The sequence below is a fragment of the Aplidium turbinatum genome, chromosome 10 (genome assembly GCF_918807975.1).
Source record: "Aplidium turbinatum chromosome 10, kaAplTurb1.1, whole genome shotgun sequence".
In the NCBI taxonomy this organism is placed as follows: Eukaryota; Metazoa; Chordata; class Ascidiacea; order Aplousobranchia; family Polyclinidae; genus Aplidium; species Aplidium turbinatum.
Window position 1 is genome coordinate 2,177,358 of NC_137481.1, and position 288,358 is coordinate 2,465,715.

General features: G+C 38.6%; 7 protein-coding genes and 3 long non-coding RNA genes across 12 annotated transcripts; 6 read left to right on the plus strand and 4 right to left on the minus strand.

Moving 5' to 3' along the window:
- Positions 1-3,927: 3,927 nt before the first annotated feature.
- On the plus strand, positions 3,928-43,847 carry LOC145778384 (calcium-dependent secretion activator 1-like). Its single transcript, XM_082589861.1, has 28 exons — positions 3,928-4,104; positions 4,712-4,924; positions 6,519-6,632; positions 7,557-7,697; positions 9,493-9,684; positions 10,260-10,427; positions 11,149-11,334; positions 12,166-12,290; positions 12,882-12,993; positions 13,641-13,724; positions 14,197-14,319; positions 14,656-14,828; positions 15,938-16,080; positions 18,119-18,264; positions 23,812-23,905; positions 25,597-25,690; positions 26,523-26,694; positions 27,448-27,568; positions 29,022-29,122; positions 34,214-34,370; positions 35,088-35,229; positions 35,534-35,692; positions 37,126-37,230; positions 37,933-38,059; positions 38,654-38,737; positions 39,059-39,166; positions 39,608-39,799; positions 40,875-43,847. The coding sequence occupies exons 1-28, from the start codon at positions 3,970-3,972 to the stop codon at positions 40,956-40,958; spliced, it is 3,795 nt and encodes a 1,264-aa protein (XP_082445987.1). The 5' UTR covers positions 3,928-3,969; the 3' UTR covers positions 40,959-43,847.
- A 4,023-nt stretch (positions 43,848-47,870) lies between these two features.
- Positions 47,871-76,564, plus strand: LOC145778704 (solute carrier organic anion transporter family member 5A1-like). The gene is made up of 18 exons (XM_082590258.1): positions 47,871-47,896; positions 57,617-57,811; positions 58,312-58,480; positions 61,235-61,380; positions 62,297-62,430; positions 62,681-62,816; positions 69,064-69,190; positions 69,486-69,575; positions 69,958-69,963; positions 70,734-70,852; positions 71,339-71,503; positions 71,691-71,901; positions 72,326-72,470; positions 73,073-73,207; positions 73,764-73,872; positions 74,085-74,185; positions 75,268-75,490; positions 76,169-76,564. Exons 2-18 carry the CDS (start codon positions 57,706-57,708, stop codon positions 76,363-76,365), a joined length of 2,319 nt encoding a protein of 772 aa, XP_082446384.1. The 5' UTR covers positions 47,871-47,896; positions 57,617-57,705; the 3' UTR covers positions 76,366-76,564.
- A 6,844-nt stretch (positions 76,565-83,408) lies between these two features.
- LOC145778845 (uncharacterized) lies at positions 83,409-84,921 on the plus strand. Its single transcript, XM_082590429.1, has one exon. The coding sequence runs from the start codon at positions 83,414-83,416 to the stop codon at positions 84,377-84,379; it is 966 nt and encodes a 321-aa protein (XP_082446555.1). The 5' UTR covers positions 83,409-83,413; the 3' UTR covers positions 84,380-84,921.
- A 10,226-nt stretch (positions 84,922-95,147) lies between these two features.
- Positions 95,148-128,722, plus strand: LOC145778893 (uncharacterized). Of its 2 annotated transcripts, XM_082590482.1 has the most exons (12): positions 95,148-96,155; positions 96,678-96,852; positions 97,494-97,701; positions 101,378-101,486; positions 105,943-105,966; positions 116,901-117,065; positions 118,133-118,222; positions 120,824-120,942; positions 123,453-123,567; positions 123,919-124,100; positions 124,528-124,638; positions 125,033-128,722. In XM_082590482.1, exons 1-12 carry the CDS (start codon positions 95,174-95,176, stop codon positions 125,147-125,149), a joined length of 2,397 nt encoding a protein of 798 aa, XP_082446608.1. In that variant the 5' UTR covers positions 95,148-95,173; the 3' UTR covers positions 125,150-128,722. The 2 variants fall into 2 exon arrangements, with proteins under 2 accessions (XP_082446608.1, XP_082446609.1); XM_082590483.1 differs by lacking the exon at positions 105,943-105,966.
- Positions 128,723-128,814: 92 nt separating this feature from the next.
- Positions 128,815-132,915, minus strand: LOC145778895 (uncharacterized). Of its 2 annotated transcripts, none has more exons than XR_014290489.1 (3): positions 132,708-132,915; positions 130,001-130,117; positions 128,815-129,371 (listed from the first exon to the last, which is right to left on the minus strand). It is a non-coding gene; the product is annotated as an uncharacterized LOC145778895 (long non-coding RNA). The 2 variants fall into 2 exon arrangements; XR_014290488.1 differs by lacking the exon at positions 132,708-132,915 and adding an exon at positions 132,169-132,402.
- Positions 132,916-132,925: 10 nt separating this feature from the next.
- On the minus strand, positions 132,926-135,840 carry LOC145778894 (uncharacterized). The gene has a single exon (XM_082590484.1). It carries the CDS (start codon positions 135,769-135,771, stop codon positions 134,188-134,190), a length of 1,584 nt encoding a protein of 527 aa, XP_082446610.1. The 5' UTR covers positions 135,772-135,840; the 3' UTR covers positions 132,926-134,187.
- A 7,515-nt stretch (positions 135,841-143,355) lies between these two features.
- On the plus strand, positions 143,356-144,411 carry LOC145778474 (uncharacterized). The gene is made up of 2 exons (XR_014290439.1): positions 143,356-143,475; positions 144,041-144,411. It is a non-coding gene; the product is annotated as an uncharacterized LOC145778474 (long non-coding RNA).
- A 9,892-nt stretch (positions 144,412-154,303) lies between these two features.
- Positions 154,304-167,529, minus strand: LOC145778326 (uncharacterized). Its single transcript, XM_082589792.1, has 12 exons — positions 167,319-167,529; positions 165,641-166,237; positions 162,218-162,307; positions 161,018-161,086; positions 160,336-160,493; positions 159,593-159,724; positions 158,796-158,935; positions 158,481-158,594; positions 158,224-158,364; positions 157,827-157,965; positions 157,163-157,281; positions 154,304-156,489 (listed from the first exon to the last, which is right to left on the minus strand). The coding sequence occupies exons 1-12, from the start codon at positions 167,507-167,509 to the stop codon at positions 156,331-156,333; spliced, it is 2,049 nt and encodes a 682-aa protein (XP_082445918.1). The 5' UTR covers positions 167,510-167,529; the 3' UTR covers positions 154,304-156,330.
- A 17,905-nt stretch (positions 167,530-185,434) lies between these two features.
- Positions 185,435-189,300, plus strand: LOC145778839 (uncharacterized). The gene is made up of 7 exons (XR_014290475.1): positions 185,435-185,669; positions 185,900-185,989; positions 186,198-186,327; positions 186,962-187,098; positions 187,435-187,616; positions 188,525-188,637; positions 189,131-189,300. It is a non-coding gene; the product is annotated as an uncharacterized LOC145778839 (long non-coding RNA).
- A 10,335-nt stretch (positions 189,301-199,635) lies between these two features.
- LOC145778354 (uncharacterized) lies at positions 199,636-205,134 on the minus strand. Its single transcript, XM_082589826.1, has one exon. It carries the CDS (start codon positions 205,132-205,134, stop codon positions 199,636-199,638), a length of 5,499 nt encoding a protein of 1,832 aa, XP_082445952.1.
- Between the last annotated feature and the right edge of the window lie 83,224 nt (positions 205,135-288,358).

Genomic DNA, 288,358 nt, shown 5'->3' on the forward strand with positions numbered 1-288,358 from the left:
TCAAATAAAGTTCTCCTGCTCACTTTTTTACAAATACAGCATCCTATTTCAACGTGAAAAATACAATCAAGTCAAAACTAGCAATTTTTACTTTAAATTTTTGTTTTTCTGTTGGAATGGTTTTTCTTTTACCAGTTAAACCTTTGTTCTGAACTGCTTTGTATGGAATGACCAGTTGACCACGGTACCTTATCAGGTGTCAATCCACTTGGGTGACCTTTTCGTCTTTGATGCCATCCTTGTGCAAATGATACTTCATTAGTTTTGGTGATTATAGTATTTTGCCAACAAAACCAAACAAACTCAACTTATAGCACAACCTATTCAATTGCCTTGCAAATAAATGTATAAAGTGTGTTGTATACCTGTCTCTACTGGCAGTTATATTTCATCTTACATGGTGTCTCCGGCCCCAGGTGTTATTTGTTTTATTTTTTTTAGTGTTATGCTGTGCCTTTATATGATACGTATCTAGGTCAGGGCTTCCCAAACTGGGGGTCCAAACTTCCCAAGCACGTAACGAACTTCAGGGGTCGCAGAGAGCATGCCAATTTTACATAGGTAGGGCATATTATCCTATGGTACTTTTCAGAAGTTTAATTTATAACGCAGTTGTTAAAACTGATGTAACTATTCAAAACATTATTTTTAACTGAGTTGTAGATTCTGCGTAAATAGGCCTAGCCCTGGTAGTGGGCAAGCTTGAGGACTGTATGCTAGTACCTAAATATTGACAAAGTAAAACTAATCGAATCAATCAAAAGCTGGTGAAAAAAATTGAACGGTAACGATAATTTTGTCAATTTTTGCCCGGATGTGGAGCTATTTTGGAAAGACTGTGTTGGCATGTCTACTGAGGGAGCTTCTGCAATGACAGGACATATAGCTGGGTTTCATGCAAAAGTGCGATTTGCGTGTAATAGGCCTACACAGTACACATATTACATTTTCACCAGTGCTTTATTCGTAAAAAAAAGCACAGAGGTATACTGTCAGATTTGTCAAATGATAAATAGGCTAATACACATTACACAACTTGCCAAATACTAATCTTTATTCTACTAGGCCTACAACATGAATTATCAACAACATAATTGGACAAGAGCTACCAAATTGTTTATTAGTAAGGATAGCAGAATTAATAAGGATAGCATATATCGGCGAGGTAAAACCAAACTGGGTTATGTCCACTTTTAGTTTTATTGCAGTGTCTCGGTTTTTGAGCGTAGTTCTTTCCAGCACTCCAGGTTTGCAAAACAAGGTTGTAAGTATTGTGGCACTTACATGGTTGTAAGTATTGTGGCACTGGTTGGTTTGATCCATTTGAGATATCAAAAACATTCAAACAATTTTTTTTGCGGTTATTTCAGTTTGATGATTTTGGACATTAGTGAAATGTAATGAAAGTTCAGTTTAAATCCCTTTTACTGCATTATGATGGCTCTCAAAACTTTAAAAATGCTATTAACGTTGAAAAATGAAGTCATGTTTTTTCCAGAAAATCAAACTTGGTCCATCATGTCTGCAATGACATCTGACTTTCGAAATTATGCTATTTGTGAGATTTGCTTGAAAAATGGAAACAACTTAATTTATCCATCTATGGAAAAAACACCAATATTTTTACATTGAAGTCAAGAAATCAAAAACTTGAAGCGTTTGTTAACAATTTAAACATCTAGAAAGAAGAAGTTGAAAATGATTCATTTGAAATTTTTTCATCTACTGTAGAGTTTTTGATTAACAGTGATGTGGAACCAAATGTTTAAGCCTGTGGTTTACTGGTTATCGACCACTTGTCAAATCTGTTGAAACAGTTTTAAAAGTATTTTCTTCCAGAATTAAACAATGCCAAATTAGATTGGATCCAAAACCTATTTGCAATACAAAAACAAAATACCAAACACGGAGCACCTCTCTTCCAAATCTCAGGAATAACATGCTGATCTATTTTCTGACTCTACGTTGCGGCTTGAATTTTCTGGAAAAAGTTTCACACTTTTTGGCTGGTTAAAGCGGAATATCTATAGGCCTAATTATCTCACTCAGCAGTCACTGCACTCCTGCCGTTTGTGTTTACGCGTCTGTGCGAGTCAACGTTATCAAAGTTGACGACAATTGCAAGAAAATACCGTTCCAGACTACAGTAAGCAAGATTTAAACCGCCTTGAGACCAGCAGTAACAAACATTGAGCAACGGCTGGATTTGCTTTGCAGTAGAAAGCAGTTGCACTCATATCACACTGCGTAAATGTGTTTTCGGTTGTGTTTTGTTTCCAATAGGCTACGTGTAATGTAGCAGGTTTAGAGTATCGGTAGCTTGATGCTACTCTAGTTTCGTTCAAATTAAGCCTTTTAATAATATCACAAATGTAGGCTACTGTATACTTCGCATTGTTTATCATGTCAACTGTAAAGGATTGCGGAAAATTTTAGGAGATTAAAAGGGATCGCGAGCAAAAAAGTTTGGGAAGCCCCTGTTCTAGGTAGTATTGACTCGTTTTTCTTTTGTTTATGACTTCCTTGTTAGTATTCTATTTCGTTTTTTTTACTATTTTGCTACGTAAGTTATCATGAAGGTGAAAAAGCACTAATGTGCTTGCAACACCATTTTTGTTATTATTATTATTATGATAATAAGTGTTATGAAGGCAAAAGTATTATTTGGCTAACATGATTGAAGAATGTGTCACTGCCATGATAAAAAAATCTAGGCCAATTTTAGCAAACCTTTAAATGAATCATTCTGTAGAAAAACAAGACAAACATACCACAATCTTGCATATTGCAAGCCTTAAAGCAGCCGGCGGCCATCGCGGCCATGGCCGCTAAGTAGTGCTTGAATGACCGCCGGTGGTACCTCCTCAGTCGGCCAATTTGGCCGTCGGTTTCTTCCAGCCAATTATTTAATTTTGCAATAGAATGAGCGTGGATTAACTGTCGAAAATATGTAGTATCAAACAGTGACGCAGGATTAGGTCAGCGTGTTATAATCACCACTGTTGTATTGTGCAGGAACATTTGCTATTGTATATTATATATGGAATATAACCAGCTGCGATCACCATCTGTACCCGCGCATTCGCAAATGCGTGAGCGCATTAGGCCAGCGCGCGACTCGCATTCATCCATTGTGCGCGAATGTGCAAGTAATTGCGTTAATTACCGTGACGCGAAACCACAAGTCGCAGGTTTGCGATTTTTTGCATGATTATAGAGCAGTACTAGACGAATATAATTCAACAAAAACAAGACAAATTTTCCGCTTATTAAATGATCTTAAGTAAATTTAAAAAAAAATCTTTGCGCATTTGCCTTTTTGACCAAGTCTTGTTTGTAATTCCCGACGTTTATTTTAACAAAGTATTAATCCAAAGTGCTAATTTACATCAGCTGGCAATATTGTCGTTTTTATGTCGATGCAATGTTGTCGGACATTGAATTGTTGTTAAAAAGGAGAACTAGGTTAGGTGACATCCGAGGGGAAAACACGTGTCTTCATAGGTGAGAAATGTTCCCGCTATGGGTTAGTGACTTCACACCCTCAATGGTGACATCATAACGGTATAAATGGTCAGATTTTATGAAAGGCGGTATATATTCGGTTGAAACAATTTACTGAGCAGCTGAAACAATTTAGTGTCGTTAGATGGTCCGGCACTACAGGATTACAAGCCTGATAAAGCAGTTATTGCGTGGTACAACGATTCTATTACAGGACGTCGCCCAGACTTCAACAACGCTAAGTGGCCATTTTAGCATTGTAGCAAGTTTAATTCTATTTACTTGTGCTATCGTTATTTGTATTTTGGCCTCCAAGCACGCATATTTGGCCGCCGAGAAGGAGCTCCCGGTAGGCCACAATAGCTGCCGGAAAAAAATACGAGTTTTAAGGCCTGATATTGATATGATAGTATTTTCAGGAATGGAAGTTGTTGTAGAATAACAGTTGCTTCGTAAAAAGTGAAGATGATTTGCCCATCAAGTGATGAAGAATCTGATAACGATGAGAAGGAGATTGCAAACCTGAATGTAAATCCCCAAAAAAATCATGCAAGATCTCCAAGTAAAACTGAGCCTTATCCTTCCATTCCAGTCAGCAAGGTAATGGCACAACCCAGTGGATTAGTCTACAAGTGTGTAATTTATGTATACCTGGTTTCATAATGAATAAGATCTTACTGTCATTATTACTTGTTCTTCACCTTAAAAGCAATTGCATGTGGAGAACTATATTTATACCACATAATCTGCTTTATTTGCCATCACATACACAAATATTGAAGCACTATTCAACTACCAGTACCAACACCATGCATTGGATAAGTGCTACATTCGTTTCTTCTGTATACTGTAAATCTTGTGTTTGAAATTAAGTTTCGGAGACATGATATACATTTTATGGCTCATATAAAGGTGAAAGTGGTTCATAAAGCAGCTTGTTGCAATTTTAAAATTCTACACCACCAATCAAATTTTTGTATAGCTATTTAAACACTAAAGATAAATTACTCAAGCTGTCAGAAAGAAACAATTTTGTAAAGGACTCTTAAAATACCGTATTCAAATTATCCACATTAACAGTAAAAGTGTAAAGATACAAAACCACTTTTGGTTTGTAAGTAATTAGTTGTAAAACTTTACCATATTTGCTTTAAACAAGACATTCACACGTTTTGCCTGTCTTCATTTATTTCAATGTTTTGTATAGGAAAACAGCTTTTCATCTATGCGTGAAGCTTCGCCGTCCCCATCTGTGAAGTCCATCCCCATCATCACCAGTGAAGAAGTGGAGCCAAAAACTCATGTCCAAGAGGAGAGTGACAGGAAACAAAGGGTCCAACTATATGTGTTCCTGATTCGTTGTATTGCATATCCGTTTGTGGCTACACAACCGACTGACATGGAAAAAAGACAAACTAAGGTGAAATATAAGTTTATGTTTTAGATATAAACGTAATGAATAAAGCAGGAATGTTGTTTACTAGACCCATTGATTGTGTAGCAAAGTGAAGCTGTTTCTTGTAAATTAATTCAAAAGCATAATTTATAACAAGGGTCGGGAATGCATGGCTCGCGAGCCATATATGGCTCTTGTCTTGAAGGTATCTGGCTCAGAGATAAATCGAACCTTTCAAAGTGCAAATGGTGAAAATTTTATCTTAACATTTCATCACAATATAAATCTAAAAATACGCTCAGAATGCACCAAAGTAAATGTAATCTTTCAAATTTTTATGGGGAAAGCCCCATCATCCAAATGAACAAACTGAAAGCAAGTATTGACCAGAGAATGAAGTATCATACAAGAGAATATAGAAGTGTAAAGTTAATTGTTAAATTGATGAACGGTCAATCTTAGAAATAGTTTTTGAATGTGCACAGAAGAAAAGCAGCTTCACAACTTTGTCATGGAACAGAGTGTTTCTTATTAAACTTGACCGGTCATCAGAAACTTTTAATTAGAGCTTTTGTGTGTTTTCAAATGTGCCTGGCGATTGCTGTTGTGTAAAACTCTGAGTGATGTTATTTGTGTATATATGTTAAATTTAGAGTTTCAATAAAATTACTTTGTTTTGAAGCATTGTGTACCTGTTTCGTCTATTTTTGGAAGCTGTTATTGTATGTAAAGTGCTACCTTTGACTTTTCTTGAAAACTACGCTTTTGGTAACTTTGCATTCATGTGATGTGTGTTTGGTTGATTTCAACAGTCTGGTGAATTTTTTCTATCAGCCCAGACAACTAAATCTGTCATTTCTACTTTAATTCAATGTCTGCAGGTGTTAAATCAATGTAAAAATGTCGGTCCGTCAGATTTTGCTGTCTGGGAAAGAAGTCTGGTACATGGCCGTTATGGTATACTCAACTATTAATTTTGTTTCAGTGATAAGGATGTTTAAGCAATGGTGGAAGTTTCAAGCGCGACTGCTCACTAGACTGTGTTTAAAATTATGTAAGACTACAGTAAATAGAATGTGCTCTGGCGACTCAGAGTGCTGCCTCAACTAATTGCCTGTATTGATTTTTCAAGATCAATACATGAATTTGAAGTAAAAACCTTTCTCAGTTGTGGACGTTTTTCTTGTATTGATTGCCTTGCATAGCTTCGTGAAGTTAATCACAACAATCAATCATGCTGATAAATTGAGATTGCTATGGGAAACTATGTAAGAAAATATTTAAACATACAGCTATCGGTTTTTCTTTATAAAGAGCGACAGGTTACATGCCTCAAAAGAAGGTTTTTTTTTATTTGTGAAAAAATATTAAAAAAGATTCGAATAGAAGAAATGTTTATGTAAGTATAAACAAGTTCAAAAAATGTATGGTGCCGTGAAAATATTTAGTGCTCAAATTAAAAAATGTACATAAAACTGACTCAATAATACCACAATAAGGTTAAAATGTTTAGGCCATTTATTTCAGGTCGGTATTAACTACCATACTGTGTGAGTGGATGAGTTTTCTTCAACTAACTTTATATATATTCCCATGTTTTTTTTTCTGTTTTTCAAAGGTGAACAAGCATCAACTACAAACTCTGAAGGATAGATTTTCTGCCTTTCTCGCTGGGGAAACTCAAATATTAGCGGACGAAGCATTTGTGAATGCTGTAACCAGTTACTTTGAGGTAAGGGACAAGTAATCCATGTTAGTATACAAATTTGTAGCCTACTTGGCTGTTGTTTATGCTCTTTTTTTATCACGAGATTATCCCTTTCTAGGTCGTTCTGGCAATTTACTACACAAACAACACGTACTTTATAGATTGTTTACTTAAACGCTACAAACGTATTTGCCATATTCCTCGTTTATTGACATGTTGTTATGTCGCTTGATGTAGCTGGTACTTATTTTTCGACCAAGCCTCGCCACTGATCAGAAATGCCATGACATCAAGAACAAGTGTATCGGCATTCGTTAGCAGCGTTGTTACATTCATAAACGTTGTGGAGTTCCAACCTGCTTGGGCGAATGCTAGGACTAGGGATGTGTAGGGCATTGCGAGGCTTGGTAGTAGCCTCTGTATTTGTTACCAATCACTTTAATAGTGAAGTTGTTGACTGTAGGGGGCTTCAATATTGTAAGTAGCTCCGGATAAAACTATATCCTCGATCGTATAACCAGTCTATGGATGAAGTGGCACTTTAAAATCCAAAGCATCAACTTTTGTTCATATTTTTGCTGCTACATCTGCGTGCTAAGTCACGTATTTTTCATCTGTGCTTTTATATCTTTCAACCAACAGAAGCTGTCTTGAAATTTTGCCAGCAGTTAATAAAAATATGTTTTCAGAACGTGTGGTTATTGTGAATCATGTGAATGGTTTTTGTCGTAAAAATTGCTTCGTTTTTGTGAAATTTACGAGCGGTTATCAATGCCAAACGTTAATGAAATCCTCTCGAGACTTAAATGGAGGCGGTTGCGTTTTTATAATGTGAATACTTCTCGCACGGGTCATGAAATTTCTTTTGGCAGGCATTTGTTCAAAATAAAACCCAGTGTGTTGCTAATTTATCTTTTCATGACTTCTAAATGAACACTTTTTTTTTAGGTTTTTCTCAACAGCGACCGCTTGGCTCGCATGGTACAAAGCGGAGGTTGCTCTGCCAAGGACTTACGAGAAGTATTCAAAAACAACATCGATAAAAGGGTTAAAAACCTTCCGGAAATTGATGGGCTTAGCAAAGAAACCGTAAGCTTTTTTACGCCTCATTGCTTCTGATGTCTGTGTCATTGTAATAATAACAATGTTATGGTTTATGTGCTGTGACTTCACCCCAGTTAGGTTTTGCATTTTTTTTTTCATCTTTGTTGCTGTTATTTTTGTTTGTTGTCATTCAAGTTATGCAAGTTAATTCAACTGTTTCACGCAAGAATGGACACAGTTAGTATATACTGTACTAGTGTTGTACTATTTGGTACAGCTGGACCTAGGACCGAACCCTAACCCACTGGAAGCCGAGGTTGTTGAACGTTGGTCATATCGTTCACAGTTAGACATTTACGGCGATGTTGCTTGGAAATTGCACAGTGTCAGCGTATAATTGTCGAATTGCTTACAGCATGTATCAACCTTGCTTACTGTGCACATTCCACCAGTTGCATTCTACTACAGCACTCGATAAACCTCCATCCCGGCGCACTGGTCTGATTAAATTTAACTTGACCTGAAAGCAATTTGTGTTTTACGGCTTTCAAACCCAATCAACCGTGACCATTACGAAAGTGTTTCTTGTCTCTTGCTCATGGATACTTGGGGGTCCTACAAACATTTAGATGCATAGTTTATGTATGTCAAAATCTCTTTCCCACCCTTGTAATACTCAGATCTAGTATCAGCTTCATACGCCTTTCCCTCTTGATAACCGATAGAGATATCATTGTTAGGCAATTTGAAACAGAAGCAAGTTCACACTGTCAACGATGACAATCGTGTCGCGTCCCACACAGCAAATCAACCGTTTTTTTACATTGATTCAACGTCTGCAGACGTTGTTGAATAGTTCAAATGTTTGATTTGCTGTCTGGAGTCGTAGTAATGCATTATTCATTGAACCATGAGATGAACGATATTTTGCCAAGCCTCGTGCCATTGTATCTCTCTCCATTGATTTCTGTATCCAATAACAAGGCTGCAATCAATCGTTCTTGATCCAGCCAACTTACGGCGGTAACTTTATGGCTGCATTCTCTGCAAAGATTTAAACTTGTCTTTCTATTTAGTCCATAACACATTTTGTGGTGTTTACTGGCAAACGTTTAAATTTTTATTATTTTTTTCCTTCAATTCTCGTTGTAATAAATAAGTAAATTGTAAATGTGTAAGTGATCATTTTTTTGTTTTCTATAAAGTTTTCTATAAAGTTCGTTTTTGTATAGCTTAGAAAGTCGTGTACCAGCGTGTATCTGACGTTTTCTCCGGTACCCAGCACAAAGATACGAGGACGGACATAACGCTGTATCCATCACGAATATGAGTTGCTCACTCTTGCTCAGCTATTTATTGGGCCGACTAGTTTCCGCGCTACCAAACTCAAATTGTGATACTTTTCTAACGAAAGGTTATTTTGTGTGTAATTTGGCAGCTTAGTGATTGCATTGAAAAGGATTGTTCTGAAAAGACCGAGTAGCAACCATTTTGGTATGAGCAGTGGCATCGCGCCCGTCGTCATGTTCGTGCATTATGACACACGTTGTTAGATAGTGCATAGTACAGAATCGCTCATTGAACGCTTATTATATACTTCAAATACAGCGTCTAGGCACTATCTATACAAACAAAGCAAAATAATCCACTGAAAACTTAGCATGGAAATTAAGTAACAGGTTATCATCCAATTTTAATATTTGCCTAACTTTTTTGCTTCGTTTTCATATCTGGATGATTCATATTTTCATTACTACAATGCACAGTGCTTGTATCTCTCAAACACCAATTGTGATGCTGGTTATGATACATGTAGCTAAACTCCCTTTGTCTTCCCAAGGTCCTGTCATCGTGGATGGCCAAATTTGATGCAATATACAGAGGAGAGGAGGATTCCAGAAGGTCCGGAAGTCGTCATCCCACTTTGGTGGCTTCCGAACTCATCTTGAGTAAAGAACAATTGTACGATATGTACCAGAACATTCTTGGCATAAAGAAATTCGAACATCAAATACTTTTCAACTTATGCCAGGTGAGCGCTCTGGCTACAAAACAATCTCTCGGCGGTGGGAACCGCTCGCGTTTGTCTTTTACTTAACTTGGACGGTGACCCAGCTAAATTTCGAGGCAATCGTCGGACAGTTATTGTGTTGCTCCGTTGTCTAAACTACGAGACTGTTGAGTGTGGTCTGCGGTTTGTTCCTCCTTGCTGCATTTACAGATCCCAGATAATGCGATTGGTATTTAATGCCTCACCACTTCATCGTGCAATGAAGTCATAATTTTGTCGAAACTGGACTTTGAATGACGTATAGATTTCTATAAACGTGCCTTCGCTTTTCAATCTCATTAAACGCCAACTTTTACTGGAGCAAGAACTTCAAATTTTCGAATTCATTTGGTGCAGAACATAGATCACTTTGTATAAAAGTAGTACAAAATATATTTCAATACTTTAATGTTTACACCGTAGTCACTCACTTTTCAGCTATGCTTGCAATTCTCTCAGATCTACACCACGTTTGGTTGCTTACAAAGTTTCATTTCATTGGTTCAACGTTTAGAAACATTGGTTAGACATAAGATCTCATAATGTTTGTCTTCCAGTTGGACAGCGCTGACGAGCAAGCAGCTGCGATACGTCGCGAACTGTCTGGTCGCACTGCCGCTGCCCAGGCGATTGAAGAAAAGGAGAAATACCCTCAGTTTTATGTGCGAGAAGGCCAGACAGTAGAGATGTTACAAATTGCATACATCGACGAGTTGAGAAGACAGGTAAGTGAAGTCGTAACAAAAACACAAAGATACCAGTTTGTATATGCAACTAACCCCGCTTAATGGGACCGCTTTCAATGATCTAACCATGTCGGCTGCATAGCCGAGTGGTGAAAGCTTTGGAACGGCACTCGAAAGGGCGCCAGTTCGACACTGCTCAAGAGCATGCGGTTGTGTCTTTGGCAGGACACTTAAAGGCATGTCTGCTGAGTGCTGAAGGTGGACACGAAGATTGGGTTCCTTGCCTTCCCGTCCACTTATCTAAATCTTCAACCACCAGAAGTGAGCCACTGAGCCTGGATACGACAAAAAATGATCTAACGGCTTTGCTGTTCTGTACACCCTACTCCGTTTAATGGGGTCACTTACTTAGTCGGACTAGTTTGGCGTGCTTTCGATGACATTTGGTTATATGCAAGTTGATGCAATGTCTTAACCTTTATGACGCAAGCTTGCTTTGGAAGTGCAGTTGTCTCCGCTTATTAAGTCCACCTTGGGACCGGACGATTTTGGGCTTATTAAGCGGGTGGGCCTGTTAAGCCGAGGACGACACTCTTACCGTATACATTCAGTAATTCTGGGCCAGACCAACTTGGGCTTGATAAGCCGGTGGCCCTAACCGTGGGCATAATAAGCGGAGACTACTTTATAAGTATCGGACAACTACCGCGAGCTTTACTCATGAATATGAGCTGACAGTTGATTCTCTTGAATTTTGTAGGTGGGTATGCTCATGGGTGACTTGGAGGCGCTTCCGGTTTCTCGAGTGAGCAACGGACGGACCTCCTACTCTCTCCAGAAGTTCCGGATGTTGCAAACCACGACTAAGCTCTCCATCATCGATCAATCCAGTGAAGATGATGTCACGCTCTCCAAATCTGATGTTGCTCTTCAATACGAGCTGGAGGTAGGAGCCAGAGATGTAGAATCGGATTTATCATCTTCCGACTCCGTTTTTAGATTCGACTTTAGAGATATTTCTCTAATTCCTGCACCACAGCTTGGGGGGCATCGTTACTTCCCATTACACTATTGCTGAGTTTGTCTAAACTCAATTTGTCTGAACGGAAGTAGATAGCTATATGTGTGTTGGTACGGTTCAACGTCAGGGTATATGATGATGGCTATTCTAATCAGAGAAAAGGAAAATGCGATGTCCAGTCAAAAGTATGTGTTTCTCGGCAGTCCAGTGTAGCAAGAATTCACAGCGATAGACACGTGTTTCGCCCGTGAGGCTGGGCTCATCGGTATCTCATCACTGACTAATGCCGCAGATTTCTCGACTGCTGCTTTTGCCAATCAATTGAATTCTCGTAGTTGCCCAAATGACAATTTACTGATGTCATTTGACGCAAGTGAATTTCTTTTCACTCGATCCTGGTCCGGTCTATTTATGTTCAAGTCAAAATTGCTTGTCGCGAAATTGATTGAACTTGTCCTCGTGAATTATATTGATTTGTATTACAAGCCGTTTGCATCGACCATTGTTGTTAGTTGAACGACATTGTTTCTTTTTACACTGTGAAGAATTACCTGACAAAAGGAACTTAAAAATTCAAGATGCGAACAATAGAGAGATATGGAGAAGTGACTGCAAACAAGTGGCCGGCCTTGATGCTTCGGGTTGAAGGCCGGGCTTCTTTGAAGCAACATAGAGAGTCACCGATTATTATTATTTATGTTATAATCCATCGAGTTAACGTTAGATAACCATTTTCTTTTGTTCCTTCCATGCTAGGTGGTCGTGATGGAGGTGTCCGAGCTGAAATCGCTTGCCGCTAGCAGGTGTGTCTATTGTACGATGGAGGTTGAAGGGAAAGGAGAGAAGCTGCAAACTGATCAGGCAGAAGCCTCGAAGCCAGTGTATGTCGTCACTATGTGTTTGTGGAACGAACTCTTTGTTACGTGACGTTGAGTATCGCGGCGGTCTCGATGCAGACAAGCATGACAATATCTAAGATGTATTGCCCCAACGCTGGGCAGGAACGAAATTTAATTTCTTTTTGCTTTCTCGAATGATTTGACCGTGTATCGAACTCGCGCCCATCAGTTCAATGACATGCATCACATTATCTGCATAATCGAGTGGTGAGGGCCTTTGTACGACACTCGAAAGGGCACCGGTTCGACACCTCTCAAAAGCATGCGGCTGTGTTTTTGTCAGGACACTTAAAGACATGCCTAAAGGTGGACACGAAGATTGGCTTCCTTGCCTCCCCTTTCACTTAATCTAAATCTTCAACAACTCTTTGCAAGCTAGGATACATCTAAAATATAATCTTTGCCATTTACTTGACATTAAAGCGATGAATTAGGTTTCGTGCAAAACGATAACGTTGCAACAACGTAAATGACTCATCCGTGCAAGTTTCAGTGCAATGTATCCGTCAGCAAAATCGTTTAATTGCGTCATCGGCAGCGGTGACGTCACTCCTAATGACGTGATGTGTTTAGGTTTGATACGCAAGGGGACTTCAAAATCAACCACCCCCTCCCTGTAGTGAAAGTGAAGTTGTTCACGGAGAACACGGGAATGCTTTCCATCGAGGACAAAGCGTTGGGCAAGGTTTGTTGTTGTGATGAACAAACTTTCACTCTGGTCATTTTTTCTACTCCGGGCCGGAGGTCATAGTAACTCCAGAGCCGGAGTTGCGTGTACAACTGTACAACCTGTGTGTGTGGCTGTGGTCAAGTTTAAGACCTTGGGGAAATCTAATCTTATGTATCATTATGATATTGTAGTAATGCAAGAAGACACTATCACACATGTTGATTATACTGTATGGGTCTTAAACATATACGTAAGGTGGAATATGGGATCAAGGAAGTCCATCAAAAATCTTCAATATCTTAAAAACAATATTACATCTGGTGGATAGAAACCATACCGTAGCCAAATTTGAAATCTAACCAAAAGTTTACTTCTAAATGGACTGTTTTGAAGGATCTTAACCGTTGCATAAAGCATCTTGTTACTGCTTGATGAGAGTGGTGTACCAACAACCTCTTGGTTAAAACACTGATTGTTTGAAGTGGATGCTATCAAAGGCCGAAAGCTCCGGCCGGAGTTTCAATTCTCCAGCCGGAACATCATATTATTATTATTTCATTTGAAAGAACTTACTTGCAATCGCTTCAAGTGCTGTCGTTGATTATGACGTTGGCAAACAGGAAGCAACATCCTTTCCAATACAATAACAACTTCTTTTGCAGGTTGAAGTTCGCCCTAATCCCAACTTCCCCAAGACCCCTAATTGGTACCCCATGATCGTCCCTAAGAATAGCCCAGATCAAAACGTGAGCGCCATGTTCTGTCTTGCATTTGATTTGTTTGAGTTCGATTATTTTATTACTTGGAATTGAAGCCTCAAAGACGGTTGGCGGGGTTCACCTCCCGTCTTGTTTATCGTATCCAGGCTTACTCCTGGTGGTTGAAGATTTAGATTAAGTGAACGGGAAGGCAAGGAAGCCAATCTTCATGTCCACCTTCAGGCATGCCTTTAAGTGTCCTGCCAAAGGCACAGCCGCATGCTCTTGAGCGGTGTCGAACCGGCGCCCTTTCGATTGACGTTCCAAAGCTTTCACCACTCGACTATGCAGCCGACATCCGTGCTAAGCGGCAACAACTGCGAATAAATCATTCATTTTGCGCCCTGGTTAACTGCTCAACCAGAGCTGAATATCAAACTGCGTGTGTGTTCTATGAAACAACGCGTTCAAATACTGTACTTTCTCCGCGGTGTGTCATTACTTTGAGTTGTATTCCCAGCTCCGCATCAAGCTAGCGATTCGTATGGAACGGCCACTGAACATGAAGCATTGTGGCTATCTGTGGGGAAAGGGGCGTACCGTGTGGAAGAAATGGAAGAAGCGATTCTTTATGTTGGTCCAGGTGATTTGACGAACGCCTGTGCGGCTTTAAACATTATATATACAGTACATCGGCGTCTTGTATTGCTCCTGCCAGACAGTAAATCAGCCGTTTTTACGTTCATTCAACTTCTGCTGACAATCAATATCAAAACGATTGATTTGTTGTACGGGTAAAAATGTTTTTGAATAATTATTACACGAAGCATTTTTGACTTTATTTTTTTAAATCATAAATTATTAATTTGTCACGAAATCCAGGCCTCTTGCGACTGAATGTATGCTGTAATGCCTATGGTTATACACCACGCGTCATCGTCAATTGCATCATCGTGACGTCATAACACGACCTCCGCAGGCGAGCCAGTACAACTTCGCGATGTGTAGCTACCAGGAAAAGAAGGTTGATCCGGTGGAGATGATGCAGATGGACAACTTCCATGTGGACTACGCAATCCCCCAACCCGAGCGGCAAGGGGGGCGAGTGTTCTTCAGCGCTGTCAAGGAAGGCGAAGATCTGATGTTTGCCGGGTATCTACGTTCGTTTTTTTTTCTGTATCCAGGCTTATGCCTGGTGGATGAAGATTGACGATACGGTAGTTTCGTTTGGCGTTTTCACGGTACCCGGACATTTTGCCGAAACTCATTTTTGTGTTATATGTATCGATATTCTCCACAATGTGTTTTAGTCTATCGTTCACAACCTTAGTCCTTTCGGCAATTTGTCCATCGGCAAAATGTCTTTCGGCAAAATGTCCTTTCGGCAAAATGTCTTTCGGCAAAATGTCCTTTCGGCAAAATGTCCGTGCACGGTTTTCACACTTGAAGCTCGTTGTCTTTTAGCCGGTTTTAAATACATTTCGCATTGGTAAACTGAAGATTTGAAGTTGAAGATTTATATTAAGTGAACGGGAAGGCAAAGAAGCCAATCTCCGTGTCCATTTTCAAGCGTGGCTCTAAGTGTCTTGCCAAAGACACTAAGCCGCTCGTTCGTCTGCAGTGACTGTTACGTTTGTCAACCGCTCTTTTCGATCCTCCGCTTCTCACCGACCTCGAAGCTTGGTTGTCTATTGAATGTATCTCCAGATAGCTAAATCCGTCATTTTTCCTTTGATTCGTCTGCAGTCTGCACCTGCAGACGTTGAATCAATATAAAAATGACGGATTTTTCTGTCTGGGTCGACGCTGTTTCGCGGTAACTGGTAAACGTAGTAACCTTATGCTCTTCAGTTCTTTCGGTAACCATTAACAAATCTAATATTCATATGGAGGCACGGTTCGGTCTGCCTTACTTCAAGATCAACGTTCCTACATTAGTTGCGTTGTGAGTGGTACCTGGGCTGAACGGACGTCATCGGTTCGTTTCTCACCAAGAACACGCCAAAATGTCAGGGAAAAACACTTCATCACATGCTTGGAAATGAACGCAAAGATTGGCGTTCGTGACAACTTAAACCAAACTTAATAACTTGAATGCGATAAAAATGAGCAAAATAACAGCTTAATTAGTTAGTGCACGGTTACGTCCTTCGTTCCCTCTGTTTCTAGGGTTGGACGTCAGAATAACAGTGAAAATATCAGGATGCCTGGAGTTTGTATCTTTAACGTATTCTCACAGCTTTTCATGTGTTTTTTTTCAGCGAGGACGAACAGGATCGCATCTTATGGGTGCAGGCCATGTACCGCGCCACTGGCCAGTCCCACAAGCCTGTACCCCCGACCACCGTACGGAAGGTGGACAATGCAAAGACTGGACAGATGGACCCCGCCGTGTCGCAATTTTGTGAGTCGATATCACGTCATGCCATCATACACACTGTGGGACGTAGGTGCTCACCAACTAAGATGTAGGCGTACGTGTGAAGTTGGCGTGTAGGAAGAGACAAGATCTAGCATCCAATCCTTACGTGTCTAGCTCAGTGGCATACTTCATCCAGCGATATCTAGTTGGAGCGTCCCTCTAGGCTGTCGAAGGACACTTGCTACGTTTAGGGAGCTTGTCTAATAAGTCTCCCTCCGGTTCAGACAGACTTCACACCATCACCAACTTCCTTCATTTTGTTTTTTCTACCGCACTAGTACTAAAAATAGATTTTCACACCAAACTTCAAGATATGAAGCAGCAGTCATAGCCGCCCGGACGCGAAATTGGTTATCCCACGAACTTTCTGTCTCATTTGCATATTTCTGTAAGCGTAGCCATTACTGGTTACCGCGCGGCGCGCGTAACTGTTTTTACCGATTTTCGCCCTCACAGCAGCCGGTTTTCGCCCATCCAGGTCCAAATCTAAACATTGAACTTGAAAAAAACGTAGCCTGGAGACACACCTAGTCTAGTCAAGTTTAAAAAAGTTGAGAAAAGAAATTGATTCTGGTCACTAGTCTAAAAGTAAGATTTTCCGAATTGATTAAGAGTTAACCCTAACCTTACTTTTTGTGAAAAGCTTTTGTGCACCGCAAAATTAATGTAAAAAAAATTGACTTCAATGGGCGTCGAACCGATGTCCTTACGAATATAAGGCATAAGACGAAACCACTGAACCAAACACGCCAACGAAAAAATGTTTGCATTCACACGGTATAAGTACAAACTGTATGCAAAGTAGCAAAAAGTTCGTGGGAAAAAAATTTCGCCGCCCGGACGGTATCTAACATCGCACTGAACTGGCAAGAACGACACAGTGTTGCCCTTCCTTTAAAAAGGCGCCTTTTTCGCAGGCAAAGACGCTAACAAACAAATTAAGCAAGGCAAGAGCAATTGAGCATAAACAATGATACCAAGACTCGACATTCGACTAGCTTCTCTGGCACTGCGTCGAGGTAAACGAGCCTCCGGAACACTGGTAGATGGGAACTAGAAACTTCCCACTGTCAATCTAGGTGACGGAACTTGAGTTAGTGGTTCAAAACCTCAACCATGTGGAACTGTAAAGCTTCAGAGGAGACTTTCTCAATCCAAAAGTCGACGCTTTTTTGTATTAGCTTATTAAACCACATCATCAATCACTGCTCCATCTTCAAGCCACCTGATGGAGTGGAAGGTCTGCGTGTCATGGATGATGAAACCAAAGACTGGCTGCTCTCTAGCAGCCTTCCAGTGTAGTCCGGGAACATCGTGTATCTGGGGTGGTAAAAGGATAGACCCTCGGCCCCAGAGGCTTACACGACGACGACGAAACGAAATAACCAATAAATAATAACAACTTATAAATTCTATTTGACTAAGAAATTTTGGAAGATTCTGCTTTGGCAGACGACCAATGTTACTTTTGCATTAGTTATTGTATACTAAGATTCTATGTAAACAAAAGAGCAGCTATTTTACTTGTGATACATTTTTCTTCAAACGGTTGTGGAGTTTTTCGCTCAACGCGATGTTGATGCAAGTTATTCCTCCGACACATGGCAACACTTCATAAATTAATTGCTTAGGCTTATATATGAATACAATTTTAGTAAAGAAGTAATTTTCTTGAACCATCCACAAATACATCCCAGCAACTACACAACATTTGACATAATAACACAATTGATAAGGGCTAACATGTGTATGGCCGAAAACGTTCGTAATTTATAGTTTATCTTCACTTTGTTATGTAATTATGTTAAATGTTGTGCAGTTGCAAGGATGTCTTTACTCTTTATATATGAATGCGACTAAAAAAATACAGCTAAATGAGCCGCAATAAATGTTTAAGGTAGCTCAAATATTCAAACAAAAGCTTTTGCCACAGCCCACAACCTGAAAGCTGTGGAACCTTAGAATACACAACAATTTAATGAATCTTGCGTGGTGGTTTTCACATCCGATGATTCCTTAGACTCTGACAAGGCCCAGGAGAAGGGAAACGGTGGCCTGGAGTATTTTACATCAGTCGAACCCTGGAAGTATGATCATGCCAACTACTTCGAGATGCTGCAGAGACTTACTCTGGATCACAGGCTGAACGACAGTTATTCATGTTTGGTCAGTCTTGTTATGTTAAACGTGGCTAAGTTACATTGATACTGATAGCAGCGAAGTTTACAGAATCCCTGTTCATGTCTTCCATATTATCAATGCTTGATTGAATATAAATGAAATGAAATGATTTATTTTAGACTGATTTAGAAACAATGCATAGAATTACGTCATGCAAACCTCAGGGTCGTGTGGATTTTTGCTCATTGTGGGTCAGGGGCGTAGTCACGCAGTAGGAGGCTCGGAGAACCAATCACCCCCCTAAAATTTTATCTTGCCCCCTAAAAACGGATTTTTATTACTATTACAATGTTTTAATGACATTTTTTTACTTGTTGAATGACTTTTCATAAATGTTTGACTTTATTCAGTAGCTATATTTTTAAACAAACTCTTTATTTCAAATATTAAAATGTTTGCTCCCCCAACAATTGCTTTTGCCCACATAAAATTTTCTTTCTAGCTAGGTCATTGTGGTGGATTATCTCGATTTCGCGGCTCACCAAGCATCTAACCGTTGCTTGAGAGGGCGTTTGTTCGACTCCTACGTATTGCATGCGGCTGTGTCTTGACAGGGCATTTAATGGCGTTGTTGAAAACACTGCTCACCTCTACCCAGGGTTAGTCTGGGAGCCTACGACAGAAGATTTCACCCCATAAGGTACAAAAGGTTTGACCCCTTGAAGTTACTGGGGTCAACCATGTCACTCACAAAAAGTATGGAAGATTGACCGCACCGGGTGGATCTGGACCCTAGAGCCCCCTAAAAAGCCCAAAAAGGGGGTTAATTTCACCCCATAAGGTACATGGACCAAACTTGGTGAAAACGAAGTTCTATGTCAGGACATCACAAAAATATCAAATCTAACAATATTTTCGAGTGGAAAGGTGATGTAAGACTCCCCCCAAAGTGACCCCCCAGGGGGTTAATTTCACCCCATAAGGTACATGGACCAAAGTTGGTCAAAACGAAGTCTTATGTCAGGACATCACAAAAATATCAAATCTAACAATATTTTCGGGTGGAAAGGTGATGTAAGATGCCTTCAAAGTGACTTCCCTTAATGTGACCCCCTCGGAAGGTTTATTCCACCCCATAAGGTACATGGACCAAACTTGGTCAAAATGAAGTCTTATGTCAGGACATCACAAAAATATCAAATCTAACAATATTTTCGGGTGGAAAGGTGGTGTAAGATGACTTCAAAGTGACTTTCCTTAATGTGACCCCCTCGGAAGGTGAATTTCACCCCATAAAGTACATGGACCAAACTTGGTCAAAACGAAGTCTTATGTCAGGACATCACAAAAATATCAAATCTAACAATATTTTCGGGTGGAAAGGTGATGTAAGATGTCATCAAAGTGACCCCCAGAGGGTTTATTTCACCATAGAGTACATGGACCAAACGTGGTCAAAACGAAGTCTTCTAGGGCACCACAAAATATCAAATCTAACAATACTCTCAGTTGGAAAGGTGATAAAAGACCTACCCAAAAGTGAATCTCCTCCTATAGTTTAATTTACTTCATCCCTTTCTCGAACCAACCTAGGTGTAACGAAAGTGCTATGCCAGGACAGTACGAATGGATTAAATTTAAAAATATTTTTATATAGGTTTTGATGAAATACATTCACACGCTGTCCCATGATGCATGAAATGGAACTATAGCCTACTTTACAAAAAGTTTTTGTATAAATCATATTCAGTCAATCGAAAAAAGGCAACAGGACATGACAATACATGGCTTTGTAACACCAAAAACAGAAAGTACATAAGAAGCATATAGGCTACAGTAGCCAGAAAATTGATCCAAGATCTTGATACGACCACTAAATGTGGACTTAATCGAACAACTGACTATCCAAATCAAAACGTTTCGAAATGAATCATTTGGAACGTTAATTTAGGCAGTAATGAACATTTTCCAGCTGCTACAATAAATAACCCAATAAACCCAATGTAGTAAATTTTTGTTTAATGCCATTTGCTTCATGTCTCCAATCAGTTATTGTAACTGTTCATTCATAAACAGAGATTGTTCGTGTAAATGTAAACGGTCGTTTCTTTATTCTTCATTGTCACTGCTGTCGCTTTCACTTTCTTCATCTTATTCTTCAGATTCATACAATTCTCCTGTTATATACAGAGATAAAGCAAGCTGTCTGCGATGTACCAGCCCCAAGCAATGTGGTTATCCGCACGTCTGACACTGACTGTCTTGTAATTGGCCTAGGTTGCTATGGAACTTTTGATCCTTCATTAAAGATATGGATAGAAGCTGGCTTGCAAAGCAATAACACGCAGCGGTACATCAACATCAACCAGCTGCATAGGCCTACCGCACTTGGAGTGACGATTTGCAAGTGTTTACCTGCATATCATGCCTTTACAGATTCTGATTACACCTCGTCATTTAGCAGGAAAGGGAAAGTGCGGCCGCTGAAATTACTCCAAGGAAACCACGAAGCGCAGGCAGCTTTTAGCCAACTCGGACAAGACAAAGAAATTAGTGAAGACATTATCATCGCAATAGAGAACTTTGTGTGTAACATGTACAAAAACAAGAAAATTAATTATGTCAACGAAGTCCGTTTACAAATGTTTTTAGACGGCTACAAACCCAAAAAAGAAAATGAAAGGATATCATGCATACCAGAAGCTACTGTAGATAGTAGTACTCTACCACTTTGTTTACGAGTACTTCTCCAGAAGACAAGGCGCACTCATCTCATCACAAGATGGTGGTTATCTTCAACTAGAAGTGAACAAGCAGCAACGTCGCTGCTAGAGTAGGCTATGGCTGGAAAGAAGAAGGAGGTTGTTATAAAGTGGTGTGGTTTGAAGGTAAAGGTATAAAGCATCTTTAGATGTCTCTGCGTGGAATCTGATCTCATCCAGGAAAGTCAAGAAGAAGGTAAACAACATTGGATGTCGCTTGGGTTACCCTTTATAAATATAAAACTTTCTCCTGGTCTATCTGTCATTTACTTTCTTACTGTAAACATTAGCCAATAACTGGCTGTAAAGTTTCGTTTTAGGAACCTATAACCAATAGTTTCTGCAATCTTGAGAAAAATGCCTGGGTGCACTAAATAACAAATAAATGTTGAACTTTTTCCAGTTAATAGTAAGTTGCAATGTTGCATTATTCGAAGAAAAATAGACGTCTGTAAAAGATAATAAAATTACTATTGTATGTTACGCATATCTGTAGTGCATAATAGCAATTGTTTCGTAGTCTTTATTTCTCTGTATATAACAGGAGAATTGTATGAATCTGAAGAATAAGACGAAGAAAGTGAAAGCGACACCAGTGACAATGAAGAATAAAGAAACGACCGTTTACATTTACACAAACAATTTCTGTTTATGAATGAACAGTTACAATAACTGATTGGAGACATGAACAAATGGCATTAAACAAAAATTTACTACATTGGGTTTATTGGGTTATTTATTGTAGCAGCTGGAAAATGTTCAGCCTGCGCTTCGTGGTTTCCTTGGAGTAATTTCAGCGGCCGCACTTTCCCTTTCCTGCTAAATGACGAGGTGTAATCAGAATCTGTAAAGGCATGATATGCAGGTAAACACTTGCAAATCGTCACTCCAAGTGCGGTAGGCCTATGCAGCTGGTTGATGTTGATGTACCGCTGCGTGTTATTGCTTTGCAAGCCAGCTTCTATCCATATCTTTAATGAAGGATCAAAAGTTCCATAGCAACCTAGGCCAATTACAAGACAGTCAGTGTCAGACGTGCGGATAACCACATTGCTTGGGGCTGGTACATCGCAGACAGCTTGCTTTATCTCTGTATATAACAGGAGAATTGTATGAATCTGAAGAATAAGATGAAGAAAGTGAAAGCGACAGCAGTGACAATGAAGAATAAAGAAACGACCGTTTACATTTACACGAACAATCTCTGTTTATGAATGAACAGTTACAATAACTGATTGGAGACATGAAGCAAATGGCATTAAACAAAAATTTACTACATTGGGTTTATTGGGTTATTTATTGTAGCAGCTGGAAAATGTTCATTACTGCCTAAATTAACGTTCCAAATGATTCATTTCGAAACGTTTTGATTTGGATAGTCAGTTGTTCGATTAAGTCCACATTTAGTGGTCGTATCAAGATCTTGGATCAATTTTCTGGCTACTGTAGCCTATATGCTTCTTATGTACTTTCTGTTTTTGGTGTTACAAAGCCATGTATTGTCATGTCCTGTTGCCTTTTTTCGATTGACTGAATATGATTTATACAAAAACTTTTTGTAAAGTAGGCTATAGTTCCATTTCATGCATCATGGGACAGCGTGTGAATGTATTTCATCAAAACCTATATAAAAATATTTTTAAATTTAATCCATTCGTACTGTCCTGGCATAGCACTTTCGTTACACCTAGGTTGGTTCGAGAAAGGGATGAAGTAAATTAAACTATAGGAGGAGATTCACTTTTGGGTAGGTCTTTTATCACCTTTCCAACTGAGAGTATTGTTAGATTTGATATTTTGTGGTGCCCTAGAAGACTTCGTTTTGACCACGTTTGGTCCATGTACTCTATGGTGAAATAAACCCTCTGGGGGTCACTTTGATGACATCTTACATCACCTTTCCACCCGAAAATATTGTTAGATTTGATATTTTTGTGATGTCCTGACATAAGACTTCGTTTTGACCAAGTTTGGTCCATGTACTTTATGGGGTGAAATTCACCTTTCGAGGGGGTCACATTAAGGAAAGTCACTTTGAAGTCATCTTACACCACCTTTCCACCCGAAAATATTGTTAGATTTGATATTTTTGTGATGTCCTGACATAAGACTTCATTTTGACCAAGTTTGGTCCATGTACCTTATGGGGTGGAATAAACCTTCCGAGGGGGTCACATTAAGGGAAGTCACTTTGAAGGCATCTTACATCACCTTTCCACCCGAAAATATTGTTAGATTTGATATTTTTGTGATGTCCTGACATAAGACTTCGTTTTGACCAACTTTGGTCCATGTACCTTATGGGGTGAAATTAACCCCCTGGGGGGTCACTTTGGGAGGAGTCTTACATCACCTTTCCACTCGAAAATATTGTTAGATTTGATATTTTTGTGATGTCCTGACATAGAACTTCGTTTTCACCAAGTTTGGTCCATGTACCTTATGGGGTGAAATTAACCCCCTTTTTGGGCTTTTTAGGGGGCTCTAGGGTCCAGATCCACCCGGTGCGGTCAATCTTCCATACTTTTTGTGAGTGACATGGTTGACCCCAGTAACTTCAAGGGGTCAAACCTTTTGTACCTTATGGGGTGAAATCTTCTGTCGTAGGCTCTCGGTCTAGGTGTAATAAATTGGGTGGGCGTAGTTGCTGATGCTTGGAATGAAGTATTGGAATCACCTTTTTACCCTGTCAGTTCACGTTGTTAAGCCAGTATCGTTGGTCTCCCATGGTATATCTCATCTGCTTGTTGGAGACTATGACATTGTGTTTGTTATCCATCATAATGAAACTTTGTCAGCTCTCCAGTGAAGCCATTCTGTTTTGTTCCAGGGCTGGTTCTCTCCTGGCCAGGTCTTTGTCTTGGACGAATATTGCGCTCGTTATGGCGTCCGGGGCTGTCACAGGCATCTCTGCTATTTGAATGGTACGATACATTAGTAAGCTTGAAATAGACCAATCACGCAGCAACCTACATTTAAGTTTTTCTTTGGAAAATCTACACAATGTGTCTCGCGATCATTGTTTGAATTTCAAAAATTTGCGGGTTGCAGACGACAGGGTTATTTAACAGACTTGAGTTTAGAGTTGCTGCTGTGACGGTACGTACTCGATAATTTGAAGCACTTCCGTAGGCGGGGATGATTAGCCTGCACATGTTGCCAGCTTTTCAGCAAGGCGAAGACGGCTGCCACCACCATAAGGTCAAGGATTGCTGCGATTAGACTACGATGCTTTAGACTGCATGCCTCCATCATTGAAAGCTCAAACCGCTTTGGATTGCTTAGTAGTTCGGTTGAATTTCAAGTACTACTTTCATATTGATTTTTACAAAAAGTAATCTCGATCTGATTCTAAAAATGTTTATGAAAAAAGCTGTTAAATAAAACAATTTCTGAAAAGCAACGCATGGTATGAACATTTCTGTCGGAAATCAATATTATTTAATATCCTTATTATTGATCGTGCGCGGACATTTTGCCGAAAGGACATTTTGCCGAAACTCATTTTGCCGACAGGACTAATTGCCGAATTCTATAATTTTGCCAATTTGTACAATCGGCATTTAGTCCTTTCGGCAAAATGAGTTTCGGAAAAATGTCTATTCGGCAAAATGTCTTTCGGCAAAATGTCTTTTCGGAAAAATGTCTTTCGGCGAAATGTCCGGGTACCATTATTGATTAGCCATAACAGTGATGTTATTTTTTCTGCTAAGCCTACAAGGATTAGGTTACCGCAGAAAGATAATCTTGTTAGCCATTACTTCCTTAAAAACATATTCACTCAGCTCATACAGCATGCCAAATAAAAAGAATCTCAATATCTAAAGTGCTGTGTGAAAGGTTCTGTGATCCTATTGAAACTGTAGCTACAAACAGCTTCCTTGATCTATTTCCTACGTCGAGTTCCCACGGCTGCGTGATTCGTCTGTTAAGTTTTTAGACTATTTGAAATTAATTTGAATAGTTAGTATTGTTTTCTAAATTATTTAATAATAAAGATATTTTATTATTGTGACTATTACTTCGATTCAACATGACATATCCCTAAGAAGGGACATAGACATTTCTCTCTGAAGCAGCCTAATGTTCATAATCATGAGATAAATCAAGGGCTATAGTCAGGGTGGCGCCACTTAGCAATCGGCAGTTTGTGAACAAGGTTTAGCCTTTTTGCCTTTAAAGGAATCACCTACAAGGCTACAGCTGGTTGAGCAAGGCAGCGCAACGTTGTTCATGTGCTAGAGTTTGAATCAACAAATGTGTTTAGATGACACTTCCTCCATCAGGGCAACTTGCCCGTTCCAAGCGCTCATACACCGAAGCCGGTAGCACTTCTTGGAACATCGGTTATACCACCGAGTGCTCGGTTTATTACATCACTGTTAAATAGTGGAATGATAGGAGTTTGACTACATCCTTGAAAGTGGTGTTGGGTTGGCCCGTGCTTATGCCGTCGTCGGTTTCCAGACAACAAAATCCGTCATTTTTACATAGATTCAACGTCTGCACACGTTGGATAATTAATACGTTAAAAATGACGGGTTTTGTTGTCTGGTTGATGTCTCTAGTGAAAAATGACAACATTCCAAACATATCTGACGCTTCTTTTGCCTAGACTTGCTGACCAGAGCGGAGAGGGGCGTGATGATTGATTCGACACTGCTTCACTTTAGCTATGCCTTCTGCACCACCCACATCTTTGGAAATAAGTAAGGAATAGCCCAGTTGCTTTCTGCTTTGTTGTTTACATCTTATGTGGGTGTCAAATGTTGCAGCTTTTGGAGCTAAGTAATTTAACCACAAACACTTAAACCACAAATTAATGGGGATAACATTTTTCAAACAATTACAAAACATTTGTTTTTTTTGTTATTGTTGTATCAATGTTGCTAATATCCCGCCCTGTCCCCAGTATAATATCTGTTTGTTGTATTGTTTCAAATATGAAAACAAATAGCTTAAAGTTTCACCAGACCACCTCTTTGTCTCGTCATTAATCCCGACGCTGCGCCGCCATGGAATAAGCGGCACGGTTTCTGGGGATTGTTACCTGGCAGTTACGGCGCAGTCAGTGCTAGCAATACTTTTTGATAGTGGTGACGTATTTGATATAATTGAAGACTCATTGTGGATCAGCTCTCAGCTGCACATTTTAAGAACTGCTCTCCATTCAGCCGCACTTAGTGGATGGAGTAACTCGTAGACAATAACAAGCTGAAATTTTACTCTGTAAATGTTAGTGACGAGTCTGCTTCAGTGGTTTTAAGCCTCTGCATGCGAAACTGCCAGGAATAACCTATCAGAGGCTTTTTTAGTCCGGGTATAAAGATTCCCTCAATCAATCATTTCCGCATTGTATACATCCTTTGATGGCGTATTCTTGATGAAGGCGATAATAATTTGTACATAAAACTATGTAAGAAATATTGGACTGTGAAGATGTCGTTTCAGCGGTTGCTGTGCGTTGTATTCTGACATTACAAAGATCACTCTCATTTGCACCCGCGTCTTCTAACGTTACTCCGATTCTTTTCAACACAGACAGCTCCCAGAAGGGGCTATAACGATCACCTTGGATGAGGTGCAGAGGTTTGCTGAGATCCGCGAGCGTCTCTTGGTTCATCTCAAGCAACAAATTACCCATTTCCGCTACTGCTTTCCGTTTGGGAGGCCTCAAGGAGGACTCAAGTCAACGCTCTTGTTTCTTGAAAGGGTGAGTTTGGAGGCTCCTACCCAGCGCTAGGGTGGAGAGGCAAGATTGAATTGCTATCAAGCAGACATTTGGATCTCTGCCTTCTGTAAGACAAAAATGCTCCCAAGCAAGGTGCAAGCAAAGATAGACATCGTTTAGTATTAGCACGTCTTCAGGCCTGTGTTTATAAGCGACGATGCTAAAGCGGCTGATTCAGATGTTGCCTTTCCACCCAAATTATAAGCGAACAAAGGTCTAATCATTAGACATTAGACTCTAATGTTTACATTTAGCCTCCCAGAGATTCCCCACCCTCTTTTAGCTCAGTTAAATGACGATTGTCGATATTCCTGTGCTGGCAACTTTTGGGGGGCTAAAGTTGCGTTTCTGAAGCCAAGCTAGTTGTGAAGTCACAGAAGAATGTTGATTGTTGAGGTTTGTTGAAAACGATTTTGAAGATAAAATACGGAACGATCTGAGGCCTTTTTCATGTACAACTCTCCACAGTGGTCGCTGTTGAGTCGTAACAAAATGTTGAAGCTTAACATATCCATCTTCGTGACCCTGCTCTCCGATGCCCTCTCGTGAGAAACCCATTATTCTGGACGTAGAATCCATGTCTTGGATTGTTTTGCTTGGGCGTCTGCATGTACGCTGTAGGTTGATGTTGAAGCTTATTGACTTTTTAAATTGACATTTGATGTAAGCTGACCCATGGGCAAGTGATGCGGTCCTGTCGTCACTGCGATGTTGACACTGCATTGTTATGGACAGGCTATGACCGAGTCGGGGTATCCTGCTGATGCTGCTGACGTCAAAGCTACCGTTAAGAAATGCCTAGAAGACGCCGCACTAGTCAACTACACCAGAGTGTCGGATTTTGCCAAAGTTGACGGTGAGAGCTTGTATTCCTACGCTGTTGTGTCATAACCGCGTTGGTTTCGCGCCACCCGCGACTCCCATCTTTGCATTCTCTTGCCGTTGCGCCATGCCGATAGCTTCAGAGAATTTCAGTCGGAAATTCTTTTTTTAAATCACTTCTCACAATGCTGACTGTATGTATTTTCGTGGCTTTATTTTTATAATCCCCTTTACCCGTAAGAAGGTATTGGTATTGGTTCAAGTGAAGACCCCATTATCAGGATCTCCTCTCTATCCAAGAGTGGTGATTGAGAATCATCTACACATGTGGATGTGGAGGCTCCATCTTGGCAACCCTGGTTCAAGACCGCATAGGCTACTATACGAAGGCATTGTGGTGTGGTACCTAACCCAGGCCTTATGATGCATACCTGCGTCCTTGACCAATCATATTTGGCCTGCTATCTTTCGCTAGAAGGTTTCCTTTGACCATGTTAAAATGACGTTGTGTTCTCCACTTTGCCACTTGGTACCGCATAATTGTCATATGTTCTATCTTTGATTTCTAGCTGCCGGAGACGAAGGTAATTTGTGTCAGTGAATTCTTCTGTTGATTCGATAGCGTGTGGCTTTTGGTGTGGTTCTTTTCACTTTTAGTTAACGAGATTCATACGATTTTGTGTTTTTCTGTGTAAATAAATGCATTTACACTGGTGCTGTGTGCATTGCACGTCTCCACCAATCAGACCGTGCCACGTCACGTCTGCATTGGCTGGTGCTGTAGTTAATTTGTAGAAACGCCGTTGAATTTTATAGAAGCTTGTAGCAGCTTAATATGTTTGCTGAGTGATATGAACATATTGTTAAGTTATGTTATGTTGCTTTATATTAATTAATTGAAATCTTGCAAACCTCATACATGAAAGTATATTGCAATTCTTATTTCTTTATTGCTATGGGTGGTAAACTGGTAATAGTAGAGTACTTCACAATGTAAATACAAACGACCTGTTTTAGCCTGATGCTGCGAGTTCGCTGTGGCCGTAGCGAATTGCACTAGCTTTCGGAACACAGTTCCCTCGTCATGTGCTATGACAAATGGTGTTGAAGTGAGTGAGTCGTTCTTTAATGCGGCTCTTTTGTTTGGTTTGAGGCTGCTGTCTTTCCCAAAGCTAGTGCAATTCGCTATTACCACAGCGAACTCGATCATCAGGCTAAAACAGGTCGTTAGAATCTACATTGTGAAGTAAGTAACGATCATGCTGCTAAAAGCGAAACTCAATCTGTTGAATAGAATCGAAATTTCAACTGCTAAATGTGCAATGGCTTGTAGTGCAACAGGGGTTTTAAGAACGGTCAAACTAGAGGGGCTGTTTGGTTGGACCCCTTGCATATGAAACCCAGTAACAGTTGTAACACCCTTAAGGTGTGGGAGACGTCAGAAATACTGAAAGCCTATTGGCGTAACTAACTAATTGACGTGACAGAGGCACTGGAGCTCGACCCCACCATGCAGTTGAAAGTGATCATCAACCTGGCAGAGATGTGCATTGACGTCATACAACAGAACAAGGAGCATCATTATGAGGTAACTGATGATTGGCTGTGGCAACAACCAAAAGTAGGCCAACTAGGTTGATGTATCCCGATATCCAGCAGTTTCATTTGCACATGCGCAGAACATGCATGCTTACACTGCACATGTGTAAAGATGATGTACACATGCAATTAGATGCAAAAAAACTAAACACTTAAGGAAATGTGAAAATATTTCAGTAAAATACATCTCAACTGGAAAAGGGTGGATTTTCTAGCGGGGATCTAGTGGCAGATTTTCAGCATCTCATACACTGCTCTGTTGCACACCACTAACTTTCTATCCACTTTTGGTCAAGTCATATTTAACCAAAGATATTTTGGTTCTTGGTAATGTTTAATCTGACTTCTATTAATTGAGTTGCCTGTGTACATCATTTTATGTTGAGTCAATATAATCAGCACTTTAAATCAACGTAATCAGCACTTTCTATTTGAATTGTGAATCTACTAGTTTACTTCTGTCAACCACAACATGGCAGCACTGGTGCCTACTTATGATCTGCATGACTCTGGCTCCAGATTACATTAACAAAGTAGTTAGCTTACTAATCGAGCCAGGCAGGCCATATTCTCATCCCATCTAAATGTGTGTTGCTTTTACCGCGAACGTGGTGAGAGGACATCCGCCTGTTAATGTGCCAAGGCTGTCCGAAACGAACTATAACTGCACTCAAAAATCCTTTGTCATACTTTCGCTTCGGACTGTACGAGTGGGGAATCTGGTCGTTTCGATCAAATAAAATTTGCTTCAGACTTGCTTGGGCTGCTACAATCATGATTCTTTTGTAGTAAATATTGTTTAAGTTTGTGTTATTTTATCGTTGTTTCCACTCTTAAAAGCAGCGATGTTACATAAAAATAACATGTTTTGATTACTACTTGATTTATCATGCTTCTTCGATACGCTTACCAGGGCCAAGAGGTAAGAACGATGGTGGAGTGATTTTTTGCTTTTCTAAAGTGTTTTGCATGAACATTGGCCCTATAAGATCTAACGGTTATAAAATGACTTGCGTTTTTCTGGTGACTGCGTTAGGTTCCCACAGGATGTTAAGAATGATAACCAGCTTTTATTTTTGATGTTTTGTCGGTCAACTCGACTGACTTTATCAAGGGAGTACGAAACGTCGGAAGCAACAGCTTGGTATCATTCTTAACACCTTGTGATAGCCTAGTGCAGTCACCAGAAGAGCGCAAGTATAATTTTACAATCACATGCTTGGTGAACAGTTTCATTCTGTAAGATTTGATGTAAATTTTCTTTTTTTGGCGTTTTTCAAGCCTTAACTCTTGTTGTGCAAGGATGTCAGATATTGCGCAAATAAATTGTTTGATTTTTTTATGCCAGGTAATCTGGAAACATTAATTTCTCCCGGTTAGTGAGCCATTTTCACACTTGTTCGCTCATCAACCCTTTTCTGTATGATAGGCTATCACTGCACCCACTGACAACCCTGACGGCAAAATCCGTCATTTTACATTGATTTAACATCTGCAGACGGTGAATCAATGCAAAAGTGACCGATTTTGTTGTCTAGCATAGAATGAACTACTATCATCACCGCTATGATATAGGTTTGTTATTTAAGCAAAAAATTAACAAACCGTTATAGCTGGAAACTCTCATTAAAGAGAAGAATGTGTTTGGTTTATTTAGTTTTGCATCACTGTTTTCAAAACATGTGTGAGATGAAGCAATTGCTTATGAGCACCACTCCTACAGTGTTGCCATACGACCAGGCCCGACTGCAGTATAAACACAAATCCATTCGTCAAAGTTGTGTAAGGGAGCATTAATCTCATTCTTTATGGATTCTGTTTTTTCACTCCGGCAACCCTGCTTACGCAGCCACGTGTCAACTGCCATTGTGATTCATACGGTGTCGCCTGAACGCATTCATGGCCTCTCCATGGAGAGACCGGCTACATTTGCATTTACTTTTGTCATTTCAGTGTTGCTTTAATGAAATGAACTGCACTAGCTTGGCTTTGCTCGGCTTGAAGCTTGTTCCGCTTCCTTGTCTATCGCACTAACTTACAAGTAGTAATAATATTTTGGTTCTATCTATTGCCGCTCTGCAACAGCAAAGGTCTTTCAGCGACCGGACTCATTTTTGGTTTTATGTCAGGTTTACGATGTCATCACATTATTACCTGACTTTTCCTCACTGCGTTATTCAAGAAAGAACACAATCGTTGCCGTTTTTAAAATTTTTGGTATGATCCGACCTGGAATCGCACCAACTATGTACTCGGCTGCGCTGACACTACCTGCTTTGTAAAGCGTTGAGGAGTAACGCATATCAACAATGAAATCGATTATGACGTCCCCCAGTCCTTGATTGTTGTTGATCACGTGACTGCTGCTTTGTCGTCTGCTGACCGTGCTTTGCAGGGCGAATGGTGTTTACCTAAAGAACTTGTTGAAAAGCTACGTCAACTGGTTTGTTGCTTACGTCAATGCTCATGACGTCATTTCGTTGTTGTCTATTGTAAACCTGACGTCACTGTGAATATTTCAGCAGAAATTCACGGCTATGAAAAGTAAATACTCGTTATATGCTCATAACTATAGAACTGAGTTTCGAAAGCTCGTGAAAACCGCTATAACCAGATAACGAACCGCAGCATCAGGCTAAAACAGAACGTCCAACCTACACATGTGAAATGGTTAACAATCATGCTGCTAAAAAGTGAAACTCATTCTATTGCTAAATACAAATGATTTGTCTTTCTAAGTAATAGTTTAGTTCGGTTTGCGAAACACCCAGCCAGAAAAATCCGCTGAAAACATTAGTTCCAGGTTCACGGACTTTGAATCAATGTGAAAATAACGGATTTTGCTTGACATAAGTTTTTTTCCAAACCTGCATTGCAGAGTTTGTGTAGAGAGACGGACGCGTGAACTGTTCTGTGAAAGATGCTTTTATTTTAAAAGTATGCTACTTTTCTCAAAGGCTTTTTGCCACTTGAGGAGTGAGCTACAAAACTAGAGCAAAACCTTTGTTTGGCCATCACTCACTGGCAATTCGTTAAACTTTCAGCTGCGTAGACAACCATTGTGATTTTATAAAATATTTTTTTTATTCTTTGAAATTTGCAAATCGAAATACATTCTGTGCATTGTCGCTTACCTACTAACAATTTGATTTTTATGATTTTTGTCTTGGAGTGTGGGTTTAGCTTAGCTTCTCGTTGCGGTGATTTTCTGCGATATTTTCCATTCCTGCATGTTTGGAATGCATGGTATGCTGCATGGACCTCGCTGTTGAACGCCAAGCATCTAACTGTGGATTGTCAGTAGGTTTCAATTTGGATTTGTTCGAAACCTGGGACTTTCCTTATAAGATCAAATAACTTGGGAAAAAGAAATAGTGCTGCTCCCATAGCCTACTAACTACTCAGTTACTGAGCTTTGGAGAATGAGAAGATAAGGTTATCATAATACTAAGCCTTCGGCACGAACGAGAGTAGGGCGGCTAGTTCATTTCTCTCTTCCGCCCTTTCTTCTGTAACTACGCCCACCCAATTTATTACACCCTGGGTAGAGGTGAGCGGTGTTGAACCTGGTTTGTATTATAGCGAACTCTTTGTGTAGTACAGGGTTGCCCATTTTTTAGCCATTGGTCGCTTTTCGCGAGTCTTAGTGGTAAATTTTCAATCATGTTCTTCTTAAATTACAGCCTAAGCTTGAAGATTGTATATTCTACAGCCCACATGAGGCCCGCACTTCAGGCACTGCTGTAGTAGTTTGTTAGTGGTGCGCCTGGTTTTGTCCAATTTTGTTGCTGGAAACTCATCGGCAATTTTGCGACATCTGGTGTTCATTGTGTTTTCGTGTGGGAAGCGTCATGTTTGATCAAGTATGAGCGAACAATCAATCGTTTGTTTCTTTCTGGGGGTTATACTGGTTAAAAGCTAAAACTCCTGAAGTTCTGTTTGTTTTTATTTCTGACCATCACAAAAACAATATATGCCAAATATAGCCGAGGTCTAGAAAAAAGTAAAGGCGACAAAATGCGAACGTTATAACATACATCGATCGTGCTAGATACCAATACAGAATAATTAGTTTAAAATGCGGCACGGTTGCAACATCTTAGTAGAATTTTAAATTTAGAGAAACGAAGTGAATTTTTCGAAATTTATATGAGTTTATGTTTATGTATGTTTGGCAGAGACAAGTCATCGATGTCATTGTTGTCTGTGTTTGGAATTTCAAAGAAATCAATTAGATAATTAACATCGTAAGAAAAGTTTGGTATGCTGTGGTTCGTAGCAATTGCAGCCATTTCAGTGTTTGTTAAATTACTGAAAGGAGGAGTCCAATCATTGCATACTTCACATGTCCAATTGTCCATGTTTGTAAGTTACTGTGTTTACTACATTTTACGTGTACGGTTTGTAAACTATTTGGTTGTTGGTTTGGTTGGCAAACTTTTGATTTTTTCGAATTGGTTTGAGACAATTGCTGCATTTAGGTATATCTGACTTCGACTTTTGCATTGAGTAAAATACTGTGTACGTACATTGTTGATAGTGTAGATGTATGTTTTCGTGCTACAGAATGGGTGTAGATTCAAGAAGTCCCAACGCTTTATGCTAAGAAAAAAAAAAGTTTTGAAAGTTGCAAAGAGTGAAAGAACAATCTCGGTTTGTACTTGAGGGTTTTGTAAACATAACAGCGGCAATAATTGATAAAAAGAAAAAAAGTGTTTTGACATCCTTGTTTGTTGAGAATGAACAAATTATTGTTGGCGTTTGTAATAGTGTATGACTACTGATCGATGCATGAAAAGTGATCAATTGAGTTCAGGGTAGGCAGTTTAGCATTGTGACATCTTTTATGTTCTTTTGACTTGAAATTCTTAATTTTAACAAAATCGTTTTTTACTAACTTGGTTGTAGAATGTAGATCCTGTCGATGTCTGCAAAATCATCCACCACCTGTCTGTGTCATTCCAACAGCACCATTAGTTGAAAACTAAGAACTCCGCAGTTCAAAGCTTGGTTGAAACATTTGATTCCTTTAAGCGGTATGCACCAAACTATGTCTCTATCAACGTATTGATTGTTTCAGTCCTTTGCCTGGTTCTCAAATGAAATGAACGAACACGCCGAGCTCTTCCTGTCTATGTTCGCGGTGGATATGGACAGCATGATGGACAAACAACCTCCGGACACATGGAATACATTCCCACTTTTCCAAGTCCTCAATGACTTCCTTTCAAAAGATGGTATGCAGGTTTTCACTTCCATCGCTTGTCATGTTTTGATGTAATGATTTGAACATCGTGAATTGTGCGCAGAAACATTCGCATGATCTTGTTCACCGGGTCGGGAAATTTTTTCCCACAAACTTTTTGTCTCATTTGCATATTTCTGTAGGTGTAGCCATTACTGGTTACCGCGAGAAGCGCGTAACTGTTTATACCAATTCGTTTTTTTCGCGCGGTTTTCCAACTCAGCAGCTAATTTTCGCCTTCCCGGTCCAAATCTAAACATTGAACTTGAAAAATAACGTAGCCTGGAGACACATCAAGTTTTAAAAAGTTGAGAAAAGAAATTGATTCTGGTCACTCTAAAAGTAAGATTTTTCGAATTTATTAAGAATTAACCCTAATCCTACTTTTTTTGAAAACTTTTTGTGCACCGCAAAAATTAATTTGCAGAAAAAAATTGACTTCGATGGGTGTCGAACCGTTGTCCTCACGAACATGAGGCACAAGATGGAACCACTGAACCAAACACGCCAACGCAAAATGTTTGCATTCACACGGTATAAATACAAACTCTATGCGAAGTAACAAAAAGTTTGTGGGAAAAAAATTTCGCCACCGGGACAGTGCGTCCCTTATATCGTAACTTAAACAAGAAATATTGGTGGAAGTATCTGTTGACTCAGAACGCGACTTTGAAGTTGTTGATGCTGTCTGTTCAATGTTCATTTACAGAAAATTTGAGAAATGGAAAATTCCACAAGAAGTTAAGGAACACGTTTGCCCCTTTAGTGGTGCGATACGTTGATCTAATGGAGTCATCTGTCGCGCAGACGATCGATCGCGGCTTGGGAAAGGATTGCTGGGACGTCAATAAGTGAGTACCGACCGAGGGGTGTGGTTTTGTTTAATAGTGTTACTACAATCGCAACTGCTTCGCATTTATTTTTTACAATCCAAGATGAGGATGTCACAATTATTGCTCTGTCTGTGCTTGTTTCAAATCGAGTTACTGGAGCCGGTTTCTTTATGGGAAGACACAAAGCTTTGTTGCTGACTGTACAAAATTGAAGTATTCTCCGGTTCGTTTGTTGAGCTAAGAGTTTTCTATCATCATCATATAAACATGGCTGCAATAATTTAACTGTTATTTACATTAACCCTTGGTTGTCACTTTGCAGCGTGACTGCTCTCAACATTGCCAATGACATCTTGTGGAAGTTGGGAGCGTTGCAGACTTTCATCCGAGAGCTTCACTGGCCGGATGAGATGTTTGACTGCCACATTCAACATCGTTTACGTTCGACTTCCGCGGACATGATAGTCAGCATGGTGTCCAGGTAGCTCTGTGGGAAACATGTATTCTTCTATTGAACGAATGTCTTTGACTATCAGTGAGTGTAGACTCGACGACCTCCTACGCCCTCAGGGCTACGGTCATTCGCACTCTCTCATTGGATGCACACTGTCAGTTTTTGTTTTATGTATGTTTCGCATCCAAACAAACATAAAATGACTATCCATCCTTTGGGCTGTAGAGGATGAAGAGCATCAAGATAATGCTTTGTTTCCTGTGTGGCGCTCCTCCTGATCATCAGAGGACGACTGGGCCGCCCACCATGCCACTCTATTATGCCTTAACATTAGGATTGTTGCATGTGTGCAAAGTAATATTTGCTTTTCTTGAATTGCCAAACACCTAATCAGGGTTGACGATATTTTACCCAACCCCAAAAAAAAACGGGTAAGTTTGTTTTTTTAAAAAACCCACTTTAAAAAAAACAACAAAACAGAGCATTATATTTGTCCAATTTTTATCAGAAAATTGAAAAAATGAACCAAAGTACTACAAGGTACTTAAAACAAACTTAAAATTAGGACTTAAGGATGTGATTGTGAAGGAAATTTCCAAGGGTAAATTGAAAACACAGTGGATATTTCTGTACACAAAAATCAAGTAATGCCACTTTGTACTACACTAAAACTCATTTATGCAAGAAGACCTCATAGTTAAACAGCCCCATAATGCATTATTTTGCCAGCCAATTTGAGTTGTGCCAGCATGTACTGTGAGTGAGAGGCACTTCATTGGTAAAAAGTAGTTTTGAGGTGCAATAAGCACGAATCTACCTTTTTTGCATCTTTTTTAAATGAAACCCAAAAAACTCGGGTTTTTCTCAGCCCTGCACCTAATTGATTAGAAGTTTGAAAGCCCAGCGTGGAAGCAAAACTAGTATGGTCAGCTGAACACAATATCCTCGCAGGCATAGTACTTGCAAATTATCAGTCGTTAGAAATGACTACTGCTTCTCTACCCAGAGTTGGATCACTTACAATTGCAATAGAATGCAATTAATAATATATTTTCATGCAATTGTAACTGACTTTTTGTTGTTGTGTGATGTAATTGTAATTTCGAAAAATTTGAGTCCAAAGTGCAATTAGATTTGGAGCTAACTGCAACATCACCGCAACAGTAAAACAGTTTTCAATTGCTGGTAACTTTTATACCGCAAAAAGGAACTTACTGGGTACAGAAAGTTTTCGCAACCTAATCTCTATCAAATGTGATTCTATTGTCTTTGACAAAATCATTGATTACTATTGCAACATTTAATTTTTGTAATTGAAACGTGCAATCAATAACATTTAGATGCAATTGTAATGTAATCGTAATTGAACTGAAACTATGTAATTGATCCGAACTGTTCTCTACCCAGCTGAGTTAGTATAATCCTTACAATGTTGTTTCAAACTTGTTCCTTATCTTCAGAACACTACAACGCTTCAACAGCGTCATCGGTTCTTGCAGACCTTCCCTTGACTTTGTTATCCCCCAAAAGCTGTGTTCACTCATCAACGTCATCGTGGAGTGCAGGTTAGTGGACGAATATTAGGAGGTAGACATCCGCTGGGTGGCGATAATCACTGAGTATATCACACAGTTATGAAGCGTTTTTTTTTTAAGCGACTGAATGACAATGCGTTGGTACGGGGATGTTTAAACTGAAATGGGGATTAAAAAGTATCGTGATTGTGAACAGTGCAAACATAGCACAAGGTGAAGACGAAAGTTCACGTTTGAGTGCCAACCAACTTTTTATAAGAGATGTGGGGATTTGTAGATTACATTGAGACCGCAATTGAACGAAAATGGAAGACGTGAAACTCGAGCGTGGCGTCTTTTATTTTCGTTCAATCGTGGCCTTAATAACAACTTCTGATACTGTATTCTTTTTCTTTTATTGTCGCACTTGATTCCAAGCATTGACTGCCTCTTGCATGAAAAGTTTCCAAGATTCTCTGTTGTTTGTTTTGTGTATTAGGTGTATGTTGGTGTTAGTTTTGTCGGTTTGTTGGTTTACTGATACTGGATTATATTGTAATAAAACTTGTTGATACATTAATTTGTAGCCATGCTCAGTTTATTTCTGATCACAATTAAATTCTTACAATGGAAGAAAGGTCGAATTTCGAAGCATTGCGATAAATTTTGAGCGACATATTGCTGCCACGAACAATCTCATTGTTCTGGACGACCGATTGTCACCGTTCACCGTTTGTTACGAACAATCACCAGGAACCAAACCGGGAAGCTGTGCGCTGTGGGAGTGGACCCGAAAGGTGACAAGCAGGTTTATCACGTGACCGCCGACGAGGAGCTACAAGGAGGTTTCAAGGCTATGACGACACAGATCGTTGCCAAGGTAACTGTTACTTCTTGCTTCCATAAATATTTTGTAGAGGAAAGAAACAATTGATTCTGTTTGTAGCATGGAATTGTGAGTTGATAAACCAACTTTGTCCTAACAATGCTACATTACGGTTTTCAGCATTGAATATTGTAGAGTTAGTCCTTATCGCTTTGAAGTTCTCGAGCGTTTATAAAGATCAGATCACGTTTCTAAATTAAATTTTAAATGTTCATCTGATGAATTTGAAAGTAAAAGTAACAACAAACAAGATGATTTATTGTTTCCCTGACGTTTCGAAAACGATAATTGTCCTGATGAACACCTAAACTTTTCAGTATTCAGTTTACATTTTGAACCTGATCAATGTTTTTTAAGTTGATCACGTTTCGTCTGTCCTACGTAAATACAATCACAACCATGACAAGGGCTGGATAAAATCAAATCATCATCTGCACATTCTTTTATGTTTTTGGTTTGTTTGTTTTTTTACCGAGGAAATGTATTTTCTTGTGGTCAGATGGGTTCCATGGCGTCCTCAGATGGGTTCCATGGCGTCCTCTGCCGGAAATGTCTTCAATCTTCACTGTTAGTTTTTAACTTTTTCAGTTGGACAAGGTCACGGATTCGGTGCTGCACAAGTTGTCGAGGTTCGATGAAGGATCTCTATCGGCAACCCTCCTCAGCTTAACGGTGAAATGATGATTCTTGTTTTCATGTCGCGCACTGTTCATTATAGTAGAGTCCGTTCCTGTTGTGCGTTCCCCACCGTAGTTAGTCTTGATCAAGGGAAACCAGCAAAAAACATTCATCTTTTTACTTGATACAACATCTGAGGATGTTAAATGAAGAAACTAATTTCAACTTGACTTCAATCGAGCTTATTGCTCAGGCAATCCTTTTTACTCATGCCTGTGAAGGTGGGGGAAATGTGTGCAGATAGAGCGTCGATATATAAGAACACTTGAAACGAAATAATGTGACCAATATTTTGATAAGTTTTCACTTCCACAGAAACCAGGTATGGAGCTCGCCAACAGCTACACATTGTTTGTGAGGACGAACCAGGATGAGCTGCGAGACAAAGTAAACGATGAACTCTTTGTGGAGGACTTCTTCTCCGTAAGTTTCATATACAAGGTTATTCCTTTTAACTAAGAGGACTATAGTTGGTCTTGTACCTGCATGTCTCACAGGCTGCGTCTACTATGCCCGTTTGATCAACATTCAACAAGCCTTTGTGTTGGCTGAAATTCACTGCGAGTTAAACAACGATTAATTTGAGAAAAGGTGTAGTCTGAAACAGACCTTCTCAAACCATGGGTCGCGACCCCAAACGAGGTCGCAAATCGTAATTATAGGGTCACCAAACAAATTAAAAGTGGGCCTACATTGCGTGGTTTACACTGTAATCTGTCCAAGAAGCGGTCGCATAGAAAAATCAATTTCTTAGATGGGGTCGCACAAGAAAAACGTTTACGAAGCCCTGGTCTGATATTTCAAACCGGAGACGGCGGGGACATTGTTGCGTACACAATGGAGGCATTATGACGCGTTGTGCAGGAATGGTACAAGTCCTCGTTGAAACAATTCCGCGCCTGGCTGCACGAGAGAGCAGATGTACAGCTGCATCTCCACCAACTGAAGACATTCATCAAGTTCTTCAAGAAGTTCTTCCATGACTTTGAGTTGCAGGGAGTTCCATCGGAAGTCGTCAACAACGAAGACTACGCCTACGTCCATAAGCGATTGACGGTAAGTGGCTCTCGGCTACCCGTTGCTTCAAACCCGTCATTGTTTTCACTATTTCTGAACACCATTACTGAAATTTCGGTTATCATTTGACCACGTATGTTTGTGTATGTGATCTCTAAACAGATTTTAAAATAATTCAAGCATGGCTTGCGTTAAACAGTTAAACACGGTCGTCAGACGACGGCATCCGACAACTCAGCAAGTGCTTCAGCTCAGCAAGTATATTTCAGTTACTGTCAAGTCAAGTCAGCGAATGAGATTTACTTGCTCAATTCAGACTTGCTTGGTCATAGCTTGCTAAACTCATTTTGCTGATTTGTGACATGCCAAGCTCCGGCTTGCTCAGTTGTTACTTGCTTAGTTTCATCATTCGTCAACGTCAGCCACAATCCTGTCCCACACGAAAGAAGCCACTTGCTGAAATGTTATTGGCTCAGTTGTTACTTGCTTAGTTTGATCATTCGTCAACGTCAGCCACAATCCTGTCCCACACGAAAGAAACCACTTGCTGAAATGTTATTGGCTCAGTTGTCACTTGCTCAACTGCCATTTGCTCAGTTCACAAATGCTGACTTGTAGGAGACCCGTTAAGCACCTTTCATGGATTTCGATATAATTGGTTTGTGAATGGTGTTTTAATGTCTTGTGCAGTTGTGCTACCTCTGGAGTTTGTATGTTCGAACCAGCGATCGATGCATGGTCTCTCTGGTGATGTAGTTGAACACGTTAGGTGGCCATTGCCATCACTTGGTGTTGGATGAGACAACTCACACCATGGATCATGCATCCCTTGAAGTCCTCCTACTTCGTACTTTCTATTATATTCGTTAACCTTTGCTAAATGATAATAGGAAGAACATTCTTGGTTGTTTTAACAATCTTTGTTATGATTAAGATCTTGAACCGTCGCGGGGGACGCTCTAACCAATGAGCGAACTTGTAGTTAAATGAATCGTTTAGGAATGCCATGTTTCCATCCCTGGGAAATTTATTGCCTCCTTTCCAAAGCAGCCACTTCTACAGTGTCACCCTCTGGACGGGTATCCAACTTGTAACATCCTCCTCACCTTTTTAGGTGGAGGAAGCCACCGCGTCTGTGATTGGCGCTTTGGGCGATGACGTCACACTGAAGGAGTTCGAACCGGAAGATGACAAGTAGGCGTGCGACATCACAATGACAGTTGATATGATCTTGTTCTGGTGCATTGCGCTGAGGATACCATTGTATAATCATATTTTTTTATTTTTCAACATATTTCTGACACCAACTTTATTGACACAATATTTATCCGATTCCTATATCAACAGTCGCAATATGTGGAATCGGAACGTTCTTTTCACCAATCAAGCTTTGTTATATGGTTTAATAACATCTAGTGGCAATAACTCTTTTCTTCAAAGTTATTTTATGTTTTTTTGCTGTTTTAGAATGACCATTGCAATCGATTGGATGAGTCACTGATGAGCAACCTGGCTCTAATTTCCTTCACTCTTTTGCTATGTCGTTATCTTACATCGTTATATATTGAAGCTCTTTGCTACTTTTGCACATTTCTATCTCTTATACTTCCTTTACACTTGACCGAAGCTCCATTATGACGTGAAGGACCAGCGCATTGTTTCTCGTTTTATTTTTGTCTGGTGCAATGGTTTTTGAGTAAAGATAATGGAGGGTATGTTTATCCGAGCGAATTTTATGGATCTTTTTACCCCAAATCCACTTTATGTGGCTCTGCTCGTAGTAGGCTGCTTTTAACTTGCATGCATCACTATTATTATAAATGCTGCCATTTTGCACAACATCTCAGAGAGCAAATCAAGCGTATTTTACATTGGCATCATAACATTACAACGTCTGCAAACGTTGAATCAATGCAAAAAAACGGTTGATTTGCTGTCTGGAACCATCTTATCATTGTTTCTTTAATAATCATTGATGGCTTGTTTGGTCGCCCATACTGTGGATGTTTTCAAACCAAAAATAATATTTTCATGTGCACATCTTTCTTGTCTGGTAAAGTATCTTCGCATACGCACTTGGCTGCGTAGAACCTCCACAGCTTCAACAGCACGAGAATCACAAACTGCACGGCACTCTTACGAACCCCGGATAGTGTTGTTTTACGTTATTATAATGTAACAGCTGAAAATCTCATTTTGTTCACATTCCACTTGAAATTGACAAATTTTCCGTCTGGATTCTTTCAGTTTCTTACATTTTCACATACTGACGTTAAATCAATGTAATAAGGACCGATTTTGTATTTGGGGACCTTTTCATCGGCTCTGAGCTCACTACATCATTTCAGTTCAATTTAGTTTGTTTTTATTTCTTACCATCAGAACGAAAAAAACAATATGTGCCAATCATAACAGAGGTCCAGAAAAAGGTAGAAGCGACAAATACGACATCATTTCCCGTCGCTGGAGTGTTGATTGTTTGATTTATAACCTCCAGAGGACATGCACTGAAGCCGTGCTTTGATTTAATATTTAGCGAGAGAAGGTACCTTTTTTAAGGTTGCCACTGCAGTGATCAGGGCTTTGGAACCAGGTGAAGAATATACGACTCCGGCTTTAGTGTTGCCAGATTTTTTTCAAATTTATGTCTTTGAAACAATATTTTGAAAATTGATTGCAAACAAAATTTTAATGTTCATCGTTTTGTATCAAGTCGGAGTTGTCCTTCTTATTCAAAGACTCCGACTTTAGACGCGCCAAAATCCCTCTGACTCCCCAGTCCTGATTGTAATCATGCATTCAACACAATATCACTTGTTTGTCATGTAAAAACATTCCAGTCACTTCGCGGTCAAATGTATTGTTGTGACCGGATCGAAGGTTGATTCATAATCATTGTCATTTTGTCTGTGTGACGTAACCGCTTGGTGCTTACTAGGGGAACTCCCGCGAAGCTTGTTGGATAAAAATTTTATTTTAAAATTCTATATTTCTTTCAAAGATTTATTTGCGTTTCGACGAAGTATTTGATTTGTGCGGGTTATACTGTTATTGTGTTGGTAAGGAGCAACGTGTTTCTGCGCCATTTGTTCATGCTCTCATATTGTACGCCTGCAATAGGGGTGCAGCTGGGTAAAAGTTAGGACATGACCATTTAACCAAGAAGAAAAAGAAGCATCAGCTGTAAGAAAAAAAAACTGTGATTGATGATAGACTAACGCTTTAGAAAGAGAAGAATACGCAGCAAGGGAAAAAACACGCTTTTTCTCCTTGCCGGTTATGCTTCTTTTTCTTTATTAAATCCATGGTCATGTGCGAACCTTCCCCGTGTCAACTATTGCAATGCATTGATTGTGTGAAAGCTTCATCGTCCGACTGAGAAAGCTTAATCCTAGCGACCGGCTTTATTTAAGAAAGTCAACAACTATCATGAAACCATCACTGAGTGTTCCATGAATCAGTCTCCCAGCTGGCCGTTTGTGAAGTATGGTGCCAAGGTTGTGTGTGTAACATGTAGATCAGATCTGTAATTTCAACTTATGAAGAACATCAGTCAGTTGGTTGCTTGAAAAGGGCTAACATGAGTATGGCCGATAAATAATTTAGTTTATTTTCATGTTATTATATTAAATGCCGTCTGGTTGTTAGATTTTATTTGTCTATGGTTAAAAAAAATCACCTCTTTACTAAAATTGTATTTTGTGTTATCTCCATAAAAAACGTGGTGCGAATATATTCAAATCGTCTGCAGAAGAAGTTGGATGTTTGTGAACATAGAATTTAGTTTTTGTCAAGTAATGTGTGTACTAGGCGTTTCTTTTCAATTATTCAAGATGTCATTACTTATTGTGTTACTGTGCGGACATTAGTCGTAATGTGCCAGTACATTTCCCCATAATCTTCACTGGTTGATTTTGTCGAATAATTACTCGTCCACATTAACCCACGTCTAGTTGCTGATGAAGAGAAAGTTCGCTTTTATCGCTGGAGTGGTTAAGATAGAAGAATGAATCTGCCATATGCTTCACTTGTTGCACCAATTTGATATTTTTCTAGACCGAGCGAATAATAAACTTCAAGCCATTCATACACTGTGTGTTCTGAAGAAAAGAACATGTTTAATCACAGATCCTTCATATCTGAAGAAACACTTATAATTAAAACATGCAGAAGTCAGAACTATGTTTTGCAAAGAAGACGCATTAAAACCGCGTAAAAACAAAAATATAGAGACTCTCATTTTCGTAAATATGAAAGACTTACGATACGTAGGCTACGTATACGTACAAAATAATGCTGAGGTTTGCACTAGGGATTGTAGATCATAGGGATGCGAAACTCCATCCGCTTTTGGCTTATCCGCAATACTAGAAGGGTTACGTTTTTTTCTAATTTACAAAATATTTTACTTTTTATGGGTTATATAAGAAGAGTGAAGTTGGTTTTAAAGTAATTTAAGGTTTTTAGTTGAAACCAAGCCAGCAGTAAAGCGTAAAAAAAATGTCAAATTGGCAATTGACCCTTCTAATGTTGAAGGAACAACGGAGTTGCGCGTCCCGTAATGTACCGTCCCTATGATCGACCTAATGTTTTGCTGCACGCCTAACTCACTTTTTAATCTCTGCTTGCGACTCAACAAGTGATTTTCAGCTAGTAAAAAAGATACGATACATAACACGTCAACAAATTAGCAAACCAAAACAATTTTTTGTTTTTGTATATAAAGTCGATCTCTGGTTTAAATTCAGTGGTCGACAGACGTAAACAGGCATCCAGGGTTTCATCAGCCATTCTGTTTCGTGTGTCGCTTTTTAATCGCTTCATAACGGAGAAAGTGCCTTCATAACGGAGAAGGTGCTAGCAACAAAAGCAAAATATCAACGCACGTTTGTGTCGTCACAAGCCGACATTGTTCCCTCATAGTTACCTATTGACCCGATTATGCGCGACTTATTTAGGGTTGTGGCGAATGTAATGTATTTATAAAACTTAGGTGTATTTTTAAACCTTGGGTTTAGCACTGATAATTCCGGCATGCACAAAGTGTTCGCGGGCTGCATGCGGCCCGCGTGCCAGGGTTTGGACCACCCTGGCCTAGAGGGTTAGAGAAGCAGTCATTTCGTTGACGCGGATTCGATTCCCACTTCTGACATCACTTTTTCTTCGTGATCTTAACCTTGTTGCACCAGCAACTGCACTGATTGTAAGAATCTTTATCCTTGGACTGAGAAAACCTCTTTGAAAACTTAATTCTGGCAGTTTCGCATACTTGTAGAGACTTTGAACCATTGATCCAGGCCCAGCGAGATTAACATGGGCAGCAATGGCCGAGTGGTTAGCGCGTTGGGCTCGCAGTCGAGAGCCTGCATGTTCGACTCCAGCCACCCGCACTTGCTGTTGTTTCTCTGGGCAAGAAACTTTACGATAATTGCCTCTACCCAGTGATCGATTTCGAGTAATGGGTAGCACCAAATTTAAGTTATAGATAGAGTAGACAACCGGAAACAGACATTGCAGTCGGCTGCAGCGTGGGTCAGGCGTACACCGATGCATAGCGCTCAAGTCCGCTTTCCCGCAATGCAGGATAAAGATAAACAAACAAACAAACAGTGTAACCACTTTAACATGAAGAAATTCAGCCATTGCCACTGAAGCCTCGAACCAATCAGAACATGTTATGAGAGGCTCTAGTTGTAACCTTTTTAGCACTCAGCCAGAGAGTTAATTCATGTTTTAAGCTTTATTTGGTAGTTACAGAAAAAAGAGTAGCCTAATGGTAGGTGTGGTAATCGAGCCCATGTCATGGAAATGACTACATTCTAGCCCTAACCCCTAAGCCAACCAGCTGACAGAAAATCCATCACTTGATTTGGTTTGTAGCATCTTCTTTTCGCGCTTTTCACGTCACGGAAAACGTAGCTTATGATTGGTTCGAGGTTTCAGTGGCAAAGGCTGAATTTTTTCATGTTAAAGTGGCTTCCGATTAATTAACAGAGTGGTGTTTCCGAAAGTTGTTGAAGTCTTGTTGTTGGGGATTTATTCCATCCACTAGGTGCCGCTGCATGGAGAGCAGTCCTTAAATGCGTTGCTCAAACGCACCACGAAAGTCGATCCTGTGCCGCTTGATCTTGCAGTTTCTGCGTTTGTAAAATCGGATGCCTAACCAACTGAGCTATCGGGGCGGACTCAAAGATATGGCAACACATAGCATGACCTAGTGCAGAATACAAATTGTTGTTGCAAGTGCAACCTAATGACCCCCTTCCAGCTATAAATACATTGCTGCTGACATTGGGGGCTTTCATGTTATAAATTTAAGAACGTTTTTATTGCGTCACATCGTGCATACATACTGGCTGAACTAGGTTAAAAGTCCATAGACTATTATTATCGGGATAATGAGAATCTTCAATCGAAAAAATGAAGGAAAATGTGCTGTAGGTAAATCAGGCTTCTGGTATCCTACTGCAGCATGGTTACCTCAAAGTTACTGGAAGTCTTTCCCCAGGGATATTGACAATCGAAAATGAATAGTTTGTCTACCGGTGTCGGAATCTACACCAAACTGTTTCTTTTCATACTTCAGTAGATGGACTTTTGCAGAAAATGATTTGTAGGCTAGTTACCTGCAGAATAATATTTAAATTTTATGATTTTTTTGTCACTAGTCACTGCTAAGGTCGTTTAGCGACAGGACTCATTTTTAATTTTTGTACCAGATTTAGGACGTCATCACATTATTCTCTTCGCGTTATGCAAGAAAGAACACAATCGGTACCGATTTTAAAGTCTTCGGTTTGACCCGACCTGGAATTGATCTCCAATCTACCATCACCAGAGCTACAGGCAAAACCACTCGGCCACTGATCTGGTTAAAAACCAACTGTTGCAGACAACACATACCGTAGATCACTGCAGGCTGTACACCTGTTCTTATAAGCTACACCGACTGAAACCCTTTCGGTTTTGCAAATAAGTTGCTGCTTTCATTGGGGCTTTTATGCTATAAATTTAGGAACGTTTTCATTGCGTCACATCCGGTATTTTGGAAAATGTTGAGAGAACTATCGTTGCTATTGTTTGTTAATACGAACGCTGACGTTGTTTATTATCACGTCATAAGATACAATATGAATAAAACGTTTTTAAAAAATCGAGGCTCGACAACCCAAGCTCACGGGATTTTGGGGTTCATGGTGTAGACCAGTTCTTGGGTATTTTTCCGCCCAATTTCTGTTATTAAACGAGATGACTATAATATTGACTGCAGTTTAAACGGATACAAAGCACGTTGAAAAGGTAAGAAGATGGTTCAAACTAAAGTACAACATTGGTTGCGGTTTGCTGACTTGGTGGTTTATATTCGATACGGTTGACAAAACAATGTTAGAGGAGCGTTTATCAAGTTGTGCTCCTCAGACCTCAAACTTTTCCTGCTTCCTACATAATACAAAAGAATTAGTATTCAGTGTGGTTACAGACTAGTTGCGCATGTATTGAATTCACGAAAGATTCATTTCCTAACAATAAAACTTGCAAATACCGTAGAAAATAGAACTTACATTGCCTATGCAATAGTTGTAAATTGTATATGCTGTGCATCATCTTTGCAGAAGTAGCTTTTGTCGAGCTCAACAGCCACTGGAATGATATTTCCACACCTGCACCAGGTTGAGATTGGCATTCTGAGTCAGTCAGCAGTAAATCATTCCTAAATTAGAAAGAAAGTTTATCATCTGGTCGAAGTTCATGTTAAGAGTTGGGTTCACTATTGACTTCATTCGGTTACAAAGCACCTGGGAAGCACTTTCTCTGGTCCACTGAACGTGACAGTTTCACTCAAACCTTATTTTTTCTTTGAATCTCATTACTGGACGTTAGATAAACGTCTGTCTGAACTTCTCTGTTTTGTTGATCGCAGCCTTTTTTCTTGACGCCTCACGCAATCAGCTGTTTGCTGCTTTCGCGATCAACACAAAGAGAATGGTTGTCCGCTGAACAGAGCGTGGCTTGTAGTGGTCAGATCGCTACTTCGCGGTTGGACGAAGATAGTTTATTCCAATGCTTTGTTTGTGATGAAAATGAATTGCCTCGAGGTTTAGTTTCGGTCAATGAACGTTGAAAAGGACTGATTTGGTAAGTGGGATATTTTTAAGGGCATTTGTGGAGTCAAAACAACTTACTTTCAATATTTAGTCATGTAGTTCAACACAAACAACATGCAAGCAGCAGTAATGCGGGGTTCACACTGAGCTTGTCTAGCATTTAGCATATAGCGGGTGGGCGTGTTTTCATGTCTGGCGTGTTTCGGCTTTATGATTTGCGCTAACATGTTCACATTGGTTTCCATAGAAACAAGACGTTAAGCGTGTGGAAGCCATTGAGTGAGTAAGTAGGCTTGCTCAAATATCCGTTGACAAACTTTCAAAGTTAGACTATAGCAAAACCCGACATTGCATTTATATCCGCTCTGATGCTTCGTCAACAAGAAAACTTAGTATTTTTTTTGAAAAGTAGCCTATGCAAGAAGACTACTTGCAAATAACAATGAAGTTTTTCTTCTGGAATAGACCTAGGCTTTTTAAAAAAAATTTGTTTATAGTTCTTTACAAGTAGGCCTAGTCTAGGCTTATTTCGTGGCTGATTAACCAACAACATAAACTGAAGTACGGTATTTTTAATAAATTTTTCACAAAACATTTAGATGGTTGGTGCGGACCATATTTCAAAGAAGGGATGACCTGGGTCCTGGGAGAACAAAATCTTGTGACATAATTGAGGAATGCTTCTATCGTTAGTTTAAAATGAGTAGTAGTAGGTCTACCTTAGATGATCTGCTTTCTTGACAAAACGTGTCAGCTCCGCTTTGACAATACGTGTCAGCGTCGCTTCTACCCTTTTTTGGAAAACTGCTATGTTTGCCATATATTATTTTTTGTTGTGATGGTCAGAATAAAAACAAACTGCAAGCGCAGGTTACTTTTATTTCAGCGAAGTTGGGAAATACAATTGGTCGTAATTCAAGTGGCCCATTTGTGAAATTTCATTTGGAAACTTGCGTTAACTTCCCCGCTTCTCTTACAAGTTTTATGGTTTGCCCTTAACCAAGCCCTAACCAGATGCTCTGCAAACATCAACAGTCATATAAGACTGGCAATATAGGCTACAGCTACACACGTCGGGCTCTTCTTTGCTCTAAAAACTACCAAACCAAGCACGGATGTACCGAAGCAAGCAACTACGGGGTACCAGTATATTGTAAGGCTTCGAAGTTGAAAATGAAAATTGACGATAACTGCAACGTAACAAACGAAAAAATATGTAGTATGAGTCAAGCCGCAGATAGTGTAGCTACGTTCGTATCTACACTGGGCAAATAGGCCTAGTATAAGGCTTAGGCACATGATGAAACCAAGACTTGAACATACACTGAAATATTGAATCCTTCGAAAACGAACCTACACCAGTCTACTCTAACGACTAGAAAGATTCATATGATAAGTGATATCAATCATACCAGTGGCAGTAAACGCTCTAAACACTGATTGAACCAAGTAAAACAACGAACGATTACTATAGCAAGAAATAAGCTAATCTGGTATAAGCATGAAAATGACGGTACAGTGCATATAAGCCCACAGATCATTGGGAATGCACAACCCACATATTTGCAGACAATAAGCACTTTTATCAGCCACACATATCAAAGTAAACTAGATAATAGATATACAAATTCAAATAATTGCCAACAATATACAGAACAACATATGTACTGTAACCATGGCTGTGGAGTCGGAGGAATTTTGGCGTGTCCGGAATGGAGTCATTTAAAAGGCTCACTCCGACTTGATACAAAATAACGAAAAACAAAATTTTTGTTTAGACTCATTTTAAAAGAATATAATTTCTTGTTCGCCGTATTTGAGTTTGAAACTTCACCCGAAAATAGAAGTGCTTGTTTTTGTTAATTTTGTAAAAGTCGCTGTACCAATTTCGATCATAACTTTGATGAAATTAAATTTTACAAAAATGGAAAACGATAAAAATTATAAAAAAAAACTGGAAACCCTGAAGCCGGAGTCGGCTAGTTATAAAACGAGGAGTCGCATATTTTTCGCCCGACTCCACAGACCATAGCCCTCCCAGACAGCCACTTTATCTGGTCCAAATCTTTACCAGATCGGGTACGATTTTGACCAGAAAGAGTGGATGTCTGGGTTGCATATAATAGCTTCTTTACGGTGTTCAAATTATCTCAAATGAATAGAATTACGCCAGTGCAAACCACATCGTCTAAGGCCAACTTCAAATTACTACAATACATACAATTTTAGTGCCAAACTCCCCTCCAATCTTTTATCACTTTTCAAACCAGTCACATTGCAATTTGCAACAAAGTGATGGCAAGCAAAGTGATCAAGAAGAAAAACACAATTAATTTGATATTCACGTGCGCTCACATATCGCGGCAGATTATGCAGCGTTCTAAACTAGTCATTGTAAGCTACTCGTAAACGATTAAAACAAAAAAGACGATATTTATGCAACAGTTACTGTTATAGTCGTCATTTTATTTACGTTGATTTTATGTAAACTTGTGACCTGCCTCACTACATAATCACATTCAGCGTTTTCTGGTACAGACGTTGGAATTGATTACCACCTCACTGCGCGTGTAATCAATTGAGCGTTCTGTACCACGTTCCTTAGTTGATTGTTTTGCGTTTCTTTCTTACTATATATTGCGTTGCTTTTATACACTGAATCAGTAAGTACAAGAACCAGCTCAGTGGCCGAGTGGTTTCGCCTTCGGCTCTGGTGCTGGTAGATCTGAGATCGATTCCAGGTCGGGTCAAACCGAAGACTTTAAAAACGGTACCGATTGTGTTCTTTCTTGCATAACGCAGCGAGAATGAGTCGGGTAATAATGTGATAACATCGTAAACCTGATATAAAATTAAAAATGAGCCCTGTCGCTAAAAGACCTTAGCTGTTGTAGAGCGACAATAAATAAAACCATAACATTATTATTAGTAAGTACAAGAACCAGCTCAGTGGCCGAGTGGTTTCGCCTTCGGCTCTGGTGCTGGTAGATCTGAGATCGATTCCAGGTCGGGTCAAACCGAAGACTTTAAAAACGGTACCGATTGTGTTCTATCCTGCATAGCGCAGTGAGAGTGAGTCGGGTAATAATGTGATAACATCGTAAACCTGATATAAATTGAAAATGAGCCCTGTCGCTAAAAGACCTTAGCTGTTGTAGAGCGACAATAAATAAAACCATAACATTATTATTATTATTATTATTAGTAAGTACAAGAGGTAAATGGTTTTCTCACTTGGTTGGCTACTATTATTATTATTGCTTATTTTATATTAAACGTCTGGAAATACAACAGACATTTAACTGGCGTCGCCGGCAGGATCTTTACAGAATTTCTACAGGATTTTAGAAACATGGAGAAACTGATCGAAGTCCTACAACAACAAATTGCCAACCAAGAACGCCAGACGAAGGAACAAATTGCCAACCAAGAACGCCAGACAAAGAAGCAAATTGCCAGACAAAAAGAACGTCACCGAGAACAAGAACAACGTCACCAAGAACAAGAACAACGTCACCAAGATCAGACGAAACTACTCATGGAGCAACTACGAGAAATGCGAGCCCAAACTTCAAGACCACAACCAACAACAATACAACAGCAGGTATCTTTACCTAAGTTCGTAACGTTCGATGCCACCACTGAACTGTGGGCAGACTATTGGAAGAGGTTTAACACCTTTGTAGCAGCACATTCAGTCGCACAAGACAAAATGCCGCAGGTTTTTCTCACCAATCAATCACCTACAATCTACAAAATGTTAACAAATTTGGCTGCGCAGGAAACAAACCCAAAGGAAGTCAACGATCTCACCATGACGGAAATTACAAATTACATGGCTCAACAATTCGACCCAAAACGCTTCATCGTGAGGGAGCGATTCCGTTTCTGGAGCGAAATGAAGCGCAAGCCCGGTGAAACAGCGTTATTCAAAATCAGAGCTGATGAACTTACTTTCAAACGTGCGGTGGAGGTAGCATCAGAAGCCGAAGAGGCAGCCAAGGTGGCCAAAGAAACTGTTTACGGCACTCCACCAGCATCAGTTGCGAAAGTAAGGACCATCAGCAAACCTCTAAAAACTAGGCAACTTACAGGTACTTTCTTTTCTTCTAAAAATAAAGAATGCTATCGTTGTGGTAATTCCAACCACAACGCCAATGACTGTAGGTTTAAGAAAGCCACTTGCCATTTCTGCAATATTACGGGACACTTACAGAGTGTTTGTCGAAAGAAAGCTAGACAGTTCAAACCTTCTAAGGTAAATTGTATCGAGGAAATTAACATGCTTTCTAGTTCTTGCAGAAAACCTCGCAATTCAAAGTTGGAAGTACCGATCTCCATTAATTCGGTAACCACACACTTAGAACTGGACACTGCTACAAATGGAAATTTCCTTTCCAACGACGTCTGGACTCGGGTAGGCGCACCTCAATTGCAAGCACCAGTGTCGCAGTTCCAATCTGCTACCAAGCATCTAGTACCAATCACGGGTTCTTTCACGGCCCAGATAACTTGTCCTTCCACGGGAAGGTCAGATAATATTTCTTTTGTAGTCACGACAGTCAAGGGACTAAACTTGCTAGGTCGTGATGCAATTTCGTCTTTAGGAATTTCTATCGATAAATTCCTTCTGTCTAACTATTCTACTTTACAGAGTATCCGGTCATACGACAAGCCTGATAAGAGTCTGGAGAAAGCATGCTCCCTCGTATGTGACGAGTTCAAAGATGTTTTTAAGCCTGAACTCGGGTGCTTACGAGATTATGAACTAGATATAGATTTTAAGTCTGATGCTAAACCTGTTTTTCTCAAACCTAGGCCTGTATACCTTTCGCGCTAAAGGAGGACTTAGCACAAGCCTATGATTCGGGCATTGCACGTGGTGTATGGACACCAGTTCAGTTTTGCGATTGGGGCACACCGGTTGTTCCAGTTCGTAAGCCTTCAAACTCTTCCAAGTTACGCATATGTGGCGATTATTCAGTCACGGTGAACCCTTTCCTGGAGACCCATCGTCACCCGTTACCCTTACCAGAAGACTTAATGCAAAAGTTGGGTGGTGGGTATGGTTTCAGCAAGATAGACTTGGCTGATGCCTACAATCAGATTCGACTTGGTCCTGACAGTTTCAGAAGATCATGGACGACCTTACAGCCGACTTTCCAGGGGTCGCAGTCTACCTAGACGACATTCTTGTCAGTGGCACTACTGCTGAGGAGCATCTCCAGAATCTTAGACGGCTCCTCGATCGACTTCACTCAAAAGGCCTGAGGTGTAGGAAAGACAAGTGTAAGTTTGCACAACCTCAGGTAGAGTATCTCGGACACATTTGGTCCAGGCAGGGCATCTCCAAAGGTCCTAAAGTAAACGCCATACTGGAGATGTCTGCCCCCACTGACGTATCTTCTCTTCGTTCATTTTTAGGTTCCTTACAGTTTTACTCGAAGTTTCTACCGTTGAACGCTTCTACTGTAGCAGAACCACTATACCATCTCACGAAAAAGGACATTCCTTGGAGATGGGGAAAACAAGAGGAAAACTCTTTTGTTCAGCTGAAGCATTATCTTTCTACTGATGAAGTTCTTACACATTTCAATGCGTCACTTCCGGTAGGTATCGCATGTGATGCTTCTAGTGTGGGCATCGGTGCTACTTTGTTTCACCGTTACCCAAATGGCACAGAACGGCCTATAGCAAACGTTTCAAAGATATTAACAGCTTCGCAGAAAAACTATAGTCAAATCCAAAAAGAGGCTTTGTCGATAATTTTTGCGCTAAAGAAATTCTATCAATATCTTTTTGGTAGGTCATTCATTTTGGTCACAGATCATAAACCATTGCTTAGTCTTTTTGGCCGACCAAATCGACACCTTCTTTGGCAGCAAATCGTTTGGCTCGTTGGGCACTCTTTTTGTCGCAATTTGCATACACTATTGAGTAGAGGAAGACGAAGGATCATCAAAACGCTGATGCTTTGACTCGCTTACCAGCAGGAGGGGATAAAGTTTTTGAAGAGGGAAGTGCGGATGACATTGATATCGTCTGCGCTATCGATGCTTTGGATTTGCAGGTCCAGACCCCAAATGCCGCCTCACTGCGTAAAGAATCTTCTAAAGATCCTATCATTTCCACGGTAATGCGTTTCATTCATGAAGGATGGCCGGCCAAGTCTTCTCCACAAGACCCGGTTGAACCGTTTCGTAAGTACGCAGACTATCTTTCTACTTGTTACGAATGTCTACTTTACGGTTCCAGAGTGGTCATCCCGTCCAAACTTCGTCCTTCCGTCCTTCAATTGCTTCATGAAGGACATTTTGGCATTGAGAGAATGAAACAGTTGGCAAGAACATCCGTCTACTGGCCAAACATTGACCGAGACATAGCGGAACTTTGTCACAAATGCAGTACCTGTGGCGAATATCAACTGCAATCTAAAACCCAGGTCCAATCATGGACGGTTCCAGAAGCACCGTGGAGTCGCCTACACATAGATCATGCGGTAGAATTCATGGGTTACCATTGGTTACTCAGCATTGATGCTTTTTCTAAATACCCGTGTATTCATGCTACTACTTCCTTATCGTCAACAACTACTATCAACCTGCTAGAAGAAGATTTTGCTCATTTCGGCTATCCCCATACTATAGTTACCGATAATGCTACTACTTTTAAATCCACAGAATTTCAAACTTTCTGTAAGGAGAGGGGTATGGTACACATCACGGGTGCCCCTTACCATCCGGAAACCAATGAAGTGGCGGAGCGCCTCGTACGTACGTGCAAGCAAGCACTTCGCAAATCTTCCCTACCCCCGAAGCAGGCCATCTTGGAGTTCCTACAGCAGTATCGACGCACGCCCACTCCGAGTGGCTACTCTCCAAGCCAATTACTCAACAATCGTCAGATTCGAACCAAGATCGACACGCTTCTCCCCACACCGTCTCAAGTGGTACCCTGACGAAACCCTCACAACACGGACGCCTCCGAAGGTACAAAACGACATTTCAAACCGGGAGATCCCTGTTACGCGCTATCATTCACTCCACGACGGAGCCAGGATCCTCGTTGGGTTCCAGCCGAGGTGATTAAGCGACAGGGTAGCCGAATCTTCCTGGTACGCCTGCTGCCACATGGTCCGACGTGGAGGCGCCATATGGACCAACTGCAACCTCGCTATGCATCATCGGAGGACCAGGAGCCGGGAGAAACTCCTGCACCAACAGTCGACTCCTCCGCTGTCTCCACCTCAGCTCGAACGGATTCGGACGACACACCGACTGTACCGGAATTCGGGCCACACAACCCACGAAGGTCGAGCCGTCGCCGCAGACCTCCGGCTCGTTTCCGACTTTGAGTTTTATTGTTTAATTCGGTGTCTTATTCATATTTTTCTTTGTGTATAAAAATTATCGGGGGAGGTGTTATAGTCGTCATTTTATTTACGTTGATTTTATGTAAACTTGTGACCTGCCTCACTACATAATCACATTCAGCGTTTTCTGGTACAGACGTTGGAATTGATTACCACCGCAATGCGCGTGTAATCAATTAAGCGTTCTGTACCACGTTCCTTAGTTGATTGTTTTGCGTTTCTTTCTTACTATATATTGCGTTGCTTTTATACACTGATCAGTAAGTACAAGAGGTAAATGGTTTTCTCACTTGGTTGGCTACTACTATTGTTATTGCTTATTTTATATTAAACTTCTGGAAATACAACAGTTACAAAGCATAAAAAGACGTACAGTATGAGCGAAACGGAGTATTCTTAACAGTCGTTGAACATTTATAAAATAGAGATTTTCATTTGTTGACAATGCAGCAAAGTGAGCGCATTGGCCGCAAAATATCCAGTTCATTAGACAAACAGTTAACTGTTACATGTATATATACACCTAAACACTTAACCGACCCAACAAAGAAAAATTTCTCAGACTCAAGCGAGTGGGATTCAAAAAAGTTTAAAGTGTTGAGAAAATAACAAACCAAAAGATTTTTTACAATTACAAACAATGTCATGTTTGGAGTCGTAACCGATTAACCGTCACAGCAGTTTAGAAGATATTTGTTTGAGACCATGTAAACTGGGGAATAAGTAACAAATATCATCTGCAAACTTTATGTGATTAACACAAATATTAAAAAATCAGACAAGTTAAATCACACTTATAATGTGCTTTTATGTTGAATAGTTCATACATACTAAACAGTAAACCCTGTGTGACATGCACATATCAGAGGCGTGTTTGTCTAATGTCTATGCTTCAAAGTTTGGCGCAGTTAATCAATTGACCAAACAATGCTTCTTCATAGTGTATTGTATGTAGTGGTAGACAGTGCTGTCTGTATTGCTGACGAGTTTTCTTTTAACATGGAGAGCAAACATTCCTGAAAAAATATTTAAGTTACGATGCAGGCCGCATAAAAAAGAACTACAAAAAAGTACTAAAGTTGCTTGATTTATGTCAAGAACAAAAACTTTCAACACTTAAATAACATGCTTGGTCGACCTTGGATGTAACAGTTTGTACAGTAGGCTATATATTGAAAAGCAAGCATACATCTTATATACCTAATTTGAAGATATAATTTTGATAAAGAGGTGACTTTCTTCAACCATAAACAGATGAACTACAGCCTAAGCGAGTACAATCAGCCGACCCCTTCCAAGTCGAAAGTTGAACAGATCGAGTTCTCATGTCAAGCGCGAAAGGGAAAAGTTGAAATAATTCAACTTCTGTTTTCACGCTTGAAATCGAGATCTCCAAACCGGTGGCGCGATTCGGTCACGCTTCACGCTCTCAGTGTGAACACTTTTTTTTCAGTGTGAACACTCGTTTTTTTGACACGCTTTATGATTTGCGCTTATGCTTGTCAGTGTGAACCCCGCATTATCTTTTCCCTTTCAAGGCAGGAAAGATTATCAAGTTTTAAGAAGCATTATTAAACTTAATTTAGGGTTTGGTGTTTGACAGTTCAAAAAGTAGCTTTAGGTTGAACGCTGTTACGTTTACAACTCTACAATATTCATCACTTTGCTTATTTTTTTAATTTTAATGACTTGGTTGATTTAATTAGCTTTCACTGTAAAAAAAAATAATTTTCAGTAGGCTAATGAAAGGTATCACCTTCGTTTTTTTTTTTATTATTCCTTATTTTTCAAGCAGTTTGTTTGCTGTTTTTGCAATTTAGACAAATTGCTGTAAATTAGAAAAGAAATGCCGTTCGACATTTCTTCCAATCTTCTTGTGTTTCAGATATAGATTTAGAGTGTGTCCCTCCATTGCATTTGTTGTAGTAGCCTTAAATTACAGAATAGAACTACATCTTTCTGCTTGTTAGCAGCGGTCAGGTCTTTGTTTGACTTTGCGTTGACGAAGAAACTATTACATATAGCCTACTACCATATAAATAATAAATACTATTAATGCTACAAAAAAAGTGCTCAATGCCAAGCAAAAAAGGTCAAGCAGAGCAAATTATATCAAATATAGTTACCCTTCACTATTACCTTAACTGGCTGTTTCACCCTTATTGGGATCATCAGAAGATTTTTATTCAAATAGTTATACTTTTTTTTATAGATATTTATTCTATTTGAATAAGACCCTACTAATGATCCCAATCAGGGTGAAACAGCCTGTTAAGATTTTTTGTGAACAGTAAACTGTATCTTATACTACCGGCGCATAATATACCTAGCTATATCTGAATTGTAAGTGCCAGTCCTAGTAGCTTGTTATTGTAGCAGCAACCATCAGAGTACATCATCATCCAAAGACGTAAATAGACGAAGAACAGGGCTCTTCCGGCTTCCTAATAAATAAACAAAGAAGAAACATGGATGAAGATGGTGCCGTACCGAAAGGACAGGACTTTGAAATGGACAATCATCCGCGGAAAGACTTATCTTTTGACTTGACTCCAGTCAATAAATCATCAGTTGGTGAGTTGTGATAAACGTTTAACCGTGTAAGAAAAATAAAGATGTGAATAGTTTATATGTCAATTAGTAAGTAGAGTCTGTATTTGGTCATCAAACTTTTTGTAAAAGATACTACGGCTCTCTGTGCAAAAGCTACGGCAGTACTGAGAGGATGGTGGTTTCTTTTAGACGTCTACTCTTCATCACCTACTCCAGTACTTCTGATGAATATATTTCATCCTCAGTGAAAGCAAGAGGTGTTGTTCAGCATTTAGCTTATTCTACGGTGATATGAAACGTCTAGCTTGTTAGGTTTGACAGATTTAAACACTTTAGCTCCTTGGCCATTCCACTTTTTACAAACGCATCTATATTGTGTCTAAAAGCATCTATATTTGCTGTGTCGTAACAAACTTTTCTATTATGAAACGACATAATCCTTTTAATAATTATCTAAAACAAAATAGTGTTATGCGTCCCTACCACGTGTCATGATTCACATGTCTGCCTTTCTGTTACAGAACAATATGAGATGGAGTATAACTGCGGTTGTGCAAAGTTTCAGCCCTCCTTTCTCCAGAGGTTTGCCACTCCGAAGTGGTTTCTAGCCATAATGAGCTTCTTTGTTCTAATCCAAAGCATGATGGTCTCTGGCATTACCAGTAGTGTCATCACTACCATTGAGAAAAGGTACGTGGTAGAATTTTCATGGCAATATTTGTTTTTGCTTGCACCCAGATAGAAAAACATTTTTTTGACGTAAATTTAACGTTTGCATACATTGAATCAATATTATAAGGACGGGTTTGGCAACTAGATATTGATTTAGATGAGATAGTTCATTTGTTTCCACGTGGAATAGAGAAGCGCAGAGTTATGATAAAAAAAAAGAAAAGAAATACTGATCTAAAATTTAACACGTTTGAATTAAAAACATTGTTGCTTTTAATTTGTGCAAAAGCTCTTGAGGTGACATGGACCCAGATAACAACTGTCATTTTTGCATCGTTTGTACGCTTGCAGACGTTCACATGATGTAAAATGGCAATTTGTCAGACTATGAAAAGACTGGCGCAAACATATCGCTAAGAATTCCTACTGTGTTCGATTTTGGATTTTCTGTTTGTAAATGAGTCAGCAGATTCGTGCTGTGCCCTTCGCTCTAGTCTTGATCGTAAAGTTAGTCAACATTTTTCACGTTCAAATATCATATATAAACATAACAAAAACGTAACCGGTGTTTTTAACTTCCAACTTCCAGGCCAAGTAAAATAAAACGATAGAAATTCAATACTTCTTTCATTGTCCGGAAGATATTTATATAAAAAAGTTGCGCTTTGTTACCACAACAATGAATTCGCTTTCGGGTCCACCAACGTTCGTGTGCCAAGGCACAGAGCGAGATTAGGAACATTGTTGTTGAACAAAATGTTTGAAACATACCCTGGCAGCAAAATCCGCCATTTTTACTTTCATTCCACGTCCGTCTGCAGACATTGAATCAATGTAAAAAGGACAATTTTTTTTCTCTAAAAATAGGCAATAACAGAATAGGGTGACCAGTTCATTTCTCTCGGTCCTACTCTCGGCCGCCTCACCTTCTTTTTCTCCGCCGGTGTTGTTCAAGGGTCATGTGATTTGTATAAATTGAAACATAATTCCATGCCATGGCCCAAGCGACAGTCTGTAGTGATATGTAACAATCTGTGGTCGTTAGACAATTATAGATTTCTTTTCAATATTACGAACAATGATATTACGAAAAGGAATAATCCAGTTTCAGTTTTTAATGAATTCAAAAACTTTACGCACCGGTAACCTGCATTTTTTTATACAATTTTCGACTTTTAATACTACCGTTCTGATCAGTGTTTAGGATGTAAAATCATGGGGCTGTGGGCACACCACGTCACCACTTCTGCATCGCTTTGATTTTAATTGAGTGCTATGCTCAGTTTGTGTGTGCCAGGATTGTTTATCAATTGAATGACAGATTTCTGATAAACTTGCGATTTGATTTTCACTTATGTCCGTTCACTAGCAATCGTTTCTGATTCAGACAAATCGGTCACGTGCCCGTCACGCCTAACTGACCACCGCATTCGTTATACTTATACGTCATCATGGTGCGATGGTGGCATGAGGTATGCGTGATGAAAACTCCAGGAGATCACATCTACAAATTATTATATTTAATCGCCAAATTCGTTTAGTGGGGCTGCCCATTGCCCAACAAGACGATTATGAATGTTTCAACAACATTATGCAATTACTTTGTTTAGTTTTGTTCCAATGAAACAAAAAGCGATATTGCAACCTGCTATAGATGCGAATCGAATCTTACTGGCAATCGTTCAGGCTTACGAGTGGTTTAACTTTTTGCACAAAAGTATTTCGTGCTTTTCTGTCTTTACCAAAACAATTGCTTTACATGCCGCCTGCAAATCAGAAACACTTTCACTGCATCTTACATATTTTGATGTGATACCCGCTAAGTATTAAATACCATATAAGCTTTGCTGGGACAATAAAAAAAATATATTGAGGAAAGAAGTGTAATTTCCTTTCTTTATTACTTTAAGATTCTTACAATTTTTATATTCAAATTACGTCTTACACTGCAGTTTAATTGTTTTGTATAATTTTGGGATTTGTGGCCGTGCTAGCAACAGAGATGTTAGTATCATGCCACCTTTCTATTCAAACGCCCATCCAAGCATGTTTACACCCTTCAAGATGATACATTATTTGTAGTTTTCTCCCATTATGCTCCCTTTGTTGCGGCGATGGTTTAAATTAGGAAAACGAACAAAGCTTTTTCTTTAAAAAAGTTAAAAAATTTGTAAGCAAAATAAAATGTGAATCTGAGATCACGTTTTTGCTTGTAATTAAAACACTGCTGATACAAAATATCGTTTTATTACGCCACGATCCCAACGTAAATTTAGCTATCTTTCAAAATCTTATAAATTGCTTCGTGGTTTACGATAAGGTCAAGTTGCATTGTTGTTGTTTTGCATGTCGTGTTGCCACAGCAACGCTTTACACCTCAATTGCCGTGACGTAAGCTTTAGTCAACGAAGCGGAACGGCTCGCTCAAGTGTGAGAGGCCCACGGGCAAAATTTTAGACGTCTTTGTAGCGTTGCGGATCATGATCAGGGCTGTTGAGGCGATAATTTGGGACCGGTACCAATGAGACCCTCGGGCCTTTACACATGGCACTTCTTAAAAAAACGTGCTACAGTATATTCAAAGAACACGCGGTGGTTTTTTCAAGTTTCGGGCCCCTTGGACAGACTACGGGCCCTAAAATTATTCCGGGCTAGGATCCAAAAGTACCCCTCCCTGGACCCCCGTAAACGCTACTCATTATGATGAAATAGGCTATAAATAAACAAACCGACTCTGTCCAAGTTTCACTAAATGACTTGACGTCTGGTTAGGTACGGACTCAGGAGTACAGAATCCGGATTGGTTGTGTCGTCATTTGACATCGGAAACTTATTAGTCATCGTCTTCATATCCTACTTCGGTGGAAGGAGCCACCGTCCAAGATGGGTTGGAATTGGTTCATTTATTGTGGCCGCAGGTGAGAAAGCAGCCATCAAGTTAACTTTACGTTTTTGCAGATGTACATTGCCCACACCCACACCAAGTGGATCAATACACAACCTTTTTCTTATAGTTATTGCTCTCTAAACCTTTGACAGCCTGTTTCACCTAAATGGAGGATCATCAAAAGGTCCTTATTTAAATAGAATTCAAATATTTCGCTCTTCTTGGCTTTTTGCTTGGCATTGAGCACTTTTTGTAGTAGGCTATTAATAGTTTTCATTGTTCAACCTTTTCCTTATAAATTTACGGGCTCTTTGCTGTTCGTAAGCGCAAGTTCGATTCCGGCTGGGGTCATATCAAAGACTTGCAGAATGACATCAATTATGTTCCTTCTGAGGTGAAGCTCTGAAGAGATGTAGTATATTGTGGTGGTCGAAATGATGCCACTTTGGCAATGAGCATCGTTGACAATTGACATGTCTGGGGGGAAGACACCAACGGCACCTTTGCTTTGCGTCAAAAATATAACAATGGCATCAAAGTTATGGCTTGTGGATGTGAATTTGGTAGAAATCTAAATACTACAGTGTGGTTTTATATAGGGCTGGAGGCGATTGCAAATATGCATTTTTCATCGCGTTTTTCAAAACGGATAGTGCCAATGCAACCGTACAGAGGCGCAGTCGAGAATATTATTATCCTGAATCTATTCCTTCGCTGAGTGCCAAGCAGAATAAGATCAAGCACCACTTTTAAAAAGTCTTTGATGTTATCCGGCAGGGCATCGAACCCATACCTACTGATTCAAAGGCAGACACTTTAACCACTTTACCAGAGAGCGGGTTTACATGATTGGATATGATTATAACAACAATTACAAAATGAAAATTGTACAAAATGGTTCTGAATAACAAAAAAACTTTTTTTCACGAATCCACATTTGTTTTCAGGGGCGGTTTTATTTACTTCTCCCCACTTTATAATTTCCCCCTACGAGCCCCCTGATTCAGCAGAGGACACTTCTTCTGATGCTTTATGCGTTGGTGATAGAACCAACACAACAGACATCTTGTGTGAGGCTCAGGTAAAGTTTGTCTCCTTGTTGGACAATTTAACGTTAAGTTACATAAAGTTGATCGTCAAAAAAGTTCAGTTTTAAAGCAATAAAGGTTTAAAGTATTGGCAAACACAAAAAGCGGTTTTACTTTACCCTACAGTACAATCCAACACCTGTTATGTTGAAAAAAAAATCTTCTAAAAAGGCAATCAATCAAAAAGATGTTTATAGAGGCTGTTCTTACGTAAAATGAGTTTGACGGATAGTTGTTTTGCAGGAGACAAACACTATCTATTTGCTCCTTTTCATCCTGTCCAACATGATCATCGGGATTGGATCCACTCCCATCTACACTTTAGGATCCACCTTCATATACGACAACGTGAAGAAAGATGATGCGTCATTGTACATATGTAAGTACAAGTCTTCTCCTTGTTTGGGACTTTTGTTCTTTTTTTAGCCGGTTTTATCAAGGCCAAGAAGCTGGAAAGGGAATGGGATGGAATAGAAAATGGAATGGAAAGCAGATTTTGGGATGGAAAATGCACGATGGAAGAATTTTTTGGATGGAATGGACGTTTTCTATGATGAAATGAAAGAACATCTCAGGGAAGATGGAAAAAAAGTCTTCCAATCCATACCTTGGGTTAGGAATGATGAGGTTGATTGGATGTTGAGAACCGAGTAACCTCTTCTTAGCGTCAGCTTGGAGGTCTAGTGGTGAGAGTACTTGCGTGACGCTCGAGTGGTCTTCGGTTCGACACCGCTCCAGAGAAGGTGGAAACGAAGATGGGTTTAATTTAAATCTTGAACTGTCGGGCAGAGTCTTGAAAACGACAAAATTAGTGATTCATACAGTTAATACGGAGAACGTTTATTTGCATCTGTTTCCTTGTGACTTACATGATTGTGTAGGCTTTGAGCCATTGACGCGGGTTCGATCACCAAGGTTGGCAAGGCGACGTAGTTTTAATAGCCGATTATACTCTCTCTTAATCTTGACGGTTGTCTGTTTCCATCATTAGTGAGTAGTTATTGAATTTGGCGGCTCCCTAAGGTGTGGTCAATACCTCCATCAGAGATCACTGCGTCACAAAAAAATATGGCATGTCGGTAACTGAGATACCAATATCCATTCCAGACGTAGTTTTGGGCGCTGATTCCGAATCTGAAATCGGTTTTGCTCTATCACGTCAGGTTTTTTAGTTATTCGCAATTTATTATATTTAAATTTTTGAAAATTTGGTCAATTTTGTTATAATGTCTCTTTTTGCCGTAGTCAAAAAAGTCTTTTTAAAATTCATGAAAGAGTTTGGAAATTTCTTTTAATCACAGCCAATCAAAAATTCAATTCAACATGAAAAATAATATGCGTGATAAGGAGCCTAACTTTACGAATATTTGCATCAAATGACAGCTATTTTTAAGCTTGTTGGTTAATTGATATGCAGCATATACGAACAAATTAAATGCAATCGCAAACACTTAACAAATATCACAATTAACAAACTTTTGTTAGCTTAAAAAGTCGTCTTTTAGCATAAAGGCTACGTTATAAGACCAAGATATCAGTCATTTTTTGCAGAAAAAAGGTTCTCATTGAACATTTTAGAAATGCTGTGGGCATCTTCTCTTCCTGCGATGGTCTTCATTAGTGTCTCTTTGAAGAGACCAACAAAAGTCAGCCACCATGGCAGGACTGACATTCCCCTGGTATCTTTCTTCTATGATTTTAATGTCTTGATGAAACTTCTCTTCATGTTCATCACTGACATCAGCATTGTTGGGTGGAAAAAAATCTAGGTGACTATGCAAAAAATGCATTTTCAGCGACATCCGAACCCCACATCGCTTCATATGACTTTAGCATTTGGTTGACAATTTCTTTGTAATTGGTTGCTTTGTGCTTACCAAGAACATTTTCAACAACCAAAAAGAAACCGTTCCAGGCCGCAAGTTCTTGTGGAGTTAATTTGCTTTTAAAATTTTCATCTTTCAACAATTTTTTTATTTCTGCTCCAACAAAGATTCCTTGCTTCAGCTTTGCGTCAGATTTGTAAGAAAATATCTCGCAAATATATTTAAATCCATCACTTTGTTTATCCATGGCTTTCACGAAATTGTTGAACAAACCAAGCTATATGTGGAGTAGAGGAAGGAAAATTTTGTTCGCATCAACTAATGGCTGATGTTGCACATTGAAATTGCCTGGGTTGAAATTTGCATGGGTGGGCCATTTTTCTGTACTATAGTGCTGTTCATCTGCCTAGCTATTCCACAAACAAAGGAAACACATGTACTTAGTGTAACCCAGCTGCAAACCAAGTAAGAGTCCAACAACTTTTAGGTTACCACATATATGCCATTTATGGTTTTCATAACTGATGCATGTTAGCAAATTCTTCATTGCTTCATATGTTTCTTTGATCTTGGTACTGTTGGCCACTGGAACTTACGGTTTTTCATTTCTATTGTGTAGTAGAACAGTCATGTTTTTTTAATCAATAAAAGCAACTTTGCAGGCAATAAAGCGATTTAAAGGCACACTAGCAATTGCCAATATAATCAACTATAAGCCAATTTGGAGAAAATAATAAATTGTGAATAACTCAAAAACCTGACGTGATAGAGCAAAACCGATTTCAGATTCGGAATCAGCGCCCAAAACTACGTCTAGAATGGATATTGGTATCTCAGTTACCGACATGCCATATTTTTTTGTGACGCAGTGAATCAGCAATATTACTGTGTGAGTATTTTACGTAATGTTTTGAGACGTTGTTTTTGTTTCTACGATATTACAGCTTCCTATTTTAACCATTCTCCTTTCCAGACAGCAAATCATTTTTTTACGTACATAGATTCAACGTCTCCAGACAATGTAATCAACGTAAAATGCAATATAAAACACGGTTGCTTTGCAGTTTGGGCTGCGTGTGGAGATTTCGGAAACAACATTTCTGAAAAATCTTTTATCGAACAGAAAATCTTCCATCTTTGGAAACCACGCTGGTCCTAGAAATAATTTCTGCGTCATAATAAAAGTTGCACCACTTGGCGGCAATGTGGTTGGTACAGGCGACAGCACCTTGCCTCGGGCTGTCTGTTACTGGAGAGCTGTTTTCGGTTTAGAACGTAAACATGATTTGCTTTAAAGCAAATTAGTGTATGGCGTTGTTAGACGTCATAACAATATAACCATGGAATTATAAATTGCTCATCTTTTGTTGATGCCATTATCAAACCTGTTCTCAAACTTTTTTGGAGTGGTGGTTGACTAAATGATCGCTTATGGTCTTTCGCTACCACCCTGATACACAAGCAATTTCACTGCAAACGTTTTCTGCAAAAATAAAAGAACTTCTTCTTCTGCTTTGTACTTGAAAGATACGTTTCTTCGGTATATATTTTACAAATAACCCGTTCCCAGGCCGCAAATCAACCGTTTTTCACATTAATTCAACGTCAGCAGACGTAGAATCAATGTGAAAAACGGTTGATTTACTGCCTGGGTTGATACAAAAGCAGTTGGAGGTGACAATTTGCTAGCAACTTGTTGTATTGTTCATATTAATCTTTTCATAGCTACAACACAACGAGTTGAAGCATCGCAAATTAACTTTAATGTTTTCTTATGAAGTATGTTGAGGTGTTTAATCGTACGCTGATTCGAAGCTGGTATCTGCAAACGATGATTTAACACCAGTCTAAGTGAAATGGGATATTTGGGAAGTCGTAATGTGAACTTGGGCCAGTAAATATTTTAGACTAGAGTAATAGCCACTCAGGCTAGATAAACAAAGTGTGACCAGAATCTTGGTTGTTGGAGTCACTCGTGAAAAAGCGAAAAATGGTTCATGCATTTTTGATTAAGTTCAAATCGTCTATGATTTGAATAAACGATTGTTTTTATGACGATGGTCTCATTGGTTAAGCTGTTGCCCGGTAGGGTTGGAAGTCTAAATTATTTGATTCCGATCACTCTAATCCACTTAGCATTTAGCTTTGCCTGGTTGATTGGAATCAAATAATTTGAAGTGTTTTAAAATTGAGCTCGTTTTGCGTTTTTAAATCCATCCGTGAAAAGTTTGCAAAGTTACCAAAGTAAGTCATCCGGAAAATTCCTCTAGTCCGAGGAAAATGTGGCCCCAGCCCGTCGAATTGACAATTCCATTGTGGTGGATGGCTACTATAACTTGTCGCCTGCACAGCCGAATGGCGGGAGTCCTGGAACGGCAATCGAAAGCGCGCGGGTTCCACACCGCTCAAGAGCATACAGCTATGTCTTTGCCAGCACACTTAAAGACATGCCTAATATTGAAATAATTGAAAATATTGAAACTGATTTGAATTAATCAATCGTTTCATTGAAAGGAAGTTTTTGATTATTATCAAACAAAAAGGTTGGACCTACCTACATTTTAAAAACTTCGATTAACTTGATAAAATTATGTTACCCTCCTCTTACCAAAAGATGTCAATCTCTACACCAGGGGACAATAAACCAAACCGAAATTTTGGTTCCCAAGAATGGTTCCTGGTGTGGTTTACCAAACTATTGGTTTACCAAACTATTGGTTTACCAAACTATTGGTTTACCAAACTATTGATTTACCGAACTATTGGTTTATCAAACTATAACCAATTCTTCTATAATGACATTTCGTCATAGTGGCATCTGTTGCGCAGTCTCGTTTTTAAACTACAACAGAATTCGGTTATAGTGTCTTTGGCTACAGTGACACGTTTTCGAAGGTCCCTTCAGGTGCCACTATAGGCGAGTTCTGTTGTCCCACCCGTACAGAACAAGCAGAAAACTTTAATTTGTCCACTTCAGTGGCTCACCTTGCGTTAGTGGTTCAATATTCATAAGTGTGGAAGCTGCTAGGATCAAACATCCCAGAAGACTTGTTTTCAGAACGAAGACGTACATTTCTTTAACAATACATCAAATATAGTTGTTACTCTCTAAACTCTCTACAGCCTGTTTCCCCCTAAAAGGGGGATCATCGGAAGGTCCTTATTCAAATAGAATCTTTCTTTATAAATAGATTTTGACATGAACATACTTTGTTTAAACACAAAGTTGTTACAAGATTTATGTGATGAACAATACCAGGTAAACCAAACTATCTACCAAAGCTATACTATCTCAAACTGGTTGCGGTTTATTTATTTCAAAGGTTAATTGAGTCTTTAAAATAATTCAATGAAGTGGTTTGTTTGTTTGTTTCATATTATTACATCGCATCAACGTCGACTAACGATTAATTTACGTACAAATAGTTTTGGTTATTCCGGAAGTTATATTGTAACCTATTTTGTCTTTGTGTTGCCTTTTTAAAACTCTTACAGACAGTCGTTGCCTGAACAAAGGGTGCGACGCTGCGACCGGGGCTCAATGGACTGTTGCTTTCATTTAATGAGAAGTCTTCAAGCTTATTGTTGCCCACTTTCTCATGTGTCAATAACAGCGGTTTGTTGGTCGGTTTGACAGGCGAATAACGACCAACCCATGCTTGGGATGGGCACTGCAGTGGCTGATTGTTCTCATTGTATTTTTCATGTTTGACCAATATCAATGTTTTTTGTTGATAAATCGTTCTTAGATATTACAACCACGTTAAAAGAGTTTTGCTTTTTGCTACAACGGTCACGTTTGTTGTATTCAGAAAGATATTTTCTCTTTATACCGACGCGATATTATGTGATTGACCTTTGACACTTCAGTTGAGGAAAATTTTTCTTTTCACATTTATTAAACCTTCACAAACGTTAAAACAATATAAGAACGACCAACTTCGAAAGCCGGGTTATTGTTGGGTGAGGCATTATTTTGTAATCTCGAATAAGTTTTTCTTTTGTGAAAAAGGTCGCAATTGTAAACGTTTAACTTGTATCATACATTGTACTAGAAACTTTCGAATTGACAAAAAACAAGAGGTAAAACCTCCGCATTTTACTTTGAGTCATCTTAGCGTTTAAATAATTCTACCCTTAAATTATGTTGCAGTTTGTAATTGCTATTTTTTCTGACTAGCGCCTACCATAAATATTAAGTCTAACCTCTTCAGGCTATTGGTCCCATTAAAGAACCCAAACGACAAAATACATCATTTCTAGATTGATTGGTGCCTCATCTGCAAACTTTGAATCAGTGCAAAAATGATTTTGCTGCCTGGAAACATCTTATCGAAGTAAATTAAATACAAATTCAACAGAAAATACCCTTCCAGCGAATAGTTGCTTGTTGGGCTTGGGGTTGTGTTGTGTTGAAGTGCCATGTGAATTTTGATTTCAAATTCTGATTGACAATTTGAAATTATTTCAAATGAATCCAATGTAAAATTGATATTACAACAAACACTGCAGTCATGAATGTGATCTTTAATTCCAGTGGTTACTATTTAAGTAGTTTTAAGTACTGAATTGTCTATTATCTTAGTGCAGTGTCAGTACTCCTTGTGGTCTCGATATATTTTAGCTGGTTTTAAAGACGTGGCTTATGCATAAATTATAGCATATAAACGCTACTCTTTTATTTTATAGAATAAACGTTCTGTTAGACGTTACACCACTAGAGTGAATGTTATGGACACAAGCTTAAAATTAGTTTGGTTTTTTTTTTGCTGAGTGTGTTGTAATTTTTTTTTTCCGCAGCAATCCTGTACGCTATTGGGGCAGTTGGGCCTGCAGCCGGGTATCTTTTCGGGGGTCTCTTCTTGACCATGTACATCGACCTGGGGAGTTATTTATCTTCAGACGACCCTGGATTCTTAGGAGCATGGTATTACAATAAAATAACAACATTATTACGTAGAAACAACATTTTGTAACGTTGAATCTGGATCTAAACAACGCGATGTGTGTCATGATGAGGTAACAATCAAACAATTGACGAAAACGTATTTATGATAAAATGTGGTTGTTTCAAACAATGCTTCAAACAATGTCACAGACAACACAGATATTCGCTAATACCTATTACACGGCTGAGAGAAAACAGGCGGCTCCTAACTTTCAATTCTCTTTTGCTGCCACATTGATGTGTACAGTGTTAACTTACTGCTTTTCGTTTACAGGTGGCTCGGCTACTTAATATGCGCTGGACTAATTATTTTGGTTTCCTTTCTGCTGCTCCTCTTCCCACGGAAGCTAACTTCACCCAGCTCGTGAGTTTTCTCTATACTTTGTATCATTGTATCCTTGGACTGAGAAAACCTCAGACACTTAATCGTGGCAGTTCTGCACAGGGCCGTTGAAAGGCTAATTTGGGCCCGGTACAAAAGGGAAGCCTTAGCTACCCGAACAAGATAATTTCAAAAAAAAACATTAGACTCCCGTGAGTGGCTCACCTGCACACCTGAAGAATAAACCAATCAGTAATTGAGTTATTTTAAGTGGATGCGGCAGTTGGTATAATCAACATTTTATTTGCATCAAATAGTTGCCTCGATACGTTTTAAAAACGTCTTCATATTCACATCGTGCAGAGTTGCCAGACCTAACCAGCTAATTGTGACACTGGTTCGTGATTTGTAATCATGTACCCAGAGGCACGTGTAAAATTGTTAAACAAAAAAGGCGTTGTTTTTGCATTGACTTTACATTCAACAGCTACTAACAAACGTAACGAAGATGCCTCGTTGAAAGGTGATTGCTGCAATCGCTGGTTCAACGGTGGAGATTTGCTTGTCTCTTGAGGTGTTTGCTTTATTTAAAACAAAGTCCTGATGGTTGGTTGGTTGTGAATCTTTATCCTCGGACTGAGAAAACCGTGATAAGTTATTTCTGGTAGTTTCGCATGCTTGTAGAGGCTCTTGACACAGGTCCGGTCACCGAGATTGACAGAGTGAAGTTTTCCGACTGTTGAAGTGTTGTTGCCTGGGAATTATTCCATTCACTAGGTGCCGCTGAATTCCTGAATGCGCTGCTCAAGCGCACACCCTGAGAGTCGAACCAGCGCCGCGTGATCTTGTGTCGAGCGCGTAACCACTGAGCTAACTGGGCGTTTTCAATAATGGACATTTTCAATAATCGTAGCCTGCTGCACATTGTCAGCAAAAGAGATCTTAGATCTGGAAAACTTAAAATTTTCCACTTTAAATCTATCCACATCAGAGTGGTAAAATGTTCGCTTCTTTTATACCCAGGTTTCATGACATATCAGGCATTTGAAATGATGTTCACCCTCAACTTACGTTGTGTACTTTGTAGCTTACGACATGCTGAGGTTGGCATTTAATCAAGTTTATGATCTAAACCGTTTGTTTCAAGCGCCATGGAATGTTTATCGAAACAAGCGATTAACTTGGTTAATAATTAAACAGAGATCCGTCGATCGGTTACTCAGCAACCTCCCCAGTGAGCGTCACAACTGTGACGGAATCAGAAGCAATTAATGACGACATCGATCCATCGATGATCAGTTTTGGAACAAACTTGAAAGGTAACATGAATTTTTGAGAAGAGGCATAGGGCAACCCTATTATGATGAACTTGCCAACCGTTAGTGTTAGTTTGACTGGATGTTATATCTATAGATTGAAGTTTTCCAAATGGGTCTTCAGTTGCTCTTTAAGCTTTAAATTTAAACTATTCTTTAAATATAATGTTTGTTTTGGGAGTTATCAATATTTTTGGTTTTCTTATTTGTGAAAGGAAAAAGAAGCAGAGGTATAAAAAAATTAACGTATTTAAAATTAAACAGCTTGAATCAATGAGCCACAAACACAATTTTCATAACTAATGATTTTATACGAATGTCAAATGACAAAGAAGTTTTGGAAGACCTTGATCGCCGACGTCTGTATCAGATCAGGCGCATAATCATCATCATTTGTGAATACCTAAAGAAGAAACTAGAAAATAACAATTTATAAGCCATTGTTTCAAAAACTTGTCCTTTCAATTTTTCAAATCTTTTCATTCACAGAACTTCCTAAAGCTTTCCTCTCGTTGCTCTCTAACCCCATCTACATGTGCGTAACGTGCGCTGCTACGCTCGAGTTCTCCATTGTGACCGCATTCCTTACATTTGTTCCGAAGTATCTTCAGAGTCACTTCAACGCTGACACTGTGATATCCAGCATCATGACAGGTAAGAGAAAGTTATTGGGATTGTATAGCAAAAAGTTTATTTTCAAACTGAGACACAAATTAGTTTAGAACTGGCAATAAATTAGTTTTGATATTCAAACCACAACATGTTGTAGCATACTTTTCCTCAGTAAAATAAACTACAAATCAATTTACTTTTGCTTTCATTTATAGAATGATTTTGACAGGTGCCATTCTTGTCCCAAGCGCTGGTACCGGGATATTGTTAGGGGGGTACATTGTCAAAAGACTGAGGCTCAACATGACTGGGTGTGCCCAGACAGCGTTGCTTAGCAACCTTCTTTCGGTCATGTTGTTCCTGTCCGTGTTCTTCATCGCCTGCAATTCCGACGCCCTAGCCGGGATCAACGCACCAATGATTGACCCTACTACCAATAGGTAAGACTGAGAAATAACAATAGGGAGCGCTTACAAATCATCATACCCACAAACAAGCAACAGAAAAGCGTGGCCTACGAACTGGACTTGAAAAATAAACCAGTTAATTTTGGGAGGATGGTTATTAAACGCTTCTACTTCGAACGAACCTTCAAGTGTCGAAACACTGCGCCTGTTACCACCCACTAGGCAGTTTCAAATGTAATGTAATACAGCCACGCCTGCTTTGGAATGCCGAATAATGCAAGCTTTAGTTCGCTTCCCACCTGAGTCAATATCGCTTAATGGTGAATTACACGTAGCGCATACAGCGATGAACGTTTCTGACGTCATAATTTCGATTTGATAACACAACCTCGACCATTGTGACTTCACATTTCCTCCCCTGCTTTGTCTGTGTTGCTTATTGTATGTTCTTCTTCAGTGTGGGCAACTCAATCTTCTCATCTTGCAATGCTGAGTGCTCCTGTAGCAAGACTGCTTACAGCCCCATCTGCAGCAGTGGTGTCACCTATTACAACCCATGCTACGCGGGCTGTACCACAACTCTGCAAGATAACTTCACACAGGTACGTAACATTGTTACACGGTTAACTACATTTTTTTATTGCATTGATAACGGTTGAATAGACTTAGAGTTACTTGGTTATTATGTGTTATACAAGTATTTTCTTTGTTTTTAATGCAACTGGTCTTAACTGTAGTTTCACACGTTTGGAGTTTATCTGTAAGTTGGTATATGCCAAGTGTGTGCTACTGTGCTTGTGTTTAGTTATTTCTTCACTGTCTATCCTTGGCAAGAATATCTTGTGATGTATGCCGAACTGCGATTGAAAATTTACGCAACAAACACAGCATTCCAGAATTGTCATACTTATATTACATTCATCATCCTTGACTGATTGCTGTGACAATACTTTCTTACTCCTATGTTGTATAGCCCTGAAATCCAATATCACGACCAATCGAAAGGTTCTCCTAGTTAATAGTAATAGTTAATATCTAGTTAGTGAAAGCAAGTTCTAATAAATCATATTTCATCATCATCATCAGACTCAACCTGTGGCAGCCCACTGCTGAGCGAAGACCTTCCTCTTTTCTTGTCAATCCACTCAATCGTGTGTTTTGTATTTATGGCCCTTGGTTGAATTATCTTGTTGCTTGCATGCAGACCTACTATACCAACTGTACTTGCCTGCCCTCCGTGATGGGTTTCGATGCCAGGTCTGCTGTACAAGGGGTGTGTGAACGAGATTGTTCGTCTTCACTGGTGCCATTTTTATTCTGCTTGTTTCTGGTTACCATGGTAAGTGACTTTCTGAAAAACTACAAAGTTTGACGCATATTGTTGATTATAAACATACAGTAACGTTGACAACGGGGTCCAGGAAAGTACTTTTGGAGCCGGGCCTGGAAAAATTTTAAAAGCCTAGCCTTAGAACCTTTCCAAGGAGCCTGGAAATTTGAAGAAACAACCTCATGTTTTTTCAATATAGTGCGTTTTTCTCAGAACTGTCTTGATTTGGAGCCAAAGAATCTCAGTTGAGAAGAAGCGATCTTCCTGGCGTCAGCACTGCCTGACTACTCATTATAGAACAGCGAGCATTGTGTTTCGCTAATCATACCGGTGTAGCCTCCACACTAGCTGTAAAGACTTTTCCCAAAAACATGCGTTTCTCGGCAGTCGAGTGTAGCAAGAAACACCAAAGGATCTCATGGGTATCGGACCCAAAATATTCTTTCCATGGACCTGTAAACATGGCTGCCTGGAAATGCTAAAGGGCAAAGAATGACTTTTAACTTGGTTGATGGTCAGTACAATCTAAAATGATTTAAAACAATTCAACATTGTTTCAACACAGGCGACAGTGTGCGCTCACACTCCTTCTCTCATGGTGACGTACCGATGCGTGAAGGACGAGGAAAGGCCATTTGCTGCTGGAGTACAATTTTTGTTCTACCGTGCATTAGGTGGGTAGCCAAAGTTAATAAGTTAAACGCTATATGTGTTCAACTATCGTTCACCTCATGCTTGCTATGCTTTTGTCGCGTGTGTCTATTGCATAAAAGCAGGTGACCATGATTCGAACCCAGAATCTGCTCGATCTACGAAGTTGATACAAAACGAGCTTAACTCTTTAGTTTCATAAATCTGAAGAGTTTAAACTACTATTTACTTTTAGCTTACATACCGGCTCCCATATACTTCGGTACAGCCATAGACCAAGCCTGCTTGTTATGGGATGGAGCTAGTGATGTGTGCGCTGATTCCGGTTCTTGCCTGGTGAGTTGTTTTCCACAATAGGCGATTGAATTGTTGTGACGTCAAAATAGGTGCGTCAGAGTCGTTTGGCATCTTGTACAATATATTGGGATTTTTCTACTAAGCAAAATTACGAAACTTATCATTCTGCCCAAGTTGCAATACCACATGAAATAATTTCCAAAATCGATGATAAAACATTTTACATTCATTGGAAAGTATCAATGTATCTCATAAATTATGGCTATTATGTAAAGTTTGTAAGCTGGTGAGATGTCGAAAGATCATTGTAAGATTGTTTTGCCCAAAAAACTGGACATTTTTGCCCAAATTCGCAACGTTTCTTTCAGCGAGGGAGCGACCGCCCCCTGCCTCCCATCTCCTACCCAGACAGCAAAATTCTTCATTTTGACATTGATTCAACGTCTGCAGGCGTCGAATCAATGTAAAACTAAAAGATTTTGCTGTCTGGGTACGTTTATGCTTTCCTATTCCAGGCTTAGGCGTTCATGCATAGTTCTTTCCAGTTATCCCGGTATTTAACTGTAGTAAAAATTGTTCTTGTAACGTGAAGATGATCCTTGAGGTTATTGAGAAAAGTGAGGCGCTGTTGTCCACGAGCTCGTTTTCTTTAATCTTTCCACAAAAAGCAGGGTGTTCTAACTTTTCCTTTTTCATGATATGGCCAAAAAAGTTTAATAGATTTAGATTGTGAAAATACTAGCACGGTAACTCCATAATGTCTGATCATTGATGACGTGTTGGGGATTGCTGAAGTATTTTATCTTACCGGTCGCTTTTATATTCTTGACACAGTACATATACAAACATGTAGGGAAATAAAATCCGGTCTCCCCCACGGAGTGACATGCTGTAGGCAGCAACCCTTAAGATTTATTGACTCATTGGTACTTGCCATGGCCATACCATTCATTATCAGGAAGAGTTTCTGCGGCTCCAAGATTTTTAGCAGATCCGTTTTAGGAATCGCTTCAATCGTGAAGTGAGACCATCTTACGCCATTTCAGAGTAACTTTACTTTCATGAACTAGTATTTTGAGTATTTTTGTTACTTTTCAGTTAAACAATCCTTTGTCTTTCAGTTCTATGACGCAGACAAGTTCCGCTACATATTCTTCGGCATTGCTTTTTCATGCAAAGTGGTGGCGGCTGTGTTCATGTTCTTGTCCTGGATACTGTGTAGACGAGAATACTCACAGCACACACATACTACACGCTGGAGAAGATTACGCAGGAAAAAGCAGTTGCAAAAGATAAACCCTCATAAAACTAACCACTCGGTGACAGAAAAGAGCGAAACAACTTGTGAGTTGCTTTTTTTTCAGTGGCGGCCTTTCAACGGTTGTTTACGATGGTGATATGTTTGTCAAAAGCTGCTTTTCAACGTCCCGTTTGCTCAGTGGTTAAGCACCCGACTCAAGATCAAGCGACGCTGGCTCGGCTCTCCGGGTGTGCGTTTGAGCAACGCATTTCAGGACTGCTCTCCCTTTAGCAACACTTAGTGGATGGAATAGCTTACAGACAACAACATTTCAACAACTATCGGAAACTTCACTCTGTCAATCTCGGTGACCGGCCCTGCGCCAGTGGTTCAAAGCCTCTACAAGTCTACGAAACTGCCAGAATAACCTATCATAGACTTTGTTAGTCCGAGGATAAAGATTGAAAACCAACTAAGTATAATTATAATACTGTACATTTTGTAATTTTCCGACAGCCTAAAAATGGAAAACATTTATTGATTGGCGTCATTGCTTTTCTAGCGCGCGATGCAAGTAACTCAGCTGCTCGTATTATGAAACTAGATAATTTTCATGAAAGTAATTTCAATTATAAATACTTTCGATTTTGATGTCTATCTCGTCTCAGTTCCACCAGCTCCAGTGAGTTCACTCAATTCGAGCGTCTTCAGTTTTTGTCATTTTCTAACAGCATTCAGTGTTTACATTTCTACGTCACTCATCAATTGAATTCTTTATGCAGTATCCAGCTTGCCGGAACAGAGCATTGACCAGACAGAAGAAAAGATCGAGATCCGCTCCTCCGATCTTTTCACCGCAGATGGTGCATCCTCCACAGACGCTAGCCACTCCACCATCTGTAGTTCCTCCAGCCAGAAAGATTTCATTGTGAAACACAGTATTCCTCAAGTTAAAGTTATATCTTCCAACGCTCCGTAAATGATGTCACTCTGACGTCACCGTGACGTCAGCTCATCGTGACGACAGTTACCAGCTCACTGGAAGCATGGTGTCGAGCGTCGGTAGCTCTTCAATGGTTTGTAGACGTCTCGTGACATCAGTATGACGTCATTGCACTCAAAGACATAACTTCTGCTCAAGCGCCTTGCTGACTGCTCAAGCGCCTTGCTCAAGCGTCAATTGATCGGGAATTGTCGGCTTAGTGCGGTTTTCTGAATTTAGCTCTGAATGGAGAACTTTCCTGTAAAGGGGCTGTTCATCATTCGCGTTATCAGTTGTCCTACTGAGAATTTTTCTAAGGTCCTCTCCCCACCGCACAACCACTGAACACTAGGGTGGAGTGAATTTCACTTAATGTTTTGGATTTTGATTTAAGGTGTTGTAATGTTGTCTTTAGGCCTAAAAAACAACCCCGAACATAATTTTGGTTCTCCTACCCCTAAATTGACCCTCCTACCTGAGGTCAAAGGTCACGTGAGGTCAAAATTGCTCTATCTCCACTTCTACTGGTGCTACAAATCTGTTTAATGGCTTAAAAGATTCAGAAGACCCATATTTCTATCTGTTCTAAGAGAACTTTTTCTTCTATTGCTAGTAGAATTTTACTAAACAACAAAAATATAGTTTTTGTGGTATTTTTGCTTATACAACATTATAGTTAACAAACTTCAACAGCCAAAATACTAAATTTCAGCAATTGGTTGGATTGTTATGTAAGAATCGCAAAGCTTTTCACAAAGCACTGAAAAATACCGACCTGGAGAAAAATTTGTCAATTATAGGCTCAGATGGAACCACAACTATGACAGGTAAACACCATTGCAGCCTTGCCACATTAGAAGAGTTGCTGCAAAGTCCTTCGCAATAGGTCATCTGTCTCCTGCATACCGACGAACTGCCTCTCAGGCATGTCTTTAAGCACTTGGATGGAGTCTCTTTAAACTCCAACTCGTTTTCAGGCCCAATTGGCAAAGAGCTAAATGGTTTAGTGTCTGATTGGCATGTGGTTAAGTTTAAGCCATTATCTTCTATTCAATTTCCTCAATTGCCAAAAGAAGTTATGGAAAGTTTGAGTTCCGATTAATTTTATGCATACCAAATTTGTTTGGCTGTCATATCTGGAAAACTTGAGAATGACTTAGCACAGTTTGAAGTAGATGGCTTGTCACATGCAAGATGGTTGACACTTGCATGTCGCATTTTGAGATACAACACTTCCCAAACAAAGCCGAGCAAAATTTTGAGATATCTGGTAGAATTTTGTTTAAAAGTCTACTTCCTAAGTTGGTTTGATTTCAAGCTTAACTCTAAAATAAATAAAGTAGCTGTCAACTATTTTCGCATGCTCAAACGAATCAACCAATTTCCCTAGAAGCAAGCAAGAGACATTGCATCAAAAACTTTGATACGTAATGGCTTCTCAGCTCACCCCGAAAACATTCTTCTTTCGATGATGGCTGACGATGATGATACACTTCGATCGCAAGCTGTCAATATTGTGCTATCGCTACGCAGAATCAAAACATGTTGAAATGACCTCAGATGATGAAAGTGCAAAGGCGAAATCTATTGCAGAGAGGACAGTAACTGTTCGAAAATTTATCATACTGGAGATCAATATCAACGCCGAGTTCTACCACAACATAGTAAATTTTGATGAAATTCATGTCACAGGAACCTCCCGCAACCAAAGTCATGAATGATGATGCAATACAAAATTTCAAAACAAACAAGCTTGAACTTGATCACCCATGCCACAATCAAGCTGTAAGTGTAAAGCGTCATGTGAAGCTCGTAACAGAAGCTTCCATGCATGTGGCTGGGTTCCTAAGACGGGATGGTGTGATCTGGCAAAAGATCAAATCACGGAAGTTGATGCCCTCTTTCAACACCAAAAAGCAATTTTACTGCTGAATACGATTGCATAAAAACCACTTGTTTTTTCATTATAATTACCAGAGGCATAACGGGAACCTAAATATGAGGGAGGCAAAATATTTTGTGACATTTTTTGAGTGTTTAAAAGTGCAATTGGTTTTTCATTTACAAGCAATGGGATTTTCATTAGGTGCTGCTTGACTTGAAGACCTGTCGGTGGTCCCTTCGCAGCCTTCCCGTTGTTGCTGGTTAGTTCATGCTCAATTTAAATTTTGATTGTTTGTGTAATAATTATTATTGTACGTAGTGTGACTTGTTGGCAAAAACTGTATCTCTCAATAATTTCATGCCTTTCAACCATTGAAATGTCATCTTAAATGCATCAAAACATTGATTTCATACTTAGTTCAAACTTCAGTTCCTCATCAATGCTACAGATAAGAATATTTCGATGTTCAATACACTTATTCTCAAACAACAATCCAACCAATTGCTGAAATTTAGTATTTTGGCTGTTGAAGTTCGTTAACTATAATGTTGTATAAGCAAAAATACCACAAAAACTATATTTTTGTTGTTTAGTAAAATTCTACTAGCAATAGAAGAAAAAGTTCTCTTAGAATAGATAGAAATATGGGTCTTTTGAATCTTTTAAGCCATTAAACAGATTTGTAGCACCAGTAGAAGTAGAGATAGAGCAATTTTGACCTCACGTGACCTTTGACCTCAGGTAGGAGGGTCAATTTAGGGGTAGGAGAACCAAAATTATGTTTGGGGTTGTTTTTTAGGCCCAAAGACAACATTACAACACCTTAAATCAAAATCCAAAACATTAAGTGAAATTCACTCCACCCTACTGAACACTCGTCAATGCAAACAAATAGACGGAATATGTTTAGACTCATTAAAGTGACTTGTTTTGGTTCATCTTGCTAGCAATGCCTGGCACGCTGTTCATCACTTCTTTTGTTGTTTATGCAACTTTTCTATGTCCGACAGTGCTTATCCCAGTGCTATAGGCTACTTATCCCAGATAGCAAATCAATGTTAAAAGTGATTGATTTGCTGTGTGGGATATTACTTCACCCATCATTTCTTTATTTCTATTGTTTGACAATGAATTTCATTAAGCTACATGTAGCTGATGCAACATTGATTTTATTGAGCTAAATATTTGTGCAATTTCATGGCTTCAAGGGTGGCACCATCCAAGGCCGTAGCTGGCCTGGGCCTAAAATTTCTCCCATCCGTTTAAAATTATAAGAATAATAAAAAGAAGCATGTTTTTAATTTGAGCTCATGTTTTAGTATTTTTGTTTCCCTCTGAGTTAGGGTTAGTTAGCCCATTGTCCTCCTGACCATAAAAGTTTGGTTTGCATCAAATCATTGAAGCATGTTAACTGCACCACGCGTTGCTGTGGTTACGTTCCTCTTTTGCTTTTGATTCATATTTCTTTGATCACTGAAAACTTTTGGTATTTTTGTAACTTTGTTGATTTATTGCTTTAAATGTTTAATATGAATTAAATTTGCCTTTAATTTAATTGTGCTTTTCATTATGTTGTAACTATCACTTTCCATTAGCATAAAAAAGTGCTTATTTATTGCGCAGTGAACCATGCAATATGCACTGAACCACGCAATGTGTAGGCTACTCGACCGTTAAGTGAAGCAAAATATTCTTTTTAATTTGAAAATTTATTTTTTCAAATAACAAACCTTAGCGTTTAAGCTGTCTTGTTTTTATGCAGAATCTATGTTGTTTGAACTGTTTTCACGACTTCGTTCATTAATATTTTGCGTTCATAAATCAAAGAGATTTCTTTAAAACGAACATTTTTCCTGAGAGTGAGAGGTATAAGATTTTTTACTTATTTTTTGCCAAGTACGTCTACGTTCGTTGTCTATCTTGAGAAGATTTTCTAGCTCCTCCTGCACGCCTTGTAGGATTGTTATGCTCCGCCCCGATTGGTTAGCGCGTGACTTTGTGAGCAAAGAAGCTTCAAAATCAAGCGGTTCTGGTTTAACTCTCGGGGTGTGCGCTTGAGCAACGCACGTTAAGGACTGTTCCTCTATTCAGCGGCATCTAATGGATGGAATAATTTCCAGCCAACAAGACTGCAACAATCGGAAACTTCGCTCTGTCAATCTCTGTGACCGGGCCTGCGTCAGTGATTCAAAGCCTCTACAAGGATGCGAAACTGATAGGCTTAAGCTCTCAAAGAAGCTTTCCCAGTCCGAGGATAAAGATTCAATCAATCAATTACTTGTCTAGTGATTAAATGTTCCTTTGGTACATCCATGAAGAGTTCTTGAACTTTCTGTAGTTTACGATGCAAGTTTGTAGAGATGTATATCTTACCTCACATTATTACAACGTTGTTTGATGTATGTTTTGCGTGATTTTTTTGATCAACTCTGCACTTTTGTGACGAGAAATAATTTGGTAATTATTAATATTCTTAAAAGTCAACGTTCTGAATATATCATTGGTGATGACACTGATAGAAGTTTAGCACTGATCCTTTGTTTGAGTGCATCTTTGTTCATAAACAAGTTTTGGAATTCTTGGACCAAAGTATTTCCCGAAAGTTAATGCTTAAAAGTTGGTTTTGAAAGTGTTGGTTTTACTGCGGAGGAATTTAATGAAATCTCCACTTTGTTGCAAACAAGAGATTAGCTTCTGTAACTTTGAAAGGGTGTTCAACTTCATTAGACTTAGACCTAAAACGTTATTAAATATTGAAAAGACGCAATTAAAATACTTTAATTTTCATATTTGAACAAGCTCGTTGCAAGCACTAAGCAGTTTTGTGTCAATAAAGCCACTGGTAGAATGACGTCACGAGAGCCGATGGAAAAGCTTTGCGTCAGCACAAAGCAGTTGTTAACGACTCTGCAGTGAGATGTTTTACAACACTCAAGTTAATATTTTGACAAACTGACAGAGTTTTGAAAGCTTTTTTCAGCAAGATAGCTAGCTGTTTTTAGGTTAGAATTACTAGCTATGACAAAGCTCATGCTATGCTGAAAACATTAAGTTACCGTACAAGTAGGCCTACCTCAAGGGCTACGAAGAATGAAAGTATATCAGGTGCAGCCTTATACACAGCCAGCTAGAAAAGCCAAACAACTTTGAATTACCTACGCACACCAATGCGCAGAGAATGGAATTTTTTTGGCTAGGTAACAGTTATGCCTTTTTGTCGTATCTAGGCTAACACCCGGTTGTTGAAGATTTAAATTGAGTGAACGGGGAGCCAATCTTCGTGTCCACCTTCAAGCAGGCCTTTTAGGGTTCTGTTAAGTGCTCAGGACACATTTATACTAATCTATAAGTGGCTTTTATATTGATCGTCGTGTGAGCCTCTGGGGCCGAGAGTCTATCATTTTACTACCCCAGATTCACGATGTTCCCGGACTACACTGGAAGGCTATTGGAGAGCAGCCAGTCTTTGGTTTCATCATCCAGGGCACGCAGACCTTCCACTCCGTTAGGTGGCTTGGTGATGGAACAATCATTGATGATGTAGTCTGCGGTCTGTTCCTCGGCACCGCATTTACAGGAAGAGAAGCCATTTCCCATTGGTGCATGGTTGAGCGGAAAAGCCTGAAACCTGTACGAAGACGGTTGAGGCGCACCCATGCCTGTCTTTGTGGTTTCAGGCCGGCGGGGCCTGTGTTGGCGTCGGAGAGGAACGAATAGGGTCTGGTGGCGGTTGACTTCCATTCAGAACTCCATTTATGGTCCGACCAAGTAGCCGCAGAGATGAAGTTCATCTGCTTCGTTGATCAGAAATTGAGCGACTGGCACGAATGGGTGTCTTGATTTCAGTCGACGGGGGTGCTTATTTGGGGGAGCAGAGACCTTGTAGTAGAAAAGATGGTTACGCTCCAATGCACGTCGGCCGAGAGACAAAATGGCTTCTTCGCGACGAGCTCAGCAGGTTGGATGCCAGCGAGAATGGGGATATTATCCAATAGTGTGGGATGCAGGCATCCGGTCACTGTGCGCAGGGCGTTGTTTATGGTAGTGTCGATGTTGTAGCAGTGAGCACTGCGGCACCAAACAGATGCACAATACTCTGCTAAACAGTAGAAAGGGTTAAGGCTGCTATACGCAAAGTGTCAGCCTGTTGACGTTATGTTGTCATGTTGACCATGTTGTAGTCTGAGATACATATGCACAGTTGCACACCTACTCAATCTCGGCATCAGTTGGAGATTGGTCGACAAAGGTCCACTTCAGGCTCTCATGCACAAACGTGGCAATGCCGAGCTTCCTGCTTAAGGTAGACCAGGCTAGCGTGTAGTTGGGAATAGCTAGCCCATCTGCAGAAGTGCAGTGGGTCTCTTGGAGGAGGATGACGAGTGCCCGGTTGGTATGGGCAAGCTGCTCCACAACTTTGATCTTGCCTGTTGTGTAGCCTTCTATGTTCTGCAAAAGGGTGGGCCGTCTGAAAATCAATGGCCTCTTGCCAATGTGCTACCCGGGTGGAGGCTCTTTGTTGACAAGTTTCGTTTCTCATCTGCTTTTATATGTGCAGATGATACTCACAGGATGGGGTACGGAGAGTCACTTGTCGTACATCCCTAAATATTAATAACAGTCATTTACTCAAAATGGAATAGTTTACAGACAAGAAATCTTTATCAAGCAGAAACTTTACTCTGTCAATCTCGGTGACCGGACCTGCGTCAGTGGTTCAAACTCTTCAAGAGTAGCCTATGCAAAACGGCCAGGAATAAGATTCCAAAAAGGCTTTCTTAGTCTGAGGATAAAAATTATCACAACCAATCAGTTGACAAAAAAAGGTTCGTTTTGACTTATAGGTTTGATCTTTGGGTGATTCAGATCAAAGACTGAATGTTTTTCCATTGCAAAATAGATTTGTTAATGAAATTAAATTCATGAAATTGTTGATAAAGTAAAATCGTTAAGAACATAATTTATATCTCGAAAGTATCTATATTAACTGGTGTGACATTATTTGAATCAAAGCATTTTCAATAAATGTTTACGCACCAAATTAAAATAAGTTTCTTTATTCTTTACGAAATGAACGTACACAAAGTTTGCATGCTTATTGCTTATACTTAAAATCGTGTGTTTCTTTTCAGAGTTCTTAGGCTTTGTTATGGAAGCGCTATGGACAGAAAAGAAGTTTTATTTTTTTATGACTTATCAGTCGTGAAGAAGGAGGCTGATGACCCTCTGACTGCCATCAAGTACTTTAGCTCCGCTGACTTCGCCACGGATGAGAAGTGCTGCTTATGCTGTAATTTAATTGTGATGTTTCAAGCCGTCGAAAACCTTTCCAACATCCAGCCTGCAACAATCACGTTAAGTTCGCTAGTCTTTCACTTTATGAAAGTTGGAACAATTGTAGTCGGATTAGGTCGCCCTCTGTCAGTAAGTAAAGATGCAAAAAAGTCTTTAAATAATCTCATCGAATCCATTGTTTTGAGATTTTCCTCCTTGTCTTCAATGTTCCAAGTCTGGGAGCAACAAGCTACGATGGATGATGTCATAAAGATATTGCATCAGATGGAGTCGTTTCTCGATTTCAATAATTGTTACGACATCCAATCGAAATGCGTTTTGTTTATTGAAAATTGTGCAAGACAGGTTCCTGCTTTCGGTGCGGCAATAGGCCTACTCTACGATGGCAAACTTGTCCATTCACAGATGAATCGCCAGGTGACAAATCAATGTGTGGCTTCATTGTCTTTTGAAGACAAACGACTTATTAAAGTGACAACTGAAGTTTCAACTGTGAAATTTGTTTCAGTTTATAAAACAAAAGAAGCTATAAATAAACTGAAGCTTGTAAACAACTTAACGCGCAAGCAGAAATCAACCAGTAACAACCATCAAACTTTAGAACAACCAAGAGTACAAACCAAGGATTCCAATGAACAACCACATTCAGAGGAATCAAATTTTTCCAATGAAGAGCAAAATGAGCTGGAAAAGATTCTTCTCACATCAGTAGAAGTCGGGAGAACGTTGCTAGTTGTTCTCACTGAAGAAGGGGGTGTAAATATAGGCCACATACAACAGTGGGAAGAACAGCTCAGTCAGATCAATAAGCGGTTTGACTCAAGAGACTAGTTTGACATTGTAACCAATGTTTTGCAAGAGACTGAGATAAGTCACAATAGTGAGTAGCGCTTTTCGAATCGAGTTTTTGTTGAAACAAAGGTTTGATTCATGAAAGACCGTGCAAAGCACGATTTTTCTCTGTAAAACTCTCTTTGAAACGAAAAGCTTTTACGGCATTGATGACGTTTATTGCTTTATGTTGTTTGATAGATGACGAGAACCGTTATCCTTGGATTGCCAAAGCTTTTTTTAGAAGCTAATCCTGCCAGCTTCGCACGCTTGTGGAGGCTTTGAATTACTTTTTGACAGATTCAAGTTTGATGTTCAAGTGTTGTGTGTGAATTATTCCATCCACTACGTACCGCTGAATAGAGAGCTGTCGTTGAAATGCGCATTGCGTTCACACCTCTAGAATCGAACCAGCGTCGCTTGATCTTGCCATTTCTTCAATCAAAACATTGCGAGTTTGATCCTGAGCTATCTGGTCTAACACGTGAAATTGTGTTGTTGTGTTTATATTGTCGATATTTAATCTATTATTTTCGCTATAACTCGCCACTTTGTGATTTTCTTAGAGCTGTTTAGTCGGGCGCACTCCGAATTCTCGATTTGTAACTAGCCGACTCCGACTCTGGCTTCAGTGTTGCCAGATTTTTGGGAGTTGCCGGATTTTTTTAGATTTTTTTTATTTTGTTTTCATGTAATTTCTCTTAAGTTGTGTTCGAAACTGAAATGGCAACATTCACAAAAATAAACTATTAGTCTTTTCTGTTCGACTTGGAAAGATCGCAAACAAATATTTTATCATTCATTGTTTTGTATTAAGCCGAAGTTGAAGTTGGCCTTTTTTTTAACGACTCCAAATCCGATTCCTGATTCTACAAAATTCTACCAACTCCAAGACTCCGACTCCACAGCCCTGATTTTCTCTTTTCATTTCAGAATATTCAAGTTTCCGTTGCGTTCTATTGTGCATCTAGGCTATCTATTATTGCGTAGGCCTATTGCTCTCAGAAGCTATTGCAAGCTTCTCTCTCCTCACGTTTTCTTTTTGACGTAATAAGGGCGTGAATTGACAAGCAATAAAATAAAGCATGCGCGACCAAGCACACCGGTGGTCAATGCTTTGTGCAACTGAAGCCGAGATCAGTAGCGGATCCAGGGGAGGGGTGAGCGATTTTCCCCCATTAAAACACAAAAACGCAACTTTTTTCACCGTGTGATTGCAAAGTCGGATTAATGCAGACCTACACATCATTGTGTTTTGTTAAAATCCTTTCCCCCTAAGGGTAAGCTTACTTGCTTGACCCGCTCCTGGCCTATGCCATATTGTTCTAAGGTTTGTAGATGGAGAATGTTTTGTTGGTGGTTGAATTGACATGGGAAATTTAATGCCAGTCTGAAAAAAATTAAGTTGCACTCATCTTTTACCTGGGATGCCAGGTTGAGCTTTAACTATTAAGAAGAATAAAAGGTTGAACAAAACAAAATCCAATGCAGATTGTTAGGCATTAAACGTTGGTCACAATGGTTAAATAGTTGGTTTTAGCAAATGCGCTATTAGTTAATCAGCTTTCAACCTCCATACCAGAGCTGTGGATTTAAAGTTGTAGAGCAGGAGGAAATTTGGCGTGTCCAGAGTTGGAGTCATTAAAGCAGGCCAACTCCAACTCCGGCTTGATACAAAGCAACGAACAATAAAAAAAAACTTTTGCAAACTTTTTCAAAACATTGTTTCTGATTTTCCGTATTGCGCTCTGAATCTTTGGCAGGAATGAAAAAAATAAAAAAAGACAAAAGATTAAAAATCTGGTAGCCCTAAAAAATCTGACAACATTAAAGCCAGAGTCGGACAGAGGTGTACGGAATCAGGTTTTCTGGACTTCTGCTTCACTCTGACGTCTGCGACTCCAAATCCACTCCTGCTCCAAATATTTTGGGAATATTGACTCTAAACTTCAATCCGACCACAAAAGCAAAACGTATACCTCAATCCAGATTTTTTATTGTAGCCACTTAAACAGGTCAATTCTCAATAAGATCCCAATGACACTGTCAACCAATCAGAACATGTTTAAGTGGCTACCGTTCAATTGTGACTCTTCTAGCACTCAGCCAGAGAGTTGATCCGTAGTTTGCTTAAGTTTGATCTGAAGTTTGTTTAGTAATTGCAGAAAAAAAGAAAGAGTTGGCAAGGGTGAAGATTGAACCCACGCTATCGAAATGTATTTCTTAGCCATAACCCTCTAGACCACCCTGGCTACGGCGAAGCGTTCACTTAATTTACTTTCTATCAGAACTGTTTGCATTTTTTCTCTGTTCTACCTCTAACTTCTGATTGGTTGAAACGCTAATATACCTGTACTTCTGATTGGTTGATTGCTTTGAAGCAGTACTGGCTGTTAGAAAAGTTATTATGTTGAAGTGGCTACCATTTTTACAGCCTTCTGCGTAGCTTCTAACTCTTATACCTCTACTATCTATTGTCATGAAAAAAAAGCATATTTTTAACGAAAAAATACTGCTTGGAAAAGCATTATTTTTTCGTTGAAAATATGCTTTCAAACTTATGCTTTCAATATGCTTTCAAATATGCGTTAAAAAAAGACCATCCACTATTTAAAGTTATACAAGTACAAAAATAACAACTGCACCTAATAGCCTACAGCGTAAATATTTTCATGTTAAAAGTATCAACTGGTAAGAAATCAGACTCCTGCTTCCATCCGGCAGTGCCGGTCTTAGGGTATTTCGGGCCCTGTGGGGAATATGCTTTGCGGCCTCAATGACAATGATCCAATTCAGTAGCGTAGCTATAGGTATTTTGAAAGGGGAAGGGGAGTTTTGACAACCGGCGGGCGAAGTGTGACGGCGTGTTCGCCGAAGGCGACACCCAGCGGCGGGGATCTGGGGGGCCTCTCCCAGAAAATTTTGAAAAATTACTTTGAATTTGGTGCATCCTGAGAGCATGTTCAACAAAAATTTGGGTATGAATATTACTGTAAAATGATGCTGTCCGGTGGCATAGCAAAATGGCGTACTCCGGCTCCTGTACACGTCTGAGTAGGGATTGGCCAATTATAAGCCGCGCAGTCAGAGTCGTAGGCTACATTAACCACTGAAGTAACGAGGCGGACCTAAGCTGAAAACGAAATCTGTAACGAAACATGGCCACAACGACAGGAGAAAGCCTAATGCCATATGGTATTTTATTAATCCGTTTGCAGTTAAAAATTGAAAGTAGCACAGAAAGGTTCAAAGATAAAAGTAAGTATGGTGGACATCATTGTACAGTCAGAAACTAAAAATTGTTATTGTTTATAATTTGCATCAGACAAAGCTCTCCATATCCAAAACAACGATAAAAGTAAAGATTAGACCTATAAAAACAAATTTTGATGTCGTCACTCGTCAGTTTATTTCAACATTTTTTCTCCTGAATTTAGAAGAAAACTAAAACTGCTACGTTTACAATCAAACTTTAAAAGTAGCCATATTAAACCAACTTAAAAATTTCATTGTTGTGGCCAGGGGTGTAGTCAGAGGGGCAAAGAGGGCATTCCCCCTTCGGAAATTTTAATTGACCATTTTACACTTTGATACAGCATCATTTGACAAAGTTTTACTATTGATTTAGACTAGAAATACTCTCAGAACGCGCAATTTTAAGGTATTTGTTTCCAAATTTTTTCGGGGAGTCTTCCAAAACTCCCTCTAGGTGTTTTGCCTTCGGTGATTCGTTTCCCGTGCTCACTCACCCATGAATGAGTTGAAGGCATAACTTTATAATTTCAACTTTTAATGTTGCTGGGATCGTAATGTCCACTACTGCTCTCCAAAAACAATTCAAATTATTGTTTGTTTAAAACTTGCTCGTATAAGAAAATGTTTGAATAGAAGCCACTAAGCTTTGTTCCCTCGCCATAGACTATCACTACTTATACACAGTAGGCCTATAACTTGGGTCAGTATTGCGACGGTGTAGGGCTGTAGGCTATGGTTTGGTTTGGTTAGTTTTTGAATCGTCATCCTCTGACCAGGGCCTCCGAGAGAAGTCAGCACTGGTCGGGAAACAATACGAAAAATGGGCCCCATAATATTTTTTAGCAAATATACAACTAATTTGTATCTTGCGTTGCATGTTCGTGTTAAGCTGAAATTAGCCCACTTTCCTCAGCATGAAAAGAACTTCGTTCAATGTAAAAATCATCAATAATCACTGGATTACACTTGCAGCAAAAATGCCATTGAGGCAAACTATTTTGTCTAGAAAGGTTTGTAAACACACAATAGGCCTACAGGCAACGAAAATAGTTCAACCAAGCATTTAATTCAGGAGTGTCCAAACTTTTTCCCACGCGAGCCAGATTTGATAATAATTAAGCGTTCGGCTGTTCGCGGGCCAACAGCCACAATAAATTTTCTGAAAACTGCAAGTTGAATTTATATGCTTTTTGTGTGTCTGCAGGCCAAAAATAACACATTGTACAATAACAGGCGCGGGCCATACAAAAACGTCTCGTGAGCCGGAGTTGGCCCGCAGGCCGGACTTTGGACATCCCTGATTTAATTGAACCCTTTCTGGACTTTTTGCAATGCAAAGTTACGGATCACAGCATCAAATGATAAAATTTTGCGACGTCTGAATTGATGCACAACATGTAAGTTATAGTTAGGCTTTTCAATCGGTTTTGAGTCATTGGCCTACTGGAGCGCAAACAATTCTTTACAAATTTCAGTAATTGCTAAAACCACGTTCTCAAAGCGCAACCGTTGAAGGTAGGCTAGCTACCGGGACACAAAAAAAAATCATAACAAAACTACTTGGAAAAACCTTTCGAAATATGATGCGGTTCATTCTGGTTTGCAGCTAAAGTTTGCTGTGTGGCTTTCTGTCAAAAGTACCAACTCATCCAAAATGTCTTGAAAAATGTCATTGTTGTAGGTAGCCTACAAATGGTTTAAATTTGTCCCACATGCCCGCAACTGCTCAACAGACATACGATGAAATTTTCATGGAACTTCAAACTCATCGACGATATGTTTGAGTTTGTTGATACATTTGTCAATTCCAACAACTATCGAATCCCCTTTGCAAAGTACGATAGAATACATTTCCTTCGAATGATTCAGGTAGTTAAGTGGAGTTATAAAAGTGTTCTGTTCTCAGGAAAAGAAAATCATTTTCTTTTAAATTTAGTATAATTGCCACTGCAACTTTAGCTTGCAAGTAGTAGCCTACTCTTCTCAGCTTTCTCTTACTTAGATTACATCTTCCTTTAATTTCATTAAATTCATCAGTGAATCTTGTTTAGGACCTTAACCGTATCTGTCACTGCTTCCTTTTGGCGTCAAGAGTTACTGGCCGAGACCATCAGGTCTACGTCTCTCTTATTGCTAATTACTCCGTCGGCTTATATCAAATAACAACAGGAAAAAGTATGCCGTTGGTCAAAAGCCTTATCTATCACTTCAATCAATTTATTTTGCAAAATATATTCGTGATTGTGTATTTTGGGTGAAAAAGGTGATAAAGACTCGGTTTTTGACCTATTTTCGCCATTTCTTGGTCAAATTTCTCAGTTCACATTTTATTTTGAAAGTTCTCTTGCATAGAACACAGAATTTCATCAATTTTGTTTTTCCGTTTTTGTGCAAACAGTATTCCATGCACTTTTTGCACTACAAAGCAATTTGCGCAAATAATAAATTACCTTCCTACTTGATGTCTGCCAGCAAAGAATGACTCATATCGCGTCAAAGATCAACTCCCTACCCAGACAGCAAAATCGACGTTGAATCAATGTAAAAATGACGGATTTTGCTGCCTGGGTAGAGAATGGAATTTTAGCGCCGTCCTGTTATGACTGACAGACACAAAATGAAACCGCACGCTAATAGTTATCTGTCAATCAAGCTATTGAATATCAGGAAATTTCTTGCATTTTATAACTGGCTGTGACAAAAGGTTTATTGTGAACTTCACAATTATCCGATACCAACATAATCGGGATTAAAAGTTGGGGCAAGAAAAAAAAGTAAAAGTCAAGAACTCTCAAGTTTCTAGCGTCACTGCTTCTATGTGAAATTGCTGAATTAGCAGAGGGCGAGACCATAGGGTCTACGCCAGTAACAGATACGGTTAATCCACATAATGCAAAGCAGTCACAAATTAAAAACTGCTAGTTGTAGGCTACTTTAGCATTGACTCAGCTTCCGATCAAGCTCTTGGTTCCAAATTGATGCATTTAAGAAACGTCTTTAGCGCTTCAATTGCAAAAGGCTAATGTAAAGCATTGGGTTTGACTGCACCACGCCTTGATTACCCTCTCGAAGTCAATTTTCTTTGCAAGATGAAAAGACAGCTTTCTTTAGATTTTTCAGAATTTTTCCTCTGACTGGGCTATAACTTTAAAGATGCCACAAGCTTACAGATAATCAATTACTCCAAAAATGATAAGACATTTGAACAACGCTGTCTGTAGGCAACATTATGAATTCCAACTAGATTTAGCCTAAGCAACAACATCCATAAACAAAAAACTCAAATAAAGAAAAAACTCTACCTTCCAAAATCACATCATGAGAAGCATGACCACCAAAAGGCTACTTGACCACACGAAAACAGAAGATCTTTTAACTATGACAAAATTACATCCAATTGCAGCAATAATAAAATCAAAAGTTTTAAAACTGTTCGGCCACACTAAAAGATCACAATTCGGAATCAGCAAAGTTTGCACAGAAGGAAAAGTAGAAGAAAAAAGAAAACGTGGCAGACAATCAAAACGATGGCAAGACAATATCCAATCATGGACCGGACTCAACTTGGCGACACTGGGCAAGCTGGCTCAAAATCGCCACTCTTGGAAGCAAATAATTCATGTTGATGCGCAATCTGCTGCAGGCGGAGATGATGACTGATGATGATGATGATCCATAAACAAAAAATGTATACAGAATTTACTTCCTTAAATCGTGCTTGGACTGATACCTTTAACTTTCCCAGATAACTTATGTTGAATGCAACTTCTTATGCCTGGTCAACGCAGATGATGAAGTCAAGGTTCAGTTGTCAAGCAAAAATAGTTCCCGCTTAGCTAAAACAGCACCAGTTTTCAAGTTGAAACTATCAATACGGTTGTTCCCGACAATTTTCACCAAATCAAACGTCATATAAAAACCGTTCAAGTCTACTGAATATTACGTCATGGAAGTTGCTAGAAAATGTGCCAAAATTGCACCAGCGTTCATAAGAATTGTGTCAAACCTGTTTGGGCTTGTTTGGGCCTGTTTAAACAGGAAATATTACATCAGCTTTAAACACCTGTTGGAATGACTTCATAATTGTCTTTCATTATTGCGTCACAGTACTGCATACGTGAATTTGAGATATTGCTATCTATTCTGGTCATTCGTAAAATGATTGTTTGAAAGTTGGCCGCACATTTAACTGTTGGCTTAGTGCTTGCTAGCTGGACAAAGGTTCCGTCTTTTATCCAAGTAATTTGTATTGTAGTGACAGTTTTTAGGTGTACGGCGTTGCACCAGTCATTTCGATAGCCTCGGGCTAATTTTACTGGAATACACTTTTGAATAGACGTTTCGAAAGTGTGTTTATTTTTGGGTCATTGCATGCAGACGAACGGATTTGGGAATCTTACGTTACAATTTTCCCACGAAGAGATTATGGTTTACCGCTGTGACCATAAAAAATAAAAGACGATTCTCTGTCTAGTGTTTGGCACAGAAGCACTTAGAAGCAAAAAATAAAAGACGAAGTTTGTAGTTGGTAGGCTAAGAAGCACTTAGAAGCAAAGAAATAATAAAAGAAGATCTTATTGGTTGGTAGTCTAAAGAAGCAAAGAAAATTAAAGACATTTCTTCTCGGTAAGCAACTGAAGAACTTTAAGCTAAAAAGTAAAGACATTTCTTCTCAGTTTGGTACAGAAGAAAAATAACTTTGACATTTATTGGCAAGAAAGAAGATTAAAGGCAATCCATCTGTGCTTGAAGATTCAAGTGGAAGAATCCAAGCAAGTTTTGTGGACGTTTGGACTTCACATACTCGTACAGCTACGGTATCGTGCATTTAAATTCTTTTTTGTATTTTTACGGTCTTTGCAGTTAAGTTTTTTTATAACTACTGTAATTTTGTGTGTTTGTGTAACTTAATTTTTTAATTGTTAAATTTAGCCCTAACATTTGATATGTCTACACTCGGTGGTGACAGGGACTCGACCGCCGTCGACTCGACTGAGTTTAAGCCTGATGATGTTCTTTGCGGTCGGGCAGGCCATTCTGGGGAGGGGCCCATTAACGATGAGGCTAAATCAGTTCGAGAAGCCCGGCATCTTAGACGGGATATTTTGACTCAAATTGGGAAACTTTCTGTAGCCCTAGGTTCTTTGAGTGATAAGCAGGAACTGTTAATTTTTAGATCCAAGTAATCTGTTCTGTAGTGACAGTTTTCAGTGGTGTACGCGTTGCACCCCCTCGTTTTCGATAGCCGTGGGCTAATTTTTACAGAAATACACTTTTTGAAAAGAAGTTCAAGTGTGTGTTTCTTCGGTCATTATATGCAGACGAAAGGATCCGGGAACTTTAAGTTACAATTTTCCCACGAAGAAATTATGGTTTACCGCTGTGACCAACGGTACAATCGAAACCGTTCAGTGATACAGAAATCATTTCAGCTTCAGATTTTACGTCTTGAAGCTGTTCAACATCGCCTACCTTAACACGAAAATGATTTGTTCTTGATGAGAAGCATCGAGAGTGACATTTACAATGATTGAGAAATACTTGGAACTACCGGTACGCACTTCATTTAAGAATTTGTTGATTATTTAGTTGGTACATTTTTACTTTAATACTAAAAATGGCCCCCCCTCAAAAGTGCAAAAACAAAAAACGACTCGTTTTTCCTTTACAATGTTTTGCTAGGGCGGAAACTGGCCCGACTTCCCCCCCTCTCGGAGCCACTGCCTCTGACTGACAAAGCCTTGATTGGTTATTTCTGATAGTTTCGCAGACTTGTCGAGGCTTTTGACGCAGGGCCGGTTACCGAGATTGACAGAGTGAAGTTTCCGATTGTTGAAATGTTGTTGCCGGAGAATTATTCCGTCTATTAGGTTCCGCTGAATGGATAGCAGTCCTAAATGCGTTGCTCAAGCGGGTAGGCATTTTAACAAGCAGATTTCTAATAATCTACGAACCAATCAGAAGCTACGCTGTTCATGACGTCATCAAGGTTGCTTCTAGGAAGAATAAAGGAAAAACGCAAATTCTAGCTAAATTAAATCATAATTTTGCCATCGGTTGACTTGGCGTATTGGGTTAGGGCGGTGGTAGTCATTACATTGACGTGGGTTTGATTCCCACCTCTGCTATAGCTCTTGTTTGTTCTGTAATTACCAAACAAAGTTTAAAGTAATAATTAATTCTCTGGCTGAATGCTGGAATAGTCACAATTGGACAGATAACGTAGCATCTCATTGGTTCGTGGTTGGATTGGATACGTTCGTGGATTATTAGAAATCTGCTTGTTAAAGTGCCTACCGCTCAAGCGCACACCCTGAGAGCGGAACCAGCGCCGCATGATCTTGAGTCGAGCGCTTAACCACTGAGCTAACGGGGCGGAATTTTTCGTAAGTAAAGTAACTTTATGTGGATGTGTAACATGCATACATATCTGAAGCCAATGGGTAAATAAATAGTGGCTTTATTAAGTCGTTCAGAAACTGAAAGTCCTTTCAATTTTTCTGTTTCTGTCCAAAACTTATGTTGTGCAATCGTTAATATAAATCATTAAGGTTTTGCCACCTTTGCCTTTTGTTGGTTTTGTTACTGTATTTCTTTTTCACAATATCATTTCTTGCAGTCTGACAAAAAAAAAATTGAATTGAACTGAATTGCTGTCAGAAGCAAATGTGTCAAAAAATGTGAGGTTACCAGAATTAGTCGAGCAGCTGACTTTATTGTGATAGGCGGAGCTGAAAACGTGAGAAAAAAGCACGGGAAAGGAAAAAAACAAGAGACGCGGAAGTAGAAAACATATGATCGAGCAAATTGACGACTGCAGATCAGTTCAGCAATTGCGAGCAAGCTTCCAGTTGTTTGGAAGGGTTACTCCGAAGCAGAAGTAGTTTGGTGAGTTGTGCAATGCTTTTGCTGTAATGCTTTTTTAATGTTATTTGCTTCGTACATGGTTACTGGACATACATTCAAACAACATAATGGCTTGTTGGTGCCAGGTATAGTCTCATTTTCCCTTTGATAGTTCATTCATAGCTAAACGGAAATAGAAATTACGGTGCCTACTTCTTTTTGGATTGTTAAATTAAGTGATAGCTTAGAAACGGTTGAACTTAGCTAAAATTCAGATGTTTGTTGTTCTTTTAGAACAGTTCCATTTGAGTTTTTGTAGTACATAAACCAGGTGTAACTTAGAATATTTGCAATCAAACTTTATTTTTATGAAAAACTATTGTTCTGATTCTTGCTTTCTACTCACAGCATGAGTAGCCTACCTGTATCAATGCTTTGAAGTTTAACTTTGGTTATTCTATTACCTGCAATCAAAAAATCTCAGCATCAGTTGTTAATCCTGTTAACCCAGAACATAGCTAAAAAGTGGCAGCAATGTGTAGCAATGACAAACAGCATCAGCAAGTGACTAGCTGAAGGTTCTTTTAAGTGGTGAAATTATATCAATTCTTCATATTTTTGTTTTTTATCATTTAGCTGCTATATTTTTGCAGAAAGTGTGACAAAAGTGAATAAATTAAGTATAAGGGTGATATGGCCGCAGTAACTAGCGATTTTGGAACAACAAGCTCATCAAATTCTAATCAATTTCAGTCCTACGCCAACTCTTTGTTTTCTCAAACTAATACTGATCAGCAACTAACTCTAAGGCAAGCACAGCTGCAGCACCTGCAAAACCAACAAATGTTCATGCAAAAGCAGTCACTCAGCCAAGACCAACCTAATCTTTTACCACCAAATGAAAGTCCAACTCCAAATCGTTATTCACCTGATAATCTCACAAATCATTTTTCTCAAACTACTCCGGAGAAACCAGGCATTTCACAATCTCCTCCGAGTCCTGCAGATAGCGGTGTTGTGGCAGATTCCAAGTCAGAAAACGCAAATACTTCTCAAGAATTGTTGCAGAACCTTGATCAGTCTAAATTGGATGATGGATTGAGCTTCATGAATAATTATAAAGCTCCTTTACCAGGAATGAGCTTTGAAGCATCAACGTCAGTGCCTTCTGATCAAACAAACAGCAGCTCTTTGGGCTTCCAAGGAGAAAATAGTTTGAATCCAGGTATGCACTCACTTGGCTTGAGCACTTCCAACAGTAACTTTGTTACTGAAGTTGGATTGGGCATCAATTCAAATGATGAAACAGAAAATAACATTACAATTTCCCAAAACCTTGCTGCTATTTGGTCTACCCCAACTCCTACATTGGCTGGTCAAGATACTGCAGCTCTTGGCACCCAAACTATGGATGACATCATGCTTCAAGCATTGCAGCAGCAACAACTCAGTGGTTGGTCAAGTACATCTGTTCACAATCCCAGTGCAGCTCTCACCAACCCTCCACCTGGCCTTTACAACAATGCATTGCTTCAGAAACAACTACAACAACAGCAACAACAAAACACTGCAGTCCAGATACAAGCACTTCAACAGCAACTTGCTCTGCGACGTTCTCAATCAACAGTTGCAACACAGCCCAGTTTAATTAGCAGATCCACTTCTCATCAACCAGGTGAGTGGTTTTTAAGTGTACAATTTGTACATTGACTTGTTTTATTTCACCACAAAACCATGTCGATATTACATGGTTGCTCGTTGCATTGCTATTAGTTGTGAAACACCACAAGGAAGGTTAATATGAGAGTAATTAATTTCTTTCAGAATTATTCAATGGTGTGAGTATCTTAGATTTTCTTTAGAAACTGTGATTAATAGTCAATGTACTAACCATAGTTTGGTAAAGCCTGTTTTCAGATGACTTACAGTCCAATTAGTTTAGTCTAAATTTTTCAATTTTTAAGTTTGGTTGAGAAAAAATACTGCAATTTCAATATTAAAATTCACATGTTTAGGAAAGAGTATGTAAAAGTTTTACTCCGTTACTTTTGGAAGTGTGTGGGGATTGCAGGATTAAAACCTCATTTTAAGAGGTTCATGATTACAATAAGGTTGGGAACCTCTGATGTAAATTCAAATGAGATTTGCATTACTTTAGTGTGCTGTTGAATAAATTGGATCAATTCCACCAATGCAGGTTATATAGGAGGTTTGAGCAACTTGAACCAAGCCAAGATTAACGGTTTACTCCCAAAGTCTTCACCTTATTCATCATGGAGCAATGGACAACAATCACTTTCTGGTGGCTGGCCTTCTGCCAATGGAAGTGGAAGATCTGCATCACTTTTTAACCCATTGCAACATGGTTCTGGGTAAAAGTTGTTCGATTTTTGTGATTTCTTGTTTAAATTAAACTGATTGTGCAATATTGTTGACTTTTCTAACATTAATTTTTTTTTTGGTCATAAAACGGTGCGTGCTAAAAATTGAATGAGGTTGTTCTCCAGGCATTTAGTTAAATAACATGATATGCATTCTTCTGGTGCAAACTAAGCTGAACTATCACAATATGTATACTTTATTACCTTATACATCTTGTGATAGTTCAGCTTAGCACCAGCTTTGCACCAGAAGAACTCATATTATGTTATTTTAACAGCGCCTGTGTTGCAGAGTTTTATCAGAATGGCCACATGCAGTTTTTTTCTCTATTTTTACAAGTTTTATTTTATGTTGATTAATGCCTCATGCAGCTTCCACTAATGGAGCATATGTGGCATAATTTGCTTTTTGTTTCAATCATTTTTTGTGTTGTTTTGGTGAAGACTGCTTGTTTGATCATTAAATCACCCATGATCAGTGAGCTTTCATTGTGTGGAGTAACACAACTTTGTATTAATTGCATCCTTCTATGTTTTTTGTAAAATTATGTGGTTTTAGTCGTTAATAAGTTAAATAACAGTGCAGTAATCATATAGCATAATAGCAGTAATCACCCTAAAACTTTGTTTAGGGCTAATCGTTTGTTAAATGGATCTGCTGCATTTCGTAAGCAATCTCTGACATCCCAAATGGCTCCACCTCCAAGACTGAATCGTAGCATTTCGACTCCTGCTAAGCACTCCTCGTACATGAATGGACTTGGTTTTCCCACATCTTTGGATGACAACCCATTTTTCAAAATGTCTGATACGCCAGCACAAAACGGATTATTTGCTTCGGTAAGCAAATGTATGCATTGCCTAAATCTAGCAGTTAATTAGTTCACTACAACAGCTTTAATGCCCAATTCGTGTAAGATATTTTTAAATGCATTTATCCTGATCTATCATCAGCCGTTGCAATGTATTGTCTTGTCAGTTTGTGAGCTGTGTCCCAGGTATCTACTAACTGTTACATTGGCGGGCTGCCATACGGTATGAACCTTCATGCGACAATTTGGGCCTTTCACAAAGATACTTTGCGTACTAGAGGAAGTAAAACATCCTGGCAAGATTGTTGTAAGGTTCGGGTTACAGACTCTGCTCTTCAATTTAGATATCTTCACCATATTGAATGATAATGCCTCTCACAATGTCTGGTCAACCAATTAAGAAATTTCTTCTTTCCTTTAATTCCTTGAAGACTTCCTTCTTCATATTGAATAAGCATGGTCCTAAGAACTCCACTGTTTCTTTTTATCAACGATTTTATTTGTTTGTTTGTTTTGTTGCACCATTCATTGCCACATTGTCCCAGATACATTTTTGTGGACGAGTCACTGATAAATTATTATTAATGATCAGTCACTGCTTCCAATACAATTATTGGTCGGTTGAAAAAGGCATAAAAAACTTTTGCAACTTACTGCTCAACGTACGGTACTGGAATATACCCCCCAGGACAAGCCTGGGCGCTAGAAATAGGGTCACAGTTGCTGTTGAGACCCAGACGTATTTCGCAGCTCATTGTGAAGCTGTTCTGCTTGAATCGGTAATTTTTGCACTAGTGCAGCGTAATGAGACGTTAAAACAACATCAGCATATTTGGTTTTCAAATCTGGGTTGCAGTGTGTCATCAACTAAATTAAGTTTTTTGGCAATTGCGGTAGTTCACTGCTTTAAGGGCACAGAGATTCATGTCTGAAAATCGTGTTCACCGTAAGCAAGGTTTGATGGAACGAGTTCATATTCTTGGAGTGTGACGTTGGGTTTTTTTAGCTGAAAAAACATCTATCTTGACTTTATTAGTGGCACGCCTTACGGTCGCGATTGTTCTGTGAATGTTTCTGTATTAATCATTCACACACTTTGAAAAGAGATTCTGGTAACGAATGTAGTAAGATATTAAAGTAATTGATCAGCTGAGCATTTTTGCATTGTCTCTGTGTCTGAACTGAAGTGCTATGCCGGCATGGAAAAAAGAATATTCGGAGCGTGGACAATTTGACCTTTGTCTTTTGCGGTTAAGTTGGTGGTTTGCTCCGCCATACTCCTTTGGAATGAGACAACACCATTCCAAGTTCGATAATGACAGGCCCTCCTGTCGTTTCATCTTATCGTCAACAACAGGACCAATCCGTGTTATTGATTGGAAGTTGTACAAGTCTGAAGCAACCACAGAGGGCACCTGCTGTTTGATCAATCAATTATTTATTTGAAACATTTTAGGACCTTGCAGACTTTGTGTTCCACCCAGAGAAACCTTATCAGAGGCTGAGGAAGTTGGAATAACATAAAAGGGCCTTTTATTGAGTGTTGACGCTGTCTGCTGTAAAGCGCTGAGGAGCAACGTACATCTACGATGGATACAACGCTATATTATAACACGCATTATTACTGTCACTGATGGCAAGAATTTAAACATCAACAATAGCTCAAATAACCTCTTTTTCAAACATTGTGGTGTGAGTGGGTTACCACTTCAAATTTGTTGCGCAATATTTCTGTTTTATGTACAATAACTGCAAAGGGTCACGAAATCTTTTGCACGGAAATCGCAACAAACAAACTTTAAAAAGAACAACCACAATATCTGAAAAAAAAAACGAGACCAGTTTCATATCCCAAGCACAGAGTTTCCTTGTAAAATTTAAAAGTCGGATTAGACTGTAGTGGTATACAGCAAGCCCATTTCTTCTGTCAATACAGAAGAGCAGTAATGTTTTTAGGTTGTTCTTACAATATACTGTAATTGAGGTTTCAAACCCCTGTGGTTTGCAGATGGAAATTTCTTGAGTGCTATTGATTTTTCGGCTTCCGTATATTACAGAATCTTCGATTAAACCAAGTCACTCCGGCGAAGAAACCCTGACCATATGTCTCGCTATTGATTCGTCTAATTTCATTAAACAACCATCATTCGTGCAGTGGTGCCTTCTAAGAAGCTAAAGTAGAGTTTTACGTGATCGATTGAATTCTTGATGTGGTATATCATCTACCTGGCCATACAAATATGCCATATTTGTATGTTGTAAAGCCTCCATTTAGAACGAGGACGTTGTCCTTGACAGAGAATATATTATTTTCTTCTTTGGTCCAGATGGCCGCTACAATTTTCTTGTTAGCATTGCCGAAGCCATACCACGTTTGAAGAACAGTGTTCCACATGCATGAAGTTTTTGACATGCAGCAACATTCCATTGTCCTATTTGCACATAGTGGACTTTGTCGCGTAATAACTGCTGACAGTGCTTTCATACTATCCTACTATTTGTGCAAGCTTTGTCCTGCAAACCGAGATTTGATTTTGATACCGGTAGTAGAACTGCAAATTTTTCAGCAGTAATGCTGTGGGGACAAAGGTGAAGATACAACAATGAGCTGACTTTTTGCCAACAAAATTGGTTTGCATTGCAAGACATGTAGCATACAATAGCAGTGGTTTTATATTCAAAGTCTTTTACAGTGACTTCTGCTACAATGTCCCAGACAGCAAATCAGTCGCTTCTTACATTGAATCAATGTAAAAAAACGACATTTGCTGTCTGGAGTGCTTGCTTTACGGGTCTGCTACTATTCGGTGAGTCCGATTCGGTGGGTTCCTAACCTCTAACCCCTAACCCTAAAACGGCAATGATGATTAGGCTACGGTACCCGATAATTAAAAAAAAAAAAATTAAAAAAATCCCCCGTTAAGGGATCGGACTCACCGAATCGGGCTCACCGAATCGGACTCACCGAAACGGGCCATTCCGTTGCTTTACATACACAAGATAGTAAACCATCGCGATCTTAGCAATTTATCAGCAAGTGCATTTAATTGTCAATCTGATACAGTTGCCAGGTGGGAGTGTCACACCACATTTAAAGTTCTGCAAAATTTTCATTAGTGTGCTTCAAAATGCCAATTGTGTGATTGATTGATTAAGAACCTACATTTAACCTGGCGGATTTTGACAGCACTCCAGGTTTCGTCTGTGCTTTCATAGACACTCAACAAAAGGTTTCTTGTCAACTGTTTGGTAATAATTGTCTGACTGTGGCTTGTGTACCAGCCTGATGAACACTATTTGCATGTCATAAGAATGCTGCCCAACCGGTTGGAGCGCTACAAATCCTATTTATTGCTGTTATTTAAGAGTTTATTAGGGTTGTTCAAAACAAGTTTTTGTGGTCGAAACGAAAATTCTTCATGAAGAAATTTAATTTATGACGCAATAAAGTTATGACGAGCCTATCAAAAGTTTTAAACTCCGCACCAGTTTTGAAATATTTTGTGCAAAGCTAAACGCTTGTAACTTTAAATAATAATAAATTGACAAAATTGTTTGGTTTCGTTTTAAGCACACAATAAAACGAAACCAAGGATTTTGCGCCTAAACGAGAGATTTTGCGTTAGTATCGGTACATTTTTGATTCGAACCCTCTTCGAGTTTGTGCCCAACTTATGCGTCAAACAGTGAACATTTTTTTCCAGGAGAATAACGACAGTCTGAACTTTTCAAACTGGGAGTCGCAACTCTTCGACATGATCAGATCAAACGAGAACCATTCTCTTGGTGGCCACAATCTGGCCGGATCATCAGGTGAGTGGAGATCACCCACATAAACTACTTTCACTAGAAACAAATCAATGGCTGGTTAGCTTCAAGGGTAGGCTTGCGTGGGATTATGAGTAACTTTCGCGGCTGGTTTTTATGAAAAGTTTTGATATAAAAATTAGCGGACGTTCACACTGCAGTAGAAGTAGGTCAACGCATGATTTAACTGTGGTAGAAAAGTCCACTCCTTTGAGAAGCAAACATCACCACAAACATTAGATTTCCCTCGGTGTGTGCTGGACATTAGGGCAACGTGCTATCAGACAAACTGACTGGGTACTGGGTAGGGATTAGCTGTTCAGGATCTAGCAAAGTTACACTGAAGCAAGGCCGACTGACTCCAATTTATGACAATGCTTGCATCATCATTCAGCCTCATGTGACATCATCATTCAGCCTCATGTGACATCATAAATCTCCCTAACAGTTGTTTCCACATTAGGATACAATGCTTCGATATTTGTCTTTTGGGTAAGAATCACATGCCAAATTTTGTAAAATCTGCAATGAAAATGCAACGTCGATAACCGTCAAAGTAGACTTGGAAACTTTTCGGCGTTCGTTAATGATTAAGCGATGTATGTATGGCGGTACCAGCAGTCGCATGGGCTTCCCATTCATGGCCGGCACGACAAAGAAACTCCTTGAAAACATAAGGAGCCTGTCATGCAAGGTCAGCATCGATAAAGCATTACAGTAGATCGTGACCCAAGCAATCCTTTTATCTATTGATGAAATGCCTGTGGACGTTGAATCAATGTAAAAAAGGGACTTGCGTTTCAATTTCAACTATCCAACTGGTGAAGTCAGTTCATACCTTCATTCAACACTCACAAACGTTAATTCAACGTAAAACCAACTAATTTTGTTGAATGTCGTCACATAATCGCAAGTTGGTGTCAGTTCATCTGGTGCTCCTAGCCAGCAAAGTTTATTTTCACATTGATTTAATACATGCAGATGTTTACGAGTGATTTGTAGTTTGGTGCTACATTGACGTAACGTGCATGGCAGTGACGTCAACGTCACAATTGACGTCGTCAACGCCACAATTGACGTAGCCTAACATTGACTCGTGATTTCTAAGCAACACTTGGGCTGTGAGAATTCTTGATAATATTGCAATTGTGGAGTGCAGTCGTGTGTGTCATGTAGTGGCAATGATTACCAATCCGTCTTTGTACATTAATTTTTTTGCTCGATAGATCTGCTACAAGAATGCGCGTTATGCAAGCCGCGATGTTTTGAACACGGCTTGCAAAGTTCTTTTTAGATTAGTCTACGTCTGCAAACGTTGCATTAATGTTAAAAGGCAAATTTGTCCATCTCGGAATCAAGCATACCAGCACAGCCCACGGCTATTCCCGTTCCAACGTAGTCCAACGGTGTATCACGTATAATCAGTCTGTAGGGATATGGCCTTCATTAAAATTACAGTTCAAATTGCCACACTCCAGAGCGTCTGTCCATGATGCAGAATCAATGCAGTGAATGATTTCTCTGGGTTTGGTTGAACATCTGGCAATTTCCTTTGTAATTGTTAATTTCACACATCCTTTTATTACAAATTAAACAAATTTTCAAATACCTTCTAGATCTTGGGTCAGGTTATACCCATCCCTTGTTCCGTTCACGCACGATGATGTCACAAAGGTTTTTCATATAGACTTCAGTTTAAAAGGAGCTAAGTACGGCACCACGTCTCATCTCTGCTGTAATTAATCAAACCTGCAATACGTGGCACGGGAGGCACTTGTTTCAGAGATGCCGTGACAAAAATTACAACTTTGCAGCAACACAGACAGCAAAATCTATCATTTTTACGTTGAATCTGCAGCACAATTATAAAATCTATCCACTAACCCTTAAAATAGGGTTGGTCTTAAATCTTCGTCTTAAAGCTATAACACTGCACTTATTTCTCATTCTGAGTTGCTTCTTTTCTCGCGCTGTGTGCATATTATTCACAAGCCCACTGTAGCTGTAATGCTAAACAAGAATTTATGTTTTTGAAAAGTAGTACATGGTTTGGCTTGATGACATCACATGCAGTGAAAAAAACTGAAGCGCTTTGGATACATGCAAAGTTATTTCGTTGGCGATGGTGTACTCCTTGGTGTTGCTTGGTACTTTCATACTCGATGTGCTCTGCTCATTCAATTGCTTCCAATCCAAAGCCACATGCAAGGTAGGCTGCTTCGACGCATAATTGGGTTAACTTTCATTGCAAATATAACTGTAGGAGCGAAAATCGATTGATTCTTTTTTCGTTTGAGGCTACAGCAGGTCGCGTTATTAAATCCAGGCACAGCATTGTTGGTATTGAAACCACCCACTTCAGTTTGCAAGCGATTGAGCTTCACCCATTCCTTGGGTGAATCGATTGATAATGCGGTCTTAATCCTTGAAAGTTGTCGAGCGCCAGAAATGTGATATGTCAGTGAGAACTTTTATATCTGGTTGGCTCTATTTTTGAGCGCACGCCACCCCAGTATGTTTAGGTTCACATGCCTCCTCCGAAGAGGATACCTCGTCATCTGCTATGTCAACTTATCTAACAACTGTATGTGGCTTTCGTGTTTCAAAATATGTAATCATGTTGCATCTATTAGACGTTAGTTATCGTTGGTGTAATGGGAATAGATTAAAGCCACCTATCGAAGTCGTGTGTTATTTAAAGCAGACAACTGATGGCATGTTCATTTTAAACAGCTGTTTCGTGTGTTTAAGTTCACATTGGTTTGAGTGATCGTAGCGTCGTTGTTAAGCAAACGAGCCCTTCAACCAACTCATGTCAAGCGCACTAACAGATCACATCCTGCATTTAAAACCTCACAACGAGGTCTCTTTAAACTTCAGATCTGTTCAAGTGCCATAGGACGCCGTGTTGCTTTTAGCTGCAGCTTGATTGGACAAACACGCATTTTAAACGTTACTATGAATATCGTGCCAGTTCGGCTGGTTGCTTGGCTTCAACTCTCATACCTGCTCATTCAGTACAACCACATTCCTGCAAGGTCGTCTAATCCAGACGGCAAAATCCGTCGTATGTATGTTGATTCAATTTCCTTGATTCAACGTCTTAGGACATTGAATCAATGTAAAAATGACGGATTTTGGTGTCTGAGAAGCTGTTTCGAGTGTAGCGTAATTACGAAATTTGGCTGGGATTTTTATAAGTGTATTGGAACGTGATAATTCGTTTGTGAATCTTTGTCGACTACAGCCACTATGAGCTATGGCGCTGTGCTTTCGTTGGGCAACTCAGCTGTTGAGGCATCGCGATTCCCAAGCGCCAGCTATATCAGTTTTCACAATGTATTGAACTCCAGCTTTGGACAAGATCTTGCATACTTCCCAGCTAAATCCTGAACTGATTTCTAGTTGAAATTTTGTAGGTTTTACAGTTTCTGCATTTCTTGTGTGTTGCTATGTATAAACCATATGCTTTAGTTTTTCCACACATCCCTCATCAAATCCGACAGTTCGTCTTTCTACACTCCACTGGTCTTGCTTTAATTGGTGGAGAATGGTTTTTGCTTTCCTACCTCGTTTTCAAAAATTGCCATAGTTTGTTTCTCAAAAAAAGAATAATACCGATTTCTTGTTGACTTCTATTGACTTGTTAGTATAACAAACAAAATTTAGAGGAAATAAACGTTACATTGACATTAAAAGCGACAATTAAAAAACGAAGAGTCTACAGTCTGCTGATGCGTCATCGTCCGACGGATGGGCAGATGGATTGGTTGGACTTGTCCAATCGAACGCTGAGTGACTACTTAGCTAGCTCGTCGGTTCTTTTTGCATTGATTCAATGTTTTCTGACGGCAAACCAATGTAAAACGGAATGGTTGGTTGTCTAAGTTTGATGCATCTGACACTAAAACAGCGTGTTCAAAGATGAAATGATATAAATAAAGACAACACAAACAGCAAAATCCGTCATTTTTACATTTATTCAACGTCTAATCAGTGTAAAAATGACAGATTTTGCTGTCTGGAGAGGAACCATAGGCCTCGCAATACTTCGTGGTAGCGTAGATGTCGCAAACCTCAGTTTGATTGTCTGCTATTGCTGCCAACAAATCAGTCCTTTTTTGCATTGATTCAACGCCTGCAGACGTTAAATATGTAAAGACTTATTTGCTGGCTAGGATATCGATTGCATGATGTGAAACATTTAATCAGTGGTTATACGAGCGCTCATACAGGCTTGGAGCCTTATCTCAAACTGTTCCAAGTAATTCTCGTTTGATCGCTGACTAGAAATGGCCATACAGCTTGTGGAGTATTGGATTTCATACCACGATTATCGCCTATAATGGCTTCCGTTTCCCAAAAAATAACTGTTTGTAGATGTACTTTGAACGATTGGTGAACAGCCGCCATGGTTTTGCCATCTTTAGTATGTCATCTTAAATATTTTTCTTGTTTTTAGCTGGGATGTTCGGCAGGCGAAAAGGTAACAATAAGCATGGTCTACAAATAATTTCAACCTTTTTGTTTGCATGTTCATTTTGCACTTCAAGGATTGCACCTTATTCGGGTGAAGGATTTGGTGCTGATTTGAAAGACGAATGATTTAATTTCAGTTGGTTGAAATTGCCATTTCTCCATAGTTTTAACTTCCGCAAACTTTGGATCAAATGTGAAAGGGACTAATTTGGCGAGCTGGAACAAATGAACCAACATGATGATAGATGACGATATTTTGGTCCAAGCCGTGATGTTCGTGATACTTTGGGCACATATGAAAAATTTATGAAATTGAAATTTCCAAATTTTATTTTCCTTTGTTACGTAATAACATCACGTTTGATCTTGATATTGTGCCAGGGTTGCCAAAATCAGACAGCAGAATACAAGAAGTACAACTTTTTTGTTTGTACCGGTTTTTTTTTCAGTCCAAGGATTGAGAGATCTGCCTTTTTATCATCCTTGAACGGGGGATCTTGTGAGATGTTGGAGTAGTTGTGCTAAACTGACGATTTCAAATTTTATTTAACTTGGTGGGATTGTCCTGAACTACAGATCTCGTCCTGCTTGTTGGACCAGGGGAATGTATCCGCATGGAACTGAGGTCTAATTTGACAATACATCTTCATCTAAAACCATCTTTGCAGTAGTTTGCAGCATTCCAATCGTTTACAATTGCTTAGAGCTCAGTTACAGACGTGGTTAAATTCATCAGTTTCCGTGATTTTGCAAGTCGTGAATCGGCTCACAGAAGCATGGATTTTGTCATGTTTTTGTTTATCTCCCAGAATCAAACATTCCCAATCACAATGCATTGCTAATCAGACTTATTCAAATAGAATTAGTTTACATGAGCTCACGCATACAGATTGCTGTGTTGTTTGATGGCGGACCACGTAGGCTATCATCTCGATTTATTTGTACCAAGCGTTGGACTTTTAATTGTTTGAACTTTGCTCCAGATACAACACTTGATTGAATCCGTTTATAATCATCTATTTGCAACAGACGACCAGATTGTGAGCATAGGCTTGTTTTCCTGCATCCTCACAATGTTACAGTTGCAACAACAGTGACATAACTATGTTTTCCAGCGCCTGAAGGCCATGATAGGTTTAGCGTTTCATGGTGACAATGTACGAGCCATCATTGTTTCACCTAGTACATTCTTACATGAGATGTAAAATATATTTTCTGCCCCTGGTACTGTGCCTCTTGATGGGTATTCCCCTTGCCCCACCAACTATGCCTCTGCCCCCTAATGTCTTTATATTTTGCTTCGAAACTATGAGATTTCCATAAAAGTGCGGTCTGTAGGGACGCTGTTGCCTAAGCTTGCCCTGTCCAAGATCTCCAGCTGCGTTGCTGGGAAATGCCCACGATGTTTGCCAATTTCAAAACCACCCGCTACTCCCCATGAATCATCACCGCGTGCAAAGTGTCAGGCGACGAGTAATCTGCTTGTATTGGGTTCGCCTTCTTGTCAGCTGTTCTAGAAGGGTCTCTGCATTCATAAACAAGTTCTTGCAATTTTATCTGCAAGTCTTGGTGGTTTGCATGTTTTTCAACGTTGCTTTATGTTTCGGTTGCGTCAGATCAATCCATTTGCTGAGTCAGCTTTTCTCGATATGAACAGATTACGCAATATCGGACAAGTAATTAATTCGGTGTAATTGCATTTTCGAAATGATTGCGTTTATTGCATTTCACTAATCCGCGTCGGAATGAATTTATTTCAATAAAACAAATCACGACCTCATATTGGGCATGATGCCGTCTAAGTCTAACTGGTCTAATAATAATTACAACAGTGTTGAGCGAGTGTTGTCACCTGAGTGGGCTATATTAGCTCACTGGTAATTCCCGACCCTGCCAGCCCTGGTTGTGCTTCAGTGACGTCACACATAGCTGACAGTTCGAAGCGATGCAGAACAGAAGCATGTCTTCTCAGCCTTAGTGGTTTCTCTGCTCTGGCTTCCTGGTGTTACAAGGTGTGACAAAATACACAAGGATTCATGAATAAAGTAATTGAAATCAGCCAGGTTCAGTAACTTATGTGATTTACTTCAATAGAGCTTCATCATGAAGTTGGTTTCATCGATGATTTATTCAAATAGAATTTGTCATAGCTTGAATATAGTTATTTGGACAAACCTCAGCTACTTGTTTGAATAATAGCTTGGCTGTGTGATTGCCTGTTGCGCACATTATGGTGATCTTAAAACTTTGCTGATTTTAACGAACTTCTCTTTCATGCATGGTTGGCTACAATTTGCCATTGTGTAATCATGACGTATCTACTGACGTCACAATGGTTTATAAGGAGCCTTGTAAGCAAACAATGTATGATGGCCAACCTTGCATCAGGTTAGGCATTCTCACTACCACTGGCTCACCCACAAAATCTAAAGCTGCTGTCTAGGCGTTAAAATAGATTATTTGTAATTACAATCATTTAATGCGCATCAATGATGAATTATCGTTATTTTTGTCAATAATACTTCCCTTTAACTAAATTATATGACGATTTCCTTATGGGTTTGTTAAAACTTTATTAGATATTGTATTTTTCTATCCCGGAAATATTTGATGTATTGCTAAAAATTATCATTTTTTCGATTTTAATTTGATTTCAGCTAAATATTCGAAGACGCAATAACAAATAGGCTCATGAAATATTTTTTTATTGCGTTAATGGATCTTAATGCACTTCAATTGTTCGGTTGTTACATTTAAGGTCTATGACGTATATATTGCGGCATCGTCGCTTCTAAATGAGTTTTCTTCTACCAAAATTGCCAGCTCTGCGGTGGCCTACATTCTTTTGCACTTGGTTAAAATGTCTGCTTGTTCTGATTCACATAATGTTATTGCAAGTATGTCGACGCTAGCTTGCCAAAATTATTTTATTTTTAAAAGGGTCATTTAAAATAAGCCGAGAGTAGCCTATCACACTAAATCGGCAAATTTAAGTTTCTTATAGCTTTCGCCTCACAAATGTGGCTTTATTAGTTTATAATCTTGTTCAAATAGAAAAAAAAATGAGAAATATTGTGAAAGGAGCAACTTTGATATAATTTACACCCTCCAGCTCCCAAGCTTTTTCCAAGCCCAACTTCACTTATTATAGTTTTGTTGAAGTTAGAATTGATCACATAAGTCGTGGTTAGCTTTGTTCTCGGCTTGTGGAGCTTTTCCTGTCCTCGTCTGCGACGTTTGAAAAGTTGTAGATGTTGCCGTGATGTCACTTTGACGCAGTCGCAGAAGTCACAGCCATAAAATGCGACCGAGAGAGATGCATGATTGTGTTATCTACTATGTTTTGTGTAACAGCGTCAGCATCCCTGAGTGTCATACAAGTTACCATTGGGCTTGTTTTCTTTACTCAAGGAAACTTTGCTCGTCATATTTTTTGTAAGTATTTTCCAGAAAGCAAAATCTGCCATTTTTACATTTATTCAACGTCTACAGACATTGAATAAATGTAAAAATGACAGATTTTGCTGTCTGGGTCGTTATCAGCATACGATGCTGAGCAAGGCACCCTTGCGCGAGTCATGCACCACTGTGCTCTTAAAATTTGTTTCTTTGATGAACCAGAAAATTTTATCGTGGATAAAAGACCTTGGTTACTTGAAAAGTATTTTTTGAAAAACTTCTGAAAATGGTTTGTTTTGGATATTTATGGAATTTGATATGTGGTAACGCTGAGCCAAAATCTTGGACACTTGGACAGCAAGGCAGTCGTTTTTTACATTGCGTCAGCAGACGTTGAGTCAATGTAAAAAGCATCTGATTTGCTGTCTGGGTTTTGAATTATAGGTATAACACCAATATTCTGGAGTACCAGTACTGTCTATGATAAGATGTATCATTTTCAGGACAATTTTCCATATTTGTTTTTATCACGAAAAATCTCACAGCAACCGGAAATTGGAGGGAAAATAATTATGGGAGAGCTTACTCCAAGTTGTGAAATTCCCTCAGGTTTTCATGCGCCATTGTATTGAAACGTCACAAAAATCCCCCTTCTGTCGTCATAGTCAGCGACATTATAGTCACGTAGCGGGACTGCACAAAGAATATTAAAAACTGATTGATAGCGTGGCCTACGATTGACAGCCAACGAAATATTCTGTCTAAATTTATCCATGGCCGGCATTTGTTTCATCTTTAGGTGTAAATTTAACACAAGCATTCTGAAGCTCCGGTTGATGGTGTTTTTTTGTTTCTGTTTTAACAACAATGCTTTGTTTGTGTTAGGTTCATGTTACCCACGCCCTATAGATTCGACCTTTCACCCACACATCAACTGCATAGTCACTAGACCTAATTTTTTAAGTGTAACTGCATCTGTACTGCTGTGGCTAGAAAATCATCCGTTTACCGACGTTGAATCAATGTAAAAAGACGGATGATTTGCTGTCTGATGCGACATAGTACAACCTTTCCTGGAGATGAATGTGACCCTTCTAGCAAAATGAGTCCGTATTACATTGATTCAACGTTTGTAAGCGTTGTCGTGTGCTTTGATTGGCATGTGAATGAAACTCCAACCCACGACTTCACGAGGATCAAGTTGGTTTGTCGTATCCAGGCCGGTGGTTGAAGATTTAGATCAAGTGGACGCAATGGCAAGGAAGCCAACCTTCGCGTCCACCTTCAGGCATGCCTTCAAGTGTCAAAGACTACTTGCTCTTGAGCGGTGTCGAACCAGCGCCCTTTCGAGTGCCGCTCTTGGTATTTACGCTGACGCGTCTCGTTCCCTATATTGTTCTATAGTAATCCGCAACAAGAAGTCTTGTCTTTGATGGTATCACTGCCCCCCCTGCTGTTTATTGCGGGTTGAATGTGACTTAAAATTGTTGTAACACGTGAACTTGTTAAAACGAACGTGTGGCATCTGACTTGGCAAGCAAGGCTCTTCGCTGTTGGGTTTGAGATAAAACATTCTTGCAATTAATTTTAAAACACATGGTCAATGTGTGGGCTGTGTATACAGCGATCTAGAGACTCACACACCCCCTGATCCCTGTATGGTCTTCCTAATAATGGAGTCGCAGTAATACACAATTATGAAACGTAGCTATCTTTTTAGACACTATAGAATTTTTTGTTTTAGTGATTTATATCAAAGAGAATCTTGAATGTTTCACACAATAGAAAAAGTTCTTTGTCGTCCGTTACACGTAATCTGCTTCAAGATTGAAAGTTGCTCTTACTAGGCTGCGAGTTATAATTGTCCTTGTAGAATGTGGTTTGTGATAAGAACTCCATAGACTGCATATAGCTCGAGGCATAGAAGCTACCACCGCGCACATATAGACTTGGCATTATGACGCTGATGGCTCACAAGAAGATAGCATGAGATTTCAAGAGGGCGTGCGTTCAATTTGGAAATGTTAAAACGTGGCTCGCGAGTTGAATGGATTTTGAGTCGCGATTTTGCTCGTTCATCGTTTGCAAGGCTCAGCTTGAACATGATTAGTTGTTTCATGAAGCTCAAGCACGCGCGTCACGATTTCAGGGTTGCCATCGCCAAATAATCGCATCATTTCCGTCCTTTCATTTTCACCACTATTCAAACAAGGATGGCATCGTTTCTACGTCGTTTCAACGTTTGTGGATGTTTGCTTACAAACCTCGTGATGTTTCTAAGCAGGAAGACTTGCTTGCCGAAGCAATCTTGCTGCCGTTTTGCTCCATTATATTAATCATGTCCCCACTCGCAGCCAGTCCTTCCTGACCAACCTTACGTGGATATATTGTACAACAACGTTAGATTAACGTCTTAAATATGATATTTTGTGCCAATGTTTGCCATTTGGTCTAGCTCTTGCAGCATTGATAACCAAAGCAGAATTCGCATGCATTTCCTCTACTTCAGTTAGGGACTTAAATTTAGTGTACAAACAGGACTTTCTTCCATATACCCCCAGGTCTTTACCAGGAACGTTGCTGAGACACCAGTTGTAGAAATAATATCTGTCTGTAACGAACAACTACGATAGCTTCCTATAAATGTTTCTGTCCTTTTTGAAATGTTCACCTCTTCACAACTTGGTACCACTGTCTTTTCTATTTGTTTTCTACAGAAATGATTGGCAAAGCATCGCTACTTTGTAAACGTTGATCTGGTAACTCAGTTAACTTTCAGCGCGCGTTGTTGCGCTTATTAGACACCAGTTGAGATTTCAATTGCATTACTCCTGTCTGGCCAATCTACTGCATGTATCTGTGGGTGTAGCTTCTTTTTTCGTTGCCGTCCATTGAAAGTTCAGACAAATTGGCATCTTTGGAAGGGAGCTGTAAGCGGAAAAGGTCAAAATGGATTAGTGGTGGAACTGACGCGATTATGTTTACGAATTGGTTGAAAAGTTGTAATGTTCTGCATAAACTTTCAAGACCAAAACTGTGCATCTGCATCCTGCATGCCAGGCACTAGTTTGCTGTGCACGCGACTAGAGTTTTAATTTTCTGCGTAATAACATGCTTTATGATCTAATGTGCAGTTAAATATTGTTGTTAAAGTTACATGAATTCAACACCAGGGTCTATTAGTCTGACGTGAAAGCGCCATTCAAACTAACGTTAGATCGAGGCCGAGTCATGGCACCCACTCAATATATAAAATGCACCAATTCACGACCCACCTTATAAGCACATTCCTATATTAGCTGTATGTCTATATGCAATCCTTTCCTCTTATTTCGTTTCCGGGCATCGGGTTTTCCTGTGTGAAAGATGATCTCAGTAAATGATCAAGTTTCTGTTATAAAGTGTCATAGACCGCCAATGTAGGCCATGGAAGGGCCACCAAAAAGCTCTCACCTAGGTAGCAAATCTGTCGTTTGTTTACGTCTGCAGACGTTGAACCAATGTAAAAATCGACAGACTTACTGTCTGGGTAATCGTGTATGACTTAAATACTCACATAGCCTCCCCTGCCACTGTTATGCTAGGGGTAGCAGAGGCCATTAAAGTCCTGATAGCTTATGGAGTTGTAATTTTGAAAAACATGTTGTATCCAATGAACATATCCGTGAAATTAATAATGTATATAACTGGTTTTGTGAATTTTCTTCTGATTATTTGAAAGTAGTTTATAACCGTCGTCGGACCACTCGGCATGCAACAACTCAGCAAGTGCTTCAGCTCAGCAAGTGCATTTCAGTTACTGCCAAGTCAGCGAATGAGATTTACTTGCTCCGTTCGGACTTTCTTGATCATCGCTTATTAAACTCATTTTGCTGACTTGTGACATGCCAAGCTCCGGCTTGCTCAGTTGTTACCTGCTTAGTTTCATCATTTGTCAATTTCAGCCACAATCCTGTCTCACACGAAAGAAGCCACTTGCTGAAATGTTATTGGCTCAGTTGTCACTTGCTCAACTGCCATATACTCAGTTCACAACTGCTGACTTGCAGGAGGCCCGTTTGTCGCGATGCCCTTAGACTTCAAAAGGATATCAGCAGTGTAGATATTGTTGGTTGCCGTCATTACACAAACACCTCCACTCGGCCCGTACCATGTTTGAAAAGCGTTATTATCGTATTTATAACGTTCAATTACGTCTTTTTGATCAGCAAGGAAAATATCCTGTGGTATAACCGGCAGGACTATGATGACGCTGCATTCGTTTCCGCTCCCCTACCTCCACAGGAAATGACGTTGGTCTGAGCAGCGGTCCGTTATGTTGCGAGCAGTATCTGCCTTGTCTTTATGGTCGCTTTTCCGCTTTGTATCCATCCTTAGAAGTAAAAGTGGAAAAATAGCTCAGGCACTGTCTCTTCATATCATTCCTTATGTTGACGCTTTGACACATTGTGCCATTGCTGTACAGGACTATTAAGTCAGTCACTAGCAGAAATCTAAAGGCTCTTACCTGCCAAAAGAACAGCATTGAAGATGTTTCTCATAAATTCATAAAATGCGACCCAGTCAGACAAACGAGCGGCAGTGTTTCCCTTCGATAAATGATAATCCACTGAATAAACTTTTCAAATGAGCGCCATGCTCAGTAGCTATATAAACCCAACCAGCAAAAAAATAGAAATTTGTATTTTATGATTGATATAGCGTTATAGCCTAACCATCGCAGATATGCGTTGCTCCTCAGCGCTTTACAAAGCAGACAGGGTCATCCCATCTTTCATTTTTGCATTAATTCAACGTCTACTACAAGGTATGCCGCATTTTACTGACTGGTGGACTGAAAAGCAATTCTGACACTAGTCAGTGGTGTTTAATGTCATTCAACGAACAAGCGATGTGCATATAATCAAACATTTTCGGTATGTTTCAATAGAATGCTGGCATCATATTCGTGCAGGTCGATTGATAAGCGTCTCTGCAAATTAAAACATAAACAAATAGTTCGTCGGGGAATTGTTTAGAAATAATCGTCGCCCGGTATCATGAGTTGAACTGGTTATTTGAACGGGCTTCTGCTTCTAAACCGGCCACGTGTTTGCGTTGATACGACGTCAATTTACGTTGAATTGATGATAACTGATTGTGAATTGGGTGTGCATGCGTGTATCGATATCTTCTTGTACATGCCTTCTAATGCATGAATGCGTTTCGTGCAATCGAGTTTTCGACGGAATTGTTTTCATGCGATTGTGGTAGTCACCCAGACAATAAAATCAACCGTTTTTTACATTGATTTAACTTCTGCAGACGATTAAATGTCATCACCGGATGGCATCTAATCGAACTCAGCTAAATCTTTTTACATCCACAGTGAGGTTCAATTTTTTTCGAATTGCTTGCGATTTTTACTAAAATATATATATTATTCCTGATGAGAACACTTTTGGAAATTGCTTCGCAGAGCCGGTTTGTAGGAGTCTGGTGTTGTCGTGGTCTGGAATAATGTTTTCATCACCATCACACAAAAGAATGGTTAAGCGAAGAAAAGATGATGGATATTTTCCAAACATCTGCATATATGTTAAGTTATAATCACAACATGTTCGGCTGACAAATTCGTTATTTTACACCGATTCAACGTCTGCAGAAAAGTGTGCTTGTTGGGTAATGGGATTTTCCAATACATTTGTTTTGTCACAGAGAAATCCTCACCCCATAAACACAATGCATGAGTGGCCTCACGTGGTCAATCTCCAATGATTGATTGTTGTTCTGCTTGGCTGCTTCTTCATTGTTACGCAATAGCAGAACGTTTTAGTTCAATTAATAGTCACAAGGTGTCTGCCCACGAATTTATTCCCCATGTTGTGTAATCAACAAAAGTTTGCACACTCCTATACATCGTTTTAACGTCGCCAGATGCGGCATCAAAGTAACCTTTCCTGATCGTACAAGAACCTGAGACAGCAGATCGATGGTTTGGACACTGATTCAACGTCTACAGACGTAACAAATGACCAATTTGTTGGCTGGGGCTACATTGAAAGTGACGAGGTGGTTTATGTGGAAGTTGTGTTTGGATTGCTCAGCAGCAATATCCGGTGAACCATCTCAGCAGTATTGCTTCAATCCGCAAATAAAATGCATTGGCAGGGGTAAGAATCGAACCCGTGACAATCAAACCCATCACTATTTTCCAGTTAGTTGTAGAGTTTGATTCTGCATGACTCCTTCTCAACTCCTCCCTTTGCTCCCAAGCTTCTTTTTGGTTGTGGATTGGTAACATTTAGATTTCTTTTTCTGGTTTTAAAATCTATGCGCAATTTTTTGTATTTCGAATTCCATTTTGCATGCTTAGTTGTGTTGTAGAAATGGTCTTGACCAACATCCACCTCTATACGCCGTTTTTTTACGTTGCCTCAACGTTATTGAACTTACCCTGCACAATTCCCTTACCAGAATTTTAATTAACTAATGCGGAGGAACAGAAGGCAAGTTGCGCAACGAATCGGCTCAGTAATGAAGCAGACTTCGGATTTGATAAAAGTGTTGCTGTATCTTAATTTCTTTGTGTTCGTCCTTAATTAGATCCTGGGATAAACCCTTTTCAACTCTGAATTATTTTATCTGCACGATGTAAAAACAATGTAGAATTTCTGGGCTTGAGTAATTATGTTAGGGTCAAATATATACAAGAAGATTAGCATCTAAGAATTGTCACTTCTTCGTAGCAACTTTAATAGCAGCTGTTGAGATGCAATCTAGTCAGAAGATCATCTTTTTTGTCACCAGACGTTAAATCAATGTAAAACAGAATTGATTTGCTAACTTGAGAAGCCATTTTTTCCCATGGCAATGCTTTCCCATCGTTTCTAGGAAATATTAGTTGGGTGGTTACTGGTTATATTCCAGCGAGTGAATCACTTTTGTTGGGAATGCTTTGATACAGAAATTAAACACAATCCATGCTTCATACCTCGCTGTCGTGTTAACATGGATCCAATGTCTGATAATGTAGAATTGGTATTGTAGACTGTAATGTAGAATGGGTTGGTAGATTGAAAATAATTACTTTCGATAGGTGTTGTAGATGTGGAAGCAAATATTAAATTAAATGTGAAATTCATCAAAAGTTTAATCCTTCAGGTTTTAGATCTATCTCAAATAAATTTCCAATGAAAGTAGTCCTCTTGTGAGCTACAGCATCCCTCATAAGGTTAACACCAATTGGGTTTGATGTCGGGTCAGGATATGGCATTTTCTTTGGTTCTTTCGTGATCTTTTTTTCTTGTGACATCTCTTTTCACTCCGCTTGTAGCTGCTCGACTACTTAAGTTTTATAATTTTTGTGGGCGCATCAGTACAAATGTCAGTCATACGATAACAACCTAATGTGTACACAAGAATTGTGATAAGTTGTGAAGACATTTGTAAAACCATGCGATTGATTTTCTGAAATACGACAGTTCGTCATGTCCGGGAACATTAATTTCAATCGATTTATTTTTTGTGGATTTTTTGTTAAATTTCTAATTTTCTTTCCAGGCAAATGGGGAGGAATGAGCGGCAACGTTCTGTTGGAGGAGAGCCCTTTCGGCCAGGCCGGCCCCAATCTAGCCAACAGCATGTCGCCCCTTCTAGGGGACTTCAACAGGGAACGATTCTCTCGCAAGGTGTTCGTTGGGGGACTTCCCCCTGACATTGACGAAGGTAAGTGTCATGGTAACCACAGTCGTCATGTCTGACGCAATGTATCTTGTCATATCTACTGATTATTTTTAGATTGCATCATTTCAAAATGGCATTTACCTGAAAGGTTATCAAGAATTCTCTCATGGAATTGCTCATCAAATAGCTTCACTGTGTACTTATGTGCGCTTGTTGTCAATCGAGTCACATTATTACTCTTTTAATGTTGGAAAAATGTAAATTGATGTTAAATCAACGTGAACGAAGAAGTTACGGTAGCCGGGTTCCCATTTCTTTTCACATAATTGACTGATTACCTTCACGCATCACTGAACACTTACGTTCGCTTAGCTGGAAAATTTTTCATTTCGTTTAACTTCTCAAAACGTCCATTTAACGACAAAACAACGCAATCATCAGACGGTTGTCGTCACCAAGCTGCATTGTTGTTGCTTGGCAACGTGCAAGGGCGCCGTCTGTTGAGCATTTTTAACTTGCTAATTGATGACCTGCGGTATTCAAACGGAAATTTACAAAGCAACCAGCAAATCAGTCGTTTTTTATGTTGATTCTACGTCTACTGACGTCTTACTACTGACGTAAAATGGACTAATTTTCTGCGTAGGGAGTAGCCAAAGGATTGCGTTCTGTCCGAAATGCAATCGATAGTTAGGGTTAAACTAGGGGTTTCGAAACAGCTGATTTCGAAACTTTTTTATACTGGACTTGTGTATTTCGGTTTTGCTTCTGAGCAAAATTTTACTTTTATTTCGAATTGAAGTTTTTTTAAAGACTTTCGCCTTGAATACTCTTGAGCCTCGGGATTTCCAACCGAAAATATTTTAACTTCATCTGAAGTATGCAATCCCTGAAATCGTGCGATCTTCCATATTCATTTTCGCATTGGCGTGTCCGAAACTCCCGATATTGGTAACCACCGGTGAAATATGCGGTTGATGGAATGCCCCCAAAAGTTTTCCATCACAACCAGATTTGGGTAATAGCAATTCCGCACCATTCACGTTTTGGCGTCAAGCCATTCATTACGTCACTTCCTGCTTTATCAACTTTCCTTTATGACGTTACAGAGGAAATCCAGGCAAGCTTCCGACAGTTCGGCCATCTAGCGGTGGATTGGCCACACAAGGCCGAGAGCAAATCGTACTTCCCCCCAAAGGGTAAGTGCTGCCATAGTCGCATTAACCCACTTACCATTATCGCTTTCATAACGACAATTCACGCTATGAATGGGGATGGGCATCGTTTCCCAAAAGCTTTCATGATACACTGCGCCACTTGATTTTGATTTTGAAATTTAATTTTGTGTGACGCTGATGACGTGCATGTGATGACGAACAATGGAAGATTTTAAACCCTCTAATGAGAACAGTCTGCGTCAGAAGCATTCGCTCAAAGTCTCAAATCTCAACATGCTCATGCTGTGCCATACTTGGCGCGGTAATGCCAGCATGTTAATCTTGGGTTGTCCTTAATTTCTTTTGTTTTGGAAATGCGTAAAATCTCGAATATCGACAAAAGTGTTTGTGTAAGTTTCTTGTACGTTGTGTTTCAACGTATCCATTGTTGGTGTTCTTGTTATTATATTTGGAATTTTGCATTGTTCAACCGTTTGTGTATAGATGCATCGCAGCTAGCGTCGCCAGCTGCATCGCGTTTGTTGTTTCAACGTTGCATGATCGTAAACTGCCGCCATTGTTAGGCTTCAATATGATGTGGATTGGTGGCATTGTGGCCGGTTTGGTTCGTCACAATCCGGCCCGCGTTTTCTGTTCTGACGCGTTGCCGGTATTTGTCCACACGCTGGTCGGCTCACTCCATCCAGATCGCTTTTATCTTTAACGCTTCCGTTTTGGAAATTTAAACTACCAACTACAATTGTTCGTAAAACAATTGTTCGTAAAATTAATTCTTGGTAACACAATTCTTCGTAAAGCATTTCTTCGTGCATGCAATTGACCGTAATACTAATTGTTCGTAAAACAGTTACAATTCTTTGCGAACAATTAATCAGAGTGTAGCGTATATGCTAGAGATGTGCTAGATGTGACGTGCTGTGGACGAGCAGACATGTATAGTATAGTGTACACTGTACAGTATAGAGTTCCTGATTCAGAAAAAAGGAAAGCCAAAACTTTTGTATGGTGGCCAGCTTTATTACAAAGTTTATAGTGCACTTAACGCACAAGGGCAAGAAACTACTTATTGCAAATTTGAGCATTTTAAAAGGAAATGCCCAGCACGAGTAACAACAGGGGCGCCGAAACAATTTTTGACTGAGGGAGCAGGATTATGAAAAAAGGCACTTTTGTTGCTGAAAGGCCAATTTTTTTAAAACTTTTAAGATAAGATATAGCGATAATGCTCATCTATCAGCTCACTATCGAGCAATGATACAAGTGTCCGGTATACAAAGAAGGACATCATGCTATGTTATAATGATGTAAACTACTGGTGTTGCGAAATTTGTGCTGTGAATATTATTTTGAGCTTTTGATTGAAAGCTTATGATTAACGGTTTCAAAAATATTTTCATTGTCAAATATCTCGCAAACTAGAGCCAATTCGAAAAAACTAAGTGCATTTTCGGAATCAGGGCCCTTGAAATACTTTAAAATGACTCTCACCTTTATTTGTGCCAAAAATTTTTTGTTGGCCCATGTTAGGCTATAATTAGGCTAAAAGCGAATAGCAGAAATTGTTATATTGCAAAATGTGCAGTAGCTTACATGACTTTAAAAGGGCATCATTGCTACCCTGTCCCTCCATGATGCCCCCTACCCCCCGCTTCCAGCGCCCCTGGAAAACAACTGAAAAATTGTTCACAAACAATTGACTTATCACCTGTTTACGAACAATTCACTATACGAACAATTGATGTATACGAAGAAATGATTTACGAAGAATTGTTTTACGAAGAATTAATTTTACGAACAACTGTTTACGAACAATTCACCTATAACCAACTACAATATGTGGCACAATATAGGCATTTTAGGTCAAGGGGATGTGGAACTACACCTGTTTTTGGCCTAGCACGACCCTAGAAGGGTCTAACGTTTTTTTCTGATTTACTAAATGTAGCCTCCTTTTTATGGATTATATAAGAGCAGTGAAGTTGGTTTTTAAGGAATTTGAGACTCTTTGTGGAAAGCATACTTGTGGCAATGCGTGAAATATTGTCAATTTGGCAATGGACCTTTGTAATGTTGCCGGAAAAGCGGAGCTGCGCGTCCCGCCATGCAATGTTCCTAGGTACAACAGCTCGCTAATGTAGAAAGGTGGCTTACCCTTTCAGGTTGCTTTGTGTGAGATAGCGCAGTATCTTGAGAATTGTTGTTCAAAACAAGCGTTCGATGAGTTCAAAACGTGATTCGAGGGCCTGCATTAAGATGACGCTATGTTGCGCACGTTTTCCATTTAATTTTTATAGCTGGTTTTAGTGGCTGTGCCAACTAAAAGCCCGAGTAAACAGTTACAGATATTGTTTGATGCATGTATTATCCCATGGCTGTGCGTACAATTCCTAGCATACGTTTGAATCTTGAGAGGCTATATATTCTTTGTTTCGTTGCGTGTTGTTGATTTGCGGTCTGAAGATGCGCATTCCCATCCCGCACGAAACGTTTGTGACGCGTTGAAAATGCATAGTTTTTACATAGTTTTTAACGGTGTAACGGTGTTTGGTTTTTTCCATTTGTGCCTAATCACTTTTTATATTGCTTGCCGTCCCCATCAGTGATGTTGCTCTCTTCTTCCAGGTTACGCCTTCCTCCTGTTCCAGGATGAGATGTCCGTGCAGCAACTTATTAGTTGTTGTCTCAAGGACAGCGACAAGCTCTATTTGAGAGTGTCCAGCCCAACCATCCGGGAAAAACTGGTGAGAGTGATACTTCGTATGAATTAGTTTGTTTTCTTGTGGGGTAGAACTTCACATGGTGCCCTCTAATGGTTATGCCCGTTACAGTGTTGTGTTCCATGATGCGCAGAATGATTCTACGCAGGTTTGTCGGTCAGAACAGGAAATTAAGGTTCGATGGTTAACATTCTTGCCCTAACATCATGCCCAAACATATAGTCCAGAAGAACAGCTCATACGACGAAGAAGTCTTGAGTTCCATTCCTGTTTTTGCCGGTCTACATTGTTGATGTCATAAAAACAAGTTTATCGTCAGTGAAACCAGCGATGATCTGGATGAGGGCTACTCAAACCTAGGATTACGACCCGAAATGGGGCCGCTGATTGCAGCTTTGAAAACATGAAATAAATTTAAAGTAAGCCTATAGTAATTACTGGTGGGGTGGCGCAGCGGACAAGGCGCTAAACAGTAAACACCACTCACTTCTACCCAAGGTGTAATAACGTAGATGAGGGTAGTTGCGGAAGGAAAGCTAGCCGAGAGAAAGGAACTGGCCACCCTACTCTGCTAAGTGCCCAAGATTTAGTGCAGTATAATGGGAAGTATCTTTTCGTTTCCTGATGGTTGGAATCAAGTATGGAAACCAGTTTTTTTATGTAAGCAGCCAGACTACGCTACTCACCGAGAGATCGCAGAATAAAAAATTTGCAGCGGACTTTTAGATAGGTTGATGCTAAACCCTGTGGACCCCTTAGGCTGACTGCTGCGTCATAAGAAACGAAGAATCAATCGTTTATTTCTCGATGCCAAGTGCTCCATCCGAACGTATAAACTGAATTTTAATCTAAAACTTTGAAGGATCGATGTAAGCTGCAGTACATATGGCGGATCACGTGACCTGTTTGTGGATTTAAAGACATTTTTTTGGCTGTGGGATGAGTCTTGTTGTCTTTTGTAAAGCGACGTTTGAAATAGTTGGATAAATGTAAGAATATTGTCGGAATATTTTGCCTCGCCGATAAATAATTGATCTGCAACAGCTGGTACGATCGAAGCATTTAACCGGATTGTCGAAGTTATTGGAAAAGCCACCGTTTCATTTCCTCATCGATTTCCCACCTTAGAAATCTCCCGCAGTGAATAGCATCGAAACAACGTTGAGTTATGCTCACGATATGTAATCAATGACGTCACCTGTCTTGGCAAACTCGTGTACGAAATGTAACCAAGCTCAGGCGACCCACGTTGCCTGCATAGATTGTCATTGTTATGGGGACTTTCACAGTATCCATACCCGCTCTAAATCCAAACCCCTAAATCAAGTACGTCTCCACCCCCACGCTCTACCCTGTCCCGAATATACAGACTTGTGTCAGCAAATAACAAAATTGATGTAGCCGGGTGGTATAAAGATTTGGAGGAAGTGGACAGGATGGAAAGGAAACCAATTTTCATGTTCACTTTCAAACGTGTCTTTCAGTACCTTGACAAGCTTTCGAGCGGTGCCGAACTGGTGTCTTGTTTAGCCTCGTACAAGGATCTTACCACTTTGCCTTGCAGGCAAGAACCAAGATGGTGACTCGAGTCTTCTTATCAAAGCACAATTTTGTGACGACTCATTGTTGGCTGTGTGTCTTCTATGTAACTTTTATTGGTGTCAGTCTACACTTATAGATCATGTCACGAATTTAAAACAAGAATTCTATATATAGCCCAGCTGTGCAATATCGAGCCTGGAAATTATATTCTTCTCAGTGCAACAAAAAAGCCAAGTTATCGATTAACAGACTGAATGTTGTCATCGACAATCATAAACTGTTATCCTTAACAAGCTATCGAATTCCATTTATGCAAAATTCTTTCCTGCGGAACTCAAATAAACAGTCAACACAAGGAAAGTTTTTTTTTGGAGCGAAGTTTTTTTACCAAAGACATTTTTGTTCCTTTGTAAATCTTGAGCAGAGGCGAAATCCCGGATATTTTGTGATTCTTCTGCGTATTGAGCTTTCAAGGCAGCAAGATAGTTTGCATTTCGGAATGAAAACAGAATGAATTTGCAAAGTTTGCAATCATTTTAATGAGCATATTTTTTAACCTTTAAAATGATATTTATTGTTGCTGCAATTTTTCAAATCCCCTGCAATGGCGTGTTATGTAATGCACAAACCGTTCCGGTTGAATTACTATACTTTCTGGTTGACCTTTGAACTACTGTTGTGTCACGACGCATTTGTTACGTATCTTCAAACTTCCTGTGTTTTGCTTGACGATTTAGAGGTCGTAGAACTAGCACCATGGGCTGGTCACATGACTTTCACCTTCTTACAACGAGTCCGTGGATGCGGGTTCGATACTTTGTGGGGGTACCAAAACATTTTTCTTAATTTTTTAAGTGCTCATAAAATGAATTTTCAGTAAAAGAATGATTTGAAATACACTAAACCTACTTACGCTGTTTACTCACTGAAGGCGCGTTACGATCCCGATGAATATTATGCAACAAAGTAAGAGCGCATGTGGTTTGTTTCAGGTTCAAATCCGACCTTGGAACTTAGTGGATAGCGACTTTGTTTTGGACGGTTCCCAACCTCTGGACCCCAGAAAAACAATATTTGTGGGTGGTGTTCCTCGTCCGCTTCGAGCAGGTAAATTCCAAACTGGGAATACATCGCCGCGATAGTTTTCCAATCACTTTAACTGAACAGTTTGAAAGTGAACATGGGTAGTTTGTAGGTTTAACATTCAACTGTGCAAGCAATGGAGCAGATAAAGGGACCCTGGTTCAACTCTCGGCTCGGACAGTGTGTTTGTTACTTTCCAGTTTCTATTCAGTGGGTGCATCTCTGCTTACATTTTTACGTTAAAAATTCATTTGCATATAATCGGTGGCTTGTCCTTACGAATTGTACTTAATTTGCAACCAACTGTCCTTAGCTTGCGAAGGTGACACTTTCAAAGACTTTATTAGCGATTTATTGAAAACGTTTCCTTTCTAGTTGAGCTTGCCATGATGATGGACCGGTTGTATGGGGGAGTTTGTTACGCTGGAATCGATGTTGACCCAGAGCTGAAGTACCCGAAGGGGGCTGGCAGGGTCGCCTTCTCTAACCAGCAAAGCTACATCGCGGCCATCAGCGCGCGATTCGTGCAACTGCAGCACGGCGACATTGACAAAAGGGTGAGTGGCCTCAATTTAAATGCAACGTTTGCTTAGTACCAGTGTGGGTTCACCTTAACACACAACCGGTTTGGACCAGGCAGCCATTGATTTCGTAGCTGTCAGCAATAAACTATCTTTTAAACCATTTTCCTCAACGTCTTACAAAGATAATGGGTTTGGTTTTTCCCGTTTTAAATGTAAGCTGTATTGCTTTCCAAACGACTACGAATTAAGTGAATTGTGTAGACAAGTAGCCTATCGTAACGTTGTTGAAGCAAATATTTCGACTCCGGGGCTTGTAATTATGTTGTAGCTCTGGGGGCACAAGAACTTTTCTAAAATGTTGCGGAAAATATTCCTCTCTGAAGTTTACGTTTTTAACGTTCATGTACTTCTTCACCACTCCATTCATAATGATCTTGACTGACAACTTAATCATGTTCAGGTTGAAGTGAAGCCATACGTGTTGGACGACCAGCATTGTGACGAGTGCCAGGGCTCGCGATGCGGCGGCAAGTTCGCCCCATTCTTCTGCGCCAACGTCACTTGTCTACAGGTGAGACGCAAGTTCATCGCTTGGTAGTCGATTCAGTTAATGGTGTATTTAGTTTTTCATGCAATGACTTTGTAGATGACGTTTGGGCCCAGTTTTGTGGCGAATTATTCTGCATCAGAAAAAGTGACTTTGTTTCAATCGATGTTGATAAAGTAATAGGCTAGGCTACTACTCTATGGCCTGGCAACGATTATTATATAGTAGAAGCAAACCAGCTGAAATGCTTCTCTTTACAAAATATAGTCAAAAATTGTGAAACCTGTTTGATTTGTGGCACTGGTGATCAAACTAACTTACTTTCCGAAACATTTTAGCTGATGTATTTTGAGTTCTGTATTTTTTTTCTCAGATCTAATTTTTTCAATCTAATGTATTTCTTCTTTCCAATTATCAGTACTACTGCGAGAACTGTTGGACGGCAATCCACGCCAGGCCCGGCAGAGAATTCCACAAGCCACTTGTCAAGGAGGGGGCCGATAGAACCCCAAGGTCAATGGCCTACCGCTGGTGAAGCCGCCTCTGCAAATCTCACAATGCACCACTGAAAATGATTTCTTGCTCTGGATACGGATACAATCATTTAGTTGTTTTTTTGTTAAAGGCGATTTTTTTAAAACCATGTATAGATATGTTTGTGACGTAAGCACCGAAGTGATTGTGTTTGTCTATAATTTTGTAAACTTTATTATGACTGGGTTGCCTAGTGTTTATGATGTGGCGCACTTGCATAAAAGTCAAACCATTGTAATTGCCAGCGAAAAAAGCATCAACTGTTGCCCTGATTATCACGTAAATGTTAGTTTACTACACGAAACACCATCGTACTTTTCCTACCAACTTTAACAAACATGGTAGTGCTTGCTTATCAGCGGATGTAGATATATATATATATGTGTATGATCGTGTACGTCAAATGGACACTTTCGTTTTTCTTGGTGTTCAATTGCGTCTTTCAGTTTGCCTTGCTGAGGTCAATTTTGCATATAACGAATATCTCCTGAGCACGGGATACATTTGTGCAACTACCAGTTTTGTCCAAGATTAACCACCGCCCTGCAATAAAGTTTTGCAATTTTGTAAAGAGTTTTCTACATTAATGGTATTTGATTTATGGTCTGCTGACAATGAACTGGCGTTGAATGTGAAAACAAAAATGGTTTTTTCTGTCTTGTCTTCCCTGTTTGTACAAGAAATGGCTCAACAATTAAGCTGCTTTATCGAAAATGTTTGCGTCTGCTTTAGGTTGTTCCCCTCCCTGCGCCGACGCGAGTTGTGCTCAATGAGGCTCAAAATGTTTTCATTTTGATAAAAATTTCCTCAAATTTCAATTTTTGTTTTTACGCTTTCTAAAATATTTTGTAAAAACCCTTTTTTTGGCAAATTTGACTTTCGCTTGTTCATGGAGCTCATGACGCGCACCTTGCGTCATAATGCCTTGTCCGTGCGTCATTTATTGTGTGGCCATGATATATCAGAATTCTACTGTGTGATTTAGTTCCATTTTTGTATCTTTTATTTAATCGACGATTTTTTTATTTCTGGTAAAGAATTGATCGAATTTCTGTTCTCTGTGCAATGCTTTCCGCTCGAACGCAAAACAAACAACTTTTTACATTGTTGCAACGTTCTTAGCTGTCTAATGATGTAAATTGAGGGTTGTTTTGCATCCGAGTACCCAGACAGCAAATCAGCCGTTTTTTACTATTCAACGTCTGTAAACGTTGAATCAGTGTAAAAAATGTTTGATTTATTGTCTGGGTAGCACTTGTCACTGTGTGTATTTCATAAGCGCCCGCTGAACAGCCAAGACACCGCGGGCAACGAAATCCTTTCTTGCGACATGGTTGAGTGGTTTTGTTGCCCCAACGTTTTCTGGATCTTTTAATACTTTTTTCATCATTTATTATTGTAGTTGATTATTTTTATACAGTTTTGCTTTTGGAGAGTTTTTCTTTTATATATTTTGTACTTGGTGTGGCGTCATTATCATGGTCATCATTATTATCATTCACGTAATTATTCATGTCAATTATTGGTTGGAGTTGATCTTGTTTCATATTTAGATGTTTTGACAATGAGTCATTATATAATCATAATCAGCTTCTTTTTTAGTTATGCTTTATTATTGTTTGCCATCATTATAGCGAATAAGCTTAAATCGCAAAATTAGTACAGAACATTACCTATAATTTATACCTGATTGCCGACATTAGCGATGGAATGTTGGGTTTGTACTCCCAAAGTATTTTTTATTTTGATTTACAAACTGTCAGGAGGTGTTTATTATGCAATTTTTGTCTGATATTCATTGAAGAGTTTGCACGACTGCTGCCCACCCAACTCATCCCAACTCTGGACAAAATATTGATGAAATTTCCACCCAGCAGATTAGTTATATTTTAAATTGATTCAACGGCTGTAAACGTTGAATCAGTGTGAAAAACGGACTGATTTTCTGGCTGGGTTACTATTGTATAAAATTCGCAAAACTTTGTCTTCTCTGGCGTTGTTATAATCTTACCAGATGATGACAGAAAAGCCCAAACACCAACTCAGCCAACAAGAATCATCATGTTTATATTCATTGACTGCCTGTAGACGTTGAATTAATGTAAGAATGACGGATTTTGTTGACTGGGAAAGTAGTTTACCGTCCTGCAGCTATTCTTGCCCTTACCGCAAACAATTCCCAGTCAAAATCACCGACTTGAATCAATGAAAAGTGATCGAAATTGGCCGCAGGATGCAATCGTAATGGTTGAGTTTTGTGGATTCAAACAGTATAATGTCGACCTTACCATTTTGTCGAGACTTTTACCCTCCTTGTGTGTTTAAAATAACTTGTTTCAATTGAATTCCCTGCCTATTGTTGGCACACAGTGATTGAGAGTCGGCAACTGTGGAACTTCCAACCAATTTCATTTGAATTGTTTTCAGTTTTTTGACTGTTTTGTTTCAATTGCATGCTTTTTTCTCTATTTTGAACTTGGGTTACGATTAAATAATAATCTTTAAAAACATATGTACCCCAATTAAAACTCCGAAAAACTTTCTTGATCAAGAACTACGATTTTGTGCCACAGACGAAACTTGTATCCAACGCCATTTTGGAATGCCTGTGGTCCATTGGTGGCTTGTGCATGTGTTTAGTTTTTGTGCAATAGCAACTTATTTATTAATAGCCCACCTCCCGCTTATGCAGCTAGTAGTTAGTGGTCGTATTAGTTTTATAAAAAAATCCATCTCTAAAAAAGAAAAATATCCATATCGCTAAATATCTTAAACACTTTATTTTCTCAAAAACGTACAAATTTACTGCGGGATGTTTCTCCGAGGTTGACGTCATGTTGGGCTCGATTCACATCAATCTTGAGTGTTGTTGCCCCTTAGTGGTTCTATCTGTACCGTGCATCAACTAGACATCGTTAGCGGGTTACATGGCACCCAGCCACGCGCAACAGAGGCACCTCGAGGCTGGTTTTGACAAGTTACGTCAAAACGACGTCATTAAAAAGGATCTTTGGGAGCCATCATCGTCCAAGATGACGTGGTGATGCTTCGTCCTACAGATCAGCTAGTGTGTGATCGTGATTTTTATAAATTGACATTGTGGCCAGCTTGCCTGGGAGAGTGGCATTGAATTAATAAAAAGTCTATTCTTTGTTTTATGGGTTTGTTCGTTTGTAATTTTTTATTTTTGTGAAGAGTTTTGTATTTACATGTGCATTTGCTACGGGTGAAAGTAGCCAGAAATTAACCTTCCTTGCATGCTGTGTTATATACGTTTGTGTATACAAGAGAAATAACTTCACCGCTGTTGCAATGCTATCATACAGTTCGACTACAGTTAACAATCTTCCCAACTAACAAAAGATTGCACGCAACGTCAATATACGTTGTAGCGACGAAAAAACGACGACTTTTGTTTCTGGGTAACGGTTGGGTCAGCCGTCATGTCTCTGTAGAAACTTCAGTGCGGGAGTTGACCCAGCCTAACGTCGTGAGTGGCCGACTGGCTTTAGTGCGCTTTTGTGTGGCGACTTCATAAATCACTAAACGTCTGAAATAAATTCAAACCGAGTGACGGCTTCTCAATAACAGGCAGCTCAGTAGACAGTTACATTTCATAAAACAGAAGTTTATGAGAAAAGGGTTAAAAACTGGCGTAGTGTTGCCAAAGGGTTAAATGCTAAAATGTGTTGTTTGGGAATGTGTAGAAATCGTAGTTCCAAGCGTCATCCGGGCTTAACTTGGAACTGCGTCCCCATATGACGTCCGTCGGTAAACCCCCTTCCCCAAAATTATCACACAGTTTAACAACCTCCAACTAATGGTGATTCAGAACTTCGAAGTTGACAAAGAACCGAAACTCATATGACACCGACTGAGGTAACATGAGGGATATACTGTTTACAACCCAACTCCACATGGAAATAAAAGTCTTATCAAGTTTAATGTTTTTTATGTCTTATTAATTTAAGTCTTATCAAGTTTAATGAATCGGACTCCGACTTTAAATCCTCCTCCGTGCCACAAAATCCAAGGTAGAAAACTATATCACCAGAGCTCAATAAGTAACATTGTTCGAAAGTTTCAATGCGGCTTCAGTGAAGTGAAGTATCCCAAGAAAAGTTAGAGAACCACTCGTCTGTTCAGATCTGCTTCTAGAGGTTCAGGAAAGATGGAAACTATTTGAGACAACGTCAGCCGCGTCAATTTCCCCCTCCCAGGATCTGTAGATTAAAAATAAATTCTTTATCAGTTAAGTCTGAAGTTGACATAGGTCGACCTCCATGATCATAGCCGCATAAACCGACTGCTCAAACAACACATTATCATCGCTGGGGTGCTTACAAAATACAAATTGTTGACAGATATATATTATTTATATTTTATAACATGAGGAAATAATATTTTCCAACGTAAATATCAATAGATTATAGAGGGCCGTTATTTGACGGAAGAACTCCTTTCATCCAGTGGCATAGCGTGACCATTTTTGGGTGTTCACTTTTTTTTTAGCAAACTTCAGTCTATTTGTATTTAAAAAAGCCTGGGCGTGAATCAACCGAGTCAGATCCACTATTTTTTCTTGTTTTTAAACACAAGTAGACGATAATATGCTCTTAAAGCTCACTGAAAAAGTAAACACAAAAAATGGTCACGCTCCGACACTGTTCCAACTTTGCTGTCAAATACATACTCGTCAGCCACCAGCGCACCACAGACGGTTTTCGAACCAAGGTCGTCTTGCATCAAGCGGCACACAACAGCTGGACCATGAGTCACGGAATGAAACGTAACAAAGTCGTCATGTGATGCATGATGGTGACACAGTGAGTGGACTGTGACAAGCGCTTACCTCATAATCGACGCAATGTTGCACGTCCCTTCTTCCGGTAGCCATTTCTTAGAAGTACCGTCATCTGAAGACCCAGGATCTCATTGGTAATGAACCCAAAATATATTCTTAACTTCCCTGCGAGCAAGTACCAAATATTAACCGAAGCAAATTAAATATTAAGGAATACTCGCTAGTGTTTTCAGTATAACCCCAGCCCAGAACAAAAATACAGGTCCTATCCTATCTTGTCTCTGCTTCACGCAATAAACTTTTAATGCTTGCTGGTGGACACGTTGGGGCATGAGGGCATCTGCTGCGTGTCAGTGTGGCACCACAGAGCAAACAGCCAACCGCATCATCTTTGCCTGTCCCATGTATTCTCCTCCCAACGGAATAACATGCCCCCACAAACTTGATGACCTGACGAAAAATTGACTTCAAGTCCTTCCATCCGTATGATCACAAACATTTTGCTTCATACGAACGACGACGCGATAAACAGGGCAAAGATTCTAGCGTGACCCGACCTACAATCGAATAATCGGGTCCATTGAAACCATTGATCGCAAACATTTGACTCGGAGTTGGTGATCCATGCAATAATAGAGCGCGATTTTTCGAAGACTCAAAGCGTGTTGTTTTTCGCGGATGCAATTAAAATTCAAATGTGTTTTGTTTTCGATCAGTGAAAGAAAACGTAGGGGGTGCTCCATGCAACAAACTTCCCTTCCAAGGTATCAGCTCTGTGTGAGACATGGGCGCTTTTTGACCGATTTATCAGGTATTTGGGTTTCCAACTGTGACTAAACCAGTGTGATATGGGACTTCGAAGTGTATGTACGTTACTAGCCAACATCGTGTGATGTTGCACCACACGATTACAAAGTGCTCGTCATAAGAAATTGCATTGAAAATCTAAAATTCTGTTGCACGTAAACTACGCAGAGTTATAAAGAAAATTAAACAAGATGGATCCATTAGGCTTTCAATAACCAAATAACCTTTGCTTGTGTTTTTATGAGGAAAAAACGTTCATGTTGCTTCCGGCAAATTAACACAAAAAATTACGACAACGTTGCTGATCCACATCCGGTCATGCAATCAGCAGGATGGAGAGCCGCGTCATATTGCGTCACGCTGTGTTTACATTATAACGCAGATAAATTTTCTGCTATGAGTCGCAAGTCTGTCAGTAACAAACAGCTAAAGTACAAGGAATGCCAAAAAAACTTGAATGCGGCTCAATAGCTCCAACATGCACAAATGGGGCATGGCCCCATACGCGGGTGCTGTAAAAACAAACAAACCAAACCATCAACGGAGTCATCCATCGCGAGCTAAATGGAATACATGGTCTGCGTGAAATAGAATGACCAAACAACAATGGCTGCCTCGACACCTGACCTAACATCTGCCCAAGGATGGGAAAAGGCAGAACCGCTCGAATCTTGGACATGCAAAAACGGAAGGTTTAAACGAAAATAAATAAAGAATGGAAGATAAACAGGCTTTCAGCAGTGATTTTTTTCCTTGATTGCCTTTATGTTGTTCCGCTCACTATCTTGTCTCATGACCACACTCCCACATAATTATGACAGATTGCTACCACCTTTTGTGTTTGTTCGTCAGTTGTTGCTTGTACGCAGGTCAGTGCAGTTTTATTTATTTTCAGTCATTTATTATTAACATTTCACGAATATTTGTTTTTGTTTAGATGAATTAAGGCATTTTCCTGACGAGGGCATAAAGTTTTGCCGAAAACGTTTAAAGTTATGTAGCTATTTTATTTCATGTATTATTTTTTGAATTATGCCATTCAATCTTATAAAGCTGTTATCGATTATCTGTCTATGGTTTTCAAAAAGTATCTCTCTACCAAAGCTATACAAAAGAAATATAACAAAAACTAATATCTATCTGTAGCCCAGGTTCACTGATTCAAACTTTCAATGATCAGCAAACTAACAAAATATTACACTGAATATGGCAGTACTTCAGAACGAAGATAGCGGTTTAAATATCACGTCATTTGCAAGCCCTCTTATGGCTAAAAAGTCCAAAGTGGCTGGCAGGCGCGACAGAAACGATAACATGTAAAGCCTGCCACTGGTAATGATGAAAAATTCCGACGGTTTTGTCCATTGCGACGCTTTTCCCCTTGGTTGGTGATACGCGTTTCTTCATACCTGGAGACGGTCTCAAGCACAGTGAGCCTCCACGAATCTCTATCTTCTGCAAGATTAATCCAATGTCGAGAATCGAGTGTCATAATTTCAGTGACTTTTTAGGGTGTCTTTGAAGCGCTTCCTGGGATCACCAACATTGCGGTGGCCTGTGGAAAGATTTCCAAATAAGGTGATCTTGGGTAGTCTGTGATTGTCCATCTTGGAAACATGGCCGACCCAACGTAGTTGTCCTTTTAACAAAGATGACTCAATGTTAGAGACAGATGCCTATTGAAGGACTTCAATGTCCGGGAAATGTTTGCTCTGGACAGTGAATGTTCAGAATAAATCTGAAGCTAAGAATGAATACTGAATAGAGACATAATTTATATTGTACATCAGTTTAACGTCGTAAGGTTCTGAAATACTAAATCAAGCTAACTTTTTTCCTTTTAAACAACACAAGCAAGCTCTTCTTTACAACCCTCTAAACACCACAAGCAGTTTGCTGTTCAATGCAGCATGGCCGCAATTCCACATTTGAATTGTTGAATATTTACGTTTTTCTGAGGTCTTTGATTCCTGCTTTTTTTCCTTTATTTTTCAACACAGCCGTATTGTTGCCTAAGTTGCATATCATCGAGTGTTTTAAAGTAACATTTCATCCTCGACAAGCAAAGATTCGAGTCGATACAGCTTCTCCATCACTCTAAGGCCGAATAAATTAGATTCTATCACTCTACCAGTAATCACAAATCCTGCAGTCAACAATTCTAAACAAACCAAACGTTAAGAACCAACCAGCTTATGCAACAATTCTAGCTTTGTAATTGATTATTACATCATCAGTCAACATATTTGAACATCAATGGAATTGCTATCAAGGCTAATTCAGCACGAAACATTCGCTTCGGATCATTTATTATGGGAAACCCTGCAGTGTGTTCAAAATAACAATTTACGAGCCTTTATGTAATTATGACAAAAGGTTAACTTCTTACCTTGCAGGCGTTTGCAAAAGTAAGGACATAGAGTTGTGGTGGACTTTACAGACATACAAGCGAATAAAAAAATGAATTTTTGAGATAAAGCGTTTTCAGAATCGATTTATCTTTCAGGTTGGATGTAACTTAATTCAATGCATTGTAGGTTTCGATTTGATATAACTTGGTTTGGAATAAATTGCAAAAATAATCCAACGTTGGTAAAACCTTTAAAATACTTAGCAAATGTAATAATTAACAGACAACTGTGGTAAGAATAAATACAACGCAGTCTGGTGGATTACGTCACCACTGGTCTTACTTTGACCACAAAGATTTCTCAAAAATGTTTCTGTTATTTCACAAAAAAGTAACTTAACAATTTGAACTTGAGCAAAGGATATAGCTATGCATGAAGTAAATCAACTGTACAAATTACCACCATCTTCAAAATTAGATTTCAACTCATTTTACCAAAGAAAGTAAGTACGGTACATGACAAAGTTATTTTCGATAGTAGTCCACAAATTCAGCAACAAAAAGGCACATATATGCAAAGTGCAGAATACACAAACAGTCAAACATGTTGTTATTTAACAATTATTTACAAACGTAAAAAACAATACCTTTCATGCCATGTTGTAAAGTCAGAAGATAAGACTTTATGTCCAGGCAGACAGTGACAAAAATGTTGTAAAAAATAAGCATATAAAACGTATTATGCAAGTAAAAAAGGTACACAACTACACATAATACATAAAAGTAGAAGAAATGGAACACTTGTCAAAGGTATGATCATATAGGGTGAAACTAAACTGATGGAAAGATTTCCTATGGCAGCTAAGACATTTCCAGCAATATGCAGCAGAAAATATTTTTTTATACAAACAAATAAACGAGCGGTCCTGTGCCAAGTTGATACGTTTTTGTGCGGGAAACTGCAATTTTGAATTGACAAGTTTGTTTAATGGTCAAACGAACAGTTTGAAACAGTCACTTGAAGGTTTGAATTCAAAACATTGCTGATGAGTTTTCATGATACTAAATATAATCATCATCAGTCTCCGCAGATGTCAATGTGTTCCAATAGCAGCATATGCTCGTCTATGTTGTATTGTTTGTTACAAGTTGGACAACACAATAGTTTATCCGTGTCTGACATTCGCTTGCGAGATGATATTGAGTTTGAAATATTTCTGCGGTTTGTTGATGATTTAGCTTCCTTCTTTGGTGTGATGGCTTTATTAAGAAATATGTCATCTACAGATTTCTTTTCAACTTCCGAAGCAGGCAAACGAGACTTCACTGTTCTACGTCGTGCGGTAATGGGACTCATGTCAGATATTTTATTGTAACCATTAGTAGATGACCTTGAGTCTTGTGGTGGTGGTGAGGCTGCTCTTCGCCGTGTTTTGTGGCAAGAATCAAAAGAGTTTTTATCCCGCCTACTTGCACATCTATTTTGAGTCATCAGACCCGGTTCTAAAATGCTGTTCACAGATATGCGAGGTTTTTTGTTGTATTTTTCCATCTCGGTTTGCAGTTGGGCAACTTTTTGTTTTAAAAAGTTAATTTCATATTGAGCTACATCTTTTTCTTTTCGTTCAGCTCGAAAATCTTCACTGAACAACTGAACTTGTCTCTGCAGCAGTTGTATCTGAGACTGTTTCTCCTTGTTTTCAACAGCATTGCTGTTGCTTCGACGTCGTTCATTTTCATAATTTGCATTCAATGCTGCCAGGGCTTCCCTTTGCTCTTCGTATCTCTTACGCCATCTTTCCACATTTTCCTCCAGACGATGTACTTCCTCTTTATGCTTATCATTCAAAATTGTTAGTTCTGTTGTGATCTGCAATGTTTGACCTCGTTGGCTTTCCAGTTCTTGTCTGGCATTTACCAGCAACTTATCGAAGTACCGTCGTTGTTCCAGCGCAAGCTTGTCAGGATTACTTGTAACAAGCGCTAACTTCTCTCTTGTTTTTTGAAGATCTGTGTTATTTTGGTTATACTTTGATAGCAATAGACTGACATATTGTTCACGCTCTTCATTATATTTTTGCCATCGAATATTCTTTTCTAATGCATCAGCAAGTTGTCTTTGAACTTCATCTGTGTTTGACTGATCCAAAAATGAACGAGAGCTGAGATTAGCAACTTCAAACTCACTGTTATCTTTAGAAGGTGGAGAAATAGATTTCCTCCTTGATAGACTTACATTATTTCTTTCAACTAACTTTTGAATAATCAGTGAAGAAGTTGACAACTTTTTCTTTAGTTCAACTAAACTATTTTTTGGAGCATCTTTAGTGCAACTTTCATTATTGCTGCAATCTATGGTAGCACTGAGTTTTCCAGATATACTTGTTGAAAGTTTTTTGAATTCATTCAGTTGATTTAGTAACATCTTGTTTTCTGTCCGCAATTGCTCCAATTCACTTTTAGTTTGATCGGTTACAAATTGTGCGCTACTGTCAGTGAGTAATGTTTTTGAATCATCAACTCCTAAAATCCCAGCATGGAGTTCTGACAACACATCTTGCATGTGGGAATTTTTTTCTTCCAGGCAGCATATTTCCTGCATTGCCTCTTCCAAAACTTGCCCCAGTGAAGCATACTCAGTGGATTGGCTGCTTTCAGACATGAAGTTGGTTGCTTAGTTGCTTATCATATCAGAATAATGTTCTACAAATATTAAATGTTTACTGAAATCTCTTCAGTCCTAAATAAGAATAAAAATATTTATATAGCGCCACATCCACAGTGCAAACTATGCTCCTGGGCGCTGTGTACATGACAATGGTGATTATTAAGATGGTACTTTCAGGCGTAATGTTCAGTGAAATAAAACACTTTATAGCATACAAATTTAGTGTAGTTTGTAAGTTACAGTTACCATATAGTATAGCAGCCATAGCCTCATAGTTACTATACATCCACAATAAACTTGGCTCCAGTAAAAGGAAAAATAGCATAACTGAAATGCTAAAATATATCTATCATCAAATAAATCGCTTCAAGTTTGATAAATAAGCGTTTCCTACCTGTGTCAAACAGAGATGCCATGGGATATCTTATGCAGACTCTGACAAAAGTATGACCCACTTGATAAGTTACAAAGCTATTAGACATATTTTTGTTGTTGTTGAAAACTCGGTGAAAGAAAGTAATAGTCTCAGAAGCTATGGCTACCATAATTATATGGCACAAATAGCCACTAGGGTTGGGATTTCGGGATCAAATTTCAAATCTTGGGATCGGGATTAAGGAGTAAAAATCCCGGGATTTCTTGGGATTAGCAAAGTAGGAAAATACACATGCAAGCTACATAAACGATATTTATATTTATTTATTGTAATACTGACGCAAAAACATGAGAGCATCAAGAGTATCATCGTTTTAAGACGATTTCTGATTTTGTTGGCAAAATATCCAAGAGCTGAAAATACACGTTAAGCCTCAACAGATGTTGGCTTAGAACTTTTCAATGCCTCATATAGCCTAAATTGTTTAGGTTTTCTAGCCTTTTTTCGCTTGCTTCATATAACAGCATTTCTTTTTGCAATACTCGAGCGCCGACATCAAAGTTTTGTGCTTCTTCACTTTGATCTTCTGCTACGAAAGCATACAGCTCTTGAGCTAAAGTTATTTCAGTGTCATGCCTACTATACTCTGTAATGGCATCTTCATGCTGTTCAGTAGAGCCTTGATTCATATCAACAGTTGGACTTGGGAACAATCTTTGAAGAACGTTCGTGGCCAGGGCAGCGAGTTTCTGACGTTTTATTTCATGACCAAGCTGATCCTGCGGTTGATCGATGTAGATTGTAGAAAGGTTTCTTGAAGTACAGTACCCAAAAAGGTAAACCGGTTCGGCATTCCGACGCTCGTCGATTCGAAACCTAAAGCTTTTCTTCGTCCTTGCTAATTTCCGAATTTAGTTATTAGTTCCTTTGTACTAAACGCTGAAGCTTTCAAAATGGCTTGACGTGATTGCGTTGACGTGATTACGACTGAAGTGATTGCGTAGTTCATTGTTACGCCATCGTTGGTATTATTATCACACAAATGTGGAGTGTTCAAAACAACCAGCTGATATTGTAAACTGAATACTGAAAAGTTTGGAGCTGCTTTAAAACCAAAATAACATGAGCGCCAAGCGATATGGCGCTACATCAGCTTTTGTAGATGTTTTCTGGAAATCCCGAGATTTTAATACAATTAATCCCGAGATCGGGATCATAAAAACGGGTTAAAATCCTAGGACCGGGATTTCCTGGGGTCCCAACCCTAATAGCCACTTGCATATTTAACAATAGCAAGGCTGATAATTCACTTTTTTATAGAAGTAGTTTTCATGTTTTGTCAGTGATTGTGACCGTGAGAAGTGGAGAGCTGATGTACAATCTGCCATGCATGCATCTAGCCAGTCATTTGGAGTGGGGCCTACAAGTGTAGAAATGCCCAGAAAAACCTGCAGCCCTGCACATTCAAAAACAAAACCCAATGATGATGATCGTTGCTAGACTTTTTGACAGATTTGGTACAAAACAGGCAATGAACTGTAGGGTTCATAAACTAATTTGCGACCATCGACACAACTGATTTGCGAATAGCAAGCAACCACTTCACAAATATTTTGCAATTAAAAAATAGTTCAACAGAAAAAAATGTAATAAATTTTTTTTTATTTACCAATAATGTTACTACAACTTGTGTAAGTTATATGTTTTTACACTAACTAGGTGACTTGTTTTTTGGTTTTGAAATGAAGTTTACAAAAAACACTGCTTTTTATTTAAAAAATGGCATCCTGACTTTCAAGCGGCATAAAAATATACGCAGTGGCTATTCTTACCATATATTGTGAATATATATAGCCTCTGAAGCTATATACACCTGTTTACTCAAGCATGACATATTCTTTTCTTTCACCCTCTCTTCAACAACAAAGAACAAAAGAAGAACGATGAAAGAAGTGCATATATGATCTCTAAATTCCATAGTTTTATAGAATGATTAGCTCGTGCGTTTGCTAGGGCTATCATACGTCTTCTTTTAAGAGGATATGTCCTTTTTTTTTAAGAAAAATGAATTTTCCTCCGAAAACACTAAAAATGCTCAAATGTCCTCCTTTTTGACAGTTTGGGTTTTCATGCTTATATTTTCAACCGGATTATATCGCTTGATGACGTTTCAGCGACGGCTTGTAGGCTATTTGTTTTCTAAACATTTTGTATACCAATGTAACATACTGATTTATAAATTCTACAAGAATTTGGCGCATTTTATGGAATTGTTGTTGAACGTTCATTGCCTGGTTCACTGGAAGATGTTAAACCACATTTTAAAGGCCATGCTGACGCTTTTAAAAAAAATATTCTTTTACCTACATACGTTTTATATTGATACAACGCTTATAGACGTTGTTGATTACCAACTCAGTTTGGTTTGTTTGTTTCTTGAAACAAATCGAAACAAATGTCTAATTTTTTTCACTTTTTGCTGACTCTTAAAAATTATATAAAATCATTTGTTGTCTTAAGGAAGCACTAGAAAAAATAAGAAACAATAAGTTAAATGTTTAGTCAATCTGTTTTCTTGTTTTGTTTTTTTTTCGGTAACTTTTGCTGTGTAGGCTTATACTGTAATGATCTAAAAACATGTAAAAGACTCTTCAAGCGTAAAATACTACTTGCTGGCAAAACGTGTCTTCTTTTTATGCGATAAAAATATGGTAGGCCTAGCGTTTGCGGAACTGCAAATGTTAAGGAAATGCAAATCTTAAGGTTAAGATTTGAAAGGTTATCGGTTTGACGTAGCCGAAAAGCATCTCTTTAATCTGGTTGAAACACGAAGCGACTCAATCGATGTTAATGCTTTACTGTGATGACTTTTTAGTTTGAGCACAATTTAATTTTTTTTTATTTCTTTTGTAATATGAGTAATACAGGTTACTACAAAAATAAAATTGAACTGTAGAACTTGTAAAATGTGACCTTGTAGCTAGGGATAGGCAATATAGAGTATCGAATAGTTACAATCCGAATATCTAATTATTCGAATTGAAATGACATTTCGAATCGAATTTTCCAAACCGAAATGAAAATATCCACTTTTCAGACTACCAAATTTTTTTATCGATTTTTTGCCGATCAATTACATTCAGCTTAACCACAGCTAGCCAGCTCTCTTTACCAGTGCGGTTTGTAGACGTCGGAAGACCGTTGTGCTGTGGATTTGCATCTATTTTTATTGTACATACAAAACATGGAACACAGTTCAACTCTGGGTGAGGCTAGGGATGCACAATACAGAATACCTGGCTATTCTAGAATATTCTAGAATACTTAATTTCGAATCTATTCTGAAACTACACGGCAATTTTTTCCAAATAATATCGAACAAAAAGCAAAAATATTTGTACTTTATTTTGAATTGTATTAGTATCACATGTCAAACAGAGTACAACATATGATAAATCAAGCATCATACGATGCATCATCATACGGTCACACGGAAACGCACTGTGTGTCTGCAGTTCTGATAACTGCGCAAACCCTATGAAGGAAAAAAAAAGTTGCTTGGAACAAACAATCCATGAAGAAAAAAGTCGGCGCGCAAGACGGAAAATATCAACTCAACTTTACATTTGTTTAACGTCGCACACTGTTCATTTAACAGATTTATTTTCGAATCCTGATATCCGAAAAGAAACTGCAAATGCGATTCAAATACATTGAGATTCGAATCTCTAAGATTCGATATTCAATTCTGTATTGTGCATCCCTAGGTGAGGCTACCGCTACACCTAGTGTCATAATTTCCGCAACAATGCAGCAATCCAATGAAATGGATGATCTATTGAGCTCCGGTGTTGAGGCAACAAATACTTCAGCATCAAGTAACCATGACAACAAACAGCTTTGAGTTGCCATAGAAAACCGATCCTACCTTAAGGCAAAAGTGCCATATAGCGATGCAATTGAATGGTGGAACAAAAATCAAGAAAAGTTCCCCCTGTTGTTTGATCTTGCAAGGAAATATTTAGCCACTTCTGCATCCTCAGAAAGACCCTTGTTGAGTGCTGGACTAACAGCATCAAAACTGCGATTGCGGCTCACAGGAGAGCATTTAGAAGCTTTAAACATTCTTCACTGCCACAAAGACTTACTCTCCTAGGCAGTTACTATTGTTTTTTGTTTTGTTGCCACTTTTCCATTATGTGTCTTCAATAAAACCAGAATAAAAACAAAGCTTTTTAACTTTTTCTGACACTAAAAAAAATTATTCTAGAATAGGTATTCTAAATTCTGAATTCAAAAAATTATTTTAGAATAATTCTAGAATAGCTTACTCTTCTATTTTTCCAATCCCTACTTGTAGCCCTGAATATGGACTCTGCCAACCCAATAAATCGCGAGGTGTGAAGGGGAAGACTTCGTTCTCAACAGACAGGCCACACCCTCGACATGAGGATTAATTCATGTCCTGTATAATCAAAATTGGTTGATGATGATGTGCCTATCACTGAGTCAGATGACTGTTTCAACGCACTACATTTTTGTTAATAACAAGTAAGTTTGGTGGCTGTAAAAATAAAAATACATGTTTAAAAAAATGGTTTCATCATGGTGTAATTTGAGGGTTTTGGTTTAGCAATTCTTTTGATTTTAATGCTGCCGCCTTACTCATATGTTTATTATGCATGCGTGACTTTGCATATTTCACAAATTGATACTGAGCTGACATATACAACACGCCTGAGCCCTGAGTGCATAGACGTCAAACGTTATGCTGGTAGAAAATGGGATGGAAGGCATACTTTGCGATGGAAGATGAAAAATGTCAATGGAATGAGTTGAAAGATTAGGATGATGGGCTGGAAGACAGTCTCCATCATTTTATCTCAATTCAATCATTAACTTTCTAGCCTAATACAGTATTAAGACATAACAAAATTGTTAAAATAATTTGAATTAAAGTTGTCATTTGATTATGTTTCTTGAATTAAACTTAATTCGATTTTCGGTTCGTACCGAACTGAACCAACGTGACTGTTGACCAGACGGTTGTTCGAGAAGTCGATAACATTCAGATAAAACAAGCATCCTCGTAAGTAGCATACTTCCACTACAGTCATTTAAATGCACAAAATCGCTCTTGAATCATTCTATTTGTGTGAAAATGTGAACAATCAATCAAATTGTTTGAGAAACAATACTATTACGTGGCAAGCAGAGTACTTTGAAAACCAAAGTGTTAACTGAGATAATAGTATAATAAATCATTCAACTTTATTTTTAGAATAGCTTCACATACCGGCATGACTACGGTACATTTGACAAAAGCCCGAGACAAAAATAGTAATGTGTATACTAGGCTAAAACACATAGCCTACCGCATGTAATAATAGCCTACCCTAATATCCTGGGTATTATTAGGCTATGTGTTTTATACCCTAATATAACAGACAAAATACAATGTTTCTTTCTTTTTCAATCTAAGCTTGTTATTTACTATCAATCGGTATCGGATTCGGAAGCCCTGCATTTTGACAAGCTGTTACAAACTTTCCAACTTGGTTGGCTGAAATGCACAGCAAACCAATCGTCCAATCCAAATCGATATTTTGAAAAGATTTGTATTCATTCGTATATCACAAATTCACACAACGGTTCGTGTAAATTAGTAACTGGGCTATTCAACAAGCAGCAAAGGTTGGGAATCCAAATTGCCAAGTAATCTTGGAGGATTTCGGATAGTTTTAGCAGAGTCACTATATACATAGTCTGGAAAGTCAATGGCAAATCTGCCTGAGGTTGTTGTTTACAGCGCCACCTAGGAGAGCTATGGTTAAATCACAGAATCTGCTTGGAAGGTATGCAAATACAGGCATATTGTCTACTATCAACGGCGAAACTGTGCATGATATTGTGGTTGCAGACTTGTTTTAAACTATTGTAGAATGTTTAGGATGTTAGTTACAGTTATTATCCAGAAAAATTCGTTTGGTCTACTTTTCTGAGGCTTAGTTTAGCATGACTACAAGTAGTTAAAAGATGATGTGAGTTTTCAAATTACTAAGGAATTGATTAGTTTATAGTTTGAAGTAGTGGTCTTTAAAGTTCATAAGTTTCAATGTACCAAGTATATACATCAGCTTACTAATTGAAGGGATTAATTACTAAATATTTGTGAAAGCTTTAAGCTGAAGTAGGCTTGAAATTAGTACCGTAATTGGCAGATGCTACTTAGCCAGCATCATTTCCAAAAACATTGTTTGATCGATTAATTCAGTTGACAGTTATTTTAAAAAGGTCTATAAAGTTGTTTTATTATGTGATACAACAAAACGGTGATAGGTTTCAATCTGTGATACTCAAAATAACCGCTCCCAAAAATAATGTATAAACAAAGAGCATTAGCAAGACAAATTTGAGTACCGGTAAGTATGTAGGTTCAGTAATTTAAAGCAACAATGTCATAAATATTAAAAGTCCTGAGATTTAACTTAAAACTAGTTAGGCTGAAGGAAGATACAGCAGAATCAGATACGGTACCTACCGTAACTTGTTCCATATTTGGGGAACCTGGTTTGCGACATAGCATAATTGGTTATGTAGGCTACAGACTGGAAATTTGATTGAATGGACCAGTTAAGGCAGTTATGCTGACAAAGGTTATGTTTTGTTTATTTCCTTTGTGTTGTAATTTTTTATTAGCATGCCATTTTTTTGTAGGTCATCAGTCTACTTTGAGACTGCTAGCAAACACTGGTTTAATGCAGTAACCGGTTAACCACTACTTTGCTTTGTATCATCTTCTTTTCGCCCTTTTTCACATCACAGAAAACATAGGCTAGCTTATGACTGCTTGAGGTTTCAGTGGCATGGCTGAAGTTTTTCTTGTTGAAGTGGCTACCGTTACTAATTGCTTGTGATCTGCTTGACATATGTTACAAAATACCTATAGGCTATCATAACGTGTCAAAATCAACAACTTGGCATTAGGTTGCATCCCAATTTCTTAACTAATTCACATATTTAAAATGAACTGCCAAGTTGTTGATTTTGACAATTTGAATATTTCAGATATGTTACATTTTAGCATGTTACTTGTGGGCCTGTCATTCCTGATTTTGAAAACAATTTATATGCTTAATACAAATAGAGAATGTTCATAAATACAGTATATAATATATATATATATATATTTCTTACAATGCAGCAATAAGTGTACAAAAAGGTTTACAATTATACAATTCTTAAAAGTCATTAAAATGTTGTCACAATGCTTGGAAGCTCTTCAAGACATGAGTGAAGAACATCTTATATTTTTCGATAAGGTATGTTGAGCTTGACTTCTTTACATGCAAAATACTATTCAACCAAATATAGTTATTACTATCTAAACCTAAAGCTTACTGGTTAACAATTCTCCGCAACAGCATTATCTGTTAACCGGGTTATTATATTGTGATTATTCTTGTATTTTTTTTTGTCTTTTTGCATGTATGGTAATTAATATGGACTTATTGGTGTGATGCAAATAAATTGTAATAATAATATTATCAATATGAAATTTGGAAATCTAACCAATGAAATACTTAACTGCTTCAGGGCCTTCAGGTTGAAAAAGTTAGCTTTCAAAAGCATATTATGCAATATACACGATTATGCTGGTGCTACTTTAGAAGTGCATTAATTCAATAATTTTGAGATACCAGTAATGAACGTTCTTCTTTGGATGCCATTTTTTTGCATACTATATATAGCAATTGAACGTGACTTATTTTACATTACTGGTATGCTAAAGAACAATGGCATCACATGGTCACCTTAGTTCGGAGATATTAATGGCACTTGATGAAGATGGTGCATTAGGCTACTGAATTTATTTGTATTTTACAGTTGAATGAAGATTTGGATGGTGGAAATTCGCCTATGAAGGGGGAATTTTCTTCGAAAAGTGGGGAATTACACTGACATATTGCTCAATGAAATCAACAACCTTAATCTGCCTAATGCATATCATGAGTATTGTAAACTAAATGTAAAGAAAGCTTATTGCCGGACTTGGACTGTGGAAGGTATACAGCAATTCATTAACTGGAACCTCTACGATGGCGCTTTTGAAGAACTTTTCTAGACCCTTGCTATGTTGACATGTATTGCTTTCGCTGTGATGGTCAGAAATAAAAAAAAAAACTGAACTTATAAAAAAAAGTGCTGTATGCGTATGAGGAGTCATATTTTTACTTACCACTGCAAGACTTCTTACATGGTAGAAACAAAACAGCTAAACAATTGCATAAGCCGAACAGTGCACTTCGTAGGCCTAGCACTCCGAAAAGTATAAACAATTCTAAAAGCAAACATTGAAGGGGGATTCCTGTTGTATTTTGTTATCCGTTTTTGATTTGTACAATAAACATCGTAGCATGCTTTTCAAGCTGATTTCACAGCACATTACTTTAATAAAGAATAAAATAGGCTTTCTATTATACCGTAACTTAAATACTGTAAAAAGTACACAGAAGGGTGCCAATGCGGCAATGATGTAGTTGCAGTGAAAGTACAGTAAACCACTTTTATAATCCCCATTCATTCGAATGAACTAAAAAGTATAAGAAACCATGCGGATTAAAATTCTCGTTTATATACCCATACTGTATGTTATATGTGAGGTTTACTGTACCAGAATATACAGTATGCATTGTAGATACGGAGTTCCTTCAATGCAGGTACGGATTCTCAAAGTGCCAATTTCAATCACTGTTTTATGCAGTTTTGAGTAAAGCGCAGTATGCCAGAGTGGTTAGTCTAATGTTCACTCTCAACATTAGATCTCTTCACTGCAGAGTGCTTTACAATATCTAAACTTTTGGCGGTACTGCTAAACATTCGAACTGTAGACGCAGTATCACATGCAACTCTTTGATGCTGTCGACCGAAGTAATGTTCAAGAGGATCCTGCTTTATTCTTGCAAGTATGGTACATAATCTGCGCCAGTAGCAGACGTTTCCCAAATTATTGCTGGTAAGGACGATACGAGAAGAGCATCTGAAGCCTTACTTAGTAGCATATTCTCTCTATTGACATCCCCAACTAAATCTGAAAATCAATGACCTATCATAAATAACATTTAGCAATGTATGTTACAATTAGCACACGTGTTCATTACTAATTAACTAGTGTTAGCGCGTTGGGGCCGAGGCCGAGTGGTTAGCGCGTTGGGCTCGCAGTCGAGAGCTTGCATGTTCGACTTCAGCCACCCGCACTTACTGTTGTTTCTCTGGGCAAGAAACTTTACGATAATTGCCTCTACCTAGTGATCGATTTCGAGTAATGGGTAGTACCAAATTTAAGTCATAAGTAGAGTAGACAACCGGAAACAGACATTGCAGTCGGCTGCAGCGTGGGTCAGGTGTACGTCGAAAAGCGTACACCGATGCATAGCGCTCAAGTCCGCTTTCCCGCAATGCAGGATAAAGATAAACAAACAAACAAACACACTACACAGGGATGCTAGATTAGTGAATCTTCTCAATATACGAGTAAAGTAGCAGTGAGCACCATATGCTTATTGCTTAAATTTAAAAAAAAACATAATATGTGTGACACATTATGTGATTCACTAGGCATAAGCTCTTAATTTTTACTAATGTCAACCATCATGACATACAGCATAAAATTATACTATTTTATTGTGTTGATCTTACCTGATGAAACTGTTTTTCCCACTGTGCTGTTGAAACAGAAAACCTTTTCTTTTCATCACTTGGAACTTTGTACAAGTAACAAAATCCCATATTTGTAGTGTTGTTACATTGTGGTAAACAGCAGTTTATTCCACCCCATTTACGCTTAACTTGGGACATTATCAAACTAAATAATCATAACTAAGATAATTCACAACCCTACATAGAGTACAGCATTTGATTATGAACTGTAATGCTAATAACAACAAAAGATAATTGCTAACAAAGGTAGTGGTTAACCGGTTAATGCATTAGTGTCTGCTAGTAGTCTCAAAGTAGACTAATTGATCTTCAAAGAACGGCATGCTTAAGATAACAGGAAATTACAACACAAAGGAAATAAACAAAACATAACCTTTGTCAGCATAACTGCCTTAACTGGTCTATTCAATCAAATTTCCAGTCTGTACGTAATCAATTAAGATGCTATATATGTCGCAAACCAGGTTCTTCAAATACGGAACACGTTACGGTAGCCTATCTGATTCGTTGGTAAATAAAGCCTGTGCTGATCCGAACCACATACTACACGATTGCGTATCCACTGTCAATGTCCCAATCATACAACGCCTACCATCACGGCGCCCTTTTGTAAGGCATGCTGCAAAACTCCAGCTCGCTGATTTCAGCACGTCAGATGCCTGGTCCGAGGAATTGAGCACTGTGCCAAAAATAAAGTCTCGCCTCGTTCTATTCGATGTCTCTCCTGCCTCTTCACTCCCACTTGGTTCTGAGCTTCAGAGAAGGGAGTGGGTGACACTGAACCGAATAAGAACGGGAGTTGGCCGCTTCAATGCTTGCTTGACACGCTGGGGCATAAGGGACTCTGCTGCTTGTCAGTGCGGTGCGACGGAGCAAACAGCTAACCACATTATCTTTGGGTGTCCCATCTATTCCCCTCCCAATGGAATAACAGGCCTCCGTACACTAGATGACTTGACGAAAAGTTGGCTCCAAGTCCTTCCATTCGGCTGACCATAAACTTTCTGCTTCATACGAACGACGACGATCTGATTCTGCTGTATCTTCCCTCAGCCTAACTAGTTTTAAGTTAAATCTCAGGACTTGTAACCTTTGTGACATTGTTGCTTTAAATTACTGAACCTGCATACTTACCGGTACAGTAGCCTACTCAAAATTGTCTTGCTAATGCTCTTTGTTTACAAATTATTTTTGGGAGTGGCTATTTTGAGTGCCACAGATTGAAACCTATCAACTTTTGTTGTATCTTTATACACTTTTTTTAAATAACTGTCAACTGAATTAGTTGATCAATCAATGTTTTTGAAAATGATGCTGGCTAAGCAGCATCTGCCAATTACGGTACTAATTTCAAGCCTACTTCAACTTAAAGCTTTCACAAATATTTACTAATTAAACCCTTCCATTAGTAAGCTGCTGTATACACTTGATACATTGAAACTTATGAACTTTAAAGACCACTACTTCAAACTATAAACTAATCAATTCCTTAGTAATTTGAAGTCACATCATCTTTTAACTACTTGTAGTCATGCTAAACTAAGCCTCAGAAAAGTAGACCAAACGAATTTTTCTGGATAATAACTGTAACTAACATCCTAAACATTCTACAATAGTTTAAAACAAGTCTGCAACCACAATATCATCAACAGTTTCACTGTTGATAGTAGACAATATGCCTGTATTTGCATACCTTCCAAGCAGATTTTGTGATTTAACCATAGCTCTCCTAGGTGGCGCTGTAAACAACAACCTCAAAACATGACTTTCCAGACTATGTATATAGTGGCTCTGGTTTTAGTTTGAAATTTGGACATTTTAAGACAAATAATTTAAATTGCTTTATTTATGGTCCAGCTCTTCATTGATATCACAGAAAATTAAACGCTTGCACAAACAAAAATGGCCGAACAATTTACTAGCCGTCGAACACGGTATATAAAATAGGCCAATTTATCGTTTTGTTCGAATTTTAGGCCGCCTGGCAATCGTGGTTGAAACATTATTTCAGTTAAATATTGTATTCATTCATTAATGGTTTTGCGGGAAAAGTAACTAGCCTCACACTCGTTGGTCGACGTTGCTTAATGCTGCCTACATGCGAAGTTGGGTTGCTCAGCGAACAGGGTTGCATTCCTGGGGGGGGGGGGGGGGGGGCGCGGGGGGGCGCAGCCCCCCGAAATACGAAAAGGCTTGAAGTAGGGGGGGCTCGTTCAAGCTTCCATTTTTCAGTTTTTTTGGCTGAACAACAACTTCTCGACTGAACAAGTAACACTTTAACAGCTTTCTCACAACAGAACTGCAAAAAAATACGAACATAAGTTGATAGCAATCGCCGTTTTCCCTGATTAGGTCCCGTATAGTTAGCTTATTCTATCATGCAATCTACATGTAGCCTACGCCCTACAGTAAATCAAGCTTTTTGCAAAAACAAATTTTGTGGCTCTTTTGACATTCTAGATGTCCGCGTGTGATGTGACTTTTGCATTGAATAGCTTTCCCACCCATGTGCCCTAAAATTTAGGCTATAGCATTTTTACCAGGAATGTTTTTGCGTAACCTACTCACCTACATGGGCAAATGACTTGGCAAAACAAAAGATGAAATTCGCGGGACATATTTTTAGAGGATCGGCAGGACAGCTACATCAATTGGTTATTGAAGGTATGGTGGAAGGAAAGAGGTACAGGGGAAGAAGGAGACGAACATGGGGAGATGACGTTATACAGTGGGCTGATTTGTCAAGCATTGGAGAAACAAAAAGAGTAGCGGAAGAACGTGACTTGTGGAAGAAAGTGACAGCCAACCTCCGGATCGGAGACGGCACGTGATGATGATGATGATACTCACCGTAAAAAATAGCAGACCTCAAAAGAATTAACTTTATCCCTCCGAATTCATCAAACAATCAATTAACATGATTGATCTAAGTTGATGAGATAACCGATGGTGAAGAAAGTATACGTAAGTTGCATTGGGAACTGAGCAGCATTGCCACAGAGTTCGATGTCGAGTTGAGGAAAGTAGGTAAAATTTTCAGAGTGCGTTGGGTTGCGTCCTCACATCGTGCTATCAATGCTCTGTGGAATAGTTTCCCAGCATTGTGTAAACACTTCACAACCCTCGCAGAAAGGAAGAATATTAGAGAAACAGATCGGGCCATGTTCAGAGGTTTCTGCATCAAAATGACCACCAAGGAATTCTTAGATCTGGCGCTTTTAAAAGATTGTCTTCGGCAATTATCACTTTTGTCAGAAACTCTCCAGACTGGGAATATCAACTTCGTAGTAGCTAATCGTCATGTTAAATGGACTGTTAATTCTCTACTTCAAATAAAAAAAGCTATTCAAGAAGGAAAGTATTCGTTTGATGAAGTTGTTAACTTGAGTCTCGGAAGTACAAAAAACTACTGCTTTAAAGGCACAACATTGGACCAGTTCAAAGCTCGACGAAGAGACTATCCTTTGTTTGATCGTAATCGGTTTACTCAAGCTTTGGTTGACAACATTGGAAGCAGGATGGTGGACACCAACAATGAAAATTCTGTGAAGAGCTTGGAAATTATTGTACCAGAGTTATGGCCTGCTGCAGTCGAAGTTCCATGGCAAGAAGGGGAGCAAAGATTACGAAAAATAGAGGAGAGATTTCATGTCATCACTCCTATTTCCGATTGTATGTTGACAATCCTTGTCATAGGCCTATACCAGATACGATAAAGTTGCTCAAGAACGTAGTACCGGTACTAAACATGATTGCTATAAGTTCTGCTGAAGCCGAACGTGGATTTTCACAAATGAACTTGGTCATCACACCGCAACGATCACGGCTGACCAAATCACTTGTTTCAGCATTGTTGTTCACCAGCATCAATATAGGCCTACGGCCCACCTCCTCATTCCTATGGAATGGCACTGCGGCAACTCAGAAGTGGTTGCAGACTCATCGGTCGGCTGTGGATACTCAAGTTAAGCATTCTAAGCTGCCCACATTGAATGAACTCAGATCTGCGCAAAAACTATTTGCTGGCTAAAATCAAGGACTGTCGTGGTGCTTAGGCTATAACTTAGCCCATAAAACCAAAGACCTGGCAGACAGGCTAGGTTATTTGTTTTGTGTAATCTCGTTTTCACCAACTTGGAATATGCTTTTGCTGTAATTGGAATTTTTTAAACTGTTCGTTAATAACTAAATGAGATTTTAGTGTAGCTGTCACATTGACAGCTTATTGGTTCTTATATAACAAATCTGCAACCACAAGCGCTCATTTCAAGAATTGCATTTCCTTACTTTCCTATTGCAGTCAATGTTTTTGCAAGTGTAGCCTACTTGGGATTGGCTCATAAAAATAAGTTTACAATTGAGTTAAGAGATTGGAATTAGCTCATGCAAAGCGAGTTTCAAGTGTAGGCCTAGGCTACGCAGTAAACAAATGCAAAGGAGATTGCAGTATGGCAACCAAGCCAAATTTCAAACTTATAGTTTAATGTCGGATTCAACCACGTTTTCACGTTTGCTGCTTCGACCTTTTTCTGTACTTTAAGCTATGTTTTAGCCTGGGTTGTTTTTCGACATGATGTTCAGAAGTAAAAACAAACTGAACAGTGCTTCCTTTTAAAAAAGGTAAACATTGTTGGCTAACCTACACCGATTACTTATATACATACTTTGTCTATAACAACACAGCTAAGTGTTAGAGCCCCCCCAAAAAAATTTTTAGGAATGCACCCCTGTCAGCGAAGGCAAGTCGACCTTTGTGTTCTGTCAGATACATGCAACTTAGGTTTTTAGTACCGAAATGGAGCAAAATCCAGACAGCGGATTAAGTTACTTCGTGTCACAGATTTGCATGTTCATTTATCAGTGTGATAATAATTAATTTATTGTATTTCCTAAATAAAGCATCGTAGGCTACCCCTAGGCCTACATCAGTGACGATCGGTGAGGGAAAGCAAGGAAAGTAGTGCTTACCTGAGCGAAAACTATGCAACATATAATGACTGAATTCTAGGTTTAACTTCTTATTATTTTTATCACGTCTATTTTAACTTGAAAATTACTGTGTTCGTGACTAGAATTACTCGTAAAGCTTGTGAGTAGTCTAAGTCCTCACCAAACCGTATGTCTTGCCTATAAATGCCAATTAACGCAAACGTTCCTGTCAGAAACGATCACTGAGGCTCCAGGGAAATCAACTATCAAAGTTGCTTTCCCCACGCTCAAAAACGTCAAAAAACGTCTTCGTTTTATCCAATCCTCACTCGTTTTGCAAAACGTCACCAGCTGCTTAGCCAATCAGATGTGTTATGGTTAGAGTTGCTTTCCCAGTGACGTCAATGCGTACAATGGCTAGACCAGTGGTTCCCAACCTGGGGTCCACGGACCCCTTGGGGGTCTGTGAGAAAGCATTTGGGGGTCCGTGATTACCTTGATGAATTTTGGAAAAAAAACGAAAGCGATCTTTTCACTTTTATTAAATTTGCTTACGTTGAAAAAGTTTCGGCATGGCACTTCGGGTCACCTTAATATTCAAATAGCCTACTGCTGACATTTCTTGAACAATTCATTCATTTTCTTATTTGAGCAACTGTTTAACCTGATATTTGCAGCAGGAGTCATAGCGGCAATGCAATATGACACAGTACAGTAGTTGAGTAGCATAATTATTACAATAGTATGTTAATTGAGTTTCAGGCAAAATTTAGGTGGGGTCCGCAGAATCAATAATTTGTCTAAAGGGGTCCGTGACAACAAAAAGGTTGGGAACCACTGGGCTAGACTATCTCGTCACACGCACAGAATGGTTTCTCGTCACGGTACACAGCACAGCATCATTCATAAAGGCGAAAAGATTGTTGCTGTTTTTTGATGTCTCCTCGCCATGTACTTTAGCCTACTAGCTTTCATAGTCATGCCTTTGCCCTTTTTACAGCGTTGATATAACGTTACTTCGCCAATGAACGTTCAGGTGCGGATGCAATATTTAGTTCGTTAAGCTTCTATACGCAGGAGGCAAACTTATCCAGCTTTTTGTACAAATTGCTTGCGGTTGTAATGTTAAGGCCTAAGTGTTTGTTTTTATAGTGTAGGCCTAACTGAATATCTGAGATTGAACATTCATGACGAATTAAATATTTAGACAACTATTATTCCATGTCTAACACTGGATTTTGGTGCTGCAACGTTAAAATTAAGATTGTTCATGACTTCTAAACATTAAATGGATGTATGATCACGACATAGGCGAAGCACAATTTGACAGATTTTTATTTTTGACTTGTTTTGGAAAGGCTCTCAGAGCGCACCAAATTGGAAGTGTTTTTCAAAAATTTCTGGGTGAGGCCCCCCAGACCCCCCGCTGGAAGTGTTGCCTTCGGCAACACGCCTTCGGGCTTCGCCCGACGGTTACGCCCTCCGTGCCTACTACCTTGCTGCAGCATATTTCCAAGTTGCTTTCCCAACGGTTTAAGCCACCGAACGTCACTGGGCCCTACATATATAGCCTACCGGTAAGAAAACTTTATTAAGGCAGAGGTTTTTCGGCTACCTGCTAAATACTGTCATCCACTGTTTTTCGTGACGGAGAACCTAGTTTGGTTTTGAATCTTTATCCTCGGACTGACAAAGCCTCGATAGGTTATTCCTTGTAGTTTCCCATACATGTAGAGGCTCTTGACGCAGGGCCGGTTACCGAGACTGACAAAGTAGAGTTTTCGATTGTTGTCGGGGAATTATTCCATTCACTAGGTGCCGCTGAAGGGAAAGCAGTCCTGAAACGCGTTGCTCAAGCGCACACCACGAGAGTCAAACTGGCGCCGCGTGATTTTGAACCGAGCGCGTAACCATTGAGCTGCGTAACCACTTGAAGTTATCCTACTGCTCTGGCCTTGCGGTTTCATGCAAACGTTTGTACTCCACAGAGGCAGCATGAAGGACATGGAAGGGGATATTTGAGATGCAAACTTTAAAATTTGTGCTTAGTTGAGAGCTAATTGGTTCAAGCAACCGCTTCATCCATTCCACAACTCGATAAATCAGCAGGTGAAAAAAAAGCACCACTGGGATTCGAATCCAGGATTTCCTGTTTAATAGACAGGCGCTGTAACCGCTTAGCCATGGCGTTTTGATCGCGCGAGTTTTAAGTTTACCCACTGTTTCAGGAATGCGAATTCCATGCTTTTAAGAACTTTGTTGACGTCATAATTAGGTTTCCTTTCATTTTTGGGTTTACGGTACTTTTTTTGTCGAAGGGGCACTATTAAAAAAGGTTTGGGAAACACTTATCTAAACATTATGAACTAGGCTAGCTACCGTAACAATAACACTGAATATTGTGTTTTTATCAGATGAAATATTGTAGCCTATCCTATCGCATCTTGCAAGCTACGTGTTCAAAAAGGAATAAATTGCTAAGCTTGCGCAATCCGATGTTGGCAGGATAGGGCCTACAACCTTGCTGAACATAGCTAAGCTGTCAGCCTTTGCTCGTAGAAGATCTAATCTGGGCGTACGCTAAGAAGCCACTACGCCACAAAGAGCAACCGTTCGTTGGTTATCATCCAATACATGCAGATAGTTTGCTTTATTTGGTGAGCAAAGCACCAGGAAGCTATTAGTTGATTTCGAATTTTTATCTTCGGAGTGATAAAGCCTTGATAGGTATTCCTGGTAGGCCTAGTTTCGCATAGCCTACAGTACTTGTAGAAGCTCTTGACGCAGGGCCGGTTACCGAGATTGACAGAGTGAAGTTTCCGATTGTAAAGTGTTGTTGCCGGGGAACTATTCCATTCACTAAGTGCCGCTGAGTTGCGTTGCTCAAGCGCACACCCCGAGAGCCGAATCAGGGCCGCTTGATCTTGAGCCGGGCGCGTAACCACTGAACTAACGGGCGGACGACATGATGCTTTGGTTTGTTCCACCAGTGCCCCATTTCCAGAAAAGAAAATGCTATGTAAGCCAAGTCTAATAGCCTACTTTTCATGACATAAGTGTAAACACAAAAGTCCACACGCCTACACGAACAGTAGAAGGGATGAAAGTTGCGCTAACACAGACAAGGAAGATACTTTTAATTCAAACCCGAGACGGTTTTAGGAGATAGAAATCTTTCTTGTGAGACAGGGAACTAACAAGCACCGCATATTCTTTTAATTTACAGCAGGCCTATAGTTCTATTCGCCCGCCCCATTAGCTCAGTGGTTAGGCTATGCACCAGACTCAAGATCAAATGGTGTTGGTTCGACTCTCAGGTTGTGCGCTTGGTTAACGTTATTCCCCGGCAACAACACTTCACAATCGGAAACTTCACTCTGCCAATCTCGTTAACAGGTCCTGCGTCAAGAACCTCTACAAGTATGCGAAACTACCAGGAATAACCTATCAAGGCTTTGTCAGTCCGAGGATGAAGATTTCCATAATAATCAACCAAATAAATAATCGAACAATCTTTATTGGAAATTAATATTTTGCTTGTCGGCAACACTGTGATTAAAAGAGAAAGGAAACAAATAAATTGCTTGACACATGTTACAAAATCAGTCTTTTTGAGGCAGTTTCAACATCTGCACACGTTGAAGCAACGTGAAAAAAATGATTAATTTATATGGAGAAGAGCACTTAAGAGAAAAAAATACTTTCACAAAAGAACAACTTAGTTGAATCAACAAGAAAATGCTAAACACCTGAATTTTGTAAGCCATGCTGGCAACTTCTATGTCAGTGCTTAAATATCCTTGGTAAACAAAATTAGATACAAAAATGACGTATACATCTAAAATGACGTCCAGTAACTTCAACTTAACGATATTATTGATAAAGCATTTCCAGCATTTACTGAAAAAGCTCTAATCTAAGTCATTTCATAAACACAGCATAATTGTTTCTACAATCTACATATAAACAATGTGTGCAACTTTGGATCATTCTTGAATTAGTTTGGATGAGCAAGTGGAAAGCTTTGCAGCGAATCCTCAAGCTAAGAGCCACAAAGCGAACTTGGCTTCTTAGAAAAAATAATCGCGGTTTCAATAACATGCATATCGATGTAGATTATGACGCAATAATGAAAACCAATCAAGAAGCAGCAGGGAGCGCGATGCGCAGCGGGCGTTCATCTGTAGAACAGACTGTGCAACAGAACAAAGAAATAATGCTCATCAACGGCAAGGAAAACAATACCACACGTAAAACTTAATGGCTTTGAAGATAAAACTATATAAAAATAACGGCAAATAGGCGCCACCAAGCGTTGCATCAACACAAGAAGAAATTGTCATCATCTCGATCCATGAGGGACGATCCTCTCAGAACGCAATTGTGAACAAATAAGTCGTTTTACATTTCAACGCTTCCACTCATTTCCGCGACCAAGTGTAGTCCTCTGAGATCAGTAGACGCAGAACAAACGTAAATATGACGGAACAAATGACAGTGGTAGGCGGGAGGGACAAGCAAAGCAGGGATAAAATGTGCTAAAACAAATAATGGACTAAAACATAACACAAATAAATCGGCGAAGAACAAACAATTTTAAGGAGAATTTCCTTACCCTACAATACCCGTGCGTTGTGCAGTTGACTTTCAGCCTGACAGTGTCAACCGACCACACACTAAGCGACCTTGAAGTTACAAAGCAAAGCAGTTTCATCAAGCAAACCAGTCATGATACCAAGGGCGACGGCTATACGAGTGAGGAAAAACTTGGCTGCGCTCCACAATTACGTTATCAGGAGCTCTCACAAAACATTAGTTGCAAACACCATGGCTATTGTGACGTCATCGTTTAAACTTTTATACCACAATAGCGTAAACATTAAGGTAGCAGCGAGAAGGTTTTCATCAGCAGCATTGAGCAAGCAACTTGTAGAGACCACGAGTGGATTAATTATTTGAGTTGTATTGCGACATTGGCGAAGTTTTAGGTCACTGTAACGAATATTAGGCGTGGCAAGTACCCAGACAGCAAAATCCGTCATTTTTACACTGATTCAACGTCTGCAAACATTGAATCAATGTAAAAATGACGGATTTTGCTATCCAGGAAGAAGCTTGTAGTAACTTTAATCGCATCCTAATCATTCAAGTCCTTCCGTGGCAAGATTGGCAGTTAACAAGCAGCGTTAGTTTATAGACAAATATCTTCCCGGTAGCCAGGTTTCATTCACACCCCTGGTATGACAGCATGCACCGAATCACAACATTTATATAGCGTCACATCTATAGCGCAAAATTCGCTCCTGAGTGCTATGCATGGTGAATGGTGATGGTGAAACAAACAAAAACTTATTTAGTAATAATGTTCACTAAAATATGATATTTTCAAGCAATACAACGGCTCTGGCAACCCTGTGAAGAAGTGACAGCATAATTGAACGGTCTTTCCTATTGGACTCATTCGAACTAAAATACAAGCAGCATACACGTAAAGTATTGACACACTGCATTTCAGTAAGCTATGTGAGCTAAGCATTTAAGGCCAATTTGGATTGGTAATCGATCGCTTTGATCAAGTTTTGCGATCTGTAGTCATACTTTCGCTTAATATCATCGATATAGTCGTTCTCTTCCTTATCCAAGATCTTTATGAACATGTGAAGTTCAGCGACAGAAAAGGATTCCCACTAGAATAAAAAAATATTGGTTTCATCATCATCAACAAATTTGTTAACACAGACCATGAACAAACCCTCATTTGAGGGTGTGGCCTGTCTGTCGAGAGCGAAGTCTTCCTCTCCACATCTCGTGGTCGATTGAGTTGGTAACACACAAAAAAAAGAGGAGAGAAATATAAAACAAGAAAGTTGCAACTTAAGTGGACGGGAAGGTAAGACAATGAACCTCTGGCTCAACTTTCATGCCGTCATCTTGTTAAAGCACGTGATCTAGATAGGAGTTCAACAGACAGCCTTCATGGGGGAGGGGGCTTTCACCACCCGGTGCGATCGGGTATAGGTGGTGAAAGGTAAACTCAAAATTGGAGATGTAGGAACCACCAGGGACGGATCGAGCAAGTAGCATTAGGGAGGGGGGAAGTTTTACAAAACGCAATAATGTGTAGGTTTACATTAATCCGACCTTGAAATACACCACAAATAAAGTTATTTTTCTGTGATTTAGGGGGGCGATCGCCCCATTCGTCCTTCTGGTAAAAATCGAAACCTGTCAAGTGTCTCATCTAAGAAATCTTCGACACTCTCGAGGGGAGTTGAACTAACAACCGTCGCACATGACCAGTGATCACATATTCAACCCATTGTTACAACACAATTAGTCAATTACTTAACGATGACGTACATCGACCCCCTGAGATTCGTTCTCCTGCAGCATAAAACTCCTCTTGTTGCTCTCTCGGTTTCCCCAAAGCAACCGGAGGAAGAGGGGTCGCTCTTTTAGATGCATCTTCCGTAAAATCACTGAAAAGCAACGTTGATATTTCAAAAACAAATAGTAGATCATTCGATATTCTCCATACCCTGTCACGAAGCCTCTTATCATAAATACAACTAAAACCAATGTTGTCACGCCTTGAGGAATACATGAAGGACTGATGCACGCATACGTCCAAGTTGCATTCACATCTATTAGACTAACATGTGGTACAAACCAAAGTTACACTTATATAAATACGACGACACATGGCTGTTGATATAAATACGACGTATGGCTGTTGACAGAATGTCTATTACACGACTTTATGTTATTTGGAACTGCTATAAAATGTTAAAATGTGGTCTGTATCAGAAATAATCCAATGGGTTTCAATTTCACGCCAAATAAACCCTAGTTAATTGTCAAATCATGTAAAAACAGAGAGAGACTGTTCACCAGGCATCAGTGCGTGGGAGTTTGTTACGAACGCAAGTTACTTTAATTGTCAAATCATGCTTATATGCCCGGTGAACAGTCTATTGAGACTCAATTTTATATGAAGTGTTCGTTTATTGCCTTATCCACGTACCATGGCCTTCCTCTCTGGCTTGCCTCTCGAATAGGGAGAACTTCATCGGGATATCCGTAATCCTGAACTTGATCAACAATGACGCCACAACATCCTGTGACGTGCTGTCGGAGGTTAAGTGCAAAGCCTTCGTCGCGCCCTGAAAACAGTCTCGCATGGGTCGACTTATCAAGGCGTTGAATCCCTGACACAGACACTTTCATCAAGGTTAACGATTAGAAGTTTCTGCTTGTTGTTGAAGTGTTGTTGCTGCTTATGGGTTATCCCGAACCAACTTCAAGGAAACGACATTTAACATGAGATATTATAAGAATGTTTAAAATTTAGAAAAAAACGAAAAAAAAACAACGAATAACAGTAAATTAGAATTCTGTCCATAATCAATAAAATAGCTCACCTTGTCAATATAGAATGATGCTTTGGGCTGAGGGGTGGAAGAAATGTGCATGGTCTTTGACAAACTGTCAATCACGCTGACAGGGCGGGACAGGTTCATGGTGACCCTGACGAACCCACGGAAGGTCTTGCCGTCGTCTTGCTGTTGATAGATATAAAACATTGTTGATGTAATAATGTAAATCATAGCAGGCAAGGTAGAAATGAAAAACAGCAACTTTTCATCCTTGAAGCACAAACGTTTTCCTGACTACTCACCAAGGTCATTTGCTGACTCCCTTTCACCGTTCCGTTAAATTCTTCTATCTTTTCCTGAACTTCTTCTAAAGTGAAAACTCTTCCAATAGTGTTCCACTCTTTTGTTGGTGCTGACTGTTTTAAAAACAACGTCGACAATTTAAACAATTCCGTTCACCGCCACCACGTATGTGCTTTGCTGAATTTGACCAGAAACGGCCGCCATGTTTCAATGACACAAGTTGAAAGTCTGAAATGAGGGAAACGATGTACCCTAGCTTACAGTTGTTGAAAACAAATTACTTTTATTGTTTTTAGTAGACAAAAACTGGTCACCTCTTCAGTGGTTTCTTGGGTGATCGCTTCAGCAGAGGTTTGGACGGGGTTCGCCAAAGTTAAGCTGCGCACATGCTGATCACCTTCGCATGTCAGAGACACCGAGAGTGAACACTTGACATGACAAATCATGTGGCACTCTGCAAATAAAACACCAGACTCACAGCAATGGTCACAAGCTACAACACGATTGACCTTGTCAGAAAAAAATGGTGTTTTTACGTCTGCCAACGTCAAATGATGTAAAAATGACGCATTTTCCGGCTGGGATTGAACTACGTCGGCTGCATTGCCGAGTGGTGAGAGACTGGAACGACGTTCGAAAGGGCGCCGGTTCGACACCGCTCAAGAGCATGTAGCTGTGTCTTTAGCAAGACACTTAAATGCATGCCTGAAGGTGGACACGAAGATTGGCTTCCTTGCCTTCCCGTCCACTTAATCTAAATCTTCAACCACCTGGCGTAAGCCTGGATACGACAAACAAAATTGAACTATGTACCGTAACTAAGTTGTTTACCAAAATAAATTATTCTAGCCTGACTTGGAATATGCTTATGGACGTAGCTATCGGTGTCCGTTTAAGAAAGTGAAAAGTTAAATTAATGAAAGCACAAGAACATTGTCAATGCACGGAAGCGAGAGAATATAGGAAGGTCACAATGCCTGAATAAGATGTCACTAAAACTACATCGATGAGCAAAACAGTGCCAACATCATCAGTGCGTGGGAGTTTGTTACGACGAAGAAACGTGTTATGATGAGTCTCGTATCAAAGTGTTTCCAGCAAGCTCACTTACTTGTGCAGGAAACACATTTTCCAAACAAGGTTAGCATAACCCTCCCACATGCATCGCACCAGTTCATCCAGTCCTTCAGTTCGTGGATTTGAAAATCATGACCCAACTTCATGTTCCTTCTTACGACTTCGGCTGCAAGTAAATGTGAAGATTGACTAAGTAAAAAAGACAGAAGCAGTAAAGCAGACTTTAAATATTCTGTCAAAACAACAAAAACTTAAAAACGTGACATAACACGGCAGACTTAATATAGAATCTGTGAACTTAAGTAAACTTGTTGTACCTTCTACAAGCCTTAGAAGCGGCCTGTTAAGGCTGACCGAGCTCCGGGTATTACAAGCGCCAATTGTTATGAAATAAGCAACAGAAAACTTATTTGCTAACTAAACATGCTTAATGCTTATGTGTCGATCAATTGATAACTATGACCATCCAGGCTTAAAGTGAGCCAAAAATATGTGCAACTGCAATAAGGTTCCAAAACGTGCTTTGTATTGCTGAGTATCTTCGTCTGTGAGTTCTATATTTGACCACAAAGTCGGGTTTTCGAAATACTGTCGTCATTGTCATTAAATATTGGCATCCATTGGTAAAGTGTGGTTATTCTTCTGCATAAGGTCTAATATGCAAAATGACAAAGCACCAAAATCGACTACAGTGTTACTTTGAGTTTCAACTTGATGGTTTTGAGATCCAACAAAATCTCAATTTTGACCAAGTTTATCCATTTAAATTGTGCCTACCTTTGGGAGTATCAACAATAGGTTTCTTTATTTTTGCGTCATATGATGCTAACGAGCTCTTGTCATCATTGACAGCATCAGGGAGATTGTTTGATGAGGAAGAATAAATGTCTTGCTGTTTATGAAGATCTAATGGCTGTTCCTCCAATGTTGCAGAACTGGAAGATGACACAAACATTTACTCTGAGTTTCCATTGAACTTTGTGGTCATTTTAAACAACTTAGAATCATCGTTATAAACAACTACTTTGGTCGCTTTCGCCCACGCATGCTCCTCCATTGATTGGGAGGTTTTCTAGAGTTGTTGAAATCTTGAGCCACTGGCCCAGTTACTGAGTTTGACAGCTCGGGAAAAATTTCAAATGCTGCTTTCTGCACTGCTTCACACTGAGGGGATGTTGCTGAATGGAGATATTAAAAAGATGTCCCTAATGATCAACTGAACGTTTAAAAATGTGGTTTTTGCAACTAATTAACTGCTCCCGTTGAAATTAGAACCACCGCTGCTCAATCTTGCTGTTTTGTTCGTTCACAAAGTTGTGGTTGTTGGTAAAGTCACCTTGTCCTTTCAAGTTTCAATGTATACCGGGACTTCAAGTGGAACAGGACTACGGTACCACGAAACAATGCAAAAGATATGAGCAAATTAGTAGGCCAGTAGAACAATGACACAAACCATTACCTCTGTGGAGCTTTTTCAACGGCGATTTTTCTGTCTTGGACAGGGGACACTATGGCAGTTGGAGGAGAGCTGAAAATAAATAAATGGTGGCTTCTTATTGACATAATCTCAATCTGGGTAGAGAGGTAACTCTTTTAAACCATAAACAGACATAACTCAGCAACAACACTACATTTAACATCATAAAAACAAAAAGCGAACGTTTTCAGCTAGTCATATAGCCCTTTTCAAGCCTATAAGAAAAATACATCTTTAAAAGAAATGCTAAAGAATCATTGTTGATGTTGTGCTGTGTAATTTTCAGTTATCATTTTGTGTGAGCGAGACAGTTCCTCAAATGTTTAGATTTGACCATATTTTTGCTGTGATACTATATGATTCTTTAGCATTTCTTTTAAAAATGTATTTTTCTTATAGGCTTGAAAAGGGCTATATGACTAGCCGAAAACGTTCGCTTTTTGTTTTTATAATGTTAAATGTAGTGTTGTTGCTGAGTTATGTCTGTTTATAATCTCAATCATCCAGGAAACGAAAAACTTGAGCAAGCAAGATCCAACAAGTCAAACGAGGGGCGGCGGCAAACACACCGGGCCTCCACGTGGGGTTCGCGGCCTGTGCCGACTGGCTCGTCCCTGGAGCTTAGTTTGTAGAAACTTTATGCAATTTTATTGCCGAGTGGCTTGTTAGTTAGTGAATGTTTACCGGAATGTTGGCTGGTTAATTAGGTAAGCAGGAATTTTTCCCAAACACATTGTGTGTCAAACCCAACACACAAGCTTCTGACAGAAAAACTAATTTTCCCGGTGAGAATACAACGCAACCGACCCATCAACGAGCATTTTATGATGATATAACTGCAATATTAGTACTATAGGATATGGATTTTATAGCATGTCTTATCGTCTACCATGTACTATATTCAACAAGAAATCAGATCATTGAATGTCAAAACTCTTGATTGTAATACAGCACAAGTTATTTTTGCATTGTAATGTGTAAGTTCATAGTAGAAAATAGAAGCTACAAAATGCTTGTTCAAGAGTAACAAAGGGTTTGGCTTTTCAAACTTGTACGTAGGATGGAGCAATTGTCAAAGCACTCGTCATACAGAAAGTGTCTAAAAAATAAGTGCCTTCTAGACCCAATCGACGGTAGCTGTCTCATGTCAGAATTGTAACAGATGGAGCAACTCTACTTTACCTCTTGGCAACAGGTGTCTTCTTTCCCACAGATGCCGCACCTTGATGAGACTGGATTTTAGGCTTTGAGCCAAAATTTGGCTTTGTTGATCTAAAGTGAAAATTAAACAGTTAGCCCATGCCCTATATGTAAAAACAATTGAACATAAAAGAAAAAAACTCTGTTCTATCAAGAAATGTAAAAGTAATTTTGCCACTGTCATAAAAAATAATAATAAAATAAGAGATGTTGTAAAGCAGGGTTGCTAGGCCTATTCATCTTTCAATGACATACAGTTTACAAACTAATGAAAATAATAACAATATTGAAGTTAACAAAGGCATCAACACTCAACAGTCATAAGCACGCAAAAGTAGCCTACATAGGGAGCAAGTCTTTTAGGTGCTGACAGTTAGGCGCTGGTCTAATAGACACGCACACTGTGGCGTCTGGATATTTAGGTGCGGACTACTGTGGCGCCTGGTCATTTAGGTGCTATTCCTAGTAAAGTCTGTAGATTGTATCAGCTTGCCAGAAAATTATATCATGGCTTCCGTGAGTGAAGCTGCTTAAACCGGCAATGCTTTTCACACAAAATGTTATATTGAACAGAAAAATATATTGTTGTTTTATTGATTTATTATTGCTTTATTTGTTGTTAGTCCAGGTTTACGTTGGTGGAAGCTTTATCAAAAAATTATTCAAGCTTCCGAACATTATTGAGTTCAATTTTAGTTAACTCTTTCGCGACCACGGACGTATACACACGTCTTGGAATTTTTGCCATGATGACCAAGGAAGTATCCCTACGTCCAAGGTTAAAAGGTAGCCTATTTCAAGCAAAAAAGATGTAAATGATGGTAGATCCATAGTCTTTACCTGTCCTTTTTTGGCTAATTAAAAAAAAAAAATTGGCGGTGCAGTTATCAGGTGAGGACTTCTTAAAGATGGGGACACAGTGGATTTTTTTTCTTTTACTCATTGGAATTGGCAGTCAAAACTGGCTAGGCAACCCCTTACTTTGGAATTTCTCGATCAAAAAGACTGTAGGCTAAATTACGTAAACTTTTTGCTTAAAATTTTCGAAATCTCTCCATAATCATTCTGCTGTAGCCTACCTCCTAAAGCATTGCGCGCAGAAACGAAGTAAAATTTTTCTCATGTGCAGATTTGTTTTGGCATTCGATTAAACTACATATATTTTCATATTATTGTATCATGCTTGGGTAGTAAAGATTATAATGAAGTACACTTTTCTGCCAATTTTTAATTTTTTTAGAAATTAGAAAAAATACCGTATAGAAAGTTGTACATTGAATGTTTTAAATTTTATTGCAAAGCATTGCATCTTCGGATAGCTGAAGATGTATGCTTTCATTTGATGTCAAGATTGTGCATCTATGTCGATCACATGAGATGTTTTTACGGCGTAAATACAACAGATTTGTGTGAAAAATGTCTGGTACTATTTAGATTAAACGTCTTGACCTCGGTGGTTGCGAAAGAGTTAAGTCAAATAATAACTACACTAAACATCAGTAAAAAAATATCATACCGTGGTGGTTAAAATTTTGGTGTGCAGTGCCTGACTTTGCAAGTAGCCTAGGCTACAGCAAAGAACCCACAGCAAGCTCTTTTGTTTGAGAAGGTAGGCTACACGAGATGGAAGGATAAAGATTTTTATTAAACAATTAATAAATACGGAAAATGCGCAATCAAACACTGCAAATAAATAAAAAAAACACAATAAACATAAAAAAGGTAATTTGAAATGTTAAGGTCCCATGTGGAACATGGAAGTCTTTGCTTTATGATGCAGTTTATGATGAGTCTTTGCTTTATGATGTAGCAAAATGAAGTGCTCAGATCAGATCCAACATCGGCTTATATGCAGGGCAATTAGAGCAGTAGACCGCCTGATCTCCACAGGACACATACTTCTGGAGTAGAAGTTGCCGGTTTAAAGCGCAGCTTTGTGCAATCTGTTACCTTTAATAATTACTTCTACTTGAGACGGATAGATCGTGTGGAGATGAGGTGCGGGAAAACACTCTACTACTCTTGATATTAGCACATCTCTACAGGACATTTGCAATGCATCCTGAACACAAGTTGCAGCCAGATGGAACTTTACTTAGTCTGTTATCTTTCGCGATTACTTCTGTTCGGGATGGATTGGCCATGTGACGAGAAGGCGTAAGACGCTCTACTACTGTTCACATGAATACATTTCTACAGGGCATATAGGCTACACCTTGGCTACAAGTTGCAAGCATAATGGTGAGACTTCGCTCGTTATTAAACCTAGTCGGGGTTTTGACGGAAAACTAAGTTACTCTTCACTCAAGCCTACCGCCCGCTTGAATACAGGCTAGGCTACGGTACATTTTTTACTGATGTTTAGTGTAGTTATTATTTGACCTAACTAAAAGTGAACTCATACATGTTCGGAAACTTGAATAATTTATTGATAAAGCTTTCGCCGACGCAAACCTGGACTAACAACAAATAAATGCTGAACACGCGCATTAAAAAAACAACATATTTTTCTGTTCAATATAACATTTTATGTGACAATCATTGCCGGTTTAAGCAGCTTCACTCACGGAAGCCATAACATATTTTTCTGTTCAATATAACATTTTATGTGAAAATCATTGCCGGTTTAAGCAGCTTCACTCACGGAAGCCATAACATATTTTTCTGTTGAATATAACATTTTGTGTGAAAAAGCATTGCCGGTTTAAGCAACTTCACTCACTGAAGCCATGCCCAACAACGCACACGCATTAACAAAACAATATATTTTCCCGTTCAATATAATATTTTGTGTGAAAAGCATTGCCCTACGCCCCTACCTGCCAAGCTGATACAATCTACAGACTTTACTAGGAATAGCACCTAAATGACCGGGCGCCACAGTGCTCCGCACCTAAATATCCAGACGCCACAGTGTGCGCGCCTATTAGACCAGCGCCTAACTGTCAGCGCCTAAAAAACGTGGACCCCCTACATAGCCTAGCCATGTAATATCAGTCACAGACAAATGGCTGTACAATGACATTGGCTTGACAAGACACAATGACAAACCAAATTATTGCAAAGGAGAGATTAAGAAATATATTGTTTACAGATATTCAGTTTTTAAAATAATGAGGCAAAAGATAATATAGCAGTAACAAGCACTATGGTGTTATACTGTATCACAACTGGACTAAAATTAACTTCAGTTACCAAAAAATAACATGTTGGATAAGATGCAAAATTGATGTCTGAGTGGAAGAAAAAAATTATATTATAGAAAAAAATCCTTATACTAGAAATATTAAAAAATATTCTTAAAACTAACTTTTTATTTTTATTAGGCTACCATATAATCGTATATATATACAATTGTTATCTATACCATATGCATAAAAAGTTGTAATAACAATATCTTCAAACCTTTTGGAAGACTGATGAGACAAACTTGGAGTTATCTGAGCCTGCTTTTGTCTACCCTTCAGATGTTCACCTGCTGCTTTCACTGATGAACTATCGAAATGTGATGTTGACTTCCGTTGACTTGACAAGGGAGATTTTGCATGGACCTTTTGCTTAGAAGCCACAGTATGTTCTGTCGGTGCATGTGACTGCTTTTGTGAAGATTTTGCATGAACGGAAGATCTGGATGGGCTTTGAGATGAAATGCCATCACCTGACCTTAGAGATGCATCGGATGTTGCGTTAGCTTTTGTGGTGGAACGGGAAGAACCAGGTGAAGAAACTCTTCTAGAAGATGTTGAATGTTTTTTTGGCTTATCAGATTGAAATGAAACTGACTGTTTATTTGTTGAAGCAGCATTCGTTTTTGCAATATCTTTGGAAGAAATTGATGCTTCTTTTACATTTGAAGCTTTATCACTTTGAGATGGAACAGAACTCTTTTTCCTCTCAGATTTTTCAACTGAAGACTGTCCAAGTTTGGTTGAACTGTTTGAAGAGATAGATTTAGTCTTGATCCTTTGAACTGATGCAATTGTTTGTCGATGAGATGAAATCCTGAAATGAACAGAACTTCCATCTCATTTCATCAGAACTAGTGTGAATACAGACAAGATCAGTTAATCATATCAGTCATTTGCCAAACACTTTGATACGATTATTCGATTGATACGTTTAACCAATTTGCTCAAGAAAAGAGTTTTATTGTGATCACTGATCAGTTTTATTGTGATCATCAGGCGTTATTGATGGGAATGTGTGTTAGTGTGCTAACACGTTAGTGTGCTAACTCGGTTGCATTGGGATTCACAACTGTGCAGTGGTTTAATCCTACAACTGTTTGCAAGTACATTATAAATAAACTCGGAGGAGTTTATTTGTGCTTTGTTACGCAATACAGTGCATTGCCAACATTAGATAGAATTTGATTTGGGATTTCAGTACAATAAAATGATTGATATGTTTAAGCAGTACCGGTATGCGCCTGATTTCGTTTGAATATATATATAGTATATTGAAAGAAGCCGCACTTTTGAAACAGTTTTATCAATTTTTTTCTTATCACCAGAACAGAAAAATCTTGCCTCTATTTCTCATGAAAACTACTAAACTAGTTTTTGTTTTGTTTGTTTGTTTATCTTTATCCTGCATTGCGGGAAAGCGGACTTGAGCGCTATGCATCGGTGTACGCCTTCCGACATACACCTGACCCACGCTGCAGCCGACGGCAATGTCTGTTTTCCGGTTGTCTACTTTACTTATGACTTAAATTTGGTACTACCCATTACTCGAAATCGATCACTAGGTAGAGGCAATTATCGTTAAGTTTCTTGCCCAGAGAAACAACAGCAAGTGCGGGTGGCTGGAGTCGAACATGCAGGCTCTCGACTGCGAGCCCAACGCGCTAACCACTCGGCCACGGCTGCCGTTAATATTGCATGGAACATGTCACTGAACACATTATTAAAAAATTTTGCATTGAAACATTGTCTAGTTCACAATTGCTGAACATTTTCATACTTTTCTCCAGTGTTGACAATAGATTGTTTGGAAGAAATACTCGCTTTTATGATAAAATGCAAATGCCATCAAGTTTTTTGAACTACTTTACACAAAAAGAATATTGGACATTTCATACTTTGAAGCATGATGTGAGCTTTGATTCACTGATGTCGATGCTGTAGCATTGCCTTTAGACGTAACAATTGAGTGAGATGTCTTTTTTTGGTCTTCTTGTAATAAACGTTCATTCTTTCCGTTTGATTTTCTATTTTCACCGACTCGAAGTATTTTTATAAAATTTGAATTAGATGATTTTAAATTAGACATTTCATTTTTATAAACATAGCTTATATTCTACCATTAAAAGCATAAATTATGATATTAAATGTAACAATTATAGCTGTAAATTAGATAAAAAATTGAAATAAATTATTGTTTACACAATTGCAGCATTCTTTATAGTATTAACTTGGTCCTCAAGATACTTTATGAATTTATCATTACAATACAAATTCAACTAGCATAGCAGACCAAAAAGTCAAATATACAACATAACCGATATGTTTCAAATGTATATATTGTATAAGTTGGTTAGTGCATGGTTTTATGTCCTTTGTTTCAGATATTACGAGGGTTGGACGTCAGTAAATTTTGATCTGGCTTGTTGATTGCTTGATTGAATCTTTATCCTCGGACTGGGAAAGCTTCTTGCAGAGCTTAATTCTGGCAGTTTTGCATCCTTGTAGAGGCTTTGAATCACTGACGCAGGCCCGGTCACCGAGATTGACAGAGTGGAGTTTCCGATTGTTGAAGTCTTGTTGCCGGGGAGATATTCCATCCATTAGATGCCGCTGAATGGAGAGCAGTCCTTTCTCCTTAACGTGCGTTGCTCTAGCGCACACCCTGAGAGTCGAACCAGCGCAGCTTGATCTTGAAGCTTCTTCGTTTCAGAAGTCACGTGCTAACCAATTGAGCCCTCGGGGCGGACAGTAGTTAAAACATTTTGTTAAAAAGATGCAGTTTTGTCCATGCAAAAATAAATGTGATCATATTTCTAATGCAATAAACAATCACTTTTATGAAAATGTTAATGTTTGCAAAGCATTTGGTCAAGTACGACACCTAAATTGATATCTTGACAGATATTAGGGGTGTTCAATTTCGATTGTTTGAATATTCGAAATTCAATTTATTTTTGATTTTCGAATTTCGAATATCACAACTATTCACCAAACTGCAAAATGTGATTTTATTGAAAGAAACGACATGAAAATTCGCTAGAAAACACGAAAAAAGCCATGAAAATTTGCGAAAAAAGAACACAAAATAACGTCTACAGCTCCAGGCCCATGTTGGCGTTTATGAACACAAGCTGATCGACATGGTCACCCGTCAGTCGGGATCTCAGTTTCGTGAATGTCAGGCCAGCTTTTGAAAACGATCGCTCCGCTGGAGCCGAGGTCGCTGGGATCCTAAACACTTCAAGTTCATTTTCACAGCGAGCGATTCACTGCCGCGACATTTCACTGCAGAGTGCAGAGGTTTCGACCCGAAAGCGACATCGAGTAAGTTTGCAAGCGCATAAAGCTAAACGCACGCTCCGTTTACGTAGCAAATTATGTTGTATTTGGGTGCATTCAACATCTGATGACATTGAATCGACACAAAATAGTAGATTTTTGCTACGTCCCAGGCAGAAAATCAGTCATTTTAGATTGATTCAAAGTCTGCAGACATTAAATCAATGTAAAAATGACAGATTTTGTTGTCTGGTGTTGGATTGTAGCATCGCAACTCGTTCTAGTGATTATTTATCGCGAAGCTGTTGCGGTTTGCATTCAAAAAGTGTTTTCCTGCTGCCGATCGCTAGTTCATCTATTGTTTTATGTATCAATACAGCATAAAAAGTTGCCCCCACACAGAAATATGCGTGGGCGCCTGGCCCCCACGCAGGCCCGCAGCAAGCCAGGGGGGCCTCCCCCCCCTAGAAAAAATTTCGTCCCCCCTTGGCAAAATCTCAACATTCTCGAGCAACAGCTACAATTATAATGATTTTGCCCATTTAAATTTTTTTGGGCCCCCCTAAAAAAAAGTTGCCCCCCCCCCCTTGCTCTGCGGTCTGGCTACGGCCCTGCCCCTACGACTTAGGCGCCTATGGATTCGGTAAAAAATGGATAAAACTGCGACAAAGCTCACCCTACACTTTCTGCTGTTGCACAACCTAGCTATCTTCATTCTTGAGAAATTTGGCATTAAAAATGCCAACCTGGCATTCCTGGTGCAGGACTGGCCGTTGGACCCACGAGAGCGTGTGATAATCACGTGATCGACGATGCGCATGCGTCGAAGTCTTTTTTCGCTTGCAAAATGCGACAAGACAGATTTCGCGCCACTCGCGTTACTTTCAACCGCGTTCAGCCGAAAGGGCGGCTATAATTTCGAATATGTCCGATACGAAAAACGAATTTCGAATATCACCTTAATCGAAATCGAAAATCGAACACCCCTAACAGATATATACCAGTTATATTTTTGAGCATGCCATAACCTGCCTAGTTTTTATCGCCTTTTACTAATTACAGACGAAATCGGTTAATCGAATCACCTATTTGCCAGACGTTTTGATACGATTATACGATTGATTCGTTTAACCAATTTACTAAAAAAAAAAGGTTTATTGTGAATGGGCGTAATTGTTGGGAAGATGTCTGTGCTGACTAGGCTGCAACGCACATTACAACTGATGCTTCCTACAACTGTTTACAATTCTGGTTAAACTTTAAAGAGTTTACTAGTTCTGTGTTACATAACACTATTGCTGTATGTTCCTGCAGGCAAAACTGGTCCTTTTTACATTGATTTATCATCTGCAGATGTTGAAACAATGTAAAAAAGACCAGCTTTGCTGACTTGGCTGAGCACGTATGATCAAAGCATTTTTCTGCAAACTGCGGCAATCGGACTTCTTTTAATCTCACCGATCTCTGTGACGTCACAACGCGAACTTTGACGTTGACGTTTTTGATTCAAGCGGGCTATTTTTAGCTCGTACCAGCTGTGTAGTTTTGAGTATGGAGCGTGGCCTACGAAAATAGTGGTATGGTAGAAAAACACGGCTCACACACATTGTTTTGAAATCGCACAGTTTCTTTTCAAGTCTTTTGCGCTGTCTGGCAGGGTTGGCTGATTTAAATCAAATGATTTAAATCATTGATTTAAATCATGATTTAAATCAAACAATAAAAATCAAAAAAATCAATTAAAAAAATCAAATAATTTTTTATTTGCTAAAATAAAAATAAATACATCAACAAATGTTTCACTGCTTCTCTGTAATACAAAAGTTATATTTAAATACTTAAGGCTATAGGCTATGCATGTTTTGAAAGGCAACTTCGTTTAGTTGGCAGTTCACAAACAGTGTTGTTCACTAAACATAGTTTTTGAGCAAGTTTTTTCCACTTTTGGTCTGGTTTAATCAGAAGTTCGAAATCGATTGGGCACTGCAAAAGCTGGCGAGCTTGTACTTATGTACAAACTTCTCAATGCAAAATAAACTGCAATTTTGTGTCATCTGAACTTTTATTGTTTTGGTATGATACGTCGGTAACATAATTATATTACACAGTTAAACTTTCTTTGCAAAAAGTCTGGTTGTAGGCTATGCATCAGTTGAGCAAAAAAGCAAAGTAATGTGTGCTCAAACGTAAGAAAAGATTTTAGTGTAGTGAGATGACAGTCTGAGACATACCTCAATCTCGATATGCACATTATGATTTAGTATAAAGCAACATATCACACCTACTTAAAAATATGTGCCATAACCTGACGCGACAATTTATCGAAAGACAATTTATCGGACGACAGTTCATTGAACGACAGTTTATCGAAAGACAGTTCATCGAACGACAATTCATCGAAACGACAGTTCATTGAAACGACTGTTTATCGAAACGACAGTTTATCGAACGACGAAGCACATATGCAATGGAATACTCAGGGGTTAGGGGATAATGGTTAGGGGCTAGGGGTAACTGGTAAGGGTTAGGTTTTCGATTAACTGTCATTCGATAAATTGTCGTTCGATAAACTGTTGTTCGATTAACTGTCGTTTCGATAAACTGTAGTTCGATTAATTGTCGTTTAATAAACTGTCGTTTCGATAAACTGTCGTTCGATAAACTGTCGTAGTACTGTGCAATAGACACTAGACAGGCTAGCCTACAATATGATAATAAAAATGATTAAACACTTGCAAAGCAAAGCCTTTCAATCAATCAAGGGGTTAAAAATAATTCTGCTATCTTACTAAAATGATCTCTTCCCCCAAGTAGACTCGACGCTTTTTTATATAAAAAAAATCAAAAAAATCTGATTTAAATCAAAAAAATCCGATTTAAATCAAAAAAATCCGATTTTTTTGATTTTTTTAAAAAAATCATGATTTTTTCCAACCCTGCAGTGTCTGGTAAAATCATTAATTTGCAATGTTCTTCAACTGAACGAAACTGCACAAATGAAATTATGCACTACATTTCACAACAGTAGGCTACTTTTTTCAGCAATTTAAAAAAAATTCTCCCAAGTTTTCTGGTAAAAACTTTTGGACATGCTTTCTAACACTTCCCTCTTGAGCCGAAATAATTTGTCCGTGTCCATTCCTTGGAAGGCCAGTCGCCGACGGATAACATCAAAACATTTAAACTTCTTTAGTGTGATTATTCCTTTTGTGTGCTCTTCTGTTTTAATGAAGCCCAGCTGTGCGAAAATTGGTTCTTTGTAGTGCGATGTCTAGCACATAAGATTATGGCCTGGGATTACAGACACTTGTCTTTGTTTTGAGCGCATGCATCTGTCTCACCTTTGCTTCATTTCGCCTTTGAACACTGCAAGCAAAAAAGAGACATTCTCTTTTCGCTAACAGATATAATTATACGATTAAATGAATGAAGTACCATATGCAAACTAGAAGCAAATCCTGATGTTTTATCCGACTTATTCTTTTAAGCGGTATGCGCTTAACCGATGTTTTTACTTAACATCAGATTGGATTTGGTTTGGGATTTCAGGTTTTGATTCAAATAAACGAATGATACGTTTAAGCAGTATATATATACTATTAACCGATTTTGTCTGTATATGCATTTACTTTATCCTAACTGAACCTTATTTCTGATGTTAATAATAGGCAGTGGCTATTTGACCGGCGCCGGTCTTTGAATCTGAAACACTACTTGACCGGTGTAACGGTCCAGGAGTTACTGCGGTCTGAAAGTTACCGTAACTTCTGGACCGCGTATACGCGGTCTGAAAGTTACTGCCAGTCCAGAAGTTACTAAAACAAGGTTTTCAGATTTGACGATTGCATGCAGATTTGTATAAATGATTTCAACATTGGAAACATGTTCCGCAGATTCATCTTAACAACATGGTTTACAGCAGAAACGTAGCCTAATTGGGAGTGAAGCGAAAATAAGATGAAAGTTAAAAGATGAATTTTGTACCAGAAATTGTTGCTGTATTGGAATGAAATTTTAATTTGTAACCTAACAATTTACATAGGCTATCATTTTAACCTGATTTGTTTGTATTATAGGCTACCATTTGAAGTTGTGTCCGTGCCTTGCGTGCGTTGGCAAATAAATTTGCATGGGGAGGTGATTGACTACATGACCACTTAGCCTATAGTCTTTTGCTGTCATCTTGATTGTGCTATAATAATGCAACCTACGATTCACAATGTAGTGTTACTGTTATGAGTGTTTTATTGACTCGCTATAGGTTATATGGCGCTGTTGAAACAAATAATTTAATTGATTATCGCTATTCGCTCCAAACATTTCAAAGTTTGAATCATGGCTATACGTAAATCGGTGGCATTTAAAAAGCAACAGGCCTTAATATATCGTGCAAAGTTTGCATTTGAAGGCTGACTTGTTAGCCGCTGGTCTTGAGTTGTAGTTGACGAACATAGTCTTTGACTATATTTTATGTATTTCATGAAAGTTAAAACCAAAGTTTTCTAGGGAATGAAGCACTGAGCCTATTTTTGGTCTGGTTTTTCATAACTACCGTTTTGAAGAAATATAAAGTAACTTAGGCTACGTGTAGGCCAACCGATAGTCAAAACGCCATCAACGGCCCGGTGGCTTAGTGGTTAGTGCGCCCGCCTCTGAATCGGTAGGCATGGGTTCGATACCTTGTCGGGTCATACCAAAAGCTTTTTAAAAATGGTAGCCTACTGAATCTATATCCTGCTTGGCACTGAGCAATGGAGTGGATTCGGGTAATAATGTACTCAGTTGCGCCTCTATACGGCTGCATTGACACTGTTTGCTTTGTAAAGCGCTGAGGAGCAACGCATTCTGCGATGGATACAGCCTACAGGGCTATATAAAAACTAACATTATTATTATTAATAACCTTCAGTGAGTGGGCTATCACAGTCTCACATGCGGGGAAGGCTTTAACTTTTACGAAAGTGTTGAACACTCTGAGATTCCAATAAATTTCTGTTGGACTCTCATCGAAAACACGTGGCATGAAACTTAAAGTCAAGAATAATGGTTTCGTGGTGAGAATATTTATCCTTGGGATTCATCTTTTGCATACTCGCATACTTCTACTGACCAAGTGAAGTTTCAGTCCATTTACAAGTTTTCCCAAACAAATTTCGAAAAAGCATACCCAATTACAATAGCAGTAACTTTTGGACTGCTTCTGCGGCGTTGCAGTCTGGAAGTTACTGTCAGTCCAAAAGTTACCAGGGGTGCCCGGCGTTTTCGCAATTGACAAATTAAGCGAAATTTTTTTTAACTAAGTGTAATTAATTCATTGCTCTCAAACTAATGCAAGCTTTTCAGTTAACATTAAAAAATACTTATAATTATTAATCTGACCTTTTGAGAGGTTAAAAATTTAATTATTTTTCAAAACAAAATTAATTAAATTTAAATGAAATATTTGGCAATCCTTGTAACTTTTGGCCCGCAGTAACTCTTGGACTGCTACACCGGTCATGACGTCACTATATAGGCACTTCTTTCTTTTTCCCTTTCAAAGCAAAAGACGAGAAGAGTGCCTATATAAGTTCTAAATTTGACGATTATTTTCAACTGATTGGGTGGCGCGTAGGATACGTCTCGGATTGGTGTTCTAGAGGGAATGAGTTCGATACTACGCGGAAGCGTTTTTTTTTTAAATTTTTAACTAAATTTTGACCCGAAAAATTATCCAGAGAAATTCTCAAATTCAAGAAAATTAAAAAACTCTGACTTTATTAATATTGAAAAGACATAAAAAATTGGGCTGTAGGCTTCTGAAATTAAAAATTGACCACAAAAATGCAGCAGCCTAACGATTGAGTCACTTCGGGTCAAAATTTAGTTAAAAAAAAAAAAAAAAACGCTTCCGCGTAGTATCGAACTCATTCCCTCTGAAACACCAACCAGAGACGTATCCTACGCGCCACCCAATCAGTTGAACATACTTGTCGAATTCAGAACTTATATAGGCACTCTTCTCGTCTTTTGCTTTGAAAGAGAAAAAGAAAGAAGTGCCTACATAGTGACGTCATGACCGGTCAAATAGTGTTTCAGATTCAAAGACCGGCGCCGGTCAAATAGCCACTGCCTTAATAATAATGTTATGGTTTTATTTATTGTAGGTTTACAACGGATCGTTAATGAATGGAATAAGTTACCCAAGAAAATTGTCACAGCACCTAGTTTAAACAGCTTCAAAGCAAGACTGGATCACCACTGGCGAAATAGAGAAGTCAAATTTGACCCACTTAGGTAGTCATGCAAGTGGATGCAACCTAGTTCGTACCATGAACAGTTCGTACCTTGAAAAGATTGAGAGAAAAAAATTAAAAAAAGCCGAAGTCGCTGATCGCAGTTTCCGCAATCACTTTAAAATTTTCCCCCTGAAAAGATTGAGAGAAAAAATAGCTCAAAACCGAAGTCCGCTGATCGCAGTTTCCGCAACCATTTTTCCGCAGTTTCCGCTAACCTTAATTCTAACCATAGAGTAATCTATGCTCTAACCCTAACCATCGCTGATCGCAGTTTCCCCAAACATTTTTCAGCAGTTTCCGCTAACCTTTACCCTAACTATAGAGTAATCTATGCTCTAACCCTCGCTGATTGCAGTTTCCGCAAACATTTTTCCGCAGTTTCCGCTAACCGCAGTTTCCGCTCAGCCTAACTCTAACCATAGAGTAATCTTTGCTCTAACCCTAACCCTCGCTGATCGCAGTTTTCGCAAACATTTTTCCGCAGTTTTGCAGTTTCCGCTAACCGCAGTTTCCGCTAACCCTAACCCTCGAGTTTGTTTGAAATTTTTTTGGGGAAACTCTGATCAGCGACTTCGGCTTTGTGCTACTAAACTGCAATCAGCAACTATTTTAATTTTTTCTCTCGATCTTTTCAGGGTACGAACTGACTGTACAAATGGTTTAAGGTACGAACTAGGTTGCACCCGATGCAAGTACTGGCCGCCTCCACTAACGTTGACATTCACTACATCTTGTAACTTGTACAGTATATAACGTAGTAGTAGTAGTAGGCCACTATTGTATATAACGTATGTAGCCCACTATTGTATACCTATCTCTACTGACAGATATATTCTATCTTATATGGTGTCTCCAGCCCCAGGTGTTTTTCTTTGACTATTGGTGTTATGCTGTGTATTTATAAGATGTGTATGCTATAGGTAGTATTGACTTGTTTTTCTTGGTATTTTGTCTCTTGTTTATGACTTCCTTGTTGGTATTCTATTTCGTTTTTTTATTTATTCAATATTGCTATGTAAGTTATGAAGGTGAAAAGCACTGCTGTGCTTGCAACACCATTATTATTATTACAACTGCAAAAGTCTTTTAGCGATAGGGCCGATTTTTAACTTGATTTACGATATCATCGCATTATTACTTATTCTCGGATGCAACCTAGTTCGTACCTTGAACAGTTTGTACCCTCAGTTCGTACCCTGAAAAGATCGAGAGAAAAAATAAAAAAAAGCGGAAGTCGCTGATCGCAGCTTCCGCAAACATTTTAAAATTTTCCCCCTGAAAAGATCGAAAGAAAGATAGCACAAAGCCGAAATCGCTGATCGCAGTTTCCGCAAACATTTTTCCGCAGTTTCCGCTAACCCTAACCATAGACTATTATGCTCTAACCTTAACTGATCGCAGTTTCCGCAAATATTTTCCCGTAGTTTCCGCTAACCCTTACCCTAACTCTAGTCTCTTACCATAGAGTAATCTATGCTCTAACCCTAACCCTCGCTGATCGCAGTTTCCGCTTGTAACCCTAACTTTAACAATCGAGTAATCTATGCTCTCTAACCCTTGCTGATAGCAGTTTCCGCAAACATTTTTCCGCAGTTTCCGCTAACCTTTACCCTAACCATAGAGTAATCTATGCTCTAACCCTAACCCTATTTTTCGCAGCAGACAAAATAAAAGGTTTCTCTCTCTCCTCGCTGATCGCAGTTTCCGCAAATATTTTTCCGCAGTTTCATTTTTCCGCAGTTTCCACTAACCCTAACCCTCGAGTTTGTTTGCGGAAACTCCAATCAGCGAGTTCGGCTTTGTGCTATTAAACTGCGATCAGCGACTTCGGCTTTTTTTTATTTTTTCTCTCGATCTTTTCAGGGTACGAACTGAGGGTACGAACTGTTCAGGGTACGAACTAGGTTGCACCCCTTATTCTCACTGTGCGATACAAGAACACAATCGATACCATTTTTAAAGTCTTTGGTTGAATCTGGCCTGGAATTGATCTCATATTTACCACTACTTTGTCTGCCCTGTTAGCTCAGTGGGCAAGCGCTCAACTCAAAGCCAACTGGTGCTGGTTTAGCTCTCGTAATGTGCACTTGATCAACGCATTTCAGGATTGCTTTCCATTCAGCAGCACCTACTAGATGGAACAATTCCCCGACAACAACACTGCAATAATTATAGGAAACATCACTCTGTCAATCTCAGTTATCGGCCCTGCATCAATGGTTCAAGCCCCTACAAGTATGAGAAACTGCCAGGAATAACATATCAAGGCTTTGTCAGTCAGAAGATTTAAAATCAAAACCACTTGAGCCGAAGGAGAAAACACTCAGCTTGGGATGTTCCCAGGGCTGCGATTTTTTCTTTCTTGTCGAACGACCAAAACTTCTGCGTTTGTTTGTCGAATAGCAATATAACGTCACAATGATTCAAAGCTTCTGCAAGTATGCAAAACTACCAGGAGAGAGAGAGAGAAGTTCTTTTATTTGCATCAACAGCACATGTGGAAAAAAACAATACAAATTACAATGTGAACTAGGTTGTTTTAATGTTTGCTGACGATGATGGGAGTGGCAGGAATATACTATATACATAGAATATACAGGAATATACTAACAGAGGTTTTTTCAGCCTGCCGATGAAAATTCTAAACCAACCAGCTTGCCGAAGCCCGAAAGTATAAAAAAATGGAAAAATGATGCCAGGCTGCCGCAGCGGAGTTCCTCCTCCAAGACCAACTGACCAAGTCTGGAAAAAAACATTGTTGCAGAGCTGCCATTTTTTGTCGTGATTTATCAATCAATCATTTTATTTTTCGTCATTAACGCGTCCGGGACGAAAAAGTTACTAACTACAAAAATCAATATAAACCTACCAGCACGTTAACGAACGGAAAAAGGTGGCAAAACCTTGAAAGGTTTAAAACGTGCCTGAATGAAAAAAGTCGGCAGCAGTAGGCGAGTGGTTAGCGCGTTGGGCTCGCAGTCGAGAGCCTGCATGTTCGACTCCAGCCACCTGCACTTGCTGTTGTTTCTCTGGGCAAGAAACTTTACGATAATTGCCTCTACCCAGTGATCGATTTCAAGTAATGGGTAGTACCAAATTTAAGTCATAAGTAGAGTAGACAACCGGAAACAGACATTGCCGTCGGCTGCAGCGTGGGTCAGGTGTACGTCGGAAGGCGTACACCGATGCATAGCGCTCAAATCCGCTTTCCCGCAATGCAGGGTAAAGATAATAAAACAAAACAAATTATGTAGTGGGCAGTGGTGCCGAAGTTAGTTTAGGATTGGGGGGGATAATTCAACAATTTATCAAATTTTAGACGATTTTTGAACATTGGGGGGGATGCAAATTTTTGTACACAATTTTAGTGGTACAGGTATTAAATTTATTAAACAATCACCGGACCTGGGTAAATTAGCTGCTAACAGCATAATATACGGTACAGATAAGAAATCAATCAAATCATGGAGATAAAAGTGCTACCAGTGCGCTTGTGAATGCTTGTTTCTTATTCTTGCAGCAGTCAAAGAAAAATTGGTAACTCCAGCAGGATTCGAACTTATGACCTTCCAATGAATACTTAGTTTTTCAAAAAAACACAGAAGTTATACTTTTCTTCTTGTCCTCTCCTTCACTAGAATCACTACACTTAGTGCACTATAAGACAAAGTCACTAGTCAGGACACTGAAAACAATCGAAACTACAGAAGAACATCTGCAAATTTATGACAAAAATAATAACTTTCAAACACTTAACAAGAACTTGTTACAACCGAACATGTTGTGTCTTACGGTAGTGCACATTGAAAACTCATTAGAAATGTCATTTATGCTGATGTCATTAAGAATATTTTGATGAATGCTGCAAATAATATTAGCATTCAACCTCTCTTGTCCCAAAGTATTTCTCAGAAAGGTTTTCAATCTATGCAGATTGGAAAATTACCTCTTGCAGCAGCAGAGCTTACCAGGCAAACTAAGAGGATCTTAATCAGCTGAAGTATTTGAGAATGGAGAGGTTTTTCCAACTCGGACAATGCCTGCTAAGCTCTTTTAGATTAGAACAGCAGACACTATAGTTAGGAGCTACGATTAAACGCAGGAGATTAATCCATTGCATACCAACGACACAAGGCCTGCACAGGATATTAAAACAATGAGTCTCCTCATAAGCATTACTGCAGTGCCGTGGCCGGTGGCCTGGTCCAACTCGTCCTTAATACCTTCAATGAAGGTCCTTCATTAGCTAGCGTCAAATCTAAGACAATTTAGACCTGTGATCAAACATCAATAAAAGAAAAACAACAACAATGCAAGATGATTGCACACAACTAAATCGAAGTAGGCTACAACTTTATAGCAAATATTATTTTCTTAATTATTGGGGGGGATGCTGCCAAAATATTGGGGGGGATATATCCCCCCCATCCCCCCTACTTCGGCACCACTGGTAGTGGGCTATATATCAGTAGTTAGCACGGCCACAAAACCCAAAAAACAAATAGAAAAAAATAAAACAAAAACAGAAAGAAGCACACATGTAGGGGAAGGGCGGGACCTACGAGCCGATTTTTACAAAATCTCATATATTTTTTGTTTTGTGTCTAAGATTCGTCTGAAAGTTTACGTATGTCTTCCTGCCTACAGTCTCCATACTTTCATAGATTTTGAGCATGTTCCGGTGGAAGCGGAAGTCCCTAAAGAGAAAAAAATGTAGTGTCCTCCAAAGTGGTTCATAGGACCTGCAAGTGAGGGTCCTACGACCATATGTGGAGGGTCCTCTAAGCCGCTTGAAAACAACATGCAGTATTTTCGATTTTCCATTTATTTAACAGTTTTATGTTGTGCTGTTGTCCTGCTGCTACAAGAAATGGGAAACACTGAATGTATGCGCTCATCGGAAAATCTCTCTGATTGATCTCCCTGGTCTCACAGATGATCTTACTATCAGCACAAAATAGTCCGTGGACCAGGTTTAATTCGCAATTTCCAAATTGGACAAACATGACTGTAGCCTACTTCATCACCACAAACTTGTTTATTCAAAATTGTACACAGAGAAGTCAACAGGTATCAATTAATTTCTTTGGATGGTGTTGTTGACCCAGAGCAAGGTGGCTTGCAGGTCGCTTCAACAGGGAGGTTCACAGGTCACGCACCCCGTGACCGATAATTTTTTTGCTCCCAGCCTAAAACCTGAACTTTTAGTCTCACTCAACATTGCTAAAAACAATACTAATTTATCGTACATTAACCACTTATTACTGAAAGCCAAGACATCACTCAAGCTAAAAAACTAGAAAACATGTTGTAGCCTACAACCTCAAAAATTTACAAAATTATGTCAAAATCAGCAATGAGGTCTCCTGTCCACAAATCAGCTCAAAAAATGACGTTACTTCCTAGGAAAACCTAACGAAGCGTGTCAAAGCTAACAATATCCACATTTGGCACTAAATAGTTGTATAAAAAAAATTACGGGGGTGGTTCGCAGGTCACCCTTGTTCACAGGTCCCGCTCTTCCCCTAGTAGGCTAATGAATGAATTTTATAATTTATGCACAATTTTGCTTTGTTGCTTGTCATTGTCACAGACCAAGGGGCGTGTTCACAAATTTTCTGCACATGTTTTATAATTAAATTTATGACAGAAATCAACAACAAATAATTTAATACGGGCTGAATAGAATGAAAGATTATGGAAAATGCAAACAAATTAATCATCATCGTGGTCGTCATCTGGGGCCGAGGGTCTATCCTTTTATCACCCTTGATTCACGATTTTCCCGGACTAAGCTGGAAGGCTACTAGAGAGCAGCCAGTAATTTGTTTCAGCATCCAAGCTTGAGCCTGCCAAGCGCTTGAGCAGCGCAGCGAGCGATGACAGTTTCTTGCGTATTGACAGTTGACATTGTGGTAATATATATTTATTATATATAAGTATAAGAATGGTTTATATTTATAAGTTGAGTTGAATTTTACGGCTGTCTGACTACCTGATGAAAATTCTATTTATCTAATTTAGCTATCTGACTCCATGAACTAATTTCCACACAATTGTTATTCGAATTATAATTTTAAGTTATCAGAAGGTGTTCATATAATATTGTAGGTCTCTAACACAATTTGAATTTATACATTACAGACTAGTGAAATTACAGAACAGGAAAACATTATTGAAATTACGGAACAGGGAAACATTATTACAAATCATTACATTTTTAACTAAACAATCAATTTAATGTTTTCTGAGAGCTGAACTGGTCTAACTGGGCTGGTTTGATGTGAGCTGGTTTCGTGTGAGCTAGTCCGATTTGATAGAGCTCTCGTCAAAGGACGAACAAACCATTTTATATTTTGTTCCCTTTTTTCTATTTACTTCGGGAGCAGTTTACATGGAAAATTACAGAAACTTTAGTAAAAGGCAGGAAAACTTATATGTTGAAATAATGGATCGCTACAACATCAATGGCGGCGGTAGCCTACGTGAGCGATCTGTCAAATGTCACCCCGAACCCGAAGTATTTTGGTTCGGAGCAGAAGAAGAGTAATTTTCCTTTGTTCAGGACTTTCAGATCACAATCTCACTGATGACAGCAGAACCGCTGCTGGTGTAGCCTAATTACTTCTCCGTTGACACAGAGATAACAAAATAAGTCTCAAGGAATTTCTTTATTTGTGAGTTCGAATTGCAGAATTTAGAACAACAATTTTTGAATTAGCGTTTTTTAGAATAATAAATAAAGGAGATATAAAGCACTTTTATATTAAATGAAAAAACAAGTAATTACACAATTTGCAAATTTCAACAATGTGTTTACGATTGTAAAATAACAAGGGTGAACTCATGGTAAGATTTCGTCATAGAGGTGAACTGCGAAGATGTTGAATAGTTGTTACTTCACAGCAACTTGAAACTGACGCTATTTCTTAAAAGTTATTGTTGATGAAAGCACCGATTTGACGTCATAATGTAAAGCTTTGATAAAGGGGAGAAAACTGAAAGCGATCAATCGCTATTGAACAGAATCACTGCGAGATAAAGCCATAGGCGTAGCCAGGGGGGGCGAAAGGGGCCATTCCCCCCCCAAATTTTCAATGTTTGGATTCCGAAGTTGAACTCTTTGTTGAAAATATAATATAATTTGTATAAATTTATATTGTTTTCCAAGACATCTGGCTATTAACACCCCCCAGGACTTGTTTTAGACACACAGAAAGACACCAATAAATTTCGCAAATCGCGCAAAGTTTACGCGATTTAGGCCTACGCTTCTTTTAACTAATCTGTGGAAGCAATTTCAGAATCGCTTACTCTGTAAGGTTTTTGTGTAGCTGAGTTTTTTGTGTTCTCTAATTTTAGCCGCAGTTTTTGCCCGTTTGTGTGTAGATAAGAGCTACCTTTAATAAGTTAATAGCTGTTTATCTGCTAATAAGTTTCATACAAATATAACCCTGAAAGTGTTTCCAGAAAGCGTTATTATCCATTATTTAAGTGTAATTTTGCAAAAATGTTCCGGGGAAACATGCCCCCGGACCCCCCTAGAATACGCGTGCCTTCGGCACGCTCTAACCCCCACCAGCTTTATTGCTTCTCTTGCTTAACCCACCAGGATGCGCCACTGCACATCAGGTGGCGATGTTTTAAATCAAACATTTTGTCGTTCTCTTCAATTCATCAAATATTTGGCCCCCCCCCCCCCAAAATTTTTTTCTGGCTTTGTCAATGATTTTTCAATGATTTTTGATTGTGAACAAAAATCATTGACAAACGATTTGTCAATGATTTTTGTTCACAACACGTGAGTCTTTAGGGAACTCAAATATTATAGGAAAAACACATTTGCACATGGTTGAAATGGATGTTTATCACGGGTCCATACAAACGTATTTTCATCAAATTCCGATACAAAACATCAAGATCTCTAGATGTTTGGGCAGGAGTCAATACTGAATTTTTTAGTAATTTAGTTCACTCAGACCGCGTAGCCTACACTATTTGACGGATGGCAGATGGTGCAGATGGTGTGGTTTGAGGTTTGTTCCTTCTTGCCACACTCACAGATCTCAAATGAAACCATTCCCATTTGTGCCTGTTGGAGAGGAATAGTCTGACCGCCACATTCACACCCCTGAGTCTGCCACTGACTCATATTAAAGGGTTAATTAGTTTTATAGTGTGGCAAAATCTTATAATTTTGCTTAGGCTATTTACAACTGTGTCATCTTCACTTGGGAAGCAACAGAACATTTTTAGAAGGAAAAGGAACGATGCTCATGTTTATATACGCTGCCAATACTTTTCAATTCCCCGCTTTGTTTCATAATGTAGGGTGGTGTTTTTTGACAGTAGGCTACTATCAAGGTGGGCAGGCGCGGATCTAGGAGTTTTTTTTGGGGGGGGCCAGAAAATTTGAAAATGAATTAAAAAGTAATAAAAAGAAAAAACAGATATGCAGAATCAGTGGCGTGGCCAGGAATTTGGGAGGTTTTGAGGGCCGGCGGGCGAAGCCCGACGGCGTGTTCGCCAAAGACAACACCCAGCGGCGGGGGGTCTGGGGGGCCTCCCCCAAAAAATTTTGAAAAATTTCTTTGAATTTGGTGCATTCTGAGAGCATTTTTAACAAAAATATGGGTATAAATATTCCTATAAAATGGTGCTGTCCGTTGGCATAGCGAAAGGATAAGATCATGTTTTCTTCGCATTTTTTCGGTAATAAAGCTAAGTCGCTATGTTTTCTTGTTGCTAATTCCTGGCTGAGATGTTTGAATGTTTGGTATTGGCAAAACTCGCTCTTTTAATGCAGTTTCGCTTAAAATTAGGCAAACTTTGTTTTAGAGACATAGAGACTGAAAGCATCATTCTCAATATCGTGACGTCACACGCGTGCCAAAGAGGGGGTTGTAAGTCCGTTGTGGGACTTACAACCCCAGTAAACATTTTTCTTTGGCCCAACGTTGGCTGACGGTTGTTCGGGTTGGCTGAGGGTAGTGTAGTTTTGCCAACTTTGGAAATATTTTAATTGATAATACCTACGAAGAATTATTTAAGTTTGCTTTATTGTATTCCTTTTACAATTGTAATGGGACAATGAAAATGCAAAAAAACTTAGAATTAGAAAGTCGGTCTTGCTAATGTTGGTGTGCAGTTGTACAAAACGTTGGGCCAACGTCATTATTTGCGGATGTACTACGGTAATATCTCAATTTTTTTACATTATTGTTTTAAGGAAAAAAAAAAAATTGAAACGTTTTTCTAAATTATGCATCACTATGAGGATCACTAATTCTGAACAAAAACACTAATTCGCAAATCAAGGCTGTAGTTTCATCTCGCAATTTTTGCGTGCTCGGTTCACTTTTGTTTTCGTTTTTTTTATTTTATTTTTGAAACAAAATATGACAACACTGAGCTGAATAATTGTACCACAGTTCCCTTTACCATGTGTTCGTAGGTAAGCACTTTAACCATAGACATCTTATAACAACTAGATTGCGCTTGTCCCATCTCGATTGAGAAAATTAAAAAAAATGTCCGCCATTGTTAGTGTCTCGAGCCAATCAGAAGCTACTTTGTCTGTGACGTGCGATAGTAAAAAACGCGGGAAAACCCCAATGGAGGACATTTGCATTAATTAGCTTCAAAGCTGACGGCGTGACGACATTTGTATTGGCTGACAATAGCCAACCAGTGACATTTGCAGTTTTGCACATTGCATTAGCTTCATAGCTGGCAGCTTAGTGCAGGAAAACGCAAGTAGCGCACATAATGAAACTCAGGTAAGGTTTGTTTCAGTTGACTCAGATATATTCTTCAGGGTAAACTATTAATACTACAAAAAGTGCTTATATTTGATTTAGATCTTAAGAGCATATATTTTAACAAAAAGTAGTGATATTTGAAGTTCAACAGTTGTCAGCTACATGGCGTGTGTTTGCACTGTGTTTACTTGCCAGTGCATACAATTGTTACACTGGACAACATCAAGTTTTTTCCTCAAATAAAAATATATGACTTAGATCTTTGCTTTCTCAAACTCCGGTTCTGGCAAATTTCTATTGCAGGCTTTGACTATCCTGGAACTTCAAATTTATCTAATTCTAGATCTTCGTCACCAACGACTTTGAAATTTTTCAAAATCAAGGACAAAATTCCCCATTTGGTTATGTATTTCTGTGTTGCAAAATTTTTTGAAAACTACGCACAATTTGTCACAAAAATATCATTAACAGCACAGAATTAGGTCATCAAAAAGTTCACCTATATTATCAAACAATTTTACATAGAGACATGTCAGTTTTACAGCTGTGCATGTTTGACAGTACGATCACAATTTGACAATATGCTAATGACTCCATATTAAAATAAGCTTTGCAGAAAGTAAGATCTTCTGCGGACCGGCTTTTGACAACCACTTCTTTACATCATATTGTGTTTCAGTATCAGAACTTTCTGTAGGTGTTAGTTATATAATTACTAATGCAATGTACCGGTACCAAGTTGTGCAATTTTGTAAAGAGCGGAACATGCCTGTGGAAGTAATATGTTCACTTTGGTCAAACCATAAAAAACATTTGTCAAAATGGCCACCTTGTGCATCGAAATTGCGCTACAAAGGTTTGTTGGAATCAATGGCCACCCTTAAAAGTGATTGAGCAGAATACAGTGTAACTATTCTTTATGAAACAGGTGGGCTACATCTCAATATATTACCGGTAGGCCTACATGTTATATGACTGAAGTTTAATTTTCGAACTCTATGTTCTGATGCTTTCTATAAAATAGCAAATTGTGTTAAAATGCTTGATTTACCATTATTTTGCACATTCTCCAGTGTCCACTGCTGTTCAGTTGAATTATCTACATTTTTATACCGATTGTCTGGCCTAGTGGTTAGCATGTGCACCCTCTGTTTGTAGGTATCGGGTTCAAGTTCGGACTGAGTCACACCAAGATGATAAATTGGTACTTCATTCTTGCTAGCTGTGTTGTGTTAGAATGAAGTAAGGGTAAGTTTCACACATTGTGCTGCCAGTGACTCGCTACTGATGCAGTAATCTTACTCGAGTAGCTGTGCGGCCCGGATACAAAGCATGCGGCGATGGGCTTTACTGACCACTCACGACACCTGAACTTAGTACTTATAATGAGACTTAGTTTTATCTATGAAAGGATTGAAAGCTTTAACATATATTTTGATATATATATACATATTAGATGACTTGCGAAGAGCTGAAAGATGGTGTAAAGAATACACATTACGAAGTGATGTTGAATTGTCATCAACAGATGACAATGAATCACAATCTTCATCCAAAGGTGTTTTGCACGAAAAGAGAAAACACAGGTATGTCTATCTAATGTTTGACATAATTGTTAACATGAAACAGCGATTAACTGTTGTAATACTTCCTATAGGGTTTTACGATACGACACAAGTTAGACCATAATCAGATTAGTACACTTAGTACAGATTACGTTGTTGCATTGTTTCATTGCCCTCCTAAAAAACAAAGTGCTTTTCCCCCCACAGTTTGCAGTCCTGAAGAAAACGGCTGACCCGGATAAATCGGATATAAAGAATTATCTGCTTCTGTAAAAATTTCTTGTTTGTTGATTGTCGCTAGTTTTTCTGTCCTCTTTTCTGAAAACTTTAAAGTGTTTTTGTCCATTTTAAATATATATCCTAATCGTCATGTGTGGCACCTTGAAAAAGATTCTCACCCGGATCTAGTCTCCCCTCCTATTATCTCCCGAGTAACTGACCAAACTTGGTATCGGAGTGGAACCCATGATTGTCCTCACAGCGGTTGTATTGCAAAAGTAAGAACAGTGCTTTTTATTGGAAAGCAAGCTTTAGCCAACCAGACATTGTGGTTAAGGTTATCAATATTGGGTTACAAGCACAAATCTAAGCCCAACTACTAGTAGATATTAAGTATACAGATGCTCACTGTACCAGGATTTACGTTTGCTTACAGAAGGAAAAGTGTTCACTTATCTTCAAACAATTCTGACAGAGCAACGTCAAATGAACGTCACTCTTCCTGCTACAACCATAGCGGAATTAAAAACCGTAAACAGCATGCTGGAGAATGAGGAGACCTATCAGATTGTGGTTAGTGAACACGATATGTTCTTAGTTCTTACTGCGCATTACCTATCTAAAGTTACCCACATTTTTGGTAATACATGAGTTGTATGTGTGGGGAGTTAGTTTTTCTATTTAGCCTAAAATGAGTTTAAACTTGAATGAATAAATTCTAAACCATTTAATGTCTGCCTCAACAGGCTTATTGCACAATTCATCACACATAATCACATGGTACACACCAATATACAAAAAAATTCATGCTATTGTACGCTGGTAGCCTGGTACGCACCGCGACTGTTTGATGGGGCTGTTTTAACAATCTCGGCTTATGCATTTCAACATCCATCTGTTCTATTGCAGTTCAAACACTGTGTCGTATAGGAGGAAGAAGCCTATACGACACGGTTAATCGATTGATGCCTCAGGTGCTGTTAAACGAAGTCGCAAGTTACGTGTCGCGGACAGGGAAGGGGAAAAATAAATTAAGTGGAGAGAAAAAGTTTTCTTTTGATTCCATGCAAAACTTAAAGAACATGGTTAAGGTAAGTACTAAGTAGTTTGTTTAAGTTTTGTATTCACCTTTTGTTGGTATGATATCGTCTCCAAAAAGAATACTTACTGTTCATGATTAATTTTCAATGAAATAACAACCTTGGATATAAGTTTTACAGCATCTGAAGTTTACCTTTTTCGTAATCCTTTTTGTCAATTTGCTGTTTACTATCCCTGATTAATGCCTCAGTCTAGATCCAGTTGAAAAACACCTGCTGTTTACTCGTGTGCAATAAAAAAGATGAGATTAGAAAATTGATCTGGCCTATTTCGCAGGGAAGGGTGGCCTTCTCTGCGAAAAGCTTCGGAAGGCCGACCTTCCCGGGTTCGGCGGCTATGTTTATGGTGATGTCCTCGCTTTTATTTTCATTACAGCTCTCCTGATGTTCGTGCCACGCACGTGAAACAGACTGTAGAGCAACGTTCTTAACCTTTTCTGACCCGTTACCCCACTTAAGCATGCTGGGCAATGGGCATCTTAAATCTATTATTTGTCTATTAAATCCCATAACCTTGTCCATTTGCCCTGCAAGCAGTTCAAGGCGTTTATGTCAGAGAAAAAGTCGCACAAATAAGCAACCTTCGACAAGAACACGCTGTTCTGCATCTTCTCGTGAAGACTTCCAAACAGCAGCATAAAATTAATTCCATTCGTACCAATTTTATTAGTCTTTAGCAATCAATTGAATAGAATAGCCAAACCCAACAATGATTTAAGTTTGATTAAAAATTGGTAATAATTTGCACTGTCCTGCTCATTGCCCTCTGGAAGACCTCAAACCTCCCCAGATTGAGTAATTACACACAGGTTAAGAGCCGCTGGCCACTGCTGTAGATGATTGTGTCAAAATAAAAATCGATGTAACATTATTTGTTTACAAAACTGCTTTACTTATAGATGTTGTCCAGAGCAATACGAAATCATGCACTCTACAAGAACTCGACCACAAACTGACGTGGGAAGACCGCGATGGGGGCCGGCTTAAACGTCTTGCTAAAAAAGTACTGCGGGTATGTTCATTTGTTCTCTCCGTCACTGACAAATCGTTACTATTCTCTCAATAAGGGCAATAAAAGCATTTTTATTTACTAAACCAGCGATTAGTTTATTACTGGAGCAGAACTTCAAGAAATATGCACACATTTTAAGACTTGACTTCGAAGATCTATCAAACGATAACAATAATAATTTGCACTGGTTAGAGAAGGCAAACTACATTAACACGATTAACGAATGTGCATTAATGTTAGAGGTTAATAGAACATAACAGTATACCCATTCCCCACCCCATCGTATAGGCTACGAATTACAGAATTAAAACATACTGAGGAATGTTAGGATGTATTAAAAAAATGCTTGTTATTGTAAAATAACCGGGTGTTGCATACACATATCCATGAGATATGTAGCAATTAGAGTCTGTTCTTTCGCGGTGCTGTAAACACGATCTAATTTGCACTGTACAGTATATTTTCTTTACATATGTTGCATATTGTTTTATAGGTACTTGCGTTTGAGGCCGCCACAGATCACGTTGTTACATCCAGGCGCAGTCTTCTGATGAGGCATGAAGTACCTCAGTCCACTGTGTTTTTAGACTTTTGTGCATGTCTTGTCGTAGCTGTGAATTGTGCATGGGTGGTGCATTTTACCATTCGAATAAATGTATTTTTCAACAACTTTACGTTTGTTTACATCATTGACTTAAATTTGCTCAGTATAAGAAGATGATCATCGTATTGGCATATGGATCATCAGGACAGTGTCAACTTTAAATTGCAGGTTAAGTTTAACCAACGTTGCTCAACTACAACGATTAGTGCAAAATATGTATGGCCAACTGCGACGAAAGGTGCAAAGTGCGTTTGGCCAGCATAGGTACCAACGATGAACTACGTTGGCAGTAGAGTTGGGATTACGTAGGCCCAAAGATTTTAAAATAAGTCGGCTCAACTGCGACGAATGGTGCAAAATACGTTGGGCCATCGTAGGGTACCAACGATTAACTACGTTGGGTGTAGAGTTGGGATAACGTTGGCCCAAATATTTTAAAGAAGTTGTCCCAACTGCGACGAATGGTGCAAAATACGTTGGGCCATCGTAGGGTACCAACGATTAACTACGTTGGGTGCAGAGTTGGGATAACGTTGGCCCAAATATTTTAAAGAAGTTGTCCCAACTGCGACGAATGGTGCAAAATACGTTGGGTGCAGAGTTGGGATAACGTTGGCCCAAATATTTTAAAGAAGTTGTCCCAACTGCGACGAATGGTGCAAGATACGTTGGGTCAACTTCGGCCACAACGTAGTGCCAACGGAGGAGCATTATTTTACCAACTGTCACACTACGTTGGGCCGAAGTACAATGTTTGCTGGGACCATTCAACAATTTCTCACAAAATTTCGGGGGGGCCCGGGCCCCTCCATAGATCCGCGCCTGAAGGTAGGATTTATGAAAGCGAAACGTTACAAAGTCAAGTCGCTTCCAAAATACGGATGTAGTGGGCTAAATAGACCTTTTGCACATTCAAAATCACCAGAGCGTGACGTTTGAGTTACGAGGAGTCCGAGAGTTAAGAATCGCTTGTTTTCTACGGTACATATGCAACAAACCAACCACACTTCATTGGTGATGCCAAGCATAGTCACTGGTATTTTCCTGTCGAAGATGTGAAATTGACGAATTTTTTTATGGCCCACTTTCTACATAAATGCGATGGCGTGCAATAGGCCTACTTTGTGTATTCAACATTTCATCTTCACTCATTTGAGGCCTACCTAGGAACGGTGAGATATTCAAATGTAGACCAATACCATGTAGGCTAAGTCTTTTTCTATAAGAAAAGAAACCCTTTATCGGCCATAACAGCATCATTTAAGTGCAGTTCATTAGCAGCTATTTTCTGCTTCAAAAGGTGAAAAATCCACTCCTCTGACATATTTCTTTGTCACTCACATTACCAGTGTACAACTGAGATACAAACATACTGTAATACTCCCATTTCTTGGATCAACTCCCACTAATCTAATGCCTTTGCAGTGTTCTTACTTTTATAGTTTGAGTACGTTTGCGACTGACGGTGAAGTGAGGATGGTGCTTCGAGACGGACTTCAGTGCAGTCGATAATGATCATGGTGCTTGAGTAGTCCTTTTTGAAGTCTGGCTTCATGGCTGCTATGATAACATCACGATGACGGAGTATGTTCAAACTAATCAACCTTAAATACATGAGATGCATTCATGAATAAAAAACACGGTGTACAGTACGAATGCAGAACTAATACCAAACCTTGTGCCTAAGTCTGTATAAAACAAACCCAGGCGAAGCTTCATCAACACCACGAAAAATTCATCTTCCACCGCTAGTCTATGTAGCCAAGATGCAGTGCTCCTGTATCATTTTGAGGTATTTTGAAAGTAGCATCGTCATCAAGTTCTTCATCAACATTTTGATTTGCATGCTTAGCTTTTGAAGCTGCATAATACAGGAAATTCTTCCTATCTTTGCCTGGCAAGATTGCTTCCAATACAGCACAGAACTGGTCGAAGGTTTACACTTCGTAGCCTAAGTCCACAACTTAAAAGACTTTTATTTTCTGGAAAATTATACTAATACACGCCTGTAAAGACCACAAAACAACAGCTCAAGCAAACGTTAAACAATTTATTTGCCTGCAAACTACACCACTACGCTATCGCACAGCATTGCAAACAGCGGCTAGTCGTTCACGACTCCAACGTCACGCTCTGTTGGTTTGTTATGCAAAAGGTCTATTCCGTGAGAGCAGAATGTATGTTTTGAACTTACACAGTTGCAATTCTCATAGGCAGGCGGCACGCCTATCGCCAAATGTTCTAATAATTGGAATTTGTCAGTTAGAAATGTTGTACATGTTACAAGACCACCCAAGGATTCAAAATGTTTTACAGTAAACAGTAGCCTATGTTATTGATACCAAATCTTGTTTAATGAGCACTTTGCCTCTTCATTCATTTGCTTATTCGGACGTCGGTCCAATGGGTGCAACCTAGTTCGTACCCTGAACAGTTCGTACCCTCAGTTCGTACCCTGAAAATATCGAGAGAAAAAATCAAAAAAAGCCGAAGTCGCTGATGGCAGTTTAATAGCACAAAGCCGAACTTGCTGATAGGAGCTTCCGCAAACAAACTCGAGGGTTAGGGTTAGCGGAAAAATATTTGCGGGAACTGCGATCAGCGAAGGTTAGAGCATAGATTACTCTATTATTAGGGTAAAAGTTACCGGGAACTGCAGTTAGCGGAAACTGCGAAAAAATGTTTTCGAAAACTGCCATCAGCAAGGGTTAGAGCATAGATTACTCTATGCCTATGGTTAGGATAAAGGTTAGCGGAAACTGCAGTTAGCGGAAATTGCGTAAAAATGTTTGCGGAAACTGCGATCACCGAAGGTTAGGGTTAGAGCATAGATTAGCCTATGGTTAGGGTTAGTGGAAACTGCGGAAAAATGTTTGCGGAAACTGCGATGAGCGAAAGTTAGCGTTAGGGTTACGGTTAGGGTTAGCGGAAACTGCGATCAGCGACTTGTGCTATCTTTCTCTCGATCTTTTCAGGGGGAATCAGGATTTTTTCGGTCCAATTTGGCTCGGTTCTTTGTAGTTTGACCATCACGTTTTGTGCCTTATCCAATTTCTAGACCTCTACTATGTCGGTATGCATTGGTTTATCTGTAATGGTTGGAAACAATAATAAAACCACCTGAACTCAACTGTAAATCACTCACCAAAGAAAGGTAACGACCTCACCAAAATCGGTTTATTATTTACCACCGTCATTCTGGCAGAATAATTTTTCCGCTTTCCGCCTAAAAAAGTCATCCGTGAATAAGTGCGAGGTATACAATGCGACATGAGCTACTTTCGACAAAACCCAAATAAAACTATAATCCGCAACATATGCCATTTAGATTTTACATGCATCGGATTCAGTATTGAATTACCTTTCCAGGGGTGTGCACCAATAGGTGGGCATTTGGTAGGAACTCCCAGCAGAACGGTTTAAAGATGGAGGATATATTGACGATGATCAAGAAAATAATGCAATTTTGCATAATTAACACTTCTCCAAACATCTTCGAATAAAACCATAATCCGCAACATATGCCACTTAGATTTTACATGCATCGGATTCAGTATTAAATTACCTTTCCAGGGGTGTGCACCAATAGGTGGGCATTTGGTAGGAACTCCCAGCAGAATGGTTCAAAGATGGGATAGACATTAAAATAATACAATTTTTGCATAATTGACACTTCTCCAAACATCTTCGAATAAAACTATAATCCGCAACATATGCCACTTAGATTTTACATGCATCGGATTCAGTATTGAATTACCTTTCCAGGGGTGTGCACCAATAGGTGGGCATTTGGTAGGAACTCCCAGCAGAACGGTTCAAAGATAGAGGATATATTGACGATGATCAAGAAAATAATACAATTTTTGCATAATTGACACTTCTCCAAACATCTTCGAATAAAACTATAATCCACAACATATGCCACTTAGATTTTACATGCATCGGATTCAGTATTGAATTACCTCTCTAGGGGTGTGCACCAATAGATGGGCATTTGGTAGGAACTCCCAGCAGAACGGTTCAAAGATGGAGGATATATTGACGATAATCAAGAGAATAATGCAATTTTGCATAATTGACACTTCTCCAAACATCTTCGAATAAAACTTTAATCCGCAACATATGCCACTTAGATTTTACATGCATCGGATTCAGTATTAAATTACCTTTCCAGGGGTGTGCACCAATAGGTGGGCATTTAGTAGGAACTCCCAGCAGAATGGTTCAAAGTTGGGATAGACATTAAAATAATACAATTTTTGCATAATTGACACCTCTCAAAACATCTTCGAATAAAACTATAATCCGCAACATATGCCACTTAGATTTTACATGCATCGGATTCAGTATTGAATTACCTTTCCAGGGGTGTGCACCAATAGGTGGGCATTTGGTAGGAACTCCCAGCAGAACGGTTCAAAGATGGAGGATATATTGACGACAATCAAGAAAATAATGCAATTTTTGCATAATTGACACTTCTCCAAACATCTTCGAATAAAACTATAATCCGCAACATATGCCACTTAGATTTTACATGCATTGGATTCAGTATTGAATTACCTTTCCAGAGGTGTGCACCAATAGGTGGGCATTTGGTAGGAACTCCCAGCAGAACGGTTCAAAGATGGAGGATATATTGACGATGATCAAGAAAATAATGCAATTTTTGCATAATTGACACTTCTCCAAACATCTTCGAATAAAACTATAATCCGCAACATATGCCACTTAGATTTTACATGCATCGGATTCAGTATTGAATTACCTTTCCAGGGGTGTGCACCAATAGATGGGCATTTGGTAGGAACTCCCAGCAGAACGGTTCAAAAATGGAGGATATATTGACGATGATCAAGAAAATAATGCAATTTTTGCATAATTGACACTTCTCCAAACATCTTCGAATAAAACAATAATTCGCAAACATATGCCACTTAGATTTTACATGCATCGGATTCAGTATTGAATTACCTTTCCAGGGGTGTGCACCAATAGGTGGGCATTTGGTAGGAACTCCCAGCAGACCGGTTCAAAGATGGAGGATATATTGACGATGATCAAGAAAATAACGCAATTTTTGCATAATTGACACTTCTCCAAACATCTTCGAATAAAACTATATTCCGCAACATATGCCACTTAAATTTTACATGCATCGGATTCAGTATTTATTTACCTTTCCAGGGGTGTGCACCAATAGGTGGGCATTTGGTAGGAACCCCCAGCAGAACGGTTCAAAGATGGAGGATATATTGACGATGATCAAGAAAATAATGCAATTTTTGCATAATTGACACTTCTCCAAACATCTTCGAATAAAACTATAATCCGCAACATATGCCACTTAGATTTTACATGCATCGGATTCAGTATTGAATTACCTTTCCAGAGGTGTGCACCAATAGGTGGGCATTTGGTAGGAACTCCCAGCAGAACGGTTCAAAGATGGAGGATATATTGACGATAATTAAGAGAATAATGCAATATTGCATAATTGACACTTTTCCAATAAACCTTAAATAAAAATAGAATCCGCAACATATGCCACTTAAATTTTGCATGCATCGGATTCAGTATTGAATTACCTTTCCAGGGGTGTGCACCAATAGGTGGGCATTTGGTAGGAACTCCCAGCAGAACGGTTCAAAGATGGAGGATATATTGACGATAGACATTAAAATAATACGATTTTTGCATAATTGACACTTCTCCAAACATCTTCGAATAAAACTATAATCCACAACATATGCCACTTAGATTTTACATGCATCGGATTCAGTATTGAATTACCTTTCCAGGGGTGTGCACCAATAGGTGGGCATTTGGTAGGAACTCCCAGCAGAACGGTTCAAAGATGGAGGATATATTGACGATGATTAAGAGAATAATGCAATTTTTGCATAATTGACACTTCTCCAAACATCTTCGAATAAAACTATAATCCGCAAACATATGCCACTTAGATTTTACATGCATCGGATTCAGTATTTAATTACCTTTCCAGGGGTGTGCACCAATAGGTGGGCATTTAGTAGGAACTCCCAGCAGACCGGTTCAAAGATGGAGGATATATTGACGATGATCAAGAAAATAATGCAATTTTTGCATAATTGACACTTCTCCAAACATCTTCGAATAAAACAATAATCCGCAACATATGCCACTTAGATTTTACATGCATCGGATTCAGTATTGAATTACCTTTCCAGAGGAGGTGTGCACCAATAGGTGGGCATATGGTAGGAACTCCCAGCAGAACGGTTCAAAGATGGAGGATATATTGACGATAATCAAGAAAATAATGCAATTTTGCATAATTGACACTTCTCCAATAAACCTTAAATAAAAATATAATCCACAACATATGCCACTTAAATTTTGCATGCATCGGATTCAGTATTGAATTACCTTTCCAGGGGTGTGCACCAATAGGTGGGCATTTGGTAGGAACTCCCAGCAGAACGGTTCAAAGATGGAGGATATATTGACAATGATCAAGAGAATAGTGCAGTTTTTGCATAATTGACACTTCTCCAAACATCTTCGAATAAAACTTTAATCCGCAACATATGCCACTTAGATTTTACATGCATCGGATTCAGTATTAAATTACCTTTCCAGGGGTGTGCACCAATAGGTGGGCATTTAGTAGGAACTCCCAGCAGAATGGTTCAAAGATGGGATAAACATTAAAATAATACAATTTTTGCATAATTAACACTTCTCCAAACATCTTCGAATAAAACCATAATCCGCAACATATGCCACTTAGATTTTACATGCATCGGATTCAGTATTGAATTACCTTTCCAGGGGTGTGCACCAATAGGTGGGCATTTGGTAGGAACTCCCAGCAAAACGGTTCAAAGATGGAGGATATATTGACGATGATCAAGAGAATAATGCAAGTTTTGCATAATTGACACTTCTCCAAACATCTTCGAATAAAAGTATAATCCGCAACATATGCCACTTAAATTTTACATGCATCGGATTCAGTATTGAATTACCTTTCCAGGGGTGTGCACCAATAGGTGGGCATTTGGTAGGAACTCCCAGCAGACCGGTTCAAAGATGGAGGATATATTGACGATGATCAAGAAAATAATGCAATTTTTGCATAATTGACACTTCTCCAAACATCTTCGAATAAAACTATATTCCGCAACATATGCCACTTAAATTTTACATGCATCGGATTCAGTATTTATTTACCTTTCCAGGGGTGTGCACCAATAGGTGGGCATTTGGTAGGAACCCCCAGCAGAACGGTTCAAAGATGGAGGATATATTGACGATGATCAAGAAAATAATGCAATTTTTGCATAATTGACACTTCTCCAAACATCTTCGAATAAAACTATAATCCGCAAACATATGCCACTTAGATTTTACATGCATCGGATTCAGTATTGAATTACCTTTCCAGAGGTGTGCACCAATAGGTGGGCATTTGGTAGGAACTCCCAGCAGAACGGTTCAAAGATGGAGGATATATTGACGATAATTAAGAGAATAATGCAATATTGCATAATTGACACTTTTCCAATAAACCTTAAATAAAAATAGAATCCGCAACATATGCCACTTAAATTTTGCATGCATCGGATTCAGTATTGAATTACCTTTCCAGGGGTGTGCACCAATAGGTGGGCATTTGGTAGGAACTCCCAGCAGAACGGTTCAAAGATGGAGGATATATTGACGATAGACATTAAAATAATACGATTTTTGCATAATTGACACTTCTCCAAACATCTTCGAATAAAACTATAATCCACAACATATGCCACTTAGATTTTACATGCATCGGATTCAGTATTGAATTACCTTTCCAGGGGTGTGCACCAATAGGTGGGCATTTGGTAGGAACTCCCAGCAGAACGGTTCAAAGATGGAGGATATATTGACGATGATTAAGAGAATAATGCAATTTTTGCATAATTGACACTTCTCCAAACATCTTCGAATAAAACTATAATCCGCAAACATATGCCACTTAGATTTTACATGCATCGGATTCAGTATTTAATTACCTTTCCAGGGGTGTGCACCAATAGGTGGGCATTTAGTAGGAACTCCCAGCAGACCGGTTCAAAGATGGAGGATATATTGACGATGATCAAGAAAATAATGCAATTTTTGCATAATTGACACTTCTCCAAACATCTTCGAATAAAACAATAATCCGCAACATATGCCACTTAGATTTTACATGCATCGGATTCAGTATTGAATTACCTTTCCAGAGGAGGTGTGCACCAATAGGTGGGCATATGGTAGGAACTCCCAGCAGAACGGTTCAAAGATGGAGGATATATTGACGATAATCAAGAAAATAATGCAATTTTGCATAATTGACACTTCTCCAATAAACCTTAAATAAAAATATAATCCACAACATATGCCACTTAAATTTTGCATGCATCGGATTCAGTATTGAATTACCTTTCCAGGGGTGTGCACCAATAGGTGGGCATTTGGTAGGAACTCCCAGCAGAACGGTTCAAAGATGGAGGATATATTGACAATGATCAAGAGAATAGTGCAGTTTTTGCATAATTGACACTTCTCCAAACATCTTCGAATAAAACTTTAATCCGCAACATATGCCACTTAGATTTTACATGCATCGGATTCAGTATTAAATTACCTTTCCAGGGGTGTGCACCAATAGGTGGGCATTTAGTAGGAACTCCCAGCAGAATGGTTCAAAGATGGGATAGACATTAAAATAATACAATTTTTGCATAATTAACACTTCTCCAAACATCTTCGAATAAAACCATAATCCGCAACATATGCCACTTAGATTTTACATGCATCGGATTCAGTATTGAATTACCTTTCCAGGGGTGTGCACCAATAGGTGGGCATTTGGTAGGAACTCCCAGCAAAACGGTTCAAAGATGGAGGATATATTGACGATGATCAAGAGAATAATGCAAGTTTTGCATAATTGACACTTCTCCAAACATCTTCGAATAAAAGTATAATCCGCAACATATGCCACTTAAATTTTACATGCATCGGATTTAGTATTGAATTACCTTTCCAGGGGTGTGCACCAATAGGTGGGCATTTGGTAGGAACTCCCAGCAGAACGGTTCAAAGATGGAGGATATATTGACGATAATCAAGAAAATAATGCAATTTTGCAAATTTGACACCTCTCCAAACATCTTCGAATAAAACTATAATCCGCAACATATGCCACTTAAATTTTACATGCATCGGATTCAGTATTGAATTACCTTTCCAGGGGTGTGCACCAATAGGTGGGCATTTGGTAGGAACTCCCAGCAGAACGGTTCAAAAATGGAGGATATATTTACGATAGACATTAAAATAATACGATTTTTGCATAATTGACACTTCTCCAAAAATCTTCGAATAAAACTATAATCCGCAACATATGCCACTTAAATTTTACATGCATCGGATTCAGTATTGAATTACCTTTCCTTTCAGTATTGAATTACCTTATACTGAATCCGATGTAGCAAATGTATACTGAATCCAAGTGCAAACAGCACTATGACGACACAATTAGCATTGAAATTTACAATGCATAAACACTAGTGGTTACACAAGACACCACAAATCATTTACTAAGAATAATCCAATTTAACACAACACAAATTAAGAGGTCTTTAGTTTAAATCCAATGTAGCATCCCGTTCGGTGGATGGCTGGTTTTTATCGCTAACCTACCAGTCTAGCCTGACTCTCACCACAAGTAAAAACTACAGTCAACATGAAAATTGTAATTTGACCAGAAAGTAATTAACAAGTGATAAACAGCATAATTTTAACAGTAACTAACCAATAGGAAGCAATTTAAACTAAAGTTTTCTTACCGTCCACCTTGCGACCGAACACCACATGAAAAGAAAGCACAAGAGATCAGCAACTTCGTTGTGCTACATTGTCACACAGGTTCAAGTAAGAATAAATTGTAAACAAAAAGGGGCAAACATGAAATGATAGGAATCGTCCTCAACATTCTCCCCACAAAAACGTAAGTTGCTAACGAACGTTTTTTAACTAAGGACGATGCCACACAAGAGATAAATTGACACTGGCACACGAGCAACTGCCAAACAGTACAGTAGGCGACAGGCAAGCGAAGACAACACAAATAGCAGACCGTGCATGAGCACGAAAGTCGAAATCAAATGCGATCACGACATCGAGTACGAATACAGACTATCCAACGACTAACTTTGAAATTACATAAAACTTGATGTAGCTAAACGTATCAATGAAAGGCTTAAACTCAAGTACGCCTCTACATTATGCTTAAACGTCGTTGTTGCTTCTAAACAACAAAAAAAAACAATTCAAAATACACCAGTAAACTAAACAAACATGCACACGAAATGAGAAACTTACTGTTCGTCAGCGAAACCCTCTAACAAACAAAGTTTACGAATATCTCTTACGAGGGTTGAGTGAGCCATTCGAACTCTCACTCTTCGAACCAAATTTTTACTGTCAGGCATTACGGCCTCGACCACACCCTTCGGCCAACAACCACGCTTGACCGATTCGTTCACAACTAAAACAAGATCACCAGGGCGCAAATTACGAGACGTGCCAAACCATTTCTGGCGTGGCTGCAGCAGCGGTAAATAGTCCTGTAACCATCGATCCCAAAATACATCTGCTAAGTATTGTGTCTTTTTCCACGATCTGCGGTACGCATCAGCCTTCATGAACACACCTGGGGCAACTCCTTCGCATAACGATCCAGTAAGGATCATACTGGGGGTCAAGGCTGCTAAATCATCTGGGGTCGCGGCAAGCTTGGTAATTGGTCTGTTGTTTAAAATTCTTTCAACCTCTGTTGCCAAGGTTAGTAAGTCGAATTCTTCCAGTGTAGCTTCTCCGACAACCGAACGAAAGATTTTCCTGACAATACGGAAAAAGGCTTCAGTAAAACCGTTTTCATGTGAAGCCAGAGGAGGCCCGAAATGCCAGTTGATGCCTTCTTGCAACATGGCATCTTGAAAATTCTTGCTTTTCCAAAGCTTGATACATTGGTTCAATTCGCGATTAGCTGCAACGAAATTGCCACCATTATCACTGTAAACATCACGAACCTTGGTTGTTCTTCTGTTGCAAAATCGTCGAAAGGCTTGTATGAACGCAGTCATGTCCAATGATTGAACTATTTCGAGGTGAACAGCTCTGCTGGTTAAACAGTTAAAAATACAAACATATCGATTCACATAGCTTCTTCCGATCTTCACATGCAATGGACCCATTAAATCGGTCCCACAAGCGCTGAAGGGGGGGCTCGGCGTCACTCTGTGAGCAGGCAGATTACCCATTTGTTGCTGACCTGCTTTCGCCGCCCAAAACTTGCAATTTAGACACGAACGTAGCACTCTCTTCACGGTGGATCTTTCTTTCAGAATCCAGTAGGTTTTGTTTAACGAAGACAACACATGAGGGGTTCCCATGTGTCCTTCTCGTTGATGACACGTCAAAATTAGGAGAGCGGTAACTGGATGATCACTTGGGAGCAAAATGGGATGTTTTTCTTCATCTGTCAGCGGAGATCTTTGTAAACGGCCGCCAACGCGAAGCACCCCATCGACAAGATACGGATTGAGCGACTGAACAGTTCGCAAATTGGCACATTTCTTTATTTGAGCTTCTTCTACTGGGACAAACGGGGCATCAAAACTTGGGTGATTGTAAAGCGTCTGCATCACGTCGGAAAAGGCTTCAACTTGAACAGCTTTGATGATCACGGACGTAGCTTCTGTTAATTCTTCCATGCTCAACAGACCACACTTAGGAGCATCACGAGCTGATTTAGCTTTCCACATCAGAATCTTCTTAAAACGTAATAACCAGGCACACGTGCGTCGAAGACGACTGAAGTCTGAATAGTACCGCAGCAATCGATGGATCGAGTCACTTGCTGGATCAGACAGTTGAGTGGAACAAACCTTCACTTCAGCATCACATTGTTCGATATTGTTCACAAAATCTGGCTGTCCTGGCCATTCGTTTTCGCGCGCGCGTAGAAATTCGGGACCACAAAACCACATGTCTGCATTGGACACCTTAGAGGGCGCCATACCGCGCGACGCTATATCAGCGGGATTTTGGTCGGTGGGCACGTAACGCCATTGCTGCACTGACGTAAGAGTATGTAATAATTCCAGTCTGTTAGCTACAAACGTTTGAAAGCGACTGGTAGAATTATGCAAATACCTTAAAACTACGGTGGCGTCAGTCCAAAACACAACACTACTCAAAGAATACTCTAATTCACTACAAATCATTTTACCAAGTTTAGCACCAAGAACAGAAGCAGTAAGCTCCAATCGGGGAACACTAACGGGTTTTAAGGGAGCTATCCTGGACTTCCCCATCACAAAAACACAATCAATGAAATTATCCACATATACTATACGTAAATAAGCACATGCACCATACCCAGTGGTGGAAGCATCAGTGAAAATGTGCAACTCAATGTAGTCAACCACACGATCTTGGAGCTTGAAGCTCCTTGCAAGAGACACCGCCTCTTGCAACAATTTCCTAGCAGGCAACATGAATGGTTGGAGAAACCCTAGAGGATCGTATGTCTGCGAAATCATTGATAGGAGCCCTCGTCGAGTACACGGTTTTTCTTTTATATTTACCTTCACCTTTAAACTATCGCTTTCAGCATCCCAGTAGACGCCCAAAGCCTTCTGGGTTGGAAGTTCACGTTGCTCCAAATCGAAAACGCCTGAAGCATGGTCCTTGGATGGAATTGAGCTTAAAACCTGCTTGTTATTGGAAAGAAATTTTGTTAATTTAAAACCACCACTACTCAAAAGCTCTTGCAGTTCTTTCACTAGTCTCACTGCCTCTTGCACAGTTGTACAAGATTTACACATATCGTCTACATAAAAATTGTTAAAAACAGTCTTAACTGTGTCTTGACCAGAGTTTGTGAAGTTCTCCTCAGCTGTCCTTCGTAGGGCGAATGCAGCAACTGATGGCGATGAAGTCGCTCCGAACAGATGCACCCTCATCCGGTATTCAGCTGGAGGTTGAGTCAGATCATGGCCTGGGAACCAAAGAAACCTCAAGGCATCACGGTCCTTTTCATCTACCAAAACCTGGAAGAACATGCCTTTGATATCTGCCACAACAGCAATGGGTTCCTGCCTGAAACGCATCAAAACACCTACAAGACTATTAGTTAAATCTGGGCCTTGAAGAAGCCCATCATTAAGAGAAGAACCATTCCACTTCGCACTGCAATCAAAAACTACACGAAACTTTGTTAACAATGATGTGCAGTGGTGTGGGACATACGAGATTTTTCCTTCTGGAGGCGAATCAGTCAATGGAACAAGTTCACAATACTCATTTTCTATCATTTCGTTCATTTTTTCACAATATTTTTGACACACTTCTGGATCAGCCTCTAACTTTCTTTTTAAACCAGCTAAACGTTTCTCTGCCAACTTTCTGTTATTTTTGAGATCTACCCTGTCCTTTCTCCATGGTAACGCTACCTGGTAGTGATCTCCCACTTTCTTCACAGACTCTTCTATAATCTTGACCGCACGTTTGTCTTCTCGTGAAAGACAAGCATTCTGGGGAAGGTCAAGGTCCTTGAAATCTTGGTCCATTATCTGCAAGACTTGCTGGCAAGACTCATCTGGCAGGCTTAACTCACTGATAAAACTAACACATACTTGGTCAGAGTAACAACCGGGCATCACTTTGTCAACTCCCCACAAAGCCCAACCTAGGGCCGTATGAAAGCCGAATGGCTGGTCAGTATCACCATAACGCAGTTCAGTGACACGAAATGCGTTTTGCACATCCTGACCAAGCAACAATTCAACTTCATTTACCTCCATCTTAGGGAATGACAAATCTTCTAAGTGTGGAAACATTTTCGCAACTTCATTGGTGGGGATACTAGACCTTACATTCACGATGGAATCCTGCACCAACACTCTGTTCGCTTGAAATACCTCTGACTCGTCAACTCCTCTTATATGCAGGTTATTCATCTGCCACGAAGCTTCTGACACAGCATTAGCCGTGCATATTTTCACCTTGGCCTTGGACAAAGGAGCGCAAAGCTTCTCAGCAAGTGCACGGGTGCACAAAGTTGCTTCCGACCCCTCATCCATATAGGCCCAAGTATGCACAGCCTTTGCCGGATCATGCAGCCACACTCTTACAGGAACCACCTTATGCAATTTCCTGCCCAGTCCATCAACAGAACTTGGACAAGAGTTACACGCCACTAACACATTGTCATTAGTTTTAGGGCTACTGTCGCCAACACTCCTCACCTCTCTTTGATGTCTCTGAAAGTGCAGTAAGTTATGGTGTCGCTTGCCACACTCTTGACATCTCTGTTTGGAATAACAATCACCCACACGATGACCTGGTAACAAACAGTTGAAACACAACTTGAGACTTTTGACAATATCATTCCTTTCATTTACCGACTTCTGTTTAAAAACAGCACAGCTTAACAGTTTATGTCCACCATCACATATGTAGCATTTTCCTTCTGCCCTCGGTAAACCTGAGTGGACTTCTTTCACAGCACTTACTGTTACACGTTTATTAAAATGACTACTGGAATGCTGGTCTCTGGAAGTTTTTGCTCTTCCAGCTGGTTTGAGGTCCAGCTGATACAGCTTCTTTCCAAGAGCACACTCAGCGTCCGCAGCAGCACTATCTACCAACTCTCTTAACTGACGAAAACTACCTTGTCCCTTTCTGTACAAGGGAACAAAATCCCTTTGAAGTTGTTCAGGCAAGCGACTGAACAATTTATGGATTACCTCATGACTGCCTAAACTATCTAAACAACCAAGACTGAGATAACTCTGTTCGCACTCAAACATTTTGTCTCTTAGACTATTCAGTGCTGACGAATCATATGCCTTGATGACAGGTCCGTTAAGCATCTCATTACGCACCTGTGCCATCAAAAGGTCATGACTGCCAAACCTTTGGTCTAAGCGATTCCACGCTGTCTGGTAAGCCATACTTCTATTCACATGACCACCAAGGCCACGAATTGCCCTACCTGCCTCTCCAACACACAGAGATTGCAGGTATGACATGCGTACATCATCATCCTGGTAAACATTCTCTACAAATTTTGTAAATTTACGTTTAAACTCTAAGTAGTCCATCACATTACCACTAAACTTATCTAATGTCACTGGAGGAGCAACACCAAGATGTGGAGGCCGCATGTATGGGGCAGCGACACCTGGGAATATGGGGATTTTCTCACTCTCAACTCTCACTGGGGATTGCACTGGTGGAATACTGTATGAAGTACTAGCACTAGGATCTGGCAAATGCACTGTTGCCCTAGGCTCCTCATGATTATTTACGACCGGTTGAGGACTAGTGACAACTTGAACATGGGACTGATTCTCATCTCTCATGTTATTTGAAATTCTAGAATCACTTAACTCCTTCACTTGACTTAAAGTCACATTCAAGCTATTCCAGTATCTCTGGGCTCTAGATTTGGCCGAATCAGAAAAACTAGTACCAGCATTGATTTTCTCAGACAAGAACTTGGCATCTGTCATTGCCAACTCACATCTTTCGATTAGCTCATTGACCAACTTATCGGCATCTGGTTGACCAATGGCAGTCCACATCTCATGTTTGAACTCACATAATTTTCTCTCGACGCTTAGAAATCCTTTCATCAGCAAGGACAATTCCTTGGATGAAGACACTTGTTTATTCACCACAGTTGTCACTTCAGAACCACTTGGCTCACTGACACTTGAATGACTGGCCACAGAACTTACACCGAGTACGGCTCCATTGTCACTTTCTACAGCTACACTGTTACTTGTATCAGACTGCTCAGACATGTTCTTACAACTGGTAACACGAGATCTAAGATAATAATTATGCTGACTTTGGTGCATTCAACCAAATTCACTTAATGAGGCTACACCACCAGCAAACACAAGTTCAACACTTACTTTATCCTTAACATTAAACAATGTCTCACAACTTCAACACAAGTTTAACAGCACAACACAATTTCTCAACACAGCACAAGAGTTAATCAACACTAAGCAAGTTAAAATGACTAGCTTTTCAACTGATTACACAAAGAAACAAATTCACTAAAGACCAAGTGCAAACAGCACTATGACGACACAATTAGCATTGAAATTTACAATGCATAAACACTAGTGGTTACACAAGACACCACAAATCATTTACTAAGAATAATCCAATTTAACACAACACAAATTAAGAGGTCTTTAGTTTAAATCCAATGTAGCATCCCGTTCGGTGGATGGCTGGTTTTTATCGCTAACCTACCAGTCTAGCCTGACTCTCACCACAAGTAAAAACTACAGTCAACATGAAAATTGTAATTTGACCAGAAAGTAATTAACAAGTGATAAACAGCATAATTTTAACAGTAACTAACCAATAGGAAGCAATTTAAACTAAAGTTTTCTTACCGTCTGTTAGAAACGATTCCCCGCCCATTTAATATTATTGTTGTATCTCTGCTCCATTCTATTTTCATGCTTGAGTGACCCGGCCATGCATTAACAATTTTTGCTAGTTGATCTTTCTTTTTACGTTTTGGCATGGACTGGAGTGGTCATTGTTTTCTAAATCTGGAGAACTGGAGATTTGGAGTGACTAGGGAATATGTAAGAATTCGGTAAGCAACTGTTTGTTTTGTTTTATTATTGTCGTTTTCAATACACCATTTCTTCTAATAAGTAAGGCCTGCACTTTATCCAGTCTAGGCAGAAAACGTTTTAGACATCATTTATAAAACATACCTTTGCTTGGTGCAAGGTTATGCCTGTCTAGTTCAGGGCTTCTCAAACTATGGGTCGCGACCCCAAATGGGGTCGCGTAATGAAATTTTGGGGTCGTAATGAAATTCTAGTGCCGGTGGGTTGTAGTCTTGCCATGATGTCAATTGACCGCAACCGTCGGTGCGAAATGTCGAACGATAAAATATAATCAATCGTAACAATTGATGCATTGTTACGCTATCATTGCTGTAACGTGCTGACCAAAAGTAACCTTATCGCTCGCATTATGATTTCAGAGTAGCTTATCAACTAGTTTCTGAAGGAACCAGTTACAAGATTAATTGACTATGGATCAGTGGTCAGGTTCCGTAGATTCATGCGGTAACAATTGCAAGCACAAAGAAAACAATTGAAAAGTCAGAAAGAAAAAGAAAATATAATGATCAAAATGATCCGTTTTAATGTCATTAACGTGGATGTCCCCATAATGCAACAAAACTTTAATTGCAACAAAACTGTTGGTGTTTTATTTAAATCCAAGATGTTGAAACTTGACTTTAATCCGATCATATATTTAAATGAAAAACGTATCTGCTTTGAGACCTAGTGAAATATTTAGGAGTAATAATTAACGACTTGCTATCCGATGATGAAGACACGAAACGACAATTACGGTCGTTGTATTGTGCTGGAAACATGTTAAAAGCAAGGTTTTCCAAATGTTCGATTGCTGTTAAAAATGTGTTGTTTCGTTCCTATTGTATTCCTTTTTATGCCTGTCAACTATGGTGCAACTATTTTTCAACCAATAGTAATCGCTTACGTGTTGGATACAATAATTGTTGCAGAATGTTGTTTAATCTGCGGAGACGACGCAGCATCACCTCTGCATTCGTTGATAACAATACCACAACTTTTCAAGCTCTCATTCGTAAAAAATTATACCAGTTTGTAACACGATGTAACTTGTTTTCCAATCAATGAATTAATGAAATAATGCCAACAGACTGTTACTATCAATCTTTGTATGTGGTACAATGCAACTCAGCTCTCCACAACTTTGCAAGCTCTCATTCGTAAAAATTATACCAGTTTGTAACACGATGTAACTTGTTTTCCAATCAATGAATTTATGAAATAATGCCAACAGACTGTTACTATCAATCTTTGTATGTGGTACAATGCAACTCAGCTCTTCGGAGTTGAGTATCTGCTTTGTTTCTACATTTTATGTTTGATTGTAAAATGGACCATGTTGAGTCTGATGTAAATAAATAAATAAATGGGGTCGCATAGAAATATATTTTTCAAAATGGGGTCGCAGAGCAAAAAAGTTTGAGAAGCCCTGGTCTAGTTAACTCTAGCTAGTTGTGTAATTTGTTTGTTATCCTAGGGTAGTCTTTTCAGGTCTGCCAAGGATTCATTTATGGTATGTGCCTTTGTCTAGCTCACTTTAGCTAGTTGTGTAATTTGTTTTGTTATCCTAGGGTAGTCTTGTCAGGTCTGCCAAGGATTCATTTTTGGTTTGTGCCTTTGAGCCTGCCATGCTGTAAAGTTTGTTTGAATTTTGTAATTTGTTTGTTATCCTAGGGTAGTCTTTTCAGGTCTGCCTAGGATTCATTTTTTGGTTTGTGCCTTTGAGCCCGCCACGTTGTAAACTTTGTAAACTTTGTTTAAATTTTGTAAATAGATCTTCACTTTGGGCAGTCTTGTCAGGTCTGCCAAAGATTGAAGCTTCTAAGCCTGTACTCTGTCAGGCCACTGTTCTAGTCAGGTAGAACTGGTTACCGTTAAACCCTGTAATTTTAGTAGGTTGCTTACTGACATTCTCCGTAATATCGTGAAGATCAATTGTCACCTCACCTAAGGTAAGTACCGTACAGATTTTGTTTTTTGTAGCTTGTATATTGCTGTGTGTTAATTATGGCTCGTAAAAAGCCCAAGCAAACCCCAAGACGGGGTAAGCCAAATGGTTATGCTAGTGGCTCAACAGAGCAGCATGAGGCCGCCTCTAATATTAGTGGTCAACATGACATTAGCGAAGAGCTGCCAGGTCTCGTTGTGTTAGAACAAGAGCTGGTTGAAATCGAGCTTGGCATAACTTCCATCGACATGGAGCTATGCTCAAGTGAGGATTTCCTGAGTTCTTCTGAAGTTTTGGAGGTAAAGAAAAGATGCCTTGAACTTCAAAGGAAGCTCTCCCTTAAACGTTTAGATTTACTCAAATGCAAACCACAGCAATCAGGCTCAATAGAATCTAGGATGAACCGTATGGGGGAAAGCATTTATGGTTTGCTTGAAGCATGCTCTACCCTCATTCGAAGCTGTCGAGAGCAATCCAAGCAAGTGTCACATCAAACATCATCTGTAGTTATGGATGCAGGCAGTGACACAGGCAAAGCTGCTGAGTCTAGCAGTCACGTGACACCCCGTGAGAGTGGTGTAAAGATACCACCTGTAAAAGCAGAACAGGGTATCCTTCAGGGCAGCAGTAGTGCTAGTAATATTCTTAATCCTTACACATCTCCCTTTCGCACTGAAGCTAATAATAGTAGTGAATTTCCCATCGTCGTGCCTCAACCCCAGCTCAGTGCAGGGTTTCAAAATGTTCATGGTCCTCGGTTGTCGCTGGAGAAGTTTGACGGCAATGTGTTAAAGTTCTTTAACTTTAAAAGGCGTTTTGAACGATACATTGAGTCAAACTATCTAAGCTTTGAAGATCGCATCGCCTTTTTGGAGGACAATTGTGTAGGCCAGGCCTTGGAAGTAATATCTGGCCTGAGTTGCTTGCAAAATAGTGAAAGAGCATATGGAATGGCATGGGATAGATTGAGAAAAAGGTTTGGCAACCCTGGAAAACTCATGGCCAAAGTGAAGGAAGATTTGCTGCAAGGACCCCCTATTTCAGAGTGGGATGCGCCGGGCCTCACAAAGCTTTGCGACAAGATGTATAAGTGTGAAGTCAGTTTCGATGGCTGGGGTAAGTCCCATCTTTTAAACAGTGATGAGGTGCTTCAACGGCTGTTCCTGCGACTTCCTTATAAGCTAAAGGAGCAGTTCGTTAATGTTAATCACTTAGGATCGGACTGTGCCACGTTTGGTGATTTAAGAGTCTTGGTCGAGGATGCAGCCTCTCGAGCCGACAGCCAATATGGCCATCTTATGCAACCAGGCAAAGATGTTAAGAGAGCTCCACAACCATCGCTGGCTCGATCTAATCCGCAAGGTGGCTACAAGCGTGCTTCGGTTTGCACAACCCAAGAGCAGATTTCCCAATCTGCTAACCATAAACAAGAGTCCTGTTGTTTGTGTGCAGAGTCGCATGCCCTATGGAAGTGTGAGATGTTTAAACAAAAACCTGTTGCAGAAAGAAGAACCCTGGTGCAAAAGCATAGACTGTGTTTTTGTTGCTTGAGAGCAGGCCACAGAGTGGTTGATTGCAGATTTAAGAAATCTTGTGCAACGTGTGGATCGAGGCATAATTCACTTCTGCATGTAAACCGTGTGGAAGAGGAAAGCCCCTCTTCTCTGAAGAAGGGCATCTCAGCAACAACGTCCGCAACTGTGCCAGCTACATCTGGGACAACAATTTTTAAGGTTTTACCAGTTAAGGTATGGGCTGGGGAACCCTCCAACTATACCTATACTTATGCTTTTATCGATGAAGGGTCCAGCGTCAGTCTATGCTCCTCAAGCCTCGTATCTCGCTTAGGAGTTGCTGCGACGAAAAGCAATGTAGAGTTGCTGACCACCAATGCTGTCTCCTTTCATGACAAGAAAATTGATTTTTTGGCTGTGCAGGGAATGGTAGAGCAAGCTGTGTTTTCCGTTGCAGATGCTCTGGTGATGGACCAGATTGTTGATGTCAGCCACAGTATCCCCACCGAAGCACTTAGTAGTGCATATAGTCATTTGGAGGACTTAAAGTTCCCTGAACTAAAAGATAGGAAGGTTGAGTTGTTATTGGGTAGCGATCTTCACCAGGCTTATCTTTTGCAGGAAGTTCGTACTGGCGCACCAGGAGAACCATGTGGACTGCACACTCTTCTGGGTTGGACCATTTATGGGAAAGATGGCGGCGATAGGCAACTCAACTCACCAGTAATGGTAAACTTTCTTAGCGTAAAAGAGTCTTGCGATAGAATGTTAAATGTGTTGTTGCAGGATTTTAATGACATCGGTGAGCCACAGGTACCCTGTCCTTCAATTGAGGATAAACGTGCGCTGCAGATCATGCAGGACACGGTGAAGAAGGTGGATGGACACTATTCTGTAGGGCTGTTGTGGAAGGATGAAGACCCGGACTTGTGCAATAATCGCTCTATGGCACTCAAGCGCTAAGAGGGAATGAAGCGCCGATTTATTGCTGACCCGGAGTTATTCAATGAGTATCGTGGTAAAATGCAGGAATATGTTAAATGTGGCTATGCTGTGCCACTTGAAACTGGTGTGGTAGACACACCAGGGAAGACGTGCTATGTGCCCCATCACTGCACGACCAATGCGGCCAAGTTTAGAGTCGTTTTCGACTGCAGCGCGAAGTTTAAAGGCGTGTCATTAAATGACAAGCTGCTTCATGGCCCAGATCTCACCAATAACCTTGTAGGAACATTGTTTCGCTTCAGGAAACATCCGATCGCTGTTGTGGGCGATATTAAGGGCATGTTTTCCCAAGTACGTGTAGACGAAGGAGACAGGGATGCCTTTCGATTCTTATGGTATCCGGACGATGATCTCAAGGGGGAACCTGTCGACTACCGTAGTGTAGCAGTCTAGCTTTGTTTTTGGTCTGACTATTTCACACACCTGTCTCACTACTAAAGCTTTTGCTATGTGCGATATTATTTTTTTTTTTGTGTTTTGTCAATTCATTGCTTAACTATCACGACTCGACTTAACAGTCGCGTGTTTTTTCTGGTAGCCTACTTTTGCTCTGACGTTAATGTCACTTGCGCTGGTCATAGCATTGCGCAGTATTAGGTTGTATGTGTGCTTTTGTTTATGCCATATCCCCACTTCTGCCACTGGTACCATGTATGCTATCATTTGTTTTTCGTGTATCCGTTTATGCTGACTTCCAGTTGTCGGTAGACTTATGTTTTTGTGCTTATTCTTAGCAATCGCTAAGCATGTTGGTCAAAAGGGTTTATTAACTCTTCTTGGGCGTGTCTTCGAGCTACTGTTATGTATGTTCTATTAGGTTTGTGTGTAATGCAAGCCAGCCTTTGTGTTGCAATTGTGATCCTTGCTAACCGCGAATATTTTTGATTCTGGTCGACATTTGCATAATTCATGTTAATTGTCGTTTATGTGGCCACCTTGTGGCAATTAATTGGTTTGTGTTTTGCTTCGTTTTAATCGTTTTACATTGGTAAAACCCTCATTTGTTAAACTCTGGTTTTGGGGGTGGGTATGTTAGAAACGATTCCCCGCCCATTTAATATTATTGTTGTATCTCTGCTCCATTCTATTTTCATGCTTGAGTGACCCGGCCATGCATTAACAATTTTTGCTAGTTGATCTTTCTTTTTACGTTTTGGCATGGACTGGAGTGGTCATTGTTTTCTAAATCTGGAGAACTGGAGATTTGGAGTGACTAGGGAATATGTAAGAATTCGGTAAGCAACTGTTTGTTTTGTTTTATTATTGTCGTTTTCAATACACCATTTCTTCTAATAAGTAAGGCCTGCACTTTATCCAGTCTAGGCAGAAAACGTTTTAGACACCGTCCACCTTGCGACCGAACACCACATGAAAAGAAAGCACAAGAGATCAGCAACTTCGTTGTGCTACATTGTCACACAGGTTCAAGTAAGAATAAATTGTAAACAAAAAGGGGCAAACATGAAATGATAGGAATCGTCCTCAACATCCGATGCATGTAAAATTTAAGTGGCATATGTTGCGAATTATAGTTTTATTTGAGGTTTATTGGAGAGGTGTCAATTATGCAAAATTGCACTATTCTCTTGATTATCGTCAATATATCCTCCATCTTTGAACCGTTCTGCTGGGAGTTCCTACCAAATGCTCACCTATTGGTGCACACCCCTGGAAAGGTAATTCAATACTGAATCCGATGCATGTAAAATTTAAGTGGCATAAGTTGGGGGATTATAGTTTTATTTGAGGTTTATTGGAGAGGTGTCAATTATGCAAAATTGCACTATTCTCTTGATTATCGTCAATATATCCTCCATCTTTGAACCGTTCTGCTGGGAGTTCCTACCAAATGCCCACCTATTGGTGCACACCCCTGGAAAGGTAATTCAATACTGAATCCGATGCATGTAAAATCTAAGTGACATATGTTGCGGATTATTGTTTTATTCGAAGATGTTTGGAGAAGTGTCAATTATGCAAAAATTGCATTATTTTCTTAATCATTGTCAATATGTCCTCCATCTTTGAACCGTTCTGCTGGGAGTTCCTACCAAATGCCCCTATTGGTGCACACCCCTGGAAAGGTAATTCAATACTGAATCCGGTGCATGTAAAATTTAAGTGGCATATGTTGCGGATTATAGTTTTATTTGGGTTTTGTCGAAAGTAGCTCATGTCGCATTGTATATCTCGCACTTATTCACGGATGACTTTTTTAGGCGGAAAGCGGAAAAATTATTCTGCCAGAATGACGGTGGTTATTGTTTCCCGCCTTGGTTATAAATGTTTGAATTGGGGAGATTCCCCTACCATAAAAGTTTAGTTCAGTTTGCTTTTACTTCTGACGAGTGACCAGTGTCCAGTGGTGCCAGGCTTAGGCTTGTGTTTTAGCACGAGATCTTGTGTTTTTACCTTTGATCTTGTGTTCTTGTGCTTTCCGATCGATTTTTGGCTAAATCTTGTGTTTTTTGATCAAAGTCAAATTAATCGTTGCTACCATAGTTTAAGTTTGGTAGAGAACTTAAAGACTGGAACTAAATGGTTTTGGTAACTAGGTTTCTGGCACCCGTATTTAGGCATGTATTGACCAATTTTACTCAGTGAGTTATCAAGCCTGACAATATTAGCTAAAAACTTGATCTGAAAAGAGTACGATATGTGCTCGTCGTCAGACTCAGAGGTTGTGTGGCTCCATACTAGATAACAAGATTAGCGGAAAGAGTACCGTAGCCTATATCAGCATCAAATGATTACAATCATTCACCAAGTCCCAAAACGAAAAAGTGGTATAAACAGCCTTTTAATCGTCAATGGTTGAATGATTCTGATTTTAAAAGATCGTTACAAGAAGACAAAACTGATTGATATGGAGCCTTTTGTGATATTAAATTACGTTAAAGATCACAAATCAAAGGAGAACAGTGATTAGTAAGCATATTGTATCTTCTCTAAACTGTTGATTTCAGAGTCATGTTATTCTTCAAATTGGCACAAAATGGGTCACAAAGGTTCAATTTTGCAATCTTGTGCTTTTGGGATGCAACCTAGTTCGTACCCTGAACAGTTCGGACCCTCAGTTCGTACCCTAAAAAGATCGAAAGAAAAAATTAAAAAAAGCGGAAGTCGCTGATCGCAGTTTCCGCAAACATTTTAAAATTTTCCCCCTGAAAAGATCGAGAGAAAGATAGCACAAAACCGAAGTCGCTGATCGCAGTTTCCGCTAACCTTAACCATAGGCTAATCTATGCTCTAACCCTAACCCTCGCTGATCGCAGTTTCCGCAAACATTTTTCGTAGATTCCGCTAACCGCAGTTTCCGCTAACCTTTACCCTAACTCTAACCATAGATTAATCTATGCTCTAACCCTAACCCTCGCTGATCGCAGTTTCCGAAAACATTTTTCCGCAGTTTCCGCTAACCTTTACCCTAACCCTAACTATAGAGCAATCCATGCTCTAACCCTAACCCTCGCTTATCGCAGTTTCCGCAAACATTTTTCCGCAGTTTCCGCTAACCTTTACCCTAACTATAGAGCAATCTATGCTCTAACCCTAACCCTCGCTGATCGCAGTTTCCGCAAACATTTTTCAGCAGTTTTGCTAACCGCAGTTTCGGCTAACCCTAACTCTAATCATCGAGTAATCTATGCTCAGCTCTAACCCTCGCTGATCGCAGTTTCCGCAAATATTTTTCCGCGGTTCCGCTAACCCTAACCCTCGAGTTTGTTTGCGGAAACTCCGATTAGCGAGTTCGGCTTTGTGCTATTAAACTGCGATCAGCGACTTCGGCTTTTTTTAATTTTTTCTCTCGATCTTTTCAGGGTACGAACTGAGGGTCCGAACTGTTCAGGGTACGAACTAGGTTGCACCCGTGCTTTTGTATCCAAATCTTGTGCTTTATCCAAATTTGCTGTGGCAGCATTGCGAGTGACGACCATTAGCAGAGGTGGGCACCCGCTACTTTTAAAGTAGTGCGCTACCCGCTACCGCTACTTGGACCAAAATAGTGCGCGCTACCCGCTACCAATTTACAAAAGTAGCGCGCTACCCGCTATTGCTACTCGGACCAAAGTAGCGCGCGCTACCGCTACTTCTTCCGCTACTTTTGTCTAAAATGACAGTAGGAAACATTCTTCAAGTCCCTATTAGTGACGCAAAAATGACCATGAAAACGAATGTTATCATTTGTTTACAATTTTACTTTAACGTTGTTATAGAAAACACATTCTAAGGGAAGTTTGTTGTTACGCATCTTTCAAAAACACGAGCATTTCAAAATGAGAGTCACTAAATCCTGCCCGCATTGGCTTAAACACATCTTTTCCAACAGAGAAAAGTCTCTCCACCGCAGCACTGGAAGAAATGGGGGTGTTGTATGTAATGAACATTGAACAGATGTTTTAACTCGGTATTTGAAAAGCTCAATGACTTGCAACTGTCCGAAAAAGAGGCGTCCACAATTGCTGTTTTCTTCTGCACCGACGTTTCACGGGATGGCGCCAACAACAACAACACACCAAAAAATTCATCCTTGGAGTCGTGACAAGATTCCCAAAAGACCGAAACTTTGCAACCAAACCGATTATACAGCTGCTTGACCACGCCATTGTTGCCAAAAAAACGAGTATATATTGTTTTTGACTTTAAATTAAAAAGTAGCGGGAGTGTGACTGAAAAAAAGTAGCGCCTCTCCCGCTATCGCTACTTTGGAAAAAAAATCGCGCCGCTACTCCAACTAAAAAGTAGCGCCGCTACCGCTACTTTTACCAAAAAAGTAGCGCGCTACTGCCCACCTCTGACCATTAGGCTACTATACAACAAAACGCAATATATGCCAAACATAGCAGAAGTCAAGAAAATGGTAGAAGCAACAAAACGCTGACGTTATAACGTGCATGATATCAAAACATGACAATCAGTTTAAAATATGGCACGATTGCAACACTTTAGTAGAATTTAAAAATTAAATTTAAAAACAAAAAAGAAGGGAGAAAAAAGGCAGTTGCTATGTTGATTGAACTTGGTGCGTTCGCAAAAGTGCTGATGGTATTGAGGGTTTTGATGCATATCTCATCATAAGCAAGAGCAAGGTAGACAAAGAAAACCCTTGAAAGAAATTCTACCATGAGTAAAACCATTTCAGATTGCAACACACTAGCCATTGCAAGACTAACAAAAACGCTACAGTGATTGATTGAATCGTTATCCTCGGACTGGAAAAGCTTTTATGAGAGCTTAATCCTGGCAGTTTCGCATACTTGTAGTTGTGGAGGCATTGAACTATTGATGCAGGCCAGATCACCGAGATTGATAGATTGAAGTATTCTGGTTGTTAAAGTGTTGTTGTCTGGGAATTATTCCTTTATTAGATGCAGGGATATCTAAAGAAGGGGATACGAAGGCTTTTATTACGTCTGACAATAAAAGGGCTTTTGTTTATCTTAAATAATATGTGTTTATCGTAAAATGACAATTGGCACCGATAGTAGTTTAATAAATCTTGTTATGATAACTTGCATTGCGCTATTAGCATCAGGCCTGGATGCTCACTGCATACTCATGGTTACTTGTTAATTCAACTACCCATATAGTTGCTTTACATCTAGCCTACTGCAAAGGCGTTGTTAAAAAAAACAGCTTACTAGTAACTTTTCAACTGTCTTTGTAAACAAGTATTCTTTAAATATGCTCTATGTAACATTTGCTAACCGTCTTCTGTAGCTCATTGTACCAGCTGCACTACAAAACTTTCTACGATTTAAAAAAGAACCACATGTTTAAAGCACTACAAACTACCGCCCTGGTAGTGTCATAAGAATAAGGCAATCGCTGCGAGCCTTCATATCCCCTTCTTTAGATATCCCTGATTAGATGCCGCTGATGGGTTGCCTGTAAAATTTTCTATTGGCTAGGCCCATGTACCGGTATGTCATTGAATGGAGAGCTGTCCTTGAATGTATTGCTTAAGATAATGTCACACTAATGGAGAGGGTAAATTAGATGAAAAAGTCATGCATCGGTGTTAGCAGTTACAATACAACCTTTTTTTGGGTTTGGTAGTTTAACCTCGTACTAACCATAGGCAAAAGTTATTTCAAAACAATTGCATTTCAGTATTTAACCATTTATAATATTGTGAATTTCTAGCTTTATAGTTTTCAATTATTGTGCGTTTCTTTTCAAACTGATAGCTAAACCACTTTAGTGGAAATGGATTTTCTATTAGCTGAAGTTTTGTGCAATATGGACCGTTTCGATTGCAATAATGTCTCACTGAAACACATTGGAATGCTACTGTTACAAGAAATGAGGGATGCAAGTAAAAAACGTAGTGAAGAGAATAAAGAAATTATAAATGAGCTGAAACGTTTGAGAAAGCAATTGTTTGATGCTGAAAGATTAATTGGAAATGAAGAGATTCCTAATGATTTGCCAGCAAAGTCTGAAGTGAAACTACCAGATATGAAGGAAAAGTCAGATGTCAAAGAAAATAATCAATTCAATAACATTCAATCAATTCAATCTGTTAATTTAGACTTAAACGCTGTTCAATCTATCCCCTCAGAGCAATGTGATAATCAAGCTTTAAAAATAGATACCGGTAATGTGTCATCTAAGTTCCTTATGCAAACAGATGAATGCCAAATAATTCCTAATTCTAAAAGCTGTAAAATACCAAGTCAAAAAAATGACAACCGGATGGGCTGTAGTCCGATTAATCTTGCTGAAACAAAATCTTCAACATCAGCTGGTGCGTCACAAAAACCATATGACTGTCAAGAAGGAAGAAAACAAAGTAAAAATGAATATATTGCTAAACGTCAAGAAGAATATTTAGTAAATTTATTTGGTAAAAATCATTTAGCCAGAACTGTTTTGTTGCCACAGCCCTTAACTTCGCAAAAATCAGCAACATCTTTAATTTTCGAACAGAAAAAGTTTGATAATTCGAAACAAACTTTGCACAAAGTTTCTTCTAGTGTTTCCAAACCAAAATGTGATAGTATAATAAACAAACAGACAACTTCTGTTTATTCTCAATTGTCAGATTTAGCTAAACAACATTTTAAAGTTGATTCACAATCTTGTAAAGTTGATCCCAAAAACATACAGCAAGCTCAGAGTCCTCAGAAGGGAAATGATCATAAATCAACACAAGCACCTATGAAAGTTGAAATTGTTGAAGACCATTCTACAAAGAAAAGAAGTTTTAGTGATTCTGGCCAATCAAAAGAAATGTTTGAACCCAAGAAAAGATTTATAAGCTCTGAAAATGTGCAAACAACTGAGAATCATGGAAAACAAAACACTCCAGATGTTCAGTTTCAATGCACATTATGTCCATCTTCTAAACCTTACACCTATCTTGGTAGAGCAAGAAATCATTTAACGGACTTTCACAAAATTCCAGTGCAAAACATCAGTGCTTTTTTGCAAAAAATTTAACACACTTTTAATTTAAGTTACCGTATTGATAGAGCTTCGGTAGAAACTTTGTCTTGTATCAGAGTAAACTTAATGAAATTGACATTTTTAGTAATTTTCTGTTGATTGTTACTGCTTTGGATAGAATTTGTGGATGGTGATTTGTATTTTCTTGTATCATATCTGGGAAAGAGTTAAAATATAAAACTTTTGTGTGGTTAAAGTTTATTCGCAAATGATAGTAAATATGCAAATACAGTAGAACTTGGTTAATCCGGATTCGGTTAATCCGGATCTTCGCCTAATCTGGGTGAAACTGGAAGTACAAATGAGTCGGGCTTGATAGAACCGTCATCGGTTAATCCGGATCTTCGCCTAATCCGGATGGAATCGCCAGTCAAATTGAATCCGGATTAACCGAGTTCTACTGTATTGCATACTGAACAAGAAGATAGTTTAGTTGCACCCACAAGCCGATTATGGATGGTATCAGAAAACATTTCAATGTTCACAGTCAAAGCGTTTCATTGATTGTGGAACCTAAAAATGCTGTACATATACTGATTTTTCTACAATGATTTGTTTATATTTTCTTTGATCTGCAATTTGGTCTTGTTATTCCTTTTTTGCTCTGCCCAGTCTATTGACTGGCTGTTAACCGTATCTGTTACTGCTTCCTTTCGGCGGCAAGAGTTACTGGCCGAGACCATCAGGTCTACAGTACGTTTCTCTTATTGCTAATTACTCTGTCGGCTTATATCAAATAACAACGTGAAAAAGTATGCCGTTGGTCAAAAGCCTTATCTATCACTTCAATCAATTTATTTCACAAAATATATTCGTGATTGTGTATTTTAGGTAGAAAAGGTGATGAAGACTCGGTTTTTGGCCTATTTTCGCCATTTCTTGGTCAAATTTCTCAGTTCACACTTTATTTTGAAAGTCTTCTTGCGTTGAACACAGAATTTCATCAATTTAATTTTTATGTTTCTGTGCAAACAGTATTCCATGCACTTTTTGCACTACAAAGCAATTTGCGCAAATAACAAATTACCTTCCTAATTATTGTCTGCCAGCAAAGAATGACTCATATCGCGTCAGATCACGACTCCCTACACAGACAGCAAAATCGACATTGAATCAATGTAAAAATGACGGATTTTGCTGCTTGGGTACACAATGGAATTTTAGCGCTGTGTAAACTGTCAATCAAGCTATTGAATATCAGCAAATTTCTTGCATTTCATAACTGGCTGTGACAAAAGGTTTATTGTGAACTTCACAACTATCCGATACCAACATAATCGGGATTAAAAGTTTGGGCAAGAAAAAAAAGTAAAAGTCAAGAAATCTAGGGTTTCAAGCGTCACTGCTTCTATGTGAAATTGCTGAATTAGCAGAGGGCGAGACCATAGGGTCCATAGGCGTCGAAATAGGGTGGGCGACGCCCACCCTGCCGTGAAACGAGGGTAGGCAAAATATGTTTTGCCTACTCTGTTTTCATGACACTTATGAAGTGTTCGTTACAATTATTTCCGTTTTTCTTAAACGCTGGACTATCCAACCAACTGCAGCGCAACTTCTTGTTTTACGCTATGTCTCTCGCTAGGTACCGACAGAACAAAGCAATTCTGCAACAACGCTGCGTGGAAAAAATGCGCTACTCACTGCATTGTTGTTGCTACGGCAACTGCCACAGCTGGCAATTCCTGGTGGGAGAAAGTCACGTTTGATTTTTTCTCCGAATTTGCGTTGGCAATTTGATTTTTTCTCCGAATGGTCTCACTTTCATTACGTCACAATCAAACTTCAGTTCCCAGTCAGCGTAAGGGAATGTGAATATGACATCATAATGAACATGACAATAAAATAACCGATACAAACTAAAGATGTACTAAAGCAATCGCTTTTAAAAATCAAAATGCGGCAAATCCGAAGTCGCCACTTTAAAGATAACAGGTCACGAGTCTCACGCTTTTTAGGTCGCAACGGAAAACATAAAAGAAGTTTGTTTAGTTTAGCAGCGCTTATAAGATCGCAAGGTGCAAGAAAGAAAACATCCAACCTATTAAAGCTTAATTGCTGCATAGAGGTGTAAAACTACTAGAGCATGGAATGAAAATTGTGGAGCGAATACTAGAAAAGAGGTTAAGAACATTGGTGAAATTAAATGATATGCAGTTTGGATTTATGCCAGGAAAAGGTACAGTGGATGCTCTGTTTATATTGAGAAGAATGCAGGAGGAATATCGAGAGAAGCAGAGAAAACTGTATATGTGTTTCGTCGACTTAGAAAAGGCATTTGACAGAGTACCAAGGAAAGTGATGGAATGGGCAATGAGGAAAAGAGGTATACCGGAGGTATTAGTGAGAGCTGTGATGTCTATGTATGAGGATGCAAGAACAAAAGTGAGAGTTGGATCAAATTATTCAAACAAGTTTTCTGTGAAGGTTGGTGTACACCAGGGATCAGTTTTGTCACCGCTGATATTTGCTATTGTGGTTGACGTTGTAACTGAAGGAGTGAGGGAGGGCTTATTGAGTGAAATTTTGTATGCAGACGACCTGGTCTTGACAAGTAATAGTATGGAGGGAATGGAGAGAAAGTTTGAGAAATGGAAAGAAGCATTTGAAACCAAGGGTATGAAGGTGAATCTTGAAAAAACAAAAGTGATGGTGACAGGGTTGTCGGTATTTTACCTGACCCAAAAAAACCCGGGTGGGTTTTTTTAAAAAAACCCACTTAAAAAAACCCAAAAAAACCCATAAAAAAACCCAGAGCATCATATTTGTCCAGTTTTTAATAGAAAATTAAAAAAATGAACAAAAACACTACAAGGCACTTAAAACAATCTTTAAATTAGGACTTAAGGATGTGATTGTGCAGTAAATTTCCAAGAATAAACTGAAAACGCAGTGGATATTGTACAGTGCACAAAAATCAAGTAATGCCACTTTGTGTATACTACGCTAAAACTCATTTATGCAAGAAGGCCTTATAGGTAAACTGGTGAAAGTACTACTCTATATTGTAGTCTGTATATATGATGTGAAATGCAATTTAGGAGGTTATTTACCAATTACAGATTTTGGATCCTAACGCATGGCTGTTTCAGAGCATTTGCCTAAATGGCCATTGGCCACGCAATTGCTCATCCATTAGTCATTACTATATAAAATATATATATAAATGATAAAAAATATTTAAACATGATGGCATAAATGCTCCTTGCCTTCAAATCTAAAGCAAATGATGCAATAATGTGATTTCTATTTTCTACCACGGTAGCATCAACTTGGTATAGAAATCATTGGATGATGCAACATCCAACTTGATCTTGAAATTAATGGATGATGCAACATTCAAGCAACAACAGCCCTAGTGCATTATTTTATTGAGTTATGCAAGCATGTACTGTGAGTGAAAGGCACTTCATTCGTAAAAAGTAGTTTTGAGGTGAAACAAGCATGAATCTTCCTTTTTTTGCATCTTTTTTAAAAAAAAACAAAAAAACCCGGGTTTTTCTCAACCCTGGATGGTGAGTGGAGCAGAAGGAACAGTTGTTGAGAGCAAAGTAGATCCCTGTGGAATATGTGGCAAGAGAGTGATGAGAAATTCAATGCAATGCAAGGAATGTGGAAAGTGGGTACATGCAAGATGTGCTAATGTCAAGAGAGCCGCAACAAGATTGGCGAAGTGTTTTGTTTGTGGGAAATGCAGTAAAGGAAGGAATGAAGTGGAAGGCGATGATGATGAGTTCTGCCATGGCATCGAAACAGTGACAGACTTCTGTTATCTGGGTGATCGGATAAATGGAAGTGGTGGATGTGAAGCAGCGGTGACAACAAGGGCAAGATTGGGCTGGGCAAAGTTCAGGGAATGTGGGGAAATGTTGCATGGCAGAAAATTTTCACTAAGGATGAAAGGAAAAGTATATCGGAGCTGTGTGCGGCCTGCAATGCTATATGGTAGCGAGACATGGGTATTGAGCAGAGATGGGCAAGATCACCAGTATTGGTGATCTTGAAGATCAAGATCACCAAGAATAGGTGATCTTAAAGATCAAGATCACCAAACTATGTGATCTTGAAGATCAAGATCGTGATCACTTTTTGATCACTTTTTGTGTACTTGAAAAAAAATGAAGTTTTTGATCAATGATGTTGCAAAAAATAATTACTATAGCCTAAGGAACCTGGGTAAAGGTATATAGTTGGTATTGCTAACTTTTACTTTTAACTACTCGATCACTGGCCTAAGAATTGTAATAAGTTAGTGACTGTTGCTATTAGCCTATCAATTGCTGACGTAGTTTGCGTAGAACCGCAACGTCACACCCAAGGCCGAGGTTAATTACAGTAGTACTGAAAAAGTCGCAAAATTTGCAATTAGTTTTATACTTTTTATTTATAATAAATAAAAATAAACTTTGAACTGCATTATTTTTTACCAAATTTTTGTCTGGTTCATGTGGAAGTTTTAATTCGTGTTACTAAGTAGTTTTAAGTTTCACTGCATTATGTCAATGTTTATTGCACTATTTACCCATCTGGCAAACTTGATACTGTTGTCTGCTTTCAAAAACGTTCAGAGGTTTGCGGTCAGACAAACCACTCCATACTCAGACCTTAAACAAGTCTTGGTCTGGTTGATTTGCTGCAATAAACCACTTTACATGACCAAAGTCGGCTAGAGTCCAGATTTTTTAACACCGCTATTCTAGACTTTTGAAACATCTAAAATTGAGTCAAAGAAAGCAAACATTTCTTTAAAATTCACACATAGAACTTGTGAACAAAGTTAATTTTTTATTTTATTATATTTTGTTATTTTTTTTTATCATTTTTTATTATACGTCAACATAAAGTACATGGAAGTTGACTTCTTTATTATGACCAACACAGAAAACTTTTCAATTTTGAAATGGCAACGCTGACCAGATTAGATGGTGACTTTAAATCGTCTTTTGTTGGACACATATTATAATAACAGTGGCTTAATGTTAGTAGTTGCCACTAACTACTTTGTACAGTACGAGTTCTAAAAAAATGCCTCTATCTAGTAAGTAAACTTCAATTTTAAAGTGATCTTGATCTTATTGTTCTTCAAGATCAAGATCACACAAAAAAAAGTGATCTTAGATCAAGATCAAGATCACCAAAAAAAAAGTGATTTTCAAGATCAAGATCACGCCCATCTCTGGTATTGAGAGAGAGTGAACTGGCAATCCTGAGAAGAACGGAAAGGTCAATGGTGAGAGCAATGTGTGGGGTGAAAACGAGAAGGGAAAAAAGGACTGAAGAATTGTTGGATATGCTAGAGATGAGAGAGACCATAGACCAACTGGCAAGGGCAAATGGAGTAAGATGGTATGGACATGTGATAAGGAGGGAGGAAGGAAGTTTTCTTAGAAAGGCACTAGATCTAAAGGTGGATGGGAAGACGAAACGCGGTCGTCCAAGAAGAACGTGGAAACAACAAGTGAAGGATGAGTTTAAAAAAGTCGGACTGAAGGAGGAAGATGCAAGGGACAGGATGAAATGGAGAAAAGGGATTAAGACAATTGCTGCGCGGAAACAATCGGCCACCCCCACTAGTGGGGAACAAACCGACGATGGATTATGATGATGAAGACGCTAAACGCAGTCTTTGTGAGAAAGACTAACCACACTTTTCGAAATTAGCGTCGGCAATTGCCGAGGTGATTGTAAGGACCACAAGATTACAAGAAAAAACTAATTTTCTTAGACTACACTAGACTAGGAATTTGATTCTATCTTACTATTGCTGGATGTTTTATTTGGGTTACTTCCTACTTCACCGGCGCTTAGACACGTGCCCAGCTGGGAGAATCTTTTATAAAAATATCACCCTATTTGCATTGATTTAACTCCAGTAGATGTCAAATTAATTGTAAGCATTTACTCCTTGTTGCGCCTCGCTTTTCGTTATCTCGTCCAGCTGATGTATACAGCGTCTGATGATACCGATTCTGACTAGTTCATCAAACAGACTTTGTGTTGCTCGCAGTGTCCGAATTGTGCCGAAATTATGTTGGCTTATAAGCTTACATATATCGAGGCGATCTCGCACAGAGCTATTAATATGTCACCTGTACCTGGTTGAGCAATTAACGTTATTTTTATGATAATTCAACGTTGTACATAGAGCTCGACCGATATCACTTTTTCAGGCCGATACCGATATTTATGAAATTTTTAAGCCGATACCGATATATATCGGCCGATATATATATAGCCGTGTAGCTGCTTAATATGCTGCATAACTGATTAACTTCCACGAGATGAGGTCGTGTGGCTTCTTGCGTCATAATGCTCTGGGCACAAATCGGAAAACTTTTACAATGACGCTACTATTTTCTTGTGTGCAAAGTTTCACTAGGCTTTTTTCTTTGGGTTTATTTTTGCATGTCAAGTGAGCGAACGTTAATTTTCCCAGGGTCTTTTCTTTCTTACTGCAATACCAAAACTTGACAAATTTTGCTGCATCTTGTGCTGTCATAGCCTACTCGTATGATCTAATTTTGTAACGAATCTTGCCTTATCAATATCACTCGGAGATCAAAGCCAGACATTGTGACGTAAGACTTGAAATAAGTTGCGCGTGGTTACTGGTTAGTGTGGAAATACACCGGTACTCCCATTGATTCTTAGCGAAAAATTCACCTTTGTTACAATGATTCAATGTCATCAATCATTGAAGCAACGTAAAACTCGAAAGTTTTCCTGCTTGAATGGAAGCTAAGGGATACGGTATTAACATTTTCTAGATGCGCGCACTAGAATGGGCGGGAAATTATATTCTCGCAACAATTGTTCGTGCTATGCAAGCACGTTTGAGCAACTTGTGTTTCTTCTAAAGGCATGTATGGCTGGTTTTGAGTTTGCTTTTGCTGGCCGATGTTTATCGGCGAAAAATAGCCGATACAATATATCGGCTACACCTGATATCGGCCGATACATATCGGCTGACCGATATATCGGTCGAGCTCTAGTTGTACATGTTGAATTAGTGTAAAACAAACGTAAATTTCTTATTGGGCATTATTGTTACGCAACCCGCCGGAAAACTTAAATTGATTTGTGCTGACTCGAACGTTGAATCAACCCAAAATTAACTTTTCTCCCCTCTCCGTGAGTTTTTTAACGTGAATTACCGTAACAGCGTGCGTATCGTGCTGCTCGCTTTATCACTACTTTTGGTATTATTACATCACAACAAATCAAACAATGCGTTCGTAATAGATCACTCTAGTATATTTTTCGCTTCTCGTTTTACATGTTTTAGTACCGTCAACTGGGGTTACTTTGGAGTAACCGGGTAACTTTGGACAATTTTTAGATTTTGTTCATTTTATTATAAAATCTGTTGTAAAGTGCTGAAGTTGCAGTAATTGCATGGAAATGTCTTCAAAATTATCTGTGTTCATATTTAGAGCATTTTATTGAATTGTGGGGTAAGTTGATTGGTGCAAATTTATAAAGAATAGCCACATCATTAAAATATCATTTTTTCTTTGTCCCCAAAATTAGCCGTCAAGCTGACCAATGGCTAATAACTTACAAAATTAAATGTTACCCATATGTTAATAACATCTTAGCCTTCATGTTGCCCCAAAACAATGATTATGTGGGAATGTGTTACAAAAAATATTATTATATTTTTGTGTGGTGCTGATATTTCAGTCGAAACTGGATAACTTTGGACAAGGTTTACAGAACTTTTCCATGTGTTTTCCCAGGTGTTGTTTTCCCAGGTTATTTATGTGAAGGTTATTTATGCAAAAAATGCTATAGAAGTGCTTTAAAAATCAGGTTATTTATGCCAAATGTGTTTTCCCAGGTTATATACATAATACATAGTGTGGTAGAAAAATAGTGAATGACAGCAAGATTATAATGGTAAGGACATATAAAAGGAAGCCAGGTTTGAGAAAGTACCAGGATTACACAGAGGAAGGTCTGGAAAAGGCTGTTAAAAGTGTTAAAAGGAAGAAAATGTCATTGAGAGAAGCTGAGAGAAAGTTCAAAATTTCCAAATCAACAATAAGTAATAAAGTGAAAGATATACATATAAATAAACCAGGAAGGCAAGCGGTGTTTACCATCGAAGAGGAAAGGAAATAGTGGAGCATTTAATAACATGTAGTGTGTGGGGACAACCCTTTTCACCACTAGTTTCCGACACGTTTTGTTCCCACAAACTTCACTAAAATACATAACACCCTGCTCAATTATTCTTGTAACATTTACATAATTTTCAGTCGTCCTACTTTACCCCTAGGTGGGCTTAACATTGATCATAATATCTGTTTGCTATGCTTTATAATGCAAACTTGTGATCGGTCCAAAGTTACCCCACAGCTGGGGTAAGTTTGGACAGTCAGAAATTAAAAAAAATAAACAAACTCATTAACTGCTTCAGTTTATTTTTCAATCCACATGAGATCTATAGTTACCTTCTTAACATTCAAACACATAATTGCTTGGAAAACCCCATTACATTGAAAAAAATACCAGTTATGCCCAAAAATTGTCCAAAGTAACCCCGGTTGACGGTACAATCTTTTCCTACTAAATATTCACAGTAATTGCTGAGGCAATTTCAAATTTTGCCGTTTGGCCTCGGCAACGTTTTTGCCGAAGTAAAAATATGCTATTTCGAAGACTGAACCATTGCGAATTTGCAAACATACACATTCAATGAAATCTGTTTGAAAAGTCTCGCCCACCCAGAATTTCTCTCTTCTAAGAAAAAATCGACGCCTATGATAGGGTCTATGCCAGTAACAGGTACGGTTAAAGAAACTCTTTTCTAGTTATTAATGTGGTTGCCAACAATATTTTAAGACAAAATCATAATCTTTTTTTCAGTCATGTATATTATGTACAGTATATACGGTATAAAATATTTATTTTCTTCAGTTTGTTGATTTACTTGATGGAAATAATGCACTTAACAATGTTTTTTCTAACCCTTGTGTGGAATTGTGTGTTGAGTATGTATTTTTGAAGTTATTTGCATATAAAGACAATGTAGTTTACATTAACTGGTATTACAGCTTTATTTGATTATTAAAATAGTTGACTTTTTGAATTCATTTCAGTGATTTGTCATCAGTGCTGATGTCATCATCAATAATTCTTTTATGGTCAATGGTCATGTATTTATGTGAAATCATGTTCTCTTCATGCCCATGTTATATGTTAAATTCCATCAAACCCCCCTCATGAAAGTATTTTCTCATGGCAGTATATTAAAGTTGTACTACTGTATATAATACCCTTAGAAAAGTTAATTACAAGTGTAAAATATTACCAAATTTGAATGAACTTTAGCAGGTATACATCAAGCTTTAAACCAATGAATTTGTTTTTAGATTAATTTAAAATATACTTCGGTGGAAATGGATTTTCTTTTAGCTGAAGTTTTATGCAGTATGAATATATTTGATTGCACTAACGTGTCTCTAAAGCACATTGGAATGCTACTGTTACAAGAAATGAGAGAAGCAAGTAAAAAACGTAGTGAAGAGAATAAAGAAATTATAAATGAGCTGAAAGGTCTTAGAAAGCAATTGTTTGATGCTGAAACTTTACTTGGAAGTGGAGAGATTCCTAATGATTTGCCAGCAAAGTCTAAAGTAAAACCAAATTCAGAAGGTCCAGATGTCAATGAAAACAATGAATTCAATAAAGCTCATTCAAGTCAACCTGTTCCTGTTGGCATTAAATCAGACCAATGTGAAAGTTTTGATTTGACAAAAGATGGTTTGCCACATGAGTCAGCTATATTGCCGATGCTGACAGTGTTAAAACATTAAAGAAAACAAACAATGATAAGAACAAGTTTGTTGAGAGAAAATCTTCTACTCCGTTGATTACACCACCAAAATTACAAAAATGTCTAGAAAAAATAAAAGAAAGGCAAAAAGAAGTTTCTAAACATCAAGAAGATATCTTTAAAAAACGCTTAGATACAGCTGCAACTGTTTTGCCACAACCTTCCAATTTGAAGCAGTCAGAAACATCATTTATTACAGAGCATCAAAAACCTGATAATTTTAAGCAATTTGTCCAACCTCCCCACAAAGCTCACCATGGTGACTCTAAATCAAAAGTTGATTGTTCAAGAAATAGCAAAACAACTTCTGTGTTTCCTAATCTGTCAAGTTTAACAAAACATAGTGTAAAAGCTGATTTACAATCATCTAAGATTTGTCCCAAAAACATGCAGAATGCTCATAAAGATCAAAGAAAACAAAACCATAACACATCACAAACATCTGGACGTGTTGAACATTCTCAAGCGAGTCCTAAAAAGAAAAGAAGTTTTAGTGATTCTGTTCAATCAAAAGAGCACTTCAAGTATGAAAAAAGATTCAAAAGGCCAGAAACTGTCCAAGCACATTGGAAAAAAGCAAGATGGGATTTTCCCCAATACAAATCGCCTTCCCAATTTATTTGTAAGCTGTGTCCATATTCGAAATGCTTCTCCTATGTTGGTGATGCCAAAAATCACTTAATAAAATTTCATCAAATTACATTGCAAAACATAGAAGCATTTTTGGAAGAAGTTTGAGATTATTGAATTCAACCAAATCTGAGCTGATATTCTTTATAGAGATTCATGTTGCTGAGTCCTGAACACAATGGAAATGTGTAGCGCCTCATGGGGTAAAAATCAATTTGATAATTTCAAAGCAAGGTGGATTCAGGAAATTAATTGTGATCACATTATTGAATTTCAATTTTATTTACCGTATATCCTTCTAAGCCTACCTGAATTTACTTAAAATGATTTTTGATTTATTGTACTTTTTCAAAACTGTTACAACCTGAATTGGTGAAAACATTTGTAAATTATTTCAATGTCAATTTGACATTTTTGTTGCATTCATCACTATCATACTAGCCTATCACATTTAAATGCTATTTTATTCTAAATGACTAGTTCTGAAAAGTATCAAAAAATTTTAATTATTGCATTCACAAGCAATTAGTTTTAATAAAACTTTATAGAATGATTTTGTTTGCCTTCCTTGCTATCAAAAAATTTGTGTGGCTTGAATATCAATTACATTCTATGCAATATCAGTGTAGTTTTTTTTAAAACAATGTAGCCTTTGAACGCATGTTTGTTAATGTTACTGACCTAATTTATAACAAAATCTAAGGGAATGTTGTGCTAGCTAGACTTATGTCAACATTTGATAATTTTTTGCAAGTGGCAAGACATATAATTATCGCACTTTTATACTGATCAAACAAACAAAAAGATTAAATGAAGCAATTTTTTCTTGATTTCATCTGGTTTTGGTAATGACATCATATCATTTTTTGGTTTTTAGTCGTTTTTTTTGCTGTTGATTTTTGCTTTATGTAGTAGATTTAATCTATTTTTGTTAAACATTTGATTACACTCAATAATAGCTTCTGCACTTGTTCTTCAGTATTGTTGTACCTCAGTCTATTTATCTTATCAAGTTATTTTGTTTGAATTTTTCTCACTGCTGTGTGAACTGTGTTTAATTTTAAGTGCATGATAAAATCAAGAGATTGCTAATTGTTTGCACATTTATATATTTGTTTAAAAAAACGGTTTGTTGTTTTGGCTGTTTTGTGTTATCTGGACTTTTAAATAAGTAATGACATTAATGAACAATTTAAAGAACATAATTATTGTTAAACAAGAAAGTAATCTGTATTATACAAATTGCATTACATTAATGACAAGGTATCATTGCTCATTATTTAGCCAAAAATATTTTTAGCATGTATATAAATATGTTGAAAAAAGATCTTAAATTGTTAAAGAAAGTTGCATGTTGGCTTTATCGCAGAGTGATAGAGCATTTGCATGGTGATCAAAACCATGTTAGTTCAGTACCTGTCAAAGACACGAGGCTTTGGCTTGACAAAGCACTGATGACAGGTTTAATGACAAAGTGGTTCCAAAGCTTGATTTTTTTATCTTGTTAATTTTATCTTCATCTTAACCACATAGCGTAATGTTGGGTATGACAAAACATTTGCTGTACAACAAAGACATTTATGTGTTAATAATCTTCACCTGTTTTATGCCACAAATTGCAAAAAAATTATGCAAGTGAAAGGGCCACAACAATGCCCTGGTGGTATAACTGTGTTGTATAAAACAACGTTATAATAACATTAGCACTGTATGAATATCACTATGTTGCTTTTCTTAATCTTAAATCATTCCGTAATCTATATACCGGTAGTTATGCACTGATAGAAGTTATTTTGCTGCTAGCTACCATAAAATGAATTTGACTGTATTTTCTGTGAGTTACTTTATTTTTCAAATTGATTACTGAACACTTAAATTGATTGTTATGAGAAATAATGATATTATTTTTGTTGCATTAAAATTACTGGGCATCGGATGTTTAACATATCATCACCATCTCACTGTACTATTTATTGAACAACACAGACCAGTGACCAGTTGTCTATAATGAGAAATTTTTTCCATAAACAAAAGAAGTATAGAATATTGGTGAAATAATCAAACAATGCCAACCAACAAATTTTTGGCACCGCATATTCAAAATGTAATAAAAAACTTATGTGCTAGTCATTCATAACATGCAGTTTCCCCACAAGCCAAGGAAAATAACAGTAACAGTGAAATTGACTTGTACTAAAGTTTCACTTGCGAACGCTGTTCTTTTTTACGATTTTTGTTATTTTGATTTTATATAAAATATTTTTAAGCAGTTTAATTTATTTCGTAATTTTAGTAACTTGTAATTTTTTGTGATATTATATATGTATTTCGCATTACTGAAAACCAGTTCTCGTATAGTGCTACTTGCTATTATGAGCCCAGACCGGGGCCGCAGGTATTGTTCTGGCCGGTTTCAGCAGTGGGGCACCCCTGCTTTACATGATGCATGCTCGCTACTCAGTGTTAGTGAGGGTAACGCATCATTGAAAATAATCGAAAATTTTCATTTGTGGCTATTGGGTTACCTTCAATGTTTTGTGTTTTAAAGCAAAACGTTTTTTGAATTGGATGTTTGAAAAGTATTACACTTTAGATGCTTTTATCTCTTCATACAAATATTTTGGATAATGGCCAGATGCACTATTTGTTGTAAAAGTTGTCTTTTGTTGAATGCCATTGTGTGATGTGTTCTTTAAATGTGTTTTCATGATGTATATACCTCAATTTCAGATGTTTTTTCACTAGGCTAGTGTTTAAAATTAACTTTGGTGATGAAAACTTTTAACTTCTAAAACCTGTCAAGATAAATTTCCCCTGATTTTCACCACAAGAAGATGAAAGAGTTTTGACGTATTTAAGTTAAGTAAATTTTCTTAAATGTTTTGATTAAATATTCCTATGAAAAGCCAATCTGATGATCTAAAGTTTTTTGTTAAAAACGTGGGTTTGTAAATTAAACTAACTTCAAAATTTGGTCGAACAAAATCATCCTGTCTGTATGTAAAGCAGTAATCTTTAAATTCAGACGGTTCATTGGTCATACCGAGTCCACAAGAAGTGATTTTCCATGAATTGTGTGCTCCCTTCTGCTGGTAGTATTAGGCAATAGGCATGGTACCATCTAGAGAAGCCATTATGTTGACAGTTCGAATCTAGTTGTTGAACTGATGTACAGGAGATACTGAGCATTTGTGAGATTAGCACAGTAGCCTAGTCAAAGGAAGAATATATAATTTTTAATTCATGGTAGCAATACTGTGCTAATGGTGCTTGGGTGTTTTTAGTTCTACAATTGTTTTTTCCACATATTATGATGGTGTTGTGATGTCGAAGCAATCCATTGAATTGAGTTAAACAAACTAACTAATTACTGTTTATCTCAGTTGTAAGTGCTTTGCTTACCTATAATTTACAATGAACAGTTTTATAAGGAGTCCACAACCACCTGCTAGTGATGTTAATAATACAATCATGGTGGAACTTAAGCTTATCCGAAAAGAAATGGTTAGCCTCCGAGAAGAAATGGCTACTCTTCAAAAAGATGTTACTTTTATCTGTGTAAGTTAATTTATCACAATATAGATATTATTTATGTTTCTCTGCAGCGAGGCTTAGCAAAAATTGAGAGCTCTTGACCACTGCTATTAGAGGTTTGTGGCATAAATTAATAATATGATACTGACAAGCCTTTTCTTATGGGCGAAGCACCTGTTTATTGCTGTCAATTCTTGCTACACTCGGCTACCAAGAAATATTTTGTTGATTGGATGGTTTTCATGGGTAGCATGGAAGCTGCACGTGACGGTTAACATATCACAAATACTTGCTCTTTTCGAGTTGGTACTCAGTCAGCCTTGTGTTGACTGGAAGGTAAATTGCTCAATGCTCATTCTCCATAAAATTAAATATTTTTATTTTAGCTTTTGTTTCAGTTAGTTTATAATATCTCATCATTTGCAGATTTTATCTAAAAAGAAAAATCTTGATTTGGAATCTGAAAAAGCTGCCAAACATTTTCCAAAAAGTGCTTTCGGTAGTTCAAGAGGTGAAACACGTAGGCCTATGCTTGGAGGTGGTCTTTCATCAAGTTCAACAGCACTGTTTGGTGGAGTTAATACTTCAGGTGTTGGCCATAATAGTCGTAAACAAGTCACACTGCAAGCATCTGTGGGTGTGGATTACGTTGAGTCATCATCTTCCAGTAATAAACGGAGTTCCAGTGGTTCTGGCCAGTCAGCAACACAGCACAAAGATAGAAAGAGATCGAAATTATGTGAAGATGTGCAAGCAGCAAAGAAGAACTGCAATCAAAACAAATGTGTCAAGTTTATATGCAGTTTTTGTCCAGATTCTGCTCGTTACACCTATCTTGGTAAAGCTAAAAGGCACGTAGTAATCAAGCACAAAATTCCAGCAGAAGATGCTTACAGACATTTGAAAGAAATTTAGTTCAAATGGAGCTTGGTGGCATTTGTACAAAACTTTCTTTTCATACAATAGCCTACACATACATTATAACCTTTAGAAATATGATAATTGGATTTGACAATATTTTATTTAGACATGAAAAACAGAAAACAAATACTTAATGCATAGAAATATATGTAAAGTTTTAGACACAGCGCTATCACCAGCCAACACAATAATGATAACAAACGAAGGCATTCGAAGCAGAAATATCTCTTTATCTGTTTCAAATTTAGCTTAGTAAAGAAATTTCACTCAAACACCCCCACTGTCAATGTAGTAACACAAAATTACGATTTAGACTCTTAACTAAGTAAAACATTGGTTTTAAGTCTAACATGTGATGATCATGGTAACGGTTTGTTACATGTTTGTGTTTCAACATCATTATTTGACAACGCTTGAAGCTTAAGCATAACCTTTTAAGCAGAAACAAATAAATATTATGTTAGTGAATAAACCAATAATCTTATTGAGATATCTCATTCATTTTAAAATTGTTTGATCAACAGTGACAAAAAGTTTGAACAGCTACATTGTGTGGTCTCTGCCTCTGTCTATCTCAACCTATAAGATTTAACATCTTCTGTTCCCCGTATTGCAAGTTGGACACCAACGAATGTCTGTTTTGTTTTGGTTTAGTAATTTTTGTGCTGCAACAAAGGGCTGCTCTGTTTCATCATATTCAGATACATTTCGAAATGCAAATCCATTGTTAAATTTGTAACACGTTTAATTATTGTCTTCATTTCTTTATTGTTGCTGTTACTGTATAATGTAAGAATGTAAGGTTAAAAAACTAACAGGGCATTGTAGCCGTTATAAAAAACGAAACTGCTCTAGCTCCAGCTACGAAGCTCTTTCATACCACTGCTCCAGCTCCATTACCGTAGTTTCTCAAATAATATATGACTTCATTAATAGTCGCCCTCGATCATTAATCATCCTACATTTAAAGTCTTGTGAAATAGCAGACGCACAATAAATTATCCAACAATTAACAATACCAGCCAATAATTACACTGGTCTACAAAAAAAGAATTTTTTTTTGCTCCATGAACTTTGAAGACTGATTTAGAGTAATTTTGGGGTGCTGAATCCGATTCTGACCTCAGATTTATCCTATCACGTCAGGTTTGTGAAATATGATAACAACAAATTGCTACTTTCGTCAAAAGTGGAAGATTTGGCGTTGCGTTTACCACCAACATATGCAGTGCTGTAACGAAAGGTTAGTGTTAGACAGGCCAAAACAGCCTAAATATGGTTACTGAACAAGCATTGCCATAGGCTTGCTTAAATCTTTGTGGTTTCATGCAAAACATTGACGGGGGGAGGGGGTCAGTTACACTTATAGCCTCCCTTTTAGCTTGTTATTACTGCCTTGTTAATAATGTTGCTTAGAAAACAAATTGGTATCAAAATTATAATTGGTAAGTGTATTTCAGCTACTTATGCACCACATGGCCTGGATTTCTGGATCTTGCACAATGTGTATGTGCAATAAACGCAACGTCAAATCTTCCACTTTTGACAAAAGTAACAATATGCTGTTATCATATCTCACAAACCTGACGTGATAGCATAAATCTGAGGTCATATTCGGATTCAGCACCCCAAAATTACTCTAAATCAGTTTTCAAAGTTCACAGAGCAAAAATCGTGTAGACCAGTGTATTATCAATTGCTGTTAAATTATGTGAAATCAGCCAAAGCAACAGCATCTCATGAAATTAATTGGGGCTGGAGCTGTCTATCAAACAACTGGCTCCACCTCCTTTTGAAAACGCAAAGCTCCGGCTCCAGCTCCAAAGCTCTGCAAACAAAGAGGTTACAGATAGAGGTTACATAAAAAAAAGCAATAATGCTAGGTAGCAATAAATTCTTGCAATCAAATCTTATCTGAAGATTTTATGACGCTCGATGTGCAAGTTGATCATCATTGCTTCAGATTGTTTCAACAACGTTAGTCAGTTTTTTGTTAAAAGAATAATGGTCAACTTTGGTCAGGGCCAACTCTGATCAAACGTTTAGTCAATTGGCCAATGAAGGTTGTAGTTTTGCTTTTTGCTCTACTAAAGTGTCAATAAAATTATTGTTGTAGTGAATAGTATTGGTTTCTGCACAATTTGCACATTAATGGTTTTAACTGTTAAAGCTTGCTGGTATTCTAAAGATGTGTGCTGCAAAAGTTTCGTTTTGTTAAGTAAGGTAAAGTGATTGACCTCCAAGACATTACAGTACTTGACAGTTATTTGTTCCGACCACCAAGGTAGTCTTCGTGTCTTCGTGTAACCTGCTATCTAGTTTTGAAACGTCTGTACATCTAACCAACAACCACTCAATTCCAAATGTGTCAGGTTGAATTTTGTTATGTTTGAGAGTAAAAATATTTAGTTACTACTGAGTTCTTCTCAGAAGGCACTAAATTACTTGACAGTTATTCATCTCCGCAAATGAGGCATATTGGGCTACTCTAGAAGCTCTTGTTTGCTTACATATTGGAAGGTGGTCTAATGTCTTGATGCAGGCTCCTTTTTATCAGTTAGAGAACTGAAAAGTAGTATTTGTGCCTTAGTCTAACCTGCTATCTGGTACTAAAATATTTGTATCTCAACCAACAACAGCTCAATTCTAAATTTTTTAGGTTGAATTCTGTTACACTTGGCTGTAAAAATAGTTGGTTTACTGAAATCCCATATTTTTTCTCACTATTTTAGCAATGCAATTGCATATTCTTTCATGACATTTTGTGTTTTTTTGTGTTAGCTGATTGTATTGTGTGCAATAATCTTTTTTGATATATTAGTTTAACTGAAAAAGTTTATTGCTTTAACTTGATTATATATAATTCAAACGTTCTCATAAATCGTCTATTAGACCTTTGCATATATGGCATCTCATAAAACTCTAAATAATTTATGTTTGTAATTTTATTTTCAAAGCTAGGACAAGAGATGCTTTTAGCAACTTCGATTGTATTATGTTGTAACTTATTCAACATGATAAAAGTTGTCAGAATAATGCTACAACGTATCATTGGTATTCTGTGATGTTCAGAGTGCAGTATTGTACTTTTTAAATATCTAATTTCTTGTACCTTTTTTGACAATAATTTTCTTTTAGCTATTATTTAATGATGCCCCATTTGATTTAATATCAATTAATATATCTGTGTCTAGTGTTAATTAGTTTCACATATTTCTTAATCGTTTCTAGCACTAAATATAACATTATTAATATGAGAAAACTTTGAATGATAACAATATATGAGGTTTGTCTAACATATTTAATTTAAGGTGTACCGGAAGGGAACGTAAAACTGTGAAGATCGCAAGTGTTGTTTAATTTCCTTCAACATACGGTATTCATTTGCCAGTGCTCACATTTATATCATGGTATCTTACACTTTTGAAAACAACTTTTGAACGCTTTTACTGAAATGCACTTGACTTTCTTCTTCTTTTTTTACAAAACGTTCAATTGTATCCTTTTTGTAAAAATTTTAACTTGGAAAGCAACCAGTACGGTAGTTGCATAGTGGTAAATCAAAAGAGTGATTACTGATTAGGTTGTCACACAAGAACCATTGTGTTTTTGACCAAGCAATATTGAATTGCACATGAAGAATGAACTGAAGCATAACTTTTGTGAACCTGTTGGTCTGTCCCTGGCCACTGTCAAATTCTTGATGATAGCTTTTTTGCTGATTGTTTGACTATTTGTGCTTGCTGTAACATGTTGCAGAAATCTATGTAACGGCTCAGCATTATTGTGTTCAGTTTGTTTTTCTGACCATCACAACGAAAACAGTAGGCTATATGCGAAACAGAGCAGACGTCGAGAAGAAGGTAGAAGCTACAAAACGCGAACGTTAAAGACGTGCTTGAGACGGAAACAGAATAATCAGTTGAAAATTTTGCATGGTTGCAACACCTTGTATTGTAACATCACTGCAAGCTCCTTATGCGTGTCAGTTTGCTGATGGCTTGTTACGGCGTGCCTTGCTCTCCTTGAGCCTTTAGTTTGTTTAAATTTGATTTGTGGGCTCATATCCAAGATGCAGTTTGTCAAATGTTTAGATTAGACCATATTTTTGTTTTTATACTGTCTGTTTCTTATTTTCTTATTTCTTATTTTCTTTATATTAGTATTTCTTATTTCTACCCAAATGGTATCATCTTCAATAGATTGCTGAATTTTTTAATGGCTTCTTTTTGGATAATCCTCTCAATTGTATGAACTTTTATGTGCTTTGGTCTGATGAGGTGTTTTAATTATATGCTTATATGTAGTGATCTTTGCATTCTCATTTTTGTATCTTTTAAATAACGATTGAAGAAGATATGTATTATTACATCTGTTTTGTGTTATTATTGCATTTAATTATGATTTCAATATTATTTATGTATCTCAATTTCAGGTGCGTAAGTTACTGGTACCGGTAGTTTAGAATGAATTCTACTGATGAAAAGATGTCAAGTTCTGAAAAATGCCAAACCATGCCGCCCAGTGCTGTCAACAATCTAATTATGAAAGAACTTAAGCTTATTCAAGAAGAAATGGCTAGTCTTCGAAAAGATGTCGATTTTATATTAAAAGGAAAGACCGAGATGAACTCTTCCCGGCAGGAATTGGCAGCTGAAAATGAAGAGTTAAGTACGGTTTCTACCAAACATAATACAAGACCGAAAAGAACACGACCTCCCCTGAAAAATCCACGTCCATCAAAATTAGTGAAAACATCGTTAAGTTCACCACAAACTTCAACTGAGGTTGCTGCAAATACTCTAACACGAAGTGGAAGAAGCACAAGGCAAACAAGTGGCCCCAAAGATGCTGACAATTCTTGTCATAATGAGCCTCTTGTGTTTGGTAATACGAAAAATAAAGATAACATGAGTGCCAATAAAAATTCTAAAATCTTTGAGAAAAATAAATTAAAACTTGATTCTCAATTAAATCCTGAAACTAATCTAAATTTTAGTTTTAAGTTAGATGACAAAGTTTTCGATGAAAATGCGGATGCAGGAGAAGCCAGCATATCACCTCTTGACAGATCTTCCCAGAGTAAGGTATTTCTGGAAAGTTTGTTTTCAAAAAGTACTAACAAGAATATTTCTTTTCCATCGTTTGTGAAATCGGAAAAGTGTCCTGAAACATCTGTGAAGTCACAAACTACTCAGAAAGCAAAGATTCAAAGAAAACTCTAAAGAAGAGTTTTGTGATTTAAAATCATAGATTTTCAGTGAAAAGTGAGAGTGACATAACTAAATAAAACAGGTTTTTAAAGTTTGGTGAATTTTTTTAGCTTGCTTTTTGTCATTTACTCTTGTTGGTTTGGTTGTTGTATAAAATCGTGGGTAGTTGCCTACTGATAAGAAAGTTGTTTATCGGAATTGCTTTAACATTTTAATGTAGTTGTGGCTTTTATGACTTCAATTTTTTACCTGTACATTACGTAAATCTACGTTTTATATTTTCATCTTCTTGTTGTATACAGGCAAAATACTACACTACTTAAATGGGGTCTGCTACTATTCGGTGAGTTCGATTCGGTGAGTTCCTAACCTCTAACCCTAAAACGGCAATGAAAATGAGACTACGGTACCCAATAATTAAAAAAAAAATTTGAAAAAATCCCCCGTTAAGGGATTGGACTCACCGAAACGGGCCATTCCGACTTAAATGGGGAGTTTTATTGCATGACCACAACGATACTGACGAGTTGTTCTGGGTAAAACCAAAACAATGTTTAAAAGTTATCAGTCATTTGCAGTTAATTCAAAGTTATCTGCCTAATATTCATGGTTTTATAAGTCAGCTGTTTTAAAGTTATCTGGAATGATGATGTATTTTTCCCTGAGAAATCGCTTTGTTATGTAATGAATATATAAACCTTAATACACCAACAGATTTATTGTTATTTTATTTCGTCAAACAAAGAAATACAAAAACTGTGAAGAAAAATAGTGAAATTGACTTTCTATGATTTTTTCTTCAGCTGTAGTTAAATCTTTACTTTTTTTCCTTATGAAGTGCTGCACTAAACAACCTCCTCACGGATTGGCCCACTCACTAAATAAAAAGTGTTTGGACTTGTAGCCTTATACGAAGCAACAACTAAAATGTTCAATATGTTTGTGGGTCTAAATAAAATAATGATAAATGTGTTTGTGTCAAGAAGATAGCAGTGGTTGAAGACTAATATAGTTAGTTGGGAATGATAATCTAATAGACCTTAGACATATTGTAATTATTGCTTCAACTTAAAACGTCAGCATATCACAAGTGAAATGATGTTACATAACTAACTTGTGGTGATATAAACTAGTTTCAAAGATGTTCTATTAGTTGCGCTTTGAAGATAAAATATTGGTTTTATTAGAAGTAACAGATGTTGGACAGTGAACAGGAAAGAGCATGCACTTCCTAGGAAGCACAACAAATAATTGATAGCAATGGATTTATTACGTTTTTCATTTAAGTTTTTAGTGGACATGCTTTTCGTGAAGTTTCATATTCTAAAATGTTACAAGCTTCCTTCAATAGTTGGCAGCTCTGTCATAGTTTTGTTTCATCAAACCTTGACACATTGAAATTAACGTATAGATGCAAAACATTGTGTTGATGAATTATCATGTACTGTATTATGTAGCAGTAAATATGCTTTTTTTCACTGCTTACTGTAGGATATAATAAATATTATAAGTTTTTTGTTTGTGAAGTTTGCTTTCTGAAGATTTATTATATTCGGATTAACTGCCATTGTTGTTGTCGGTTCGGTTTACAATCACAGTTGTTGTTGAAATTTCAGTTTACAAACTAAGTACATAGGATGGCAAAGACTGACAATGAATATGACACTGTTGACTATAATGATGTGCCAAATGGTTTAATCTTAAAAGAACTTAAAAGGATCCGCTCAGAATTGTCTGGACTGTATGATCTGTTTCACTCAGGAGTGAAAGATAGGGAAGATGATACCGATGAACCTGTTGCCAAAAAAACTAAAAAAAATCAAGACAAATCTCCAAAAAATGTGGAAGTGACGAAAAAGAAAACTGAACCAGCCGCTTCCAACAATATTGCACATAAAAAGGTTTTGCAGTTTCAAGCAACTACCAGTATATTAGCTCCAAATGTCAAAAAGGAAACTCCCAAAAGGCGTTTTAAATGTAGTCTTTGTGGTAAATTTTACGTTCAACGAGCTGGAGCGAAAAAGCATTTGTTGGAGATTCATAAGGTTCCTCCAAAGGGTGATAAAAACTACTACGTTGGGTTTATTGATGCAGTGTAATTATAACGGAAGTAGTATAACTATAAAAATAGCTGGTTGTGCAATCTTAATTCGTCATGTTTAGTGACTAATCATGAACGATATTTTTCTCGCTGACGTCATTTTGCCGATCTTTAGTCAATTCTTCATCTGCAGGAAGTTTTATAGTTTTTAGGCTGTATATTATAGAGCATTGGTAGAGAGTTGGTCTTGTTGTACCATAAGCATACGATGCCGAGTAACGTAAACGTCACCAGATGTAATATATTTACGTTTATTTTAACATTTACAGAAAAAAAAACTGACATCGAACATTTTCGACACTTTTGGTGACTGGTGGCAAAAACTATATGCATACATTAAAACAAATTTTGCATGAAACGTTTTCGATACTTTTGGTGACTGTCAACTAGCCTAGCAAAAATGTTGTGGATGTCAACCACGTTTTGTTTTTAGTATAAAAAGAAGAAACATCGAATATAAAAGCTGGTGGCCATGCTCATGGCAAACTATTATTTTATATTTAATTTACAGTGTTATCACATCATCACTTTCATAGCCATCTTCTTCGGCAGATTGATCAACTGTGACCCCTTATGAACTCTCTCCATTTTGTTCTATCTTTTGATTAATTTCGGTAAGCTTTTCAATCTTGTAATTTGTTTGATATTGTCAAAATATTTTCGTCATCCTTTTTGCTTGTCTTGTGCCATCCCAGTAAACATTGCGTTTTCCAATGAGTTGCTTCTTACAATGTGTCCGAAGTATCGCGGTTTTCTCAGGTTGATGTTATAAATTAGATTTCAATTATCGTGTATTTGTTGGATAACGAACAAATTTCCATCGTGCTGCGTAATACCTTGTTGTGACACCACATATCAATAGTATTTTAATGTTCTTTTTTCATGTCCAAATTTTATAACTGTATGTGGCAATTGGAAATACGAGAGTTTGCAGTAATCTAACGTTTGAATTTTTTTCAATTTTATAGTCTAAGGAGGCCATAGACGCTTTACTGTCTACCATTGGGCTACACTTCATTTGATATGGAGCATTTTCCTTTATTGCATATGCTACCACTGCTATTACTAATAACATGAAATACCAATACATCTCGAAGTGTCCATCCTATTACAGTATTGATTGCTCTCTGCACTTTTCAAAGCAGACAGTTTTTACGCAACTATGTAAAGAGTGTGCATTTCCGTAACAGAGTACATTATTACGTTGAATGCATTTCCTTTATTTTGAGTGCAAGATAAGAGCAAGATTCAGTGCCCTGTCTGGTCCATGGCTGGATGTCATTAAACCAGCACACTTTAGGTTTTCCTAGAAGTATTTTTGGGAACATATCCATAGCAGCACTACTATGTATTTACCCCGTAGCGTCCGCCAAAAAAAACGACATTTTCAGATTTTTTTTGTTAAACGATGTGGCACAACCAACACAAATTATTTAGCTGTACAACTTGTTGCAAAATTTGGTCTATTGAAAGTGATTTTTTAGTTCATTTTTTTCACAAATATTCATTCTACTCAAAGTCATACACATCCCAATTTTTTTGTTGCGTATATGCAACATTAGAGCGCTATGGGGTTTTAATGTTGCATTTTTGTTATTTATCGTCCAAGTAACTTTGTTGCATCACGCAATGCCGTTCTTCAAACAAAAAGATTGGTTTTGTAAAGGCTATCGTTTATTTAGTCAATTGCAATAACTTTTTTTGCTACTGCAAGCTTGTTATATATTTTAAATTCTGTGCACTTGAAAATATATCATCTTTGTGTTATAGTTGCATTACTTCGAGTTCATCATAGATCGTTGTAGTATAATTACATGAATTTTCATTCCTCTTGTACCTCGAATAGTTCTCAGCATATGCTGAGATATTTTAAGATATTTTATTTTAAGACAATCAAGATATTTTATACTTTCATTCTTGTTAGTTTATCTTGGGAAAATACAAACATTTTCCCACACAGAGCCAGCCACCAATAAATTGTGCTATTGTAGTTTTAAAATGCCTGCTCTTGTCACCAGTGAAGATTTTTATCCATAATTTGCAAGACATTGGTTCGATCTGTTGTATTTCAGTTAATGTCATTTTTACTTGCTTCTTGATTTAAAAGTCTTGTCACTTCTAAGCATTTATCATGTTTTCACTAACTTACATTGGTATTGTTCAATGTTCATGTTGTTTGCAATCACAGTTGTTGTTAAATTTCAGTTGGCAAACTAAGTACATAGCAAACATGGCCAATGTATGGCAAACTCAAATGGCAAAGACTGACGATGAATATGACACTGTTGACTTTGCTGATGTGCCAAATGGTTTAATTTTGAAAGAACTTAAAAGAATCCGCTCGGAGCTGTCTAGACTGAATGAGTTTCTTCGTTCAAATAGTGATAATAGCAAAGGTGGGATTGATGAGCCTGTTGCTAAAAGAGCCAAAACTAAAAAAGTTATAGTCCAACCAGAAAGAGAAGTTGAAACAAAGAAAGATAAATTTGAACCTGCAGCTCCTGACGATTTCATGTATGACAAGTTTCTGGAGTTTAAAGCAGCTGGAGCTGCCAATACATCAGCTCCATCATGTGCTAAAAAGGAAGCTCCAGAAAGGCGTTTTAAATGTCGTCTTTGCGGTAAATTTTACGCTCAGCGAGCTGGAGTGAAAAAGCATTTGATGGATTTCCACAAAGTGCCCCCAAAAGATGATAAAGGTTACTACGATGGATTTATTGCCAAAGTTTAGTCGTTGCTATGACTTGTTTTGAAGTTATCTGCCACTTGAAATAGTTGAATGTACACTTTTGCTACTTTAAGCTATATTTTAATACACACAATTAAGGCTTTGATAAGTTACTAATGATTTTATTCTCAGCTGGGTTTTTTTCGGTCATGTATCGGTCATTGACCGATTTTTTAGCAAAATGACCGAAAAAAAATATAGCCAATTCGCTCAAAATGTCCGAAAAAATATATAGTCAATTGACTATATATGACCAAAAATGATCGAAATAAATAAAAAATGACCGAATTTTTTCAAGTCATTTCAGACAAATGACCGAAAAGTCTCAGCGAAAAAAAAAACAGATTTACAGACAGATGTTTCTTATACTATCGTATTATAAAATTCTGAGAAATAGTTAACTGCGTAGGCTATTAGCTGCGGATAGAGTTTGTTTGAGGTGCTAACATTTCGGGTCTGCTACTATTCGGTGAGTCCGATTCGGTGAGTCCGATTCGGTGAGAGCCTTTTTCGGTGAGAGCCCTATTCGGTGAGTTTTTTTTTTTAATTATTGCGCGCCGTAGCCTAATTATCATTGCCGTTATAGGGTTAGGGATAGAGGTTAGGGGATATGGGTTGGGGGTTTTTGGGGTTGGGGATTTTTGTGTTTTTTTTTTGAATTTTTGTTTGAAAATTATCGGGTACCGTAGCCTAATTAAAACCCCTAACCCCAAACCCCCTAACCCAAAAACCCCTAACCCAAACCCCCAAAAACCCCAAAACCGCAAACCCCAACCCCCAAAAACCCCCAAACCCAAAAAACCCCAACCCCAAAAACCCCCAACCCCAACCCCCAAAAACCCCCAAACCCAAACCCAAAAAACCCCCAACCCCAAAAACCCCCAACCCCCTAACCCCAAAAACCCCCTATCCCTTAACCCCCAAACCCCCAAAAAAACCCAACCCCAAAAACCCCCAACCCCCTAACCCCAAACACCCCAACCCCCAAACCCCAAAAACCCCAACCCCAAAAACCCCCAACCCCCAACCTCAAAAACCCCCAACCCCAAAAATCCCCAACCCCCTAACCCCAAAAACCCCCAACCCCAAAAACCCTCAACCCCCTAACCCCAAAAACCCCCAACCCCCTAACCTCTATCCCCTATCCCCTAACCCTATAACGGCAATGATAATTAGGCTACGGCGCGCAATAATTTAAAAAAAAAATCTCACCGAATAGGGCTCTCACCGAAAAAGGCTCTCACCGAAAAAGGCTCTCACCAAATCGGACTCACCGAATCGGACTCACCGAATCGGGCCATTCCGAACATTTCTATGGCTGATTGTTAACTTCAATGGATCTTACACTTTCGTAAGCTTATTTTATTTTAATATCACAACATAATCTTTTTTTTCTGATAAATGCTGAAGCACATTCTGATAAAAGCAATGTATATATTGTGTAATCTTCACATGTTATGCGAGATTTCAATGGTCTTGACAGCAATCATAACAGCATTTTTCATTTTCGCTTTTGAATAGGTGTTTGAACATCAGTGTAACTATGAAATGCGTTTTTACTTTTACTTACTAGTTCCCATACCATATCATTGATCGACTTGTGGCATGTGACCCACTGGTACTTAGAAATTTACTATATCAGCAGCTTCAAACATTGAATTACTGGTGTGACAAGATTAACCCATAATACCCATCAAGTTTTGAAATATCATTATCAAGCTATTGTATGAAACATCAAATTTGTTACCTAGACAAGCTTGTTCATCACATAAGATCACAATAATTCAACAGTGGTTCTACCCACACAAATTGACACCTTTACTCTACAACAAAGCATACTTCCATGTGGATAACGCCTGCAATACACAACAAATGAAATATGACGTTTCTTCTAATCATGTTTTGTTGGCGTTAAAAAGTGTTTAGCCTACTGCTTAAAGTGACAAGTAGTGAAATTGAATACAGGCCTACCTTGTTTGAGTTGACTGAGCTTTTATTAATTGCAATTCTACAAGTTTTTTACAAATTCTCGTTTACTTTAAATTAAGGCAAGTGTTTACCTACCCCGTGTATGTTTTTCACATCGTGGAGTGTGTGGCATTGCTATTAAACCAGTTTATTTTAGGTCCTTATAAGTTTTTTTTTCTAGATCTTTAGTATGTTGATCTAGAACTACCCGGTACTAGTACAACGATGTATTACGGACTATTATTGGCAACTATAGTTCAATAAACTGAAATAATTTTAGTTGTGACTACCATCTAGTTAGTCTTTTATGAATTTATGAAAAATGACTAAGCATTATTTGCGTCGTCTATCTTGTGGCTATGACCAGGAGCAGTTTCTCTCAGGATGAGTTTATTTGGGAAATAGATTTGTTGTTGATGTTTGCAGTATATTTACGATATATCACATTTAAATTGAGTTCTTTTTGGATTCTTAAGTATTTTTGGATTCTATTTTAATAAACTGAAGATGTTATTAGTATTGTGAAATCGATTTTTAGTAGAGATTAGATTGCTAAAAGATTAGATTACTGTGCAAATGCTAGCATTTGAGTAATGCAATTTATCAACATGCACCACTGTGTGTTATACAGTAGAACTCGGTTAATCCGGATTCGGTTAATCCGGATCTTCGCCTAATCCGGATGAAACTGGAAGTACAAATGAGTCAGGTTTGATAGAACCGTCATCGGTTAATCCGGATCTTCGCCTAATCCGGATGGAATCGCCGGTCAAATCGAATCCGGATTAACCGAGTTCTACTTGTAGTTGCATATTTACTTTGAATTCGGCATAGAGTTTTGCAGTAACCTGTGTATGGATTCTTAGCACGTGTTTGCAATGAAGATGTTCTATACTTTCATTCGATTCATCTTATCCTACAAAGATACAAGTATTCGGTCATACCAGCCATCGATACATCATGCCAGTATAGTTTTAAAATGCCTACTCTTGTCACCAGTGAAGATTTTATCCATACATTACAATACATTGTTTTGATCTGTTTTATTTCAATTAATGTCTTTTTTACTTGCTGTTTGATTGAGTCTTGTCAGTTTGTAATTGATTTTTAAGCATTGAATTTATCATGTTTTCACTAACTTACATTGGTATTGTTTAATGTTCATGTTGTTTACAATCACAGTTGTTGTTAAATTTCAGTTGGCAAACTAAGTACATAGGATGGCAAAGACGGACGATGATTATGATCTAATTGACTATGCTGATGTGCCAAATGGTTTAATTTTAAAAGAACTTAAAAGGATTCGTTTAACACTGTCTGCAATGAATGAGTTTCTTCGTTCAGATGGTGGTAATGGAAAAGATGGGATTGATGAGCCAGTTCCGAAAAAAGCTAAATCTGAAAAAGTTATAGTCCAATCAGAAAGAAAACCGGAAGTTGAAACAAAAAAAGATAAATTTGAACCTGCAGCTTCTGACGATTTAACGTATGAAAAGTTTCTGGAGTTTAAAGCAGCTGCCAATACATTAGCTGCCAATACATCAGCTCCATCAAGCGTTAAAAAGGAAGCTCCAGAAAAGCGTTTTAAATGTCGTCTTTGTGGTAGATTTTACGCTCAGCGAGCTGGAGTGAAAAAGCATTTGTTGGATCTCCACAAAGTGCCCCCAAAAGATGATAAAGATTACTATGTCGGCTTCATTGAAAAATTGTAACTGTTAACATTTAAAGATTTGATAAGTTACTAATCATATTATTAACAATTAATTGTGTTTTAAATTATCGTGTTATGAAAATCTGGAAAATAGTTCACATAGGGCTTCTTATTGGACAATGTTTAAGTTTGATCAGACTAAGGAAGTTTTTGGACTGGAAATGCGAAGTATGAAATATGTACAGTATTACTGTTAGTTTTGAGTGAAGTTGCTTGACATGCTAACACTTGTGTGACTGATTAAACATGATATAGGTTATTTTAGTGCAACCTATGCTGAACTATCACAAGATGTATGAGGTGATAATCTACTTTTATTCCGATGTTTCGTTAATCAGACACGACTGACTTCTTCAGGGGTCTAGATCAGGTAGTGAGTATCTGTCTAGCATGGAAAAACATAAGGCCATGTTTCTGTAAACCTACCAAACATGCAAAGCGTATATCATGTTATTTAACAAAATGTCTGGTGAACAGCCTCATTCAATTTTCAGTACGGCTGATTGTTAACTTCAAAGAATCTTGCACTTCGTATTTTTATTTTATCTCAATGTCACCATCAATTTGTGTGTGATGAATGTTGTAATTACTTTCTTAAACACAATATTTATTTGTGTAATCGTAACATGTTATACGAGATTTTAATTGTCTTGTCTTGACAGTAATCGTAAAATATTTTTTCTTTTCCTGCTTTCAATAGTTGTTTGAACATCAGTGCAGCTATGAAACTATTTTTTTACTTGTAGCTTTTATAACATATCATAACGTTGATGGGCATGCCGCATGTAGCATTTGAGCCATCGGTAATGAGAAATATGCTTCATCAGCAGCTTCATGAAATTGAAATAGGCTACTCGTGTGGCTAGTTTAATCCATAATATCAAGGGAATTTTTTTTTACGATTGCACCATCTTCAAGCCACCTAATCGAGTGTATGGTCTGCGTGTCTTGGATGATAAAACAAAATACTGGCTACTCTCTAATAGCCTTCCAGCTTAGTCCGGGAATATCATGAATCTGAGATGGTAAAAGTATAGACCCTCGGCCCCAAAGGCTCACACGACGACAACGACGAAAGGATTTTTTAACACTTATATTATAATCAAGCAATCGTGTGAAGCATCAAATTTGTTTCTCATTATATAATGTCACAGTTGTGGTAGTCTAATTCGACAGTGATTCCACCCCCACAAACCCACGCCTACACTCAACAACAAAACACACTTTCCGTTAGGACAACGTCTGCACTGCACACAACTAATGGAATATAACGTCTCTTCTAACAATGTTTTGTGAACATTAAAGGTGTTTACTGCTTAACATGCAGTGCAATTAAGTATACGTATAGCTTGTTTAAATTGATTGGGATTTTATCAATTGCAATTCTTCGTTTTTTTCTTTTGACATGCAGTTTTATGTCTGTGCCTGAGAGATGTTTGACTCCATAACAGCTTCAATGACTTTCGTGTAATTTTCTATTTGTATCATTTTGTGCATAGTCTACATTGCTAACAATCTTACACGTAGGAGCAAAATGGTTGGAACGCCTGGTTAATCCAATCAAAAAATAAAGAGCCCAAAATGTAGATACTAAACTCATGTTCAGCAAACAAACGTTTCGAAAACTATACTGTCTTCATCTTCAGTGTTATAAATGTAAGCAATCCCTGATGCCGCATAGATTTAAATTGAATTGCGGCTGACGTCACAAAGACTCATCAACAAGCTATTATGAAAGTAAAAAACGTAATAGAAGTCAGGTTTTTTCATGAAATGATGCGTAACAGAAGTCAGTATTTTACGATAAGACTTTACGAAAAAACAAATTACAATTTACTGGATCAACGAAATGGGTTTGACTTAAATAATTAAATTATAAATTCAATTTATAAATTCAATTTAAATCTATGCGGCATCAGGGATTGCTTACATTTATAACACTGAAAATGAAGACAGTATAGTTTTCGAAACGTTTGTTTGCTGAACATGAGTTTAGTATCTACATTTTGGGCTCTTTATTTTTTGATTAATCTTACACGTGTTTTTGTATAATTGTACTGCTTTCATCTGTGGCTGAACAGTTCCTTGTTTTCGTCAAAAAGGCAAATATTTCAAGCAGCCTTTATCTTCATGTATGCTTTGCACAGTGTGATGTGGATAAACAAGTTTATTTTAGATCTCTTCAAAATATTTCTAGCACTTTACCATGTGGACCTAGAACTATTTGGTACTAGAATAAAGATGTATGATCATGGTCTGTCATTATGCTAAACAGCATTGTAGCTTTACCTAGCAATCAATCAATGGTTTTATTGTCAGTAACATAGTAGGCTACATGTTTGAAATATGCAAGTAATATACACAATGCAGAAGTTACACAAGTTCCCATTCCATACTGTACAGTGTACACTGTACATTTCTATCAAGCAAAACAATTTGTTAGAGTAAATTAAAGCCATAGGCTATTAGTTGTTTTTTCTATTGTAACTTACTTGGTATCAACTTTAGTTTACTTAGTAAGCGGAATGAATTTTCTATGAAATAATTTTCCTAGACTTTTTTCATAAAACTAAAATCTTTCTAATTGTGGCTGTATATCAGTTAGAGTCTTTCACGAGTGTATAGTTGACTACGGTTTGAGTGTTTTATCTTTTCCAAATAGTCCATGCCAATGTGTAAACTTATGGAGAATGATTAAAGACCTAACTTGAAGAACTACTAAAGGCCAAAATATGACTTTTGAGATAACACAAGTTTTTCAATGTTGTTTAATCTTTTATTTCTATGCAAACACTAGCGTGTGTAAAGCAAAATTGAGCCGGTTGTCAAAATCAAGTTTTATCATACAAAATATTTTTGGTGATAATTCAATTTCCACAAAATGTGGCTTAAATATTCTACAACTTAGGTCTTCAATTTCTTTCTGCATCTGTCATTTTGGAATGAAATTGGCATCTACCTAATTTTTTCCTGCATTCTTTCAAAGTAAATACTGTAGTTGTGCAATTGAAAGCTCATCGTGTTTGTGTTTAATTTGATGTGTACGTTGTGTCATGATGTGTAGGTTGTGATTTTATGCCTACATTGTAGTACATGGTTGTTTCAAGTAGGCCTACTACGTATTTGTTTTTTAATTTCTGCACTTCTATTAATGTTTCGATAATTTTATGTGCTGCATAACTTGTTTTGAAGAGTACTATCACTAATAAATTTCACCTTTACGTTGCAGTAAATTTGTAGCTGCATACCAAGATTTGGTATTTTAAAGTAAGAAAAACTGGTTTATACTGATATACGTATATCTGTAGTAGGCCAATCCAAAACGATCACGAAAGTTGATTTATTTATCGTAATAAGCCGTTTAATCACGTAAAGATATGTCTGCTACTTAACCGAGTAGTGAGAACCCTGACTCGACGTTTCAAAGGTTGCTGGTTCGACACCGCTTAAGGCCAAGTAGATGTGTCTTTGGCAGGACACTTAAAAACCAACAATGACCAACAAGACCAGCAATGCTTGAAGGTGGACACGAAGATTGGCTTTCTTGCCTTCCCATCCACTCAATTTAAATCTTCAACCACCAGGTGTAGTCTGGATCATCATCATTAAGTTCCTTCCTTTCGTCATTGGTTGGAGGTTATGCAGCGCCCAGTTTCTCTGCTGTGAGATTTTTCTATTGCAAGTCTGGATACGATGAAGTAAAGATTCAACTTTGGTGTACTGTCCGTTCGGTAGACAACGGTGTTGCTCTGCAGTTTCAAGCTACTGAGTAGAAAAGCTGCGACGAATGCAGGTAAGAAAACAAGTACAACTATGTTTAAAGTGTCAACACAAATGCTAGAAATGAACATTGTCATGAAAATGACAGGTGTCAAACCCACAACAATGCTTGATAAGGACGACTCGGTTACATGTCTTGCAATACAAAAAAATTATTTCCACACGAGTCAGTTCAATCATATACAGCCAAAAATTGATGTCAATCAGCTAGAAGCTTATTCAAATATTTTCTATATGGGGTATTGAACTGACTCGTGTGAAAATAAATTTAATTGTATTTTAAAAATGAAAATCTTATATGGTTTGCTGATTGTGTTTGTGGCAGCTATCTTTCCAGCGACGTGTACCTACACTGGTGTTTCATTTGATTTTGCCACATCACAAATATCTTTGTTCGTCACAGATCATACATTTTGGCATTTTTACTGTTTTACGACTTTTTATTTGATCACTTACGCCCGCTTTGCATTGGTGAAAGATTATGATGCATTCTTCAGGTAAGTGATTGTGCGTTCACAGTAAAGAAGTCTTGGTAAACTATAGGCATACGAAGCCGAGCAACGTTATCAAGTTTATTACATTATTACATAAACACAAAACTACGTAACAAATTAAATATCGAGCGTTTTCGACATCACAAGATTTCCTCTTCAGGAATAACATATACAATATACAATTTAACTACATCTCAATAAAATACAATGGTTTATTATACAATGGTTTCCTCGGCTTCGTATGCCTATGGTTCAACAAGCAAACTCTCTACCGAAGCTGTATCAAGTCTTGGCAACATGTAGGAAACTCAACACAAATTTTACTAATCAGGCACTGTGCATGGGAAGGTTTATCGGTTGGGTTATGTCACATACATCAATGTAATCACTTCAATGAATAATGGAACATAGTACGTGAATGAACTAACAAGTGCGAAATATATTTTCTGTAACATCTACTGACAACTGATCCCTGTTGCCTTAGTAATTGAGGTTTTAGCTTTAGTACGTGAACGTTAGACATGTAATACTAGGGTGGAGTGAAATTCCTAAATCAAAAAGTGTAGTTCTTAAAACCCGACAAATGGTCCAAAACCACCATAAAATTTGATTTTAGGGGGTTGCCACTTTTATTGGCCTGGCAACCGGCCACTAGGTGGTTTGAGAAGTCCCAATTTCTGAAAATAGCCATAACTCCTGAACCGAACATTCTAAAAACAGGTGGTTGGTCTCAAAAGATGCAGAACTGTCAAGTTTCTATAAGTCCTAAAAGAAGTTTTTGGTCTAAATCCACTAGAAAAAAAGTTATCTGAAAAAATCTATGTTTTAGAGCAAGTGCAACCAAAATGCATTTTTAATGTATGTAAATGAACTAGTTCTTTTGATCTAGAGGCATGATAAAGTGATATAAGAGTGCATATGTCTTACATTTCCTCAATCATCATTAATTTTGTTGGTTTACTTTCATCCACACTTACACAATATGTTCCTGTTCATTTTCTTATTATTACATATGAAAATATACAAATATAAACATTAAACAATTTATTCAATTTGGTATTTTGTTTTCAAGAAAAAAATGATTTCTTATGTTAACATTTTTCTTTTTACAGAATTATTATCTTAAACCTAACTTCATGCTTTTAATTGATTTATTTCATCTAATTACTTGACTCACCATGGTTACCAGAAGCCACTCCAGTTTTACGAAAGTACTTCACAGTGGCCACACCTTCTCAAGCATTGAAAGGTTTTCTCAACAGACCCTTCCGACAAAAAGAGATGTGATCCAAAGAGTTCTGCACTTTAAGGAAAATTTCAGAACAAAAGATGTTGCAGCAAATGTGGGCAAAGAACTAAACCAACTGTGGATATGGTGCAACGTGTACCCTCTTCATCACCTTACAGTTTCGAAAAAAATACATGACATGATAAAGACATTTAGTGGAATAGATCGTTACAGTAAAAAGAAAAGAGGGGATACATTTTTGAAAAGGGAGGCAGACTTCATGAAAGACGTTGATAAATTATTCGATATTTTCTGTGAAAACCTTCAGCAAAGAAAGATTCTGGAAGAGGAACATCATCTAAGAATGACAGAGGATGATTACAGATTCTATGAGGATCAAAAAGGACCTCGTATTGGCAGATGTTTGAATTCAATTGAGCCAACAACAGAATCTGACAAGATGTTCATCCGAGATCAAGAGCCAAAGAGCCTGTCCAATCACGTATAATAACTCAACTGAATTTGCCATCACACTCACAAGTAAGCACACCACAATCACCACATGTTTCGGAACTGACATCAGATACTGAATCTACTTCAACTGTGATAACATCCACATCAGAATACTCTCTACCTGATGCACAATCACTCGAACAAAATAGAAAAAGTTGACCAAATCTCGCAAGAATGTGCGAACGATTCCAGCTATCTGATAGGGCTGCTGCTGCTGTCGCAAATAGTGCTTTAAAAGATGCTGGTGTAATAACTGATGCAGATGAATCCTATGTGATTGACAGAAGCAAGTTGAGAAGGGAGCGAAATAAATATAGATGTATAGTGCAGGAAGAAGAGAAGAAGTACTTTGATTTGGTCGATAGTTTGTATTTTGATGGAAGAAAGGATGCCACTCTGGTTATGCTTATGGGGGAAAATGAAAAATTGTGTAGATCGACACAGTTACAAGAGCATTATGCTATAGTTGGCGAGCCTGGAGAGTTTTACCTCACACATATATCCCCTGAGAATGGTAAAGGTCGCACTATAGCACAAGATATATACAACACAATCAAAGATACTGATTTAGAGGAAGCGTTGGTTATTGCTGGGACAGATGGCACTGCATCTATGACTGCTGCAAAAAATGGGTGCATCAGAGCTTTGGAAGAACTAGTAAACAGGCCACTACAATGGGCCATATGTCTTTTACACTGCAACGAATTGCCCCTGAGACATGTCTTTCTTAGTCTGGATGGGACAACTCAGAGTCCAACTACATTTTCAGGACCTATTGGCAAAATGTTGGGTGGGGTTGCTTCAGACTGGCCAGTGGAAAACTTCAAGCGGATACCAAAACAAAATTTCCCAACACTTCCAAATGAAATTATTGATGATTTAAGCCATGATCAATACTATGGCTACAGAATATGTATGGCAATCATTCTTGGTACGGGGTACGGTAGACACAGATCTAAAATTGTTGGAGATAGGTCCAATTGCTCATGCAAGGTGGCTTACTCTTGCTTGCCGAATCCTCCGATATTATACCTCAACAAGGAGACCATCCAAAAATTTAATACTCCTGGCTGAGTTCTGTGTTCATATCTATTTTCCTACTTGGTTTCAAATAAAATTAAAAAACAAAATCACTGATGGATCCAAGAATTTCTTCAATCTTGTGCAGAGAATTCTTCAATTTCCCAACCAAGAAATTCGAGATATTTCATTGAAAGTTGTGCAAAGAAATGCATTCTTTGCACACCCTGAGAATATTCTTCTTGGGATGCTTTCCGATGAGGATGAAAATATCCGCAGGTTAGCAGTCAACAAAGTCCAGGCATTAAGGGGTAAAATACCTTTTGTAATAAGTGATAACAATTTTAAAGGAGGGTATGTTGAACGTGACGATGACAAGGACGACGCCAACACTGATACCAGATGCGGATCAATAAGGCGATTTCTATTACCCCGTCGTAACCTCAATGCCAAGTCTTACCACAGACTTGTTAACCTCAATGCAGTTGACATCGAAGAACCCCCAGCAATCCGAAATCTCACTGACTCACTTATTGAAGAACTGAGGATGAAACCCTTAACATTTAAACAACCCTGCCACAATCAAGCCGTAGAAAGGCATGTCAAATTAATTTCGGAAGCTTCCTCTGCTGTAATAGGACATGATCGAAGAGATGGTATGATTCGTCAAAGAATAAAATCGAGGAGGCTGATGAAACGATTTGATACCAAGAAGCAATTTGTGTAAACACTAAACAGGTCTGTGATGTGTATTTTGTATTGATCCTCAATGACTCTATTGTGTCAATGTAATAATTTAACTTCTTTTTAACACTGATGATGGATAATTGGATATAGTCTTTATCCAAAATGTCTCATGAAGATATGAGTCTATTTGATAATCTGTTGGCTCTTATATTTTAGCGTTGATTAACTAAACGCTCCACTCATTTTGCTCCTAAATGTATCTTTGCTTTATGCTTTTGCTCGTTCTGGGAGAAATGTACATTTTTTCACATAACTTTTTTCTTGTTGACTTTAGACCAAAAACTTCTTTTAAGACATATAGAAACTTGATAGTTCTGCATCTTTTAAGACCAACCACGTATTTCTAGAATGATCAGTTCAGGAGTTATGGCTATTTTCAGAAATTGGGGTCTCTCCGGCCATCTTGTGGCCGGTTGCCAGGACAATGAAAGTGGCAACCCCCTAAAATCAATTTTTATGGTGGTTTTGGATCATTTGTCAGGTTTTAAGAACTACACTTTTTTGAATTTCAGGAAAAAAATTGTTTTCACTCCACCCTAATGTAATACTGCATTATCACCCAACCAAAGTTGTTAGCTCAAGGAAAAATGTTTTAGATGAATATTTGAGCTATAAATTTGTTTACAATTGTATCTTATTCTGAGTCATTTTAATGTTTTAACAACGACATTTAGATTGTCTGTCGCGTTTCGCGCCGTGTCATGTTTGCTAATCACCTAATTGTGTGTGCCAACGAGTGGTCACTGTGTCCTTTTGTGTTTGTTAATCATTAATTGTTGCGACAGATAAGAATGTGAGCCTAGGGCAGGGTCTGAACGGGATATATTTTTTTCCTTGTCAGATTCCTATTTCACGTCACTAAGACGTAACTTTGTTTCTGACAGCTCTGTGACTGATATTACGTCTTCTCGCTTTGCTTCGTGCAAATGAATGACATTATTCCGGAGCTGGATTGTGGAAGACCAACAAAGGAGCAAGACTTATAAGAACAATTTATACCACTTTAACCAAGGTATCTACTTGGTATTTAGATAATAGCTACCTTGTTTCCAATATTTAACAACATTTTTAAGGTTGTTCTTTATTATCTTTTAGTTCACTCTGTAAATTGATTAGTTGAGTTATCGTATAAAAAGAATGACGCGATGGGAATTTGAATCACAAAACATAAACCGGACGCCATACTACTCCTTCATCTAAAACAAAGTTCTCAGCAGTCAACTCATCACTGTTTCATTCTGACGTTCACCACCCACGTGATGAATAAACTTTCAACGCCCGCCATCTTGGCTTCCATTCTGACGTTTGTTTGACGTATCCCGTTTTGTGGAGTGGGCTAAGGCTACAAATAATGTCACTGGAGGTTTGTACGTAATTCTTTGTAGCGTTTTGTATATGGAAAAAAGAAAGATGATAGTTACTGTACACCAGGGACGTGCAGTCAGGGGAGGCAGTGCCTCACCTGCCTACATCTGGCAAAACAAAAGTTATATCAAAGAGATGGTTATCACAGAATAAATATTAAATTGCACGTTTTTAGGTGCTTTGATTTTTGTGAATTGCTGTAGTTGTGCCCTCCCCAAATTTCACGTTTCTATGCCCGAACTGTGCTTTAACTTTTTCTATTTAATGTGGCGAAATTCGTATCAAGCGTTCACGTGGTCAAAGTCGTTGAAACACGCGAGGAGAGGCAGCGCCAAGCTGTGCCTCACTTCAGAGCAGAAAACTTTCATACACTGCATTATGCGTACCTTTTTCTTTCGCAAAGTCGCCCCGGAAACATGAACGATTTAGCTATGATTTGAGGCATGCCTCAAATGTGAACGTTTGTGACGTCACAGCTATGAAACCTTTCATCAAGCTGGAACGCCCGCATAGTACATGTATGTGACTTCCGTAAAGGATTGTTTCTTATAAAATTCAACTAAAATGGAAGAAGATGTAGCATCTAAGCTGAGAGATTTCTCAGAACTAAACTTTCAATCTAAAGTTGAAGTCATAAATAAAGGAAGACCTGTTCCAGATTTAAAAGGTTTGCATCAGACAACTGGATAAAAAATAACTCGCAACTTTCAAAGAGATTGGCATTCAAAGAAGGAGTGGCTGTGTTGCTGTGCTTTAAAAAATTGCCTACTTTGCTTTCCCTGTCTCTTGTTTTCAACATCCAGTGATAATGTTTGGACTAAAGAAGGGATTTCTACAACAAAGTCACAGATGTTTTTGTCCTAAAGGATAGGCGCATGGATTTTATTTTTAAATAAATGTGAAAGCATGCTGCTAATTTTTTTTTTATTAATACGATACTGTTTTTGTTGTTAAAGAAAAATTATTCTAAACGTGACTTGAAGAAATTAGTACCTCACCATCTAGGAACCTCACCGCACGTTACTGCTGTCCACTAGTTTTCAACTCGTGCTTTCACAAGGAAGTACGTTGCGTAATGATTTCTCATGTATTTTCTCTCATGTGTTCTTATTCTAAACGTGACTTGAAGAAATTAGTACCTCACCATCTAGGAACCTCACCGCACGTTACTGCTGTCCACTAGTTTTCAACTCGTGCTTTCACAAGGAAGTACGTTGCGTAATGATTTCTCATGTATTTTCTCTCATGTGTTCGGACTCGCCAACTTCTAGTCTAAAAACCTTCATACATTTGTTGGTGTTTGACAGATCGTTTAAATGTTTATCACGTCTTGTACTCTGCATGAATGACAGTTGTTCTGCCTCACAATCCTTGGTTTTGTAAGCTCTGCCAAATGTATTTATAAAAACGTAAATGCGGTCGCACATTTAGCTCAGTGGTTACGCGCCCGGCTCAAGATCACGCGGCGTTGGTTCGACTCTCGGGGTGTGCGCTTGAGCAACGCATTTCAGGACTGCTCTCCATTCACCGGCACCTAGTGAATGGAATAATTCCCCGGCAACAAGACTTCAACAATCGGAAAACTTCACTCTGCCAATCTCGGTAACCGGCCCTGCGTCAAAAGCCTCCACAAGTATGCGAAACTACCAGGAATAACCAATCAAGGCTTTGTCAGTCCGAGGATAAAGATTCAAAACCAACCAACCACACTTGACACTCAGCTTTCGGTACTATGGAGAGTAGGGTACAGTTTCTTTCGGACGTCTTTTCTCCAGCAATCACACCCACCCGCTTTATCTAAATAAGGTAGAAAGAGCGGTATGTATCAACGACCATCTTAAGCCGGGTGTTGAACCAGGCTCTTCTGTTAGACTTTCTGTTATTGAAATTGCGTAACGTCTGCTCCAGATTTTTGCATTGACGTGACCCTTGATGACGTGACCCTATTACTGATTATTGACGTCACAATGGACGTCACCGCAGGAAAGTAGCCGCTGTGCACCAACTCGTTTGTGGTGTTTTGTTTCTTTGCACTACATCAAAGTAGTACATCACTACATAAATGGGCGTTTCAAAGAAACGCATTGGTCATTACTGTAGCCTGCTTGGGTTAACGTAAGCCGTCGTCCAACACAAGGCGGCCTCCCCGCAATTCTAAACATATTCTTACAAATACAACCGACTAAAGTTTTAAATGAGAAACAGAAATTCTTCATATTTCGTCACTGAATTTCGTGGTGTTCTCCACTTTGTGTTTTCAAGTTTTACAGAACAAAATGTTCAGGTATTGAATATTCTACCAACAATGGTGTACACAGGAGGGGCATTAATGGTCTATGCCCCTCGTTTCAAAGCGATGTTTCAGTAATTTAACGAAGTAGAGTATGGCATTTAATATCATAGACAGATAACTGATAGTAACTTGATATCAAGAAAATGAAGTATCTTCTGACAGGTGTCGTGTGAAAATAAATTTCTTTGCATTAGTAACTTGATAGGATTGAATTGCAGAATTCAAAAACAATACAAAAAATAAAAAACTAAGTACATAAATTGGAGCGTTTTCGGCAAAACTTTTTGCCCTCGTCAGGAAAATAACTTAGTTCATCTAAACCAGGGGTGGGGAAACATTTTATCTCGAGGGCCGCATTCAGAATCTGAATTTGTTTGAGGGCGGCAGTATAGTATAATTAAGATTATAAGCTAAAATCTAAAATAGTCAAAACACAAGCTTTTATTTATTTTTAAAGTGACGAAAGAAACGGAGATTTTATATACAGTACATGTGTTACATAAAAGATATAAAAAAGTTTGTCTCAATTATTTATTTGAATACAACCCACATCAAGATAACACTTTGCCAGACGCACTTTCAGCGAATTAAACAGAATACATTTGTGAGCGAATTAACATAATCAGAAAAACTGTCGCAATCGCCGCGCCTCTCTCTACCAAGAGTCTTAGCTTTGGTCCAAAACGAAAAAGAAAGTCCCATGATGCCACAGGCCGAAGTCAGAATTCTCTATTGTGACGTAATCGGCTGTTTAACAATGGCTGCTTTGACACTAATAACAGCCATGCACTCATGCAAGATCACAATGTGGCTGGGGAAACAAACTACTACAATGCGACAAAAAGACTATAATTTATTTTTATCAAGATGAAATATATGAAGAAAAAGTTTAATTAAATCATTGTAGTAATTAAAATTTTCAAGCAATTTTAGGATTATGTTTTATATAATTGCTTCAGGCTTTCGCGGGCCGTACAGAAAGTTGTTTCGGGCCGCATGCCGGCCGTGGTTTGCCCACCTCTGATCTAGACAAAACAACAGATATTCGTAAAATGTTAATATTAAATGACTAAAATTACAATTTGCACTGAGCTACGTACAAACACAACTGAAGAACAAACACAAAAGGGCTAACTGCTAACATTGTGTTATAAACTATGCTGGAGTGTGATCACAAGACAAGATAGCAAGCAGTAACAACATTAAGAAAATCAAGGAAACCCACTAAACAACATAAAACAAACGTAATTTAGTACAAATTTAACAAGAAAGATTCCCCTTCAGCGAATAATTGCTTGATGAGTTTTGGGTTGTGCTGCATTATTTGGAGTGCCTCGTGAATTTTAGTTTCAAACTCTAATGGACAGTTTCGAATTATTTTGAATGAATCCAATGTAAATTTGATGCTACAACAAATACTGCAGTTATAAATGTGGTCATTTAATATGTTTTAGATAGTGTTGAACTGTTTTATTTGCATCAACAGCGCACGGGTACAAATAATTGACACGGCGAGAGAGCACAAACAAACATAGCCAGGTCGAAGACTTTCAGAAACCGGCCTGCCACACCCCGCGGCGGCGGGGAGCGGCGTGATTTAGGGGTGACGATGCACCCGGAGGGGTAAGTCCACCAGCTTAGGTCGCGGGGGCCAGGCTGGGGAGTCGAGGTACCTGTGGAGGGAGAGTGTGGATCGAAACGTTACATGACCCGTCCGCAAATTTAGAATGGCGGAGCGGGCCAGGGAGACAGGCTCTTTCTGCATTGCCCAGAAAGATGGCCTGCGACGGGCCGGGCGACCAGGGTGTGGATGCTGGAACCGGCAGTAATTGACCGCCGGGCGGCGCCCACGTCTCCCTCACGCGACCTCGGCGCAGGTACTTGACTCTTATACCCGGTCTGCCAGTAGGCAGAGCGGATAAAATTGGGGTCTACCACGAGAAAGAGAGTCAACTATTTAGGAATAATTTGGCTCTCGTGGCAAACAAAATTCAAATAAAAATGAGGAGCAGAGGCTCGATTAATCAATAGAAACAAAAAATATAGGTGGGAATGTAATACATACTCACTGGAGAAGAGTAAGCTTTGATTCGGCGAGCACGGATGTGTACTGGCCAGACGTTGAGGCAGGTTCGCCCAGCTGGGTCGGGGAGGCTAGCGATTGAAACCAGAGGCACTGATAGGCTACATTACCAGGAAAAAGTAGAAAATTGGGGTGGAAATTTTGAGGCTGCATCGAGTTGATCAGGGGATCGTGTTGATCAATGCGTTGAAAGCAGAGCGAGGTTGATCCGAGCGGGCAAGAACAGCGTTACAAGGCGAAGGCAGCGTAACTGCCCCCCTCCCCCGCGAACGCCACTGACCACCAACATCACTTAAAGCAGTAGATCGACCTTTTTACTGCAAAATTGTATTTACAGCTTGCCATCAAATTCTTCCATGATCTACGTTTATTGTCTGCTCAATCCATTCTTTGGTGACTAGTCCTCACACCCGTTGGTCGACGTTGCCTTACATGCGAGATTTTTTTTTTACATGCGAGAGTGGTAGCTCCCGATGTGGAGCTGCTCAGCGAAGGCAAGTCGACCCTTGTCTTCTATCAGAAACAACTTAGGTTTGTGGTACGTAACGAAGTAAAGCAAAATCCCGAAAACGGATTTAGCTGCTTGGTGCCACAGGCCTACATTTTTGTGTGGTTGAATTTGCTGACAAAAATAAAACAAACCATTTCAACATGGTGTGCTGAAGTCTTCCCATTAGGCTAGTGCGTTTTTTTCAGTTTCACTTGAAAGTCGAGAAATTGACAACCCTGCACGAGTAGCATAGCCGTACGAGACCAAACCATTTTGGGAGGGCAGAACGTAAGTTTGCCCAAATCTGCACGCTTTTATAGATTACTGTATTTCCCAAATATAAGTTAATGTATGCGGTGCATGATAACAGTGAAAAACTAACATAACAAGATCACCAGCTAGCTAGAATTTCTTACCAAAGTAATCAAGATAGAACAACTGAATTCATCTTTGAAGATACCTTGCTTGTGCATATCTCGATGCTTCTGCACTTTGGCATGATAGGTAGGAGTTACAAATATTGTTTTACACACCACAAATAAAAAACAACCCTTACCCCACTTAAATATTCTGTATAAAAAGTATAAGGTAGGCTACTGGTTAAAATTAGACCTATAGACCAAGTGCACTGATTAATAGACCTTCAAGTTGAAACAATGGAGCCTGTCTGCAGTTATGTATGATTGCACAAATCATATCAGGAAAATTAGCAACAGGAAATATATTAGTACCCTACTTAACAATATGTAGGCCTACTGTATTGTTGTTTGTATTTACTGCAGGAATTCATACAAGAATCCTTTAATTGACTTATTCATATATATTAATTGATTAAACTACCATTCAACGTTTTATAGGCAGAGAAAACTTTTTCTCGAACCCTAGAAAATTTCATGATCAGATCACCGCTTCAATGCGTGATGGAAATCTACAGATAAATCTGCATCAGGCATTGCAGAGTGCAAAAAACAGTGTTGCAGAACGCGTTTTCGAATATTAAATTCTCATCAGTGCAACTACGTTTATGAACGCAATAACAACGGTTAAATTTAAACTCAATACATTATAAGGACATATTCTCGGTGTTCAATTGAATATTAATAAATCCAGAAACATCAGAAAATCACTTCCCGCATGCAATTCCAGACCGACATTACTCGCTAAAGTTTTTTTTGTTAAAACAAACTTAATGTTCAAAGCAAAATAGCCATCACAATGAACACCTACCGAAGTATACTAATTTACAGTACTTAGATGAGCAATGAAAATTAATAGACGGTATTGTTATTAATATCAATTCAATATGATTTCAGTGATTATAATACAATGTAATACAGTTTAATCAATTATTTCTGAAAGTTCCTTGGTTTCATCATCATCATCATTTTGTTCCTTCCTCGTATGGAGGGTTGGATACAATGCGCCATTGTTCTCGACCATGAGCTGTGCGTACTGCACATTCATAAGTTAATTTTGTCCATTTTGTGATGTTTGTTGTCCAAATCATTCTTGGTCTGCCTTTACTTCTTTTACCGTTTATCTTCCCTTCTATGATCTTTGTAAGGAATTTTGCCTTATTGTGTGTCCGAATTACTTCAATTTTCTTCTTTTGTTTGTTTGTAAGAGCATTTTGCTTGAATTGAATTTGGAGAGTACTTCATCGTTAGTGCTCTTTTGTTTCCATGAAATTTTTAACATTTGTCTGTATGTCCAGAGCTCGAAGGCATCGATCCGTTTCTCCATTTTTTGTGACACTGTCCAAGTTTCGGAATTGTATAATAGGGTCGACCAGATATAGCATTTTAATATCCTGAGACGAGTTGATAAATTTAAACGTTGATTGGTTAAAATATTTTTCATTTTTCCAAATGTAGTTCTTGCAATTTCTATCCGTCTAAGAATTTCATGGTCACACCTCCCATCTTCAGTTATTAAATGACCAAGATATGAAAAAGATTTTACTTTTTGTATAATTTCGTTGTCAATTATAATTTGGAGTACTGAAGTGTCTGGTGATTTTGATATTATCATTGATTTGGTCTTTTTAGCGTTAATTTTCATATTAAATTCTTTACCAATTGAGTTAACATTGTCCAATATTTCTTGAAGATCTTCTTGTGATTCAGCCAACAGAACAGTATCATCAGCATAGCGTAAATTTGTTATATTCAAGCCACCAACTTTTACTCCTCTCATATCATCAATGGATCGAAAAATCATTTCTGTATATAAATTAAAAAGACATGGAGAAAGTACACATCCTTGGCGTACTCCACGATTGATATCAATTCACAATTATTGATATCAATTTGATATATTGATATCAATTAATAACATCAATTAATATCAATTATTAATATCAATATATTAATTAATATATATTAATATCAATCAATTAATATATTGATATCAATTAATATATTGATATCAATTGTGAATTGATATCAATTCACAATTATTGATATCAATTCACAATTAAAATTGGTTTCATATTATCATATATATTAATCCAATTATGACGTCATTTAAAGCGCGTAAAGCTAAATGCGAGACGCTGGTAAGGGCAAATTCCCACATAAAATTAAGAGTGCAACGGTGCAGTTCCAATACATTACGTACCCCTTTGTCTAAAGAAAGAAAGGAACTATCTTACGATACACAAACAGATGGAACATATGGAGGGGAGTACACTATCAACTGCAGATGCAATAACGATGTCACGTTTACTACACAATTTTCCAGTGACTCAAAGTGAACAGCAAGCGTTAAACTTATAGTTCGTATACTCTCGTTGTGCAAACTCCGACAACAGCACAAGTCTGCATTGTATGCGAAATCTCCACGTATCACTAAGCTTATACAATACGATTCAAGTTACACAAAACAAAGGTTCGTCGTTAAATTCATCAACAGCATCGTTTCCATCAGCAATAACGTTTTCATCAGCAACAACGCTTTCATCAGCAATAAGTAGCTGCATTTTTGTAGATTTGACTACGGGTATAATGGGCTAGACGTTTGGTGATTAGGTTTCCTACTATCACAAAAATTCGCAAATTCGAACGTTAACTCGACCTTTCGTCTCCACTTTTTCAAATTTTCTACATTTTCTTGTTGGAAATTCATCTCTGACTTTGTTGCCAGAAGTGTAGGCCTATTCCTAGCATTTTATTTGGGGGGGCTCTATTAACACCTAACTGTGTTGTTATAGACAAAGTATGTATATTAAGTAATCGGTGTAGGTTAGCCAACAATCTTTACCTTTTTTAAAATCAAACACTGTTCAGTTTGTTTTTATTTCTAAACATCATATCGAAAAACAACCCATGCTAAAACATAGCTTGAAGTACAGAAAAAGGTAGAAGCAACAAAACGTGAAAACGTGGTTGAATCCGAAATAAAATTATAAGTTTGAAATTTGGCCTGGTTGCTACACTGCAATCTCCTTTGCTCTTTCTTTACTGCGTAAGCCTACACTTGAAAATCACCTTGCATGAGCTAATTCCAATCTCTTAACTCAATTGCAAACTTATTTGTATGAGCCAATTCTAAGCAAACTTTCAAAAAAATTGACTGTAGGAAAGTGAGGAAATGCATTTTTTTGAAATGAGCGCTTGTGTTTGCAGCTTTGCTAGTAAGAACCAATAAGCTGCCAATGTGACAGTTACACTAAAATCTCATTTAGTTATTAACAAACAGTTTAAACAACTCCAAATAAGCTACAGCCAAGGCCTATGAGAGGGGGGTACGGCGTACCCTTGAGGGCCCAGGCTTGTGTTTGTTGGGGGGCCCGAAATTGTGGTTTTATAGTTTAAGCGCAAAAATGTTTAGCTAAAACCATCCTAAACGACTGATTTCAAGCATAAAGGTTGTTATTCTTTAGTCCTGGGGGGCCCGTAATCTAGCAAAAGGGCCCAAGAAAGGTAATGGAGTGCTTTGCAAGCAAATTAGGGGCCCAAAGTAGTAATTTAATGCTTTATGTGCAAAAATGATCTGTTAAAAGCACCCTAAATTAAATCATAACAGTTAATTATTCTCCTGTCCGGGGGGGGGGGGGCATAGTGTAGCAAAAGCAGGTTTGAGAAAAACCCGGGGAAAAAGCCAAATTTGTTGTTTTTGTGTTTTTTAAAAACTATTTGACAAAGGTAGTTTCACGCTTATTTCACTTCAAAATGTATTTCGGAGTTAGAGCAGGAGCCGGAGAATTTTTTCGGAGCAGGACCGGAGCTGGAGTCAAAAAAAGTGACTTCTCTCGTTCACCTCTGCTAGTGCTGGGCATGTGGTGAATGCAAAAGTTAATGAAGAAAGGTTAGGATTGGTCAGATGATTAATTTGATTATGTTTTAACAAGATGTTATGTTTGAGCCTTGGTAGAGAGCTTGGCTTGTACCAGATACATATAACACTCAGTAACGTTAACGGATTTAACATTAAACACAGAAAAAAAACATGAAAAAACTACTAAATCCAACGTTTTCGACAGTCGACACCACATAGTGTCCTCTTCAGAAATAATTATAAGCTGCATCTAAGAGAAATAAAAAAATGAATTTAAAAATTTTACATTAAAGATGTACAAGCGACACCTCTCAACAGCACCATCAACAACCGACACACGAATTCAATGCAGGATACACAAATTGTCGAGGGACAGATCACATGATATGCACAACACAAAATAATAGTTTTATTGCAGCCTGATACTATTATTACGCACAGATGTCCAATTCTGCAGTAAAATGTTGTGTGGTGTGCAATACGCCTAAGCAAACATCACACTTTTTGCTCAAGACAAAGGGGGCCCGGAATGACTCTTCGTACCCCTAGTGAAAATTTCTCTCAGAGGCCCTGGCTACAGCTAAAGCATATTCCAAGTTGATGCAAACGAGATTCAACAAAACAAATAGCCTGTCTGCCAGGTCTTTGGTTTTATGGGCTAAGTTATAAGCACCACAACAGTCTTTGATTTTAGCTAGCAAACAGTTTTTGTACAGATCTGAGTTCATTCAATGTGGGCAGCTTAGAATGCTTAACCCAAGGATCCACAGCCGATCGATGAGTCCGCAACCACTTCTGAGTTGCCGCAGTGCCATTGCATAAATGAGGAGGTGGTCCATTTTTTTCCCTCTGACTTATTGATGAGCTTCGTTTCGCCTTTTTATTTGTAATTGAACTCGGCTACTCACAGGAGGGGCCATGTGAAGGTGTCCACTTGATGCTGATGAACAACAATACTGAAACAAATGATTTGGTCAGCCTTGATCGTAGCGGTGTGATGACTTATAAGTTCATTTGCGAAAATCCACGTTCGGCTTCAGCAGAACTTATAGCAATCATGTTTAGTACTACGTTCTTTAGCAACTTTATGGTATCTGGTATATGGCAAGGATTGTCAACGTAGCCTACAATCGGAAATAGGAGTGTTGGCATGAAATCTCTCCTCTATTTCTTGTAATCTCTGCTCTACTTCTTGCCATGGAACTTCGATTGCAGCAGGCCATAACTCTGGTACAATAATTTCCAAGCTCTTCACAGAATTTTCATTGTTGGTGTCCGCCATCCTGCTTCCAATATTGTCAACTAAAGCTTAACCCTATCTTAATACGACACGGGGTCAAATGAGGACGCTCCACTCTAGTAGTGAAATATTTCACAGAAGGAAATGTGCTAGAAATGTGAAATTTCTTGACTTTTAGTTTTTATTCTTTGCGAATTTTTTAAACCTAAACTGGTCTTTTTTCTACCTTCCTGCCCTTCACAATAAGCATTTTGTCCCAGGTGGCTAGACATTTTCATGAAACTGCCTACATTACAGCAGTTAATTGTCGTGGGAAGTTTTTCTCCCGCTGTGTGATCCAATTATCCAATATATCGTTTCAGGACATTCGTTCTAATCCTACCCCGAGGCATTGCTTTGCCGCAAAAGCGTAAAATAGGATTGTGGGGTTTTAATTACAATCTTGCGTGTGTTCGAACAATGCCCTTAGAATTGCGACTACTTTCCACATTTCGCTGCTTTCCAGATAGAATAAACAAGTTTTATTCCGTTCAAGAATGTCTGTCCCTGATATTTCGTCAACGCATTTCTACGTTGAATCAACGTGAAATGCTTGATCATTATTGTAACAATATGTTGCTTACTTGGTTGTAGCCTATCGCACAAACTCCAAATCAAACATTGCGATTTTTCTTTTTATGTGCTCTACCCTTGTTCGACGACATTGCCGAAGTCATAAATACGCTTGTTTCTTAGAAGATGCTGAAGCCCAAATTTAATTATTTTTGATTTGATTCTTTTTGATGCATGTTGTATTCCCATAATCATAACAAAATTGCCCGATTATTGATTTCACAACGCCTTATCGTACCTTAGATTCTTGTAAGTATATTCACTTATACTTATCTCGTAGAGCGTCGATACAATATAATATAACACCTGTCATGCTACATACATAACGTGTTTTGTCAGCACCACGGTGTAATGAATTCTAGGTCATTGATTTTCGTTATGAGTTCATAGCGTCCCTACAATGAAAAATGAGAGGTACTTCAAGCGGTCCCATCATTGCTAAAAATCATTATACGTTTCACATATTTGTGTAATCGGTTGTAACCGTCAAATTATGCCAATTTACTGTCATTCAACCTATTTAGACAAATATATATGAGTTTATATCGGACAGAAAACAAAGTATCCTGGCTCATTTTAATTTCTTTGCGCAAAACTTATAAACTTTACAGCTATTCTACGTCATTTTGATGTCTCATGGCACTTTGTTATTTATGAAATGAAGAATACTTTGAATAAGACACAAAGCATTCCTCATTATTGCGGCAAACTCTTGAATTATGTAAAATCGCAATGATGAATTCCTCTAAAGGTGCGATATAGATTATCTGGCAGTATATTTAGCTCTGAGAGTACTATGAGCAACTGTCCAAATAAAACGACATCTACGATATGTTAGTATGCTAATTGCTAAAGACCAACGTTACGTACATGAGTAATGTAGAAATGCACATAATACCATGGCGATATTACAAGTCAGGTTACATCATTAGACTACATGAAAAAAATATGTTTTATGGCCCAATTAATTTGATAGTGAAAAGGCCAGAAGTAAAGTAATAAACTTCGGAGCATAACCGTAGGATTTAGAGGAAATTCGGACTATGAATATCAAAGCTAACACATTAGCGAACATTTTATTCAAACGTTTCGAAAACTGCTGTTTTCATCGTCTGTCAAAAGTAAAAATGAAGCTATGTTTTTACAATGGCAAAATCGAGCGAAAAATGCGATACAGTAGTTGAGTCACCTCGGCTATCAAAATCAGTCACTCAACAACGATTCAACATCTGCCAACGTTGAATCAATGCAAATGGCTGACTCTGCCAGCAAGGGATAGTATAGCGTCTGAATAATAATTGTAACGAATGTGTGCTCTTTCCTCCAATTATTGTATTATTAAATTTAACTTCTTAATTGCTCAAAACACGAACAGTTGAAGAAAACAATCTTCTCACACCCTATGTTGGATTTATTTTTCTTGTAAAATGAAGTCATTTTGTTTCAGCAAGTGGCCCGTGTGTACCTTATACCACAGTTCAAAATTATGGTTTCGAATGTGTATTATGATGCAAGGCAAACGGCAGATTTATTAGTAACCGAAGATGAAAGAGATGCAAATTTTTCGGATAGTGATGTTGATTTGCCTTTATCTGATGGTGAAGGTGGTCCGCTAACATCTGACAAGAGTAACGAAGATGAGGTCGTGACCGTCAGACATAGGCAGTCCCAACGTCGTAGGAGCCATGCCGTCAATTCATTAGATAGCGCCTTGGATGAGGAAAATTACCATACATTGTCTGACCGGGAATAGGAGCGAATGTCGGTGGTTGCTGATCAAAGAAGTAGAGTGAAAGTTGTTTGGAGTACCAAGCAACCATCAATAAGAGGAAGACAAAACTCTGCTAATGTGGTGCACAGTTTACCAGGAGTAAAGCGCGATTATCAATATGCAACGACGTCGTATGATGCATGGCGTTTCTTATTTACAGCAGAGATGATCTACATCATTGTTTCAAGCACCAGCACATGTATACGAGAGAGGCTATCGCGAATATCGGAGGCTCAACGAACTTCTTGGCATGCTTCACATTTTCAGCAAACTGATGCCACGGAACTAGAAACATTCATTGGATTGTTGTATATTAGAGGACTGCTCAAGCGAACGTTTCACCGAATTAACATTGCTTTTCCCATTTATATGGACATCCTTTAGTGCGACAATGTCGTTGAACCGATTCAAATTTCTGTCTGCAAATATTCGTTTTGATGATAAAAGCACAAGGGCCAATCGCTGGCAAAGTGACCGATTTACAGCGATCAGAGAACTTTTCCAATATTTTACTGGAAATTGTGAAAAGATTTTAATAGTACCAGAAGACTTCCTTTCACTGGATGAGACTTTGTTTCCATCCCGCGTTGGTGTGTCCTTCAGGCAATAAGCTTCAGGCAAAAAATAAGCCTGCTAAATATGATTTGTTACTAAGAAGCATAAATAGTGCGCGTATGTCATTCACCTATACCGCCATAGCTTATGCGGGTAAGCCAGTAGGTGTATCAGGACCACACTATCTGACTTCCACTATGGAATATGTGGAAACGTTGGTACACAATTTGGACAGAGTTTCTTCGCTTCAAGGACGAAACATATCCCTTGATCGATTTTACACTTCACTTGATTAGGCAGAATGGCTTTGGAACAAAAACATAACTTTAGTTGGAAAATGGCAAAGCAAGAGAAAAGGGGTTAGCGAGTTAAAATCTCTCACTGATTGGGAAGCCTTCAGTACCAAAATTTAATGGGAGCAGTCGAGAAACCACATTACCGTTACGTCGTACGCAGTCAAACCAAAATCTACCGGTAAACGCAATGTTCTGGTCTTATCAACTATGCAGCCAATCCTTGGAGTAACCAAAGATGACGGAAAGAAAAAACCTGCAATAATCAAGCTCTACGATTTTACCAAGGGACTGATGTCGTCGACCAGAAGATGCCATATTATAGCGTCAAGCCGAAGTCAGCAAAATGGACTGTGTCTGCATTTTCTTACATTTTAGACGGTGCGCGGGTCAATGCGATGACCATTAGTTACTTGAACCGCGAGTTGTCCTTTTCACAAGCCAATGGAGACGAAAGTTTTGTGGAGGGGTGGCAGCTAGCCATGTCATTAGTCAAACCACACATGTCTAGACGATTGGATGATGTACCTATTCTACGTGGGTCACTCCGCCATACAATGTCAATATTTTTGGGACGAAACCATAGATTAACAGCAAACTCAAATTTGCCATTACCAGTGGTTTTCATAATGAAATAGCGGGCTATCAGAAAATTTGTTCTTATCATGTTATCGTTGATTATGGGATTATATATTTTAATCACAGTATTTGGTCATCACCGTTTTATTCAAAAGCGGGGTATTTTTCTATCTATAAATTGATCGAAATATTACTTATAAAGCTGTGCGGTTCAATTTCATTACCATTATACTTGACGGTGCTAATTTACTACACTTGCAATACGGTCTGTTTTGTACAACATTTCGCACAAGTCATACTTTTTTTGTGACTGAAATTTCTTGTCTTCGAAGAATTTTGATAAGCCAGTTTTTCTCAATGCAATGACGAGCTGCATGTCTTCATTTTCAATAAACAGTGCCTGGATGACATTATGTGTTTCCATTTTCGCTGATAGGCATTGCTTTCACAGATCAAATGTTTGTACTGTTTCAACGTCTAACGACGGTGAACCGTTGTAAAGCGGCCGATATTTCCTGCGAAATTTTTGCGTAACAAAAAAGCATTCATTCAAGAGGAATGCAATTTGAAACAAACGCATGACTTTCTTAGGTTGTATCGCAACACCGCTGAACGTTGTATCGACATAAGCAAAGTATCTATAAGCTGTTAGCACTCACAATGCCACGATAGGACATATCAAGCTGTGCTTATTTCTCTACGATGAGAATTGGGTCAGGACAAGAGCGGTAAACCAGAGTTGACCTTTCGCTGCTTGATATTTGAGCAAACAAATTATATGGTAGATTATAAATATTAGTGCAATTGCTTTGTAATGTAAAAACGCCCAAAAATGCTTTATATTTATGAAGAAAAGTAAATTTTTGTTTAGTTTGGCATTACTCCATGTTGTAATTCAAAAATATGCGTTCGAACGGTCAATTTTGAAGCTATTTTCGGGAAATTAGAATAAAAACCGACTTTCTATCGTTTTTTCATCTCAAACACTTTATTTCAATAATTTTGTGGGGTAAAATTTTAATTTCTATACTCACAATACACATGGCTATTATCTTGCAAAATGTTGTGGCTCTGTGATTTTCATAGCTCCCGTTATTAGCGATTAATTAGCACGGGGCTAAAATAGCCCGTGTCGAACTTTCCGCGTACGAAAACAGCTCGTATTTTGCCTAAAACTCAATTAACATACTATTAACTATTGTAATAATTATGCTACTCAACTACTGTACTGTGTCACATTGCATTGCCGCTGACTCCTGCGGCAAATATCAGATTAAACAGTTGCTCAAATAAGAAAATGAATGAATTGTTCAAGAAATGTCAGCAGTATTTGAATATCAAGGTGACCCAAAGTGTCATGCCGAAACTTTTTCAACGTACGCAAATTTAATGAGAGGGCTGTTGTTGCCTTTCCTGAACTAAACGACTGAACTGTGGTTGAGTTTTTGACAATGCAACACGCTTGTCATCTTCAACGTCCAGGCGATTTCAATGTTTAGTTTTTATTGTAACAAGATCTGAGAATCCTGCCTCGCAAAGGTAAGTGGTTATGAATGGTAACAAAGCAATAATCGCCTGCTTTGTCAAGAATGGGTAGGTTTGCAGTTGTGAGCACCAAAATTCTTCTACAGTTTTTGAATGAAATTCAATGCGTAATAATTCTTTTGATCTCAAATCAATTAGGTCATCTTTACTGAGATCGTCATCGCTAATGTTGTTCAAGTCAAAAAGAAAAGGATTTCGAATCCATGTTTCAACTTCGTTCGGCAGGTGTTCTAAACTAGAATAACGTTGAAATGAGATTTGCAGGGTTTCCAAGTGTGCGCAAAAATTTTCTTTCATAGAGATCAGTACATTCTCTTTGAGTTTCATCCATCAAGATAAGATCTTCTAACATTGGAAAGTTAGCGTAATTACTTGCTTCCAATATGCGTTTCCAAACCGGCAACTTGGCTAAAAACGCTTTCAGTTTTTCAGCTGCATCAATTATTGTTACACCTGGTCCTTGAATGCCACGATTAACATTGTTAATATGACCGAAAATATCGGCTAAGTAGGCCATGCCGTATAGAAAACTTTTACTCTCAAACAATTTTGAGAGGGGACTTCCTTTTGCTTTTAAAAGAGTTGACACTTCATGTTTTAGCTGCTGCAGTCGTTTAAAACTTCTCTAGATAACCAACGTACCTCAGAATGATACAAAAGTACTTCGTAATCTGACCCTACTTCTTGACAGAGCGCTTTAAAAGTACAGTGGTTTACAGCTCTGCTTTTGATGAAATTAACGACTTTCACGCAATTCGTCAGAATTTCTTTGAGACTTGCTGGTAAAGCTTTTGCTGCTAAGCCGTAGGCTACCTGTGCAAGAAGCAATGGGTAACAACCACACGAGGAGCTTCGTTTTTTACCAAAGCAGCAAATCCGGATTTGTTCCCAAGCATAGCTGGTGCTCCATCCGTGCATATAGAACAAAGTTTTTTTTCCAAATTCATCAAGGTAATCACGGACCCCCGAATGCTTTCTCACGGACCCCCAAGGGGTCCGCGAACCCCAGGTTGGGAACCACTGCTTTAAAGGAATAGTTTTTTGTACTCCCAGGACACAATTTCTCAAGGACACAACTTCATCAAACGTATAATTTTCTTCTTGAACAGCTTTTTTCTATTTGAAATAGGCTAGAGAATTAACCGTCCATTGAAATAGAGAATTAACCTCTGAACATGGCTCGATCTGTTGCTCTAATATTCTTCCTTTCTGCGAGGGTTGTGAAGTGTTTATACATTGCAATGCTGGGAAACTATTCCACAGAGCATTGATTGATAGCACGATGTGAGGACGCAACCCAATGCGCACTGAAAATTTTACCCACTTTCTTCAACTCGACATCGAACTCTGTTGCAATGCTGCTCATTTTCCGATGCAACTTCGCGGATCTCGAATAGCTACTGTAAATTTTGTAAAAAAACGCCTGTAAGTGATAAAATCCATCTACACTACAGTGTCCATCTCCATCCAGTATTCAGTGCAACAGTCACATCACACGCGGACACCTAGAATGTCAAAATAGCCACACAATTCGTTCTGTCATTCTTTATTGCTCTACTTGCAAAAAGCTTGATTTACTATACATGTAGATTGCATGATAGAACTAAGCTAACTATACGGGACCTAATCACGGAAAACGGCGATTGCTACCAACTTACATTCGGCTATGTTCGTGTTGTTTGCAGTTCTGTTGTGAGAAAGCTGTTAAAGTGTTACTTGTTCCGTCGAGAAGTTGTTGTTCAGCCAGAACAGCTGAAAAATGGAAGCTTGAAAGAGCCCCCCCTACATCAAGCCTTTTCATATTTCGGAGGGCTGAGCTCCCCCGAGCCCCCCAGGAATGCAACCCTGTTTGTTACTTGCATCGAATCCATCTCTGACACCATGTAATGTTGCACAGACTTCGACAACTACAACAAGTCGATTGAACTTATAATTGTAATAACGTAATAAACGTGAGAAACAGGCGCAACACTGTCAAGAAAATCTATTTAAAGGTGACCAATTGTGACGTCATGAAAAGCGCGTAAAGCAAAATGCGAGGCGCTGGTAAGGGCAAATTCCCACACCAAATTAAGAATGCAACGGTGCAGTGCCAATACATTACAGTGCTTTTGAAGATATTTCATTTCCGCACAGTGGCGCTATTGCATTTCTTTGTAATTTTACGACGTTTTATATTTTATAGGCTATGATAATATATCATGTTTTGAAATGTGAAATGATACGTTACAAAACCACACATGTAGGCTACCAAGGTGATAGGCTACAAATTTAAAGCACTGAAACACAATAGAAAAGCCTTCTGGTCAGTGAAGGCGATACTCAACTTACGTATTAGCTAGGTTTGGTGGACGTGTCTTACTATATCCATCGATTCGTAGCCTATACGTTAGACCATCGTTTCTCAAAGTGGGCGAAATCGCCCCCCTGGGGTGATTTCGAGCGCCAGGGGGGCGAAAAAATCAAAGGTGGCGATCGGGGGGCGAATTTAGCAAACCACCAATAACAGTCCAACGCGCAAACCGTTTACTGCAAATAGATGAATCCAACTCGACCGACAATGTATCGCTGCTGCTTGGATACGTGCGTTTTGTTCGTAGTATGAAAACAAGAAGAAATGATTTTTGCGCTCAGTCTTCCAACAGATATTCGGGCATCAAGCATCTTTAATGCAGTAAAAAACTTCTACGAAGAGAAGGGTATTCCACTGAAGAATATTCTACAGTGCGCAACTGATGGTGCTCCGACAATTGTTGGAAAGCATCGAGGGTTCATTGCACTGATGACAAGAGCAATTCCTGGACTTATTGCAATACATTGTGTAATTCACCGTCAGCATTTGGTTGCCCGTAATCTCAGTCCTGAACTGCATGAATCACTGAATATTGTGATAAAATGTGTCAACAAGATAAAAGCGCAGGTCAAAATGTCTTAACTCAGTTTCCCCATTTGCGCGAGAATGTTATTATAGAAGAACAACGGAAAAAATACTGCTCAGTGCTCACATTTAGACATGCTTCATAAAGACATGAAACTTCGCTTTGCAGATCTCGTGGACCTCCATGTTCCAAACTGGGTGGTGCAACCATTTTCTATCGAACCTACAGACCTACTGCAGAGTGGAACTTCAACAACAGTTCATTGATATGCAAACAGATGATGAGTCAAGCAAGAGTGAAATTCAGAAAGGATCGATACGGTTTGTTTTGTGCCAGGTTGCTGGCAAATATGAGTTTCTCTGGAAAGAAGCTAGAATGTGGATTTTGTCGTTTCATACTTCATATATGGATGAAAAAGGGTTTTCGGCTGTGACATTGATGCTTTCAAAGCAAAGAAATCGCTTACTAGTTCATAAACAGGGTGATCTTCGATTCTATCTTACGAAGATATAGACAAACATTTCAAAACTTTGTAAAAGTCGCCATGCTCATCCATCCTATTGAACATTATCATGTTACTGTCAATTTCGTTGATTAAATTCCCATAACTAAATTTTTCTATCACTTCATTATCAATGTTTATTTTACTTAAGAGAATTAGGGGGAGGATTTTATTTCAATAACGAAAAGGGGGCGATGGACTAAAAAAGTTTGAGAAACACTGCGTTAGACCTTTGCATGCACGTCTGTAAGTATTGCGGTTTTGCCATCTTTTGTTAATTGTGTTGCTGTATTTTATTTCCACAATATCGTTTCTGCTGCATTCCGACAAAAAGAAATAAATTGAATGAAAATTCAATTGTTTCTCCAGTTCAGTTTGTTTTGATTTCTGATCATCACAGCGAAAGCAGTGTATCCCCAGGAGAACACTCCCCCTCCCCCCTGGGATATGAACAGGGAAGGGGGGGGGGAAATGTTTGAAATAAAAATTTCACACTCTGTTACAGCATCAGTTGGCAAAGTTTTACCATTGATTTCGGCTAAAAGTACTCTCAGAATGCGCAATTTTCGATCGATGACGCTGTGAATCGATGACGCTAATATCAATTAAGTAGTAGTCAAAATTATAATTTGGTCCACACCATGAGCAGCAAAAATTAAGCTAGCAGGGTAACTTTTGCAGAAATCACAGTTAGCTATTCTTCTCTTCTTCTCTTTTCTAAAAAAAAAAAAGTTAGCTATTATTAACAATAAACGGAAACGATGTCCACGCTTCGTTGACGTCAGCACTTAAATTCATAACATAAAATTGTTTATTCACATTTGAGTGAATAGAATGCAGACTATTGTATGTTGACTCGCAGCATCAGGCTTAAAAAGGTCGCTTGTATCTACATTTTTGAAAAAGAATCATAACTAAGCCTACTCGTCAATTGCAGTGGCTTTTGCGTTTTGTCGCCTACATTTTTTAGACCTCTGCTATGTTTGGCATAGGCCTATATTATTTTTCCTCGTGATGGTCACAAATAAAAACAAACTGAACTTAGCCTACTAATAGAAATTTAGGCATTGAATTAACAGTGTTTTTGAAAAGTGATTAGAAAATTTTGATGTACGCAGCCCCAGCGTTGAAAAAACCCATCAACTGGACCAAATATAGCATCGGGCGACTTGGCCACTATGAGAGGTCTAGAAAGGTTGAAATAGGTTGTTGCTTGGCTTGTAATTTAAGGTTGTTGTACCAGCAGCTAGTTAATTGGTTAATGAAGTTTATCTGAGACCCGGATTTTGCTTTATCTGATTGCAACCGATTTGGTGAAATTGTTGATTAGTTTCATAACTGAAATTATTCTTTTCAGAGTGGCAACTGACTAGTAGACCGTATGGTCATTTCGTTATCTCCCTATCAATAATGAAACCAAAACATTGTTTGTATTATTGTTTTATGTCACTTTTGTGTTTTGTTTTTTGATTAATAAACAATTGATTGATTGATTTTGCCTTGAAATTAGTTTTGTAGGTTATTTTTTGCAGCATTATTGTGTTCCGTTGTGTCTTATTGATGCCTTGAAAACCTGGAGACCTTTAATCCCTGTAGTTTCGCTAGAAGTCAAGTGTGTCATGATCAGGAATTTGAAACTCTAGCTAGGTATTTGTGTGCTTCATCGGAATTTGGAGGCCTTTAATCCCTGTAGTTTCGCCTGGAGCATTCCAACTACACTGGGATTTTTTCTTAAACCGTCTATTATGATTTTTTCAGTCATTGAGTCGTGGCGCCTTTCAATCAGTTCATCACGCTTTGTTTACAGTTATGGTACCAATAATAATAATGTTATAGTTTTATTTATTGTCGCTCTACAACAGCTAAGGTCTTTTAACGACAGGGCTCATGTTTAATTGTATATCAGGTTTACGATGTTATCACATTATTACCCGATTTATTCTCACCGCGTTATGCAAGAAAGAACACAATCGGTACCGTTTTTAAAGTCTTCGGTTTGACCCGACCTGGAATCGATCTCAGATCTACCAGCACCGGAGCCGAAACCACTCGGCCACTGAGCTGGTCCAGTTATGGTACCAGTTCAGTTGTGGTGTCAGTTTAATTCATGTTACTAGTCATGATTTGATTCAGTTCACGACGTTCTGTTAGTTCGGCATTTTTCGGTTGCAACCGTTTGAGTTAATGCGTCCTGATGGTTTGAAGATTTGTTTTCTGCGATGACCTCATACATGTAGACATCCAGACATCATTCTCGGATCATCTCCACCACCGATGTGCTCGGGAAGTTGCTGCAATAATTTACAGCTACGTATGAGCGGATGCTTTGGACTACCCGACGTCCACAACAGCTATACCTATGTAATTAAATGCAGTGGCGTAGACCAAAATAGCGTATATTGTCCTATCGTCTTTGATTGTAATCTAACCTGCCTTTTCTCAATGTTTATCAACATGCCACTCTTAAGAGGTTGCCCTTTTTACTACAGGGGATGTGTAGAACAGGCCCAACTTCTGTTCATAATGTAAACCTAAGTAGGCTAATAGGATTGGTCAATACAACAATCTGACGTAAGTAATGGAAAAACACCGATCTGCAGAAGCATACAATGACGACAACGTGTCACCTCCTCCCTCTGATGAGGATTTGCCAACTGCTTCACAAAGTCCATCACTTGACGCCAGCAGCACAAGATTTGATAACAAATCTGCTGAGAATGGTGCAACAGGTAGGCTACAGACAGGTAGCCTGTAGTGTTGCCAGGGTAGATTAGGGAAGGAATGGCGAACCTCTTTTTATTACTTGGGTCATGGAAGAGATCTTAATCGTTAAAATAACATGAATTGTTGCTTCATCCCGCCATTGTTTCAGTTATCGGCCGCTTATCTATCTGAGATATCGAGGCAGACAGTTTGTTACATTTTTTACTCCTACGCCTTGCATTCCCCCTTTAACGATGCAGAATAGCTAAACGTAGCCTATTAAATAAATTTAAAATCACTGATTGATGAATTTAAAATAAGGACGAGCCTACATGCTGAATCAAATTATCCAGTCTATGGTAAAGAGGTTACACTATTTCCCATCGGCTAACAATCTTTAATCTCTTAGTCTGACCACAGACGCTTTGAACATTAGGCGTTTTTTTCTTGTAAACCACCTGCCTGCAGTCGTTGTAACCCTTCTGACGCTCGGCCAGAGAGTTAATTCTTGCTTTGAAATTTGACAATTAAAAAAGAGAAAAAGCCCACGTCATCGAGGTTGCCTCCCTAACTCTGGACCGCTGGGCTACACTGACGACTAAACGTTCTCTAATTTAGTTTCTGTCAGATCAGATGTTTCAGGAGCGCTTACAATATTACGTGCATGTAGCACTCCGTTTGCTGCGGCGGCCTACGGGTTGCATATACGTCTACAATTACGACTAAGCAGAACGCAATTAACTGACTAAGTTACCAGTATTATCTACGTCAGGCCTTCCCAAACTTTTTTGCCCGCGACCCCTTTTAATCTCCTAAATGAGATGTCATTGCGAAAATGATGGCAAAGACTGCATTTTTTTTGTTGGAAAAATCACGACTTCAATTTTCAACACTAATCACCTTTTTAGCTTCAACTTTTGAAAGCCATCTTACTTCACATCGCAATAGCCTAAAAGAGTTTTGAATTCCGATTCCGTTTTACCACACCAATTTGCGAAAATAAGCGTACTGGGTGCGTTACTCTCCACGTGTTTGGTTACAGTTCATAACTTGCACACAAGTGTTAACATGCAGTACTTTGAGTAAAATTGACACACCCTCTGCGACCCCCGAAGTTCGTTACGCGACCCCTTGCGGGGTCGCGACTCCCAGTTTGGGTAGCCCTGATCTACGTGACTTAAAAAGAAAAAACCTTCAACAAATTGTTTATATTTTATGCTGTTTTAATAATATCTACTGTACTGTATCGTTTTTGTTGGCCTTTCAAGGCTTCGTGCGTTGCTTTCTGAAATGACTTTGTCCGTGGTAGGATTTCTTTCAAGTTTTTTTTTTGCTTTTCATGATGAGTTAACGCATCAAGAGTGTTCACCCTCTAAACCATCAACACTTTTGGTACCCACCAAGGTCGATCAGCAACTGACGTTTTGTTTTGTTTTTGTTTTTTTACTTAGGCTATATATAGGCTATTGTTAAAAAAATCAGTAGGCCTAACCTTTTTTCTCTTTTTTTTTAAACACTTTTAAAAATTCTATTAAGGTGTTCCCTCTGTGGGTGTTGCAACCGTGCCATATTTTAACCTGATTGTCCTACTTTGGCATCATTCACGTTATAACGACCTCGTTTTGTCGCTTCTACCTTTTTCTAGACCTCTGCTATGCTTGGCATATATTTTTTTTCCCTTGTGATGATCAGAAATAAAAACAAACTGAACTATATCTTTACTTTGATATTTTCAGCCACAAGTGGTGAGGCTGGGGATAGAAACACTATATTCGGTATAAGTAATTGCCAAATAACGAATATCACAATCAACCCTGTTGGTAAGTTGCTTTTTTATAGGTTTAATTTTTACTCTAATGTGTAGGCTAGTCTAATTAAGTACCTTTCTACGTCAACAATTTAGGCTATAAATAAAGTTTCCGGAGTTTAGTTTTTTCATTGTTGGTAGGGATTTTGATTTAACCGTATTATCTGCCGACAAATAGTCTACAAAACTAAAGCTGTTGAGCCCACACCAGTTCTGCACGCTATAGCCCCAAGAAGGGCTGTAGGTAGGTAGGTCTACTTCTCTCTACAGCAGCGTCTGTTCAGAATCATGAGAGAAATCAAGGGCTATTGTAGAAGGGGCGTCACTCCACAATCGACAGCGTACCTTTTAATGTTTTGCCAAAGACACAGCCACATGCTCTTGAGTGGTGTAAAACCGGTTCCCAATCGAACCATGGCCAGGGGGGTCCACCGGTCCAGGTGGTACTTTTGGACCCGGGCCCGGAATATTTAAGGGGCCCCAATTTAAAAGATTCCCCGCGACTTCACACATTATCAAGATCTTACCTAATCAGATCTAAAGGAATAGACCTTTTGCATAACAAACCAACAGAGCGTGACGTTGGAGTCGTGAACGACTAGCCGCTGTTTACAATGCTGTGCGATAGGGTTAGTGGCGTAGTTTGCAGGCGAATAAATTTTTTAACGTTTGCTTGAGCTGTTGTTTTGTGATCTTTACAGGCGTGTATCAGTGTTTCAGTATAATTTTCCAGAAAATAAAACTCTTTTAAGTTGTAAACTTAGGCTACAGAAGTGTTAACCTTCGATCAGTTCTTTACTGTATTGGAAGCGATCTTGCCCGGCAAAGATAGGAAGAATTTCCTGTATTATACAGCTTCAAAAGCTAAGCATGCAAATCAAAATGTTGATGCAGAACTTGATGACGATGCTACTTTCGAAATACCTCAAAATGATACAGGAGCACTGCATCTAGGCTACATAGACTAGCGGTGAAAGATGAATTTTTCTTGGTGTTGATGAAGCTTCGCCTGGGTTTGTTTTATACAGACTTAGACACAAGGTTTGGTATTAGTTCTGCATTCGTACTGTACACCGTATTTTTCATTCATCAATGCATCTCATGTATTTAAGGTTGGTTAGTTTGAACATATATTCCGTCATCGTGATGTTATCATAGCAGCCATGAAGCCAGACTTCAAAAAGGACTACGGTACTCAAGCACCATGATCATCATCGACTGCACTGAAGTACGTCTCGAAACACCATCCTCACTTCACCGTCAGTCGCAAACGTAGGCTACTCGAACTATAAAAGTACGAACACTGCAAAGGCATTAGATTAGTGGGAGTTGATCCAAGAAATGGGGGTAGGCCTATTATGTTTGTATCTCAGTTGTACACTGGTAATGTGAGTGACAAAGAAATATGTCAGAGGAGTGGACTTTTCACCTTTGGAGCAGAAAATAGCTGCTAACGAACTGCACTTCAATGATGCTGTTATGGCCGAAAAAGGGTTTCTTATAGAAAAAGATTTAGCCTACATAGTATTGGTCTACATACATTTGAATATCTCACCGTTCCTAGGTAGGCCTCAAATGAGTGAAGACGAAGTGTTGAATACACGAAGTATTGCACGCCATCGCATTCATGTAGAGAGTGGGCGTGGGCCATAAAAAAAATTTGTCAATTTCACATCTTCGACAGGAAAATACCAGTGACTATGCTTGGCATCACCAATGAAGTGTGGTTGGTTTGTTGCATATGTTATGCAGAATGAAAATAAAATGTTGCAAGACAAGGTACCACTAACGTGATCCATAATTCCCGGTCAAAATGCACACGCTCCACAATGGCCGTCCTAAATTGCCTTTCCTAGTCTGTTAGCCAACATTATGATTAAAATGAACAAGAGCTGAAGTGTACCCATAACCTACAACAATTCATAAACACAAAAAATTTACTTTCACCTGCCAGCGACCTCACACTTGCTTGCAATAACAAGAAACGCCTTCATAAACCGTAGAAAACAAGCGATTCTTAACCCTCGGACTCCGCGTAACTCAAACGTCACGCTCTGGTGATTTTGAATGTGCAAAAGGTCTATTGCCATCAGAGGTTAAAACAGCCATTTCAGCCGTCAGATGGTAAAGTACCAGGCCCCCTTCAGGGTACCAGGCCCACTTTAGTTTTTGGTGGTAAAATAGCCACTTCAGCCACCAAGCAGTAAAATAAAAAATTTTAAGATTGTGCAAGATTTGTTAAATGACCATGCTTAAACGACATCAATAAAAGTTTGTACACAACTTTTATATTCATAACATTGTTAATGATGGGGGCCCGAAATTAAATCGGTACCGGGCCCGAGAAATCCTGTCAACGGCCCTGACCATGGCTCTCTTACAAGCTTCAAAAGACTCCAGGGATGGTTTATTGTTTGAAGTTTGACAATCGAGTATATGATCTTTAGTGGTGCGTTTTCTGTTGAGAGCAGTTAAATCTAAATGCTCCCTCACTCTTGCGCCAAATGTCGCGTGGACATACCAATGTATATGGGCTACAGTCCGTGTCGCGAGAGCAAGTGAAACTGTACGCGACATGTGAACACAGAAAAGAGGGAGTTTCAGATGCTGAAAATAATAATCAACTTTAAATGTTTATCCTACACAGGAATAATATCACCGTTGAACTTCAATTTAATAAAACTAGACATATTCTTGACAAAACGTTTGGATTCTTTAACAATAAAAGGGACAGTGAGAAAGTTTTTTAATTCGCGTTCACATTCCTTCGTCTGAGAGTAGGCTACGTAGAACTTGAATCCAAAAACCCTCTCAGCACTGATAGCATTAAAATAAGAACGTACCGGTAACCGATTGACTTCATTATTAAAACGATCAGAATTGGAGCAAATGTCTCGTGCTCGCTTAAGCAGGCACTTAATCAATCCAGATTTGTAGTTAGAAAGGCATATAGCATTGAAATTCAGGAGGTTAGTATTGGTTGGTTTTCGCCAAACCCAAGTATCAATTTTGTTAAGTGTCTTTGTCAAGACACAGGCGCGTGTTCTGGAGCGATGTCGAACCTACGTTCTTTCGGATGTCGCGCAGACGTTCTCACTACTCGGTCAAACAGCCGTAGTCCACATTCTCTTGTATTGTTTTCGAAATAATCAATTTCAGGTTGCATCAATCTCTTTGCAGAATCAAAACCGGAATCATTAAAGCCATCTACCGACAAAGGTAAGGTGCAACGGGGTGGCCACTTTAACATAACAACTTTTATAAGCGCCTGTAAAGCATGAACCAATCAGAAGCTGCTTTGTCTGTGACGTCTTACGCAAATTGAAGTTAGAGAAAAAAGGCCAACATTTCTGATAGAAAGTAAATTAAGTGAACATTCCGCCGTAGCCAGCGTGTTCTAGAGGGTTAGGGCTAGGAAATATATTTCGATGACATGAGTTCGATTCCCACATCTGTCATAACTCTTTTTTCTTCTAATTACCAAACAACGTTCAAAGCACTGATCAACTCTCTGGCTGAAGGCTAGAAGGGTCACAATTGGACGGCAGCAGCCACTTAAACACGTTTTGATTGGTTCATGCTTTACAAGCTCTCACAAAAGTTGTTATGTCAAAGTGGTTACCGTGCAACAGGAACCACTAGCGCCACGTACCGACAAAGGTAAGGTACAACATATATCACAAGAGTAGATATCTTAAGTTCATCGTCAGTTTTGCGTTTTTGTTATGTTTTTGTTCAAAGCACACCTACACCTGGTGGTTAAAGATTTAAATTAAGTGGATGGGAAGGCAAGAAAGCCAATCTTCATGTCTACCTTCAGGCATGTCTTTATTAAGTGTCCTGCCAAAGACACAGCCGCAAGCTCTTGAGCGGTGTCGAACCCGTGTCCTTGCGAACGTCACATCAGGGATTTCATCACTCGGCTACGCAGCTGACTGTGTTGGTTGACTGTAGGCCTACTGTAGAGAAAAAACGTCACAATATATTCTTGTTTGTCATTGATCACAAGAAGTTTAAATATGTTTCATTTTGTGTCAGAAAAACAAAAATCTCTGTATCTTTGCTTACAGATACTCAAATAAATGAAATTGTGTCAATGATACAAAAATCTCAAATCAGCACATTTCAACTTGACTTGTTTGACACGCGTGAGGAGAGCATACCAGTTGTGCACCCCCGAATCGTCAACGTCTTAGAAAACGACGACTTTCTTAAGGAGGACACCTACAAGCCGATCTTGGGTGATGAAAAGAGCTTTTATGAAAAAAAAGACGTCTTTAAGTACGGAAAAGAAACAAGTTTCGAACAGTTGCTAGAACGTGTTGAAACAAACTCATTCATAACTTTAAGCGGGTTTGCCGGCTCAGGAAAGACTACTTTGGTCAAGCGGCTTGCTGAAGCCTTTTGCAATAAGACTAACGGATTGTGTTTCTATTTGGAATTTTGTCATATAAACTATCCACAAAGCTACACTTTAAATCTGAAGCAGCTTTTGCTAGATAACGCTTATCCTGATTTTACCGAACAGGATTATAAGGAAACATTTGATTGGGTTTTGAAGAACCAGGAAAGATGTTTAATCATCTTAGATGGATACGACAAAGCAGAATGGTCTTTGAACGAAGTTGGGACTCCAACAAATCAAAACTGGAAGAATCCTCAAACTATCGGAACTTTAGTGGCAAATCTGTGTAGGAATCACTTTCTAAAAAAAACCTGCGTTATTGTTACGTCGCGTCCACATAAAGTTACGTCGATTCCATCAGCGTTGCAGCCTGGGCTGTCTTTAATGATTTCAGATTTTTCCTTTGAATCGGCCGCAAAGTTATTTTTTGCCTTAGCCAAAAATGATGCTGAAAACTTATGGAAAAATCTTACCGAAAGAGCTTCTCAAGTTGTGAGATATTGTTTAAATCCCCTCATTCTGCAGCTTTATATTCGCACGTGCACTATTCTAAAAAACAATATCAACGAAATTTCAACTTTAACTGAAATATACACAACAGTCTTGCTTGAAATGAAGGAAAACACTAGACATCGAAATATGGACAAAATTATTGATCAGCTCAGCAGCTTAGCTTTTACTGCTATTAAAAACTGCAAGCTTGCTATAGCCATAGACGAGCAAACAAAGACACAGCTTGACATAGATGATGTACCAAGTTTTATAAAAGCAATTGGGATATGTATTTATCGACCAAAAACGTTTGAAGAAGACAAGTATTTGTATTTTTTGCATCAATCTCTGTTGGAGTATTTTGCAGCCCATTACATTGCTCATAAGATGGAGCTTTCCGATTATGCAGAATTTATCGAGACATATCTCTTCACTGATCAGTGGGCCATGGTGCGAAGGTTTCTGTGCGGAATTCTTATAGACAATAAAGGTAAACATGACTTTTTTTTCCTTTTTTGTAGGTCTGACCAAGGCGATATTTTTCAGCAACATCTTTTCCGAAAATATTGCAGTTGACTTAAGCAATGAATGCTATAAATACTACAAATAGTGCATTGCAACAAAATTAGTAGTTTAGTTTACTAAAAACCTTAACAGCCTGTTTCACCTCAATATGATTATCAGGAAGAACTTATTCAAATAGAATTTGAAGTGAGGTTTTTGGTGAATCAGTAACTAACTTGTATGTTGCATGTGACTTATGTTGTTGTTTTATTTAATCAATGAAAGCTAGGCTAGTCTAAACTGTTAACAAAACCTTTAACATTTATGCATGTTGTTTATCTGTGTAGCTTGCAACATCACATTTACTTCGTAAATATTTAAGGACAGTCACAACTTGAACTTCCTTTGTAACTTTCTCTCATTTTAAGATTTTCCGAAGTCTTCGCTTTCTTCCTTAAAATACGACACGAAAACATCAAGTCGAGAAGGTGAGAGACTGTTTTATCTTTGTTCTATTGATAGTGCATTTTTTCATCTAATAAAGCATCATTTATCATCAATCACGATTATTCATGATTATAATTGACGACCATTCATGATCGTCGACCATGATCATCAACCATGACTATTCATGATCATCAACCATGATTATTCATGATCATCAACCATGATCATTCACGATCACTATCCATGACCATTTATGATCATCAATCAAGACCATTATGATCATCAATCATGACCATTTGTGATCATAGATCCATCATTCTTAATCATTAATCGCGACCCTTTGTGATTTTCAATCACGATTATTCATTATCATCCACTGTTATGATTTGTCGCTGAACCAAATTTTTCTTCAAACGTAACAGTGATCACACTCTGTTAACTGCCATGTCCCAACAGGTACAACCTTATACCATCTAGACTAGAGAGAGAATCTTTTGGAAGTGATAAAGGCGAATTGAATTTTAGTTATGAATTCCAAAAGATTCTCTCTCTAGTCTAGATGGTAAAAGGTTGTATTGATGCTGATGAATTCAGCTGCAGTGTTTTAAAATTGTGCCTATCGTTTAGTTTTTCTCGTTGAAATTCAGTTGAAAAAATCAACCTCAATTTTTTCAGTGGAAATATTCAATCGCTTGCTACATGTCTAAGATGCTGAAGTCTACGTGCAATAGCATATTCTGATGAAAGTCTTTTCTATTTGAGTGTAAAATATCGTTACATTGAAGTATTTCTATGAATTTCAATTCTTTGACAAAATTTTCCATCAAAATTTATCAAAAATTTTCCATCAAAATTTATCAAAAATTTTCCATCAAAATTTATCAAGAATTTTGTTTAGAACTTCTTGTCGAGAAGAGATCCAAACTCCAAGACTTGCTATGCACTCATTTCAAAAACGCAGGTAGGCTTATGCCCTCAAAAGTCATATATGCTTGGCTTTTGTCGGGCGATTCGATTCATTTATATTTACAGAATTCAAGTAAGATACGATTTAGTGATAACCAAAGTTAGGCGTATTGAGTCGGAATGGAAAGAATTTTGGTTTTACTGGAATCAGATGCAAAGTTATTGTAGAGTGGACCTAAAATTGTGGCAGTTTTGATCACACTCCACTTTACAACCTTGTGCAGTGAGTGCACATTGTTGCGAAGTTGTTTGGTTGGTTTTCAATTTTTATCTTCGAACTACTGTAACAAAGCTTTAAAAAAGTTATTCCTGGCAGTTCCGCGTACTTGTATTTACAAAAGCCCTGGGTGGGGTTCAATCGAGTCAAATCCGCTGTTTTTTTTTAATAAGCTACTAGTAAACTACCGCCCGCATGCATCAAGTTTAATGCAAAAGTGAACATCTAAAAGAAATGGTCACTGCTTCTCAGGCATCAAATTTAAAGGTAGTTTTTTTTTTCAGCTCGAAGAAAGTTGGTAATGCTTTGCAATGACGTCTGGGAATGCGACAACGCTGAACTGACCAGGAGAGTTGTGGCTACTTTTCCGAAGCAAGTCAAGTTTTTCAACACCCTCCTGTCAACAAATGACGCTCATGCCATTGGTTATCTGATGAGGAAAGTAGATCAAAACCTGCAAGAAATTGTGTTGGAAAACAGCATTTTGAATAGTTTGTCTTTCAAACATTTATACAAAGCGATTAAGGAGATGCGAGGATTGGTGAGTTTGTTGGCTGGCCAGGAGCATTGATATCACGATAACCAATATCTGAAACACGATTTTTTTTAAACGATTTCTACCTAAACAAAAGCGTCCTGTCCAGGGGTGCCGGAAGCGGGAGGGCAGGGGGGCGGATGATACTCCTGCCCTCCTGCCCTCTTGCCTCAATGTTTCTGTGGATGGGGGAAGGGGGACAATGGTGCCCTTTTAAGGTCATGTAAGCTACTGCACATTTTGCAATACGATATAACAATTTCAGCAATTCGCTTTTAGCCTAATTATAATCTTTCATTTCTGCCTCAAAATAATATTCACGACACAAAATTCTGTATCACAGTAGGTTACATCATTATAACATAGCATGATGCCCTCTCGTGCCATTGTTCTTTGTATACCGGACACTTGTATCATTACTCGATGATGAGCTAATGGATGAGCATTATTGCTATATCTTAAACCTTTACAAAAAATCGGCCTTTCAGCAACAGAAGTGCCCTTTTTTCATAATCCTGCCTCCCCAGTCAAAAATCGTTCTGGTGGCCCTGGCCCTGTCTGCAGTTATGTAATGCTCTTGGTTTAACCCAGTTGAGCACTTTGCTAGCAGTCGTCTTGCTGTTGAATTGCGTTGACAGCCTCCTGTAGCACCACATTTCAAAACTTTTTAACGTTACGTTTTTTGCATGTCCAAATCTCGCATCCATATGTGACAATTGGAAAACCGAGAGTTCGCAGTAATCTTAACTTTGTGTTCTTACCAATAGAGCTCTGTTTCCACACCGTCGTACACCTTCCACACCGAATTTCTGAAGCATAATAAGTTAGACAAGCTTGCATTTAGATTTATGCTGTACTTGTGTATCAATCAACACAAACTACTGCTAACGCTACCAATGTGCAAGACAAAGTTTCTTGGAATACCAGTTAAACTGTTTTATAATTTGGTAAACTCTTTGACATTAACCACTGGCCATACTGCTGTAGCATATTTTTGTTCTTTCACTTAAATTCGGGAGTTTGCGCAAAAACAAAAAACACTAAAACACCTAACAAACGTTGCCGCATCTTTGTCAGATTGGCCGATTGGACATCAGATACAACAGATTGAGCGCTGAGGACAATGATAAGATATGCGACATTCTTCATAAAATTACTGACGTTTTACTGATGAGAGAATGCTTTGCTGATGGAGAAAGCAGAAGAAATGCCAATCAAGAAGAGAGAAGGAAACTGCAAAAGTGTTTGAACCAACTTCCGAATTCTGTAAGTTTACATTAATAAACATTTTATCTACATGCATTTTTTGCGACACTTCTAGAGATAAGCCATACAATATATTGCAGTGTGGTTTTAAGTTTTAAATCTTCTATACTTTCACTATACCAGGGCTACTCAACTGGCGGACCGCGGTCCGAATCAGGACCTTCTGGGTGCTCATGGTGGACCTTGAGTTTTTGAAAGAATAACCGCATTGCCAC

Bases quoted from the DNA above. Each gene is read 5' to 3' on its own strand.
- LOC145778893 (XM_082590482.1), top strand. From the start codon at position 95,174: ATGGCCGCAGTAACTAGCGATTTTGGAACAACAAGCTCATCAAATTCT. The intron at 101,487-105,942 runs GTGAGTGGAGAT...TCTTGTTTTTAG, and splicing joins CAATCTGGCCGGATCATCAG to CTGGGATGTTCGGCAGGCGA. The intron at 123,568-123,918 runs GTAAATTCCAAA...TTTCCTTTCTAG, and splicing joins TCCTCGTCCGCTTCGAGCAG to TTGAGCTTGCCATGATGATG.
- LOC145778354 (XM_082589826.1), bottom strand. From the start codon at position 205,134: ATGTCTGAGCAGTCTGATACAAGTAACAGTGTAGCTGTAGAAAGTGAC.
- LOC145778704 (XM_082590258.1), top strand. From the start codon at position 57,706: ATGGATGAAGATGGTGCCGTACCGAAAGGACAGGACTTTGAAATGGAC. The intron at 71,504-71,690 runs GTAAGAGAAAGT...TGATTTTGACAG, and splicing joins GATATCCAGCATCATGACAG to GTGCCATTCTTGTCCCAAGC. The intron at 72,471-73,072 runs GTACGTAACATT...GCTTGCATGCAG, and splicing joins TGCAAGATAACTTCACACAG to ACCTACTATACCAACTGTAC.
- LOC145778894 (XM_082590484.1), bottom strand. From the start codon at position 135,771: ATGTCTGAAAGCAGCCAATCCACTGAGTATGCTTCACTGGGGCAAGTT.
- LOC145778845 (XM_082590429.1), top strand. From the start codon at position 83,414: ATGGACAGAAAAGAAGTTTTATTTTTTTATGACTTATCAGTCGTGAAG.
- LOC145778326 (XM_082589792.1), bottom strand. From the start codon at position 167,509: ATGTCTAATTTAAAATCATCTAATTCAAATTTTATAAAAATACTTCGA. The intron at 157,282-157,826 runs GTACGTGGATAA...GTTGCTTTTCAG, and splicing joins AGCCAGAGAGGAAGGCCATG to TGATTTTACGGAAGATGCAT. The intron at 156,490-157,162 runs GTACGTCATCGT...TTTTTATTCTAG, and splicing joins ACGAATCTCAGGGGGTCGAT to TGGGAATCCTTTTCTGTCGC.
- LOC145778384 (XM_082589861.1), top strand. From the start codon at position 3,970: ATGATTTGCCCATCAAGTGATGAAGAATCTGATAACGATGAGAAGGAG. The intron at 4,925-6,518 runs GTGAAATATAAG...TGTTTTTCAAAG, and splicing joins TGGAAAAAAGACAAACTAAG to GTGAACAAGCATCAACTACA. The intron at 35,230-35,533 runs GTGAGTACCGAC...GTCACTTTGCAG, and splicing joins GATTGCTGGGACGTCAATAA to CGTGACTGCTCTCAACATTG.